Source organism: Staurois parvus, unplaced genomic scaffold, assembly GCF_062004578.1.
Source record: "Staurois parvus isolate SC_StPar_1 unplaced genomic scaffold, SC_StPar_1.0 ptg000142l, whole genome shotgun sequence".
Taxonomy (NCBI): Eukaryota; Metazoa; Chordata; class Amphibia; order Anura; family Ranidae; genus Staurois; species Staurois parvus.
Window position 1 is genome coordinate 146,213 of NW_028317938.1, and position 211,667 is coordinate 357,879.

The 211,667-nt window shown below is 42.3% G+C and overlaps 1 protein-coding gene across 1 annotated transcript; it reads right to left on the reverse strand.

The window, feature by feature from the left end:
- Positions 1-70,073: 70,073 nt before the first annotated feature.
- On the reverse strand, positions 70,074-211,199 carry LOC149465151 (protein argonaute-1). Its single transcript, XM_089673585.1, has 19 exons — positions 211,065-211,199; positions 145,152-145,335; positions 140,914-141,034; positions 125,922-126,103; positions 125,685-125,821; positions 125,207-125,341; positions 122,198-122,285; positions 121,969-122,116; positions 115,307-115,426; positions 109,826-109,948; positions 101,718-101,851; positions 98,305-98,489; positions 80,775-80,934; positions 79,420-79,510; positions 78,761-78,955; positions 78,550-78,684; positions 73,747-73,848; positions 73,382-73,581; positions 70,074-73,284 (listed from the first exon to the last, which is right to left on the reverse strand). Exons 1-19 carry the CDS (start codon positions 211,087-211,089, stop codon positions 73,176-73,178), a joined length of 2,574 nt encoding a protein of 857 aa, XP_089529711.1. The 5' UTR covers positions 211,090-211,199; the 3' UTR covers positions 70,074-73,175.
- Between the last annotated feature and the right edge of the window lie 468 nt (positions 211,200-211,667).

Consider the following 211,667-nt stretch of genomic DNA (forward strand, 5'->3'; position numbering starts at 1 on the left):
GAGTAGTCAGGACAATCCGGGTCAATCACAGGAGCAGGCAGAATAGTCAGGGCAATCCGGGTCAATCACAGGGGCAGGGAGCGTAGTCAGGGTCAATCAGGGTCACTAGACGGGTGCAGGAACTCAGGATCACAGGAAGACCTTGCGGCAATCTGTGACAGTGCAGGGCATCTTTAAATAGTGCGCCCTGCACTGTCATTGGCCGGCTAGGACGCGCCCCCGGCTGTCATTGGACGCCTGAGGCGCGCCCGCAGCTCCTACTGCGCATGCGCGGCGTCCTGTCAGCCGCGGCTCGCCGGGACCTAGTGCCTGTGTCCCGGCGCGATCTGCCGCCAATGCGCATGCGCGGGGGACAGAGCCGCGATCGTGGACCACGGAGCCGCGATCCCTGACATTGCCCCCCCCCCCAATGGGCACCCTCCGGGAGCCCCACTGATCTCTCCACCGCGGGTGACCACGACAAAATTCCCGGATGAGCCTGGGTGCGTGAACGTTCTGGGCGGGTTCCCATGAGTTCTCCTCAGGGCCATACCCCTTCCATTTTATCAGGAACTGTGTCTGGCCCCCCCTCCTTCGGCAACTGAGGATAGTCTCCACTTCATATTCCTCCTGGTCACCTATGGTGACTGCCTCGGGAGGTTTGGATTCACGGTCCGGGAAGGGATCCGGTCTGGATGGCTTCAGGAGAGACACATGGAACACAGGATGTATCTTGAAGGTCTGCGGAAGCTCGAGTTCGTAGGCCACCTCGTTGACTACTCGTTTTACCAGAAATGGGCCAATGTACTTGGGTCCCAGCTTCCTTGAAGGGCACAGCATCTTCAAGTTGGTTGTTGCTAGCCAAACCTGATCCCCTGGTTGAAGCAGTAATTCTCCTCTTCTCTTTCTGTCGAATGCCCTTTTACTGTCCTCTTGGGCTTTAGCGATGGCTTCCTGAATTGTCTTGTTATTGACAGAAAAGAAGTTCAAGATGTCTTGAGACGCCGGTACCGGATTCTCAGGCATAAGATCAGGGAGGAATGTGGGATGATACCCGTAATTGGAAAAGAACGGGGATTGACCCGTAGCTGAGTGACTCGAGTTGTTGTATGAGAATTCTGCGGAAGGCAGCAACGACAGCCAGTCATCCTGAAGGTAGGATGTGTAGCACCGTAAGTACTGTTCCAGCGTCTGGTTGGTCCTCTCAGTTTGGCCGTTGGTCTGTGGATGGTAGGCGGATGAAAGCGACAGCTTGATTCCCAGCGATTTACATAAGGCGTTCCAGAACCTGGAGGTGAATTGGACCCCCCGATCTGACACTATATCTTCGGGAACCCCATGAAGCCTCACCACTTCCTTGATGAAGATCCGTGCCGTTTCCGGTGCTGATGGGGTCTTCTCCAGGGGCACGAAATGTGCCATCTTTGAGAAGCGGTCGACAATCACCATTATTGCAGTGTAGCCCTGGGATGGTGGAAGTTCGACCACGAAATCCATGGCTATCATTTGCCAGGCCCGCTTGGGTATGGGTAATGGACGTAACAATCCCCATGCCCTGCTCCTGGAGGGCTTGTTCCTTTGACAGGTGGGACAAGTTCGGACGTAATGCTCACAATCCTTGATCATGTCTGGCCACCAGAACGAGCGCCGTAGTAGATCCAGAGTTTTCGTTACCCCGAAGTGGCCCGCCATTGGATGGTCGTGGCAGTGCCCTAGGACCAAGGTTCGCACTTCTTCTGGGACCATGATCCGGTCTTCCTTCCAAAATAGCCCACCATGGCTCTGGAGGGGTGACCCAGACGGAACTGGTAGTCCTACAGAAGCATCGAGAAGCCGGGAGCGAAGTTCCGTTTGTAGAGCGAGAAAACTCCCAGAAGGTAAGATGGTGTCAGGTACCACAGCGTCGTCGGGGTCCTCAAACATGCGGGACAGAGCGTCTGGTTTAGTGTTCTTAGTACCGGGTCGGTACGTTATATGGAATGAGAATCGAGAAAAGAAAAGAGCCCATCTCGCTTGGCGAGGTCTCAGTCGTTTTGCCGTTCTTAAATATTCAAGGTTTTTGTGATCTGTGAATATTAGAATTGGGTGCGTGGCTCCTTCCAGTAAATACCTCCATTCTTCAAGAGCAGTTTTAATGGCCAGGAGCTCCCGATCTCCAATGTCGTAGTTACGTTCCGCTGGTGTCAACTTCCTGGAGAAGAACGCCACAGGGTGCAGTAGTTCCTTGGTACCATTCCTTTGGGACAAAACCGCTCCTACCGCATTTTCGGAGGCGTCCACTTCCAAAACATATGGGAGAGAAGAATCTGGATGGCAGAGAATGGGAGCAGAGGTGAACAATTCTTTGAGCTTTTCGAATGCCGTCTGCGCTTCGGGAGTCCACTTAAAGCGGACCCCTTGTTTCGTCAGTTGCGTGATCGGGGAGACCAGACCGGAGAAGTTCCTAATAAACTTCCTGTAAAAGTTAGAAAAACCGATGAAACGCTGTACCCCCTTATTGTCGGCGGGTATTGGCCAATCTAAGATCGCCGTGACTTTCTGGGGATCCATCGCGACCCCCGCGGAAGAGAGAACCAGTCCCAAGAACGTGATTTCGTGCTGTTCGAAACAGCACTTTTCTGCCTTCGCGTATAGCCCGTGTTGACGCAACCGTTCTAATACCCGTATCACGTGACCCCGATGAACCTCCAGTGAGGGGGAAAAAATTAGGATGTCATCCAAATAAACCACCACAAAACTATCGAGAAAATCACGAAAAACATCGTTGATAAAGTGCTGAAAGGTCGCCGGCGCGTTACAGAGCCCGAACGGCATCACCAAATATTCATAGTGACCGAATCTCGTACGGAACGCCGTCTTCCACTCATCCCCCTCCCTGATACGGACAAGGTTATAGGCCCCCCGCAGGTCTAATTTAGTAAATATCGTTGCCGATCTCAATCTCTGGAGGAGCTCGGGGACTAGGGGTAAGGGATAACGATTCTTTACCGTTATTTTGTTCAGGTCACGGTAGTCTATGCAGGGCCGTAACGATTTGTCCTTCTTCTCTACGAAGAATAACCCGGCCCCGGCTGGGGATGTGGATGGACGAATAAATCCCTTCCGAAGGTTTTTGTCAATGTATTCCCTCAGCACTCCCGATTCTGTTTTGGACAAGGGAAAGATACGGCCGAATGAGATTTCAGATCCGGGTAGGAGGTCTATGGGGCAGTCGTAGGAACGGTGCGGAGGGAGAACGTCAGCTCCTCGCTTACTAAAGACGTCTAAGAAGTCATGGTAGGCCGGAGGAATAACCTGGGATAGATTGGTGTCGCCATCCAAGCACAGGAGGAACCGGGGAACCACGGATCCTGTGACGTGGCAGTGACTCAAACAATAAGGTGAGCGAAATTGAATTGTTCCCTTTTCCCAGTCAATCTGGGGGTTATGGGCCCTCAGCCAAGGGAGCCCCAGAATGACTGGAAAAAGGGGGGATGCGATGGCATCCAAACGGAGGAACTCCTGGTGATGGTCTGCCATTGTGGTGAAAATGGGTGGTGTCTCCTGGTCCACCACCCCTGATTTTATACGGGACCCATCTGCCAAGAAGATGTTGAACCCCCTTTCTTTGGTCTGGAGAGGGATTTTTTGCCGGTGGGCAAAAGTCAGATCGATGAAGCAACTACAGGCTCCTGTGTCAACAATTGCGGTCACCGACAATGTTCCTCCGGGGAGCTGTAAAGACACAGGAATGGCCAGGTAACTCGACTGATCATCCCTTCCTGCAGGTAAAGTAAAAGAAACGGGCGTGGACTTACTCATTTTAGCAGGACAGGAGCGAACCTGATGACCAGCTTCCCCGCAGTACAGACATAGGTTCTGTGATAGTCTCCTCTGACGTTCCTCGACCGATAAGTGGGAACAGGCCAATCCCAGTTGCATGGGTTCCGGGTTGTCCCCTGTTTCCGTGCTTCGCGGATGGTTCCCTGGGGTTGGAGCTGTATCTCTGGATGGAATCCATGCCACCCTTTGACCCTGGCTGCTCCTTTCCAGCCGACGTTCCCTTAGTCTACGGTCAATTTGAATGGCCAACTCAATCAGTTTTTCCAGGGAGTCAGGTAGGCCTACTCGTGCTAGTTCGTCTTTGAGAGACTCAGACAGCCCGATGCGGAACTGGTGACATAAGGCCGCATCGTTCCATCTGGTGTCTCCCATGCAACGCCTAAAATCGGACGCGTATTCTTCGGCTGTCCGGCGGCCCTGCCGCAGAGAGTATAGAGTAGCCTCTGCGGAAGCAGCCCGCTGAGGATCGTCATACAAAACGGCCATGGCCCGAAAGAACTCGGTCACGGAGTCAAGATGGGGGTCGTGCTTCTCCATCAGACGGTGAGCCCAATCCTGGGGCTCATCCTGAAGGAGGGAGACTATAAACCCCACCTTGACTGTCTCGGTGGTGAACGTGCGGGGCTGTAAGTCGAAGTACAGGGTGCAAGCGTTCCGGAAGGCTCGGAAGCGGCTCCGGTCACCACGGAATCGTTCCGGCAGAGGAACGCGGGGTTCAGGAGCTAGGGGTGTGGCAACCGCTCCGGATACCGGGTTAGCGGGAGGTTCTGCAGGTGGAGGACTCTGAGCAGGGGGAGTCAGGGGAGCTAATGACTCCATGCGGTCCTCCAGTCGGGCGCAGCGACTGTGGAAGTTCTGGAAAGCCTGGGTCAAGGTTGCCAGGTGCTGACAAATATCCTCTAGGGACGCCGGTCCACTTCCTGGCTCTGTCATGGCCGCAAGGTACTGTTATGATCCGCCAGGTGGTGCCTCAGGCTGCCAACTGACAGACCTACTCAGAGCGTGGGGTCTAAGCCCGGGCTGTGCTTTCACCAGGGCCCCTGATGGTGGGGATGGACTTGAAACAGTCCCGGGCCAGGTCGCGACCTCCGAGCAGGCCCACCAGTGGCTGAGGAGACCTTTGGGGACAGGTACCAGGAGAGCCAGATATGAAGAGGATGGCGGCCCCAGCAGGGTAGTAACGGATCGTGGGCCCGTGAGGGTAAGCGGGGTACAGAATCGGTAGGCGAAGAGTAGTCGGGTCACACGCAGGGTCAGCAGGGAAGTCAATCCGTAGAATGGTCAGGGCAATCCGGGTCAAACGCAGGAGCAGGCAGAGTAGTCAGGACAATCCGGGTCAATCACAGGAGCAGGCAGAATAGTCAGGGCAATCCGGGTCAATCACAGGGGCAGGCAGCGTAGTCGGGGTCAATCAGGGTCACTAGACGGGTGCAGGAACTCAGGATCACAGGAAGACCTTGCGGCAATCTGTGACAGTGCAGGGCATCTTTAAATAGTGCGCCCTGCACTGTCATTGGCCGGCTAGGACGCGCCCCCGGCTGTCATTGGACGCCTGAGGCGCGCCCGCGGCTCCTACTGCGCATGCGCGGCGTCCTGTCAGCCGCGGCTCGCCGGGACCTAGTGCCTGTGTCCCGGCGCGATCTGCCGCCAATGCGCATGCGCGGGGGACAGAGCCGCGATCGTGGACCACGGAGCCGCGATCCCTGACAACGCCATTTATGTACCTCATGAAGTCTGACTGGAAAACTCCCAGGATGTTGCTAAGGGAGGCAGGACTGTTACTGTTCACTTTCACCATCACAGGACTGAGTTCTCAAATGCTAAACTGAGAGCTACTGCATCAGGAGAGAGAAAGAGCATGTGAGGGGGTTTGAATCAGAGAAAGAGCTCACTCCTGTGATGGTAGAGGTGAGTAGTAACAGTTGGGCCTCTGTTCTTACAAGTGCCCTTCCAGCTAATAAATTGGAATATACTGGAATTTTTTTTTTCTTGTAATACTAGTAATGGCGATCAGCCACTTATAGCAGGACTGTGGCAGGTATTCTGACATTGGGGGGGGAACTGACTGTCACTGACATCCGCAGTGACACAAATACAGTGTTCAGTGCAAATAAAAAGCACTGCCACTTGTGACGATCGTGGTGTCAGACCCCAGCCCTTCTCACCAAACTCGTGACCGAAGGACTAGCCAATCTAAAACCGTGCTGTCACGTGCGTAACAATGCCACGCCCAGCTGCACCCTGCACAAAGATTTTCCAGCTAATGGACCACAATCTGTGTGTCTGCAGCCTGAGAGCGATTGTTACTGGGTCAGGTTAATTATGCAATTAACCCTTCACACTGCACCACCTCCTTTTTATACAGAGAAAGAGGAAACTCGGCAATATCAGCAATAACACTGTGATGTTGAATAATCGTCTGTATACCACTGTCACTGCAGGCAGGATATACAGAGGTTTAAACACACACAGTAGCGCTCTTCAGAGACAGGGGTTCTTAGTTTGCATTAAAGAGCTTTAGAAACAGTTCAACACTTTCAGAAAGTAAGATTTATTACTAAAAGGTCAAAAGGGTGCAATAAAAATATTTACAGAAAAAGCATATATATATATATATACACACACAGAGAGCAATAACACCGCAAAGGGATAACAGAAAGGAATTTAGAGAGATAAAGTACTTGCCGAAAGTCCTGGTTTAAGCAGCTTTCAAGTTTTCTGAGCAATAGGGCCTTTTTCTCCCATAGTTGGTTCCGATGTTAAAAGGGAGAATCTTCAACTTAGCTCAATTCAGCTTAGCTCAACTCCAAGCATAACAGCCTTTTTCTAGGATCTCAGCAGGGTGTCTCCCTGAAGCAGACAACCAATAACCTCATTTGGGGAGGGAGTTGTAGGCAGGGAGCTCAGGCTCTGACCAAAGCCCTCCCAAATTATACTATGGTCCATAACTTACTCTCAGTGCATTTAGCAGCCTTGCCACTAGTAGATTAATACACAGAATCATCTGCTGAACGTCTAGATATGAAATATGACATACCTGCTGGGATGGTTTAGCAGATATCATTTTCTGCTCTCCTGTTGATGCCAGCTAGGGGATGTAATATATCAGACAACTTGTATTAACAAGACCAATCTGAATATATGCCCGGTTTTTATGTACGTCTTTCATAGTCCAAGATATGTAATCATAGGGGAAAGGGGGATGTTTAAATGTGTCTGTTTTACGACTCCCTGGAATGTCTTTGAGCTCAGTGAAGGACTTGGTTTATGGTTTTACAATCCCTCTCCAAGCAGAGTCTTGCAGACATCTGGGGGCCAGGATAATTGGGATTTATAGCCATGAGCTCTCCCGCTGGGCCTTGATGACTTTGATCTCTGCATCAAACAGACCATGTCACTCAACAGAGAGGGAGGGGGGATATCAGAGGAATCTGATTTGGGAGTAGAAAATGATAGAAGATGGAGGCCTTTGCCAAAATGGAGGTTCGCATTCATCTCTGTGTGCACGTTTGCTACACCACTGTACCGGAAAACCCTCTCCAGCGTGCAACAGGCACGATCCTGGGAGTATATCATTGTTATCCACCCAGAATGGCAGTGCATCTGCTCATCTGTCATATTATAATAGGCAATGAAAATCCATTTCTGGGAGGTAATTAAGGGACACAGGATTAGATGCACCCTCAACCTCACGCTGCACAGAAATTTTCCAGCTCATATGTCAACAGTCTAACACTCTAGGTCTTGTTCACATGGGCGTACTTAAGCGTTTGCCTATGTGCCCAGAAACACAGTGTAAATTTGGGCCATGCACCTGCACCCACACAGGAGTCAAATTGGGAGCAGCGGATGTATCTGTGCAGCCAGTGCGTCCTGACTGAAATTAATTGGACTACCTGCGCATGGATACACAGAAGACCTGTACATCCCTCTGTTCATAGAGGGGTCCAACTCAAGTTAGGGCACATCCACATGTGCACGGTGGTGGTGTTTTATCACACACTGAATGGAGTAAAGGACCATAGTGATGATTTTACACTATTTCCTCTGAACATATAAGTAGTTGGAACTTCTTTTCTGGATTTTCTTGTGAAGATGATGATATTTGTTTTTGGACATTTATTATTATTTTTACACGTGTCAGTTGTTTGTACACTTATTTGCACTATTTGAAGTAATGGATGTACACGTGTCATTTATGTTTTATCAATTCTGCATTTTTGATGATTTATTGAAGGAGTTTATGTTGTGATATATTTATATACACACATTTATATGTATACACAGTATGTATTGTACAGGACACCAGGAATATGTCCTGGATGGCAGGTAAATTTCCCTGATGTTTAGGTTGTGGTCCCTTTTAGGGGGACAGTTGTAGAGACATTCCGTTACTCATGGGTTCTCATCCATGCAGGGTGAGGTATTCCGGGATTAAGTTTGGCTGGAGAGGACTGATTTCCAGTACTCTCCTGACTGCTAAATTGGTATTAGGGACCTGGGATTGCGGTGGTACAAAGAGACTTGGGTGGGAAGAGCTTCCAAACACTGACTACCAGGACTTTGGTACCGAAGTGCTTAAGTCCCAGGTGAAAGAGGACTGAAAAGCAGCAGAGGGAAAGCAACACCTGTGTCAAGCAAGTGAGTAGAAGAGAAACTCACAAGCTGAGTGGCAAGTGTGAACTCTCAGACAAGCTGAGAACCAGGCTGCTAACTTGCTTGTAGCCTGCCTGGCACCCTTACTATGGAGGAACCTAACCCCTGTATAGAACCAAAGATTGGCAGTGAGCTAACAGTTTAGTTTTGTGATACCAGGATTTGGATTGTTTATGGACTTTGGCTGAAGTAAGCTGTCTTTTGTTCATCTTTGATTCAAATAAATGAACTGTTTTGCTTTTACCAAACTGGGTGGCAATCATTCCACAGCTACCCCAGATCACATTTGGTGGTGGATGCAGGGCAAGAGTGTAGCCGCAAAAGCCATTTGGAAGCTGAAGTTAACATTTAAAGGGCCAGTACCAGGACCCATGGTTGCATGTTCTGGTCAGTACAGCACAAGCTCTGAAAACCTCAGAAGGCGACATGGAGAATATTATAAAAGCTCTGGCTCAGAGCATGTTGACCCACCAACAGGAAACCACTCGCTTGCTGGTCATCAAGTTCACAGTCCAGCAAGAAACCACTCAAGCACAGGTGTCTGCCTTATAGGAAGCAGTACAGCATCTTGCACAGGGACAGGAACAAATGGTTTGTAGCCTCTAGCAACCAGGTAGTCATGAGGGCCAGCCACTACCTGCAAAAGTTGACATCTAATGATGATGTTGAAGCATTTATAGCTACTTTTGGGAGAACAGCAGAAAGAGAGGGGTGGCACCAAGACCAGTGGGCTGGTAATATTGCTTCTTTGCTCACTGGGGATCCCCAAAAGGCCTATTTTGATCTGGCATCTGCTGATGCCAAGGATTACAAACGGCTGAAGGTAGAAATCCTGGCCCGCCATGGGGTGACCACTGCTATGCAGGCCCAAAGGGTACACTGCTGGAGGTAACGCTTGGACTTTCTGTTAAGGGCTTGGATGCATAACCTGAATCAGCTGGTCAAGAATTGGCTGCAACCTGAGGTATTGACAGGGCCCCAGATGGTGGAGCGGGTCATGTTAGACTGGTACCTGAGGTCTCTGCCAAATGACCTTCAGCGCTGGGTGAGTCATGGGAACCCCAAGACAGCATACAAACTAGCAAAAATGGTCAAGAGATACACTGTGGTGGATGATTTACTGGGACCTGCCAAACCTTCAAAAACCCTTGCCAGTGAGGAGAGCCAAGCCAACCATAATCCAGGGAGTTAGCACTTAAGAGTCAAGAAGCTCTGCTCCAGCATGAAGGAATAAGGGCGAGTTGGCTGGCCATGTCACTTCCGGTGCCATATCCAGACCCACTGCAGGAAGAGCCCATGGAGCGTGGCACTCTACGAAGGATGTCTTTCATGCCCATAAGGTCTGTGCTGTCCACCTGGAACTGACTGAGGGGCAGTTTGAATGTGACTTTTGGGTGAACCAGCTTCACACCAGAGCGCTGCTGGACTAAAACCAAAGTATCGTAAAACTTGTGGGTACCAGGGTAGCTGGGTCCAGTAGCAAAAACCTTGAAGGTGGTGTGCATACACAGGGACACCAAGGAATACCCACTGGTATCAGTGACAATCACCATGGCCTGTGGCACAATTGTCCAGGTTGGAGTAGTACCCGACCTCACCCATGAATGTATTATAGGAAGGAACTGCCCTCTATTTGTTGAACTTTGGGACTACATGAGCCAAGGACTACCAGGGCAGCTGGACTGCTCTGTTCCCTTTAAGGGACTGGACGCCAAAACTTTAGAGGTCACCAACAGAGTTATCATCTGGGGCAGATGGTCTACCAGCTAAGGAGACCCCTAATGGGGGGGGGGGGGGGGGTGTGAACCAACCCTTATGTAGGCCATCGCTGGTGAGAAAATAGAGGACACTCTGTTCCCTTAAAGGGACTGGACGCAAAAACTTTAGAGGTCACCAACAGAGTTATCATCTGGGGCAGGTGGTCTACCAGCTAAGGAGATCCCTAATGAGGGGAGGGGGGGTGAACCAACCCTTATGTAGGCCATCGCTGGTGAGAAAATAGAGGACGCCTCCTCACTGCAGGTTATGTCCAAGCAGGACAAGGGAGAAAGCTCCTCTATACTTGCCCATCCTAAATTCGAGGTGTCACGGGGTGCATTTTGTTCTGCCCAAAAGAGGGATCCCACGCTGAAAAATGCCTGAGAACAGGCTGCCATAGTTAATTGGGTGTCACAAGTACCTTAGGCTGAAAAAAGGTTTCCCTGCTTTGTAGTCATTGGTGAGCTGCTATACCAGGTTACCGAGGTTAAGGGAGAAGTGGGCATCCAGTTTCTGGCTCCCCAGCCTTCAGATGCACGGTGCTTGACCTAGCTCATACCATCCCATTGGGGGGGGGTCACCTGGGGGCTGAAAAGACAGGCATGGACAGACCGGTTCTACTGTCCGGGAGTGACAGCAGAGGTGAGACATTAGACATTATTGCAGTTTATTTCCAACTTGGCAGTTGACTGCCCCAATGCCCCACTTGAGAAACCCATTGGTGCTGTTGCCCATTATTGAGGTACCATATGAGTGTATTGTGATGGACTTGGTGGGCCCTTTGATGAAATCACCTCAGGGCCACTAATGCATTCTTATGGTACTTTATTATGCCACCAGGTATCCCAAGTCCATTCCCCTACTGCAGACTACTATAAAAACAATTTGCAGGGAATTGTTTAATATGTTCTCTAGGACAGAATTCCCTAAGGAGAGCATGACAGACCAGGGCACCCACCCCATTCGTGTCTCAGGTGACGGCAGAGAGAGCTGTGCATGTTGTTCCAAATAAAACAGCTGCACACATCTGTCTATCATCCATAGACAGATGGACTGGTAGAGTGGTTCAATAAAATGCTCTAGTCAATGCCTAAAAGGGTTGTGCAAAAAGATAGTAAAGACTGGGACTGTCTACTCCCAGCACTGTTTGCTATTAGGGAAATGCCTCAGGCGTCCACAGGATTCTCCGTTTGAACTGTTGTACAGGCAAAGACCACAGGGACTGCATGATTTAGTGAAGGAAATGTGGGAAAGTGAGTTCACTCCTCATAAGACAGTTCTGGAACATATAAATCAGATGAGAGAGAGGATCGCTAAGGTTATGCCCCTGGTCAAGGAGCACATGCAAAAAGGGCAGGAGGCTCAAAGAAGGGTGTACAACCTTTGACCGTGTCACGTACCTGGATAGGGAGCCTGACGTGAAGAGGCAGGCTTCCCGTACGACTCCGGCTCAAGGACTGCTGATGGTGAGACAGCGGTCGCAGGGGCATGGTGGTGTATGAGTGCCTGAGATCACTCCGGTATTAGCAGGTGAGCTGATGAGTTGCAGGCAAGGAGCAGGGTTCTGATGTAGCTGTGCGGGATGGATGGATACTCAAGCGCAGCGTGCAAAGGATGCAGGGTCAGACGAGCCAGGTTCGGTATCAGTCAGGCAGATCAGACTTACAGCAGCAGGAGGAAGAGTAGTCAGGTTACAGGCCAGGTCAGTAACGGAAGATCAATCAGACAGGAGCAGAGACAGAAGAAAAATTCAAGACAAGCCAGAGGTCCGGGCAGGAAGCAATCAAGCGGAGATCAGGAACAGGCTGGTTCGGTATCAGGAGTCAATCACAGGCATCAGGGAACATGAGCAGGGAAAAGACCATATGGCAATGGGACAACTACTGCAGCCAGTATAAATAGCCCTTTTGGCGCCAGCATTAGTGACAGGCACGCGCCCGCATGTGGGAGTGCGCATGCGCACGTGAGCGTGCAGATGTCCAAGTACCTGCACATCTGTTTGACCGGTAAGGACTCAGCGCATGCGCCTATTTGTGCGCTGCGGAACTTCACCTGCACTATGGGCAGGCCTTCCCTGACAGACTGTTGCAGGTTGGGGATCGGGTGGCTATACTCGTACCTACAGCAGAACGCTCCAGGCTAGGTAATCTTTGAGGTGGTAGAAAAGGTTGGGGAGGTTAACTATAAGATACACCAACCTAGGAAGAAGAAACCCTATCAGATATACCATGTAAATCTCCTGAATCCCTGGAAGGACCATGAGCAGGAAGTTGCCCTGACTGAGGTTAGATCTAAGCACTGAAAAGGGAAGAACTCGGTCCTAGTTTCCTCCTCCCTGTCCAAGCTGCAAACACAGCAGTTAAAAGGAGTTCTTACAGAGCAATAGAGGGAAGTTTTCAGGACTGCCAAGTCTTACCAGGATTATTGAACATGATATTGTCATGGAACCTAATGTGAAGGTTTGAGTGAAACCCTATTGCATCCCCGAGGTACAAGGAAAAGCAGTGTCTGAGGAAGTCTGGAAAATGCTTGAACTCGATATTATTGAGGAATCGCAGAGTGAGTGATCGAGCCTAATTGTGTTGGTACCGAAGCCCAACGGGACTCTGCAGTTTTGTAATAATTTCTGAAAAGTCAGTGAGGTATAAAAGTTCGATGCATACCCCCCGAGTAGACGAACTGATAGAGAGGATGGGACCAGTGGATACATTACCACGTTAGACCTCATCAAAGTCTACTGGCAAATACCTTTAACTAAGGAAGCCTGAGAAAAGACTGCTTTTTCCTACCCTAGATGGCCATTTCCAGTATAAAAGAATACCATTCAGTTTGCACTCTGCCCCAGCTAGTTTCCAGAGAGCTATAGACAAAACTTTACCTCCACATCAGGAATACACTTTTAGATGACATTTAGATGACAGTCATCTTTAGTACTTACTGGGAATCCCATCTTCCCTGAGTGTAGGCTGTCCTAGACTTTCTAAAGTAGGGATTTACTGTGAACCCACTTTCTGGAAGAGACCAAGTACCTGGGGTACATTGTAGGTAGAGGGTTGGTGAAACCACAACTGTACAAAAGTAGAGGCTTGACCCCACCCAATCACAAAGAAACAGGTGCGTCATGCGGGCATCATGCGGTACTACTGCAGGTTTGTCCTCAACTTTGCCACTATTGCTACACCTCTCACGAATAGGACGAAAAATAAAAAGTCAGTCAGTTATGGTGAAATGGAATGACAGGGCTGAGAAGGATTTCAGGAGCTTAAAACAATCTTGTGTCAGTATTCAGTGCTGGTCGCTCCGGACTTCTCAAGAGAATGTTGTTGTTCAAAGCGATGCCTTCAGTGAAGGCTTAGGAGCCATTCTGTCTCAAGAGGTCAAGGGAGAGGAAAGCCCCTTAGTTTTTCTTAGTAGAAAATTGACAATTTGTTCTGGAGATTATAATACATGCCTACCTCTGCTTTGGAGGTTAAAGTTATGCTAAGCTTAATACTTACCTCTGGGTGATCATTTCCACCCTATCCAGGATTTGGGTGTCAATTGTATTTCACTTTTCATACTGGTGGATGACATGCTGCACTTTAATTGATTGATTTCATAATGAAGCCTCTCTAATGCTGCATTATGAGAGTCCTCCTTTTTCTCTTGTCCTGCATACTTAATACTGAGCACCATTTAACTGGCAAGGCAAGGAGACCACAGAAGGGCTGCTGTGTGGGAAGTGTTTGTGGATTAGGCTGCTTTGTACTCGAGGCACAGATCCATCCATCATCCATGCCATCATAATACATGTGTTGTCTGCCTCTGGTTGGAAGGTTGATGCTCTAATAAGTTTAATACTTGCCTCTGAGTGACAGGTGCCCCATTTCCACTGTTTGCGGATCCAGGATTTGGATGTCTTTTTACTCTTTATATATTGCTGGATGATTTGTTACACCTTAATGAACTGATTTATGGATGTTTCTGTATTTATGACACATGATTTTTAAATCCTCAAAGAGGAACAATGTACCCAAGAACCTTGGGTCTCAAACAATGAAAGACCAAGCAACAGTCCACCAACAGGGATGTGGAGTAGTACAACTGAAGGTGGGAGAAAATAGATCAAATAAGAATGTGACCAAAAAAGAAATGAGAATGTGTCCAATAGGAAAAATGTAATTTGGACAAGTGAACCTGATTTGCATCGCATGGGTGTTCACACCCATGCAATGCAAATTCTGGCACTGCATTTTGCGATCTGTTTCAGGGTGTCGTTAATTTAACATCGACACCCGTACCAGATTGCATGGACATCGTGCGATTGCAATGCGGTACGGGAAAAGCACAGGATTCGCTGCGTTTCCCACAACCCATTAGTGTGAATCAGGGCTGAATCACTTACTCCTGATCTCTGCTTCAGTTACTACTGACCTCCAAGTTACTTAATACTGATCTCTAAACTGTGTGTCACTTACAACTGATCTCTGCATTCTTCATCACTTACTACATACCTCTTAACTCCGTGTTCCTAAAGATACTGTGCATTACATACTAGTGTTCTCTGAATTCTGTGTTACTTATTACTGACCCCTACACTGTGTGCTACATACTACTGCCCTCTGAACTCTGTCACCTACTACTGACCCCTGCACTTACACCTATTCCTCATACCTGGCTGTTCACATTAAGCCCACAGAAAGCCACAACACATCATGGATGACCCCCATTCTCCCCCTTGTGACTGCATATTGTCACAATTGTTTGCTGCTCCTATATTTTCATGATTACCCCTTTGTTGCTCATCTATTCAAACAATTGCAGCATACATGACATATACAAGAAAAAAAGCAGGCAGTTATGACATCAGGACTGGGGAGTCCACCAGCAGATGCAATGCAATGTCAAAGACCTGTGGATACAATTCAGGAAAGGAAATGGGAATTTGTGCTGGAGGTGGTTTTATCATAAGGGATGAGGGGTTTGTATTTGTAACAATTTTTGCTTGGGAGGTACTTTTTAGTTCACTTCTATAACCAGTTTTCTATCCAGGTACTTACACTGTCATCAATGCCAACAGACCTCAATTTGTAAATGAACCATTTATGCGGTACAGTAGAAAATGCTTTGGCAAAATCCATACACGCCACATCCATTGGCCTTCCTTTATCCAGATTACAACTTGCTTCCTCATGGAATGTTAACAGGTTGGTCTGGCAAGAATTATCTTTCATGCTGGTTACTACTAATGATACTATTTTCATCAGCAAATTCTTGGATATGATCTTAATATCCTCTCTTCAGTATCATCAGTGGAATTATTTATTTACATTTGTGTTTTGGGGACAACCCAAAAATTGTGATTTTCTTTTACTTTCAGTGATAATGGTAAACATGACGTGTGAATCTCCCTATCGGAGGCACAGACAGCAATAAAAACCTGATAGATGTTCTAATCCCTCTCCACTCTATTCAAAATGTAAAACGTTTTGCCTTTAGTTATACTTTAAAGCTTCAAATGTGTTTCATTTAACTTGTTTCTCCCTGATCCTGCTGATACTTTAACAATGAAGCTTAAATATGCAGAGTTTTGCATAGCTACATTAGTCTAGGATGGACCAATGTAAATATGCATGTGCCATACCTGGAAGATCCCCATGGAAGCTGGAAATTACTGTAATAAACACAGCTACTACAGAGAGCACCTCTAGCTACCAGGTTCTGTGCCATACAGCTGCCCTGCTGCATAGCAAACACAGGAAGTTGCTCGCTTGGCATGGGTGCCCTTCAGAGAACGCTTTGGATTTTCTCAGTGAATACAAATTGTCCTCTGATTTTATGAGGTGGAGAGGCAGGGTGGTGGCATCACAATCTCTATTTTGTCTAATCAGAAAATGCTGAATGCATTCATTGAGAAACTGCAAAGTATTCTCTGAATAGTGTGCACGCTGAATGAATGGTGTGCATGCTGAATGAATGCAGCAGGGCAGCCGACTGGCACAGGATGTTAGACATTTTGTAACTAATCCAAGAGAATAGACAGTGCACAGTCCACATGTGTTTTTCTGCTTCACTGCAAACAAGGAAACGGGAAACTATTTTATAGAAAAGACAGAGTTTGCAGTACCATAGATGCAGCTACAACCTTATAAAACATTGCCATCTACTGGTTAAGAGATATAGCTCTACTGAATACTGATGTAGTTGTAGCACAAAATACATGAACACTGTATTCCAACTGGAACACTAATCGGCGATCACTCTAGTAGCGGTGCTTACTACAGTGATTTGCAGCTTCCATGGGGATCTTCCAAGTATGACACATGCATACTTACATTGGTCCAGACTAGACCAATGTAACTATGCAAAATTATGCATACCTAAACTTCAGCTTTAAGGCAGAACTCCATTCAAAAAGGATAAAAAAAAAAAATTACCTCATTAAAATATAAAATGACAAAACTAGCTTTTGCTGCGATACCTCGCTTCAGTCTAGAGACATACCTATGCAGAACTTTTTTCTGAAAATGCATATATGTTCTCCGATGGCCAGCATCCTCACATAACAGTCACTGCCCTTCTGGCTGTTGATCTGATGAAGGATGGAATAATCAAGCAGCAGCACTGTGTAGCAAGCACATATCCACAGAATGAATGCAGCAGAAACAGGGAGATGCAAATCCTTAGGTACATCTTTTTATCCAGCAAGGGGAACAGTAAAAAGCACAGTAGTGACATCACCATATATCATGCCAACTCTTGCAAGACTAACAATCAGAAGCAGCAAAGCCCTGCATGAGCAAAACACAGGTTCACTTTAAGCAGAGTTAAATTTGTAGTTAGATTAGATAAAATACCACTAGTATCAAAAACCCTGATCTTGGTACAGTATAAATTACTATGTGGAAAGATGGACATAACCTATACATGTCACAGAAAATGTGGAACATGGCACAGGGTAATTGTTAACTATGCTCCAATTTATTATCATTTTAGTATGTGCACACTTGGAAAGATTTAACTCTGCCAACAGAAATAAATCATTAAATCAAATAGATACTATAACAATCTTTCCATAAATACTGGCTTGCCTACGGTTAAATAATATGCCCTACTTCTCACCCACAGTGCATAGGGGGCCTCACGCAAAAGCAAAAAAAGATCACAGACTTACAAGTCAGTCCGTCTTCCCAATGAGTATGTACAACTCTAGTGGGACATTATGTTCCTTCTGGGTAAACCACAGCTGCTTGTGGTTTGTAAGGAACATCCAATAAAGTTCAGATTAAAGCAAGATTCTTGTAGTGGAAAATTTGCAATGCCTACTAAAATCATTGTAGCATGGAGTGACTACATTTCCTATATTTTGAAACAATCATTTGATATGCAACTTCAACAGTGTTTAGACATTGTGGCATCTGGTTTATTAAAACATATATGTACATACAGTATCACTTCCAAACCCTTGCAAGCCAAGGATGCGTATTTGTGTAGTGCTGTCATAACTGTAGTGTTTTGAATACATGCTACAGGGTAAAATTCTTCTTTGAAGTAATAGAATAGTAGTGCTTTCAGCAGCACAGAGAATATGCAACCAACTACTAATCAGTCATACAATTAGATGTAAAAGATTTTAAGAAAAAAAAATATAAATAAAATTAAAATAAAATAATGTATTATAACATAATAGGTTCACACTAGTGTGGGCCATGTAGCCTGAGATTGTGCGGGCACAGCAACCCATTGATTTGAATGGGCTGCTGTGCCCACATTTCACACAAAAAAGGTACATGCACCTTTTTCCACAACGCATCTGCAGGGAAACCACATGGTGTTTTTGACCATGTAGTTTCCTTGCGGTTCCTGCACCCGCAACCCACTGAGATGCATGGGGGTGCCCTTCAGAATCAATGGCAGTCCCATGAGTCCCAAGAGCAGGGCGATGTGGTTGCAGACACAAAAAGAGATACCTGTGCTCAAATCCCAATAGCTAGTATATGCATTTATCCATCAGGTGCTAAAGGGGTGTAACCACATATTTGAGCACAGGTATATCTTGTTTGTTGTATTGTGGGTCAGTAGCCAGACCTAAACCTGGTAGCTCTCCCCCACTTTGCCTTTTCCCCTATATTGGAAATGTGTCCACAGTAGCATTTGAGTAGGCAGAGCAGAGTAGGATTGGTTTACTTTGGATTACTTTGACGCAGTTGGCCAGTTTAAGCATGGATCTCATTCCGATCCAGCCCAGGGTGACCCCCATGCGATGTTAGTGCGGCTCTGCCATGCTGGCCTGATCCCCAGGACCAGGTGACCTCACCTTTCTGCTTCTCCCTCTCCCACAGCCGAACACTGGACTTCAGAAATATTACCCCCATTGAATTTCAACATCCAGAGGAAGGGAGCCCTGTATCCAGGCTGAGCACCCATCCATCCTTAAGGGGACCTCTGGACCCAGCAGATTTCCACACTATCCCAAGACTTGATGGCCAATCCATAGATGGAAGCTCACCTATATATTCCGCCTACTTAAAGAGATCCTGGTGGTTATAAATTATATGCACATTACCTATACGCTTCCGGTGAGTGTGCAATTTTATTATCGGTTCCTGTCACAAGCCTGTTTGAAATCTGCTGCTGAGTGGATCATCCATTTAATACACTACATGAACTTTTTTGATCTATTATATATTGGGTATACATATTAATATACCTTCTATCCATGTATATTTATTAGCGCTGCACTTTATATATCTGTGTCCATTTGAAGGTTTACTGTGGTTACCTTTAGTGTTTCAGCTGCTGGCATAGAGCACTCACATTATTTATCTTATTTATAAATCACAGTAATAGTGGGACATTAGAGTCTGTCATAACATAAATGCAATAACGTGAATATAACAAATGAGAAAGTAGAGCAGAATGTGAAAAATACAAAATGAAGTGCTTAAATATTAAACGTGGACAAACCACTTATCACAGAAGAATGACACTAACAATGCACAGTGAGGCCAAAAAAATGTGACCATGCGGCTAAAGAGTCATAACACAATGATGAAATAAATAACGTGACTAAAAAAAAATAGCATAAATGTGAAAGTCCATGTGCAAAAACATCCAACAAAAACACATCCAAGAAAAAAAAAACCAACAACGTGGATAAGTAAATGAATAGTGAATCCCACACTGGCTAAAATGCCTCCTCGCCTCCATGCCCAGACCCCAACAGGCCAAAAGGCTTTCAGGAGACTCACTGTAGGGGCCCTTTAAGTGGAATCCCAAACGGTGATGTAGGGATGATATCCCCCTCACTGGTGGACCATACTGTTCAGTGGTGGTAATATATCTTTCACCTTTGGACACGGAAATCAGCCAGCGCTGATATGTGGTTACAGCCCCTTAGCACCTGATGGATAAATGCATGTACTAGCTATTAGGATTTGAGCACAGGTATATCTTGTTTGTTGTATTGTGGGTCAGTAGCCAGACCTATATCTGGTAGCTCTCCCCCACTTTGTCTTTTCCCCTATGTTGGCATTATGTCCACAGTAGTATTTGCGTAGGCAGAGCAGAGTAGGACTGGCCATAGAGGGATTACTTTGACGCAGTTGGCCAGCTTAAACATGTATTGCAATATGTGTAAACCAAATATCCCTATTCGTCATTGCAAAGTCTGCTGGAAAGGGTATATACCAGTGTGTAGAGGGTCCTTCAGAATTTCTAGCGGTTGCGGAAAAAGGTGCGATTCTTGCACCCGCAACCAGCCCATGGGCCATTGTGAACCAGGGCGAAAAGCAGCCTAGCTCTCTGACATGCCCCCCTGAACATTGCTCTAATTAATAGCTCTGCTCAGGAATTGAGATCAATGTTGATTAGACCAGTGTTCACTGGGGCATCTGGAACCACAGGAAAGCTTGTGTCCGACAGCCATAGGCCCACATTCCAACTTGCTGGAATCAAACCCTTTCTGCAGCACTTAGCTGATAAAGTAAACAAGCCATATTTAATACTGTATGTGCATGCTACATTACAACTAATCAATGAAGAGGGTTCGTTTGGCCTTCAATATGTTGTAGCTTACCAGTCCTAGTGTAGCGACTGTTTTCTTATTTTCAGCCTTTCCCCCTTTATTTTCACTTAATAATCCTACCAGTAACATTCTTCCTGTTATAAGGTGACAACACTCAGTGTACTATATCTAGAGAGGTGATATGTTGTTATCCTAGGAAGTGTTTTACAACTACAGAACACCTTCCTTTCCTCCTCATCCTCACAGTGATATTTTAAGCAATGTTATTAATCCTTCTCCTTTATGAACTACAGAACACACTCCTCTATGTTATGGGGGTAAGGGTTCTATAGTTCACAACTTGGAAGGCTGATAACACTCCTTGAGATAACATTTCAGAGAGAGAACGTGTAGAATGTGTACTCAAAAAAAAAATAAAAATCAGAAAGTTAGGTAATAGGTGATCAGACATTCAGGTGCTTGTAATAGTTATGATTTTCAGATCATTAAGCACTTACAATCTTTATAAATCAACTCTGGGCAGAAAGTAAAACTATTTAATAAGGTTATGTATTCTCTAAACATTTTTTAATTATTGTATTTTAAATGCAACTTGACAAAAGTACTTGAATATGGCTTGGTATTTACTTTCTGTAGTTACCCATCCAGTAAAACACGGACTGGGAGAGAGAAGAGCAGCACTAAGAGTTAATCAGGTGTCCTGCATGCCCATGGGCTGATAAAGAAACCTGCTGAAAGAGCAGAATGATAAATGGGTCATTCTGTTGTTGTTTATTTTCTGATTATGGTCCTTTCACACAGGCGTTCTGTTTTTTCTTTGAAAAAAACGTGACTGAATAGATGAAAAAAACAGATCAGTTCACATCCGTTTCTACATCCTTTACCAATGCAAACACAGACCATATGTCTGTTTACATCTGTTTTTTTGTTCATCTACATGCATTTTTTCATCCTTTAAGAGTTTTTTTACTGAAGAAAAATAGGTTTTCTTCTATTTAAAAAAAAAAAAAATGTTAACAGATGTGGATGTTAACAGATGTAAACAGATGATCATCCGCTTACATCAGCTAGTCCATAGAAATACATGGGTTTCCGGTTTTCATCTGTAAACGTACAGATCAAAAATGGATCAGATGTAAACAAACTCCACGGTCCATTTGCACCCACAGGCCACGGGGTGAATGGAGGGTCTGATCAGGTTTGCCTAAGAAACCGACAGGCCAACCTGATTAGGCCCTTTGTGGAAAAGGGGCCTAAGCTGTAATGTGTTGCAGTATAGAAAACTCAGGTCACCAGCCTGGCTGTGCTTTTAGGACTATGTGTGTCCCAGGACTGGCTACAAAATAAGTGCAGTTACGCTTTTGCAATGTATATAGTTGTTTGCTTAGAAATTAATCTTAAACTGTTACTAAACCCAGGACCCTGCATTCACAATATCTGGTTTCCCACAGTACACAGAACATGGAAATGAAATTATTTTAGTAAATATAAACTGCTAAATACCTTTTCTCATCAGCAGCCTTGTCACTTCTATCAGTATCCAGCTAAGCACTGGTTAAAGCTTGTAGGAGTAGTTTTAATTCTGCTTCGACTGTCCTATGAGACTTCATAACCCCTGAACCTCTATCTAGACAGTACTGATTGGTCTGTGCTGGTCACATGCACCCTCCCAAAGGGAAAAAAAACTCTCAAGCCATAGACACTAAACTAGGCACATGCAGAGTAACTCCTAGAGCTCTGTACTATCAGCAGATGGATTGGGGACAATAGAAGAGGAGGATCAGAGAAGACAGGATCAAACAGCATTTTTACACAATGTAAAGGATAAACCCCTTAGGTTCCACAGTAAGTATAACAAGCATGCTTTACTGCATATATAGACTGATTTTTCGGTTGTGGGTTTAGTAACACTTTAAAGTGATATTACAGGAGCTGGTTTTATCACTTACCCAATATGCAGCTTCTTCATCTTCTAATCCTTGTTCCTATTTAGGCTACTATCGCTGCCACTGATTTCCTTTTTCAGAGTGGCTCCTTTCTTTTGCAGTTTGCTATGGAGCCACCTTTGTATGCAGGCATTAGAGCTATGCCTGCCCATGCTGTGTGCATCAATAGAACCACACAGCCCCATAGTCTAGGATGACGAGAAACTCCCCTGTTCCTACCTTCTCCAAACTAACAGATACACTGGAGAATGTATTAATAATTGGTAATGCATTCCCAGGGGTGTACTGACAACTCATGGGGCCCCTGGGCAATAGGGGATCATGGGGCCCCTGTGTCCTTGCCCAAACTCAAAAAAGTCTATGAAAAAGGTAACAGGGGCATCTCATGGGGCCCCCTACTGACCCCAGGCTCTCGGGCAGTGCCTGAGTTTCCAAATGGTCAGTCCGCCCCTGTGCATTCCTAAATACTGAAGGTTCAGGAAAACAGCATGAATAAAGCAGGAACCAGCAAGTATGAAAGTTGTAAACTGCAAGTGCTTGGGTAAAAATGTTAACTAATTTACTGGGCGGAGTTTATACACTGCTCAGAAAAATGAAAAGAACACTTTTTAATCAGAGTAGAGCATCAAGTCCATTAAACTCCTAGGATTGTGATCTGGTCAGTTAAGTAGCAGAGGGGATTGTTAATCAGTTTCAGCTGCTTTGGTGTTAATGAAATTAACAGGTGCACTAGATGGGCAACAATGAGAAAACCGCCAAAACAGGAATGGTTTTACAGGTGGCAGCCAATGACCTTTTTTTTCCTACTCATCTTTTCTTTTACTGTTTTTCACTAGTTTTACATTTGTCTAGGGTCAGTGTCACTGCTGGTAGTATGAGGAAAGACCTGGACCCTACAGAACATGGAGGAGATTCCAGGAGACAGGCAGTTACTCTAGGAGAGCTGAACAGGGCTGTAGAAGGTCTCTAACCCATCAGTAGGACCAGTATCTGCTCCTTGAGCAAGGAGGAACAGGATGAGCACTGCCAGAACCCTACAAAATGACCTCCAGCAGGCTACTGGTGTGAATGTCTCTGACCAAACAATCAGAAACAGACTTCATGAGGGTGGCCTGAGGGCCCAACGTCCTCTAGTGGGCCCTATGCTCACTGCCTGGAACCATAGAGCTCGATTGACATTTGCCACTGAACACCAGTATTGGCAGGTCTGCTACTGGCACCCTGTGCTTTTCACAGATGAGAGCAGGTTCACCCTGAGCACATGTGACAGATGTGAAAATGGTCTGGAGAAGCCGTGGAGAATGTTATGCTGCCTGTAACATCGTTCAGCATGACCATTTTGGTGGTGGGTCAGTGATGGTCTGGGGAGGCATATCCATGGAGGGACGCACAGACCTCTACAAGGTAGACAATGGCACCCTGACAGATATCGGGATGAAATCCTTGCACCCTATGTTAGGCTCTACTTTGGACTGAGCAGCCCAAAAGCCGGAGACCCTTTCCTTGGAGCCCGGTGCTGGAACGCCAGGGCTCAGTCGCAAGAGCAACCTTTGCGATCCTGGTAATTCCACCACTAGTGTCAACAGGTTCTTATTTTTATTTAATTTTTCACAATTTTATTATTTTTTTCGCTTTTTTTGTAGGCGAGAAAGAGAGAAAGAAAAGAAAGGAGAGAAAACAGGAGACCGAGTGATGAAGCAAAAGAAACAAGAAAGAAAGAGGCAAAGAAAGAGAATAAGAAAGAGAAAGAAGAAAAGAAGAAGGAAAGAGGAAAATAAGAAAGATTAAAAAGAAAGAAGGAGAGAGAAAGAAAGGAGAGAAAAACAGAGAAAGAGAGAGAGCGAGAGCAAAAGAGAGAGAGCAAAAGAGAGAGAGCAAAAGAGAGAGCGAGAGCAAAAGAGAGAGAGCGAGCAAAAGAGAGAGCGAAAGAGAGAGAGAGGGAGAAAGAGCGAGCAAAAGAGAGAGCGAAAGAGAGAGAGAGGGAGAAAGAGAGCGAAAGAGAGAGAGGGCGAAAGAGAGCGACATAGAGAGAGGGCGAAAGAGAGCGAAATAGAGAGAGGGCGAAAGAGAGCGAAATAGAGAGAGGGCGAAAGAGAGCGAAATAGAGAGAGGGCGAGAGAGCGAAAGAGAGAGAGGGCGAGAGGGCGAAAGAGAGAGGGCGAAAGAGAGAGAGAGAGGGCGAAAGAGAGAGAGAGGGCGAAAGAGAGGGCGAAAGAGAGAGAGAGAGGGCGAAAGAGAGAGAGAGAGGGCGAAAGAGAGAGAGAGGGCGAAAGAGAGAGAGAGAGGGCGAAAGAGAGAGAGAGAGGGCGAAAGAGAGAGAGAGAGGGCGAAAGAGAGAGGGCGAAAGAGAGAGGGCGAAAGAGAGAGGGCGAAAGAGAGAGAGAGAGAGGGCGAAAGAGAGAGAGAGAGAGGGCGAAAGAGAGAGAGAGAGAGGGCGAAAGAGAGAGAGAGAGAGGGCGAAAGAGAGAGAGAGAGGGCGAAAGAGAGAGAGAGGGCGAAAGAGAGAGGGCGAAAGAGAGAGAGAGGGCGAAAGAGAGAGCGAAAGAGAGAGAGAGAGGGCGAAAGAGAGAGAGGGCGAAAGAGAGAGAGAGAGGGCGAAAGAGAGAGGGCGAAAGAGAGAGAGAGAGAGGGCGAAAGAGAGAGAGGGCGAAAGAGAGAGAGAGAGGGCGAAAGAGAGAGAGAGAGAGAGGGCGAAAGAGAGAGAGAGAGAGGGCGAAAGAGAGAGAGAGAGAGGGTGAAAGAGAGAGAGAGAGAGAGGGCGAAAGAGAGAGAGAGAGAGGGCGAAAGAGAGAGAGAGAGAGAGGGCGAAAGAGAGAGAGAGAGAGAGAGAGGGCGAAAGAGAGAGAGAGAGAGAGGGCGAAAGAGAGAGAGAGAGAGAGAGGGCGAAAGAGAGAGAGAGAGGGCGAAACAGAGAGAGGGCGAAACAGAGAGAGGGCGAAACAGAGAGAGGGCGAAAGAGAGAGAGGGCGAAAGAGAGAGGGAGAGCGAGCGAGAGGGCGAAAGAGAGAGAAGGGCAAGAGAGAGCGAGAGAGAGAGGGGGCGAAAGAGAGAGGGAGAGAGCGAGGGTGAAAGAGATATAGAGGGAGAGAGCGAAAGAGAGGGGGGAGGGAGAGAGAAAGAGAAAGAAAGAGCGAGGGGGGAGAGAAAGAGAGCGAAAGAGAGAGAGCGAAAGAGAGAAAGAAAGCGAGAGCAAAAGAGAGCGAGCGAGATGGAAAGAGAGAGAGGGCAAAATAGAGAGCAAGGTGGAAAGAGAGAGAGCGAGATAGAAAGAGAGCGAGCGCGAGATAGAAAGAGAGCGAGCGCGAGAGAGAGCGAGGGAAAGAGAGAGAGCGAGGGAAAGAGAGAGAGCGAGGGAAAGAGAAAGAGCGAGAGCAAAAGAGCGAGAGCAAACGAGACAGCGCAAAAGAGCAAGAGAAAGCGAAAGAGCGAGCAAAAGAGCGAGAGAAAGAGAGAGTGGGAGAAAGAGAGCGAGAGAGTGTGAGATAAAGAGAGAGCAAGATAGAGAGCGAGATAGAGAGAGCGAGAGAAAGAAAGCAAGAGAGAGAAAGAGCGAGAGAGAGAAAGATGTGATGTAGAGGGCCGCTGGAGGAGATGAGGGGGGCACTGGAGATGAAGGGACTGCTGGAGGAGATATGGGGGGGGGCGCTGGAGGAGATTAAGGAAGGGGCCGCTGGAGGAGATGAGGGAGGGGGCCACTGGAGGAGATGAGGGAGGGTGCCGCTGGAGGATATGAAGGAGGGGGTCGCTGGAGGAGTTGAGGGAAGAGGGGCAGCCACGAGAGGGGAGCATACAGGAGTCAACTGCATGCAAGGGATTGGTAGGAGAGGTGGCTAGGCAGCACATAGAGGAACCAAGAAATGCACTGTCCTCTATCTGCTGCCTGGTCGCCTCTCCTACCCAGGCGGCTCCGGCCCACTGGGCATTTGCCCAGAGTGCCCTATGGCCATTACGGGCCTATCCAGCATGATATTTTTCCCCATTGAGATTCGATGTGTTTTCAAAGTTTTCCTTTAATTTTTTTGAACAGTGTATTATTGTGCTCAATGTGTTAAGCAAAAACAAACACTGAGGGTTAAATAATACTTTAGGCAATTGTTAAAGGGGGTCATTTTTAGAAACTGGGGACCTCCATATAGTCTCAGTGTTATATACAGGTAAATGCATGCAAAGCTCTAAAAAGTATGAATTCAGTTTAGACAACTAGACATCAGCAACAGGTTTACATATGCTTGAATAAATTGCTTATTCTAATGTTATTTTAGAACACATAAAGGTAAGAAAAAAAATAGTAGCTTACTAACTCTAATATGTTTATATTTCAACTGTTTTTGTTGGATTGCACTATCAATTGTATTCTACAATTTAGTTTTGTTCTATGTGAAGCGAAATATTTTCACAGATTTTTGGAACATAATGCTGGATCTTTAACAGCTGTGGTTGTTGATTACTGTGCGTTCCAGGCAATTCCAAGCATGCAGTCCTAGAAATCCACTGGGACTGGTGTATAAAAAAAAAAAAAAAAATGAAACAATAATGTTGTTTGTATGTCCCAAAGCAACCAATCAGATTCCTGCTGTCTGTTTCTAGTGCAGTTTAGAAAAATCAAAGAAATCTGCTTTTGGCAGGATGTTTTCTATTTTGATCTATTTTATGGTGAAAGACATAACTGGATTATTGCTCATGGCCTGGATCACCTGCTATGTCTTTGTATCTAACCTAACCAAGAAAACTGTGTGCTACAGTCTTGATCATGAATGTGCTATTTCTGCTCTATCCAAGCAGAGATTGTCTCTTGCGTGGCTGAAACCCTAAAACTGAAGCCCCTTGGAAAGTTGGCTATTACAGAGCACTGTACAAAGCTGATGCAGTAAGAAGCAATGAAGTCATGCTAGAATTTTCAAAGATAATAACATTTTGGTATTCCTCGGTACACATTAGAACAGGCCACTGATGATGTTCGTATCCTTCTATGCTGCTTGTGTCCACAGTTTCCTTGCTTGTGCCTGCTACTTGGTTCCAGCTTCAGTGACTATAAACAGTCTATTTTGTATCTGGAACATATATAACCGGTCAGTAGTTTGACATGGCAGATGCATTATATATTCTCAGCTGTAACCATGAGCTCATTTTGGTCTTGCTTTAGATGCAAACTCAAAATGAAAAATGTTATGTGAAACACTTTTGTTTTTCTACCTGAACTACTGATTTATAACTACTACTTTACTGCAGTCCTAAACATGGCAACAAGCATCAGAAACCTTCCTCAGCTGAGTGAATTTTCTGAAGGTGAAAATACACCTTTATACCCAACACACAAATATGGAGACCACTGAACCACTTTTCAGAGCTTTGAGACAGTTAAAGTAGAATTCCAGACTCAGTCTAAAACTGCTCCCACTCACTTTCTAACTCTTATAAAAACTACACTGTAGAAGGAAGATGCCTATATTTACAGTGCCTTGAAAAAGTATTCATACCCCTTGAAATTTTCCACATTTTGTCATGTTACAACCAGAAATGTAAATGTATTTCATTGGGATTTTATGTGATAGACCAACACAAAGTGGCACATAATTGTGAAGTGGAAGGAAAATGATAAATGGGTTTCACATTTTTTTTTTACAAATAAATATCTGAAAAGTGTGGCATGCATTTGTATTTAGCCCCCTTTACTCTGATAACCCTAACTAAAATCCAGTGGAACCAATTGCCTTCAGAAGTCACCTAATTGGCCACCTGTGTGTAATTTAATCTCAGTATAAATACAGCTGTTCTGTGAAGCCCTCAGAGGTTTGTTAGAGAACATTAATGAACAAACAGCATCGTTAAGGCCAAGGAACACACCAGACAGGTCAGGGATAAAGTTGTGGAGAAGTTTAAAGCCAAGATAAGCTATAAAAAAAATATCCCAAGCTTTGAATATCACACTGAGCACTGTTCAATCCATCATCTGAAAATGTAAAAAGAGTATGGCACAACTGCAAACCTACCAAGGCATGGCCGTCCACCTAAACTGACAGGCCGGGCAAGTAGAGCATTAATCAGAGAAGCAGCCAAGAGGCCCATGGTAACTCTGGAGGAGCTGCACAGTTCCACAGCTCAGGTGGGAGAATCTGTCCACAGGACAGCTATTAGTCGTGCACTCCACAAATCTGGCCTTTATGGAAGAGTGGCATGAAGAAAGCCATTGAAAGAAAGCCATAAGAAATCCTGTTTACAGTTTGCGAGAAGCCATGTGGGGGACACAGCAAACATGTGGAAGAAGGTGCTCTGGTCAGATGAGACCAAAATCTAACTTTTTGGCCTAAAAGCAAAACGCTATGTAAGACAGAAAACTAACACTGCACATCATCGTGAACACACCATCCCCACTGTGAAACATGGTGGTGGCAGCATCATGTTGTGGGGATGCTTTTCTTCAAAAAACAAAAGAAGAAAAAAGGCTGCACAACTAAAAAAGCTAACCTCAAAAGAAATGTATTATTCACCATAAAGGCACTATAAAGTCACTGTACAGTAATAGGCCATCGGAGACATGATAATCCTGCACGACAGAGGACTCTACCCCCCGAGATATCAAGAGGGAACCCTCAGGGATGGACCAAGGATGGAGTCAGTCCACTGGGACTAACCTGACCCAACCCTCCAACATCCAACCCCTGACCCAAACCACCCCACCAACCCTAACCAACCTCCCAATACCCCCACAAGGAACTTCTTCCCTAGATGGAAGACCCTCACATCCCACCACATCCCTCACAAAAGAGAGAGAGGAGCTGAGGGAGATAATACCAGCCCATTGACACCCCCAACCCCCACTAGATGGAGAGTAAGCCTACTGCACACAATCGGGGGCTCCTGGAAGTGCCAACCATACAGATATATTACACAGCTAAACAACAAACATCAATGCATAAACATATAGCATTAGTATACAGCTATATGCAATGGCCGCTGCCCAAAGAGGATCACAAGATATAAAGTCACTGTACAGGGCAAAAGCCTCAAAGTCCATGCAATACGTGGTATAAATAACCTCTTGTGTGACCAGAGCCAGAAGGATGGAGGCAGTAATGAAGGTAAGGCAATGAAAGGTATTGCATGCAAAGGCTGTGAGAAAATGGATGACACTGGTGCAGCCTTCTGAAATCAATCAGCTAATAGCCTGAGAAGGTATGACAGCCATGGAGTAAGGATGGTCAGCTGGTAACTAGAAGTTCAGTACTATAGTACACAGCAGCCAGCCTATATGTAGAGGATATTGTAGGAGTAAATCAGCGACATGAACGTGTATGACCAGTCCAACCTGTGATCTGCACAGCTGATATGACTAAAGTAGTTTCACAAATCGCTAGTACTCACAGTCCGATGAGACCCCTATGTCCTGTGATAAAGGCTGAAATAACAGTGGAACCTCCAAGTCCAGCAAAAAATCTGCTTGCACTCCCGTGGATGGCGTCCAGTCCTCAAGTGGAAGCCTTGCAAGTGGCTCAAGGATGGATGTATGGCTGTGAAAGGTCCAGGTATGCACCACAGCATGTGGAGATGGCATGTGGATGTCAGGCGGAGGCACGTGCCAGCTGATATGTTTTGTCCTGCCCACTTCAGGGACTTCTTCAGAGCTATTGACTGTACAGGCTGTCAGTCGGTACTTATATATCACCAAAAGTATTCGCCCTTGCTCTACTTAAAGGGATCTTAACCTTATAGTGACAGTCTGTCATCCATTTAATCTCAAAATGGATAGGAACAAAAAAAGGGAACACAACCCAATAATTGGAAATAACATATCACAGCAATACCGAAATCAAGAAAATTATACATATGCATATAAAAAAAAAATAAGACACGCAGACCAAAGGGTATGCGTATCGCACTGGTGCCGTCCGCGCCGGGTGAAACCCATGGCAAAAAAATATAAATAAGGGTTGCTACAGTAAGTGGCAGCCCTATATGAGCCAACTCATTAAGGGAACAATAAAAAAAAGGATATGGGGGCTCTTGGCCAAATACATATCCAATAGCACCTGGCATTCCCAGGCGGTCTCCCATCCAGGTACTAGCCAGGCTCAACCCTGCATAGCTTATAGAGTCTAATAAGATTAGAAGCATTCAGGGTGATGTAGCCTTTAATGGAACTCAGAGTGGTAGTCAACAGGTCACAAATCCAAAACAGCATAGACAACTATCCTTATCTAAAAAATTGATAAAAGGTTCTTTTCTTCAACAGGGTGTCAAGGTCCTACCTTTCCTCAGGGCTTGTGCTGCTCCATGTGCTGGCATCCATCTTAGGTGTCAGCAAAGCATTGTGGGATCCTTTATGCTTTCAGCCTCTGTGGCTCCTCCCCCAGGAGGTGGCGGCTTATCACATATAAGTCTGCTGTTTGTAGATGTCCATTGCATTTGTGTCCTGTCTGTTGCACAGCAGCAAGCTCCCGTTTAGTTTCTCATTGCTCTCCTGGATACCGACTCGGCTTTGGCAAGACTCCTTCCTGGCTTCTGACCCCGGCTCTGGCGACCATCCTTCCTGGCTTCTGACCCCAGCTCTGGTGACCATCCTTCCTGGCTACTGTCCTACCAAGTCATCTGCTGTTGCTGTTGGACTTGCATAGACTCTGTCTTGTTTTTGTATAATAAACCTACCTTTAATTGCACCTCCTTGTGTGTCTGGCTCCTCGCTCCCTGACACAGGGAAGCTGGTCAGAGTTGATGGGAAGATGGATGGAGCCAAATACAGGGCGATCTTAGAGGAAAACCTGTTAGTCTGCAAAAGACTTGAGGCTGGGGTGGAGGTTCATCTTCCATCAGGACAACAACCCTAAACATACAGCCAGAGCTACAATGGAATGGTTTAGATCAAAGCATAGTCATGTGTTAGAATGGCCTAATCAAAGTCCAGACCTAAATAAAATTGAGATTCTGTGGCAAGACTTGAAAATTGCTGTTCACAGATGCTCTCCATCCAGTCTGACAGAGCCTGAGCTATTTTGCAAAGAAGAATGGGCAAAAATGTCACTCTCGAGATGTGCAAAGCTGGTGGAGACATAACCAAAAAGACTTGCAGCTGTAATTGCAGCGAAAGGTGGTTCTACAAAGTATTGACTCAGGGGGGCCGAATACAAATGCACGCCACACTTTTCAGAGGTTTGTAAAAAAGTTTGAAAACCATTTATTATTTTCCTTCCACTTCACAATTATGTGCCACTTTGTGCTGGTCTATCACATAAAATCCCAATGAAATAGATTTATGTTTTTTGGTTGTAACATGACAAAATGTGGAAAATGTCAAGGGGTATGAATACTTTTTCAAGGCACTGTACCTATTCTCAGGGCGCTTTGCTCTGGTCACATAATTGGCTCCCAGGGGCAGCTTCAGGGAAGAGGAGGGACAGCCATCAACAGATTCCCCATAGTAAGCCTATGGTTGATGTCACATCTACAGGTGTAAAATTTCCGGAAATCTTCAAACCATGTGAACAGAACGGGTTTGTTTCTGAAAAAAATTGACATTTTAAGAAAATTGAAAAAAAAAACCAAAGTGTGGAATAGTCTTAAATTGAAAGTAATTTTGTTACACTGCAAATTGCAGCTTTGCCCCCTGCAGAAATTGCACTGTGGAAATGTTTCCAAACTCTAGATCAGGGTTTCTCAACCTTTTTACCTTTGAGGAACCCCTGGCAGAAAGTCAGAAAACTCAGTGAACCCCTAAAATTTGGTATGTACACCTTACGGAACATTGATGTGATAGGCGAGCTGTAGATATAATAACTCTTAGCACATTACACAATAGCATAAGTGTTAAAATTTACCTCCTTCATGTGAAACTTGTGCTTGCTTTTTGTGCACAGATGCTCAATTCTGGGTCAAACTTGAGATAAGCTGTGTTCAGGAGGTTAACAGGGCAGAGGTGGGCCAGGAGAGAACAGTACGGGGTGGGGGGCAGGAGGGAACAGTAGAGGAAGGGTAGATGAGCACAGCATAGTACAGGGGGACCAGAAGGGAAAAGTACCGGGGGGCCAGGAGGAAACCGTACTGGAGAACACAATACTGGGTTCTGTAGCAGTTTTCCTCATGCAGAGTAGCTCAGGAAAGCTTCTGGATCATATATCTGGTGCACTGATCTCCACCCACCCTCCTTTCCTGTCCCTCCCGAGTGATGTCACACACAGGCACCTGCGGCAGACAGGAGGGAAGGGCCGGCTGGGATTGGCGCAGGACACTGATGCAAGTTGTTTCCCTCTGCAGCTTGACTGTTAGCTATGTGGGGATGCAATATACCAATCTTCTGTTTGTGATGGATGGGCAGATCGTGGCATGACCTCTCATGGAACCCCAGTTGAGATACACAGAGAGGAGGAAAACAAAAACCAATTTACTGTCCAAACTATAAGTCAACATTATGCTGAGATGGTGGAGAACATTAATAGGATGATTTAAAGGTTAGAAAGAAAAGAATGTCAAATTTACCCTCTGACCTGTCAGTTAAGGTCGGAAAGGACAGAAACTGCTATAGTACATCTACTATATCCCAGAAATCACTCAACTGTAGGAGGTACAAGATGGAAAGTAAAAAAGGTTTACTTTTGACTGCTGGTGATTTTTGGTGCTTGCAGTTGTTTTATTTTCTTTTTTGGGTCTTGCTAAAAGCTTTTACTTTTTTAAATCACTTTTTCTGTCACTTTTTAAACAGCATTTTTTTTCTTCCTTACCTTGTCTTCCTTCAGTCTGCTAATTAAGGGGAGGGGTTAATTGGTCACAGGTGATACAGGTACTATATAACTTGCTGTGGAGCTCACTCTGAGCTTGCTCATTCTTGAGCTTGCATGTATTTTGCTTGCTGGATCTTTGACTAAGTGGACATTTTGAAAGTTGTTAAAAAAATCGGAGTTGAAAACAGGAGATTATAAAAGGAGTCTACTAACCTGAAAGTGACAATTGATATTTTTTATTAATATTGTAACTGAGATAACGTGTGCTAGCAGGGTTGAAGGTTTTGTGCAGTGCACCACATGTATGCAACAATAGAGCAACAGCTCCAGGATGGAAACTGCTGTGACAGATGTGAGCAGGTTGCCCTTCTGGAAACTTGTGTTAGAGATCTGAAGGAGCAATTCGCAACACTAGGCAGAATTGACAACCTTGAAAGGGGTCTTCTGCTCTCTGAGCAGGTAGCTAATGGGATTGATGTGGAGGGCGGAGGGGCAAATCAGGATTATCAGGTAGGAAGATGGGTTACTGTAACGGGAGGGAGCGATATGGGCTCACAGAAAAGGAAGGCTGGCCCTGGGTTTGTGCACCCAAACAGATTTGCCAAGGTGGGTGAAGATGTGGGGGTAGCAAGCTCAGGGGTGGCAGCCCTAGATGTCACTGCTATTCCTAACAGCCGGGAGGGCAGAACATCTGGGAGGGGTGGTGAGGGTAGTGCAGGAAGGCCTAGACAGCTGGTGGTAGTAGGGGATTCTATAATCAGAAGGACTGATAGAATAATTTGTCGCCAGGATTGCCTCTACCGAATGGTTTGCCATCTCCCTGGTGCCAGGGTTCGGCATGTGGTGGACCAGGTTGATAAATTACTGGGAAGGGCGGGGCATGACCCAGCTGTCTTAGTCCAGGTTGGAACCAATGACAGAATACATAGAAGGTGGAGGCTCCTTAAGAATCAATTTAAAGAACTAAGCTGCAAGTTGAAGGGAAGGACCTCCAAGGTGATAATCTCTGAAATATTACCTGTGCCATGTGCAACTCAGGAAAGACAGGGGGAGATTAGAGAACTCAATGCAAGGCTAAAGACCTGGTGTAAGAAGGAAGGATTTGGGTTTCTAGAGCACTGGGCCGACTTTTCATTGGGGTGTAGCCTATATGCTAGAGATGGTTTGCACCTAAATGGAAGTGGGTCTGCTGTGCTGGGGGAGAGGTTTATGGGAAGACTGGAGGAGTATTTAAAACTAGGATTGAGGGGGGAGGGAGAATTAGATAACTGGGTAGTTAGATCAGACAGAGGTCAGTACTTATTGGTGGGTGGAATAGGGAAAGTTGGGGGGAGGGCTATGGCAGATAAGAAGGTTCCCATGTTAGCACTTCCGCCTGGCAGTGCTAGGGTCGTTGGTTTGAATCCCAGCCACGGCACCACCTGCCTGGAGTTTGCATGTTCTCCCTGTGCCTGCGTGGGTTTCCTCTGAGTACTCCGGTTTCCTCCCACAATCCAAAGACATGCTGGTAGGTGAATTGGTTCCTGTCTAAATTGGCCCTAGTATGTGTATGTATGAATGTGAGTTAGGGACCTTAGATTGTACACCCCTTGAGGGTTAGGGACTGATGTGAATGTTCAATATATATGTAAAGCACTGCGCAAATTGATGCTATATAAGTACCTGAAATAAATAGTTACAAACAACCAGTGGAATTCGTATGAAAATAGAAAATCTGCAAAATACGTGTGCACAAGTTGTCAATTAAAGTGTTTGTTCACCAATGCCAGAAGTCTGCCAAGCAAAATAGGTGAGTTGGAAGCTTTGGTGCATGAACATAACTATGATTTAATTGGTATTGCTGAATCTTGGCTTCATTCTTCACATGACATTAATATTCCTGGATATGTTTTCTTTTGGAGAGACAGGGTAAATAGGAAAGGTGGTGGTGTCTGTCTCTATGTGAGAAGTGATCTCAAAGCGAGTGTGAAAGAGGACCTAATTGATGGAGTGTGATAAGGCTGATGCATTATGGGTGGAACTGCACATGGGGGTGCGTACTACAAAGGTAATCATTGGAGTTTGTTATAGGCCTCCCAGTGTTAATGAGGAAGTGGAGACTCAGCTCCTTACACAGATTGAAAGGGCTGCAAGGGTTGGGACAGTGATAATAATGGGGGATTTTAACTACCCGGAAATTGGAGTAATGGTTCTGCAGGAACAGTGAGAGGGCAAACATTTTTAAACCTACTACAGAACAAATTTTATGGTACAGTTTATAGAGGTTCCAACTAGGAATGATGCTCTGCTGGACCTTGTAATCTCAAACCATACAGAGCTTATTACGAATGTCCATATAAAAGAACATCTGGGTAGCAGTGACCATAACATAATTTATTGTTAGCTGTAAACAGCAAGCACATATGGGAAAAATAAAACCGCTCAATTTTAAGAGAGCTAATTTTCTAAGGCTGAGAGCTGCTCTCCAAGACTTAGACTGGGAGGGAATATTGACATCAATGAACACAACACAGAAATGGGAGCTCTTCAATAAGACTGTATGTGAACACACTGCAAAATATGTTTCCATGGGCAACAAGTTTAAAAAGCTAAAATCAAACCTATGTGGCTTACGGCCAAAGTTAAAAAAGCTATAGATAAGAAAAAAGCTTTTATGAAATATAAAAATGAAGGAATGCTATCATCGTTTAAACATTACAAAGAATATAACAGAATATGCAAAAAGGAAATAAAGGCCGCAAAAATTGAAAATGAACAACAGATTGCAAAAGATAGCAGGACCAACCCCAAAAAATTCTTCAAATATAATAATAGTAAAAAGATCCAGTCTGAGCATGTAGGCCCTTTATAGAGTGGGTGACTGGGGACAAAGAGAAGGCAAATTTATTAAATACCTTCTTCAGCTCTGTGTATACAAAGGAGTATGGGGGAGCTCTTGTCCATAATGGGCATGGTATTGACACAGCTGCAGATGATCCACATTGGCTCACATTTGATATTATCCAAAAATATTTAGACAGAATAAACAAGAAAAAGCACTTGGACCGGATGGCATACACCCACGGGTCCTTAAAGAATTGAGCTCTGTCGTTTCAAAGTCAGTGTTTCTAATTTTTAGGGACTCTTTAATGACTAGCATAGTACCACTGGATTGGCATAAGGCTAATGTGGTGTCTATATTTAAAAAAAAGGGGTCAAAATCTTTACCAAGTAATTATAGACCTGTTAGCTTAACTTCTATAGTTGGGAAGATACTGGAGAGTTTAATAAAAGACCACATAGATGAGTTCTTGCTGGAAAAAAATATTTTAAGCAACAGACAGCATGGATTCATGAAAGACAGAAGTTGTCAAACAAATCTGATTTCTTTTTATGAGGAGGTGAGCAAAACCTTGGCGGTGGGGGTGGTATACTTGGATTTTGCAAAAGCGTTTGACACAGTTCCCCACACACAGCTAATGTGTAAGGTAAAGTCTACAGGCTTGGAAAAATCCATATGTAAAAGGATAGAAAACTGGCTAAAAGATCATATTCAGAGGAGTAGTGGTTAACTATTCATATTCTGAATCGTCTAGGGTTGTCAGTGGTGTACCCCAAGGTTCAGTGTTGGGATCCTTACTTTGTAATATATTTATAAACTATATAGGGTCTGGGATTACAAATCCAATTTCAGTCTTTGCAGATGACACCAAGCTATGAAGTGGAATAACGTCCTTACAGGATATCTCCAATTTACAAGCCAACCTCAATGCACTGTTTAATTGTGCAACTATGTGGCAAATGAGGTTTAATGTTGATAAATGTAAGGTTCTGCACTTGGGGGCTAAGAATATGCATGCATCATACATACTAGGGGGGGTATACCTGGGGGAATCAATGGTGGAGAAGGATCTGGGAGCTCTAGTAGATCACAAGCTTAATAATGGAATGCAATGCCAAGCTGTGGTTTCTAAAGTGAGCAAAATCCTCTCTTGTATTAAAAGAGGTATAGACTCCAGAGAGAGAGATATCATTTTACCCCTGTACAAATCATTAGTAACACCTCATCTGGAATATGCAGTTCAGTTTTGGGCATCAAGTCACAAAGAACATTGGGGAACTGGAGAAAGTACAGAGAAGGGAAACTAAACTGATAAGAGGCATGGAGGAGCTCAGCTATGATGAAAGATTAGAACTGAATTTATTCTCTCTTGAGAAGAGGAGATTAAGGGGGGATATGATCAACATGTATAAATACATCAGTGCTTCATATAGTGAACTCGGTGTAGAGTTATTCACCTTGAGGTCATCACAGGACAAGGGGGCACTGTTTACATCTGGAGGAAAAGAAATTTAAATTTCCAAAACACAGAAATGTTTCTTTATAGTGAGAGCTGTGAAAATGTGGAATAGATTCCCTCAAGAGTTGGTTCTGGCCAGCTCAGTGGATTGCTTTAAAAAAGGCCTGGATTCTTTCTTGGATAAACAGAATATAACTGGATACTAACATTTATAGGTAAAGTTGATCCAGGAATTATCCGATTGCCTCTCTGGAGATCAGGAAATTTTTTCCCCTGCAGGAGCATGCTTTGCTGGGATTTTTTTTGCCTTCCTCTGGATCAACTGTGGGTATAGGATTATAACTTTTTTTTTTTTTTAACGGTTGAACTGGATGGAATTTTGTCGTTTTGCAGCCAGACTAACTATGTAAATATGTAACCATCAGGACAGTAACGCCGGCCATAGATGGAGTGATTTTCTTTCCTATAACCATGTCAGTGTTGACATGAGCCATTGTGTTCACCTGGGGGAAGAGGGGACAGAACACAGTGCTGACAGAACACAGTGATTACCGCTAGCAATCCAACAGCCTGGTTGTACCCCAGCTGATTGATCAGCTAAGGTACATTCAGCCTGCCCATACATGGTTCAAATTCTCAGAGGGCTCCTGCTGAACCAGCTGAGATTAAATCCATCTATGGCTAGCTTAAGAGTGTGCACCTGGTCTTGAGATGTGAGGAGGGAGAGCTATTAGATCTCAAATTATTTTCAGCTTGTTCTAAATTATAGCCTTAAATCCACAAAGGATGGGTCCTGCTATAGATATTCAAACATAAGAGACAGTTCAAATTATCCAAAATGTATCCTCTGGAAACTTTTTTTCTTTCCTATCCTCCAGTGCAATAGCTTCCGCAGTAATAACTGCCACATGCCTCACCAAACAGGTGGTTATTTTCTTAATTGTACATTACATGACTGAGGATCTTGATCTCAAACAATTGGGTTATGCAGCTACCTTCAGGTGATTACATTATTAACCTGGTAAAACCCAACAAATAGGTGGCAGCCTTGAAAACCTGGGAAACAGATGTTTGATGCTGTATGCATGAAGCACTGGGTAATATCAGAACAGGAAAGCACGGAAACATATCCTTCAGACTGTAGGAGCAAGTAATAAATCAACTATAATTTAACCTGGCAAATGTAAGATGAGAGGCAGGATATTCTCCATGAGAACCCTCAAGAATGACAAAGTGAATCTGATTGGCTAAAAAGGAAGCCATGGCTGAGAGACATACTCTCACACCACGTACCACATACAGACGGAAGGGGGGGGGGAGAAAACTCCTTAAAATGTTTTGGAGAATGAAATAAGGAGGGAAGCACAATGCACTGCTTAAGGTGGAAAAAAGGAAACAACCTTGGGAAGGAAAGAGGCCTTAGGCTGCAAAACAACTTTATCCCTATGTAACTCTAGGAAGGGCTCATAGCTGAATAGAGCTCAGAAACTCACCTCTAAGAGGTGTCGAACACCCACAGCAAAACGCAGATAGCACTGATATGCTGGGAGAATAGGGAGGTGTAGGAAACCATACTATACAGTGTGTAAAATAAGTATTGAACGTGTCACCATTTTGCTCAGTAAATACATTTCTAAAGGTGCTATTGACATGAAATTTTCACCACGTCGGTAACAACCCATGCAAACCATACATCCAAAGAAACCAAAGCAAATAAGTTCAGAAATAAAGTTATGTGTAATAAAATGGAATGACACAGGGAACAAGTATTGAACTGAATTTATGCGAACTGAAATTATTTCTCCTGTATGGAGAAACTAGTTGCATTTATCGTTCAGGTGTGATTTTGGCAAATTCCTTCACACAGTCTTCAAATCTTGCTGGTTCCGTGGGCCTCTTTTATGAACTTTGATCTTTAGTTCTTTCCATAGATTTTCTATTGGATTCAAGTTAGGCGATTGGCTGGGCCATTCTAATAGCTTTATGTTCTCTTTGAAACCAACTAAAAAAACTTTTCTTGGCTTTATGTTTGGGATCATTGAATTGCTGAAATGTCCACCCTTGTTTCATCTTCATTAGCCTGGTAGATGGCAGATCTTTATCAAGAATGTCTTGGTACATTTTTCCATTCATCTTTCCTGTAATGATATGAAGTTTGCCAGTACCATATGCTGAAAAACAGCCTCACACCATGATGTTCCCACCTCCAAACTTCACTGTTGTTATGGTGTTTTTGAGGTGATCTGCAGTGCCATTTGACCTCCAAACATGGTGTGTATTATGGCATCCAAAGAGTTCAATTTTGTTATTTTACAGGCTTGTCTAAATGTTGTGCAGCAAACTTTAAATGAGCTTCAACATGATTTTTCTTCAGCAATGGAGTCTTGCGTGGTGAGCATATATACAGGCCATGGCGATTGAGTACATTACTTATTGTTTTCTTTGAAACAATTGTACGAAGCTCTCCACAAGTGGTCCTTGGCTCTTGGACAACTCTTCTTATAATTCTTTTCCCTCTTCTGTCAGCAATCTTCCACAGAGCACCTGGTCGTGGCCGGTTTATGGTGAAATGTTTATTCCGGTTCATGGTCCCAACAGTGATACTTGGTAATGAGGCACCTTTTTATAGGCCATCAGTGGAGACTGAACCAGAAGATATTAATTTGCACTGAAAGGGGGCAAGATTGCTTTATAATTACATTTGTACCTAGGTTTACAAATGCCTCGGTTAACATAATTTTCGGTTTATGAATGAAAATCCATTGAAAATATTGCCTTGGTTTGTGAATTTTTTACAAATATTTTAAATATGAAGTGTATCTTGGTGCCGATGTTTAAACATTTTGAGGGTAACTCCCACACCAGAATTTAAAGAAAAAAAAAATGGCTTGGAGGTCCCCCCAATATCCATACCAGACCCTTATTAGAGCATGCAGCCTCCTGAGCCATACCAGGCCACATGCCCTCAACATGGGGGGGTGATTTGGGGCAGGGGAGGCTCCCCCCCAAAGCACCTTGTCCCCATGTTGATGGGGACAAGGGCCTCTTCCCCACAAACCTGGCAGGTGGTTGTGAAGGTCTGCAGGCAGGGGGCTTATCAGAAGCTTTGACAATGATGTCACATGGGGTGGGGTCATGATGTCCTCGGGTGGCCCCGCCCCTTACATATTTAAAAACTGTCAATCCACCGAAGCAGGCAGACGGCCGGGAGCCATTGTCAGAAGTGGAGCCTTTTCTTAAAATTCTTTTTTTTCGGGTCGGTGGCGGACATCGTGATTGACATTGGATCTACTGCGGGGGACATTCTTTTAGATTTTTCTTTCAATATAAAATTATATTTTTAAAGACCGTGTCCTGTCTTTTTTCACACTGCACTTTGTTTTTTGTGAATGAGTAGTGGGACCATGTACATCTCGGATAAAGGATAAAGGGACCCCCACGCCATTTTTTTTTTTTTGGCGTGGGAGTTCCCCTTAAAATGCATACCAGACCCAAAGGGCTTAGTATGGATGGAAGGAGGGACCGCATGCTGTTTTTTAAATAATTTTTTTTAATTGCCGGCAATTCTTTTACATTCAGCTGTCAGTGGGGAACCCCGCTGATTGCTGAAACATTAACACATGGTTGTCACTACTAAAATATCACGACTTGATAAAATATCTCGTGCGGTATTTTAATAGTGTTTACTTTTTTCTGACCTCCAAAACAGATTAATTGGTTGTCAATGCATTCCTATGAGAAACAGCATTTGATGTTTACAAATTTTTCGCTATATGAAAAGTCCAACGGCACAAATTCAATTTGTAAACCGAGGTATGCCTGTACTGATAAGATTTCAGCTTGTGTCTTGGTTTTCAATGCCTTTTTTGCACCCCTCTTTCTTCATGTGTTCAATACTTTTTTCCTGTGCCATTCCATTTTATTACACATAAAACTTAATTTCTGAAGTTATTTGTTTTGGTTTCTTTGTATGTATGGATTGCATGGGTTGTTAAAGACATGTGGTAAAAATTTTATGTCAATAGCACCTGCTGTTACCTGCTGTATGGTTACAGAGGACAGATAATCCCCTTAAGTTTTTGGAAATAACAGAACCTGTTGAGAACTTTTAAATGACAAATGCAGCAAATGCTTCCATTTGTTTTGGGGGTGATGAATAGGTTTTAGTAGAAACCCAGGAACCTTTTCCCCTCTGGAATGGGAACTATAACCCCTTGAGAGAGGAGCTGCTGGAGAGCAGAGTGCAGGCAGAGACTAAAATTCTAATATAAAGCCCCTGGACATAATTATCTGGACGAAGGAGTCTGAAATATCCTGGGACAAGATGCCCTAGAAAGCCAACATTTATCCCCTCACTTACAAGTTGGGGTACCCCCTCAAAGAGAAAACGGCTTGCTTCTTGGCCTGGCTGACTTTGATTTCCAGGTCAGTGGATTTGGGCTCCTGGCTTGGACTTAAACTGAAGCCTATGAGTAACTAAAACACCTCTTCTTGGCCTGTGGGAATAAAAGCTTACCTGCAGGAATTTAGGCGTTCATTTTCTGGGGTAAAAGGTTACCATTTCCCCGTGACTTTCTTGATTTGAGTCTAAGTGGTCATTAATAAGGCCTTGCCATCAAAGAGCATACTCAAAAGGCTCTTCTTACTTGTAAGTTCTCTAGACTAAATTGTGTCAAAATTTTTGTCACGTACAGTATGCACCAACAGAGGTTTATTTCTGGCTATTTGGCAAAGTACATCTAGTAATCCATCTTTGCAGTAGTGCAGGGCTACCTGTAACTGTAGCAATTGTACATACAGAGATGGACGCGGTCATCCATCTTACTACAGATCCTCCATCTTGTATCATTCTCTCTCCCTCCAATCCCCCTCCCTCAGGAATGTGGTCTGTATGTATGCAGAGTTCACAAGGCATAAGGCACAGCGGGATAGCTTCACGGTTTTAAACCCCTATTAGCCTGGGCCCAGTATGTCTGTGAGACTCTTGCTTGGAGGTGATCGTAAAGCTATAAACCAGTCCTTCACTGAACATGAAAGACATTCCGAGATAGCCGTAAAACAGACATCACATTTAAAACCCACTTTTCCATGTAATTTCATATCTTAAGATAGGAAATAGTTACAATGAAACAAAGCATATATTCGGATAGCTCAGTTTAATGCGAGTCGCCTGATATCTTACACCCCTAGTTAAAGTCTACAGGAGAGCAGAAAGCCATAAAGTTCTAACTGAAATAATAAGATATGGCATATTTGATGTTGGGACATTCAGGATATCATTCTGCATATTAATCTACTAGGGAAGGTTATTGAACATGATATAAACTAAGGGATTTGGTATGAGTTCCCCGCATAAAACACCCCTCCCCAAATGAGGCGATTGGTTCTCGGCTTTAAGGAGACACCCTGCTGGGTTCCTAGAAAAAGGCTCTTATGCTTGGAGAAGTAAGATGAAGAGATCTCCCTTTTAACACCAAGAACCAACTTTGGGAGAAAAGGCACCCTTTTGCTCAGGACCCTTGAAGCAGCTTAAACCAAGGCTGATGGAAGTATTCTACCTCTCTAAATTTCTGTTATCTCCCTATTGTGGTATTGCTCTCTGTATTTATATATATATAGTTGTGTTCAAAATAATAGCAGTGTGTTGAAAAAAGTGAATAAAGCTCAAAATCCTTCTAGTAGCTTTTATTACCATGCACACAAATGCATTGGGAACACTACACATTCTATTCCAAATCAAAACATTTAGAAAAATATGTCAAATTTGTGTTGTTCCTCTAAAAATAGAGGAAAAGTGAATATTAGACTGTTCAAAAAAATAGCAGTGTTTGTATTCTTCTTTACAAACGCAAACATTCACTATATAAACTGAAAAATGTTTGAAGATTTTGCTTTCCTTTGAATCACTTAATATTTAGTTGTATAAGCACTGTTTCTGAGAACTGCTGTACATCTGTGTTGCATGGAGTCAACCAACTTCTGGCACCTGTGAACAGGTATTCCAGCCCAGGATGATTGGACTACATTTCACAGTTCTTCTCTATTTCTTGGTTTTGCCTCAGAAACTGCATTTTTGATGTCAATCCACAAGTTTTCTATTGGATTAAGATCCGGGGACTGGGCTGGCCACTCCATAACGTCAATCTTGTTGGTCTGGAACCAAGATGTTACACGTTTACTGGTGTGTTTGGGGTCGTTGTCTTGTTGGAACACCCATTTCAAGGGCATTTCCTCTTCAGCATAAGACAACATGACCTCTTCAAGTATTCTAATGTTTTCAAACTGATCGATGATCCCTGGTATGCGATAAATAGGCCCAACACCGTAGTATGAGAAACATCCCCATATCATGATGCTTGCGCAACCATGCTTCACTGTCTTCACACTGTACTGTGGCTTGAATTCAGTACAGAACAATCTTACTATCATCAGTCCACAAAATGTTGCGCCATTTCTCTTTAGGTCAGTCAATGTGCTCTTTGGCAAATTGTAACCTCTTCAGCACGTCTTTTTTTCAACAGTGGGGCTTTGCGGGAGCTTCTTGCAGATAGCTTGGCTTCACATAGGCGTCTTCTAATTGTAACCGTACTCACAGGTAACTTTAGACCTTCTTTGATCTTCCTGGAGCTGATTGTTGGCTGAGTCCTTGCCATTTTGGCTATTCTTTTATCCATTCGAATAGTAGTTTTTCGCTTTCTTCCACGTCTTTCAGGTTTTGGTTGCCATTTTAAAGCATTTGCGATCATTTTAGCTGAGCAGCCTATCATTTTCTGCACTTCTTTATGTTTTCCCCTCTCCAATCAACTTTTTAATCAAGGTACGCTGTTCTTCTGAACAATGTCTGGAACAACCCATTTTCCTCAGAATTTCAGAGAAATGCACTTTAACCAGCATGTACAACATTTGCTGCCTTCCTTCCTTAAATAAGGGCAATAATTGCCACCTGTTTTTCAAAAAATGAATGACCTCACTAATAGAACTCCACACTATTATTTTGAACATGCCCCTTTCAATTAGTGATTCAATTACACAAAATCAGCAGCGTGCATGTCATGACTGTTGGGTCTGTTGGATTTCTATTACTCTACTACACCTGCTAGTAAATTATTTGCCATGTAGAAATATCATTTCTACCAAAAACAGTGATTGATCAGGTTAGTGATGTCTGACTGCTATTATTTTGAACACAACTGTATATTGGCTACATCTTTCTCTGTAAATAGTTGCAAACCCAGACCTGCTAAGGAGGACAAGGCCTTAAAGTGGAACTTTAGTCAGTAAATTAAAGTGGTTCTAAAGGCTCTATGCATGAAGGTAAAAATCCTTTGTGCAGCGGTCCTCCCCAGCACCCCAATTCTTACCTGAGCCCACTTCGATCCAGCGACATTCTTGTCAGCCTCACCTGTCTGGGGACTCTTCCTCTTCATTGGCTGAGACAGCAGCGGGAGCCCATTGGCTCCCACTGCTGTGAATCACAGCCAGTGAGCCAATGAGGAGAGAATAAGGGGCAGGGGCCAAGCCACTGCTGTGTGTGTCTTATGGAAGCATAGAGAAGTGGCTCATGGAGGAGCACGCAGCAGTGCCCCATGGGTGAGCGGATTTCCCTGGGGGCACTGCTTGAAAGGGTGAAGCCAGTAGCACCAACAGGGACCTGAAGAGGATCAGGGCTGCTCGGTGCAAAATTACTGCACAGAGCAAGTAAGTATAGACAAGTTTACTTAAAAAAAAAACAAAGCTTTAGTGTCACTTAAGTCCTGCTAGATCATTTCAGGCTGGCCATTTTTGCAGGTTTAGATATGTAAAACATTACAAATAAGTTCCTATACTGTTTAAAATCCAGTAATAAACTGGCTCACCCTGCTCTGCACTTGCTCAGTTGCTTTCTACTTTTAGGCACTATGCCAAATTTGTAGAGGCCGATCTGCTGACAGCTAACAAGATTTATTACTGTTCAGGGGCTCTGGGCTTCAATAAATTGGCAGCCTCTGGCAGGAAGAAATAGGAGCAATGCTGGAGGCAATTTACAGCACACATTAATTTTGGAAGCATAATTATTAATGTGGAATGTATGTTCCTTGCTTAAGAACATTATTTAGCATAAAGTTGTTATGGGTAAAGTTCCAGTTTAAGGAGTTCTAGCCTTTTGTACACAGGTTCCTTGGAGACCAGAATTACCAATATCTTTAGAAACTTTTCCTCAATATAGTATTGCTGAGGAACACATTAGGGAAGGATGAAGATTCCTTCAGCTTGAGACCTATACAACATAGGTTGTAAAATGAGCACACAAGGAATGTTTTGGTGGGCTGGGGTAAGTTCAGTGAGCCTAGGGTGGCGACCTTTATCCTGGCTGACTCAGGCTGCTTTAAGGCAAGGCATGTGTGCACTGTGCCAATAACAATAGAACTGGTAGAAATGGCGTCCTTTAGCTTGGTAGAGCACCTATGATCTGTCATGTATGGTTAGGTGCCCCCTCTAATGGACACTCATGGACAGATACTGCAAAGCAGAAAGGGTGTGCCTTCTGTGACCTGTCACTGTAGGCAGATAGGCTAAGTAAATCTAAGGACTGCTGTGCAGTGTCCTGTTCACAGGGCAGGAAGTGATAGAGCAGTTGGCTGTGGCATGCAGTCAGGGAAAATGTTCAGTACACATGCCGGATTCTCCCCCCTTCACCTCTGGCTGCAACGGAGAGACAGGCAGCACTCCTGAATTATCCGCTAGGAGAATGTTTGGCTTACCACATTAGCACTGCCATGTGGCCCTCCAAGCTGGATAAGTACTGGATGCTAGGAGCAAGCCACATCCAGCTCTTTGCATAACCTCTAAGTGCTCCCCCTTCCCAATTTGCCTCCTCGGCAGCATTAGAGTATTTATACATTTTTTTAATAGATATCCTCAGTCTGATCATATCACGGATCCCCTTCAACTTTTATACATTTTTTTTATAGATATCCTCAGTCTGATTACATCACGGGTCCCCTTCACCTTTTGTGGTGAGTGAACCTCATATGCTACAGTGATTTGCCCCATGTAATTGCCCTTGATATTCTGGGCTCAAGTAGGCTGGATTACACTGGGCATCATTTAACCCAGAAGATTTGCAGCACTGGATCAGTGAGTGAGTCTGCTGGGGACTGTGCCAGAGAAAAAGTAAGAATGGCAGCAGAAGCTGCTTTATTTTTAGAAAAAGAGGATTAGAGCCTTTTTGCCCAAGCTGAAATTGGTCTTTAAAGTTAACTCTCAAAGCTAAACTGTAAGCAGTATATGGATAAATGTTGTTGAATATTGGTTTTCTTCAAGAGAACTTCAAATAAAATGAACTGTTAAACTACACCTTTCTGTGTACCCCTCCAACTACACTATATTGCCAAAAGTATTGGGACGCTTGTCTTTACACGCACTTGACCTTTAATGGCATCCCAGTCTTCGTCCGTAGGGTTCAATATTGAGTTGGCTCAAACTTTGCAGCTATACCAGCTTCCACTCTTCTGGAAAGGCTGTCCACAAGGTTTAAGAGTGTGTATATGGGAATGTTTGACCATTCTTCTAGAAGCGCATTTGTGAGGTCAGGCACTGATGTCGGACGAGAAGGCCTGGCTCGCAGTCTCTGCTCTAATTCATCCCAAATGTGTTCTACCGGGTTGAGGTCAGAACTCTGTGCAGGCCAGTCAAGTTCTCCCACCCCAAACTCACTCATCCATGTCTTTATGGGCCGTGCTTTGTGTACTGGTGTGCAGTCATGTTAAAACAGGAAGGGGCCATCCACAAACTGTTCCCACAGAGTTGGGAGCATGAAATTGTCTAAAATCTCTTGGTATGCCGAAGCCTTAAGAGGTCCCTTGACTGGAACTAAGAGGCGAAGCCCAACCCCTGAAAAACAACCCCACAGCATAATCCCCCCTCCACCAAACTTTACACTTGGCACAATGCAGTCAGACAAGTACCGTTCTCCTGGCAACCTCCAAACCCAGACACGTACTTCGGATTGCCAGACAGAAGCGTGATTCGTCACTCCAGAGAACACATTTCCACTGCTCTAGAGTTCAGTAGACTCTGCAGACAGTTGTCGACTTCTGCACACTGTGCACTTCAGCATGCGCTGACCCAGCTCTGTAATTTTATGTGGCCTACCACTTCGTGGCTGAGTTGCTGTTTCCAGTTGCTTCCACATTGTCAAAATACCACTAACAGTTGACTGTCGAATATTTAGAATCAAGGAAATTTCACAGATGGACTTATTACACAGATGGCAACCTATCACGGAGCCACACTTGAATTCACTGAACTCCTGAGAGCAACCCATTCTTTCATAAATGTTTGCAAAAGCAGTCTGCATGCCTAGGTGCTTGATTTTATACACCTGTGGCCGTGGAGGTGATTGGAACACCTGAATTCAATGAGTTGGAGGGGTGCGCCAATACTGTTGGCAATACAATGCACAGTGGCTAAAGTACGACTATACTCAACTTGCTACAGAATGATGATCATATTTGAAAACTTTCATGTGCCTCATTTTTCTCCTAAAGGGAAGCTGCAAGGGCAATTTTGTTTACCAACTGACACCAAAGCAGAAAAACAAACAACACTATGAATACAGTGTAAGCTTTAATGCATACCATTCTTATAAACAGTTTGCAAATTATTTACAAGTAGCAGAGTGTTTTCTTTAATTTCTTTTCATGACTGTAGAGATTATCAGTCTTTGCTGATATAACACTAAAAACCCCAACAACTTTAAAATATAAGCAATTTCTGTGTTATTACTATAAAAACAAAAATTGTGCTGTTGATGTGATTTCATTTTGGCACAACAGATACTCTTATTAAAATAAAACATTTTTTTCTGCACCCTGACATATAACTAGCTAATGTACAGATGTAACAGGCCTGGAAAATAAAAAAGAAATACTTTTACCTAAAATTAAAGAGCTACTATAACATTCACAAGTACGTATGTAAGAGTTCTCGCATCTGCACAGAGTTAAGAGATGATTTTATACTGCTATATATATCTGCAGGCGAGTGCAGTTTACTACTCTGTTACATAAGCAAGTATTTCCATTGTAGACTCAGAGGCTGTAGTGCCCTTCACTGGTTACAAAGATGACTTCGACTATGTATAGGTAATATTCTTCTAAGCTGGTACAATATTTGTGAATGTTATAAATAGTTATTGTGTTCTTTAAACTGAATATGCCAGACTTGTACACAAACCTAACATCTGTTTGTTCTCTGGAGGTATAAAGTCTGTTAATTTAAAAGCTTTGAGTCATTGCTCACTTTTCAGATATGTTTATTGCTGTTCTAGCGTTTTTCATATTACTCGGACAGTAACCAAACTAGGGCAACTTAAAACTAATAAATACGAGACTAACGCAGTCTCACTGTAAATAACCTGACCATATGAGGCGATCCTTCTAATTGTGATGCCTTAAATGGACTGGATATGCTCACTCTAATGTATAATTTTATAATTGGGAATAGCAAACAGTGGACATAAAAGGATAGACAAGCAGAGCAGGTACATCTGGCAGCTTTTCACCTTTGTTCTTGGGTCACTACTGTTGACCACAAAGTTGTTTCAAGTGGTAATGTTGGACTATGTACTAAAAAGTCTCTGTTGTATTCTACCACATTTTCAAACTGCTGCTTTAAAACATGTGGGAAATAAAACAATGAGCAGTAATACATAGCTAAACATCCCATGGTTTATTTACTAAAAGTGGAGTGTGCATAACCAGGTGCAGTTCTGCATAGAAACCAAATCAGCTTCCAAGTTTTAGACCCCAGTCACAGCGGTGTGCAACTTGGCATGCGATTTTGCCACTTGCAAGTTGCACCTTATTGTCCGCAATTATAGCGGTCACATTGGTGCAATTTCGACTTGGTCGGAGTTGCACCGATTTCTAAAGTAGTGCATACACTACTGTAGGTGTGGCTTACATAGACCTCTGTGTCTTGTAAGACGCAGATGTCTTGCAAGTCGCACCTCAAGTCAGAATACCAGCTGACTTTGAAATCGTGCGACTTACAGTGAAATCATACAATTTCAAAGTCAGATTGGTGAGATCGGGGTGTTACTGTCAAAACTTAATTGACCAAGCTGAAGTCAGAAGCTGATTGGCTGCCATGCACAGCTGCACCACATTCTGAGTGCACCAGTTTAAGTAAATCTCCCATCCTGTATGTAGTAATTGCTGGTGACAGATAGCTTTTCACACAAATAGCTAAACTGTTGCACTGGCTTTTTAATGATAATTTGTAAATGAATGGCAGCAAAGAGATGTGCAAATATTTGCATATCACACTCATGTCACACTTTCTCATTCTGATCCAGATTTGTATTGTAATTACGAGCCCCCACAGTGTTTAAATACTGCTTAGCACTTTCTAAAATGTGCAATTTCTCAAGTATGTTCATTTGTTTTGATACCTTTTTGTTAAACTACCTGGATGCATTTGTGATGTGAAGGACCAGAATTATTAACCTCTGTACAAGGCGGCCTCAAGATAAAGCATACATATAGTGTTTAATATAAGAACATTCTGCTAGGTGCTTGTGTTGCTTTGCTTTCGCCTTTGAATGGTGCTCAGTGACTTGAACTATCCTGACACTGAGCTATGTAAGCGTCTGGCTTCAACTGAACCCAGACTAGTCTCATTATCTGGAGGTGAAGACAGGTGCCTGTATATGTTATAATCAACTAGAATTTAGTTAACATTACAAGCAGCATCAGATGAGCTCTGTTCTCCCTGAGCATACCTAAGCTGAAGCAAAACCTAACAGGCACAGGACAGAGCTCTTGTAATTTTAGGCTTAATAAAGCATTGTACAAAACAATTTTCACCTTTTAGGAGTTAAGAAGAGCCATCAAAACAGTTCTTGATGCATTTGTACATCGCTCTTACACATATTTAAGTGCAGTTGCAGCTACACTTAAGTGAGGAATGAGTTAGCCCTCTGTGAGGTTGTCCACACTGGGGAGTGTTTCACTCACTTCTTGTCTTGGTGATTGGGACCACTGAAATAGGAAGGGGTGCACACAGATAGCAATGTAGTCACTTTTTTTTTTCCGTAGTAGAAAAGTAGAAAGATAGGGACTACCGTCTGGTGCCACCAAGGCGTGAAGTGAGTTTTCCCTAAGAAACCTTTTTTTTTTCTGGAGCTCTACTTCATGTAAGGTAGAGTGAGCAGTATTCTGTGACCTAGGAGAAGCTAAAACCCGCAATCACGTACACCAATTACATGCATGGCTATAGTGACTGTGTTCAACTTGTACTGCTCAGTCATGCAACAGCTTGACAGTTAGCATTTCCAGTGTACATGGTCTTCAAAGCCTAATCCATAATAAACGTACATCAGTCTCTCAAGCATTTACCAGCTCTACAAAACACATGTAACATTTTTCATTTGGCAAACTATAGATCAAAAAACAGGCAATCTTAATGTATGATAAATTAGTGTAAGGCATACAGAAAAAAATGATAGGCATTATCCATATTTTGGAAAAAGTTGTCTTGGTTTAGACATACAAAATGTTCTCTAAATGGTAAAAACCGAACATTAAAAATTACCTTTTCCTGGCAGAGCCGATTGCTTCTGCAAGCTCTGGCTAATTGTGATGTCTATGAGCTTTTTAACCCGTTTGGGAAACCCAAACTCTATGTGAACATTATAAAAAGTAGGTTTGGTTTTTGAATTCGTTTAACAGATCAAAGCCATGATGTATTCAGTTTGCTGTTGTCATACCACACAAATACAGATTGTTGCTGCTGCTGCTATCACAACAGAACCAAATACCTATTTTCCACTTTCAGGGAAATTCCCAGACCAAGGCAGCAAAACTAGGGCAAAATGCACACTTAGTATTAACAGCTCACATTTATAATCAAACTTTCTTTTTTTAATTAACACAACCACAAAATAATCCACTGTAATCTATTATTTAGTAAACACTGAGCCCATAGTACTATTCCAAGGCTCTATTACCTTGCAGCCAGCACCATTATTTGCAGCATCATAGAAGGAACTTTACAAGTGCCCTATAGTGCAATGAGAAAGCACATCCATGACAGGCAACATTAACTCTCCAATCACTAAGCAAATATAGATATTGTACAATCTCCACAAATTGTGATATTTTAGGATAGGAAAATATAAACATCCAAGTTCAATAAAACACCTATTGGCTCTTCCTAATAATGCCACTTTAATAGAACTATTTATGATCATGCATACAAAAAATACTGTGACGCTTTCTATTTATTTACATATACAGTGACTGTGAGATGCAATGTACGTGAATCATCAGAAACATTAAGTGCAAATTAGCTTTGCCACTGAAAATAACAAAATAATTCTAATAGTCTCAATAAAATCCCAATTTGCACCTAAAACCATATGTGCCTCTGTCCTTATTTAGAAGTTTTATGGTAAAACTATTCCACTTGTCAATTATGATGTTGTATTTATAAGTAGCTTAGTCAAGGTCAGCGTACTAATTTGATGAGTTGTACGCTACAACAGTGCAGCATCAATAGAGTCTATAATTGATAGTCTTAATTAGACCTAAAATAGTTTCAAGGTGCCACATCCCTATATAGTCATATCAAAACTGTACAATTAAAATTCCCAATATTTATTAATACAATTTCTTTAAAAAGACAATTTATAACAAACATAAAATATAAAAATAACAACAGAAGAAAATGTACATAGATTCAAAACCACCATATATGTAGTACAGCACGTCTTCAATGCTTAAAATGTAGAGATTTAAGCACTGAAGACATGTTGTAATATATATATATGTGGTAGTTTTGAATTTATGTTCATTTTCTTTTGTTGTGTTATTTTCGTATGTTGTAGATTGTCTTTAAGAAACTATTAATAAATATTGGACATTTAAATTTGGTTGTATGTATTCTTGGTGGCTATTAAAAATCCCATGCCACTAATTTATGGTACTGATACATCAATAGAGTCCACCTTACCTTACGGTATAAGTTAAAGGAAACTAGTACTTACTGTCATGTATAAGGTGCTGTTGCTAACGTATGGATGATCTAAGTATGCATATTCAATATCTGGCCAATCCCTTTGAAAGCATAGAATCACTGTGTTACCCGTCCCCACCCACCCCACTACAGTGATCTTCACTTTCCCAGACCCCATGCTGAATGGCTGCATAGTAGTCACAGGGGGTTGCTCACCTGGCAGGGGCGACATTCAGATAATGCCTTGCATTCTTTCAATGAATTCCTCTGATTGGATGAGGTGGAGAAGCAGGTTGGTGAAGTCATAATCTTTACTTATTTCAAAAAGAGAACGCTATGGAATTCATAGAATTCAGCTTTAGATGGTATTTTTATGGCTAAAACGTGGATTCATTTAACACTATTTGTCAGTAACCAAAATCAAGGTGCAACAAGTGACGTTCAAACTCCTGAAATACATTATTGAGTATTCTAAAGTAAAATATTACATCTATTGGATCAGTATGACACCAGGTAACTAGCATTTTCAAGAGAGGTCAAGAATTGCAGTCTAAATAAATTTGTCAGCACAGCTTTTTTTTAAAAAGCAATAATTACTGTTGCATTTTGTATGATGCTAAAACTTCAGAGAGAATATGAAAAAAATCATTATAGTCAGTGGATGGTCAAAACACGATAGCGATGTAGAGGGATATATTTATTTCTCATTTATTGGAAATCGGTGATTTAAAAAAAAAAAAAAATCACCCTCTCTGTTTGATCATGTGCTACTTTCCCTTGGTGGCTTTATGGTAGTAAATCAAAAAACATCCCAGAGTAGATACTTATGTGAGATGAACAAGTTCTGTTGAAGAGCTGGCCTGATTAAAATTGTCTATAGTTGCCATTTGTAGCAGAGATAGAGCTCACTGCTAAAGCATTTACACATTATGTAGCAGGGCTTAAATATTGACGCATTAATTACTAAGAGCAACTGGCAACAAAGACAAAGCTACATTAATTTCAAGTTTCCATGGCTCATTCTTAGCTGTGAGGAAGCATGTGTTTGTAGAAATTTCCAAAAGGGTAGGCTTAGTCCAGTTCTACAGAAGACATTTTCTACAGTTAAAGCGGAACTAAATGCAGATACTTACCTCTGTTTCAAACGTATGACGCCCACAAAGTGCTTTGCCAGCATCTTCTCTCTGGCTCCTTCCAAGGGTGGGCTTCGGACATCTTGATTGGCTGGCGTAGGATAGTGTCACTCCAGCACAAACGCAGGTCAGTATACATTCTACAAGGCATTGCATGTCTCTTCTGCAATAAAAGCCGTCCGGTTCATAATTTTTTACTTTTTGCCTTCAGTTCCAATTTAAATGTGGTTGCTCCTAGAAATGGCTCTCTCTTTATTAGCAATGAGACTACCTTCTAGAAACTTCACAGCCACTTGACAACCATGGACACTTTTCTAATAAAAGATTACATTGTAGCATCCAATTTCAAACTTGTTATGCATTTAAACATTGAAAAACAAAAGTCCTGAGTTACAAGCATAGATTCACAATGTACTGAAGTAAAACCAGACACTGCCATTTATGTTAATACGGGTGTGATAGGATTTTATAAATTGAAATGTATGGTCACTCCCAGTGCATAATTCAACAGAAAGTCTGGCTGAAGGTGTATTCAGTAACACTCTAAAAGCAAACATTTATCCATTTAATTACACACTTGTCATTGTGATTCTTATTCTAGTAGCTGAATGCATACTTTAACATAAAAATTTAGAAACCAAAGAAATTGGTGGTGCTCTTCTTCATCAGGTAAACTAGCATTTAGTGTCACTCAGCCTGAACATGTCCAGGTTCAAACCCAGTTCCAAATGTTGAAATTTAAATCCAAAAAGCCAGGGAGGGGAGTAAAATGGTCTGTCAGTACTCATTTTTTTTTTAGATTTAAGTGTGTTCCAACGATCAGAATCTTGGTGCACCTGAAGTAATCTCAACCTGAACCTGTTCTAGGGGATAATCCTGTATGACATATGCACCACAAAGAACTACAGCACCCATTATTAATAAGACTGCTCCAACCTAGACGGAAAGTCATTTTATAAAACACTGTGTGACTATGCCATTGGGTTACCAGAATACACGTAATTATTTAAAAAAATATTAGCAGAAAGATGTGGTCCTTAGTCTTCTTTGTAGAAATATTTTAATTCAGCAAACTACCACCAAACAAGTACTGTATAGAGATATCAGTATGGCAGGCACAAGTTTTATGGTCCTAAAATCACTGCAGTGTATTCAGCACCAATCAATTCCTTGAGGTCAGCTGAACATTCTGGGTTTATATTTGTTTTGTAATTTGCACTAGCAATGCAGATTTTGTTTCCCTTGCTGTCTTTTAGAGATGTACTATATTGAAAAATGTACAAACATAAATAAATAATTACATGCAAAAATTAGAGGACTCAGTCTCCTCTCACTCATAAATTTTATTCCACAGAGCATTTCCTTTGCATCACACCCTGAGTGACACAAATCATCCTATGTTTTTTTACTGTGTCCCTGGCAGGGTGTTAACCCCTGAGGCTTTCGGTATGAAATTCCTGCCTGTTCCCACAGAAGATGCAGAAGGGAGCGGTCTAAGGCTTAAGTAAAGTGAGTCATTTTGTCAGAAGCAACTCAAAACCCACACAGCAGTTTAAAATGACAAAGAGAACATTACCAAGCAGGTCAATTACACCACAATCCAACACCTACTAGCAGTGTTCTGGTATATTGTTTATATGTAAAGAAATGTGAAGATGTCTTCTTTAAGTATTAAGAAACTGTTTTGGGAGCATCCATTGGTTTTGCTTCCACAGTAAATTACAAGAAGCTAACCAGATGGGACAAAGGAAGATTCTTTGCCTAATCCTTCATTTCAGTATAGAGATCTTATCACCATAAAGAATAAAAAAGGTTGTATTATTTAATTAATAAAATACGTAAGGTAAAGGTAGATCAAGGAAAGCTCTCCTGGGTTCTTTATAGGTGACTTGTGATTTACTTTGGAAATCAGCCTGGTAACACTAAGTTCACTAATTTGGCAGCCATTTAAACAGAGTAACCAAGTAAAAAAGCCAAAAGCTGCATTATGTTTCCACAGGGTGGTACTATGAGGTGCTTTTAATAACAATATGTCTTGCATTTTATAATACTGAAGGATAACAGCAATCAGGATATTGTAAAAAAAATATATACTGTGAAAATTATATACTTGATTTTTGGAAAGGAGGTTCCAAATAAGAGAACAGGTTGTCACAGTCACAGTCAGGCAAACAAACTCGCACTGAGATGTAAATGAATTTTGAGAGCCCTCACAGCATGATATACCAAGTGACAGCCTTGGATCCATCAACTCCTGTCATGAAGTCATGGGTATTTCCTGCTAAGCAGGAGATGAGAAGTGTCCAATTGCATAATGCACCTTCTGTGTGGAAACCCCCAGTGAAGGAGATGATGATACCTTGTTTCCAAAGAGGACAGTGCAGTCAAGTGTGGCACACTGTGGGGTTGATTTACTAAAACTGGAGAGTGCAAATGCTGGTGCAGCTCTGCATGGAAACCGATCAGCTTCCATTTTTTAGTCAAAGCTTAATTGAACAAGCTGAAGTTAGAAGCCGATTGGTAGCCATGCACTGTTGCACCAGATTTTGCACTCTCCAGTTTTAGTAAATCACCCCCTTTGTGTCATCCAGCACAGAAATCATGTCATTCGACCTGCCACAGAGAAAACTGCCAGGCCCAGTAACATATAGGTAATGTCCAATGGAGACAAGGTTGCAATATTGAGAAGGGTCCCCTGGCAAAGCAACCCTCTGTTCTGGAGAAGAAAATAGATGCCCCAGGTGTAGGGACACACCAGCAAGTGAAGGATTTCCAGGGTGAAGGGGAGGGGTGGAGACACACTGTCCCATTCACCCCCCCCTCCTTTCATCCTGGAAGGCCGCGCCCCCCCATCAAGAGACAAACAGGTGATGCCAGGAACCTTTTGGTACAGAAACACCATTTGGAGATCTCACCACAAATGCTGTCTCCAGGACATAGAAGAAGGGGCTGAAATGGACCATAGAGCCATCAGGAAAGGGAGAGACTACATTGTAAGAATATTCCCTTAGTACCCTGCAAGTCCTGACAGGGAAGTACAGAGTGGACCTCTTAAGAAATTATTTAAGCTGCATAATCCTGGTCGGTGACCCACAGCTACCAATGCTAACTACCTGAGAAGCCTTGTCTAGTAGAAGGTAAGTATTGCAGGTATTAAGGAAGTATTCCTAATTAAAAATTAGGAATCTCAAATTGTTATGGACCGTTAGTTCAAATGAATCTTACGATAAGGAACTCTGCAGAATGGAGGAGTTTAAATCCATCCAGAGCACCTCTCCCGAAGAACGGGAATAAGGGGTGTGAGGAATCCAAACGGACCCGAGAAGATATACTTTTGAACTCAGTAAAACCAGAAAAGAGAAGAGGACAGTTGAGGAAAATGCCAGATATAAGAAGTTTTGTAAGCTATACGGAGTGACTAGAGCACCCAAATGTCAAGGAGGCAAACTACCAAAGAACCCTTCTGGATGTGGAAATAGCTGTTCACTTGCAGAAGTTGGGGTTCACTTTATTGCTGACACTTACCAGAAGGGTTGGCTGATATCTGGCTTTAAGCCATATAGCTCAAATGGGAAGTAGGCTTAGATGCCCACGTGTACGGACTACTGAAGTGTATAAAGTAGCAGGGTATGATTCCTCTGCCCCTCCACATACCTCCTGCAGCCACCTGCAGTGTAAATAATCACAGTGCCAAGAGAACGTTCGAAGAGACAACCCTTGAAGGGTAATTGGATCACATGATCCTCGCACACTTTGACAGCATCCCAAGCGCACAGTCAGAATGCCAGTCCCATGCAACTAGTTTAGATGCTTGTAACAAGACATCATAACTAAAACAAGAGACTACAGACATTTTCTCTAACCATAAGAAAAATGAGCCTGCCCAAGATGGAGGGATCCTCTTTGATGGAACCCACCCATTCTCGCATGGTTTGGAAGGTTAAAGTTAACATCAACACAAGACAGAGGGCTACACCCGTTAATTCAAAATGGGATTTTAGGAAGAAGCTTAACTGTGTCTGCGTTCAGATCCATGCGCCCCCACCTGTACGCATGTCATGTTTTGACATGCAACCGTGTTCATGCAGCCTCTGCGTTTGCATCCAATTCTAAAGGGTCGCCTGCATGCAACTTTGAGGTGGATGCTGACAAAGCAAGATGTGGTTCTGCACAGAGGACGGACCTCAGCACCTAGCTGAATGAGCCCTAAAGGGTGAACATGCCATCCGCCAAAGTCGGCCCGTTAAGGTGGATCATTGGTGCAACTATGGTGGGAAAGGACCAACAATTTTATAATTTTGGGACTCTGAATCTAAGACAGAAACAAGAACATCAGGGCAAACCTGAGCTAGAGGTTCAAGATGTTCAGAGCTATACTCTGTAGTGCATTTAGGACCTCTGCAGGTAGAATACTATATGTGACCACATGCAAATTGGAAGTACCATAGGCTGAGGTCATGCGTGGCATTGGTAGTGTCTTATGTGTGTCTTAGCAAAGATGCTAAGATGCTACATTATGCCCACACATTGGAATTGCAACTAGGCTGAAAGTGAGCTAAGGCCTCACGTACTTACAAACCCAGGCAGCTGATGCTGATAAGGTTTGGAGGTGACCAGGTCACTGTAGACAGACCAAACACTCAATTGGTGCTTCAAGAGCAGGAACAGCAAGTGTTGTGGAAAGAATCTTCATTGAGGTTATCAAGGAAAAAAAAAAACAGAGTTATAAGGCTAGCAAAATGAGCCTTTACCAGCAGAGCTTATACAAAGGCATTCGACCTCCTAGGGCAACAGGAAAAAACAAGGCATGCTGGGTAAAAAAGGGGTGATACGGGGACTGTAGGTGTTAGTATAACAGAATGTTTCTGAATTTTGTGTCCCTCAGAGGGAAAGGGAGAAAGAAACATTTTTGTTCTCACAATCTTAAGTTCTGGTCTAGGGTAAACAAGCTCTTAAATTGATTCTAAACTCTGGTTTAAAAAAATATTCAAGTAACTCAGAAAAGTACATTCTATTGCTCGCAGTGCCTTCAAATCTTCAAAGTCTTTTTTTTTTTTTTCACTGCTGTGGTCCAACTTCCTGTTACAGGATGACTATGTTCGTTCTCCATGGTCCCACTGTATGTAGGAATGTAGCCACCCTCTTTTGCTTGCTCCCAAGATGGACTAGGTTCTATGGATCATAGACTATAGGATTTGTAGTGTGCATAGAGCAGTGCACATGACCAAAACTAATGTGCACTGCTCGTGCCAAACAAATAGATATGAAAAAAGAGGTTTGGGAATTCATAAAGAAGATTACAGGGAGGCAGAAAACACAGTAATGAAAAAATAGATCACAGGGCCATCAAGAAGTGGATATGTATGGATTATTTCTGGAGAATAAGGATATTGTTTAGGGTTACTTTGATGAAGGGGGCGAGACACAGTGAATATCAGATTTGAATGGTCTCCTAGTCCAAAAGCAGTCTCTCATGGGAGATATGGCATACTAGGCGCTGGTGGTGCTAAGGACTAGGACATATGGCTGCCAATAGCCCCATATTATATGCACCCATGAACTGTAGTTATGTCCTACTACAATGGAAAGAGATGTGGTGGTGACCCTTAAAGACTCTGGATGTTCAACATGTTACCTGGTGTGTATATATATATATATATATATATATATATATATATATATATATATTCTACATCCCAAAGGTGTTCTATCGGGTTGAGGTCAGGACCCTGTGCAAGCCAGTCAAGTTCCTCCACCCCAAACTCGCACATCCATGTCTTTATGGACCTTGCTTTGTGCACTGGTGTGCAGTCATGTTGGAACAAGAAGGGGCCATCCACAAACTGTTCCCACAAAGTTGGGAGCATGATATTCTCCAAAATCTCTTGGCATGCTGATGCCTTAAGAGTTCCCTTCACTAGAACTAAGGGGCCAAGCCCAACCCCTGAAAAACAACTCCACACCATAATCCCCCCTCCACCAAACTTTACACTTGGCACAATGCAGTCAGGCAAGTACCGTTCTCCTGGCAACCACCAAACCCAGACACGTCCATCGGATTGCCAGACAGAGAAATGCGATTAGTCACTCCAGAGAAGATGTCTCCACTGTTCTAGAGTCCAGTGGTGGCTTGCTTTACACCACTGCATTGCACTTGGTGATGTAAGGCTTTTCATGCAGCTGCTCGGCCATGGCAGCCCATTCCATAGAGCTCTCTACACACCGTTGTGCTAATCTGAAGGCCACACGAAGTTTGTAGGTCTTTAGCTTTTGACTCTGCAGACAGTTGCCGACTTCTGTGCACTTCAGCATATGCTGACCCGCTCTATCATTTTACCACTTTGTGGCTGAGTTGCTGTTATCCTGAGTTGCTTCCACTTTTTAATACCACTATTAGTTGACCGTGGAATATTTAGTAGCAAGGAAATTTCACGGATAGGTTGCCACCTATGCAGTAAGACTATCACGGTACCACGCTTTAATTCATTGAGCTCTTGAGACCCATTCTTTTACAAATGTTTGTAGAAGCAGTCTGCATGCCTATGTGCTTGATTTTATACACCTGTGGTCATGGAGGTGATTAGAACAATTGAATCCAATAATTTGGAGGGGTGTCCCAATATTTTTGGCAATGTAGTATGTGTGTGTGTATATAAATATATACATATGCAGGTGTAACTCGGTTTATAAACACCTCGGTTAACGTAATTTTCGGTTTACGAATGAAAATCCATTGAAAATAATGCCTTGGTTTACTAATTGTTTTCGCAATACGAAGTTATGTTGGTACCGATTTTTAAATGCAATTGCTGGCTTTTTTTTTTCTTCACTATAGCTCACAGAATTAGCGGTCACTTTCCCCAGAGTAAAAAGAAACCGTTTCTTTTAAGAAACTAAAAGGAAACATTGTTTCTTTTACGTTGGGTAAATAAACTAAAAGGAAACTTTCTTTTAGATGGGGAGGGAAGTGACAGCGGAATCTCTGAGTTATAGTGAAGAAAAGTGAAAAAAGCGGTAATTACATTTAAAAACCGGCACCATAATAGATAAAAAAAAAATGGCGTTGGGTCCCCTCTCCTATCCATACCAAGCCCTTCAGGTCTGGTATGGATTGTGAGGGGAACTCCCATGCCAAATTTTAAAGAAAATGGCGTGGGGGTTCCCCCCAACATCCATACCAGACCATTATCCAAGCATGCCAGACCATTATCCATGCACCCCCCCCGAACCATACCAGGCCACATGCCCTCAACATGGGGGGGTGCTTTGGTGAAGGGGGGGCATTCTTTTAGGTTTTTATTTTAATAAAGGAGTTGTCAAAGACTGTGTCCTTTTTTCACACTACACTTTTTTTTGTGAATGAGTAGCAGGACTGTGTACCCCATACTCATTCACATGGGGGGGGCGGAATCTTGGGACCCCCTTGTTAACGAGGCTTCCAAATTCCGATAAGCCCCCTGCCCGCAGACCCCCACAACCACCGGCCAGAGTTGTGGGGAAGAGGCCCTTGTCCCCGTCAACATGGACAAAATGCTTTGGGGGGGGGCGAGCCCCCTGCCTCAAAGCACCCCCCCATGTTGAGAGCATGTGGCCTGGTATGGTTCAGAAGGGGGGGGGGAAACGTTCGCTCCCCCCCCCTTTCCTGACCTGCCAGGCTGTATGCTCGGATAAGGGTCAGGTATGGATTGTGGGTGGTACCCCCACACCATTTTTTTTTTAATTTGGCGTGGGAGTTCCCCTCAAAATCCATACCAGAACCAAAGTGCTTGGTATGGATGGGAGGGGGGACCCCACACCGTTTTTTAATAATTTTTTTAATTGCCAGCAATTCTTTTACATTCAGCAGTACGTGGGGAACCCCGATGACAGCTGAAAAATTAACATATGGTTGTCACTACTAAAATACCGAATGACTTGATAAAATAACTCATGCAGTATTTTAGTAGCGTTTACTTTTTTCTGACCTCCGGAACAGATTAATTGGTTTTCATTACATTCCTATGGGAAACAGCATTTCGATGAGACACACACACACGTGAAACTCAAAAAGTTAGAATATTGTGCAAAAGTTCATTTATTTCAGTAATGCAACTTAAAAGGTGAAACTAATATATGAGATAGACTCATTACATGCAAAGTAAGATAGTTCAAGCCGTGATTTGTCATAATTGTGATGATTATGGCTTACAGCTCATGAAAACCCCAAATCCACAATCTCAGAAAATTTGAATATTGTGAAAAGGTGCAATATTCTAGGCTCAAAGTGTCCCACTCTAATCAGCTAATTAAGCCATAACACCTGCAAAGGGTTCCTGAGCCTTTAAATGGTCTCTCAGTCTGGTTCAGTAGGAATCACAATCATGGGAAAGACTGCTGACCTGACAGTTGTGCAGAAAACCATCATTGACACCCACCATAAGGAGGAAAAGCCTCAAAAAGGTAATTACAAAAGAAGTTGGATGTTCCCAAAGTGCTGTATCAAAAGTACATTAATAGAAAGTTATGTGGAAGGGAAAAATGTGGAAGAAAAAGGTGCACAAGCAACAGGGATGACAGCAGCCTGGAGAGGATTGTCAGGAAAAGGCCATTCAAGTCAGTGCATCAAGAGTCACCACACACAGACAGATCCTGGATATTGGCTTCAAATGTCATATTCCTCTTGTCAAGCCGCTTCTGAACAACAAACGTCAGAAGCGTCTTACCTGGGCTAAAGAAAAACAGACCTGGTCTGTTGCTCAGTTGTCCAAAGTCCTCTTTTCTGATGAGAGCAACTTTTGCATCTCATTTGGAAACCAAGGACCCAGAGTATGGAGGAAGAATGGAGAGGCACACACTGCAAGATGCTTGAAGTCCAGTGTGAAGTTTCCACAGTCTGGGTTGATTTGGGGAGCCGTGTCATCTGCTGATGTTGGTCCACTGTGCTTCATTAAGTCCTGGGTCAACACAGCCATCTACCAGGAGATTTTGGAGCACTTCATGCTTCCTTCCGCAGACGAGCTTTATGGGGATGCTGACTTCATTTTCCAGCAGGACTTGGCACCTGCCCACACTGCCAAAAGCACTAAAACCTGGTTCAATGAGTGTGGGATTACTGTGCTTGATTGGCCAGCAAACTCGCCTGACCTGAACCCCATAGAGAATCTATGGGGCATTGCCAAGAGAAAGATGAGAAACATGAGACCAACAATGCAGAAGAGCTGAAGGCCGCTATTGAAGCATCCTGGTCTTCCACAACACCTCAGCAGTGCCACAGGCTGATAGCTTCCATGCCATGCCGCATTGAGGCAGTAATTGCTGCAAAAAGGGGTCCAAACCAAGTACTGAGTACATATGCATGCTTATACTTTTCAGAGGTCCAATATTGTTCTGTGTACAATCTTTGTTTTATTTATTGGATGTAATATTCTAATTTTCTGAGATTGTGGATTTGGGGTTTTCATGTGCTGTAAGCCATAATCATCACAATTATGAGAAATCATGGCTTGAACTATCTTTTTTTGCATGTAACGAGTCTATCTCATATATTAGTTTCACCTTTTAAGTTGCATTACTGAAATAAATGAACTTTTGCACGATATTCTAATTTTTTGAGTTTCACCTGTATATATATATATATATATATATATATATATATATATATATATATATATACACATATATATATACATATACATACATACATATATATATATACATATACATACATACACACACATACATATACACACACACATGCATACACAATCTCACAGAAGTGAGTACACCTCTCACATTTTTGTAAATATTTTATTACATCTTTTCATGTTACAACACTGAAGAAATGACACTTTGCTACAATGTAAAGTAGTGAGTGTACAGCTTGTATAACAGTGTAAATTTCCTGTCCCCTCAAAATAACACCACACAGCCATGTCTAAACCGCAGGCAACAAAAGTGAGTACACCCATAAGTGAAATTGGGCAAAGTGTCAATATTTTGTATGGCCACCATTGTTTTACAGCACTGCCTTAACCTACTTAGGCGTGGAGTTTACCAGAGCTTGGTGGATGTTAGAGACCTTGCGCTCCTCCACCATCTGTTTGAGGATGTCCCACAGATGCTCAACAAGGTTTAAGTCTGGAGACATGAGTGGCCAGTCCATTTCCTTTACACTCAGCTTCTTTAGCAAGGCAGTGGTCGTCTTGGAGGTGTGTTTGGGGTTATGTTGGAATACTGCCCTGCGGCCCAGTCTCCGAAGGGAGGGGATCATGCTCTGCTTCAGTATGTCACAGTACAGGTTGGCCTTCATGGTTCCCTCAGTGAACTGTAGCTTCCCAGTGCCGGCAGCCCCAGACCATGACACTCCTACCACCATGCTTGACTGTAGGCAAGACACACTTGTCTTTGTACTCCTCAACTGGTTGCCGCCACACACACTTGACACCATCTGAACCAACCAAGTTTATCTTGGTCTCATCAGACCACAGGACATGGTTCCAGTAATCCATGTCCTTAGTCTGCTTGTCTTCAACAAACTGTGGGCTTTCTTGTGCATCATCTTTAGAGGAGGATTCCTTTTGGGACAACAGCCATGCAGTGTGCAGCATATGGTCTGAGCGCTGACAGGTTGACCCCCCACCCCTTCAACCTCTGCAGCAATGCTGGCAGCACTCATATGTCTATTTCCCAAAGACAACCGCTGGATATGACGCTGAGCACGTGCACTCATCTTCTTTGGTCGACCATGGCCAGGTCTGTTCTGAGTGGAATCTGTCCTGCTAAACCGCTGTATTGTTTTGGCCACCATGCTGCAGCTCAGTTTCAGGGTCTTGGCAATCTTCTTATAGCCTAGGCCATCTTTATGTAGAGCAACAATTCTTTTTTTTCAGATCCTCAGAGTTCTTTGCCATGAGGTGCCGTGTTGAATTTCCAGTGACCAGTATGAGAGAGTGAGCGCGATAACACCAAATTTAACACACCTGTTCCCCATTCATACCTGAGACCTTGTAACACTAACGAGTCACATGACACCGGGGAGGGAAAATGGCTAAATGGGCCCAATTTGGACATTTTCACTTAGGGGTGTACTAACTTTTTAGAGTCTCACGGTTTAGATATTAATGGCTGTAAGTTGAGTTATTTTGAGGGGACAGCAAATTTACACTGTTATACAAGCTGTACACTCACTACTTTACATTGTAGCAAAGTGTCATTTCTTCAGTGTTGTCACATGAAAAGATATAATAAAATATTTACAAAAATGTGAGGGTTGTATCCACTTCTGTGAGATATTGTATATATATTACAGATACAGACACACATGCAATAGAACAGCTAATATGCAAATCTGTTGTTTTCTGGTTCTCTCCATTCCCACGCACGCCATCTTATATTGACTTAGGCCACAGCTTCCCCAGTACTGAAGCTAAGCCTCAATTAACTACACTCTCTTTATCTAATGATAGGGCCTCAGTGGCAATAAGTGTGCTTTCATTGTTCAAGTATTTTAGATTTAAAATTTTTGCAAAGGTAAATCAAGTTGTGGTTTATTCTCATAGGCAGGATATCTAATCATTTATTCTTGAGAATGGCTGTCAAGTCCACTTTAAAATAGCTCTCCCTCTAGGCAGCCACAAAACTTCTAAACATATTTTATAAGCTATATGAATGTATATGACGTACAACTGAAAGGATACATGCTTTAAATTTCATGTTTACATAAAAAAAGATGCGGCCTGCAACTCTCTGATGCTTTGACACCCTAGACCAGCCTTTTTCAACCAGGGTGCTCGGGCACCTTAGGGCGCCTTGGAAAAATGTCTAAAAATTGCCCAAAACTTGTATACAAGCCAGTGGGTGGAACAAGCCTGCCTTTTAGTCACACAAAGCCACATGTTTTCATTGTGCACCATTACGACCTTCTTGCCGCTGGCATCCTGACAACCCATGGCATCATCAGTTGATAAGGAGGATATTGCCTGCACAGCATCCTAGTTTGACCCTCCCCTGCCCCTCTCTGTCAGCACTGGGGTTACATTAGCTCAGTGATGGAAAAAAACTGAGAGAAGAGAAACACTGGAATACTAGTCAGTACCAGTATGCAAAAGTGTATTGGCTTTGAAATAATAAATCACCTCTAACGTTGGGTGACTGTCAAGACTGTCCATAATTTTATAGGGTGCCTTAATATAGTCCATAATTTTAAAGGGTGCCTTGACTGAAAAAAAAGGCTGAGAAACACTGCCCTAGACGTCTGCTTGTATGAACAATTTTAAGACCATGTGTATTCACACAGCACCAAACCACCCAACTCTATGTGTTGATTTTTCCATTTTTGGAGCATTTCAGCCATGTCTTTGCAAAAAAAACTAGCCAGGCTTTAATATGTTTCAGAACTGCTTCTCTCTTCTCTCATACAACTCTATAGGAAGTAGGGCAAATGGAGGTCAATTGCAGGTTAAATGTATCTGTCAATGAATTTTGAATTAGCTCAGAAGCATCTCAAACTGATGTGAACTGATGCATTTCCCTAGCAACACAAGCACTGTCAAATACAGGCTCACTTTGATTTAGAGACATATCAAAAGGCTAATGCCAGCTCTAAAACAAACTTTACTGCTGAGATTTGCCTCTACTAACAAGATATTAAAATATATCTTGGATTCTCATTATACAACACACAGAGCGATTAGATTGCTTTTTGTGTTTATTTTTCATTATTTCAGTAGGGGTTGCTCTTATTTTCATTTGTATTCCCCTGTACAGAGATATCAAATTTTAGAGCTTGGCAGTTCTTCTCATGCACACAAAGTGAAAAATGGGATGTACTAAAATACACAGACACATTTTACTTTGTGGGCCTGTTCTAAACCATCTAAACCAGAAAGCAAAGGGACTTGATGTGTTTCTGCATGCATTTCCTAGTTCTACAAGGACTAAAAGTTCAAAAACATAATTTAATGAATTTATGAACCTAGGTCATAGAAATTAACTGGATTTATCCTAATAAATCAAAATGGGCATTAAAAACACCATCATCTATAAAGTTTGATGCAAAACATGACAGTAGAGTGTCTGACATTCACAAACATCCAGCCTTTCCAAGCTACTTTGTGTTTCCACTCACAGAAGCACCAGACTACAGATCATAGATTCATCCAATTAGGTATCTCAGGTGAGTACAAAACATGCACTATTGGAGGAGCTTCAGGAGTGGTCTAAACTGTAGTAAATGCCAAGTTAAAGTAGACAGAAGATGTGTCAACATGATGGACATTATGACTGATTCATACATGATTCAATGTATTCATACAAATGATATGGAAACTCTGTTTTATCTAATGCCTTGACAATTACTGTGCTATAATTAAAGTGTTACTAAACCCAGGACCCTGCGCATTCAATATATCTGGTCTCCCACAGTACATAGAACAGGGAAGTGCAAATATTTTAGTAAATATAAACTGCTAAATACATCTTCACATCAGCAGTTAGAGCAGTATTATGACTTCTATCAGTGTCCGGAAGAGCACATGTTAAGGCTTGTAGAAGGAGTTTTCATTTTTCTCTAGGATGATACAGAACCCCTGACCTCTGTCTGGACAGTACTGATTGGCCCTGTGCTGATCATATGCACTCTCCCAAGAAAAAAAAACTAGCAATATACACAAAACTGAGCATGTGCAGAGTGACTCCACAAGATATGTCTCATCAGGAGATAACAGGGAGACACTGGAAGAAGGGAAAGATCAGAGAAGTCAGGATCAAGCAGCATTTTTACACAATGCAGAGAATTAACTCCTAAGGTTCAACAGTGAGTATAACAAGCATGCTCTAAAGCATATACAGACTGCTTTTACTGCTCTGGGTTTAGTAACACTTTAAAGGTATACACATTTACCCAGGCACTGCACAATTTTATAGCACTTGACCCAACAACAGTAATTGTGCAGTGCTTTTTTGGCATCTCAACCTTATAGCACCTTTATGACAGAAAATGAACATTTTACAATTAGTGTTTGCCACCAGTGATGTAGAATATTCACCAGATGGTCAATTAGCAAATGGAGACCTTTCTGTGGGCAGAGCCTTGACTGTCCATTAAGATATGGTCAAGTGAAGCAAGTGAGCTGCCTTTATATGATAACGAATGCAGTCTGGAACAAATGGGTCAGAAATACATGCAAACCAAGCATGTGTTTTTGCAAAATAACAGGGGACAAATCCTTGGTCTAGCTCTCATTGAAATGTTTTAGTCTTATGCTGTTTTATATGTTATTCAGCCTAGAAACAACTCTTTAATAACAATCCATATCAGAAACTACATTAATACAATTACATTCTACAATCTGCCCTAGCTGTATCCCTTTCATTTTATGAATTTAGGCTCTTGTGTAAACATTGACATAATTGATACTTTTTATGCTGCCTAAGAAAGCAACCAAACATGCTTATAACAATGTCCATTGTATTTTGCCTAGGCTGAGTTTTAACCATCTTTAATTTAACACAGGTAGTATTGTAAATGATCTGAAAGGGAGCTGATTTCAAGATATAGCAGTGTAATCAGTCACAGAAACAAGGAGAAGACATATCATACAAAAGACCTAAGTAATGGGAGATCTTTTTATACAAAATCTCCTTTACTCTATTGGGGGCTTTTAGACATATACAGTGTATTCAGAAAGTATTCACAGCACTTTTTGCCACATTTTATGTTACAGCCCTATTCCAAAATGGATTAAATTCATTTTTTTCCTCAACATGCTACTACAAACCCCATAGTGACAACCTGAAAGAAGTTTTTTTTTTTTAATCTTTGCAATTTATTAAAAATAAAAAGCAAAAAAAAAAACTAAAACACATGTACATAAGTATTTGCAGCCTTTGCCATGACACTCAAAATTGAGCTCTGGTGAATCCTGTTCCCACTGATCATCCTTGAGATGTTTCCACAACTTGACAACTTGATTGGAGTCCACCTGTGGGAAATTCAGTTGATTGGACATGATTAGGAAAGGCATAAAGCTATCTATACAAGTTCCCACAGTTAACAGTGCATGTCAGAGCACAAACCAAGCCATGAAGCCCAAGGAACTGTCCGTAGACCTCCAAGACAGGATTGTATCAAGGCACATATCTGGGGAAGGGTACAGAAAAATTTCTGCAGCATTGAAGGTCCCATTGAGCACAGTGGCCTCCATCATCCGTAAATGGAAGAAGTTTGGAACCACTAGGAATCTTGCTAGAGCAGGCCGCCCGGCCAAAATGAGCGATCGAGGGAGAAGGGCCTAAACCAGGGAGGTATCCAGGCACCCGATGGTCCCTCTGAAAGAGCTCCAGCGTTTCTCTGTGGAAAGAGGAGAACCTTCCAGAAGAACAACCATCTCTGCAGCACTCCACCAATCAGGCCTGTATGGTAGAGTGGCCAGACAGAAGCCACTCCTCAGTAAAAGGCGAATGGCAGCCCGCCTGGAGTTTGCCATAAGGCACCTGAGGGATTCTCAGACCATGAGAAAAAAAACGCTCTGGTCTGATGAAACAAAGATTGAACTCTTTGGCCTGAATGCCAAGGGTCATGTCTGCAGGAAACCAGGCACTGCTCAGCACCTGGCTAATACCATCCCTACAGTGAAGCATGGTGGTGGTAGCATCAAGCTGTGGGGATGTTTTTCAGTGGAAGGAACTGGGAGACTAGTCAGGATCAAAGGAAAGATGAATGCAGCAAGGTACAGAGACATCCTTGATGAAAACCTGTTCCAGAGTGCTCTGGACCTTAGAGTGGGGTGATGGTTCATCTTTCAACAGGACAACGACCCTAAGCACATAGCCCACGTAACAAAGGAGTGGCTACGGGTCAACTCTGTGAATGTCCTGGAGTGGCCCAGCCAGAGCCCAGACTTGAATCCGATTGAACATCTCTGGAGAGATCTGAAAATGGCTGTGCACCGACGCTCCCCCATCCAACCTGATGGAGCTTGAGAGGTACTGCAAAGAAGAATGGGAGAAGTTGCCCAAAAATAGGTGTGCCAAGCTTGTAGCATCATACTCAAAACGACTTGAGGCTGTATTGGTGCTAAAGGTGCTTCAACAAAGTATTGAGCAAAGGCTGTGAATACTTATGTACATGTGATTTTTTTTTTCATTTTTTATTTTTAATAAATTGCAAAGATTTCAAAACTAACTTCTTTCATGTTGTCATTATGGGGTATTGTTTGTAGAATGTTGAGGAAAATAATGAGTTTAATCCATTTTGGAATAAGGCTGTAACATAACAAAATGTGGCAAAAGTTAAGCTCTGTGAATACTTTCTGGATGCACTGGAAGGATAAATTATATTTTTTATCTAGTTTATTAAGCTTCCAAACCCTTTCCCCTTCATATTCTACTTGCTTTTTTTGTCCAGTTACAGCATATCTAAACCCAAGAGCAACAAATATACTACAGCTTAGCAGTCCTTAGGGATGGTGGTTGCATGAGTTTTTTTTTTTTATTTATTAGTCCTTTTTCTTTATTTTTACATGGTAATCCTGCCAGTAACACACATCCTGTCCTAGAGTGACAACGCTCACACACCATACTGTATCTATGAGAAAACAGTGCTGTCACCCTAGGTCAGGACCATAATAACCTCCAACCTCTCCTTAACTTAAAGGGGAGGGGCTGTATAGTCTTCAAAGATAACTAGTAACAATGCAATTGATATCAGTGCAGCACATGTAGCAAGCACAGGAGGTTATCAGCTTACAATATTTCCAACAGGACCAACAGGTGTTTTTTGCACTTATCGAACAGACATAACAAAATGTTTTCAATGGTATATTTAACAGACCAAAACGGTCAAAATAATAGTTCACTTTTAAGGTTTACATATACTTTAACTGATAACAAAGACACTTACCAAAATTTGTGCTAAACACAAGTAAGCGATGCTGTAATTTCAACATATGGACAATATGCATTTACTTTCTTTACTACGTTATGCCTAATCCAAAAAAAGAAACAAAGTTAGATTTTCTCTAACAAAGTCCAACTCCTAGCCAAAACTTTTTTGGGATTGAGAGGGGAAAGGTTTGAACTCAGGTTTTGTTGCTGCCTCCCTTTGGGGAGGATTTCCCTTCTCTGTCTTTCACTGTCAAAGAAAAGAAGAGAGATCTCTCAGGTGGGGACACAGAAAATAATAAATACATTTTTATCAGTCTGGGAAATGGATTCTTGCTTTCTTCTTCTCTCGGTGATTCTATACAAAACTTAAGGTATATGTACAGCCAACACTCTCTTTTTTAACTTTTTTTCAGTGGGGAAGTGTTAAAACCCCTGTTAGATATATATTGCTGTCCATGTACCTGCAGAGAAGATTCACCATATTTGTTCTGGTGGATACTGACTACAGTACAGAAAGTCATTGGAAATATAAACAGGTAGTGGAGGAAATCTTCCATAGAGGATGCCTGCTGCTTTGACAAATAAATTGGGATTTCCCTTGTTTTGTTGAGATTTTCTTGCACTTTCCTTTAAATTCCTGGGGCAAGATTAATTCCTAAATTTCCTTCATGAGATACAGGAAAAAAAACAAAAAACAAAACAAACCCTGACAGTCTTAACCATTTTCTACTCTATCCAAAAACTGGCTTTAAATTCACTTTAAACCTAAAAAGCTACAGCTAGAATTCTACTTTAACAATCTGAAGAGTCAGCTACAGGGTTTCTATAACGTGTTGGTCTATATTGTTAGAAAAGGAAGGGAAACTTGGGTAAAAACATTTAACATAATATGATCAAAGACAATCTACTATTTGTCTTTATTGCACATAAATAGTTAACTTGACTACTTTCACTGCTAAAGTAAATAAAGGTATTATTATTTTTGACCAAACTAAATTTCCCTGTTTGTTATATTTTATACCAAAATGACACTCTGTCATCTGATTTCCAAATTTGTAATTTAAATTAGTAAGGCGATCTCTGCTTTCTCTTACTCAGTCTATATTTCCTGGTCTGTGTCCCAGGTCAACGTCCTCAATACTGCTCTAGGTACTAGAGAGAAGGCTACACCAGGCACAAGTGTGCACTCTGGCTTGCTATTGGGGCTTAAAGCCATTTTATTTTCTTGAGAACATTGTAAAGGAAGATGACTGTATAGAAAAAAATATAACCATTGGAGCATAAAGCTATTTCCTTAATAAACTGATCACAAAGTAACCTCATGTGGTTTTGTTTTCGGCATACTGCATTTTGCATTATGAGCTAAAGAATAGATGCAATGAGTGAATCTGGAGAACTATTCATTTCAGGTAAGTACTGGGTCATTCTCGAATATCAGCTTCTGCAGGACATTTCTCTTTATCAGCATGGCCTTTAACTTTACAGAAACCACTGCCTGTAATCACAATTGGCAACCAATTCTAGTAATGGGCCATTACCAAGAGAGAAAAGGATTCAAGTTATTGCCCTCTTCCATTTTATCTTCAGAGTTTCTGGCATTATAATGTATGGCACATAGATTCTCATCCCACATTCCATACTTTGGCTGTAAAGGTTCCTCTTCATACTGTACCTGCTACTTTGAGAAATCTGAGATCCTGCTAATATTTTCCTTAAAATATTTGTATGTTAGCAGCCTCTGCTTCAGTGACACTGCACATTTCTGTAATATCTCAATATGCATTTACCAAACAAAATGATAAATGAAAATCCTGAATCCAAGTAAAGCTGGCTCTGGGATCATGGGATCCTCTAGTTTAGACAGCTAAAGCAAAATGTGAGCAGCACTGACAGCCACTAAACCTAGAAAACAACACCTTGCAGTAATTGTGCAAAGACTGATGGATGCACCTCCAGTATGTTTGTTCACAATGAGCTGGTGCTTCTAGTGCTGCTACGTAACATCTGCTAAGCCGAAGGAGCAGAAACAATAACCTCATTTCTAGCACTTAAAGGGTTCAAGGCACTTTGCACAATTTTCTGTAACTTTTACCACCTTGGACCAATGATATTACAGTTTTAAAATGTATCAAGTGCATTTGTATATGTGGCAAACAACTTGTTTGAGACAGGAAGGCACGCAGGAGTCAGGTCATCATTGAATAACACCACCCTATTGCTTAGAATAACCCAGCTCCGTTTTGCCTCAGTGTAAGAAGACCATATGGCACGAACGGATTTCAGGGGAAACATGACGTAGTGAGCATTCAGTACATTTGGCTTGTTTTATCATGCTGTGTAGCATGAAAGCCCCCCTACATGAATATGGTGTATATTTGATGTCTTGACTTATGGACATTTCATCCCCATGGCATTCCAATTTATCAAATCACAAGAACAGAACCACTGTTGACCACTAATTAGCCGACCACTGCTATGTTCTTGAAGTGGCATTATTGTGCTGGTTTTGTGAAACACATGGTTTGGGAGCATCCTCACGTGTAATCTCATCGTGTATGCTCACGAGTAATCTCATCAAGTCTTCTTTAGTTAAATGGGAACACAACCGATTTAGCTTTTGTTTAAGGCTCAAAGCTGTCTGGTTTTATATGATCTTTCATCACAAAATTGTTGCTATGCACATTCATCCTTCTCCACTGGAGCGTTGGGCTCAGCTTTTCAGTTTATCTGCTTGCAGTATTGCATTTCAAGTCATCGAGGATTTTGCCGTGGCAACCAAAGGAGACCTGCTAAAAAAGGTGCTCGCTTACATTCCCACAACATGCAAAAACAAAAGTATCATCGTCTGAAGTGATTCCAAGTTGGTCCTGTGGGATGTCATTGGGCGTGTCAGTTTGTTGTGAGGTACCCTTTGTGGGTAAGGCTCAGAATCTCTGAAAACTACTCTGAGCCAATGAGGTACGATATTGGGCAAACATGTCATACATCAAAAAAGTCCGCCAGAAAAGGTTTGCAATTGGTCATCATGCAAAATACATGGTGCGTAATGTGTCTTGATGAACTTGCACAGCCTTAGCTAAGGCCTGTGGATCCCTCCCATTGCTTTGTCCAGAAATGTGACTGCCTTCCCCGCTAGAAAAGATGTAAACAACCATCAACCTCCACCATAACAGAAACAGATCAATATTTACTCAACCTCAATGGGTAAAACCTAAAGAGGTCTACTTACCTGTCATGTTCCTTATCAACCAGGTGGTACCGTGCTCTGAAAGCCACAAGTCGAGCATAGTATGCAGGTGCAGGTATAGAAACAGACCGTGTGCAACGAACATATGTGTGACATAACTGGTAGGTGAGAATCTGAAGTTCATCAGCTGTGAACCGGTTATCATCCCAAAGAACATAGTAGTGGGATGGACGGCTGGTGCCCTACAGAAGATAAAATAGTATCAGCAATATAGTATAGAGAAAAGCAACTAAATGTCCTTGGTAGCTGAAACCATAGTTTTTCAGCCAGCTGTACCCTTGAGTGTGTCAGCCAACTAAATCTCAAAATCATTTTCCTGCCCTCAAAGGGCACCTGATATACATTACCTGGATACCTGCATGACTACAGAGATAAAAATCAAATTCAAACGGATGTGTGATATTGGTGTCAACAGTTGTTCCTGCTGGAATGTTTCCACTTTTTCCAATCTGTATGTGCAAAAATGAAAAACAAATAAAATAAAAAAATGTAAGAAAGAACACATACTGTTTAAAGTAGTAAAATAGCATTATCAACTGAAAAGTTGAATTATGTGAAATACCGAGGAAGAATAACCAAAATTCTGATTGCACAAAAATAAGGTATGATAGTTATGTTACTTTGGTGTGCAACTGTTTTACGTAAGCTGTCATTTTAGCATAAAGGAAGTTAGACAGACAGAATGAATAGCTCAACCTTTTTTAGTTTTAGATAGAGTAGGGAAGGGTTAAATCCCCTATCAGGTTATTTTTTCAACCTGGAAATGCAAAAGGAAATGATAGAAAATCTCCTCAATCATCTTAAACAGTTGTCACTAGAACATTTGAAAGCACTGGAAGGTTTCCCCTCACCTCTTGCTCTCATGACAACCCTAAAATGTAGGATTTACCCTCATATTCTGTCTTGGTGACAAATGATGAAGCTTCTCCCTAGAAAGAACAACGATGACAATAAAAACTTGGCAGAGGGTTAAACCCTTCCTTATTCTAGACAAAACTAAAACAAAGTTTTGTCCTTCTATTGAGGCCTCATTTACACTGGCATCTGAGACACATTAACAACTTTTATGCTTTTCCAAGATAATTTTTTTCCTGCGTTTAAATGCTCCTGTTTTTAGACCTATTTAGGCAGTCCACAGATGATTCCGTTTTGTTTTTTTGGTTCAACTAGCAGGTCAAACAAAAAGACCCGGTTTCCCCATCCACACATTTGAGGTGGATGGGGGAATCTCCCCACTACGTCGTATTCTGACAGACTGAAGATTTAATAAAGAAATCTTTACAGGAGAGCAGGAGGGGTATGTCTCTCTGACTCACTCAGGTGTATTTGTGTAACGTCAGATTTTTTTGTTTAGTTCTGTTCCCAGCACAGCAGTAACAAAATCTTTCTACAGCCACAGAGCATTAAGATCAAACTCACCACCTACTGGCTACAGAAGAAAACAGTATAACGCTTTTATATGCAATATTTCATACTTAAGTGGTTGTAAAGACTAAAGGTTTTTTTTTTTAGCTTAATCCATTCTGTGCATTAAAGTGGTTGTAAACCCTACATATACCCAGTGAAAGGATGAAACAAATCCTGCTGCCAAAGTTGTACCTTTTTATCTGTAGTCCTCTCTTCTCTACATCCATTCAAAAGTCCAGAGTTTATAAAGCTTGTCTGAGCTTTCAGAAAACAGGGGACAAAGAGCTAAAGTTACACACTGCAGAGCTCAGAGAGCTGATTGGAGGGATGGCACATACTCCTTCACACAGCACACAGGAACAGAGTTGAGGATGTCAATCACACACAGTGTGCTGAAAATCCCTCCCGTCACCTTTTTTTCTCTTGGTGTTAGGAAAACTAGTCAAAAGCAATTCATGCTGATAGCAGAGGAAAGAAGCAGCAGACAAAAATGACACCTCAGACAAATACATACTATAGAGGAATATGCTTTGTTCATATTTCATGTCTGAGGTTTACAACCACTTTAAGGTCAAAAACATTTGATGTCAGCTCCCCACAAATGTTCACTTGAGCCTAATCTTGATCCAGCGCTGTCTTTACTAGACATGGTGGCAGCAGTAAGAGCCATTGGCTCCTGCTGCTGTTAATCAAATCCTGTGAGGAGGGGGCGGGGCTGAGCCATATTGTGTGTGTCAAAAGACACACATAGTGCAGCTTGGGATCTAGCCCACACGTGTGTCTCCGTCTAAAAATGCATAAAACAAAAAATTTAACTGCAGAACACAATACAGTACATTAAACAAAATATATGGAAATAATCCCAAACTTCTTTTAAAATACATTCCCTTCTGAATACATTTTAAATGTAACCATACATTCTTTTTATATAAAACTCATTGTAAATTATAAGTATCATTTCAACTGCTTGGCAACCACGCTATAGCCAAAAGACTGCTACAGAGTGGTTGTCTAGTTCTGGGAGGTCATCCATTGATGTCCTCCCTGAACCCCACCCTCTGTGTGCCCCCAGGGACGGGGTTCCTTCTGAACACAGCTGATCACAGATCGTGGTAAGGGGCTAATCACATGTAAACAGACTTGCCGGTTATAGTTTTTTCACATGCTGTGTCTGTGTAAGGAAAGGAAAGCCAATGACCAGCAAGACTGTCAGTACATGGTTTACACTGGTAATCAGGGCACTGATCATCATCATGCAGCCCCATCAGTGCCCATCAGTGCAGCCTCATCAGCGCCCATCAGTGCAGCCTCATCAGCGCACATCAGTGAAGAAACATTACTTATTTGCAAGTAACTAAGAAAAACTTTAAAAATTTTTCAAAATTTTCGTTCTCTTTTCATTTCTTTAGCAAAAAATAAAAAAACTCAGTGGTGAGTAACCAAATCCGGACCAGCAACATACCTGTACGTTGCTTGACTTTCGGTGGTTATACTGGAGTGAAGCCTGCAGCTGCAGGCATCATTCCAGTACCATTTTTTTTTTTTAGAGCCAGTCAGCTATTTTGTACAAGCAATTGGAGCTGCTGACTAGCCACTTGATTGCTTGTACAAGCAATCCCCCCCTCCTGCGGCCCTCTCGGGATCTCCCATCACACTGGGAGTCCCAAGCAACCAGGAGACATATCCAGCTACTGGCCTGACAGCCAAGCAGAGGCAGAATCGGCTTTCATCAGCTCTTCTTAGCAGTAAACCGGAAGCAATGACCTGACATCACTTCCAGTTTACTTTGAAACTTTCAGGCCATTTTTAAAAATCTGAAAGCATTCAAAACTACAGATCTTGGTGTTTTGAATGCTCTCACGTGAAGAGGAGGGATTTAGGGTCCTCAGATACCTCCATAAAAAATACCTGTCAAGTGTCTGTTGCTGTCACAGGAGATGTTTACATTCCCTGAGACAGCAAGAGAAGTGACTAAACATCTCAAGTGGGAACCTGTAAAGGCTTTTAGTATAATTTATGTTTTTTGTCACCTTTGCATGGGCAGGTGCAATTTTAAAGTGTGACATGTTTCATATTTACTCGGCGTAACATCGTCTTTTATATTTTACAAAAAAATTAGTTATGTATTGTGGTCTTTTTTAAATAAAATTTTTTTTTAAAAAAGTGTATTTTTCCCTAAAATTGCATTTGAAAAACCACTGCGCAAATGCCGTGTGACATAAAAAATGCAAAAACCACCAATTTATTTTCTAGGGCCTCTACTAAAAAAAATATATATAATGTTTGGGGGTTAAGACATTTTCTAGCAAAAAATACTGATTTTAAAATATAAACAAATAGTTCCCAAAAATGGCTTGGGGCTGAAGTGGTTAAATATAAAAAAAAGCTCTATCCTGTCCCCTGATACAAATTTCATATTGATAGTGTTGCATGACTGTGCAATTGTCATACATAGTGCAACAGCACTGAAAGCTGAAAATTGGCCTGAGCTGGAAGCGGGTGAAAGTTCCCAGTATTGAAATGGTTAATAGAGGACTATTACTTTTAATTCTAAGTGATGTCATTTAACTACTTCCCACAGGCAATATTCCTCAACATGCAATTTTAATTTACGCACTACTTTTGAACTAGGAGCCTACAGCTAGTTTGTTCATGATTTTGTCATCACCATGGAAGCCAATGTTTTCAGCTGTTAACTGTCACAGTGGCACAGTGCCAGCTGGAGAATCCGGCTGCTGCTAATACAGTGTAATATATTCAAGGCTTAAAATTTCAAGTCCTGAGCTACTAGCCAGGCCTTAAGTTACTTGCCACCAACAAACACAAACAGAGACACCTGTGTACACACACACACACACACACACACACAGAAACATGTACACACACGCACAGAGACACATGTACACACACGCACACAGGCACGTACAGACATGCATACACACAGATACATGTACATACACAGAAATAGACACGCACAGACACATGTACATACATACAGACACACACGTACATGCACACACACACAGACACACATACACACATACATACACGCAGACACATGTACAGATACACACATGTACACCCCCATAAAAAGTTGCAGTACTTCGTTGTTCACTCACAGAGCCGGGTACTGCACTCTAGGGGAAGGCAAGGAGCACAGCACACACTCCTTCCTTTGCTTTCACTGCGCTCAGGTATTGAGCAGTCTGACGGCTCCCAGCGCCAATGACAGATCCGGCCTGAGCTCCAAGCCTGCTCAGCAAGACGGCCCTGGGGGACACGCTCGCCCCCACCATAATTTCCACTCGCCACTGGCGAGCAGGCGAGTGGAAATTTCAAGCCCCGATATAATCATTTAAAAAATGTATTTAAAAAAATCTGTTGAGTGTAAAATGCATTTTAAAAAACATTTTATTCATCTTTTAGTCTTTAATAAAAATTAAAGTCCATAAAATTATTTAGGTAGACAATTAGTTATAGACTTCTAGTTACATTAACCAATGCCTACTGATGCAGCTAAATTTGGTCCGGGTATTTAAGTTTCAAAATGTCCTAGTCATGAAAGAGATAAATACTAATAATAAAGACTAAAACTTTAGACCTGAATCAAGAACATACTGTTTACAGAACAATAGATCAGTCACCAGGCTGTTTTCAATAACTGCATCAGCAACATTTCTGGGCCAGAACAAAAGTACCAAAGTAAACATGTACCAGTAACATATAAGCAAGACATCACTTACCCGTTCACTGCGATCTGCACAAAACAGACGTGTGTGGTGGCGTTTCTGCACTACTATGTAGGTGATGCCTGGCTGGTAGTCTTTCTCTAATTTAATACATGCATCTCGAATAGCCAGCAGCTCATAGTGCAATATCTGAGGAAGACATAACTACCTGTCATTTCACGCTGCCTAGAGACCAAACAAAAACACAATCAAACTAGATATTTACCTGTGGAAGTTGACCTTCTGGAACGCCATCTCGATAGAATATGATTCTGGTTGGTTTGAACCGAGTAGATTTATAGAACTGGATGAGAAGCTCCCGCACCATATATGACAGGTCTTCAATGATCTCTTGTCGAGGGCGCTGTACTCTCACTGTGGCACAGTATCTGCTCGGATGAGCATCCATGCTGCCTACAACCTGTTATAATTTAAAAGATATTTTATCAGTGCCTAAGAAGAGACTGGGGTTAGATGTACTTTTGCAAAAATATCTATCTTGCAAAATAAGGGTTTTGTAAAACTAGCCACACTCTGCTTGATTTTGCTGCCAGAAAACCGAGTGATGGGGATTTTTATTTACATTTGCACAGATTATTAAATATCAATTACATTGGAGTATGTCAAAAGCAGTAAAAGCTCTTTAATATGCAGGAAATCATCACACCTGTGGAGCTTTGGAATTGTTTGAGGCCAACAGCTAAAAACTGAAATAGGTCACATTTACAACTTCAAACTGTCTACAGTCTAAGGCCAGCTAAGAACTGAATGCTGAAATGAAGTCAATATGTTTATGATAATATGAAAAAACTTTCTATTATTGTTACTAATAGCATGATAAACACTTTGTGAAATCAGCACTAGCTATTATGGATCATTTCTCACCGCAGTAATCGAAGGCTTCTTGCCATCACCAGCAGGCGGGTGTGTGACATCTGCTCCAAGAAAAATGACCGGCTGCTGGAAGACTGCAGAGCTGCCATGAGAAAAATATTAGATACCTTTATTATTATTTTCTGTGCCACAGCTGGGTAAACTCACAGAATTCAGAAACCAAGGAGTGAGGTCTTTGAGCCACATGAAGTTTTAGAACACCAGATGTACATCCAAAGATTTTATTCAAATGCTTCCACAGTTAAGCCCCAGTGGTCACTGTTATATTAATTAATTGCTCCAAATGGAGTTTATTTACTTGCTCTAAGTGGAGAAATCTCTGAACACCTAGAGCAGTGGTTCTCAACCTTCCTAATGCCGCGACCCTTTCATACAGTTCCTCATGTTGTGGTGACCCCCAACCATAAAATTATTTACCCAGTAATTATAAGTCATGAAGTGTCGTTTTACCTCCAATACTGCTGCTTTCAGCACAGCGGCTGCGCTCTACACAGCGGCTGCGCTCTACACAGCGGCTGCTCTCTACACAGCGGCTGCTCTCTACACAGCGGCTGCTCTCTACACAGCGGCTGCTCTCTACACAGCGGCTGCTCTCTACACAGCGGCTGCTCTCTACACAGCGGCTGCTCTCTACACAGCGGCTGCTCTTTAAACATCGGAAATATGTGTTTTCCTGATGGTCTTAGGTGACCCCTGTGAAAGGGTCATTTGACCCCCAAAGGGGTCGCGACCCACAGGTTGAGAACCACTGACCTAGAGGAATTTTGTAAGCAAAACTTTACAGCTGCTTTTTTAGCTGCGAGTATCGTAATTAGTAGGTTTATGTCTATATGTGGTTTTGCATTAATCTTATAAATCTATTCAAAAACGGCTCATAATAAACAGCCACATGAGATCAATGAACCATATTAATCATACACCCAAATAAAGGTATTTATTCTGAACTCATGCTGCCAATCATTTAGTCTGGTCTCAAACTTGTAATCCATCAGTCTGAAGTATTGATTTTATGCAACGTTTAAAATGGTATAGCCTAAATAAACTCTTTCACATATAGACAGGGACCAATAAAACAAGGAAGAGGTATAGGAGGAAAAGAAATAAGAAGAAGAAAAGGGACACTACAATAACTGGTAACTAAATAAATTTTAGGCCTGTATGGTCAATAGACAGTTTTCACTGTATGAAACTCATTACTTCTGTTCCTGATAAAATCAAAGAGTTACTCTGTAATCTGAGCAAAAGTGTAAAATAAAATTGCCTCAGCCAAGACAAAAATTATCCATAAAGGTTTAATTAGTTTGTTATATGAATTTTAAACTTGAAGTTAAGTAAAAAAAAGTTACCGTTGATGAGGCACTAAGATGTTGTTGATCCCACCAAGTTTGACGTTGATCTTTAGGCACAGGTTGCTGAGGGTTTGTGGGGAAGTCTTTACCACATTTTTTACTTGGACACATTGTGTAGCCATGCCAAGCAAAGTGTCCCCAACACGTTTCACTTCCGCTAGAATCAAATGATTAACATTTATTATTGTACAGAAGTTATTTTCATTTTGGCTGTACTTTTTCAAAATACATTAGCACATGCTTTAACACTATGCCAGTCCTGTAAAAACACATCGATATTATTTCTATTAAGGAGGAACTCCGTAGTTAAAGAGACTCTGCAGAAAGCTCAGCTATCTTGATCCTTTATAAAGTAAAATAAAGTGAGCGCTACCAATGAAGCAGCTATTGCACTAAGGTAACCAGAAAAAACCTGTCAGATAGTAAACAAGAAGTGCAGAGCTAAATTCGAACGAAGTTTAAACCAGTAAAATGCATAAACGACAAATAAAATTCAAAGGTTCATAAAAGTTCATAAATAGATAGTGGTGATATAGAATCCCAACCGCAGCGATAATCAAGTGCTTGGAAGATATAGTAAAAATGCGCACTCACCAGATGCGCACTGAATATGTGCATATAAATATATCCAACACGGTCCACTTTAGGGAACGGGATATGCCAGGCGTGTGGTAAACTTCCTTCAGGGTGTTAAACAGCACAGCAGAATTTCTTGGGCTGGGTAAGTTGTCAGTTCATCCAGTGGTCCCCTTTAACCACTAGCCTACAGAGCACTTATACACCCTTCCTGCCCAGGCCAATTTCCAGCTTTCAGCGCTGTCGCAGTTTGAATGCATATTGCACGGTCATGCAACACTGTACCCATATGAAATTTTTATCATTTTTTGTGACAGATAAAGCTTTATTTTGGTGGTATTTAATCACCTCTGGGTTTTTTATTTTTTCTTAAACAAACCAAAAACCACTGAAAATTTAGAAAAAAAAAAAAAGTTTTTTCTTAGTTTTTGTTATAAAATTTTGTAAATAAGTGATTTTTCTCCTTCAATGATATGCGCTAATGAGGCTGCAGTGATGGGCACTGATAAGCTGCACTGATGGACACTTATAGGTAGCACTGATGGGCACTAATGAGGATGCACTGGTAGGTGGCACTGAGGGGCATTGACAGGCATTACTGATGGGCACTGAAAGGCGGTACTGATAAGTGGTACTGATTGGCAGCACTGACTGGCACTGATGGGTGACACTGAAAGGCAGCTCAGATGGGCACTATGTGGCATTGATGTGCACTGGTAGGCACTGATATGTGGCATTGATGTGGCACTGACACGAGGGACTGATGGATACTGACAGGTGGCGCTGCTGGGGCTACACTGATCATCAGGGCACACTGATCATCAGTGCCCTGATGATCAGTGTACATGTCCCCTCAGCGTGACAGCTCGCGGGGAGAGAAATGCCGATAACCGGCATTTCCCTGTTTACATGTGATCAGCTGTGATTGGACACAGCTGATCAAATGACCGAGCCGACATCTTCGGCTCTTTCCGTGATCAGTGATCCGCTTTGTCCGAGGGACACAGTGCACCGCCGATCGCCGCGCGCTCAGAATGGGAGGACGTCATATGACGTCCTCCCAGAACGAGAGAACCACTTTGCGTCCGTCATATTACTATATGGCGGGCGGGAGGTGGTTAAGGATGGATGGGTCTGCAGTCTGTGTTACAGGGATTCCCTCCTCTGTTTGCTTGAATGGGCCAGGCTCATAAGAAGGCTGTGTAATTCAATAGCTCCATATAGGAGGCAAACAAAAGGTGCCAATAGTGTAGTAGTATAAAAATAATGTGCTTATTCCATGGAAATTTAAAATGTATAAAAGTGAGTTTTGCAGAGTTAACACAACACTGACCAAAAACAAAGATGGCGTGACGTCATGGCGTTTTGATTCCTCCTAAAGATTATTAATATAAACAGGTGCTTGTGAGCTAATATGTGGTATTTACATATAAATAAAATTAAATTAATTAATACTGTGATAGTGGTGCATCAACACTAATACACATACCCAAAAAACTGCAAAGTTGAATATTATTAAATGTGTGTCGCACTCCACCAACTTATTTTATCCGTGATGTAAACAAATTGCTATCAGCATATAATTTATATTCCTCCTATACCAATCATTAATGCTATTAATTCCTAAATCCATAAATGCATTAATAAGAAATGATGTATAAATAATAATAAAAATTCCATATATATACACAAACGTGCTGAGTGGTCAATAGATACTAAATACAAGTATATGTGCCAAAAAAAATATTTTCACTGATAATAGATCAATAATTATTTATATATAAAATAGTGCAAAAAAATGTAAGAGCAATAAGTCAAAAATTCACGAGAAATTAAAAAATATAAAAAATGAATATAAAATTACTATAAAAGTTCACTCTCTGATTCAATATGTGATTCAAATCCTGCTGTGCAAATAGATTAAACTCTTGCTGTGCTGAGAAATTTATGCGCTCACCTCACATGCAGCCAAACTGTTAAGTAAGGCTGGTAACGCTTTTGTGTGCTAAAATGGACCAGATGGTAATTTCATGCTAAAAGATATTTTCCAGGATATGATGGATAGACCGTACTGCCACCCTTCTCCCACTGGGGGTCTCCTCGACTCTCTCCTGGCCACACTGTGCCTCAGTGGATGGATGAGGTTTCTCTTCCCTCGTCCTGCAGGAGTCTGTATACTGCCTCCACCTTGTTGTGCAGGTCTTTTTACCCCTTTTCTTTTCTGCTTCCTGTGGTTCAGTATCTAGCCTGCTCAGTGTATCCACGTCATACACTTTATATCTTGTACTCCATGTTGAATAATTGTTTTATATTATACCCAGAATGAGTTAATGACAATATGCTGTGTCAGTTATGTGTTACAGAACTGTGCTCACACATTCTTTTGTTTTTTATCTTAGCTTAGCCTTGGTAGAGGCAGGGAAAGTATCCAGTTATTTCTAAGTACTAACAGCATTTGTTTCTACTATGATACAGTTAAAAGTTAACCACTTCTGCTCCATGGGAAAATAACTGTTGGTTTCTTGTAACTGATTCAAGGTCTGAGAAACCTAAATTGTTCATGTACACAGCCTTGACAATTATCCAGTGAAATTCCATTCTATGAGGAGGAATATTATGAATAAAGATTAGACTGTTCTTTGGAAGCTGGTGTGCATGTGTGGATTTCTTTCTTCCAGAGAGCAGTCTCTTGGGCCCAACGGGGGGGGCCGAAACTTACCAGTGATTATTAGAGACACAAATCCCTTTCAGTTTTGGGGCTCGTCCCGGGATCGGAGAGTCATCCTATCCGGTGAGTATTTGATCTATATTTTCTGATATTTACCGTGACTAGGCTCTGGCTGAGTTCCGATGCCCACATACTTTGGAAGTATGTTTTAATGAAAGAGTATAGTGTAAAAGATTACCGGCCAGCATAAGTACTTTTGGGAAGTACTTTAAGGACATTGGATGTCCAGAAAATAATGTATATGTACTTTTGGGAAGTACTTTAAGGACATTGGATGTCCAAGGACATTGGTTGTCCAGGAAATAAGAAAATATTGACACTGGTGGGTTTGGGCTGCCAAAATTCTGTTGCTTATCTTTCTGTCGCGTAAAGGATAATATAATTTGTTGTGTTACACCGATGTCCAGGTGGTAAGTGTATGGACCGGTAGTTACGGATTAAAAGTTTTGCAAATGATTTGTCCTGAATGTGTATGCAGACTATTTTTTAGTCATTGTATTCCTGGAGGTTACTTTGTCAGTAAGGTAGAAAAGGCATATAAACATAAGTTAGGAAAACGACCCCTTTTTTTATCAAGTCACTTCTAACATACAGGTAGAAAGGGTAAATTTACATTGTCCGGTGGAATTTCAGGATTTACAGTGGAAGAAGTTAAAAGACAGGTTAGACACAAAGGATATTATTATATAGAGTGTCCTTTTCAGGGTATAGAGTAGGAAAAGTTGTATATTCTTTCTCTGTCTCTCTATAATCTTTGTGATAAGAGTGATAATTGGTCACAGATCACTCGACCCGAGAAGGTACACAAGTGACTAGATTCACGTTTTGGGAAGATGCATCTGAATTGAAACTTCAGGTGGCAGTCGAGCACTGTGAATCATTCTCTCTCTCTTTTCTCCTTTTCTTACTGGAATTCCTTAAACAGACAGAATGGGACAAGTTAAGAGTAAAAACACACCTTGTCCCGAACCAGGAGAGACATGCAAAGATTTCGTAGCACGGATTTGTGGGACTAATTATTATTTTATAAATCCATGGGTGGACAATTTAGCGGGATGGACTGAAACAATGGGCAGTTCAAGTCTGTTCCCGAGAACAGCAGATAATGACACCTTTCATATAGATATGATAAAAGGCCCTAGTCCCGAACCGGCAGGTAGAACCAGACACAAGGTGGCGACACAGACCAAGCAATATCCATTCCTCACTGTAGGAGACACGCTAATAATCAAGTGTTTGGAAATAGAGGATATTGACCGTATCACTAAACACTGTCCCAAGCCCACTACTACACCGGGGGATCATTGGCATATTTAAAGAAGGCATGTAAAGACAGGAATTTCACACAGGAAGACATTAGACTGATTGACTCACTGGTTGGTACCGCCCGGTGGTACCTGATGTGCCATCTCTTCTTACAGCCATACCGTCTGATGCTGAATGGTTTTCAGTAATAGACTTAGCAAATGCATTTTTTAGAGTCCCTGTTGACGCAGAGACACAGCCCATTTTTGGTGTCTGTTTTTGGAACCGACAGATAACCTGGTGTAAAATGCCCCAGGGTTTTGTAAATTCTCCGGTAGTCTACGCAATTGTTCTCCAGGCTACTCGGCGGGGGTGGACACCAGCCCATGGGTCAGTCCTGCTGCAGTACGTGGATGACATCTGCCTCTGCAGTCCCACTAAGGGGGCCGGCCTGAGGGATGGGGAGAGTTTGTTGAAATGTCTTTTTGAGAGTGGACACAAGGTGGCAAAGAAAAAATTGCAATGGTGTAAAGCAAGTGTTGAATATCTGGGTTTTGTGCTCACAAAGGGGAAAAGGAAAATCAGTCCAAAGAGAGCTGCGGCTCTCCTGAATCTTGCCCACTCACAAACCAAGAAAGAAATGCTCTCCGTTCTTGGAGCAATTGGTTACTGCCGCCAGTGGATACCTGACTGTTCCTACTATGACAATCTGTTAAGACAAGCCACAACCCAGGAAATGTCAGAAATTGTTAAATTGTCAGATGCCATGGTTGATGCATATATGTATATGAAAAATGCAATGGTAACTGCCCCAGGCCTTGGCCTCCCTGACTATGTAAAAATGTTTCATGTGTATGCAAAAGACAATTGTAAGACCATGGCCGGTGTACTCGCCCAGGAGCACGGAGGCAGACTTCGCCCTGTAGCTTTTTTCTCAAAAGTGGTGCCAGTTCAGTTCCAAGGCATGCCTGCGTGTCTCAAAGCATTATCTTGCGCTATGGCTGTGGAGATGTCCATGTCATTCACCTTAGAACACCCTACGCATGATGTAGCTGTTTTGCTAAAAAATATACACACTCAGCACATGTCCTCCCAGAGGCTGAGCGGCTATGAGGTCATTCTTTTATCCAACCCTAATCTCACCATCAAATATGCGTCAGCCACCTCAGGCCCTGCTCCCATTCTTAATGCTCTGTTAGGATTAAAGGGGGAGGATTTACTAAAAGATGAGAAAGGTCTCTTTCTCAAAGAGGGGAAGCCATGCATCCCTGCAGCTAGTGCTCCCCTGTTCATAGAACAATACCACGGAGTAGGACACAGGGGCTAGCAAAACACCTGTGAAGTTTTATTACAAGATTTTTACATTGCAGGTCTCCCCAAATTAGTGAAGGCTTTTGTATCCAGATGCATTGTTTGCATCCGTAATAATCCAAACATACCAAATAAGTCTAAACATGAGCATCTACAATACCCTACCACTCCTTTTACACACCTTCCAGTTGATTTTACACACATGCCAAAGATAGGAAAAAAACAAGAATATCTTTTGGTGATTTTAGATGTGTTTCCTAGGTGGGTAGAAGCTTATAAGACTACGAAGGAAGATGCCCAGACAGTTATCTGTATTTTCACACAGGAAATCACCTAGATGGGGGTGTTTGTTATAAATCAGCTCAGACAATGGCCCAACTTTTGCATTTAAAGTATGTCAGGCCCTGGTAAAAGCCCTTAGGATAGAATGGAAGTTTCACATTCTTTATTATCCACAAAGTTCAGGGATAGCAGAAAGAATGAACAGGACCATAAAAGATAAGCTGAGGAAAGCAACTGGGAGTACTTTTGTCGACTGGACAAAGCTACTTCCAATTGTATTAGCAGAAATAAGGATGACACCAAGTAAAGTGATGGGATATTCTCCATTTGAGGTATTGATGGAAAGACCATTCCCCACCCCGTGGGCTAGAACACCACTAGATCTCACAGAATTGGGAGATCTAGAGCAGATCAGGGAAGAATATGTTCGAAAACTGATTGAAACATTGGACAATGTTGAAAGAAATGTTGTTCGCACTTCTTTTTTTTCACAGGTCCCTACACACCCTTTCCAGGTTGGTGACATCATAGTGGTCAAGCAGCTAGCCCAGAACAAGAAGGCCGGGTATCCTTTCGGCCCAGAAACCAGAGTGATAGCAGTCACCAGAACCGCAGTCTTAGTAGAAGGACAACAAGCCTGGATCCATGCCAGCCGGGTGAAAAGAATCAAGGTAGCCAAAGACACAGGCACAGGAGAGGACCAGGTCAAGGTGCTGCCTATTAAAGGAGGTGAAGCAGGTGATACAAATCCTCGAAGAGTGAGTGAAGTCGGTAACAAAGCCTCTGAAAATAATCAAGATGAGCATTCTATTAGCCAAGGACTCTGGCAAACTATGGATTCTGCTGGGACTGATTACATTTTTAGTGTTTACCCCAATATGGATAGTGACTAACTGCATATACTCCCCAGAGGATCTAGGTGCTGTTCAGGTTATATGTGGTCACAACAACGATAATAATACCTCAGAAAACGCACACCCAATACACACTAGGACCAAAAGAGAAACCAATATACCAGCACAGAAACCACAGGTTGCTATTACCAGAGAGGGGAAGATTACTACATTGTGGTTCGACTCTTCTAACACCCATGTTGCTACCTTTTCCTTCACCTATGGAGACCTCACAAAAAGAGGGGATGAAGAGAGTAGCAGGAAAAGGGCGCACAAGAGGGAGGGAATAGGTTACATCTGTGTAACTGATGATTATTGGGGAAGTAACTGTGATTATTGGGGAGCAGTGGGATGGAACATAGGAAATGACTGGGGATACAAACCTGACACGGCCATAAATAAGAAGGACAAGAACGGAAAATCCCTCATAAATAGAATGACTCTTACCAGGGGGTATATCGGGCACAAGGGGGCAATTTAAGATACAAGACGTGCATAATAACAATGATTACAATCCCCTGAAGCCACACATCAGTACTTTTAAGGATATGATTGCCATTGCTGATCCTTCTTTCGAAGATACCGTGGCAGCGGAAACTGGATTTTTAGATGTAAATCTTTGGTTAGAATGGATGAGGTACAGTGCCCTGCAGCACAACAAGTCTAATTGTTATGTCCGTGGAGCAGCCAGGCCCCATGTGGGAACAGTGCCACTGAACCTCCCTGAAGTTGTTGAAGAATGTTTCCTAAGTCTCTTTACAGGAACACATAACAAAAATGCTTCCTGTGAAGCATGGAAAGCAAAGTATCCCATAGTCACTAAAACCCCCAAACCCGGGGAAGGTTTGAGGTATACCCCGGAAATTACACTTGTTACAAAGGAATAGCGCATAAAGAAGTTTGGAAAATTTTACAAAATGTTTTTGTCACACATACAGCAACATTTCATCTAGGCTTTTACAGAATCAGACACAATCTTTAGGCGATATCTACTGGATTTGTGGTCATGGTAAGATCAGGTCTAGATTGGAGAAGGAGTGGTCTGGTGAGTGTGCTTTGGCCAAAGCGATTATGCCCCTGCATATCTTTAGTGAAATTCCCTCTGAGATCCCTGGAGATATAGCAGGAGACAAGCAGAGGCACAAGAGGAAGGCCCCGATGGATAGTTTTGACCCACATGTTTATATAGACGCCATAGGGGTTCCAAGAGGGGTCCCGGATGAGTTTAAAGCCAGGGACCAGGTCAAAGCGGGTTTTGAGTCAATTATTCCAACCATCACCATCAAGAATGTTGATTGGATAAATTATATATATTACAATCAGCAGAGGTTTGTCAACTACACCAGGGACGCATTGAAGGGGATAGCGGAACAGTTGCAGGCTGACTCCGCCTTGACCTTCCAAAATCATATGGCCTTAGATATGATGCTTGCAGAAAAGGGTGGTGTGTGTGCAATGGTAAAAGGAACCGGTACTTGCTGTACCTACATTCCAGACAACACTGGGCCAAATGGTAAGGTCACTATGGCTATAAAAAAAAACTGTCTGATCTGATGAGTTGAAAAGAAATTCAGGGATCACAGATCCATGGGATCAGTATTTTGGGTGGCTCAAGGGATGGAAACAAGTATTAGCACAGATATGAGTGATTATTGTAGTCACCCTGATACTCATAGCCCTGATGTGCTGTGTGATTCCCTGTATAAAGAGGCTTAAGAACAAAGGTATAGATATGACTATGTATGAGGAAGAGATCCAAGAACAAACTGCCCTATTGAATCCAAAGCCTAAAGAGTATCACAGCTATCTAGCAAAATACAAGGAAAAGTTACAAAGAAACCGTGTGATATAAGTATATGCAAAGGAAAAATCATATGTCAATAATGATTTAAGAGGGTATTGAAGGGAGCGCAGGTTCCTCCTTACGCGTTACGTGCCAAGCACATCCTCAGAGAAAAGAACCGGTGTACGCCGTGACGTGCAAGTCGGAGCTAAATAGATCAAAAGGCGCATGCGCGATAGCCAGGCGCCATTTTGTCGTAGCTCCAAAGGTCTGCATGTCCGTCAAAGACTACCAGAGGGACAGCAGACGGTACAGCAATTAAAAACAGGTGTACAATCTCTATTGAAGAAGGTCATACATGAAAGAAGAATGGCGGTGAATAAGAGGAAAAATAACTATAAACATGGGCAATATCATGATTATTTAAAAACAAGCCAGATCACAAGGCACATGCGTCATAGCAAAGTGCCATTCTGTCACAGCTCCAAAAAACAGAGGACAAAGTCTGCATGCTCATACTAGATTAACAGGAGAGCAAACGACTATACCTCAAATATGATTTAAGCAAAAAATCTCTATACCTAAAAGTAAGGTCATTCATAATAAAGAATGATGGCTTGAAATTAACTAAAATATAAATAACCATGACATGGACCAATAAAAACATATAACACAGCAATAATAGTCACGTGATAATAATAAAACATAAAAAATGTATTAAAACAGAATTTCAAGAAATAAAGTACATAAAAATTAACCACTGTTAATTCAGCTATTGTCTATAAAACAATTTACGTCAAGTTCGACGTTAAGGCCCCGTGGGTATAAAGTATCCAGTTGGCAAATGTACCTAGTTTCTAACTGTGAAACAGCCCGGATTTTATAAGTGCCTCTCCAATGTGGAACAATAGTATCAATTCCAATGAATCTCAAAAGAGAAGGATCTCTCCCATGATGGCGTCTGAAATGTAATGAGAGAGAATGATCTTTGAAGCCCTTTCTAATATTATTTATATGCTCCCTAAGCAGATCACGTAACCTTCTCGTGGTGCGGCCTACATACTGCTTGGAGCAGTGTAATATTTTCTAACGGGAAGACTATTTTCTAACGGGAAGACTACCAAGCAAGTATTAAATGCTATACAAGATGTTGCCACCAACCCCACTACCTACTTAGTCACTGCAGATGTGGAAGCTCTATATAGTAGTATTAGCCATCAAGAAGGTTTGCAGGCAGTTGAGTATTATTTAAAACATCACAGCTCCTTAACCGCACCACATATGTGTTTTATCCTTGAATTATTGGATTTTGCGATGAAAAAGAACTATATGTGGTTTGATGGCAACTTCTATCTGCAGATTAAAGGCGTGGCTATGGGGGCTAAGTTTGCCCCCAGCCTCGCCAACCTCTTCATGTCATACTGGGAGGAGGAGGTTATTTACGCTAGGGAGTGGCCTGAATTATCCTTCTATAAGAGGTACATTGATGACGTACTTTTGTTATGGAATGGTAGTGAGCAATCTCTCATTAACTTTTTTGGAACGCTCAATTACAACACTAGCAATATTAATTTCACGTATACTTATAGTATGGTGGAAGTCAATTACCTAGATTTAGTTCTTATGAATATTGGTGGTAAGATTGTTACTAAATCTTACTTTAAACCTTCCGATCGTAACAGTTACATTCCTCTTGATAGTTGCCATCATCCAAACTGGCTTTCTAACATCCCTAAAAGCCAGTTTCAGAGGATTAGGAGGAATTGTACCGATCTGAAGGATTACCACACACAAGCTTCAATTTTAAAGGAAAGATTTATTGAAAAAGGCTACAATACATCTACGCTTGATGACACCATTAGTATGGTTGCAGATATGGGAAGGGAACAACTCCTTACATCAAATCCTAAATCTCCTAAGAATTTAGTTTGCCCTTTCATCACTACCTTTTCTATTCAACATAGATCTATTCGTCATATTATTAAAAAGAATTGGCAAATTTTGAGAGCTGATCCCATCTTAAACAAAATCTTGCCGTATTCACCAGAGGTCATTTTTCGTAAGCCATCTACTTTGAGAGATATTATATCTCCCAATGTGATTAATCCCCCTGCTAAACCTCTGGCCCTATTCAATTATAAAGGTTTTTACCCGTGCAACAAATGCATAGCTTGCAAAGTAGACGGCAATAGGAAAAGGAAAATTACTACTTTCCGTTCCAGTTCCAATAACACCACATATAATATAGACAAGTTTATATGTTGTAATAGCAAGCATGTAGTCTATTTACTCGAATGTCCCTGCTCCAAGCAGTATGTAGGCCGCACCACGAGAAGGTTACGTGATCGGCTTAGGGAGCATATAAATAATATTAGAAAGGGCTTCAAAGATCATTCTCTCTCATTACATTTCAGACGCCATCATGGGAGAGATCCTTCTCTTTTGAGATTTATTGTTTTATAGACAATAGCTGAATTAACAGTGGTTAATTTTTATGTACTTTATTTCTTGAAATTCTGTTTTAATACATTTTTTATGTTTTATTATTATCACGTGACTATTATTGCTGTGTTATATGTTTTTATTGGTCCATGTCATGGTTATTTATATTTTAGTTAATTTCAAGCCATCATTCTTTATTATGAATGACCTTACTTTTAGGTATAGAGATTTTTTGCTTAAATCATATTTGAGGTATGGTCGTTTGCTCTCCTGTTAATCTAGTATGAGCATGCAGACTTTGTCCTCTGTTTTTTGGAGCTGTGACAGAATGGCACTTTGCTATGACGCATGTGCCTTGTGATCTGGCTTGTTTTTAAATAATCATGATATTGCCCATGTTTATAGTTATTTTTCCTCTTATTCACCGCCATTCTTCTTTCATGTATGACCTTCTTCAATAGAGATTGTACACCTGTTTTTAATTGCTGTACCGTCTGCTGTCCCTCTGGTAGTCTTTGACGGACATGCAGACCTTTGGAGCTACGACAAAATGGCGCCTGGCTATCGCGCATGCGCCTTTTGATCTATTTAGCTCCGACTTGCACGTCACGGCGTACACCGGTTCTTTTCTCTGAGGATGTGCTTGGCACGTAACGCGTAAGGAGGAACCTGCGCTCGCCTTGACGCCACGCCGTCGGAGCATTGTGGAGCTCCGGCGGCCACTACATCTGACAGGACGGTTAGTCCTGTTTGCTTTGTTTCTAGCCTTCATGCTTTGCTAGCTGTTTGCTAACTCATTGTATTGCCATTGTATTGGATGCATCCTGTTTTATACCATTAAATCAATTTTACTGTACCTCACCATGGGCATTTCTCTTGATTCCTTGTGGGGAGTATCTCCTCCTAGATACCGTTGATGTGCAGTGGAGGAGTGGTGGTTTTCCCTGGTGGAGCTGTGATTTCTTCCTTGCTGTCTAGTGGATCCTGTGCTGCTTTGGTCTGAGGATTTTCATTGAACCAGGGATTACATCTACCCCCCTTTTTCCATGATGACTACGTCCTGAATTCCATCTCTGCCACATTGCATGCACCTCTGGTCAGTGTGCACGGCCGCCTGAAGTCACCTTTACTGGGACTTTTCTACATTGGGACTTTATTTTTTCTTAGAATTTGATCCATTTTTTATTCATTTATATCCCTTTTTATAATTTTTTGTCACATCTATAGCGCTGCACTTTATATTTATATTCATGTGAGGAATTTTTTGGTTGTCCTGTGTGTTTCAGCTGCTTGTCCATTTTAAAAGCGCTCACTTTTTTGTTTTCTGTTTCACATGTTGATTGTTTTATATTATACCCAGAATGAGTTAATGAAAATATGCTGTGTCAGTTATGTGTTACAGAACTGTGCTCACACATTCTTTTGTTTTTTATCTTAGCTTAGCCTTGGTAGAGGCAGGGAAAGTATCCAGTTATTTCTTTGAACAGCATTTGTTTCTACTATGATACAGTTAAAAGTTAACCACTTCTGCTCCATGGGAAAATAACTGTTGGTTTCTTGGAACTGATTCAAGGTCTGAGAAACCTAAATTGTTCACGTACACAGCCTTGACAAGTATCCAGTGAAATCCCATTCTATGATTCTCTGTTACAATTTATCATATATAAGGAGGAATATTATGAATAAAGATTAGACTGTTCTTTGGAAGCTGGTGTGCATGTGTGGATTTCGTTCTTCCAGAGAGCAGTCTCTTGGGCCCAACGGGGGGGCCGAAACTTACCAGTGGTCATTAGAGGCACAAATCCCTTTCAATAGTAATAATAAAGAGGCATAAGTTAATGAAGTTTAATATATTTTAATTTAGTTCTGTTGATCAAGAAGAAAACACACAGTAGGGCAACTGACATTAGGGAATAGATTGGAAATGGAAAAACACAAAAATCTGCAGGCCAGCATTGGAATTTTGCCTCAGTTTGTAGCAAGCAGCACCAAGATCATAAACACAAATTGATGAGGCCTGTGTCTCTCAATGTACAAAAATCCACTTTTCTTCCTTTCCCTGAGAGACACAAGAAGTTATATATTTTTGGGGCTGCCTGCAATCAAAAAGCCACCTGAAGGACAAAGGCCGGAATCTAAAACTGAATGAGGCTGAACTCCCTCCATAATAGGGTAAACTGCCAACATCACTAGAGGGAGGACACTGAGAATCAACCTGATGCTCAAGACCAAGAAGAAATGGTCACCATCCAGACAGCAAGGTTTAAACACAGAAGGAAGCATGGACCATACACCAAGTGAGAAGTTAGACAACCTGAACTCACCAAGAGATGGAACAAGCAAAAAATTCCTGTAAGGTATGAAGGCCAGAAGTCTCTACTCCCTGACCCAATAAGAGTCAGGAAACAAGTCTGTTGCTTGAGAGAATATCAAAACAGTCACCTAACAAAGGCGAGACTTACCAGGGAAGAACTCTGAAATGGACTATGACCGCAGCCTGCAAAGCGCGTAAAAATGACTTATAAGTCCAGTAGAAAACCCACGAATCAATCCCATGAAATTAGCTTGACTGAAGAAGGTGAAAAGAAAAAGACCCCAACAAGGATAGGCATAAGATGAAAGTCAGAACCTAACCTAGCTGATTAGATGGGTTATAACTGTGGAGCTGCAGAGTAAGCGAAGCACACTCACCAGTACACAAAAGACACCTACGGGGCAACCCCCAAGAGGAATGCTGCAGAAAAATAACCCTGCCTCTCCTTGATTTCAACAGTCACAGGACTACGAATACCCTGATCCAATTAAGCAGCATTTTCTGTGGAACAAGGAAGAGGATGCAAATAAACTTACCTGAAGAAAACCAGAACAGGGAACAGTGTCAGAAAGGCCTTGTTCACAAATCTGAGAAACATCCAAGGAAAATAAGCCTAACTCCAGGTGAACAGGTTCAATGGAGTCGTGAAGACATTCCATGTTCCAGACAAAAAACCAGCAGCAGTTAACTATATTGTTTAGCTCACAGACAAACCATAAAGACAGGGGACCCGATTTTAATGTCTTTTACCTGCAACTTGGGGTCTGAGATTCACCTTAGTACATGAAACTCTCCTCCATGTCCAGAAGCCACCAGTTGGAAAGAAATAGATATCATAAGATTGTCATTTAAAGAGATCAGCATGAGAATGACTAAGACCAAAGGTACTGTCCAAAACTGGAACCAGAATACCACTTCTAATACAAATAGGACTCCTGTTACTTCTAGATGGTGAAGACAGCAGTAAATAGATCGTGTCGAAGGGTGTTCAAACCAGAAGACCTGACCAGTCAGGAATCCTACGAAGTGACCCGTGACCTCTGCTGTGTCTGGTAATGTCTCTTCTTGTTGAGCCACCTGAGATACTGGACAGCACCCTGTCTGATCCACTGGACAATCCTGCCTTGTCCCTTGTTTACGCTGAACCTTGAACTCCTTGATCCTCCCATGAGCTTCTTCTTTAGCTCATGTCTTTGTACTTCCTGTTTGCCAGACTATTGTGCTCTCTCCAGCCAATATCTCACTCTTGTCAGTCCTGCTACCATCCACATCTTCGTTAGCGCTCATTACTGACCTTCGGGCTGCTGCTCGACTACGCTTCTGCTTGATTCCAACCTGCAACCAACTGTTACCGATGTTTGGCTTGTTTACCGACTAGGCTTTTGCTTGGTTCCTACCTGCTAACAGACCCTGGCTTACTAACCTCCTGGTGGGGTGATCCCAAAGGCCCCGAGCTGGTACTAACACGCAGAAAAGTCTATCTCCAGCATCAGGGGAACTAGCAAATACTGATTAGTGCTTAGATCTCGCACTTCAGGTGAGCCTGCATCATTCGCCAGGGTGACCTGCTTATATGTAAAGACACCCCTATGGCCAAAGACCTAGTCCCAGGAATGGTATGTATGCCGATGCCTAACCCTGAATAAAAGGGGAGGTGCATTCAAAATCAATGCACTACTGAAAACCCCCTAAAAAAGGATATAGCGCCTCAAAGGTTAAATCAGCAATATTAATTTATTAAGGACATAAACCAAATTCGCAATACATATCATAAAATCATACCCTGTTCCTATTCACCCCCTCCCAGCACTCCACCAACTACCAATTATCCCCACTATAATCCCATGCAACCCTAGCACCCCCACAAACCCTCCCTTCCTAAACCAGAGCACCAAGGACTGACCTCCCACCCCTCCCTATAATCCCCCTAGAGTGGATAAGAGTCCTCCAGAAGTCCCTCTCTGGCAGTGCCTGTATAAAAATAGTGCGTATGGACATATAAATCCGACTGTATGGAAAAATTCCAAAATTATAGCGCTGAATGTGGCTTCAAAACAAGAGGGGAGAGCAACAGAAGGGCAACCTGAATTCCTCCAAATGTGTATAGTACAGTTCGTAGCTGATGTAGGTATGCCACTAAGCTTTATCTCCTCAGCACATATCCAAAACCTTGCAGGTTGGTAATCTGACAGGCACAATCCAGGTCCAGCCTACCAATGGCAGGTAGCTGATTGACTCTGTATGCCTATAAACCTTAGTGAAGGAATCTTGTACCAGCACAGTAGTAAAGTGAAATGATTTCACCATATGAAGACAGTAGATGGTCGTACTAACGCTCTCAATGGCCGGATAATGCAATGTCCATCAAAGGCAATGTCCATATGAAAGTCCAGATCGGCACATGCTCACAGACTGGGCTAGAGAGCCAATGTGCATGCCGTCATCTCTCTGCTGTGATCCCCTGGTAGCTCCCAGTGCTCAGTCTGATCAGCCTACTAAAATAGTAAGTCTTAAGAGACAGGGCAAGCGCTGAGGCAGTGCCAACGACTCTGGACCTAGAAAGGACAGTAGCCAATATGTTACCACAACGGAGTCTGGAAAACATCTAACACGAAACACTGTGCTTTGAAGGTCCATGCTTGCTCCACTTGTCTAGTCAAACACTGTCAGGGTACAGCATTAGGCAGAGAAAAATTCAATATTGATAGCTGCCATATAGATACCAGTTGAAGCAGTGCTTTGTTCTCCTAGGGCACTGAGAAATTCTGTGTAGAGGCGGCGTTGTTAGGATGTGGACTACACTTTTTTTTTTTGTTTGCCAGCATCCAATGGAATTGTAGGTGGCAATATACCCTTAACAGTATATGACTTCCTGCGTCCCTCAATGGTTGAGAAAGAAAATAACTTTAATTGGGCAGCACAGTGGCTAAATGGTTAGCACTTCCGCCTGGCAGTACTAGGGTTGTTGGTTCGAATCCCAGCCACGGCACCACCTTCCTGGAGTTTGCATATTCTCCCTGTGCCTGCGTGGGTTTCCTCTGGGTACTCCGGTTTCCTGCCACACTCCAAAGACATGCTAGTAGGTGAACTGGTTCCTGTCTAAATTGGCCCTAGTATGTGAATGTAAGTTAGGGACCTTAGATTGTATACCCCTTGAGGGTTAGGGACTGATGTGAATGTACAATATATATGTAAAGCGCTGCGTAAATTGACGGAGCTATACAAGTACCTGTAATAATAATAATAATTATAGCTAATGTGCTTTTTTTTACATTTTGTTCTACTGATATTGCTGTACATCACCCTATGTATGCAAAAATATCTAAGTCTCAGCAGCCTTACAAGAACCCCTTGCTATGCTGTTGACTCAATGGTTTCTCTCCAGTGACACTGCAGTCTTTTTTTTTTTTATTACAATTGGTAAATTCTACTCCTACCGAGAACATTTGTCTGCTAAACAATATTTTTCTGAGTAGTTCATACAGAAAAAGATCAGTATCATTGAAGAGATCCATAACCATTGCTCCTGATTCTCTTCACTTTTCTGAACTTATTACAATTGTTGACATATACCAAAAAAAACAAGGAATTCTCTAATCTGGCACACCACTTCTACAAATAAAGAATTTTGTCAGTATTTGTCATGTGTATACTGACCAGACATGCAAAGTGTCACCCTATATAATGAAAAGCTTCAAAGAGCAGCAGAAAAGAATGTATGCTATTAATAGTCACAATTATTTAAGAATGCAGTTATGTTCATTTGGTCTTGCTATTATCTGAAAGGGTGAAAAGATTTCTGCAGTGGGCAGATCATTCTTTGACATGAAACCCTCACTTTAGAATTCAGGTAACATTTTTTCCTCACAATGTGGAATATAAAATGAAGACATATAGAAAACACTAGGAATCTGGGCATGATACATTTTAACCACATTTTTCAAATCTCTTACCATATACTGGTGTTTTTCCTGGCAGTATGACAATAATGAGTTGGAGTCCAGAGTAAGTGTTTTTGAGGTGCCTGAACATTGGCTCAACACTGTCTGCACCCTGTGCGTATTTACAGAAACATGGCTGACCCTGGATCGGCATCCCTGCATCCTTTGAAATCTTCCTTAGTTGGTCTGTAAAATTCCTGGGAAAATTAAAAGAAAGAATAAAACAAAACTGACATTCTGGCTTATTATGATATGTTTTTATGTTCACATATTACAACCCTAGGGATGACAAATTGTGAATGGCTCCCACTGGCTAAATATTTTCCAGCAATTTTCCTTCAGTTCCTTCAGATACACTGGTTGGTTAATGTTTTAACATACATGTTCCCTACTGGGTTTGTCAGAGGCATGGTCCTCCAACTGAAACTGGAAATTGCAGCTAAACATGACCGGTTAAGAAAACTGAGTTTATATTTAAATCTGAACTCCAGGCAGATATAAAAGACAAATGTGGGTCTCTTTATTAATACATCAATAAATGTATTTTTTAAATTGCAGGCAATTACCTGAATTTTGACTCAGGATTAGCGTTTTGCCATCACTGTACAGCAGAGCTCAGGCTGAAAGGTTAGGAAGAGGTACAAGGAGACAGCCAGTTTGCTGCACTGTTCATGTGCTAACAAGATACATGATGATAGATTAAGAGAGCAGAGTGACAGAGATTAGCTCAGTTGTCTTCTGCTTCTCCTTTTGCATTCTAGCTACAGGCTGGGGATGGAAAAGAATCTATAAGTGTTACTTAAAGACAGATACAAAAATGTAAGATATTGCAGATTTTTGTTAACCTTTAGTATTACATGGTGTTCTTGCCAATAACACACCTTCTGTCCTTGGGTGACTCGCTTTCTGTAATGTTACTATGGAGGGAAGCACCCCCTTTTCATAATACGGGGAAAGTTGTCAACTGCCAAGATTTCTGGTAGGATCAACATGAATATGCATCTGTTATACAGATAAAAGATCCTGGTGTGCTTCAATACCTTGTTTCCTGTCTGGGCTCCCTGGGCAAGCCTAGATGCTCCATTGATAAAGTGGGTTTATGCATATTTTGTATATTGTTATATGCATATATTATGTTGTATCCATTCATTTTTTCAGATGTTCTCCTAAGCTAGAAAGAACCCCTCGTGTATTGTATTGTTTCTGTCTTGTCTCATGTTCTGTCCCCCTTGCTATTGTACAGCGCTGAGCAAACCCTTTGGCGCTATATAAATACTGTATAATAATAATAATAATAATAATAATAATAATAATGTTCTGCTCTCTCTAATTACTCCTGAAGAAGGAAAAGAACTGCAAAACATGTTGAGAACTGGCTAATCTTCATGCTTTAGACTGTATTTCCTAGTGCTCTGTACTAGTTAGTACTAGTTTTTAGTGATATTAGTCCCTTTATGAGAGATTTATGAGTATTGTATGGTATGCTATTGGTACATGTCTTATACATGTTTGTATTTTAATATTGTAATAAAACTACTTTTGATTTTAATTCAATTTTGTAATGTCCATGATGATACCATGAAAGTCCTGTTTTTGCCTCAATCAACAATTTCTTTGTATAACAAGCTTTGGATGTTGGTACCATTAAATTTAAATGATGCTTTAGCACACGTTTCCATTATTTGTATAACTGTTATCGGTTTTGTGTATGTTATATCTGTCAAACAATTGAAAAAGTATACGAGTTTAAATTGCTAGGATATGCAGTTTTCCTTCTTTCTCCTAGTCAGTTTTAAACTAGTGTACACTGTCTGCAGCACATGCACAGTGCAGTGTATATGAGGGCGCATCCCCTGAATCTGTCAGATGCCAGGAATGCAGCCCGAAGCCATGGCCAGGAGTTACAGCAAAGCTGGACGCCCAGGAGGAGGAGATTAGCAATATGGGACCTGGAATACTTTGTGTAAAAGATGGCGGCACTGGCGGATGGAATGGCAGGTAAAACAGCTTCCTTACCTGGATTTCATCTTTGTATTTAGCTGTATAACTGGTGTTATGTTTTAAGGACAAACCTCTCCTATATAATTGACTATCTCTGAAAAAAAGAGCATAGTGCCCAAGAAATGTTGCAAAAAAAAAAAAAAAAAAATCTGAGCACTCGTTTTTAACATGTTATTTTAATAGCTGTAAGAAAGAAAAAATGTTTTTAAAAAGATACATTTGATCTGGGGATTGATGTAAACCATCCACTCATATATGAATTTAATTCCCCAAAGGACCCAGGGTATGTAGCACTCGGTCCTGCATAGATCTATACACTTGGCAAGAGATTAAAAAAAAAAAAAGTGCTGGCTGTAGCTCCACACCAAGATGAATGTCTGGTTATGGGCAATCCAAAGGGGAAGTTACAGCCAGCACTGAGACCTCGTCCCCTCTCCTCTGTGTAATGTGTTTCTTATTCTGAGTAATGTGCCTGATTGGGTAAAGAAGAACAGCAGGATTGTTCTAGATTAACTGACAACAGAGATTACCCAGCCTCTATGAACAGGTAATCTATATATAAGTAAGTAATACAGTACACAAAAAGTGCAGTGCAGATTAGTGATGTGAACTGTACAGACACCGAACTTGTACACATGAACAAGATTGGTGTATGTGCCCTCTGCCTGTGTAAAGCCTCACCTGTTGGCTTCTCTTTGCCCTTGATCACATCTCTCTTTTGTTTTCACCAGCGCTCACTTTTCTTGACCAGCTTGACACTAATGGCTCCTCCATCAACTATATCGTTCCTTTCCTCTGTTGTCTCCGACAGCTGCAGATGAAACAGCAGTGTCGGGAGGAACTATAAGCCCAAGCGCTGCTAATTCACTTTTTATTTTGCAGGCAGACACAATGTAACATGCACAAGGAGAATATGATGATGGCCTTGGGCTGACAGGCTCTCTTATACTACAATGAACAATAGTGCTCATCTCTAGAGTGGCCCCTGCTGCAAGAGACAAGTGCTGTCACTCACAAAGTACATCTACTAGCTTGCAGCACCTAGCTCAGCAACTACAGCACGAACTGGAATGGGACAAAGGGATGCATGCACTAGGCCCACTCGGGGGTTAAAAATGATTTCTCATTTGTAGTGATACTTCTTTAAATATTAGCTTCTGCATATATCCTCTCCTTTTCCTCAGTATTTCATTGCTAAGCAGGTCTAAACCAGAAGAGGAGTCAACATCCATGATACAATATAAGATTCCTGTAGAAGCGTTTTTAATCAGTATGTTGTGGAGACTTAACTGCACATTAGCTGCTTTGATATTGTAAGAAATAGCTAATTTGAAGCAGTATATTGATATTCAATCAGGTCTGAGTTCTTCTTAGACACAATTTTCAGAAAACCTTTCTACCTCCTGCATCATGTTCCCACTCACTTTAGCACTTCTTCCCGGCATTGTTTCTGCGGAGCAAAGCAAGCAATGGCCCAAACTTTGATCTCAATGCCATTGTAGAACTGCTTTCCTCTCATGTCCCACACTCCTTGGTTTGGAGTTGCAATAGCTCTATTCTAAGAGAAGAAAAACAAATATTGTGTATTATTTACTACCCTAGCTCAGTATGATGAAGGCTCATTGTGAAAAAAGGGTCACAACTGTACTGTAAATCGCATCAAGCATAAAATCAAATACGCACAGTGCACTCAAGAACACACACACACACATTATATTCTAACTAAAACATCATCTATACGCAGATGGATAACAAATATACCTTTTATGGGCAAACGTTTGTGGACATCTGGCCATCCCATCCATTGTATACGAGTTTGTTGGACATTCTAAATCAAAATTATGGCTTTAATATAGAAGCAGCCTTGGCCTTGCAGCCATAACAGCCTCTCTTCTTTTAAGGTTTTCCATAAGAGAACATTTGTGAGGTCAGGTATTGATGTGGGACCAGAAGAGCTGGTTCTCAACTGGTGTTCCAATTCACCAATAAGGAAATTAATAGGTTTGAGGTCAGGGCTCTGTTCAGGTACTTGGATTCCATATTAAACCATGTTTCTATGTAAATGGAATTTTGCACAGGGGCACACACTGGAACAGAAGAGAGCTTTCCTCAAATCTGCTGCTGCAGCAACCTTGCATAAAGTGCATATTTTTCTAAAAAGGATTTTTATATATAGTACCCATGAACTGAAATGCCTGAGCTAAATTATTTTGAAAAGTGCCCATATACTTTTAGCATATAATGATCAAGTGTCTACAAACGTTTGGCCATATAGTGTATGCACCTTGAGCTGTGAAAATAGGCATTTTGACATACCTGTAAAATCCATATCATGGAGTACAGTACTGGACACAGGAGTTGATTCTTATACCATAGATTCTATGGTGCTACCTTCTGGTGATTGGACACTGCCATAAGCTTTACTGGAAACCACCTCCAATGTACCCATATGACTTGCACCCACTCCGTGAGACTCCACAGAGCCGAAGCAGTGATCAGCAGAGGCTCAAACAGCCACCTGTCAAAAACAGTTTTGAAACTGAACAGAAAACCAGGTGATGGTCTTGTGATGCTTGAGAAGGACAAATGCCAAATGCTGTAATGAAATCAAGAACCCCAACATCTTTGGGAATGGGTCCTGGTAGGGAAATAGGAACATCCTCTCTGTGGGCAGAAGCCCTGGAAAAAGAACTAAATAACCACCCAGCAAGGTAGAAAAGGATGGACGAATCCCACAGAGGTACAACCCTGTGAGGAATAGAAGAGGGGTCAGTTGGCAAGGAAATACTTGGCACATAGACACAAATGACAGTTCTGACACACCCATAATGCCAATAAGTGTTTGACATGCCTTCAAGGCAGGACATGGGAAGGAGAATGACATTTCCATGGAAGGAGATATAAAGAAGAAATAAAAAAACTGGTCTCCAGGATACTTTGTCCCCATTTAGCATAAGAAGAAAAGGGGCCCCCAGGAAGGGCAGCCTAAGGGATATCTATCCAGAGACTAGAATGCACTGCTTCAAATCAGTGACTCCACAGTGGCAAGAAGATGAAGTAACTTCACAAAATTCTGGTGAAAAATTTTCCACGGCCTCAATCAAAATGTCAGCATCCTCCTTGCCTTCTGAAAACGTACAGTGGATATAAAAAGTCTACACACCCCTGTCAAAATGTCAGGTTTCTGTGATGTAAAAAAATTAGACAAAAATAATTTCAGAACTTTTTCCACCTTTAATGTGACCTATAAACTGTACAAATCAATTGAAAAACAAACTGAAATCTTTTAGGGGGAGTAAACATAAAAAACTAAAATAATGTGGTTGCATAAGTGTGCACACCCTCTTACAACTGGGGAATGTAGCTGTGTTCAGAATTAAGCAATCACATTCAAAATCATGTTAAATAGGAGTCAGTTACACACTTACAATAATTTAAAGTGCCTCTGATTAATCCCAAATAAAGTTCAACTGTTCTAGTAGGCCTTCCCTGACATTTTCTTAGTAGCATCCTACAGGAAAAGTTATGGTCCGCCGAGAGCTTCCAAAGCATCAGAGGGATCTCATTGTTAAAAGGAATCAGTCAGGAGAAGGGTACAAAAGAATTTCCAAGGCATTATACCATGGAACACAGTGAAGACAGTCATCATGGTGCAACAGTGATATTACCAAGAACTGGATGTCCCTCCAAAATGGATAAAAAGATGAAAAAAAAAAAACTGTTCTGGGAGGCTGTTGAGAGGCCTACAGCAACATTAAAGGAGCTACAGGAATATCTGGCAAGTACTGGCTGTATGGTACATGTGACAACAATCTCCTGTATTCTTCATATGTCTGGGCAATGGAGTAGAGTGGCAAGTTGGAAGACTTTCCTTACAAAGAAAAACATCCAAGCCTGGCTAAATTTTGCAAAAACACATCCGAAGTCTACCAAAAGCATGTGGGAAAATGTGTTATGGTCTGATGAAACCAAGGTTGAACTTTTTGACCATAAATTCCAAAAGAAATGTTTGGTGTAAAACCAACACTGCACATCACCAAAAGAATACTATGCCCACAGTGAAGCATAGCAGGGGCAGCATCATGATTTGGGGCTATTTCTCTTCAGCTGGAACTAGGGCCTTAGTCAAGGTAGAGGGAATTATGAACAGTTCCAAATACCAGTTAATACTGGCACAAAACCTTGAGTCTTCTGCTAGAAAGCTGAACATGAAGAGGAACTTCATCTTTCAGCATGACAACGACCCAAAGCATACATCCAAATTAACAAAGGAATGGTTTCAACAGAAGATGATTAAAGTTTTGGAATGGGCCAGCCAGAGCCCAAACCTGAATCCGATCGAAAATCTGTGGGGTGATCTGAAGAGGGCTCTGCACAGGAGATGCCCTCGCAATCTGACAGATTTAGAGTGTTTTTGCAAGGAAGAGTGGGCAGATATTGCCAAGTCAAGATGTGCTATTCTGATAAGACTCATACCCAAAAAGACTGAGTGCTGTAATAAAATCAAAAGGTGCTTCAACAAAGTATTAGTTTAAGGATGCGCACACTTATGCAACCATATTATTTTAGTTTATTTTTACTTCCCTCCACCTAAAAGATTTTAGTTTTTATTCAACTGAGTTACATTAAAAGGTGGAAAAAGTTCTGAAATGTTTTACGTTTTGTCTCATTTTTTTTACATCACAGAAACATGACACTATAACAGGGGCGTGCAGACTTTTTATATCCACTGTAAGTGCACTAAACAGTTCAGATTGTAAAGTCTGAAGATAATTAGGAGGTAGATAAGCAAAAGAACATTTACGGATGTTAGCATCCGCCGATTCCAAAAGTGGCAATAGCCTCTGGAATAGATCAGATATAGTGGCAGACAATTCTGACTTAGGCTGCATGTTTTGCATTTGTGAGGGAGCCCGATTTAGGGGGCTAAAAACGGTGTCAGTGTAAGACAATGTCTTGGATGAAGAGAACTGCTATCAACCTGGGAGGAATTTGGAGTTTACTTAGGGCCTGCAGTGGAAACCCTGCTGTATTTGCCATTTGTTCCAGCTCCAGGGCGCACCCAATCCACCAATGATAAGTGCGGATCTTCCCCTGTGGAGTACTCACAAAATGTATATGGATTGAGTGGGTTCAGTATGAAGGAATCACAATAACCCAGGGCCTGAGTTCCTGTAATTGTGTCTCTCAGGTATTAGGCAACAGGTGAGATGGCAAACAATTGCCTTGCATCATCAGCAAAAATGGAAACTGAAAGGTTGCAGTCAGGGTTCTAGTGAGCACAACATCACTAGGCAGAGAGTAACATCCAGTTGGGAGGCGGAAGAAAAGGCCACCTTTTTATTAACATTTGCTATAAGGCAAGGTAAGTGTGACAACAATAGTTATGATAAAGTATAGATTACCCCATAACCTATGCTTTCATAACCGCTTATGTGTTTAGCACTGCAGTATGTCTTGCAGGATAAAAGAATATAGTGTGGTATCTGCTACATATCCAGGTAATAATCCTATAAAATATGTGTAACCAGGAATCAGTATGTAAAAAGTACAGGGGAACCCTGTTCTACTTTATGTAGCTGGTCCGATCCTGGGCCCAGGCTTTGGCCGTCACAGTGGGCATACAGGAGCAGGTACAGATAATTCACTTGTTTCATCAGGTACCAAGGTGAGTGCCGAATTCAGGATCCAGTATCCGAAGCGAATAGAGGCAGGCCGTGCTGTTCCAGATTCCAGGTATGGTTTCCAAGATGTACATTGAGGGTAATCAATCTGAAAACAGCTACTGTGCTATAAGGCAATCCATCTCCAATAGGAGAAGGGGTCCATCACTTAAGGACACTAGTAAAAAATGGAGGCTCATGGAGTGTGTGGAGTTATATGGGTACACTGGGGGGTGGTTTCTTGCAAAGTTTTTGCCAGTGGCCAATCACCTGGAGGTGATGGGCATATAACTCATGGTTTAAGAATCAGCTCCTATATCCTGTACTATATAATTAAGTTTCTGAACCTTTAGGATTTGGCTGCATTATTGTATGTGTGACTAAGCTGTGATTTGATCTTGTTTATTCTCAGTTTAATCACAACAATGTAAACAGGCTTACTTAATGAATAAACCATACAACGTTTTACATTGCTATATATTTACTAAGCAAATGGTTTCAATGCAGGAGGGCTTTATACAGCTAGAGCACCGTACCAAACAAAACAACTGGTCATCCAAGCCACTAACTTAACATAGGTCAGTTTCTGACAGGGTGTCCCCTAATGGGTTTCCCAAAATGAACAAATACTTTTACCTTTTAGTGTTATGTCAGCATCCAATCTTTTCACACAGCAGATTCCACAGAATAGAGAGTGTTAGAAAGAACCCTAAGCAAGAGTGAGAATAATCAAGAGTTCTGGCTACCCGGTAAGATGTGGATAATGGATCAGAGGCTTTATTCCAGCCAAAGATCTACCAAACCTCCAGACACCAGTGTCCATAACAGGACCTATTAAGATTCTGAGAAAACAAAAAAAGTGTTTTCTCCACATCACAAACCATGAAACCCCTCACCATGTGTAGGTTTCTAGACAAACATACTGTCCACAATCCAACCAGCCAGTGCCACCCCCCTGCGAAGATCTGTCAGATGGAGCACATTTATACAGTGAGCACGGGACAGCCCATTAGCATTCCCATGCTGGGTCCCTGACCTGTGCTTTGAGCCATCCACTGTAGTGGTGAATGGTTTGTAATCAATCAAAACTGTCAGCCCAAAAGCTAATACTAATTAATGACTTTGGTGCCCAAATTATTGACAGACACTTACTTTCCACTACGGATTAGTTCCTGTCTGCATGTGTTTTCAGCTGTGGTATGCTGCTGGATTTTCTTCCCCTTTATTTTCTGTGACAAGACTGCTCCAAGTCCAATATCAGAAGCATCTGTACAAGAAATTCTTCACGGATGTTGCTGGGTAGGCAAAACGGGTTCCTTATAGAATACGGTTTTAAGCTCCTGAAAAGCTCCTTATTTTTCTTCATTCCTTTTATCCATGATGGACTTGCTCCCTTTGGTGGGATGCTGCTGCACCTCCTTGGACTTAACTTACAGCGTGCCTTCACTTTTTACAAAGGAGCTTAATTCCTGGACTTCAACTGTAAAACAGGAAACACTGTACACCCTCCCCTTTCCTCACCCAGGTCCATGCTTTATTTACCTCTGTGGGCACTGAGATGTGAGTGCCCATGCAGCCGGTCGACTGGTTTGGGGATTTAAAAATCCTGCATTGCTCCCTCTACTCCACTGATCTGTCCTGGAAATGATACACAGAGACAAGAGAGAAGAGCAGGGATTTCTAATCTTCGGACCACTGGACCAGCTGCATCAGCACTGACAGCTCAGAGGGGTTAATAGGGAGGGTGTATGGTGTTAGTTCACCTTTTTCTATACACATGAACTAGCACTAAGTATGGTAACAGGAAATCTCAGACTTTCCCATTCTATCAATCACTTTTTATCATACCTTTCAGGGTTGTTATTATTATAAAGGGTTCTATTAAATCGTTCTACCAGTCCATAAATTTGGAGTTGGTACAATAAAGTGTGCAGGTAAGTCATTTTCAGCAACTGAAACAGCTGTTACCTGTGACATGCAAGAGATTTCTTAATCTGTCAAAATTTCCTTTAGAATACCAGTACAAAAATAGGTGGAGCTGATATTTCACTATAATCTTAGAGGAGATGTTTTTGAGAGTGATTGCTTGTGAATATGGGGTGGCATAGTCAAGAACTACCAATATGTGCTTTAGAAATGACCCTACCAGATCCTAACCACCCCCTTTAAAGGGACCTCAATTATATGCAAGAATACCAACATACTTTGAAATGTGGTTGGGGTGCAATAATTTAACATTCAGGTCAAGATTTACAATACACCTCAATTGCTTTGTAAATAGTAGGCCAGAAAAAATGCAGCACAGTCCATTCTTTTGTTTTTTTCACTCATAAATTACAACCTAACAGATTAGAATGGGCTAGATCAAACACCATGTTAGTCTGAGACTGAATAACTACCAGCTGCTCCATAACTTACTATTATTGCTACTTTACAGTATGCCGTAGGTCATGGTATACTGCAAAATGGCAGTACACAAGACTAACATCTGAGTCTTGATATACCCCTTTTTTACCTTTACAGTTTTCCATGCATTTTTCAAATTGGCATCTTGCATCTGTGAGGTCAAAATCTTTCCTGACCACAGTTATGACCGTTACTTCTGACACTCCTCCGACTCCCCAATATGACTGCTAGTGGTAAGTCATCAGGTACATCTGGCACTGGGTATCAACATCCCCCTCACGTTCAGGCAAAATAATAACATCACTTACTTTGCCTCACAGCCCAGTGTTATACTGTGTAGCAAGACCTTAAGCACACCCTTGGCATGCTTTACAGTTCGACTAGGTGCCTCAGCTGAGACATCTGCAGTAGGATAGTCTTTAACATCACCATGTATGAAATATTCCAATTCAGTCTGAGCCAAACTTGACAGGATCCACCAGACTGCCATGCACCAATGTGACAAGACTGTCCTTTTCTTGTAATAGGACAGATCTGCCTTCCAGCATTTCCTAGGTGTGTTGCCAGAACAGGCTTGGAAAATAGTGGCAAATGCTTCCCCATGTGACATTGCATAGACTCTTGAAAAATGGGGCAATTGGCAGTCACATACCCAGTCCCTGCCACCTCCAGCACCTAATATACCCTTCCACTCTCAAGGAAGAAACTCCTTTTGGGCTATTCATATCTGGCACCCAGAGATGTCTAACCCATTCCCCCCCCCATGACAGCATATTTATACATTGGAACAGTCTTGCCCGAGTTTTCCTGATTCCAGTGGTTACTAGTTTGGGGGCAAAGGACCCGATGTAACCACTTGATCCACAATCTGAGATTTGAGTAACTCCACTTGTTTGAAAGGTGGAACAAATCATACATCTGGGACCTAGCTGGCTTATTAGGATCTTGTTCCTATGGGTACACATCCTATGCTCTCATGGCCATGGTTAACCCTGAGCCTGGCTAGTATTTCTCCTTTGAGTTTAGGATAATCCTAGGAATGTAGGCCTTTTGGGTCTACCCTGTTAAAAATGGTGCTAGCGCATCAGTCCACTGCTCCTCGGCTAGCTTGGCACATTCAGTGCCTCTTAAAGATGCTCAGGAAAGATTTAAAATAATCCGCTAGGCTCTGTACCAACTATCAAAGTGTAGCTGTTGGGTGTGTATCTGCTGCTGTAAAGATGGGTTCACTTGCTGTTGTGAAGCTTGGTGGGCTTCAGTCAGTTGTTGCATCTCCTGTACATTTAAACAGTTTGTCTCTTGCAGTAGCTGATTAGTCTGCTGTTGGGCAACACTGCACTATTGCTGGTTAGCGTTTGCCAATATGAGTTGTTTTACAAGGACATTAACCATGTCATACCATGCCTTATACATTAGATTGTAGCTACTCTATAAAACAGATCAGGGTAACATTTTTAACTTACCCGTCCTCCATATTGTAAAATGGGTGCTGGAAGGACCCTTCCTGTGACTTCTGTCATGTCATCTTTTACTTTGATCCCAAATTCCTGGATATATGGGTCCAGATTATAACTTGCATTTTTCATCTGTGGGCACAAAAGACATATTACACTGACATAACACAAATAGTTGAAATGCAATATTTGCGAATTCCACTAACAGTTGTCATTTTCCAAAATGACCCAAAAACAGGCTAACCCAATATAACAAAGGTAAGGTAATTACCTCGTGCATAAATTAACATAGTAAGGAGTCACCGGCTATACTTTTGGTGTTGAAAATACACCTAGCCCAGTCCTTTGCTGGCTTGTTTAATAATGTGAGAATATTCTCTCTCTCTATGTATATAGATTGTGGGAACTCGCTTCCAGTGGTAGAGCTTTTCCTTTCAAAAGCACACAGCAACTCGCTTCTTTTTAAGGGCCTTTTTGCCCAATTTTATTTAAAAGAACATCCCGTAACATAAAGCTTCTCACGCAGGGGTATCCACCATCAAGCAAAAACAACAAAGATTCAGCCTCCTGGCTTGTACTCAGTTTGATGTCTGTCTCCTGCAGACTCTTCCCAAATTATGGCTCTCGCACACAGCTGGCCACTAGCACACAGCTAGTCTGGTTTCTACCTCTCCTTGGTGGAGCCCTCCTGACTCCCGTCTGCCGGGGTGGAGCCCTCCTGACTCCCGTCTGCCGGTGTGGAGCCCTCCTGACTCCCGTCTGCCGGGGTGGAGCCCAGAACCCTGGTCCTGACCCTAGAAGATTGCCCTGCACACCTGAGCAATCAGTATCCTGGCCATTTCCAAAACCTGGTCCCAGGATTGGAGATTTCATCCCTCCCAGATCTCTTTGAAAACTCCAGGCTTCAGATCCCAAAACGGACTTAATGAATAAATGAGGAAACCGAAAAGCCAGTTTTCTCTGCAATACATCAACCCTCTGGAGCCCCTCAACCTGCCTGGTTGAGAATCCTGGGTGAAATAACTTTTCCACATCGTGACAGATCGCCACACTGGCACAATATATATATATATATATATATATATATATATATACATACATACACAAACACACACACACACACAATATCCTACATAATATCCTGGATTTTACAGTACATGGCCCTGTCTATTGGCCCCTCAATGTGGCAAAGATAACTTGTACTTTTAGCAGAGAAACCGCCCAAAGCATAATGTTTCCACCTCTGTGCTTGACTGTAGGGATGGTAATCTTAGGATCATAGTCAGCATAATTATTCCTCCAAACACAGCGAGTCGAGTTAGTGCCAAAGAGCTCAATTTTGGACTCATTTGACCACAGCACTTTCTCCCAATCCTTCTCTGAATCATTTAGATGTTTGCTGACAAACTTCAGACGGTCCTGCATATCTTGAGAAGGGGGACCTTGCAGGCTCTGCAAGATTTCAATCCGTGCCAGCATATTGTGTTACCAATGTTTTGTTTGGTGACTGTGGTACCAACTGCCTTGAGATAATTCACAAGCTCCTCCAGTGTAGTTCTGGGCTGGTCCCTCACTTTTCTCAAGATCATCCTTACCCCATGAGGAAAAATCTTGCATGGAGCTCCAAACCGAAGGCGATTGACGGTTATTTTGTATTTCTTCCATTTGCTCCAACAGTTGTCTCCTTCTCATCAAGCTTCTTGCTGATTGTCTTGTAGCCCATTCCAGCCTTGTGCAGGTCTACAATCTTGTCCCTGACGTCCTTTGACTACTCTTTGGTCTTGCCCATATGGTGAGGTTTGAATAGAAGAAAGATTCTGTGGACAGGTGTCTTTTATACACATAATGATACACATAAAGATTGTTGTAAGGGAATTCCTGTGAGATGGCTGGCAAATAGAAATGTGCATGCACATGGAAATATCCAGAAAATAGTGACCAGATGTGTGCATGTGCACAGAAATGTGCAATCGCGCACGGTGAATCTTGGCGCTAGATGGACTATTTAAAGGGTGCCTCTGCCTGTGCTTACTGCGGACTGATCTTCAGCTGTCCCCGTGTACTGCTGTGTTCCTGTGTGATTCCCTTGTTGCTGACCCGGCTTGTTCCTGACCTGACTCTTGATTCCTCTCCTGCTTGATACTTGTTCCTGACCTCGGCTCTGTTCCCGACTTTGGCTTGCTTATGGTTTGGTATCTTGCTGTGCGCCCGTTGATGACCCTGGCTATTCCTATGACGTTGCTCCCGTCTCCTATTCCAGCTTCCTGCCTTGCTCTGGTGCACGCCTGGTGGTCTACCATACCAGCTCTGCATATCACTACTGTTCCTGAATTGGTGGTTCACCAGTTCTTTAAGGACTCCAGCTGCAAGTTCTTCAGGCAACATCTGCTGGCACTCTTGTCCCCATGGTCCCTAGACACCCTCTGTTCCACTTCCAGCGGGGTCAGGGCTAGTGACACAAGTGAGGCCGACCTCATCATTTCAGTCTCCTATCAGGTACATGACAGTTGTGATTAGGAGGACCTTCTTAATTTGACAGGACTAATCTGTGCACCATATGAGCACATAGACAGTCTGTGGGAGCCAGAATTATTGTTGGTTGGTAGGACATCAAATACTTATTTTACTCACTGAACTGCAACTCAATTTATAACATTTGTATTGTGTGTTTTTCTGGATTTTTGGTAGATATTCTGTCATCTATTACATTAATTACATCTATGATAAAAGTTATAGACCCTTCATTTCTTTGTAAGTGGGCAAACTTACAAAATCTGCAGGGGATCAAATAATTATTTCCCCCCTGTACCCCAGTTTATGCGTGGTTTATGAGGTTCAAGCCAAGGCTAACCTAAGATAAGGGGATAAGCAGGAGATGTTATCAAGTAGAAGCTTATTGAATCCTAATGAAATTCCCCAATGGATAGAGTAAAAGGTACCACGCACAAGGTCACCAGACCCATGGACAAGGGAGCGTTATCAACAGCTAAGATTGAAAAAGATTTGTGCACCTTAGTCAAGGGAATCTGTAGACAGTGTGCTAGGGCACCATCATTGAATTTGCTAGCGCCTCCAGAATATATGAAAGCTGAGAAGTGATAAGAAAATGTGGCAGAACTAAGTTGCAAAGGAATAAATTGTTTGTCTGAGAGGTGAATATGGCATCGTATAGTCTAGAGAAGAAGATCCCACCCGCACTTGACTCTTGGCGTTTCCTGGCCTGTTGGGGCAGCTGGTGACAAAGTGGCTGTGGTCCCCACAGTATAAGCGGAGTCCCAGGGATCTTCTTCTAGCTTTTTCCCCCAGAGGATAAATGAGTAGCGCCAATTTGCATGGGCTCCTCCACCTGGTGGTTTAGAGGACCCCAGAAGATCCGATTTAGAAGAAGTGAGCAGCATACTAGGGGGCAGAGGAACAAACATCTCAGTACTCCTTTCACATAAATGCCTGTCTATATGGATGGCTACTTGAATGGCTTTATTCAAGGACTGATTCGGGGTAGTGTACTATGGAGTCTTTGATAGATTTTGATAAGCCTAACCTGAACTTGCTTCTTATAATTGGATCATTTCACCCTGAGTCGGGTGCCCAGCGGCGTAAATCAGAACAATATTGTTCAGTGGTACTTTTACCCTGATGTAATGATTTAAGGTTAGTTTCAGCTGAGTGGGCATGGTCAGGATCATCAGAGTAAACTCAGGGCCTTTAAAAATTCTTCGAATGACCCTCGGGCTTGGTCATTTGCGGGCAGACTAAAAGCCCATGACTGGAGGTCCCCTCGCAACCATGTAATAATTAGGTCAACCAGCTGTGCTTCAGAACCAGAAGAGCTTGGCTTAAGCACAAAGTATATTATACAACTGTTTTTAAATTTGGAAAACACATGGGGGTCACCAGAAAAGTGATCAGGCAGGTTAACCTTTGGCTCTGGTTCTTGCGTTACTGTTGGAGGTGCATGTGACATGCCTGATGAAGGGGTCCTGCGAGACTCCGAAACGTTGCCTTGCTGTAACTATGTGATCGTTCATTAAAACCTTTGCACCCATATTAGTGATCCTCTGTGTACTGGTGACATTTTCTCTTGCTGGTTCCAGTATGAATCCCAAGGTTTTACGGATACAGGTGCGCTGGTTCTATTGTTGTAATTGAAGACAGTAAAGATTTAAAGAATTGATTGAAGAATCCAAAGTAAAATAATAAACTGGCTAAGGTAAGAGTGATTTCTCCATAAATGGAGAAAGGTCCATCACCTTAGAGCACTAGCAAAAAATTGAGTATTCACAGAGTGGGGTAGGGTTATAGAGGGATGCCCAGGGGGCATGCCCTCAAAAGCTTTGCCAGTGTCTAGTCACATGAAGGTTCCAGTCTATGAATACCAAGCCCATATTCTGTACTGTACGATTAAGATAGGGTAACTATTATCCTCTGCTAAGATGTGCATTAACAATATAACACACATGCGTCAGCAATGCAATAACCTTGACCCACTCAGTTTACATGTTACTGATGCTGTCCTGCATGTCCCTATTAAATATTTAATACATGGTTATAAATCCTTCCCAATTCTTCTGCAACATACAACATATCAATGAAAATAATCTGCTCTGATGTGGCTAAAAACTCCACTGATGGTAGATCTTTATTTATATGTATACTTGGATTCTGTCGCATTAACAGAGCTCACATCTTTCATCAATTCAAGCATGCAATCAAGGCCCCAAAACATTTTACATGTAACTGATCGTTTTTAAAAGCTAAAAGTTAGCAAAAAGACCACAGTATTCTCAGACTTGGGAGACAAACTACTTAAAGCCCAACTCCAGAAAAACTAAAACTCCTTCCTTGCAGTGGGGCTGCACCGCACTACTAGGGTTACATGCTTGTTTATGTCTAGGAGAGTAAAAAATATTTTACTTACCTGATCCTCTACTCCCTAGCAGACACCGCTCCACCATGCTCCAGCAGTGGACTGTTCTCCACCGTCCTCACATCCAATGCAGGACTATGGACACTGCATTGGTCTTAATCATGTCAAAGGATCTTGGACTCAGGGAGAGTGCGGGGGGAAAAGGCTGCAGGAAGAGTCTGCAGTAGCAGAGGATCAGGTAAGTAAAAGCGGTACTTTTCCAAATCCCCTAGGCCTATACAAGCAGTTCTTGCAGCACAGGAAAAACTCCATTGCATGGGAAGAGTTTTTGATTTCTTGGGTTCAGCTCTAAACATTGGCTATTACCTAATTTATGGCCTAATGCCAATATTTTGTCAATGAATCAGGTCTGAAATTTGAAATTCATCATTTAGTTATTGACTTTTGATGACCACAAGTAAAATTAAATTAAAGGTTCCATCCAAACTTAGTTCTATAGGGCATACATCTATATGACTGCTACAAAGCACTACTGAATATGTTGACAGGACATAAGTAAATAAACAATAACAGCACCTCAGTAGAGATTATTGTTCCAATAATTATTGAAAAAATTCACTCACCAGCCTGCTGATCTCTTCTTGTCTGTCTGGTGCAGACCGAGCTGTTGCTTTAATCATTGTGGAGGTCTGATTGTCAGTCAGCTTCTTAATACATCGTTGGCCAGCTACAATGTTACAGACCTACAAAAACAATAAAAATAATATTTTTTTTAACCACTTGCGCCCCTGAGAATTTATCCTGACCAGGCCATTTTTTGCATTATGGCGCTGCGTTACTTTAACTGACAAATGTGCGGTCATGCAACGCTGCACCCAAATTAAATTTACGTCCTTTCATTCCCAAGAATTGAGCTTTCTTTTGGTGGTATTTGATTGCCTGTGCGTTTTTTTATTTTTTGCGCTATAAAAAAAAAAAGACGATAATTTTGAGAAAAAAAAAAAAACTATATTTTTTACTTTTTGCTATTAAACATGTCCAGTAAAAAAAAAAAAAATCAAAGTTCCTAATAAATTTATGCCAAAATATATTCTGTGATATGTCTTTGCTAAAAAAAATCCCAATATGTGTAAATTAATTGGTTTACATGAAAGTTATAGCGTTTACAAAATGGTGGTATATATACTGGGATTTTTTTAAACATTTTTTTTACTAGTAATGGCAGCAATCAGCGACTTTTAGCGGGACTGCGGTGGACATTCTAGACACTGGGGGGAACTGACTTGGTGTCAATGACATCCCCAGTGACACCAATACAGTGATCAGTGCTAAAATAAAAAAAGCACAGACACTGTACTAATGGCACTGGGCAGGAAGGGGTTAACATGAGGGGAGATCGAAGGGTTAACTGTCTGCAGGGAGTGTTTTATTAGGGGGCGATGTCTGTGTGTTTCACTGTAATCGCACTGCTTTGGATGGCTGTGCACAGCCATGCAAAGCAGTGTGCCCGAGCAGACAGAGGACAACTGTTAGTAAACAAAACAGTTCTCCTCCCCGTCGGAGATCTTCGGAAATCACCGGGCGCCGGTGAGTAATTATCGGCCGGTGATTGACAGCTGGGGACACGAATGGTGGCACGGGTAGGGTACGCACCCCCTACCTGGAAATGCAAAATCACACATACATATACACCGGGTTCCAAATTATTATGCAAATTCTATTTAAGTGTCACAAAGATTAAATATTTTGTTTTTCAGTTTAACTCATGGATGGCATTGTGTCTCAGGGCTCTTTTGATCACTGAAAACAATCTCGGACACCTGTGATAATTAGATTGGCCGGTGAGCCCAATTTAAGGAAAAACTACTAAAGGAGGGTGTTACACATTGTTAAGCAGAGCACCATTTTCAAGCAATATGGGGAAGAAAAAGGATCTCTCTGCTGCCGAAAAGAGTGAAATAGTTCAATGCCTTGGACAAGGTATGAAAACATTAGATATTTAACAAAAACTTAAGCGTGATCATCGCACTATTAAGAGATTTGCGGCTGATTCAGAGCACAGACGGGTTCATGCAGACAAAGGCACATTGAGGAAGATTTCTGCCAGATCCATGCATTGGATCAAGAGAGCAGCTGCTAAAATACCATTACATTGCAGCAAACAGATATTTGAAGCTGCTGGTGCCTCTGGAGTCCCACGGACATCAAGGTGTAGAGTCCTCCAGAGTCTTGCAACTGTGCATAAACCTTCTCTTCGGCCACCAATAACCAATGCTCACAAGCAGAAACGGCTGCATTGGGCAGAAAAATACGTGAAGACTAATTCTTCATTCTTCTGTTCACTGATGAGTGCCGTGCAACCCTGGATGGTCCAGATGGATAGAGTAGTGGATGGTTGGTGGACGGCCACCCTGTTCCAACAAGGCTGCGACGTCAGCAAGGTGGTGGAGGAGTCATTTTTAGGCCGGAATCATGGGAACAGAGCTGGTCGGCCCCTTTAGGGTCCCCGAAGGTGTAAAGATGACCTCTGCAAAGTATGTGGAGTTTATGACTGACCACTATCTTTCCTGGTACAGTAGGAAGAACTATGCTTTCTGTAATAAAATCATCTTCATGCATGACAATGCACCATCTCATGCTGCAAAGAATACCTCTGCATCAATGGCTTTTATGGGGATAAAAGGAGAGAAAGTCATGGTGTGGCCTCCATCCTCCCCTGACCTCAATCCTATTGAGAACCTTTTGAGCATTCTCAAGCAAAAGATCTATGAGGGTGGGAGGCAGTTTACATCCAAACAGCAGCTCTGGGAGGCTATTCTGACATCTTGCAAACAAATTCAAGCAGAAACTGTCCAAAAACTCACAAGTTCAATGGATGCAAGACTTGTGAAGCTGCTATCAAATAAGGGGACCTATGTTAAAATGTAACGTGACCTGTTAAAATGTTTAAAAAGTTAAAATGTTGTTGAAAGTTTGATTGAAATAGCTTTTGATTTCAGTAAATATGCTGCAAACACAACAAATGACAATTTTCAGTTCTTTACAACCTATAAAGTGTTTTGAAACTTACTGTGCGTAATAATTTGGAACAGTGCATTGTAAGTTTTTTATGTTTAACAAAAATACTGTTATCATTAGGAGGTTTGTTCAATAAAATTTGAATTTCACTCTTAATAGTTGAGAACATGAGAATTATGCTGACTGTTATTTACATCAATTATTTAGGCAAATGAGAAAAATATCATTTGCATAATAATAATTAACCCCCCTCCCCGTAACCAGTAGATATTTAGTATTTTATTTTCCATTCTTGATCCCTATCCCCTTTGATCATGAAGCACCAATTTAAGTAAAATATAAGGCTTTATAGCAGGCATTGAAAAGCCACATTACCAATAGGCCCTGAAACCTGGAAAGCACACTGTATCAATCAAAACAGGTTCTCTTGTTTGTATTCTATATGTAAGGTAAACATCAGCTGCAGATCCAAATGCACTGAGTTGGTCCACACATATTGTATAAAGCTGTGTAGCGCTTGCTCAAAGGACCCGTAAGGCGTTCTTCGCTAAGGTGATTATATACAGTTTTGTGAACAAGTATTTTGCCCCCTTCCTGATTTTCTTGCATATTTGTCACACTTAAATGATTCAGATCATCAACCAATTTTTATTACACAAAGATAACCCAAGTAAATACAAAATGCAGTTTTAAAATGATGATTTACTAAGAGAAAAAAAAGCTGTCCAAACTTGCCTGACACTATGTGAAAAAGGAATTGCCCCCTAAACCTAATAACTGGTTGTGCCGTCCTTGACAGCAACAACTGCAGTCAAGCATTTGCAATAACTGCCAATGAGTCTTTAACATTGCTGTGGAGGAATTTTGGCCCACTCTTCTGTGCAGAAGTGTTTTAAATCAGCCACATTGGGGTGTTTTTGAGCATGAATGGCCTGTATAACGTCTTGCCACAGCATCTAAATCGGCTTTAAGTCTGGACTTTGACTAGACCACTCCAAAACCTTAATTTAGTTTTTTTTTGTTTGTTTTTTTAGCCAGAGGTGGACTTATTGGTGTGTTTCAGATCATTGTACTGCTGCATAACCCCAAGTGTGCTTGAGCTTGAGGTCACAAACTGATGGCTGGACACTCTCCTTCAGGATTTTGTGGTAGAGCGCAAAATTCATGGTTTCATCAATTATGGCAATTCGTCCATGTCCTGAAGCTGCAAAGCAGCCCCAGGCCATCACATTACTACTGGGCGGAGTCTTCTGTGACGTCACCACGTTCCGGCCGATGGTATGACACCGTGGGAATTTTGAATTCGTATACTGCCTTTATGCACTTCATCTATGTAAGTGCAATATTTTCCTGAAAACATTTTTTGAGTTTTATCGGGTTGTACTATGAAGTCTCTTCTGTTTTAATCCTTCTCTGCATTGTATGGAGAGCAGTTCTATGCAAGGAATTCGTTTAGGTGAGCACGCAGCTGTCCATCTATTTTCCTTGATATTGCTAGCATGGGTGTCAGTGAGGAATCTGAACACCAACTGCTTGTTTGATCCTTTGATTGGAGATCAAGGTGTCTGGTAAGAGGCTAATCTGTCTGTTGTGGCGAGCACTTGTGATCACCATAGCACTCTGTTGGAGGATGTTTTCAGCACACAGCACTTTCACATTGGATCTGGGACTTTTTGCTAATTTATATTATGTATATAGACTTACTTATGGTCTATATTTGGTATATTGTGTTTAGGTACCGTGTCAGATTGGTTTAGTGTACAGCGCACATTACTACCACCATGTTTGACTGTTGGTATGATGCTTTTTATGAAATGCTGTTAGTTTTTATGCCAGATGTAATGGGATGTACACCTTCCAAAAAGTCCAACTTTCGTCTCATCAGTCCACAGAATATTTCCCCCAAAAGTCTTGGGGATAATCAACATGTTTTTTGCAAATGTGAGACAAGCCTTTGTGTTCTTTTTTGGTCAGTACTGGCTTCCACCTTGGAACTCTCCCATGGATGCCATTTTTGCCCAGTCTCTTTTTTATTGTTGAATCATGAGCACTGACCTTAACTAAGGCAAATGAGGCCTGCACTTCTTTAGATGATGTTCTAGGTTCTTTTAGGACCTCCAGGATAAGTTGTTGTTGTGCTCTTGAAGTAATTTTGGTAGACCAGCCACTCCTGGGGAGGTTCGCCACTGTTCCAGGTTTTCTCCATTTGCGGCTAATGGCTCTCACCGTGGTTTGCTGGAGTCCCAAAGCCTTTGAAATGGCTTTGTAACCCATTTCTTTAGATCACTGCATGATATGTTGCTTTTTAAGATCTTTTAGTGTGCTTCACTTTGTCGGCGTCTAAGTGATTTCTTGATTTAACAGGTCTGGCATTAAACAGGCTTAGGTGCGGCAATGAAATTTAACTCAGTTTCCCAAAAAATGTGGTTAACCACAGTTCATTCATGATTTAGCAAGGGTCATACCAACAGTCAAAGATCATAGTAGTAGTGTGAGTGTCTGCGGCTGCATTTGCGACTTGTCAGAATTGATGGAACCATGAATTCTGCACTCTACCACAAAATCCTGAAGGAGAATGTCCGGCCATAAGTTTGTGACCTCAAGCACAAGCACACTTGGGTTATGCAGCAGGACAATGATCCGAAACACACCAGCAAGTCCACCTCTGAATGGCTAAAAATTACAAAAAAAACCCCAAACAAAACAAAATTAAGGCTTTGAAGTGGTCTAGTCAAAGTCCAGACTTAAATCCGATTGAGATGCTGTCGCATGACCTTAAACAGGCCATTCGTTCTGGAAAACCCTCCAATGTGGCTGAATTAAAAATTCTATTTGTGGGACAAAATTCCTCCACAGCAATGTAAGAGACTCATTTCCGGTTACCACAAATGCTTGATTGCAGTTGTTGCAGCCAAGGGTGGCACAACCAGTTATTCGGTTTAGGCGGCAATTACTTTTTCAGGTTTGGACAGCTTTTTCCCCTTAATAAATGAAACCAACATTTAAAAACTGCATTTTGTATTTCATAGGGTTATCTTTGTGTAATATTAAATATTGTTTGATGATCTGAATCATTTAAGTGTGACAAATATGCAAAAAAATAAATCAAGAAGGGGGCAAATATTTTTTCACTTTTGTGTGCATAAACCGGCTTCCAGAGGCAAGTATAGGCAGTGGATTCTTGCGGATGTGATGACAGGTGTATGTGAACAGTGGTGACCCTACTCTGTTTGTGTTCAGGGATTCTCATCCATCCCTAACTGTAGGTAACTGATGGTTTGTATATATATATGTGAAAAGTGATGGCTCCTCTCAGCCTATCGTTACTTTTTACTAGCTGAGAAGCTGTCACTGTTCACATACACCTTTTTTCCAGCAGCAAAAATCCACCTATTCTTGTCGTTGGAATCCAATACAAAGGCCTAATACACAGTTACTAGAAACTGTGCTCACATCATAAACATGGTCTGGCTGCATGCTTGCAACTTTATAAGAGGTATAGATGGGTGTGTGAAGAGCAAACAAGACCCATCAGCCTCTGGCTGCTCTCAAGTCAGCCAGGAAAGGATCATGAGATGCTCTACCACCGGCTGCCTTATATTCCATTAAACTTTACGGGCAGCACCCTGTATAGTGGGCATACACTAAAAAAATTTTTTAAAAAATTCTCAGTATATTTGATCTCTAGACGAATGCTGTTCAAAAGTACCTAAAAATTGAATCTGTTTTTAACCATTGTTTTTGGAATGAATGTTATTCCTTGAACAAAAACATATTCACTTTTAGAAATTATTTGAGAAAATTTCCTTGTCACTGCGTTCAAAAACAAATGCGGATTTGACCCCACTAACCAGTAGAAAATCAAACAAAATTCTACTAATGTATGGCCAGCTTAAGTATGCCTCTTTTGCCATAAGCAGGAGAAAGTATTCAGATGCTTTCCTCTGTGCTCTAATATGTTTGACACTGTATTATAAATTTAAAGACCCAACTTATAACAGGTTTAGAAGATGAATCATCTATTCTTAAAATATCAGGGAGACTCTAAGGGGTTTATTTACTAAAGCTGAATAGTGCAAAATTAGGCTCACTTCTGTATAGAAACCAATCAGCTTCCAGGTTTTATTGCCAAAGCCGAATTGAACAAGCTGAGGTTAGAAGCTGATTGGTTTCTATGCAAAAGTGAGCCTAATTTTGCACTCTCCAGCTTTAGTAAATAAATCTCAAAGTGTTCAATAGAAGTATGATGCAAGAATCAAGGTCTCACCTCCAGAGGTAGATAAGTGTGCTTCTGCTCCTGTCCAACCTGCAGGCATGGAAGGTGAGGATATTTTAGCTGTAAGTTATACTTCTGCTTGAAATATTGGGCTACTGTGCACTCCACAGTTTGGCCACTCTCCAGCTGCAGTGGGAACCTAAGACACACAAGACAAGATACTACTTAGATTTTCTAATTCCTCACACTTGGCATAATAATGGCCTTTAATATTACTTACGTCTGGTGACTGGCCGGCCTGCGAGTAACATTGCAAACTCTGTACTTTCTTTTCATCTGCCCACAGTGGGTGACTTCCACTTTCAACCCTGCCCATCAAGATGACAAGTTACCAAGATTCCACACTATATCAATTACTCCAAATATCTTGAAAGCACTTGTGTCACAGAAATAAGCACATAAATGCAAACCAGGAACTGCATAGTGCCGATTGATCAGACTTACAAATGCTTGCTGCAGGACGTCTGCAACATGCAAAAATTTACTACACAGTTAATGCTGACGAACCTTATTTTAAACCTTTCCTTACAGAAAAAATGTGTAACAAAACAGTGAAATTAAAGGATATGTAGACCCACAGTGAACTTCTCGTATCTGCTCCCTTTGATCTGTTATGTATACTATTTGAAGTGTTTTGTTATATCTGTTCGATGAGTGAAAAAAAAAATAGGATTTTTCTTTACTTTAACCTAAAAAAATTTTTTCTTGAAACACATCACAGGACTGGTTAATTCTTAGACCAAGGGCATGACTTACCTCCAGGTGATTGGGCATTGACAAAGCTAAAACCCAGCCCTGCATAACCACTCCCATTGCCAGCATGCCTTCATTTTTGTAGATTTTATAGGCAAGTCAAAAATCCTATTTTCTTGTAAAATCCTTTTCTTGAAAAACATCACAGGATTGACTAATTCTTAGACTAATGGAAAGTTTAAAAGCAATTCCATTAGGGATGGGCAGACTGAAGGCAGCATCCGCTGCACAAGAAACGGTTCCTTACAAGATAAAGTTGCCAACTCAGAAGCTGAAGTAATGGCAAACAGAAAGGCAACCTTACAAGCAAGGACAGGGAGAGGAACATCTTTGATGGGTTCAAACAGCAGTTTCTGAAGAAATGACAAAACCAGGTTAAAGACCCATGGAGTTCAAACAGGAGGAACAATGTGACCTCCTGCAGAAAAGCTCTCACTAAGGAATGAGAAGCAAGAAGCATCTGAAAGAGGACCACCAAATCTGAGATCTAACCCTTAATGGTACTTAAGGCCAATGACTTGTCATGACTCAACTGGAGAAAAGACAGGATGCATCCCACATAATACTTTCTAGGGTGAAATTTCCTGTCTCGCACCAAGCAAAGCGCGAGACAAAGTGCAATTCCAATGGAAGACCTTGCACAGATAACTTCCAAGAGGGAAGGCATTACAAATCACAAAATACCTCTGTCTTTCAGGACCTGGGCTTCAAAGTGAGGTTGTGAAAGCCAGCAACCCTGAAGCAGGATGGTACATGGACCCTTGTGATAGAAGGTTTCGACAATATGGGAGGATTCATGGACAGTCTGCCAGGAATTTGACTATTCGAGTACCACGCCCTCCTGGACCAGTATAATGCAATAAAAAAAAGACTGGAATAACCTCCACCTTGCAAAGAAGGAGCTTGATACGGGGAAAAGCATAAACCAGGTTGAACAGATCTCATAGATCCTAGGCCCCAACAGATCCAAATCTGTCCAGTTTGTTGTTGAATGTAAAGTAAAGAGTTTCACATCTGGCGTTTCCCACCTGCAGTAGAACTCTAAACACCTCCAGGTACAGAAACCCTTTTTCAGGATGCAGACACACTTTATTTCTGCCACATCAACAGTTATTTTTCTGTACATGCAGTACATTTAAAGGGATAAAACATAGGAAAATTGTGCAAATATGTTTGTTTTTTTCTATTGTTGCCTTGAGGTATACTTTAAGCAAGACCTCTCAGGTGCATTCTGCACCACGGTGGACATTCAATCTACACACGCATGAGAAGGATCTGTCAGAAACTGACCAGTTTTTTCTTTGATGCAACCCAAGGGAGCTCGAGTCCACTTGGGAGAGCTTGGGACAGGTATACCTATATTCCTTTAGCTGTGTACAGTTAGCCTTTTAAACATTTACAACACAAATCAAATATTAGAGAATAGTAGCTATTATGCCTACTGTATGTAGTGCCTAAATCGTAATTCTGAGTTTCTGAACAGTCAGTGCTGAGGATCACTCTTATCGCTTTCCAAAATGAAATGAGAGAATTTTTCGATAGATGACTCACATTACATTGTGAGATGTACCTCAACACCAACAATACTGAAATTTGAAAGTTGCATATTGCATTTTCACCAAGGTTCAGGGATTCCCAGAATGACCATCGGCAGTGGATATTAAAGTATGTCAGCTTGATCAGCACCATGGGGTAACTGGTCTGTATTTACCTGCTTATTTCACCCTGTTAGGATAGGTTTTCTTTAAACAATATTTATTCCTTTACCCATGCTAATATGTTATAGAAGGAGGGATAAAAGCAAATGTCAAAAAACTGTCCTTGTTTCTTATAGTAATTTCCAGCTGTTATTTTTTTGGTATAAGTAGTCCAATAAAACATAATATATAGAAATTTGAATTATAATAGAACACAAGCGGTCTGCCCATATCCTTTGGAAACTAGAAAGATTCCTTGGCTAGTGAATCTGGTTTAGACCTCATGTCTCACCCACACAGTCTCAGAGAATATGCTGCTGGAGCACTTTGCAGATATAGGAAACATGTGGATGATTTAAGCACTCAACATCGGTTTAGAGATGAAATAATTTCAGGTAGTCTAATGTTAACTATGCACATGGCAGCTTTGAAAGTTTTACTCTAACAATAAAGTAACAAAAAAATTTAACAGCAATCTGGCACCTATGTATACATCCTTTTTCAATTTTGAGCAACAGAGCAATTGTAGTTGCAATAATTTGAAACCATGACAATACCTGTCGATTTCCACCCAATATCAAATCTATGGTCACTCAAAACTGAACAAGGATCGAAAAACAATTGAGAGAAGGATTAAACAACCATTTAGAGATTACTGTGGACCTTTCAACTCAGTGCTATCCTTTTCTGCAACCAACACTGATGGAAAGTTTCTGAGACTGCCAGAATAACATTAAAGTCTCAATTAGCAACACTATAAAAAACCCCAAAAAACTGACCTTTGATTTCCTTAGTAAAGCGAACCCTCTGTGAGTCTGTGAGAGGTTTGGGTTGTTCATCTATGTTCCGAATATCCAGCACCTCACACATGAATTCTATTACTGGCTGGGCCTTGTAGAAGGCTGTAGCCGATACTGAAAAATTAAAAACGAAGACTTCTCAGACACAGAGAAAAGACGTTTTTAGAAGATATGCCTCAAATGAAAAGCACAAATTAATATATACAATGTAATACATACATATGGTCACTTTCTTGATTATTTGCAGTATTGAAAGTGTTTACATAATAAGCATCTGAAAAGACAAGATGCAGTTTTTAAAAGTATATTTCACTATGCACTATTTCATATTGACATAAATTGTGCAATATACGGTGTTGATAAACAGAGGCTGAAACGAGACGTTTAGCAGTCTTTATATCACTTTGGGTTTTATATTTTTATTAAAACAATGCAGTCAGAACAGTTTTGTACTTACCATCTATATTAAGCATCATGTTCCACATGGCTGGGCGAACAGACTGATGAAACCCAAACCAAACCTCACGTCCTCCTCCAAGTGGGTGATAGTAACCCTCAGGCGGTGAAAAGAAGGATCTCCCTACAGGGGTATACCTGCAAACAAATTTTTTTCATTGGGAGAACTGGCTTGCTTGATTGCATGGTATACTTCTTTTTAGCAGCTATTTAAAAACATGGAAATAAAAAGTCTCACCTCATTGAGGCCAGGTGTCTCATTGCTACATCCAGGGCTTGCACAGATTCCAGAGGGAGCTGAATTCGTCCACTTCCCAGAGCTTCATGGAGCATCCTCCAGCTTACTACAGCCATCCATTTTATAGACACTTTAAAGATCCTGTCCTTCCCCTCTCCTGGGATTGTTACCTCAAAATCAACCTGTGAATGAGTTTAGAATGAGAACTCCATTCAAATGTTTTTAGTGAAAAAGGATGAGGTGACAAGTAAATATTGTCCTCTTCTCTGTCACTATAAAACTACTATAATGCAGTCTTTCATTGTTCCTGTCTGCTCCATCTTTTCAGGTTGTGCAACTGAGCACCTGATCTCTGATACAGAGAGGCTTCAGAAGTACTGCACCTTAAGTAGGACATAAACTGTTGTGCTCAAAAGTTTGCATACCCTGGCAGAAATTGTGAAATTTTGGCATTGATATTGAAAATATGACTGATCATGCCAGAAAACTCACCCAGCTGTTTGGCTCCTTTTTAAATCATAACAGAAATCACCCAAATAGCCCTGATAAAAAGTTTACATACCCTGGAATGTTTGGCCTTGGTACAGACACACACGGTGGCACACACAGGCTAAATGGGCAGATAAAGGTTAATTTCCCACATCTGTGGCTTTTTATACTGCAATTAGTGTCCGTGTATAAATAGTCAATGAGTTTGTTAACTCTCAAGTGGACGAACTGAGCAGGCTAGATACTGAACAATGGAGCGCAGAAAAGAACTGTAAAAAGACCAGCGTAACAAGCTAAATGAACTTTATAAAGATGGAAAAGCATACAAAAAGATATCTAAAAGCCTTGAATAAGCTATTGACTGAGAAGCAGGGTGGAACAGGGAACTTTGGACTAGTAAGTCTGGTCTGTTTGGAAGCCAAGACTTGTCTGCTAGACATCTGGGCATGTCTGTGTACAGGTGAAACTCGAAAAATTAGAATATCGTGCAAAAGTTCATTTATTTCAGTAATGGAACCTAAAAAGGTGAAACTAATATATGAGATGGACTCATTACATTCAAATCAAGATAGTTCAAGCCGTGATTTGTCATAATTGTGATGATTATGTCTTACAGCTCATGAAAACCCCAAATCCACAATCTCAGAAAATTAGAATATTACATGCAATCAATAAAACAAGGATTGTACATAGAACAATATCGGACCTCTGAAAAGTATAAGCATGCATATATACTCAGTACTTGGTTTGGACCCCTTTTTGCAGCAATTACTGCCTCAATGCGGCATGGCATGGAAGCTATCAGCCTGTGGCACTGCTGAGGTGTTATGGAAGACCAGGATGCTTCAATAGCGGCCTTCAGCTCTTCTGCATTGTTTGGTCTCATGTCTCTCATCTTTCTTTTGGCAATGCCCCATAGATTCTCTATGGGGTTCAGGTCAGGCGAGTTTGCTGGCCAATCAAGCACAGTAATCCCACAGTCACTGAACCAGGTTTTGGTGCTTTTGGCAGTGTGGGCAGGTGCCAAGTCCTGCTGGAAAATGAAGTCAGCATCCCCATAAAGCTAGTCTGCGGAAGGAAGCAAGAAGTGCTCCAAAATCTCCTGGTAGATGGCTGCGTTGACCCTGGACTTAATGAAGCACAGTGGAAAAACACCAGCAGATGACATGGCTCCCCAAATCAACACAGACTGTGGAAACTTCACACTGGACTTCAAGCATCTTGCAGTGTGTGCCTCTCCATTCTTCCTCCATACTCTGGGTCCTTGGTTTCCAAATGAGATGCAAAAGTTGCTCTCATCAGAAAAGAGGACTTTGGACCACTGAGCAAAAGACCAGGTCTGTTTTTCTTTAGCCCAGGTAAGACACTCCTGACGTTTGTTATTCAGGAGCAGCCTGACAAGAGGAATATGACATTTGAAGCCCATGTCCAAGATCCGTCTGTGTGTGGTGGCTCTTGATGCACTGACTCCAGCCTCAGTCTACTCCTTGTGAAAGTCCCCAACATTTTGAATGGCCTTTTCCTGACAATCCTCTCCAGGCTGCGGTCATCCCTGCTGCTTGTGCACCTTTTTCTTCCACACGTTTTCCTTACACATAACTTTCTATTAATGTGCTTTGATACAGCAACATCCAACTTCTTTTGCAATTACCTTTTGAGGCTTTCCCTCCTTATGGAGGGTGTCAATGATGGTTTTCTGCACAACTGTCAGGTCAGCAGTCTTTCCCATGATTGTGATTCCTACTGAACCACACTGAGAGACCATTTAAAGGCTCAGGAACCCTTTGCAGGTGTTATGGCTTAATTAGCTGCTTAGAGTGGGTGTCGGGGATCGCCGCGGCGCAGGCGCAGTGCACCGCCCTGTGCAGGGACGCGGGCGCTGGGACCTGGCCGACCGCGGCAATCGAGTTCGCACATGCGCAGTAGAGACCGCGGGCGCGTGCTTGGCACGAATGACAGCGCAGGGCGGGATATTTAAATGGCCCTGAGCTGTCATTCAGTGCCTTCTGGTCTCCTTGTATCCTGTGAACCTGTAAATAGTAAGTTGCTGACCCGGATTGTGCCCTGACCTTGCTGCTTTCTCCTGTCTTGACCCTTGCTTGCCTGACCTCTCTCCTGGATGCCCCCTATTGGATCTGACCTGCTGTTGCTGACCTGGCGTGTGACCCGACTATTCTCTGCCTGCCGCTTTGTACCGCACCGTCCCCATAGTTACCAACCCAGCCTGGCTGACGTTGCACTTACTCAGCCATCCATCCCTCTCAACGGGGTCTCCAGACCTCCTCATATCTGGCTCTCTCCCGTGGGAGCCCCTGGCGAATACCCCTACCACTGACAGGTATCCTCAGTAGTCACGACCTGGTCCCGGGGTACTCAAAGTCCATCCCCACCATCAGGGGCTCTGGTGAACAAGTACTCTGGGGCTTAGACTCCGTACGCTGGGGACGCCTGATCAGTGGAGGGCTAGTGGTACCGCCAGGCGGTCCCTTACAGTACCAGAAGGCCATGACTGAGCCTAGAGGAGGGCCCTCCCCGCTAGAGGAAATTTGCAGGCACTTATCTAATTTGACGCAGGCCGTAACGGCCCTGCAGGACAGATGCATGCAGCTGGAGAATCGCTTCCAGACTTGCTCTATATCTGACCCTGCTCCACAGGACCCGGTTTCTGCATCCCCGGCCGTAGTAACTCAGGAGCCAGCCTCAGGGGCTTTCGCCCCGCTTCCTATGGCAGAACCCCGAGTACCCTTACCGGAGCGTTTCCACGGAGACCGCACACGCTTCCGGTCATTCCGCGATTCCTGTCTCCTGTTCTTTAAGCTACAACCCCGTACCTTTCTGACCGAAACTGTGAAAGTGGGATTCGTCATTTCACTATTGCAGGGTGAACCCCAGGATTGGGCCCATCGGTTAAGGGGAAACAATGACCCTCATCTGGGAATCTGGGATCGGTCAGTAGTTTTTTTGAAGCGATGGCCATCTTGTATGATGACCCACAGCGGGCAGCCTCTGCCGAAGCGACCTTATATACGCTCCGACAGGGCTGGCGGGCGGCAGAGGAATACGCCTCTGATTTCAGGCGGTGGATGGGGGACACACGCTGGAACGAGTTTTCTCTACTGCACCAGTTCCATATGGGGCTGTCCGATCCCTTGAAAGATGAGCTGGCCCGGGTGGAGGTTCCCGAATCTTTAGAAGACCTCATTACCTTGACAATTAAAATAGACCGAAGACTGCGGGAACGCAGGTTTGAGAGGTCCGGCCAGGGTCGCGGAAATACCTGGGGTCCATTCCAAGGCCCCAGCCAACCAACTAGACCAAGCATACAGAATCTTCCTCCAGGAGATGTTCCAGAACCTATGCAGCTAGGCCTGGCGCGGCCTAAATTATCACCGGACGAACGCCAGCGCAGACTATCCCAGAACCTCTGCCTCTACTGCGGTGAAGCTGGTCATATGGTACGATCCTGCCCTCAGAAAATGAGTAAGTGCACCTCTTCTTCTTTGTCTATTAGCAATATCAGTCCTTCTCAATACTTAGTGGTGCCCCTCTCCTTTCAGCTTCCAGAAAGGACCGTGGAGGTGACAGCCATAGTTGATTCGGGGGCATGCAGCTGTTTCCTGGATTTAGACTTTGCTCACCAGCAGGGTATTCCCCTCCAACCCAGAAAGAAGGGCTTCAACATATTTTTGGCCGATGGTTCCCAGATAAAATCAGGGGTAGTTAACCAGGAAACTCCCCCCATTGCCACTACCATTGCCAACCAACACCAGAAATTCCTCCGCCTGGATGCTATTGTGTCACCTCTTTTTCCAGTCATTTTGGGGCTCCCATGGTTACGGGCCCATAACCCCCAAATTGACTGGGAAACCGGGTTAATCTCGTTCCCTTCCCCATACTGTCGGGAACATTGTCGCACTTCGGGCCCCACGGGGCCCCGGGTTCTCCTATGCTCCGAAGGAGACTCTGATTTAAAATAGGTTATTCCCGCAGTCTATCATGGGTTCCTGGATGTATTCAGTAAATGGGGAGCAGATACTCTGCCCCCCCACCGCCCATATGACTGTCCCATCGACCTGTTACTGGGCTCTGAGATTCCTTTTGGGCGAATTTTCCCCCTACCTGAGCTTGAATTGGGGGCCCTAAAAGAATATATTGAGGACAGTCTTTAGAAGGGATTCATCCGCCCCTCCACTTCTCCAGCAGGGGCGGGAATCATCTTCGTGGAAAAGAAGGACAAAACCCTGAGACCATGTATTGACTACCGGGAGCTGAACAGGGTCACGATCAAAAATCGTTACCCGTTGCCATTGGTACCAGAGTTGTTTCAGAGCCTAAAGGCTGCGGTTATATTCACGAAACTTGATTTAAGGGGGGCCTATAACCTGGTCCGCATAAGGGAGGGGGACGAGTGGGAAACGGCATTCCGTACCCGGTTTGGCCATTTTGAATACTTGGTCATGCCATTTGGGCTTCCAACCAGCCACCTTCCAACACTTCGTGAACGACATCTTCAGGGATTTTTTGGATATCTTTGTTATCGTCTATCTGGACGACATACTGATTTTCTCACCCTCCCTGGAGGATCATAGGATGCATGTGGCAAAGGTGTTGGGGCGGTTGCGGCAGCATGGGTTATATGCCAAGGTGGATAAATGTTGTTTCGAGCAATCCAGCATTACGTTTCTAGGTCTGATTGTCTCCACCGCGGGGGTCACGATGGACCCCCAGAAGGTCTCTGCAATTTTAGATTGGCCTGAACCCACGGACAAAAAAGGCGTCCAACGGTTTATTGGGTTCGCAAACTTTTATCGAAAGTTCATCAAGAACTTCTCGGGTCTGGTCTCCCCCATTACTCAATTAACCAAACTTGGAACCCGGTTCAGATGGACATCGGAGGCTCAGGAAGCCTTCGAAGCTTTGAAAAAGCTATTTACCTCGGCACCAATTCTGGGCCACCCGGACGCGGCCCTGCCCTACATCTTGGAGGTAGATGCATCGGAGAATGCGGTAGGGTCCATCCTGTCCCAGCGGAAGGGCACCAAGGAATTACTCCATCCCATAGCATTCTTCTCAAGGAAACTCACCCCAGCCGAGAAGAATTATGATATCGGCGATCGAGAGCTGTTGGCTATCAAAGCAGCGTTAGAGGAATGGAGGTACCTGCTGGAAGGTGCCTCACACCCCATCTTGATTTTCACAGATCATAAGAATCTGGAGTACCTGAGGACCGCCAAGCGTTTACGCCCACGACAGGCGAGATGGGCATAGTTCTTCTCCAGATTTAACTTTCACATCACATACAGGCCCGGATCTAAAAATACGAAGCCCGATACGTTATCACGTATGTATGAGGACTCCGAAGAAGAACTGGTACCCGACACTATCCTGTCTTCTGGGAACTTCTTAGCGCTCCAGACGGACCTTCATTCCAAGCTAATGGAGGCATCTACGGCCACGTCAACCCCAGTTGGGGTGTCCCTCCAGAACAAGGGGGGACTCCTATGGAAGGAAGATTTAATCATGGTACCTGAGGAAGTCCGAACCCTGGTTTTGGGACACTGCCATGATCACCCGCTGGCAGGACACTTTGGCCCAGTCAAGACTCTGGAGCTTCTCCGACGCGCTTTTTGGTGGCCAAACATGGCTAAGGATTGCAAGCGCTATGTGAGATCCTGTAACATCTGCCAGAAGAGCAAACCATCGAGGAGAAAAGCTTGGGGGCTGTTGCGGCCTTTGCCGATTCCCGAACGGCCTTGGCAGAGAATCGCGATGGACTTCATAGTCGAGCTCCCACCTTCACGAGACCACACAGCAATTCTTGTGGTCGTTGATCGCTTATCCAAGATGGCTCACTTTGTACCATTAAGGAAGACTCCGTCAGCAGCCGAGACGGCGCAAATATTTATCCGGGAGATTGTTAGACTACATGGAGTACCTGAGGACATTGTCTCTGATCGAGGGGTCCAATTTACATCTAAATTTTGGAGGGCTCTGTGCAAGGCCCTGGACATCAAGTTATCCCTCTCCTCTGCGTTCCACCCTCAGACCAACGGTCAGACCGAGAGGAGCAATACTTGCGTTGCTACACGTCTTTCCTTCAGGATGATTGGTTGCCACTCTTACCCTTGGCGGAATTCGCTTACAACAACGCAAGCCATTCTGCAACAGGGCAGTCCCCATTCTTTTCTAATTATGGGTTTCACCCTGTCTTTCTCCCTGATTTGGTCTCTGAATGCCCAGTTCCGGCAACACAGGATGCATTAACCTTTTTCTCCTCTAACAAAGTACTCCAGGAAGCCATCGCTCGGGCCCAAGAGGACAATAAGAATGCGTTTAACAAGAAACGAAGAGGGGATCTGGTGTTGCGGCCTGGGGAGAAGGTATGGTTGGCTACAACCAATTTGAAGATGCTCTGTCCCTCGAAAAAATTGGGACCTAAATTTGTGGGGCCTTTTCAGGTAAAGCGGATGGTCAATGAGGTGGCATATGAGCTTATCCTTCCTGACACATTCAAAATTCATCCGGTCTTCCACGTGTCCTTGCTGAAACCAGTGATTCCAGATGCCTTCCCAGAACGAGAATCCAGACCACCGGAGGCCATAACTGTCGAAGGACAAGAAGAATTTGAGGTGGAAACAATCCTTAAGTGCCGAAGGAGGGGGGGCCAGACCCAATTCCCAATTAAATGGAAGGGCTATGGTCCAGAGGACAATTCCTGGGAACCAGCTCATAATGTCCACGCACCTAGACTAGTCCGGGAGTTTCTTCGCGATCACCCGTGGTGGAGAGATCGGGTGCGCATCCGGAGGCTGCCCGTAGGGGGGGGGCAATGTCAGGGATCGCCGCGGCGCTGGGCTCGGCGCAGGCGCAGTGCACTGCCCTGTGCAGGGACGCGGGCGCTGGGACCTGGCCGACCGCAGCAATCGAGTTCGCACATGCGCAGTAGAGACCGCGGGCGCGCGCCTGGCACCAATGACAGCACAGGGCGGGATATTTAAATGGCCCTGAGCTGTCATTCAGTGCCTTCTGGTCTCCTTGTATCCTGTGAACCTGTAAATAGTAAGTTGCTGACCCGGATTGTGCCCTGACCTTGCTGCTTTTTCCTGTCTTGACCCTTGCTTGCCTGACCTCTCTCCTGGATGCCCCCTATTGGATCTGACCTGCTGTTGCTGACCTGGCGTGTGACCCGACTATTCTCTGCCCGCTGCTTTGTACCGCACCGTCCCCATAGTTACCAACCCAGCCTGCCTGACGTTGCACTTGCTCAGCCATCCATCCATCCCTCTCAACGGGGTCTCCAGACCTCCTCATATCTGGCTCTCTCCCGTGGGAGCCCCTGGCGAATACCCCTACCACTGACAGGTATCCTCAGTAGTCACGACCTGGTCCCGGGGGTACTCCAAGTCCATCTCCACCATCAGGGGCTCTGGTGAACAAGTACTCTGGGGCTTAGACTCCGTACGCTGGGGACGCCTGATCAGTGGAGTGCTAGTGGTACCGCCGGGCGGTCCCTTACAGTGGGACACTTTGAGCCTAGAGTATTGCACCTTTTCACAATATTCTAATTTTCTGAGATTGTGGATTTGGGGTTTTCATGAGCTGTAAGCCATAATCATCACAATTATGACAAATCACTGTTTGAACTATCTTGCTTTGCATGTAATGAGTCTCACATATTCGTTTCACTTTTACTGTAAGTTGCATTACTGAAATAAATTAACTTTTGCACGATATTCAAATTTTTTGAGTTTCACCTGTACTACGTTCTACTGGGCCAAACTGGTGTGAGGAGGATCACTGGAAACCTTTCCTCCTTTGTCTTTTGCAGCAGTCAAGGGAAGATCTTCAACAGAGGGAAAGTGTAAGTCAGTTGGAATTGAGTCCAAGGAGTTACCAGCATCTACTGTGAAGGCTAAAAGATTCCTAATCCTGGAATTGAATTTGTTTAGCTTGTTAAACCTGAACTCCAGGATGTCCACATCTGGTTTTCTCTACCTTTTGATAGAGATTTTGAAATATCTGGGTGCAGAGACTGCTCTCACGGGTCTAGGTGTGTCAACACCTTAGAAAATCTGTCTGCTAACTGTCCTCTTGTGGAATGTAGACTGAGAGTGCTGGAAAGCATAACTCAAATTCCAAAAAAGTTTGGATGCTGTGTAAAATCTACATAAAAACAGAATGCAAAGATTTGCAAATCTCATAAACTCATACTTTATTCACAATAGAAAACATATTGTGATATGGGGGATTCTTAGCTCAGACGGTAGATGCATTTTTTAGTGAGTTCACGCCAGACAGGAACTAAACTTAAGGGCCTGGTAGTCCACTTTCATTAAACAGTAACTGAAAAGTCCTTTCAACACAAGGTTTCCCACGCAGGGGGTTTCAACACCATTCAAAATAACACAATGAAAATGCCAAGCCACCTGGCTCTCTGGTTAGCAGTACCTCTGCTTAGCTTGGTCTCCCAGACCACTGGCTATTAAGGCTCTCTCAGCCTAGGTGACAGCTCCTTGCTGTTCAGGCCCCACATGGCCTCGACAGAGTTTTCCCTGTACCTCAGCTTGCTTCCTCCGAAGACTCGTGGATTCCCTCCAGCCCCTTGGACTCACTGGCCTCTGCAGCTTCCTCAGCCTCCCAGACTCTTGTAGCTGGCCAGACTTTCCCAGTCTTTGGGCCCAGAACACCCCTCACAAGGGTTGTAGTCTCCACCAGGAGCTTCCAGCTCTCCTGACAGGGCTCTGTCTTCACACTTGCCGCAATAGCAACTCCTATTCCATCTCCACCACTTGTGAGCTATGCTCAGATCTGCTTTATAACAAGTGTGTGCACCTGGACACACCCTGTAGAACTTCTGAAAAACCTGGACACAAGACTGAAGACCACATCCCATTCAATACTCTTTGGAGACTTCAAGCTTACAGCCCCGATCCAGACTTACCAAATCCCAGGGAAAGCTTAAAACACAGCTTTCTCTGCTCGCAAAACTTTTGTTGGAGCCTCTCAAACTGACTGACTGAGAGTCCTGTGTCCTTCTCAAACCCATTGCCACAGTGACAGAGCCTCACACTGTCACAAAATCAAATGTTTAAACTGAAAAAATTTAGCATTTTAAAAAAAAATAAGGAAACTTTAAAATTGATGGCAGCAACATGTCTCCCAAATGCTGGGACAGGTCAACAAAAAGCTGGCAAAGTCAGTGGTACAAAAAAAAAGGAAGAGCTGGAAGAACATTTTGCAAATAGGTTTTTGCCAATAAGTCAGTAACATGATTGGGTATAAAAAGGGCACCTTAATGAGTCAGAGTGTTCCAAAAGTAAAGATGGGCAGAAGTTCACTGTTCTGTAAAAAGCTGTGTCTTAAATTGTCAAACAATTTCAGAATAATGTTCCTCAACATAAAATTACAAAGACTTCAAATTTATCATCATCTACAGCACATAATATCTTTAAAAGATTCAGAGAATCTGGAGAAATCTGTGTGCAAGGGACAAGGCCAAAGTGCAATATTGAATGCCTGTGATCTTTGGGCCCTCAGACAACACTGAATTAAAAACAGGCATGATTCTGTGATGGACATCATTGCATGAGCTCAGGTATACTTCCAAAAATCACTCGCTGTGAACATAGTTCACTGAGCCATCCAAAAATGCAAGGTAAAGCTCTAATACGGAAAGAGGAAGCCATATTTGAACATAATCCATCTTCTATGGGCCAAAGTTCATTTAAAAGGGTCTGTTGCAAGGTGAAAAACTCTTCTGTGGTCAGACAAATTGAAATTTGACATTCTTTTTGGCAACCATGGGTGCTACATCTTCTGGACTAAAGAAGAAAGGGACCCTCTGGCTTGTTATAAGCGCTCATTTAAAAAACTTGCATCTCTAATGGTATGGGTGTACATAAGTGCGTATGGAATGGGCAGCTTGCACATCTGGAAAGGCACAATCAATGCTGAAAGATACTGTATATCCAGGTTTTAGAGTAGCATATATTCAAGCAAAAATGGGACAACATTCCTCTCCCAAAACAACAGCAACCGGTCTCCTCTGTCCCCAGACATGTAGTGTTGTTAAAAGAAGAAGAGGTGAGGCTACACTGTGGTAAACATGGCCCTGTCCCAATTTTTTTTTTAGAGACGTGTTACTGCCATAAATATAAAAATTTGCTTATTTTTTTCGTAAAATGGCACATTTTCTCAGTTTAACCACTTTCCCTCCTGAGGATTTACCCCCCTTCCTGACCAGTCCATTTTTCGTATTACAGCGCTTCATTATTTTAACTGACAATTGCGCAGTCGTGCAATGCTGCACCCAAATGAAATTTACGTCCTTTTTTTCCCACGTATTGAGCTTTCTTTCGTTGGTATTTACTTGCCTGTGCGGTATATTTTTTGCGCAAAAACAAAAAAAAATTGAGAAAAAAAAACTATATTTTTGGCTTTTTTGCTATTAAACATGTCCAGTGAAAAAAAAAAAAAAGTTAAAAATCTAATTTCATCATAAATCATAAAAAAGAGGTTATACTTGGTGGACTTAAAGTGGTTCTAAAGGCTGAAGGTTTTTTTTACCTTCATGAATTCTGTGCATGAAGGTTAAAACACCTTCAGTGTTCAGCTTCCCCCTCAGCCCCTTCCTTATACTCACCTGTGCCCAATCCCTATCCAGCAATGTGCACGAGAGCAGAAACTCTCCCAGGTCTCTGGCTCCTCAATGGCTGAGACACAGCAGCGGGTGGGGGGAGCAGAGACACAGTGGCAGCTTGGGAGTGAGCATGCCAGCCAGCCAGCCAATCAGCTTGCTATGGGGGCACTCAGCAAAAGGGAGGGGAGACCAGGAGCACTGGCAGGGAACGGAGAAGAGGAGGATAGGGGCTGGAACGTGCAAAACCATTGCACAGAGCAGGTGAGTATGACAGGTTTGTTATTAAGAAAAAAAAAAAAAAGCTGGACCTTTGCAAATGCTTTAAAAAATAGGATGTCCCTTGCAAGGTCCTGAGTCTAGAATGAATAGGAAGTTGATGTTCCTGATAGAAGCTATTACTTTGTGGTAGGGGTAGCTAAGGTAATCTGCCTTCCAGCTGTCCACTCCTGGGATGTGGACAGCAGAGATCATTGGACAGTTTTTCTTTGTCCATGATATGATCTGGCTTGCTTCCTTTTAGAGGATATTCACCCTGGAAACCATTTAAAAGTCAGCAGCTACAAATAATAAAGCTGCGGACTTTTTTTTTTCAATAAAGCACTCTTACCTGTCTAGGGACCCAGCGCTTTCCTGGCTCGGGCTGGTTCTTGGATGGTCATTGCTTAACCAGCATGTTAACTGTGGGAAGTAGGCTGTGACTGCTTGCAACTTCACAGCCAGCTTCCTACTTCGCATGCGCTAGCTGAGCTGCGCTTTTGTAAATGGTCTTGCAGCCTTGTGGGATCTGTGACATGTCCCAGAAGGCTGTGGGCAAAGAGAGGGGCTGAACTTCTGCTCATATCGCCTAGGAAGTATGAGCAGAAGTGGGAGCAGTTGCCTCTCAAAACGAAGTACCTGTTCCTCTCCCCAAAAAAATATTCAAAATATTAGAGGGGGGGAGGAGTAGGAAGAAAAGCAAAACTTCCCCTTTTAGGTGAAGTTCCGCTTTAAGGCTGCATGACTCCTGGTGCCCTCTTGATGAATGATGCAGACCATAGCCGTAGCATTGCTTCCACTCCAAAACCTACCCCATCCCACATGTTTCGCCCTTCTGACGTCTTCAGGGACGCCACCAGAACATACGGGTGCCATAAAGGAGGACAAAGGGAAGTTGGTTACAAATGACAAGGAAAAGGCAACTGGTTTTTACTAAGGAAAAAGGAGGGGTATAGTAGTCAAGATTGCATCATTAGTAAAGCATCACAGGATGTACCCTTGTGGCTTACAGAAGATTGTATCCGAAAAAGACTTGAAAAGCTTAATGCAAATAAATCACCAGGACCAGGTGGCTTACACCCGAGAGTCCTCAAATAACTCAGTCAGGTTATAGTCAGGCCACTATTCCTAATTTTTATGGACAGCATACTAACAGGAATGGTACCAGCTGATTGGCAAAGGGCCAACGTGGTACCAATATTTAAAAAAGGGCAGAAATACAATCCTGGAAACTACATGCAATCAGTGTTATACTGGCTATTGGCAGCTATGATAAGGGACTATATCCAAAAGTTTGCTGATAAAAACAGTATCACTAGTAGTAATCAGCATGGCTTTATGAAAGGTCGTTCTTGCCAAACCAACCTTTTAACATTCTATGAGGACATGAGCTGCCACAGATAAAGGAATGGTGGTGGATGTGGTGAACCAGGATTTTGCAAAAGCATTCGATACAATTCCCCATAAGCGCTTAATTTACAAACTGAGGTCAGTAGTGACCAGAGGGTTTGTTCATGGATAGAAAACTGGTTACAGCAGTGCATCCAAAGGGTGGTGATTAATAGCGTGTATTCAGACTGGTCTGGGGTGGTAAGTGGGGTACCCAAGGGCTCTGTCCTGGGACCAATTCTTTTTAATTTTTTCATAAATGATATAGGAATTGGTATATATAGCTCAATCTCAGTGTTTGCTGAGGATACAAAGCAAAGTAGCGCAATAACGTCACAGCTGGATATAAAAACTTTAAAGGATGACCTCAATAAAGTTAAGGAGTGGGAAAATACATCGCAAAGTAGGTTTAATGTTGAAAAATTTAAAGTACTGCACTTTACAAATATGAACGCAATTTACACGCTAGGGGGGAGAACCTGTGGGGAAATCCAGGATAGAAAAGGATCCCGGGGTCCTAGTTGATGACAGGCTCAGCAATGGCATGCAATGCCAAGCTGCAGCAAGCAAAGCTAACAGAATATTAGCATGCAGAAAAAATATTTACTCCATACATAAAACTATATTCCTGCCACTTAATAAAATTCTGATTTGGCCACATCTGGAGTATGCCGTCCAGTTTGGTCACCAGTCCTCAGGAAGGATGTGCTTGAACCAGTGAGAGTCTAGAGAAGGGCAACAAAGTTAGAAAGGGGACTGGAAGATCTCAATTACAAGGAACGACTACAAACATTAAACTTATTCTCCCTGGAGAAGAGACATTTTGAGAGGAAATATGATAGCGATATACAAATACTTCAATGGCGATTCTAGCATAAAGAATAAACTATTCAGTCTCAGGGAGTATAGGAACACATGGGACCACTTAATGAACTTGGAGAAGCAGTGATTTAACTTTAAACTGCGTAGAGTTTTTTTCAGTGTCAGAGCAGTAGGGATGTGGAACTCGCTTCCACAATCAGTGGTGTCAGCAGGAAGTATTGAGAGTTGAAAAAAAAACAAAAAAACTCTTAGATAGGCATCTTAGCGAACACAACATACAGGGATATGGGATACAATTTTTGACATGAACACAAACACAACCAGGAAGGTTGAACTGGATGTACTGTCTTTATTCTACCTTACCAACTATGTAACTATGTTAGGGTGGAACATGTAGGGCGGGGTTGGTTTTGTAGTAAACACATCCCCCACAGAGAGCCTATCATGCTCACAGCTTGTTGTTTTGTGTGTCTGGAACTGACAGCACTATTGAATACACGCATTATAAACCTTAGTGTCAGGGCAAGACAAATCCAAAAGTAAGTAATTTTATTTTTAATGGTTTTATATAAATTAAAACAATTGAGTACTGTCCGTGATACTTTTTTTATTTGCACTAACATACAATTTTGAGGACAAGCTTTCGGGGTATGGACAGTACTCAATTGTTTCTGTCGCAAATGCACTAATACGGCTACAATCACCTCATATAAATTAAAAGAATTTTAAACTATGCAGTAGTTGTTTGTTCACTGCGTATGGTCTCAAGGAAAGAGCAGGTGGATCTGAGGTGCGTGATACAAAAAACTAAAGTTTGCTGCTGACTTACAGTATGTTTGGTAAGCAGCTATTGCTTCCCAACGTGGACACACATTGGAGGAGAGATTTCTTTTGGAACACAAGCACTTTCTCCTGGATGAACGTTGCACATGGATTTTGTTGCACCTGAGCCTGTTTAATTATATGGGTCACTTTATTAATCTGAATGCACTAGACACTTTATTGAATATATGGATTGATAGCACAGGACCATTTAATATATGATATTATAGTACTGGACACTTTATGAATTTGTTCATGCAATGTTTTTATTTTTTTGCATTGTATTTGGTAATATTTGCACATGGTTTTCAGTTTTTGGGACACTTTACAAATTGGTATTTATATTTTTTTGGATTTTGCACAAATTTCAGGAAGTTGCACTGTGTATTATAATGTTCGGTATTGCTAAAAAGGAGAAAGCATAGTCACAATTTATAGGTTTTTTTTATAAATGCTTTTCAGTGACAACAGCTTTTCCTTTTCCAGATGTGTTTTTTCCTATGTTGCACAGACTTTTGTTTGGTATCAAGTCCTAAATACTTCACCAACCCACCCAAGCCACAAAATGTATTTTACCCTTTCATGACCAATAGGCAGTGCTGTAACTGTATAAATGTTCTTCTTTCCATCATAAACTGGTTTTCTGTCACCAAAGATCTGAGGCTTGAAGTGCTGGACCATGTATTCCACAACTTCCCTAAATGGCAAATAAGACAATGAAAAGTGAAAGAAAAAAAAAAAAAAAGTGTCACAAATGTAATATGTGAAAAAAGGGAAAACAAACAGGACTTTGTATTTTATATTATTGTAGAGAAGTATAACTCAAGAAATACTTTTGCAACCGTTGTTTCTTAAAGCCCTGCTCCAGGAAATTTGAAAACCTTGCCTTGCAGCAAGGCTGTGCCCGCACTGCAAAGCTTAACTACTTGCTTATTCTACAGGACATTTTACCACTTACATGGTCCTCCACTTTCCCAGCAGATGACGCTCCTCCATGCTCTGTCGGTAGTCTTTCCTCTGCCTCATCACACCCAATACAGGACTAAGGGCACTCCACTGGTCTTGATGACATTAGGACATAAAACCGATGGAGTGTCCCCAAGACCTAAATGTGTAATTAATCCTTAAAGTGTGACACAGTCCACCGCAAGGGAAAATTTTTAAGTTTCCCAGAAAAAAGCATTGCAGTGGGGCCTTCCCACATGGCAGGGATAAAATACTAGTCAAGTCTAGGAGTTGAGGAATAAGCTGTAATATTAACCCTATTCATTATTCCAGCAGCTTTTATCCACGCTGTAGGACTGGTTCCTTGCAGCCTCGTACGCTGACATCATGTACAGTGCAAGACCAATAGTCCTGCACTGTAAATGAGGGAAAAAAAAGGGCCTGCCTACAACCTGAATTCTCAGAGAGAGAAGTACTGTGGAAGCGAGAAATAATATTACAGCCTTTTCCCTTTAAAAAATTCTCGTTTTTACATTTTTAAAACTATTCTTTAATCTCAAAGGGGACCAAGTGCATATAGAATGTGGTGCCATTCAGATCAGTGTGCTCTCTAGACTTAGGCCATGTAAAATGACAAAGCGGGGTCAGCGCATTCTGAAGCACACAGAAGTCACCAACTGTCTACAGAGTCAATAGTTAAAGACCTCCAAACTTCATGTGGCCTTCAGATTATCACAACAGTGCATAGAGAGCTTCATGGAATTGGTTTCCATGGCCAACCAGCTGCATCCAAGCCTTACATCACCAAGTGCAATGCAAAGTGTCAGATGCAGTGGTGTAAAGCCTGCTGCCACTGGACTCTAGAGCAGTGGAGACGTGTTCTATAGAGTGACGAAACACACTTCTCTGTCTGGCAATCCGATGGACGTGTCTGTGTTTGGTGGTTGCCAGACGAACGGTACTTGCCTGACTGCATTGTGCCAAGTGTAAAGTTTGGTAGAAGAGGGATTATGGTATGGGGTTGTTTTTCAGGGGTTGGGCTTGGCCCTAGTTTCAGTAAAGGGAACTCTTAAGGTGTCAGCATACCAAGACAATTTCATGCTCCAAACTTTGTGGGAACAGTTTGGGGATGGCCCCTTCCTGTTCCAACATGACTGCACACCAGTGCACAAAGCATGCTCCATAAAGACATGGATGAGCGAGTTTGGGGTTGGAGAAACTTGACTGGCCTGCACAGAGTGCTGATCTCAACCCGTTAGAACACTTCTGGGATGAATTAGAGCGGAGACTGCAAGCCAGGCCTTCTCTTCCAACATCAGCGCTTGACCTCACAAATGTGCTTCTGGAAGAATGGTCAAACATTCCCATAGACACACTCCTAAACCTTGTGGACAGCCTTCCCAGAAGTGTTGAAGCTGTTATAGCTGCAAAGGGCGGGCCAACTAAATATTGAACCCTACATAATAAGACTGAGATTTAATTAAAGCTCATGTGCATGGAAAGGAAGGTGTCCCAATACTTTTGGCAATATAGTGCATCTCTACTACTTATAAGCGACAGTTTTATTTCACTCCCGAAGGATACACGGGACACTCAAAGCTGTCAGAGGAGAGAAGCACACAGAACAGCAATACCCACCCTTCCCCTCTGCTATCCATTCATAGAAGCCTTTGTATTTTGTGAATGAGTTCACATAATACAAAGGCTTCTCTGAATGGGCAGAAGGAGGGGAGGGGGGCTGACATAGCAGTTCCAGCAACTACTATCTACTTAAAGCACAATAAACATGTCAAATGTGAATAATAGCAATATGTTTACGAGGTGGCAGGCACCTCCTTATAGTTAACTCATGTTATACCTACAGTTTTTACAAAGAAGCTGAATTACTGGAATTCAGCTTTAAGCCCAAATTAAGGGTGTTCCTGTACGGGGAGGTACAACCTGCACTGAGCCTTGCCCCCTTTCTAAGATGACTGTTTTTGACTATTATGAATAAAAAAAATCAGCACTGCCCTGGAAGCTTTGATTGTTTATTTATAATAGTAAAAGATCACACAGCTCTGCAGTGTTTGTATCTTTACAAGCAGCTGCATATAGATACACCAGACCTGGCCAATGGATCACAGCCCAGGAATGCAATGTGATCTTTCTTTTTTATGAATAAATCAGGGCTTTTGGGATTGTGTATGACGCAGTCATGCAGCGATGATCATTAATTCAAAAAAGTGAAAGATCACATAATGCTGTGGTGCTGTGTCATACACAGCACCAGTCCCAAAAATGCTGATTGCTGCGGGGTTGTGTATGTTTACAAGCAGCCGCAGATAGACACATACTCCCACAGAACTCCGTAATCTATTACTATTATGAATGAACAATTAGTGATGCCAGTGGGCTCTCTTACCACGCTGCTTAGTGGACCAAATGCTACATGCATTTGTTCGCCTAAAAGATTAAAATAGAACTTCATTCATCAACTTAGCTATTTTCGAAAACAGGCATGCTGTGAGTGCTAACTTTTCACATTTGCTTGTGCAATCAACCAAACCGTCAAGTCGTCAAATGGCTAGTGTCATAACTAATCACAAGTGCATGGCAACTGCAGATCAAATAGAGGCTAAGATGGCTGCTTCTTTGGCTGTAAAGGATACAATGGTGTAGTTCCACTGTGAATAAACATTTTAAAGGTCTAAAGCTGGCCACATGCGGTTTGACTCTCCGGGACCGGTTGGGCAGGAACAGGCCAAGATTCGAAACATGTATGGGCAGGCTGAATGTATCCAAGATGATCGATGGATCAGCTTGCATGCAACCAGCCTGTGAGCTTCTACATGCAATTAAAGTGTTACTAAACCCACAACAGTAAAATCAGTCTGTATATGAAGTAAAGCATGCTTGTTATACTCACAGTGGAACCTAAGTGGTTAATCCTCTGCATTGTGTAAAAATGCTGTTTGATCCTGAATTCTCTGGTCCTCCCCTTCTTAAAATACACCCCTCTTATCTCCTGATAAGACATATGGTGTGGAGACACTCTGCACATGCTCAATTTGGTGTGTATTGCTAGAGGAGTTTTCTTTCCCTTGGGAGATGCATGTGATCAGCACAGGGCCAATCAGCACTGTTCAGATAGAGGTCAGTGGTTCTGCATCCTCCTAGAGCAGAACGAAAACCCCTCCTACAAGCTTTAACCAAAGCTCTCCTGGACACTGATAGAAGTCACAAGACTGCTCTAACTGCTGATGAGAAAAGGTATTTAGCAGTTTTTATATAATTGCATTCCTATGTACTGTGGGAGACCAGATATAGTGAATGCAGGGTCCTGGTGGTAACACTTTAATTCTAGTGGCTATTATAGTAACTTGCAGTAATCACTGTGTTCTCCTGGCAGGGAGAACACAATGGCGCTGCTGGAGGGATTCCTCCATGATGGGGGAATTGAGCGATTTTTGGTGGGTACCGAGCCTCGCTGTCTGTGTCTATTGATGCAGAGAGCATGGCTTGAGATCGAGCCCAAAAGGTGTGAAACAATAGGAAGCTGCTTGCTGTGGTGGCACACCAAGAAGAGGAGGTGCCATAAGCACCAGTGGGGGACCCGAGAAAGAAGGTTCAGGGTTGCTCTGTGCAATGGAATTGGTAAGGTAATTATAAACCTGTCTGTTATTAAAAATAGAATATACAATCACTTTAGCAATGGCTTTGTTTTTTTAATTAGTTACATAAAAGAATCTTAAATAGTTTTGTTTTTTGTTTTTAATTAAAATGCTCATTGGATCAGAAATAATATTGTGTGATTTTAAGCTTTAAACTAAGCCACTTCTGTGGAATGGAGACTTTGTAATGTGTACTAAACAGAATAACTGCATTACCTGTTGACACGACGGGGACATTTATCTGGCTTGATATCAACCTCATAGTGGTAGACGTCAATCTTGGGAATGTCGACTTCAAAGTAGTTGGCAAGAAGTTTTATTGGCTTCCCGACTGTGCCAATGCCAGGTCGTCGTGGGGCTTGGAACACTTGCTGTAATGGTGGAACATACCCAGTTTGGGCTGTCATGTGGAGAAAGAAAGGGAAATGATCAATTAAAACATTGAAATCCCTATAGCTGTAAATAAACTGAAAAAACACATCCAGCAGAATGCAGCCTAGGCAGACAACTGTGAACGGAAAAGAGGTGTCTATTTTATTCACGTAGAACATTCCTCCATATGCCCCATCTTCCAGGGATGCAAAGAGATGAAAGTAGGCTCATTAAAACAATAGCGCTGTACTTTAGAAACCCTGAAGCTAAAAAAAAAGGTTTTATTAATGTTTCACTCTTTTATTTCACAATGTTTAGTGGCCATTTGAGTAATTAAAAATGTAAACAGGCAAATCTCTCTATCTTAATGCCCACAAACCACAAATTCTGTGTCTGCAGGAAACACATTTTTTTGATTCTAAGATTCTGGCACTAAAAATGCATTGGGTGGCAAGGAGTTACACTCTGCGTATTCCAACTTTGCCCGTGGAGTCTCTGTGCTTATAAAGGTTTCCCATTTAATTGCCTACATACTATATTTGACTTCAAGGGTCAGTATGTCACTCTTCATTGTAAAACCTATACTGCTTCACTTATACTGATGGTAGTTTATGTCCCCGCTGCCAATTACAACCATGCTATTTACAGATATTAGTGTCTATTTGCCTAACTTCACTACACCAAGTGATTTCAACATTTTGCCAGTTTGTGAGCAGTCTGTGGTTATGTAGATGTGTGGTGTTAGAAATGTTCTTTGATCATAGGAAATTTCTGTCAAAGGTTACTAGGCTCTTTCCAGTCCTGACTATGAATTGGCTACACCCGATTTATAAACCTGTGTACAGCGTATTTCCGAACATACTCAAACACTGTCAGGCGACCCTGCTCTTGAATGGACAGCTGAGACATAGACCCTCTTTTAGTACATGGGCCTCCAAACACGTGATAGGTAGTTAATAAAATAGATGTCTAATTTATGCCCCTTGAAAGCTTGCACGCTCCTTGGATTTTTGGCCCCATTTTGTGGCTAGGCTGCAAAAGAGTCTCACAAATGTGGCAGTGCCATACTCAGAAGGAATAGCAAAATGTGCTTTGGAGTAGGGATTCACTGAAATTTTGAAACGTTTCAGCCGAAAACACCCCTATCAGCCTTTGGCCAATATGATAAGTGAAGGAAAGATGGCCTCCATTCATCTCTATATTCTTGGAGGACCGGAGCGATGTCACTTCCGGTTTCAGCACCTTGTAAACAAGGCCATTTTTTTTTTTTTTTTTTAAATACTAGATCAATGCTTTTTTTGATCTAATGCTTTACATTGTAGTTAAGAGATGTGGGGTCTTATTGACGACAACTTTGTGAAATAAATTCCAATTTTAATTTACTTTAAATTTTATTTACTTTCTTCATTTTCCCAAAAGTGGTGGCAAAAAAAAATAATTGCATCTTAAAAAAAACACAGAATGCCTCTTAACTAAATACTTTGGACTGTCTACTTTCCAAAAAGGGGTAATTTGGGGAGTATTTACTGACCTTGCATTTTAGAGTTTCAAAAAAATGAGACTGGCAATCAAAATATAGAATACACATAACTTTCTAAGAGACTAAATATTATTCACCTATTTTTTTTTTTTCCAAAATGTAGCAGACAAATGTAGCAGAATGCATTTGGGCAAAATTTATTAAGAAATGTTACTTATTTGCAAAGTTTAACAAACTAAAGAAAAACATAAAAAATCCAGTGGTGATTAAATTGTACCAAAATTAATTTTATATCATTTTTTGAGAATGATATAGCTTTATTTTGGTTTTGTGTTACATGACTGGGTAATTGTTATTCAAATCAAGACAGCACTGAAAACTGAAAAATGGCCTGACCTGAAAGGAGGTTTTTAGTGGTTAGACAGTGACTTTAACCACTTGCTCTCCTGAGCATTTACCTTACTTCCTGACCAGGCCATTTTTTGCATTACATTGCTGCGTTACTTTAACTGACAATTGCGCAGTCATGCAGCGCTGCTCCCAAATGAAATGTACGTCCTTCCCCCACCCCACACGATTAGAGACCGACAATTTTGAGGAAAAAAACAAACAAACTATTTTTTGCTAGTAAACATGTCCAGTAAAAAAAATTTGTAAAATCAAATTGTCAGAAATTTAGGCCAAAATGTATTCTGCTACGTCTTTGCTAAAAAAAAAAAATCCCAATACGTGTAAATTTATTGGTTTACGTGAAAGCTATAGCGTTTACAATTGGTGGTATATATACTTGGATTTTTTTTCAATTTTCACTAGTAATGGTGGCGATCAGCGACTTATAGCGGGACTGCGGCGGGCATTCTGACACTGGGAGGAACTGACTTGGTGTCACTGACATCCCCAGTAACACCAATACAGTAATCAGTGCTGAAAAAAAAAAAAAAAAAAAAAAAAAAAGCACTGACACTGTACTAATGGCACTGGGCAGGACAGGAAGGGGTTAACAAAAGGCGCAATCAAAGGGTTAATTGTGTGCTGTTTTACTTGTGTGTGTGCTTCACTGTAAGCACACTGCTTTGCGTGGCTGTACTGTGCACGGCCATCCAAAGCAGTGTGCACAAACTGACAGGGAGAACTGTTTTGTTTACAAAACAGTTGTCCCCGTCGGAGATGCTCGGCAATCACCGGGCGCCGGTGAGTAACCACCAGCCGGGACCCGGTGATTGACAGCCACGGCCGCGAATCCTACCATCCCTATGGGCTCAATATAGACTGGAATCTCAGCTGTTCTATAAATAATAGCCAGCTTAATGGATATTTATGTACAAACATTTTTTTTTGTCCTGTTGTATATGTATTTTTTTTTTACCTACTTTGATGTAATTTTGTAGGAAGTTTGCCTATATTGCATTTTAACAAACTTCATTTTAAGTTGTCCACTATATGGCGTAGATTGATTCAAATTAACTTAATATCCGTTTATTGCACAAGAAGATTCCTTCTGGTGTCTGTCAAATTATGCCGAAGAGGTGGTGAAAGAACCTATATCTATAATTGGTTGCATTCAGCTTCCCTCCACAATTCTTATGTCAGACTTCTGGGAATTTCCCCCAGTCCTCAAGGATGATATTACAATACCCCCCAAATTCCCCTTTTTTGGAAAGTAGACAGTCTAAGGTATTTAGGTAAGAGGCATTCTGAGTTTTTTAAAATGTAATTTTTTTTTTCTTGCCACCACTTTTGGGAAAATGAAGTAAATAAAATTTGAAGTAAATTAAAATTTGAATTCAAGATGCACTTGGCCAAAAACTAAACCCGAAACATACAGTATTTAAAAATGTTATATATTTTTCAAACACAATTTTTTTGGGGAAAAAATACACTTTAATGATTAAAAAAAAAACAATATACACCCCAACTTTTTTGTAAAATATGAAAGATGATGCCAAGTAAATAGATACCCAACATGCCTTGCTTTAAAATTGCGCACACTCTCTTGGAATGAAGTCACGGTACTTAATCTTCATGGGTAACGCTTTAAAAATCTCTACAGGTTACCAATTTGAAGTTACAAAAGGAGGTCTAGTACTAAAATTATTGCTGTTGCTCTGACGTTCGTGGCGATACCTCACATGTATGATTTGAACACCATTTACATATGTGGCTTACGTATGCGTTCCTCTTTATAGAAAGATATGGGATATGGGGTCAATAAGACCCCACATCTCTTATCTACAATGTAAAGCATTAAATCAAAAAAAGCATTGATCTAGTGCTTAAAAAAAAAAAAAAAATGGCTTGGTTTACAAGGTGCTGGAACCGGAAGTGACATAGTGACGTCGCTCCGGTCCTCCAAGGATATAGAGATGAATGGAGGCAATCTTTCCTTCACTTATCTCTTTGCTCAGTGCTGGGATCGTTCATTGGTTTCTCAGGTAAGGCTGAGAACCAGCAAGCGTCCTTGGTGGGGTTATTTAGGCACCTGTGTCGGTGCTTATTTTCATATCAGCCAAAGGCCGATAGGGGTGTTTTCGGCTGAAACTTTTGAAATTTTGGTGAATCCCTACTCCAAAGCTCATTTTGCTATTCCTTCTGAGTATGGCACTGCCACATTTGTAAGACTCTTTTGCAGCCTAGCCACAATACGGGGCCAAAAATCCAAGCTTTCAAGGGGCATAAGTTAGACATCTATTTTTTTAGCTACCTATCACGTGTTTGGAGACCCTGGAGTGCCAGGACAATAGAAACACCCACAAAATTACAAACACCCAAAAGCATTTTTTAAGAGGCATGGTGAGTATCACGCTGCAACAAATGTTCTCCAGTGGATGTTTGTTTATTGACCTGGTTTAGAGCTGATAGCATTCTCTCACATCAACAGCATGAAACACCTTGGACTCTCTTATGACATAAACAGATTTATATCTTCGCAATTTGACAGTGCATCTTTATATCCTTTGAGGCACTCAAGCAGAAAAACCAAGTTCACAATAATTTATTTTTCATATACCTTCTGCTGTGTCACACTTCTGTTACTCAGTTTGGTGCCTAAAAAATGAAGTTGTCCACATCTCCACTGTAATACTAATTATATTGCTTTGGTCACGCCAAACTTACTGCCGCTTTTTTTATAAAATATACGCAAGCCAAAAGGATCTAATCCATTTGAGACCTCCCACCAGAATTGGCTCCAATATATACCTGACCATACGGAGGATAAATGGGATGAAGTTACTGTTACTTGGTTTCATGATGAGTATATTCGTATTGGGGACAAGATCACACAATTCAAATTCAATCATCACCTACACTGGGGGTCAACAACCTGTAGATCACGATCTACCAGTGGATCACAGCCAGGTGACTGGTAGATCGCAGTATAGGCTTGCTGACCTACCATCCCAGAGCATCAAACAGAGTGCAATGCAGAGGGACTACTTGTAAAGTTGGAGCTGTAGTAGGGAGCAAGAACTGCATAAGCCGATGCCCCCTCTGTAGTGCTGGCACCTGTCCCATGCGTGATACAAACTGCACTACATCTCTTATCCTGGCTAGAGGTCTCCAGAGTGGTGCCCGCAGCAGGAAAGTAGAGATCTTTAGGCCAGTGTGAAACAATACACAGGGCATAATAGTATAGGGCTGCAGGATATAATAGAAGTCTATGGCAAAGCACAGCTAACCCAGGAAAGTCACAAACGCACTGTGCTGCTCCCGCAGTGCAAGTAAACCACAGCAAATCATTGTGAAAGCAGCCTTAAAGGGGGGCTCAGACTAATCAGGGTTAATTTCCATTTGTAGTTTGTGGGGTAGTAAAACCCCATAGTTGAGATGTATTTTTACCAGTCCAACCACACCCCTTTTAGCTGCAGTGGCCCAAGGTGTACACATTTTGCAGCAGGGGTTATACACCCTGTCATGGGTGGTGGGTGTAGCACCTGCCAAACATGACCTATTCAAGTGAACGAGGCCGCTCTGCAAGTGCCCTGCAACCGTGTGCTGTGCAGCAAACAAGGCGTTAAAGCAGGCAGTGTTGTGTTGCTTTCTCACCACCTGCTTGAACCCCTCAGACCCCACAGAAGCATGCAGTTGCAGGGTGCTTGCAAAGTGGGCCCCATTTACTTGAATAGGTTGTGTTCGGCAGGCGGTAGCACCCACCAAAAGCAACAGGGGGTTTAATTCCTGCTGCGGTTATGTGTACACCTTTGGTTGCTGCCTCAGAAACCAAAGGGTAGGGATTGGGGATAGGAAAACCTTGACTTAACCATGGGGTTTTACCACCCCCCAATTTTACGTGTGAATGAGCCCTAAAGGTGCCGCTGCCGAATGCAACTAAGGGCCATCCCAGCAGGTATGTCATATTTCATACCTAGACGTTCAGATGATTCTGCGTATTAATCTACTCATGGATAGAATGTTATATGTATCCAGGGAAAGTTATTGCCCTGATATCAACTTGGGAGGGATTTTGGTTCTAGCTGCGGCCTCCGCCCACAACTCCCTCCCCAAATGAGGCGATTGGTTCTCTGCTTTAAGGAGACACCCTGCTGAGTTTCAAGAAAAACTAAGCTAAGCTGAGTTGAAGATTCTCCCTTGTAACATCGGAACCAACTTTGGGAGATAAAGCACCCTTTTGGCTCAGGAAACTGAAAGCTGCTTAAACCAAGGCTTTTGGCAAGTACTTTATCTAAATTGCTTTCGGTTATCTCTTTGCTGTGTTATTGCTCTCTGTATATTTATATATAAATGCTGATATTGCAGAGTTTCCTCTTTATCTGTACAAAAAGGAGGTGGTGGCAGTGTGAAGGGTTAATTGCATAATTAACCTGACCCAGTAACAATCGCTCCCAGGCTGCAAGTACACAGATTGTGGTCCATTAGCTGGAAAATCTTTGCACAGGGTGCAGCTGGGCGTGGCATTGTTATGCACGTGACAGCGCAGTTTTAGATTGGCTAGTCCTTTAGTCACGAGTTTGGTGAGAAGGGCTGAGGTCTGACGCCACGATCGTCACAAGGTAGACTATACTTCTAAACTGGATAAATGCTGTTCCCTCAACTCTACAAGTTTACTGTCAAGTGAATTCAGAACTCCCAAAATAAAAGAATTTATACAGGTAGGACCTGCCAGAAATGATATGGGAAGCCTGGCTGGACATGTTTACAGTCCAGTTGTCTAACTCTCTACCATCATGATGGTCAGCGTAGTTCACAGTGGTGCATCCATAAGATATACACAGTATCTGTCTCCACTTCAGTACTGTGTTACTGTACACAGCGGCTAAAATAATTATTGAACATGCCACCAATTTATATATTATATAAATATATTTGTAAAAGTGCTATTGACATGAAATTTTCACCACATGTCGGTAACAACCCATGCAGTCCATACATATAAAGAAACCAAAACAAACATGTTCATAAATTAAGTTATGTGCAATAAAATGAAATGGTACAGGGAAAAAGTATTTAACATGCTAACTGAAATGTATTTAATACTTCTTACAAAAGCCTTTTATGGTAATGACAGCTTCAAGACGCCTCCTATTGGATCCAAGTCAGGTGATTGGCTGGGCTATTCTAGCAGCTTCATTTTCTTTCTTTGAAACCAATTGAAAATTTCCTTTGTGTTTGGGATCATTGCTTTGCTGAAATGTCTACCCTTGTTTCATCTTCATCATCCTGGTAGATGGCAGAAATTGTTTTTTTATCAAGAATGTCTTTTCCATTCATCCTTCCTGGAATGGTGTGAAGTTTGCCAGTACCATATGCTGAAAAACAGCCCCAACACCATGATGTTCCCACCTCCAAACTTCACTGTTGGTATGGTGTTTTTGCATGGTCAGCGTGCATACAGGCCATGGCGGTTGAGTTCATTACTTATTGTTTTCCATGCCTTTTTGCACCTCCCTTTCTTCATGTTTTCAATCCTTTTTCCCTGCATCATTCCATTTTATTACACATAACTTCATTTCTAACCTTGTTTTGGTTTCTGTATAGATTGCATGCACTGTTACCAACAATGTAGTGAAAATTTCATGTCAAAGCCCCTTTAGAAATATATTTACCGAGAAAAATGGTGAAGTGTTCAATACTTATTTTAGCTACTGTATGTCTTTTTGCTGAAGGGAGAGAGAAGTGTGTTTTTTGTGCATGTCTGTCAGTGCAATATTTTACCTTTACTGCTCAAGCTCTGTGCAGCCTTGATGTATGTGCCTAAAACACAACCATCGTTGTGTCTCCATGTGTATATATGTAACTATTAGAGAGAGAAAAAGATAAACAACTCATGGTTTTCCCAAGTAGTGATTAAGCTTTAAAAGGATAATCTTTGGGAACATGTTACATGTTCCACCCGTCTTTAGGATGGAACATGTACCCACTGAAGCAGCCGCTGCCCTCTCTCCCTGTAACAGCAATACGGGGAGAAGTCCCCCGTACTAGCTGTGACTTTTTGAAAACAGCGCAGCTGTGCCATGGCCATATCATTCATTCACATAATTCTGTGAATGAACTACAAGTACCGACAGTCTTTGTGGCTGTCAGCTTGTAGGTCTCAATAGACTACCATGGCACTGTTGAGCACTGTGGTAGTTCATGGAGTCTTCTTGTCAAATGGTATCTGCTTGCCCATACAGGAAGTACGGGCACACAGATACACTGACAAGTTTACAGGAGTACAATGCTTTTTCAGGCTAAAAAAAATAAAAAAATAATAGTAAATGCACATTTTTTTAACCTGCAAAAAATGGGCATTTATTTTTAAAGTGAATTCATCCTTTAAAACAATCCCTAATGGTCTCTATAGCTGCTAGTACTGTGGCGAAATTAATCCTTAAATTTCAAAACTGAAGTGATGAAGTCTATGAGGTGCCACTTAAATCCTTCTGACTCGGTGAGGAGTGTTACTGTGCTTTATGTTGTACATTAATGTGTTGCGTTAAGGCACCCTTTACATTTGAATGGGTTGCTAACACACCTGGCCATTTTTTCCCCCAGATGTAACATGCTTGGTAATGTGTGCTATCATATTACAGATGTGTGTAGCCAGCTTTAAGTGGCTCCAGCACGTAGTGTGCGCCTGCTCTGTATTCTTAAGAAATTAGAAGGTTGCCCAGTCACTGCTGGGAGGTGACGTAGAATAAACTAAACTATGCTGCTGAAATTAAAGTGAAATCATTTGCTACTGTACATGAGAATTAATTACTCCAAAGTGAATGTTACTGTTAATGAAAAATATGTATATATTTGATTGTCAATTGCCCGCCCACAGTTTTACTCTAAGAGTCCCTTCGTCTGCGCAGTCTCATTCAGTGTTTTAACCACTTCCCGACCGGCCGTTGTATATAAACGGCCGGACGGTGGCACTGCAGGGTCGGGTGGCCGTCTATAAACGGCCTCCCCGCACCCTGCTTGTGCGCGCTCCCTGGGAGCGCGCAGCACCGCGATCCGGTGCCCGCTGTTTCCTCCGGACACAGTGAAACACCGATCGTTGGACGGGACCTCTGTACGAGGTCCCGATCATGTGATCACTGATTGGCCAATCAGTGATCACATGCAAAGTAGTAAGCAAGATGACACTTCAGACATCATTGCTTACTATGTGTGAAATCTGTGAATGATCACAGAGGTCACATGGTATAAGGCTATTCACAAAAGCCTTGTACCATGTGACAAGCTGTGACCAATCACAGCTCACTCAGTTCTTCTCAATGAGTGCAAGAATGCACACAGAGAGAAAGAGAAATGATTGCTTTTACATCCTATATGGGTGTAAAAGCAATCAGTGTAAAAAAAAAAAAAAATCTTCATCACCCCTCACAAGTAGTACAGTGTCACCATGGTGACACTGTACTGCTAGGGTGACAGTATGTAAAAAAAAAAATAAAAATAAAAAATAATATAAAAAAATAAAATAAAAATGTAAAAAAAAAATATGTTTAAAAATTATAATTTTTGCTTATAAACTAATTTGGATTTTTTTTTTTTACTAAAAAGATAACGGAATAAATTTTGGCTAAGATTTATGATGAAATATTATTTATTTGCAAAATTGTATAAAAAAAACACTTTTTTTCAAAATTTTTGGACATTTCATTTACATAGCAAAAAAATACAAATCCCAGTGGTGAATAAATACCACCAAAATAAAGCTTTATCTATCTCAAAAAAATGGTAAAAAATTCATTTGGGTACAGTGTTGCATGACCGCGCAATTGTCATTCAAAGTGTGATAGCGTTAAAGCTGAAAATTGCCCTGGTCAGGAAGGGGGTAAAAGTGTCCGGTCTGGAAGTGGTTAAGGTATGTTGTTTTAATGCACTACAACTGACTTACATTTGGACCTGCATTATTTTCTCCAATGCAGAGCACCAAAATGCATTACAGTGCGTTATGTGTTATAGTATACTGCAACACAGGTGCGTTGAAGCTGTGTTGGCGTAATGCATTATTACTGCAATGCACCACAAAATGAGGGGAAGTCATAAAGTGTGTCATAGATACACGAAGATTCTTTTGGGCCTCCATTCTGAAATTAATGGTATTTGCAATAGAAATACCTGTCAGAAACAGGCACGCCTTTCCCTCCCCAGCCACTGCACTTGTCAGACAGGTACATGGTCAAGGAGTTTTGTAATAGGGTAGGGGGAACTGATAGACTAGTTCCCCACTAGGTCAACCTTTCTTTTGAATGACAGCGCGCAGGAGTCGCCAGATGCACAGTAGCTATTCTGTCCAATACCAATTTTTTAATCCACCCTCTGTTGTCCCCTAATGGGGCACTAATTTCTCGGTTCTACTTCAGGCTCCAAACACCCAACACTCTGAGGACTAGTTCCCCATCAGGTCCAGCCCCCCCTCCCATCCCTGTGGGCTCATTATTACCATCACAATATTTGGGTATCACAAGCATCTCCTTCCCTTTTGTTTACATCTAGCTTTCAGCTGTCAAATCCCCTGGCCAACAGTTGAATGGGAACGTGGATAGAAACCTGTGCTGGTAGCTGTCACATTAAGGACAGCTTTCCAGCACAGACGCGATCCACTCTGGACATGTGCATACCTTTGGATGCCAGCTCAGAGCTTGTCTTGTTTACTGTGAACGTGTGGTTCTTAATATGATAGTAAAGATACATTATTTTTTAAATAATAAACGTCAGACTTACAATGGTTTTGCACAGCCCTAATCCTACATTTCTGGGGTCCCCCACTAGCGCTCCTGGCTCCTCCTCCTTTCCAAGCGCCTCCATAACAAACCATTTTCTATAGGGGCACTCATGTGAACTTAATCTCGAGCTGGGATGTGCGAGTCTATTGGCAAACACAGTGTAGCTCATCCCCAACCCACACCTCCTCCATGAACTTGATGGACAGCAGCAGAAGCCGATACGCTGCTGCTCTCGGGCACATCGCTGTGTCGATATCAGGCGTCTAAGTATTTAGGGGGGGTTGGGGGGGAGCTGATCAGAAAAAGGTTTTTTTTCCCTTAATACAGAGAATGCATTGGGATAAAAATAATAATAATAAAAAAAAAAAGTTCTGTTTCTACAATTACTTTAAAACAGTAGTAGTTTATTTAGGACAATAACCCATAGGGGGACCTTTTTCTTTTTTAATGTACTAGTATGCACCTCACCAGCACATTATGAGAGACTTACCTGTAAAGCGGATCTCTCCAGCGGCATGCTGTCACTGCTGAGAGGGCTTCCAGCTTCATCTGGTCTTTCTTCCGCTCTGCTCTGGCCGTTTGACTGGCTGGCCTACAATGATGTCACTTCAGTGCATGGGAGTCACGATTGTGGCACAGCACTCTGCATGGATGGCACACTCAAGTGTGCTTTCCATTCAGAGCACAGTGCGTATGCACTGGTGAGGTCACTGGCCGCTACAAATGTGAACGGTGCATGTTTAGAAAATTCACTGTACCTACATGGGTAAGCCGTATTATAGGCTTATCTGTAGGTACAAGTGAACAAGCGGACTGTGCTAGTGCTTTAAAGTGGTGGCAGTAAGAAATATCTGAATGTGTTGCAGTTAAACAGTAATGTTACCAAAACTGGCACAAATGCTTGCCTCAGTTAGATGCAGGTCATTTTAAAAGGGAACCACCGAAAAGTGTTGAAAATGTTTCAATGAATTCCCCCAAAAGTTTTACCATGCGTTACTGCAAGGCATGGATGTTAAGTCAAAAGCAGGCAACCCTAAAAAGGGTCTGTCCATCTAAAATTAGAATGTTACATTTTAGCAGACTCTGGAAGCCACGTGACAATTTCTGATATACCTTTGAGACTTTTCTGGTGAAATTGGTATTTTTGCTTGAGTTCTGAGTCTGCATATCTGTTGAAGTCATTAGAAGTAGGTTTCACTCTTCCTTTTGGAATTTTTTATTTATATTAGAAAATGAAGCAAGACAACTAGGGAACACGCATGTGGACAAAACAGAAGACAGGAATTATGGTGGGGAGAGTCCAAGACATAAGAAGTCAGCTGACTCAACTTGCCAGGTTTTGCTCATATCTAATATAAATATATATATATATATATATATATATATATATATATATATAATATATATATATATATATATATATATATATATATATATATCTATCTATATCTATCTTTTGTGTGAACTGATTCATAATTTTCAGAGCATTATAACCAGCATTTAAATCAGAAAGCACTTTAATTATGCAAGATATATTTGATCTGAGACAATTTTTTGGTGCCCTCTAAGATAATGAACCCAAAAGAAGACAGATTAGACACAGACATATGTTTAAATAAAGCAATAACAGTACTAAGTAGTAACCCTATCAGACTGTATCTTAAAACGGTTTCTAAAAAAAAAAAAAAATCCAGTATTTTTAGTTAACATTGACAATAAGGTAAAACAATCAATGCCGCCCACACATCTCCAGCACTAGTTGTCTTTGTCATGAGACGTCACTTGTACAGATGTCTGCGGGTATTCAGCTCCCTCAGTATTTTCCCATGGATTTCAGGGTTGAACTAAAAAAACCCCAGCACACCCTCTCCCCTTCATACCCATGAGAGTTTATACATCAAATTCCTAAGGTGGGGGCACATCTGGACCATAAAAAAAGCCGAAAATCTGAAGCCACAACCCCAGAACTCAGGGAAGGAAAGGACAATAGTGCGTTAAACCCTTTTATAGTGATAAGGACTTATAAGATACACATGTAAACTGAATTGTATATACTATGTGGGAGTAGATGTTGCACATTAAACCTATTTATATGGTAAAATATAAAAATACTAGAGAAAAAAGTTCTGTCACTGCTTTATGATAGCTATATTAATATGAACAGATTCACAAAGAGTTCTTTGTGAAAAATATACATGTAAATTAAATATAAACAAGTTACATTTGTTTTAGTAATTCAATTTAAAAAGTGAAACTAATATATTATATAGATTAATTACACACAGATATACTTCAGGCATTTCTTTTAATTTTGATGATCATGGCTTACAGCTAGTGAAAACCCAAAATTCAATAATCACAGAAAATTAGACTATTACATAAGACCAATAAGAGAAGATTTATAATACAGAAATGTTGGTTTACTGAAAATTATATCCATCTACAGTATAGTATGCACTCAATACTTGGTCAAGGCTCCTTTTCCATGAATTACTGCATCAATACGGCTTGGCATGGAGGCAATCGGCCTGTGGCATTGCCGAGGTGTTATGGAAGCCCAGGTTGCTTTGATAGTGGCCTTCAGCTCATCTGCATTGTTGGGTCTGGTGACTCATCTTCCTCTTGAGAATACCCCACAGATTCTCTATGGGGTTTAGGTCAGGAGAGTTTGCTGGCCAATCAAGCACAGTTATATCATGATCATTAGACCAGGTATTGGTACTTTTGGCAGTGTGGTCGTGCTGGAAAATGAAATCAGCACCTCCATAACGCTGGTCAGCAGAGGGAAGCATGAAGTGCTCTACAAATTCTAGGTAGAGGGCTGACCTGACTTTGGACTTGATAAAACACAGTGGACCAACACCAGCAGATGACATGGCTCCCCAAATTACCACTGACTGGAAACTTCACACTGGACCTCATGCAGCTTGGATTCTGTGTCTTTCCACTCTTCCTCTACACTTTGGGACCTTGATTTCCAAATGAAATGCAACATTTACTTTCATCCAAAAAGAGGACTTTGGACCACTGAGCAACAGTCCAGTCCTTTTTCTCCTTAACCCAGGTAAGACGCTTCTGAAATTGTCTCTGGTTCAGGAGTGGCTTGACACAAGGAATGCGATAATTGTAGCCCTTGTCCTGGATAAGTATGAGTGTGGTGGCTCTTGAAGCACTGACACCAGCTGTAGTCCACTCCTTGTGAATCTCCCCCAAATTCTTGAATGACCTTTGCTTCACAATCCTCTCAAGGCTGCTTGTGCACCTTTTTATACCACACTTTTTTCTTTCCACTCAATTTCCATTAATATGCTTGGATAGAGCATTCTGTGAACAGCCAGCTTCTTTAGCAATGACCTTTTGTGTCTTATCCTCCTTGTGGAAGGTGTCAATGACTGTCTTCTGGACAACTGTCAAGTCAGCAGTCTTCACCATGATTGTGTAACCTATTGAACTAAAAACTGAAAGACCATTTAAAGTCTCAGGAAACCTTTACAGGTATTTTGAGTTAATTAGCTGTTTAGAGTTTGACACCATGGGGTTTATTTACTAAAGCTGGAGAGTCCAAAATCAGACTCCCTTCTGCAAAGAAACCAATCAGCTTCCAGGTTTCATTGCCAAAGCTTCATTGAACAAGCTGAGGTTAGAAGCTGATTGGTTTCTATGCAGAAGGGAGTCTGATTTTGGACTCTCCAGCTTTAGTAAATAAACCCCCATGAGTCTACAATATTTAACTTTATCACAATATTATAAATTGTCTGAGATACTGAATTTTGGGTTTTCACTAGCTGTTGGTCTAGGTTCACACATAAGTGTATTCCACAGCGTTTTGCAGAAATGCACTACAGGCCATTTAACATGAATTCCTATGGGATACGTTCACATCTCCCCGTTTTCACCTGGTGCATTTTTTGGAAAAGGGTCTAGGACTTTTTTAAATGCAAAACATTGTGTCAGGGAATGGGAAGATCGCCTCGGCGATCGAAACTGCACATGCGTAGAATCCTGACAAGACATACAGGCAGGCAGGCACTAGGACCCAGGCGCGCCTGTCACCGATGACGGCGCCGGGCAGGCACTAGGACCCAGGAGCGCCTGTCAGGAGTTGGGCGGCCTATTTAAACCCAGCTCTTGCAATGCTCAAGTGCCGTATGGTCTTACCTGTTACCTGTGTTCCTGTTTGATCCAGTGTTCCTGAATACCTTGTTGCCGACCCAGCCTGTTCCTGATACTGCTGTCTTCTCCTGCTCTGATCCCTGGCTTGTCTGACCATTCTCCTGCTTAACCCTGCACGTTCTGATCTCCTGTTAACGAACCCGGCTTGTGACCAGTTTATTCCTCTGCCTGCTGACTTTGTACCACGCTGCCACCATTGTTACCGACCCAGCCTGCCTGACGCTGCTCTTGTGACCTCCTCACATCAGACTCTCACCTGCTATACACCTCCAACGGTGCTTCTACCACAGCTGGGTGAACTCAAGGGCCGCGACCTGGTCTCGGCCTGCTCCAAGTCCATCCCCACCATCAGGGGCCCTGGTGAACAAGCAGGTAGGGACTTAGATTCCGCGCCTTGGGGGAATCCGGTCTGTGGAGTGCTAGAGGCTACCGCTGTAGGATCCCTGACACATTGAGTTTTTGGTTCTATAGACTTCAATGGAGATGCTGCAGAAAAGTATGTAGTGATTTTTTTGCTGTGTTTTTGATGTATTTTGCATTTTAACCCCTTCGCGCTGACGTCACACAAATATGCGGCCTCACAGAAGTGGGCTTTTTTCCATGGGGCTGTATATTTGCGTACCTGTGTTTCTGCTGGGAGCGCGTCACACAGCACAAAGACCAGGGTGTCACTGAGAGCCCCGAGTCCCGTTCTGACAATCAAAACCCCCAATTCCGGGTCACATGATCGCTGTGATAGCCTCTGATTGGCTATCACAGTGATTAGTCACTGTATAGCCTGCCCCCTTTTTTTTTTTTCTCTATGAATGGAGGAGATACATTGTATCTCTTTAACTTCTTGCATAGAGAAAAGGGTTAGTGTTTGGGTCAAGGTCAAAAGGTCAGGGTCAAACATCAGGTTTTTTTCTTTCTTTAAATTGGTATCAGTGTCAGTAAGCCCCCGGTCACATCAAAGCCGATTTTGAAATCGTGCGACTTACAGTGAAGTCGAACAATTTTAAAATCAGGTGGCCTGCCGATTTCAGTTGCGATTTGCAAGACATCAGAAACAGATGTCTATGCAAAAACCAACAAAAGTAGTGCATGCATTACTTCAGAAATCGGTGCAGCTCGACCAAGTCGGAACCGCACCAATATGACTGGTCTAATAGCGGACAATAGGGTGTAAACTGGCATGCAATTTGCAAGTCGCATGGCATGCAAATCGCATGCCAATTCACACCCAATGTAATGGGGTGTTAGTGTCAGTGTGTTTTAGGTTAAAACAAAAACAAAATGCGCACTATTGTTTCTGGCCTGTACTACGGGTACAAATAACACATATATGGTATCGCTGCGATCGTCAAGAGCTGGAAAATTTATTTTGGGTTGTTCTTTGGTGGTAGGTTATGGTAGTAACAAGAAAAACACAGCTAAATTTAAAAAAATATTTTTTTTTATTACTATTTTGGGCCAAAAAAAAAAAATCAGGAGATATCCATTGCCATTTACCACCAAATAAAATCCCAATTTGTCCTGAAAAAAACAAGGCATAATTCACCTGAATGTACAAAGTAGTTGTGATGATATGTACTGGTTTACTAACACATGTCAACGTTGCAAAATTGTGCTACGGCATTAAGATTTGTTTTACCCTTAGGCGTGAAGGGGTTAATCTGCCTAGCAACAAGAAAAAAAAAAAAAACCCGCAAAACGCACAGCAAAAAACATTGCAGAAACTGATCAAATGCAAACTGCATAGGTGTGAACCTAGCTTAAGCCATAATCAAAATTAAGAAAAAAATGCTTGAAATATATCACTCTGTGTGTAATGCATCTATATAATATAGGAGTTTCACTTTTTGAATTGAATTACTGAAATAAATTGACTTTTTGGGGCCTTCTGAAAAGGATGGTTTGCCTGCCTATGCCTGAAATAAGCAAGAAACAAATATGCACAAATGAAAGAAAAATAGCAGAATTTCTGATTTCTGTTTCCAAGAAGTAAGGCTCGGTTCCCACTAGTGTGACTTGTCATGTGCTTTGCGACAGAAAGTCATAAACGTCAAAACCCATTTATTTCAATGGCACTCATTCTAATCTTTGCAACTATAGTCACAGTGTCTTCAAAAAAGGTTCCTACACTACTTTAATGTGACTTTCTTGCTACTTGAGTGCCATAGTGTGGAGACGTTGCATGAAAGTCGCACTGCAAACTTTGGAGTCGCACTAGTGTGAACCGAGCCCAAGTCAGAAAGTCCTGAACCCATAGCATTAGGCCTCCTTCACACAGTCGTTTAGCATCATACACTTGATTACAGTGGCAGGAATTATTGGATTGCAGTTGGACAGGTGCATATGAAGAGCGTCGGCCGCTCGGCCAGTACAAAGTATTGACAGGCTGACAGCAGCCATTGCTGTTTGCATGTAGCCACACACCAAGCGGTTACCTTTGGTTAGGACGGGTGTCTGAGCCTGGATGCATCTTACGGTGTCCAGGCTCAGACTCCCATCGATAGGAGCAGGTAAACGCTTGGTGTGTGGCAACATGCGAAGAGCATGCATCCAGACTCTGACACCCATCCTTAACTAAAGTAAGTGGAATCCAGTGTATGTAGCTAAATAGACATATGAAGGAGTCCTTAGCATACAATTTTAAGACTAGACATGTTTGTTATCTATTTACTTGGCGCAACCCAATCTTTTAGATTTTACAAAAAAAATGATCATTGTATTGTGTTTGTATGCACTAAAATTAATTGTATTAGATTTTTTTCCTGAAGATATGCGTTTGATAAACAGTTGTGCAAATATTTTTTCCTTTGACAGTACCTCTGCAATCAGAAAATATATAATGTTCAGGGAGTTTTAAGTAAGTTTATAGCTAAAAATGCAGTTTTTCACATTTGCAAAAAAATAAAAAAAATGCTTTAGAGCAGAAGTGGCAGTATATTGTGTTTGTACGCAACAAAATTCATTAAAGTATATTTTGAAAAAAAATTTTGTTTGAAAAACTGCTGTGCAAATACCGTGAGACATAAAAACTTGCTACACCCATCATATGCAGGTGAAACTCGAAAAATTAGAATATCGTGCAAAAGTTCATTTATTTCAGTAATGCAACTTAAAAGGTGAAACTAATATATGAGGTAGACTCATTACATGCAAAGCAAGATAGTTCAAGCCGTGATTTGTCATAATTGTGATGATTATGGCTTACAGCTCATGAAAACCCCAAATCCACAATCTCAGAAAATTAGAATATTGTGAAAAGGTGCATTATTCTAGGCTCAAAGTGTCCCACTCTAATCAGCTAATTAAGCCATAACACCTGCAGAGGGTCCTGAGCCTTTAAATGGTCTCTCAGTCTGGTTTAGTAAGAATCACAGTAAAGGAAAAGACTGCTGACCTGACAGTTGTGCAGAAAACCATCATTGACACCCTCCATAAGGAGGGAAAGCCTCAAAAGGTAATTGCAAAATAAGTTGTTCCCAAAGTGCTGTATCAAAGCACATTAATAGAAAGTTATATGGAAGGGAAAAGTGTGGAAGAAAAATGTGCACAAGCAGCAGGGATGACCGCAGCCTGGAGAGGATTGTCAAGAAAAGGCCATTCAAAACTGTTGGGCACTTTCACAAGGCGTGGACTGAGGCTGGAGTCAGTGCATCAAGAGCCACCACACACAAACGGATCCTGGACATGGGCTTCAAATGTCATATTCCTCTTGTTGAGCTGCTCCTGAACCACAAACAAATGTCAGAAGCGTCTTACCTGGGCTAAAGAAAAACAGACCTGGTATGCTGCTCAGTGGTCCAAAGTCCTCTTTTGTGATGAGAGCAACTTTTGCATCTCATTTGGAAACCAAGGATGCAGAGTATGGAGGAAGAATGGAGAGGCACACACTGCAAGATGCTTGAAGTCCAGTGTGACGTTTCCACAGTCTGTGTTGATTTGGGGAGCCATGTCATCTGCTGGTGTTGGTCCACTGTGCGTCATTAAGTCCAGGGTCAACACGGCCATCTACCAGGAGATTTTGAAGCACTTCATGCTTCCTTCCGCAGACAAACTTTATGGGGATGCGGACTTCATTTTCCAGCAGGACTTGGCACCTGCCCACACTGCCAAAAGCACCAAAACCTGGTTCAATGACCGTGGGATTACTGTGCTTGATTGGCCAGCAAACTCGCCTGACCTGAACTCCATAGAGAATCTATGGGGCATTGCCAAGAGAAAAATGAGAGACATGAGACCAAACAATGCAGAAGAGCTGAAGGCTGCTATTGAAGCATTCTGATCTTCCATAACACCTCAGCAGTGCCACAGGCTGATAGCTTCCATGCCACGCTGCATTGAGGCATTAATTGCTGCAAAAGGGGCCCAAACCAAGTACTGAGTACATATGCATGCTTATACTTTTCAGAGGTCCGATATTGTTCTATGTACAATCCTTGTTTTATTGATTGCATGTAATATTCTAATTTTCTGAGCTTGTGGATTTGGGGCTTTCATGAGCTGTAAGCCATAATCATCACAATTATGAGAGATCATGGCTTGAACTAGCTTTCTTTGCATGTAATGAGTCTATCTCATATATTAGTTTTACCTTTTAAGTTGCATTACTGAAATAAATGAACTTTTGCACGATATTCTAATTTTTCGAGTTTCACCTGTATCTGACTATTTTATACAAAATCAGACTCTTAAGAATAGGTTTTTACAGAAAGGCTATAATGAGGATGAATTGGATACGTTAATACAAGAAGTGAGTTCCTTAGACAGATCCTCTTTGCTAACAGATAAGGTTAAGACTAAAGTTAGTAAAATTTCTTGTCCTTTTATTACTAACTTCTCTACCAAACATTAGCAGATTAAACGGATCATTCGTAAACACTGGGATATTTTAAAGGCTGATGTGGGTTTGGATAAGATTCTTCCAGATGCCACACAAGTTATTTTTCATAAAGTTCCGAATTTGAGGGATAAATTAGCTCCCATTGTAGTCAACTCCCCACAGAAACCTGAATATTTTAAGGGTTTAAAAGTGGTTTTATCCCTGTAATAAATGTACTATTTGTAGAGTAGGAGGACATAGATATAAGAAACAGATTCATTTTACCTTATACAGCACAGGTGGAGAATACAAAATTTGTATCCTGTAATTCTACACACGTTGTCTACCTCCTCCAATCTACTATGCAATACATAGGCAGGACTACGAGATGTCTGAGGGACTGTCTTAGAGAATATGTGTATAATATTAAACATGGGTTTAAATATCATAGCCTATCAGCGCACTTTACACACTTTCACAACAGAGAACCGAGAGAGATTAACTTTGTTGGAATAGACAAACTTAAACCCCATTGGAGAGGATGTTTCACGGTTAGAGATGCAATGGATTTATGGACTTAGGTCTTATGCTTCCTTTGGTATGAATTCAGACTGGGACATCAGGTGTTTTATAGATACTAAATAAATATGAGATGAATGTTTGAATCCTATGTTCATTTTAATCCACGTTTTCTGAAACGTTATATGATTTCTGATCTCTCGCTCATTTTTGCATGTGCTGGAGGTCGGCTTTAACATTGTTGTTTAATATGTTTTTATTTAGTATATGAAGTTCATTGTGGAATGTTTATGCTTTCATGGTGGAACATCTCCGTAGTCTTCTTATATATATTTTTTATTTTTGTTAAATGCTATTTTTTTTTAGTCATTTTTAGGCCCAATGTTATTGATTAATTTTATTTTATTTTTGTCTGCATTATATCTTACTGTAAAGCATTTATTCGGAATTTTGTGAATACTAATCTAATTATGTTTTTCAATATTTGATCTCTACTATGATGGCGGTTTTACCTCTTCCAGGCTTCTCTATTTTGAAGTCTGGCTTTAAGGGTTGGGAATCCACAAATGACCCTCCCTAAAATGGTGGCGCCACCCTTTCCAGTTTTAACAAAATGGAGGTTCCGTTCATCCGGTTCCGGTTGTGAATCTATCAATGATCAATTTTAAGATGGTGGCATCGTTTCCGGTTCTCCAAGATAGATGCTTTGTCCTTCCGGTCCCTGATAGATTTGCGGTGAGAGGGCAGACACGCGATACTGCATAAATATGTGAGGCGCCAACACTGATACCCCTTGATAATGTCCTATTGGACAAAATGCGTTGGGGAGGAGTTTACAGTGCTCACATCACACCGCTGCACGATTTAGGGTTGGCAGATATACTTCTACAGGGCGGCATGGGTGCACAAAATCACGTATATATACGTGATTTTGTATTTCCGGGCAGGGGGCGAGCGCGAACCCTACCGGGGCCGCCATTCACGGCTGTGGATCACCAAGTCCCAGCCATTGATTACCGAGCATCTCTGACGGGGAGGAGGATTGCTTTGTTTACCAACTGTCCCCCTCCCTCTCGGCTTGGACACACTGCGCTGGATGGCTGTGCTTATAGTTAAGCACCAACACACCGCCCCCTAGTAAAACACTCCCAGCACACAGTTAACCCTTTGATCTCCCCTCATGTTAACCTCTTCCTGACCAGTGCCATTAGTACAGTGTGAGTGCTTTTTTTTTAAGCACTGATCACTGTATTGGTGTCACTGGGGATGTCAGTGACACCAAGTCAGTTCCCCCCAGTGTCAGAATGCCCACTGCAGTTCCGCTATAAGTCACTGATCGCCGCCATTACTAGTGTAAAAAAAAATCCAGTATCTATACCGCCATTTGTAAACGCTATAACTTTCACGTAAACCAATTAATTTACACGTATTGGGATTTTTTTTTTTTAAGCAAAGACGTGTAGCAGAGTACATTTTGGGGTAAATTTATGACAAAATTTGCTATTAAACATGTCCAGTAAAAAAAGTTTTAAAAAACAAACTCAAATTTTTTTTTCTCAAAATTGTCAGTCTTTGTTTTTATAGCGCAAAACAAATAAAAAAAAAAACAAAAAAAAAACAAAAAACCGCACAGGCGATCAAAGACCACCAAAAGAAAGCTCAATTCATGGGAAAAAAAAGATGTAAATGTCATTTGGGTGCAGTGTTACATGACAGTTAAAGTAATTGTCAGAGTAACGCAGTGCCATAATGCAAAAAAATGGCCTGGCCAGGATGGGGGATAAATCTTCAGGAGGGCAAGTGGTTAAAAGGCTGTTTGACGTTTGTAAACATAAAATTAAGTATTTTTTATTCACATTTGATTGTGTGATGTACTAGATCATGATATAATTGTTGTAGGTGTAAATGAAAGCTCTGAAACCGGAAACTGGCACAATTCCTCCCAAAGAGCGATGATTCCTTAAGGCAGACGGAACAGTCCACAATATCCAAATTTCAGCATGTACCCCTGGGACATCATGTCCTGGACCCATAGATCCAAAATGCTGTGTTCAGGCGGCCATAAGAGCCAAAAGACAGCTCCCCACGTGTACCAATGGGGGTGGCCCTTCATTGAGTGGAAGACTTGACACCAAACTTGTCTAGCTTGGACATCCAGGACTTGCGACAGAACTGTGCTGAGGACTTCGCTTTTAAAGCAGAGGCCTAGGAGGGACTTAGAAGTGGCAGACTTTGCCATAACTCCTACTGGGTAAGAGTGCTTTTTCCACCCATGACTTTCCTAAAAAAGCAGTCATCCCTTCAAGAGTAAATTGTCCAAACCAACTAGCTTTGAAACAACAGTGCACCATAAAGAAATAATAAATAAAATGTTAATGTGCATATAAAAGAGGACATTAAAAGTGAATAAACTCAAGTGAAAAGTTCCTTCTTAAATGAGCCAGCTCATTCGGATCCTTATGAGTGTTTACACAGGAAACATGGATGTATATCAATACACCTCCATCGGTGTCCACAAACACATCTTACTGGAAAAATAGATCCCTACACAGAGATCAATGAGCTACTGGCTGCTTTGCAGCTAAAGGAATTCCCACCATCACAATCACACAGTAATCTTTAAGATGGCATTTTCAGCAGAGATAAATGAAAAAAGGAGGAACACATCACATAGTGCAGTAGTAAAAACAAACAATCTCTTGGTTTTATTCACAAATACCCATACAGTGACAGGAGGCAAATGGCATGTAGAACATGAAGCAGCGCAGCCACATCCCACGTTGGCATGCGTTATGATGTCAAGTATCAGGCCCTTCCCAATGCACGAGAAGACAGGTGCTGTCTTATCGTGATATCCTTTAGCTGCAAGGCAGACAGGCACTCATTGATCGCTGTGTGAGGATTTCTTTTTCTGATAAGAAGTGTGTAGACACCAGTGGAGGTATATTGATATTCATCCATGTTTGCTGTGTGAACATTACTGAGGATCCGAATGACCTGTCTCATTTAAAAGAGGTAGATTTCACTTGTGGGACTTGTTCACTTTGATTTTTCCTCTTTATATGCACATTAACTTTTATATTTATTATTTCTTTGTGATTCAAATTTTTTTTTTGTTGATATTTCACTCTTTAAAAATTTGGTTGGTTTGGAAAAAATACTCTTAATAAAAAAAAAAGAAAAAAAAAAAAAAAAGGGACAGTACACCTTGCTATATGTTACACAATGTTTTGCACATCTTGTATTCGGATAGTCTTACTGGTGCAGCAGTCCTATCTGCAGACACTATGCACAGGGATTACTTTTTGTTTTTCTTAAATCCCTAATAAAGGTTTATAAGTATTTCTAAAAAACGATCACCGCAGTCCAACTCCGCAGAGGATCCTACACATCTGTACAGACATGAGAGCCAGGTGAGAATTTTGGCACAGGGTGTCTGTCAAACTGTCTATGCAGCAGCGGAAGGTTACTGGGAGGAGCTTCTATTTGTGGATCCTTCAGGATCAATCCAGAGTTGAGTACCATGCGCTTGGTCCAAAATGCCAGAATTCGGCAAATTGCTGAAAATAAAAAAGACACCACTGTTGGTTGCAGGGCCAAGTTGGAAAGCGCAAAATAGGCTTTAAAGAGGGCCTTGGCTTGTCCATTGGGTCTTTGAAGACTGTGATATTCCCAACTGGAACTGAAACGGGATTTGTTGAGGCAAGAAATAACCAGATCCACCACAGGCACTTTCCAGTTTTTGTGGCAGGCCTCCTCCACTGGGTACTGCTGTGGCAACCTCTTGGGAGGCGTATACATTTTATGTGGCCCTAGGCAGTCCTTGTACGTGACATCCTGTACTGCAGGGTGAACCAAAAAAGACCCATTAGTTTCCTAGTTTTAGGAAGAGATCCATACTGGTGACCCTAAACTGGAAGTCTAAACTAAACCTAATCTAATCTTAAATATGCTCCCACCAACATTCTAACTTGCATCTGTCAAACACAAGGCCAGCAGCAAAATCCAGCCCGCCACACCATTTCATGTGGCCCTCGCTACCAGGCATTTTTCTCAGCCAGGATGTGGCATACCACTGTCATTTGTAAACACAGAAGCCTTCTGTGTTTACAACCACATCTTTCTTCTCGGCTGCCTGCGGTTCTCACAGATCCCTCCCTGCCCGAACTCACAGCTCGGCACAGCGAGGACAGATGCTGACCAATCACACTGCCTGGAGGTACTAGAGCCTGGCTGGGTAGGTGAGATGTGAGGAAGCTTTTGGGATGGGTGGGGGGGAGAGGGCTGTGGAGAGAGATGTATGCAGAGGTGGGGGAAAGGGTAAAGTGGTGCAAAGTTCAGACCCGAGGAAGAGTGGAAGTGAGAGGTCAGCCTGTGAAAGAGAGCTGAACTCTGCACAAAGTGTACACCTGAACCCTGCATTCTGTACACAATGCACCCTGGGCTCTGTACTTTGTACGTTACGTACTCCTGAACTCTGCACTCTGTACATAGAGCACTCCTGAACAGTGCATACATAGTCTTACAGATACAACTAGACCTTTGAGGGCAACCATAATGCTGATGCGGTCCACAGAATGGAAAAGAGTTTGACATGTCTGTTCTAACTCCTATTCCAACTACCCTGTAGAGGAAAGATGTGTATACTTACCTATTCTCAGGGTGCTCCAGTCATGTCATCGACTCCCAGCACCATCTTCAGGGGAGAGGATGGACAGTGGACAACAGATGCCCCATAGTAAGTCTATGGGTGATGTCACCGTTCAGATATTGCAGCCATTGTCGCTGCTCTATCCAGTCCCCTGAAGCCGCCACTGAGGACATCATGTGACCAGACCGGAGCACCCTCGGAACAGGTAAGTATTGACCACTTCCTTCTAGTGAATATAGGAGTTAGAAGGAGGGGAGAGCAGATTTAAGATTAGAAAGGCTTAGCCCAAACTTCCACACTGACATTAGAACCATCACCTCCTACTTGAGTTAAACAGAAGCATATCTGGTCAACCAAACCCTTACGGGACTGCTTATACTTGCTTCAAAATGTGGCATTGGACACACTTTTTTAAAGCGCTCTGAATGGCAATCAAGGCAACTGTCACTAAATAAAACGGTAACCTTACAGTCCTGTTTACAGGTTGCATTTGCTTTGCTTCAAAAATGATACCCCATGACTTTATTGGTGCTTCAAAGCATCTCCAAACCCTCCATAGAAGTCTATGACAATGCTCGCTAACATTATCTGCACATTTTGAGGGACTTTTATTCAGCGATAGCTACACTTTCTCTTGAAGGTTATTGAGAGTATGAGATATCGCAGGCTGCAGTGGGAAACCAAGAAGCGAACCAGAAAGATGTCATCAGCAGTCACTTCCAGTTCATGTGTATATTCTGGGAGTGGAAGGTGAGCGGGGTCCGGATCGGAGTGTAGCAACTAGTAGATGGCATTCATGGTGCACAACATGGATACGCTACAGCAGAAGGTGAGCAGGGACCAGAGAGAGAAGACTGAGCGGCAGAGGATAAGCATAACTGGGGGACAGGAACAGGAGAAACTATCAATGTCACACATGATGCGCAGCATGGAAGCAATATAGTGGAAGGGGATCAGGGACCAGAGAGAGAGGAGGATCAGCAAACTAGAGGATCAGTAGAGATGGGGCTTACTAGTGAGTGGGGGGGTTTTGAGCAGGGGGGGGGGGAATCAGCAGAGATGGAGGGGTTAATGAGTGGGGAATCAGCAGAGATGGGGGTTACTACTGAACAAGGGACCAGCAAAACTGGGGGAATTACTGGGTGGGGCATCAGCAGAGCTGGGAGTCCTACTGAGGAAGGGATCTGCTGAACAAAAGTACAAATAACTTGGGGAATATGCTAAATGAAGGCCCTAATAAGCTGGGGATCTACTGAACAGGTGAACTACTGAGTAGGGGATCTGCTGAGTGGGGGTGCTACTGAGATAGGGTCCCTGGCCCCTTAAAAAAACAAAAACAAACACTCACACAGGGCATTTCCTAAGCTTCATTAAAGCTTCAAAAAAGCATCAAAGTATCACCAAAACATCAAAAACACACCAAGAAAGCATGTTGAAACAGTAGGCACTTTAATGTGTATTAAAGTTGAAATGTAAATGAGCCCCAATTCTTTCTTTCTAGCTTGGGAGAGACCAAGAGACTACTCATCCTACTGGGAAGCGTTCAGACTCACAGGATCCACTTTCTACTTCCTCATTTTTATTGGGAAGCAACTGAAATTTTGAAGTTGGAAACTGATTCAGCAAGGGACACTGACTGGCTAAGCTTACACCTTGTACATTATGTGGTCTCTATGAGCAGAGAGACTTTTCCATCAGATCTGACATAAAATTCTTCTCTAGTTAAATAGGAGAACCGGAAAAGATAAGTGGAGACTCTGATTTGTGGACACTGAAGCTGCTGTGGAGAACCGAGTCAAAAACAAAAGCAGAGAAGCAGCTAGAGCTGTATTGTGCTTGTCTCCAGTTTTTCAAAACAATGTGCTCAAGATGGCACTTAGAGCAAACACATAAAATGGGCCACTGAGTGCCAAAATCTCAGGACTGTAAAAGTAGTGCATGCTAGGCAATGACTATATAAAAAGTGTTGCAGTAGCCCTGGAACACACTGCTCCTCGCCTATAGTACTGTCACCACCCCTTTGTGCCCAAGGCAGGAGTCTGGTGTCTAGAACCTACCTTCAAAGCTGGGAGTGAAAGGGTTTAGAACCCCACAAGAAAAAAGGGAAAATTCCCCCGAGTCACCACACCAGGATATAGGCACCTTCCCAGGGGAAAGACCATTAGGTGGAAACCCACCTTCCAGGGGAGAGAACAAGCAAAAGGGCCACCACAGTGTAGTATTAAAAACAAACACTTTATGAAAAGAAATTTAAGTTGCAGTCACAAGAACAAGTGGGAGACAGGCGGAAGTGACAAAACTTGGAGCACCATGGCTCACGGTCCGATCATAAGGGGAGCCGACAGGTGAAAAAGCAATGGTGAGGGTCCGGGACTCATCTGTCCAATTGGAAAGCAGCTGCAATGACAGAGAACATCCTCCTCCTAGTGCTGACGTCACTCAAGGAGAATGCACAGTCAATGAACACATTTCCAGGTTTATCTATCTTTATAAACTTCTGAGGATGTCGCACTGTAATGCTGAATTGCCTAGGGAAGGACATCTGGTGCATCACTTCCGGTTATTTGGAACACACACTAGAGAGCCAGCAGCACTTCCTGATTCATATACTGTGCATGCAGTTAACTATTGAGATGGCATAAGTGTAATTTTAAGTAAGCGGTTATTTAATAAAGTGGTTTTACACTGTGGGAGGCTTCTCCTACTCCTTTTAATATTACTGCTATAAGTGAAGCAAGCATTTTTGAGAGGACCTACCAGAGGTGGAGAGGGATGGACTGAAGTGGTTTAAGATATCTTTTCTAGATACCCTCCTGGCTTCAAGGAGTTCCAGGCTTCCTTCCAGTTTGGGACATAGCGATGATTTCAGTCACAAGCAATTTTTGACCTTCTTGTGTAAACAAGGGGTCAAATTCGTTCTGGTGAGTGTGTGTTCATTTGGTGGTGGCACAGTGGAATTGGAGCACAAGCCTTTTTACTTATTTAAAGGAGACAGATGGGTGAATGAGCACACGGATTATCAAACATATGCTATTGGGACTTTATTTCTACGTGTTCTTGTTTTGAATCTTTTAATTGAACCTTATTTATTTTATTTTATCACATGTCTGAAATGTGTTACTAAAGTAACTAAAGGAAAGTGTACTAAAGGAAGCGTTACTAAACCCACAACAATAAGATCAGCCTGTATATGCAGTAAAGCATGCTTGTTACACTCATTGTGGAACCTAAGGGGTTAATCCTCTGCATTGTGTAAAAAAGGCTGTTTGATCCTTTCTTCTCTGTTCCTCCCCTTTTTCAAGCGACCCCCACTTATCTCCAGACTGAACCGTAGGCATGCACATACATGGTCAGTCTTTTGTGTATTGAAAGAGGTTTTTTTTTCCTTGGGAGAGTGCATGTGAATAGCACAGGGCTAATCAGCACTGTCCAGACAGAGGTCAGGGGATTCCCATCCTCCTAGAGCAGAAATAAAACTCCTCCTACAAGCTTTAGCTAGTGCTGGATTGGACACTGATAGAAGTCACAAGACTGCTCTAACTTCTGATGAGAAAAGGTATTTAGCAGTTTATATTTACTAAAATAATTGCACTTCCATGTTCTGTGTATTGTGGGAGACCAGATATAGTGGATGTAGGGTCCTGGGTTTGGTAACACTTTAAGCTCCATTCTGGGTGTACTGAACACAGATGTTATTTGGCTTGCTGGTTGCCACATTACACAAGCTTTTAGTTGTTTTTAGCACTGCTTGAAGCTTGCTAAAAGGATGGCGAAGTCTGCTAGCAATCTGTAGCCCAGTTAACATCAAATTTAGTTATTTTAAATAACTAAAGTAAAGTTTTTGCAAGGAAAGAGTTCTCTGTGAACTTCAAAGTCATCTATTGTTGCAGCTTGTGATTAGGATCCTACTAGCACAGTCTTTGCAGTGGCAGGCCCACTCTAACACTGAAAGAGTCACAAAAAAAAGATGGCATCTGCATACTGTATAATCAGTGTTATCACAGACTCACTGCACCCAGGCAAAAGAGATCCTCTTCAAAGATGAATACTCCTGCTGAAGCAGTATTGCTAGTGTGGGTGCCTATATAGCAGAATTTATGGAAACATAACTTATATGGTACAGCTGAGCAGAAAATCTAACACAGCTGGTGAAAGATTGGTAGTGCGAGTAAAAAATGGTATCCTGCCATCTAGCATTACTTGAAAAGATCAGAAGGAAAGCAAATGTGGCTGTGACAGCTGAGGGGATTCATAGTGTTCAATGAACGAAGTAATGAAAGGAGATGAGAGCAAAGCACTGACTCTATGAAAGCGGGAGAGTGTGCAAGAGGGTTACGAAGCAGAATGGGGGGTGTGCTGCAAAGAGAGAAATGATTGGCCATAGCAAAAAAGATGGCCACATTTTTTCTCCCCACAAGGCCCCACAAGCTTCCCTTTGTCATGCAAATTACCATGATGGGTCATTGTTTTTTTTTTTTTGCAGAATATTAAAGATGTTGCTTAAAAACAGGCTGTTAAAACAGGATTTTGCCATTTAATGTGGAGGTTTAACCTCATAACTGCCAAACAGGCTTATAGTCAATATACTGTGTTAAACAAATTATTATTTTTCACCTGAGCAGATTTTCGATTAACAGTTTGATTAGACTTGAATTGGGGGCTATAAGACAGCTGGGAAGAGGAGGGAGGGGGTTGTCAAACAGGGAGCTGGTAAGGACAGCAATCTGGTATAAGGACGGCTGGAAAATAAATTACACAATTATATTAAACAGCAATCAAAGGAGAGGGGGTTATTAAGTGATAATTTGCTAGTCAGGGGAGCAACGCCACAACCAAAAGGTGAAGACATTGGAGTTTATAGATCAGATTGTCATGCTGAAAAGACAGGAAAAAAAAATACAGACAGCTGAATCAGAGACAGCTTAACATGCTTATTCTGTTTTATTTTCAAATGTGGGGGCATTTTATCTATTGTTAAATGTGTGCCAACACCATTGGTTAAGAATAAGAGAAAACACAAAGGCAAAGGCTTTTCCACAACCCCTCCTGCTGGAGAGGCTGTCCATCTGTCAGCCAGGTTGGGAGGGGGGGGGGGGGGGGTTACACACACAGAAAAGAAATGAAGAGTCACTGGGGTGAACTAAAAGGGAGCCAGGCAAATAAATCAGCGCTGGCCACAAAGACTTCCTCCTCAATAGAGCTGTAGGGTCAAATGTACTGCTGTGTGTACAAGTCACATATCACATAGCGAATTCAAGTTCTCTGTTGACTCAAACATCAAACAGGATTGCTTTTTTGTAACCCAACATTTTTTCATATCCATCAAATAGAAAATAGGCAAGATATTACATGAAGAATGAATTGTATAATCCAAGATGCAAAGCTGAAAAGGCCACGTTGAAGGAAATACAAAATAATACAACTAAACAGTTAAGTAGGTTACTACACACAGTATAGTCCACATCTATAAAAAGGCAGCAAAAATAAATATGTATGAGGAAAATGAAAGTACTTCATACAAAAAAAAAAAGTGTCTAGCTTACAGCAGCAATAATGTCTGAGGTGCAGTAACCCCTAAACAACAAGACTTCAGACTATTAAAGAAAAACAGGAATTCAATAAAACATTGTGGCACTTATCCCGTGGTATGGCCCAGTAAAAGATCTGGCGCCCAATTTCAAAAGCCGTGCCACCAGTTTTTGGTAGTTTTACAGACACATGGTAGATTCAGTTAGTTCTATATAGCGCCATTTTTACAAAATGCCATTATGACCTCACCAAATTCTAGTAATTCTCTCTAGTTCATAGATAATGAAACTAGAGATAATAAAGACCAACTGTAAGTTGGGGTAGAGAGACAGGCAGTCTCTCTACCCATCAAGCAGCCGGCAGTCCCCTCCCCATCTGGCACTGCTTGCCAAGGACCCTTCCAGCTTCACAGCCAGTGACACTGACATATGGACACTCCGGCCTCGCCTCTGCATGAGGTGCTTACCTCAAATTCTTGTACCCAATTTCATCAGGTTCATGAATCTGTCTTCCCACTGATATTTGTTGCGCAGAGGCACGATGAAATTCTAAAGAGTGTCAGACACTCTATGAATTCCCTGAAAGGGTTTAAAGCGGTGTCTCTGAAGTAGTGGGTCGCGAACAAGTTGTTTTGTGGAATAAATTATAATGTTTCGGAAAATAATTTGTTTTTCGGTTGCAACTTAATGACCAAGCACAAAAATGTGGGTCCTGAGGTACCACAGGTTGAGAACCACTGGTTTCAAGAGTCCTAAATGCTATGAGTTACCACACTTTGTTCTTTGCCTTACTCAAAAAGTTATACACCAGCCAAACCTATAAACGTTTGCTTTAGATATATATAAGAAGCTTGATATTAAAACCTCTCTTATAGAATAGCTCCTATACATAGGAATGTTTGAAAGAAGTAAAAGGTCTCGAGATCTTACAAAATTAATATAACAGCAAATTTCAGGCAACTGCAACCAATTTCAACATTATTCATCCATGGGAAATAAATGAATCGTCCAGGACTAGGAGTGGAAATTGGGGCACACCCCCTCCCCAGAAGGCTGGGATAAAGCTTTCCTTGCAACCTGCCTTGGAGGCGTAGGAAAAAAAAATGTCAAAATCTTGACCAGATGGTATAGATGGTCGGCTATGCTTCATAAGATTGTTTCATCGATTCCAGATGATTGCCTGAGATGTGGAGAGCCAGGTGGTATGCATCTCTATATGGTGGTCCTCTTCCAAAATAAGATCATTCTGGAAGACTATCTTTCGCCTAAGTAACTGGCAGAGCATGACTGGAGACACCGGAGGTGGCCCTCCTTTCCATGATACCTGATATGATTAAAAATATTAGAAAGAGTTTTCTGCTTACGGTGGGTCGTGCCCTGATTCCCAGGCACTGTAATTCCTCCACAATACCAAACATTCATGAGTGTTTTATTGAACTAAATTCCATTATGTAAATGGAAAGTTTCAAGCCATTACCAATGATAATTTTTCCAAATTTTGAGACTTGTTTTTATGGATTGACTTTTCCAATTCCCCTGAAATTTTGCCTTTTCTTAGAAATTACCCTTACAATAACGATAGCTCAGAGTGGTTGGAAAGACCCTTTTGTCATACTCTACTCTCCTCTCCTCTCCCACCCCTTCAACCAGGTTCTTTGTTATTTTTTTACTATCTCCATCCCATCTCGTTTAGATCCCCTTTTTCTTTAATTCTATAATGGGTATGGTGGCTTTGTGCAACATGCTATTCCGATCCAGTGCAAAGCTCCTCCTCATGTGGAATGATATTTCATGTTTTGCTGTATTTGAGCCCTCTAAGCACTTGACCTAACCTTTTGGCTTCCCTCCCACATGAATGGCTGTTCAAGCAAACTCTTTAGCCTGTCATCGCCATATATCCTTATTAAAGTGAATGTAAGCCCAACATTTCATATTCCTGATATGTGCCTGCTGTACCATGTACTTGTATGAAAAAGTATCCAGTTGCTGCTCTTTCTCCTCCCCCTGCTTTCTAAGATCCTTATGCAGCTGAGCACAGAGGGAATGTGATCACTTATAAAAGAAAAAAGAAAAAAAAATTATAAATACCTTCTTTTCCATTTCTTTTTTTAAAAATATATCTATATTCCAATGTTTTGCCTTTCGATTCCATTTTAAACTGGATGAGTGGTTTTGAAAGGTGAGTGTTTACATTCACTAAGTTTCTTGATCATGGTGTTATACCCTTATGCCATCTGGTTTGTCTTTCTTCGTGGCACATATTGCTGAATTATATATAGCTGCTGCTGCAGCACTGTTTATGAGATTGTATAAATGTCGCTTTGTTTCAATAAAAAAAAATGTATTTAAAATAAACAAATGCAGCCATATATGTAACCTATCAACGGTTTTGATTGAAACCGTGAAAGAATTGCAACTGTAGAGGGTAGGTTTCCTTAACCACTTGCCCTCCAGAGGATTTACCCCCCTTAATGACCAGGCCTCTTTTTGCTACTTGGTGCTGCACTAATTCAACTGATAATTGCGCGGTCATGCAATGCTGCTTCCAAACAAAATTTACGTCCTTTTTTCACACAAATAGAGCTTTCTTTCGGTGGTATTTGATCACCTGTGCGCTTTTTTTTTTTACGCTATAAACAAAAAAAAGACCGAAAAGTTTGAAGAAAAAAAATATTTTTTACTTTCAGCTATAAAAAATATATAGTAAACTCAAAGTTGGTTATAAATTTAGGCTAGTATGTATTCTGCTACATGTTTTTGGTAAAAAAAATCCCAATAAGTGTATATTGATTGCTTTGTGTGAAAGTTATAGCATCTACAAACTATGGTATAGATACTGCAATTTACGCCATTTTTTTGCTATACAGCGCTGCGCTAGTTTAACGGACAATTGCGCGGTCATGAAATACGGTACATAAATGAAAATTACATCCTTTTTTTTCCCCACAAATTGAGTTTTCTTTCGGTGGTATTTGATCGCCTATGTGTTTTTTATTTTTTGCACTATAAAAAAAAGTCTGACACAATTTTAAGGAAAAAAAAAACATTATTTTGGACTTTTTGCTATAAAACATGTCCAGTAAAAAAAAAAATTTAAAAATCAAATTTAGTCATAAATTTCTGCCAAAATGCATGCTGCGACATGTCTTTGCTACAAAAAACCCCAATGCGTGTAAATTAATTGGTTTACGTGAAAGTTATAGCGTTTACAAATGGCAGGAAAGATACTGGGATTTTTAATTTTTTTTTATACTAATAATGGCGGCGATCAGCGACTTATGGCGGGACTGCGGCGGACATTCTGACACTGGGGGGGGGGGGGGGAACTGACTTTTGGTCACTGACATCCCCAGTGACACCAATACAGTGAGCAGTGCATAAAAAAAAACAAAAAAAAAAAACACTGACACTGTACTAATGGCACTGGGGAGGAAGGGGTTAACTTTATTATTCAGTGAAAGGGTTAACTGTGTGAGGGGAGTGTTTTACTAGGGGGCGGGGGTGTGTACTGCAGGGAACACCGCTGATCGGGACAGATAAACTCTTCTGTCCTGATCAGCGTGTGAGGAGCTGTCAGGGAACTGACAGAAAGCACAGCTACTGCAGCTGTGCTCTCTGTCACCGATTGCCGCTATTCGCCGGGACATAGCCGGTAACTACTGGCTGTGACCCGGCGACTGACATCCGCCGCCGTGATAGGCGGGACAGGTAGGGTGGGCTCGCGCGTGCGCCCCCTGTTTTAGAACGTGGTATTGCCCAGCCGTGCCGCTCTGCCGCCGTATTTCTACAGTGGCTGGGTGGCATGTGGTTAATGCCTATGTCATGGCAAAATATATATACAAAAAATATTTTGTATATAACTGAAAAATATACACGTTTTCCCATGCTATCTTTAAGTGGGATGCAAGTACAGAAAAATAACTGTTGATGTGCCAAAAATATAGTACAGCTACTGATCATGGTTTCAATGCTCTGCAGGCTCATCAAAAGGGAAATAATAAATGTAGCATTTTTTTAAAGAAAGGCAAAATATACAGTTGTGCTGAACAGTTTTTGCACACCCTTGGAGAATGTATACAGTGTGTACCATTTTTTTAAAATACCAAACACTTGCCTACCGGGCATTTTATACCCCCCTTCCTGCCCAGGCCAATTTTCAGCTTTCATCGCCATCGCACTTTGAATGACAATTGCACAGTCATGCAACATTGTACCCATATAAAATTTTTATCATTTTTTTCCCAAATAGAGCTTTCTTTTGGTTGCATTTAATCGCAGCTGGGTGTTTTATTTTTTGCGCCATTAAAAAAGAGCAAAAAAATTAGAAAAAAAAAAGTTTTTCTTTGTTTCTATAATAAAATTTTGCAAACAGGTAATTTTTCCTCCTTCACTGATGTGCGTTGATGAGACTGCACTGATAGGCAGCACTGATATGCAACAATGATGGGCAGCACTGCTGGGCACTGATGGGTGGCATTGATGGGGGCACTGGTGGGTGGCACTGCTGGGGGGCACTGATCATAGGTGCCAATCCGTCCTCTGGTTATCAGCAGTACTTTTCTCATGCTGTGACAGCATGAGGAAAGTGCAGCTGATAACTGGCAACTGCATTTACCGATGATCTGCTGTGTCATTGGGCACAGCTGATCATGTGGTAAAAGGCCGCTGTGATTGGCCTTTTACCACATCATGTGAGCAGCTATGTCCGTAGAAAAAAGATTGCGCCGCGCTCCTATATATTTATATATACAGCTTAAGCTTCTAAAGTGTATCAAATAACAATATTACCAAATATGAACTGTGACTATACCGCTAAATGCATATGAAATAATACATATAGATAGCATGCATGGTAAATAATCCTAAAGCAATAGTGCCTTAATAGGTGCCACGGTATAAACCTATGTTGCACCTATATATAACTGTGTATACTCTATATTAATAGTGCAAAAGCATATGTGCACGTGCTAAACAGATATATATACAGTCTTTGAAATAAATGTGCAGGTGGATATTCTGTTCCTTTTCTCCGAGTGCTAGATGGTCTCCTTATATGCTCACCTCTATATTTGCCTGAATGAATCCAGGCAAATACGCTTTTTATCCTTCCAGGATAGATGAAATGGGATGATGCCTTTGCTCTAGCCGTCCTATGAGATGGACATGCATATGGATGGATCCTCCTGTTATCTCCTTTATCTCCCTGTGTATCTATGAGTACACTGAATAGCTCTCTTGGGATCTCCCAATTCCCCTCCTGGGGTTGTTTCCTCGTTCACTCCTCCTTATATCAGCTCATGGGATGTTTGGTCAAAAAGAAGAAAAAGCAGACCATAGTGTCTTATCCTTATACACAAAATGGATTTATTTCTGCCAATAACAGGTATAACTTGATGGTATGCAGCTCATATATGATCCAGACAGGCATAGATGGCAATCAGCAGGTAAAAAGTAGGTAAAAAGAAACCTCTCTGCAGCTGCCCCTGCAGTGCTGTCTGCCTGTGCTTGTGCTCGGATCTGCTCGCTTCTCCAGTGCAATGTCGTGACGTCAGAGCCCCTCCCCTACGCGTTGCGTCACAGGGTCATGTGACTTCATCAGGGGGAATTTGATTGGATCATACACAGTTCATATTTGGTAATATTGTTATTTGATACACTTTAGAAGCTTAAGCTGTATATATAAATATATAGGAGCGCGGCGCAATCTTTTTTCTATCATTTATACACACTAGCTAAGTGAGTCAGTGCAAGTGCCAGCGCACCTCATACACTTGTAGAACACATTGAACACCTCGATTCATAATAGCTCACAAGTATTCACCATAGCTATGTCCGTAGGACACAGCGAACACTGAGATCGCCGATTGAGCGCCCTTGTGGACGCGCAGGAGGGCACGTTCTGAGAGGACGTCACATGACGCCCTCCCAGGACTAGACAACCGTGATGTAGCCGTCATTCAGCTATAGAATGGTTGCCAATCGGTTAAGCACAAACAGACTTGGGGAATTCCCCGGCTCATAGGTACAGTACACCATTTAACAAAGCTTAAATAGCAACTTCGTAGTACAATCTTCTGCTCAGGCCTACTCCACCACACCGAGACATGCATACAACATAAATGTCCATTACATTAAGGACAGAGTCGTAAATCAGAAATAGGCAATCACTACAGAATACTTAAATGACATATAGTTCTACATGCAGTAGTATATAAATATATTCAAGCCCAAACTATCCTATCCTTTAAGGCTCACTTCCTGTCCCGGTCCAAATCGTGCTGCCTCAACATCTCTAGAATATGCCCCTTTTTAATCAATGATACCACAAAGCTCCTAATTCACTCCCTGGTTATCTCTCGCCTCGACTACTGCTACTCCCTCCTCATTGGCTTACCTTTACATAGGCTATCCCCCCTCCAGTCCATCATGAATACTGCTGCCAGGCTCATCCACCTTACCACCCATTCAGTGTCTGCTACTCCTCTCTGTCAATCCCTCCACTTCCACTCAACCAACAAATAAAATTCAAAATACTAACAACTTACAAAGCCATCCACAACTCTGACCCCAGCTACATCAGCAACCTGGTCTCAAAATATCAACCAACCAAACCACTCTCTTCGATCCTCCCAAGACCTTCTGCTCTCTAGTTCCCGTGTCACCTCCTCCCATGCTCGCCTCCAGGACTTCTCCCATCCTATGGAACTCCCTACCCCAATCTGTCCGGCTGTCTCCTAATCTATCCACCTTTAGACGATCCCTGAAAAAAAACTCTTTAAAGAAGCCCATCCTGCTTCTAACAAGTAAACTGCCTTTTATTTTCAGCTCATCCCCCACAGATATACCTTTTGTATCACTCAACCCTTCCTCTTAGATTGTAAGCTCTAACGGACAGGGCCCCCTGTTTACACTTGTACCAAATTGTATTGTAACTGTAATGTCTACCTTCATTTTGAAAAGCGCCGCGCAAACTGTCGGCACTACATAAATATCGTATTATAATAATAATAGTCACCCAGTATTGTGAGCTGGGGACTCATTTCCATCATCCATGGAGTCTGTAGTAGAGGAAGAGATCAACCAAAAATTCCATACCTTCAAATTTTTGGGGGTCAACCGTGAGATAAGTAGGTCGCTTAGAAGGGGACAGCTAAGTTAACCATTTTTTTTTTTTTAAATACAGAGTGGGGGCTCAGTCCAACTTCCACGTAAGCACAATAGCCTTCCTGGCATAAAATACTAATAGACCTAGGAGAGTGCATACTGCCCTGGTAAAAGCCAGTGAATCCACCAGGCCCAATAGGCATACGTTTATCATCAAGCGGATGGAGGTAGTGGTCAGGGCAGAGATAAACTGGGCCACTTTCCGACCAATAGGCCTCGATCTGTGGGCAATTCCATAATATATGGATAAATCCAGCAGAGTCATACGGGCACCTCCAGCATTGGGAAGGAGTAGTAGGATATATTTGATGTAACCACTATGGTGTGAAATAGATTCTGTGAAGAATGTTGAATTAGATTAATCTGTCCCTAGTCGCTATCAATTGTTGAAAGGGAAAATCCAACATGTCCTCCCAATCCTCTCCATCTATGTTAGGCTCCTACACTCGCCAAGCATTTAGTGCATCCAACCCCACATGAATGGAAGGTAGTAATCCTATATAAAAATACTGGATAGTGGTTTACATATAGTATCATCCGGAAGGATGGATTCTAGGTCATCTAGCTCCAAGTGGACCCCCAAGGAGTCAAACTGCCACTGGAAAGCATGGCTTCTTGAAAAAAAAAAAAAAAAATTGCATTTCAGAGTGTGAAAAGTGACCAGCGTTCCCCCTTCACATAGCTGTGCCAAAATATTTGATGCCCCTAGTAGCCCAAAAAGAAGGATCCAGTGGGAGCGTGTCCAGAGGTTGAGGAAGATGGACACTTGAGCCTTCAGCTCTCCCAGGATCTGCGCTCATTAAATCCTTTTTTGGGGACTTTAATGGGCAAAGCCCGCTCCACTCATTCCCAGAAACTGGGGGCATCTGTTCACCCGCCTCCTCCGTTTACACAACTGATCCGGACCTTCTTTGAGACGGTGGAGAGTCCGCTGCTCCATGAGAAAGCCAAGATAGCGCCAGCTCATTCCCCACAGCCCGCGCCTCTGTCTACTCAGCCGCTGAAGTGGACGCCTGACTCAGATTCACAGCAGCCTGATTCCAGGGAGGCACAGCCACCTCAGACACCCCTGCTGCCGCAGTCCAACTCAGGAACCCAGCCACTCTCATCCATCCATCCTGGAACCCCACGGCCACCCTGCAATGCCCCGCTCCTGGAGCCACCTCAGCAGCGACAGGTGAGCCCATCAACCTCCTTGGAAGCAGTGCCTGTTCCAGAACTGCTTCCCTGATCCACACTAGCACAGTCAAACAATGGGGATCGGATTATGAGGTCTCCCCCCCCCCCCCCATCAATTTCCTCGCTCCAGGTCGGAGACCCAGCCACCAACACCTCTTACCTCCTGTGCAGCCTCTGCCTCTACCCCCAGCTCTCCAAAGCCACAGCAGGTGCCACGGTCATGAGAGACCAGCCTTACGTGTTGGACTCAGCAGCCCACCACCTCAATCACAGGTCTCTCCCCATCCACTGCTGCGACGTAGTCTCCTGGCTCCCCACAACTCTCCCAGCCACATGCCTGGTATGAGCCTTGGGACCCATCCCCCCTATTGCTGGGCCACCTCCTGCCTCTGCTTATGTGCCCCCTATTTTATTGGCAGATGAGCTGGTTGCCTGGAAAGATAATCTTCACTCTCTCCCAACTAAACAAGACTTTCGACAATTGATCCAAGATGTAAAGGAGACCTGTCAAAATGAGATAAAAGCTCTTCAAATAGATTTTAACCACCTTGCCGTCAGAGTGGAAGATGTGGAGGAAGACCATCAATCCACTAAAATTGCAGTCCACTGTATCCAAACCCAGCAGTTTGATGATCGTCATATACTTAGGGACATGTAGCGACATTTGGAGGACTTGGATAATCGCAACTGGCGTAATAACATCAGAGTGACCTCCCACAAGCAGAAGGCTCTGAAGACCTGGGAGATATCCTGCAAAAGTTATTTAATGGCATCCTAGGGGAGCCATCCTCACACCATCTTGAAATGAACAGAGCCCACAAGGCCCTGAAACCTAAAGGCCCCTCGTCCAGACCACGGATATAATCTGCAGGATCCACTCCTACACTTTGAAGGAGGACATCACGAGGAAAGCCCGTTCTGTAAGTCCTATCCTTTTATGAAGGGATGCCTGTCCAGTTATTTCCTGATTGACCCTCCAGAAAGCAGGCTGCTTCAACCACCGCTTTCTAATTTGTGAGAAGCCAAAGTGACCTATCGATGGGGTTTCCCATCCAATCTGTCTGCAATTCCTAATGGGAAAACTGCCATCCTTAGATTTCCGGAAGATCTTCAATTCTTTTGCAATAGATTGGACATACCCATCCCTGATCTCCCTGGTTGGGATCTCCTGCCTCCTCCTGCACCCCCAATCCTTTGGCAAAAGGTCACACCAGGCAAACGCCCCCGCACGTCTGATTCTCCTCACAAGAATCCTAAACTGAAATCCATTTTAAGGAGGGAAGGGGGGGTGGTAAGAAAAAGGGGGAAAAAAAAAAAAAGAAGAGGGAAAGAAAAACTTTGTTGCAAATTTTAGTGTTCTGCACTTTCCCCACTTCTTCCTTACAAGGTGGAATTACTTCAGTTGAGCAAGTTTAATTGCCATTCCCACCCTTGCTTACATCTCCCTCTCCTCCTCCCCTTCCCGGTCACCTTCCCCCTCCCCCTTTCTTTACCCTCCCCCTTCCCCTATTCCACTTCACTTCCGTTTACCTACCCTGCAAGCAAGAGTTGGGACCAGGTGCTTTTTTCCTTTTTTTTCCCTCTCTTTCCCCCCCCTAGCTTCGCCTGGCACATAGCAGGTTAATATTCTAATTATTGTTTCTCTCATTTCCTCAATTGCTAAAAGGAAATGTTTTTTTATGTCCCCCAGTTACTCTATATATACACAGCACGCCCATGCCTTATTTGATCTATTTCTACTTATATTCTAATACCAACCCCCAGTACTTTTTGGTGATTCTAGGTTCCTTATTTGTTCTATGTCTGTTTTCACTGTTCTCATTCGCTTTTTATGTTTATTCTATTTTCTTTTCACTCTTCGGACCGATATGATACTGGGCACTGAACGAGACTTCCCTCCAGCGGTGGTTAACATACTGGTAATGGCGTATCAGATAAGTAACAGCTACTATTTTAATACATGCAAATATGATTTGGGTATTTTCTCTAAATGTAAAATGGCCTAAACTCTAATCGTAAACACCACCTGGCATTAAGGGAAGTCTGATCCTCGGGGGCTGACAATTTTTGTGTAGGAGACCCACTCTGACTTTTGCCAATAGGTACTTTTCCCACATCTTCCAGCCTCTAACCAGCAGAAGAAAGCAGGAGTAACCATTTTCATTAAGAGGGGATCCCCGTTTCACCACCTAGACTCTTAACTCTGACCCTCAAGGCGGGTACCTCATCCTTAGGGGCAAATGGCAATCCGTGGACATAACGCTTTGTAACATTTACTGCCCTAATGCCAACGAGTCCACTTTCCTGACCAAATAGCACAACTGTTCTGTTTTTTTGTAAAAAATCCCACTCTGAGGGCCTTGACAGATGTGAAGATCATGCCCATTTCTTGGTCTGACCATGCCGCCCCCCCCTCTTGACTCTAGCCCTGGATCCGACTAGAATTAAGCAATGCCACTGGCAATTAAATACCTTTTTACTTAAATATGAACTTACCAGAATGGAGCTAGAGTCTTCTTTACAATTATATTTTGCTGAAAACTGCTCCCCAGCCCATAAGGTTGTCTTTCGGGGTTACTGCATAGTGCGGTCATCTGCCTTGCGTAAAAATGCTAAGGCCCTTCAGCAGCAGACTGAATGTAAACTTCGCGACCTTGAAGCCCGCTTGCATACCACCCCATCTATTTGTCTCTTAAGGGACATAGTTAACCGGAGAACCATGCTGAATGAACTGGCCTTGAGTAAAGTAAACTCTCATTGGTCTCCGCCAAATGTTTCATAAGGGGAATAGGGCCCACACTTTACTATCCAATAAAATGAAGACCCACTTGGTGAACCCTAGGACCTGTAAAATTACCTCAGCGTACGTTGTATGCATACCTACGGATACACCATTATGCATCCTCTAGAACTCCCACCTTACAATTTTCAAAATTAACACCTTTTGAGAAATTAGTCTTAGCGGGCCCATCTCAATCAGGTATTATAATATCTACAAAATGCTTAATGCTTCCCCAATGCAATCACAGAGCAAAAATGCTTATATGTGGAAATGGGGAGGAGCAATTGGTGAGGAACTGCCCTTGGAGACGTGGCAGGTGATTTGGTCTCAAGCAGCAAAGAGTTCTATATGCACTCTCTAGAAGGAAAATATTCCTACTTCTGGTATCCGACACCTTCACACCTACATGCCAGTTATCCAACAGCAAGCGGTCGAAATTGGAGATGTCTCAGGGAATGAGGCTGTTTATTACATGTATACTGGCAGTGTCCTTCCCTCAGGCAGTATTGGCAGGAGGTTCACCATCTGCTCCAACATCTATTTGACTTGAGCTTTCCCTTTATTCCTAAAGTATATTTGCTCGGCTTACTTCCACCCACTCTATCACCTCCAAAAAGCTAGCACATCACATTCTGACTGCGGCACAGTGCTTAGTGGCCCTCCACTGGAAAAAGAGAACCTCCCACTTCTATTGAGCTTTACGCCAGAATCAAGGACGTAGAACTTATGGAGTTCCTTATGGCACACCTCATCAATAACCTTGACAAACACAATAAGGTTTGGGAGCTTTGGCATTCTATTGGAGGACCCATGATAGATTCCTATGGAGGGTTTGTGGTGTGTAGCTTCCTGAGAGTGGAAAGGCCTATATCTCTCTCTTACTACCTTTCTTTTTCTTCTTCTTCTCTGTTCTTTATTGTTAATAAGGCATTGCATCTAGTACTCTGCCTTTGGTGTAGACTAGGAGTAGGCAACCTTTCAGAGGTTGAGGTCTACCTGGACAGCATGGAGTAAAGCAAAGACCCCTTGGGGGGGTTCTAGGCGGTGCCATTAGAAAAAAGAAAACACCCCCCCAGTTGTGTCCTTTGCCCCCCCTCCCCCCCCCAGTAGTGTCCTGTACCCCCCCAAACCAGTGTTCTCTGGCCCCCTTCACATCACCCCCCCCCCCACACTGTAGTGTCCTCTACCCTGCCCCATAGCAGTGTCTCCTAAGGCCACCCCCCCTCACAGAGTCTCCTGTGCTTCCCCTCCCACAGTGTGTCCTAAGCCTTCCCTCTCACAGAGTCTCCTAAGCCCCCCCTCTCAGTGTCTCCTGTGTCCCCCCGCCCACAGTGCCTCTTAAGCCCCCCCCCCACAAAGTCTCCTGTGTCCCCCCTCCCACAGTATGGCCTAGACAGAGCCTTCCCTCTCACAGAGTCTCCTGTGTCCCCCTCCCACAGAGTCTCCTAAGCGCCCCCTCTTGCAGTGTCTCCTGTGTCCCCCTCCCTCCCACAGTGTCTCCTAAGCCCCCCCTCACACAGTGTCTCCCCTCCCTCAGTGTCTCCTAAGAACCCCCCCCCCCAGTGTCTCCTGTGTTCCCTTCATTATCACACACACAGGTAGCACTTCCTGTCAGCGTGTGTAGAGCAGAACGGAGATCAGAAGACAGTACAGTGCTGAGTGGAAGGAGGGAGCAGGATCTGCCAAGCTGGTGATTGGTTGCTACAACATCCTAGCAACCAATAACTGAGTAGCTTCCACCCCTGACCCCGCCTCCATCCAGCACTATGCTGCCTCATGCTCTTCGCTCTGCCTGTAACATGAAAGCGGCAGAGGCTGGGGGGAGGCAGGTCAGGATCAACCTGCTGGCTCCCCGCAGTCAACTGGTCGATCGCAGTTGACAGGTTGCCGACCCCAGGTGTAGACAGTCATATTGTCTATGTTATTGACTTCCTGTAGAAAGAAGTTAATTGGTTAATTGTAACATTTTTGGTCCAGGGTTGCATTCTCTATGTTGAATTTTCTCCATACACACTGCGGAGAAGGAAAGACCTGGAATTCCGGGAGATTGGGATTAGATCAGAATGGAGTGTTGGGAGACCTGCTTTTACTAGAAACAGGTTTGATCAAAGTAATATGCCAAGTTTTTGATGACTGCTCACATTGCAGGGGTGAGAGGCGGATAGGGCGCCTGCAATCCTCTGTAAAGGAGATTGCACAATGTTTCATAGGAGCCAGAGTATGTTTCCTCCAAGACTACAGAAACATTTGTGTTGCCCACAATTGGCTAATCTCAGACATGAGTGAACATAGCTGTTAAATAATATGTACATAAGTCTGGACATGACAGTCCTCCCTGCGTCCAGGGTCTGTAAAGTAGCTTTCTACTAAATCGGGACAGGTGGGATTGCCATAAAAATGTTGACACAATAGAGTCAATTAGGGATGGTATTACCTACATCAGTCTAGTTGCCAAAACTTTAGCGAGGATTTTAAAATCATTATTTAACTGCTTGCCCTCCAAATGATTTACTCCCCTTCTTGACCAGGCCATTTTTTGTGATATGGCACTGCGTTACTTTAACTGAAAATTGCGCGGTCATGCAACATTGTACATATATTATATTTATGTCCTTTTTCCCCCACAAATAGAGCTTTCTTTCGATGGTATTTGATCACCTGTGCATTTAATTTTTGGGGAACTAACTGCCACTGACATCCCCAGTGCCACTAATACAGTGATCAGTGCTAGTAAAAAGCACTGACAGTGTACGGACACTGGGCAGGAAGAGTAATGACATTTGGTGGAGATCAAAGGGTTACTTGTGCTGTGTGTGTAAACAAGCTGCTGTGCAAAGCAATACAAAGCAGCCTGCTCATGCTGACAGGGGAGAGATCTGTATTGTTTACATACAGACCTCTCCCCTGTCAGCTCCACTGACGATCACTGAGTCCCAGCCGAGAATCGATAGCCCCGACCCGGTGATTGACATGCCGAGGAGCCAATAGCAACGCGGGTAAGGAGCGCCCCCTACCCGGAAATACAAAATCATGTATATATACACACGTGATTTTGAGCATCCCTGCAGCAGTACTTCTGCTATAGGGCGGTCGGGAAGCAGTTAATAGTGGAAAAGAGCCTGTAGGATGAGCAACAAGTTTAAACCTTGCCAGGTTTCTGTAAAAGCACTATATGTGCTTGATACATAGGATTGAGGTAACTCTCAAAACTTCCAGGCAGGAAACAAATAACTTTCGCAATTTAAGGACTAGTATGGATGAGTAGTCCTTATACCATTCCCCAGGTAAACCATCCAGGCCCGGGGATTTATTGGCCGATAATGTGCAAATAGCCTCTATTTCAAGAGGGGTCAGGAGGGACTCCAGGCTGCCCATCCTCATCTGCAAAGAAGGAGGGCAGATGAATCCCCCTCAACCCATCCCCTAGGGGCTGTGTAGGAACAGATGAGGAGACGCCATAATACAAACTATAATATGAACAAAGCTCTTGCAAAATATCAGCAGGGTCTGTGATACGATCTCCAGCCAGGGATCTAAATTCTAGAATTACCATTTGAGAACAGGGTTCTGCCATCAGGTTGGCTAAAAGCCTCCCATTCTTGTCACCAGATTCAAAGGAGGTGACTGGTCAAACGTTTGGTGTCAGATTGTGTTAATGTAGTGTAATGGATAAGCAAATCTCTCCTACCACTTGTCAGACGAGAATATGCCTCCAAATCTAGATCTGCCACGAAATTCGCTGCAGCTTCAGCCTCATTTTGCTCTAGGTGATAAGTACCATTTTTTAAGAAAACATGAATGAGCAGGCAAAATGCATTTCTTTGGGATTCATACTGAACTGTAGGTCATAACAGTCATAGCACAATCAAAACAAAACATGGGAACAAGTAAAGAAATGACCCCTGTTCAAAAGTCTGCATAGGCTTGGTTTTTAATACATTGCATTGCTCCCTTTAGCATCAATGGCAGCGTGCAGTCTTTTGTAATAGTTGTCTATCAGGCCCAGAAGTCTTGCAGGTGGTAGAGATGTCCATTTGTCTTGGCAAAATGCCTCCAGGTCATGCAAAGTCTTTGGTTGTCTTGCATGAACTGCACGTTTGAGATCTCCCCAGAGTGGCTCAATAACATTTAGACTGGGTTCACATATATGCGGTGTGGTATATCGCATGCGATTCGCACAGGAACCGCACTGCATTCCTGTGCAAATCACATGCAATTTGTGTGCGGAGCGATTGGAGCCATACATTTTGTATGGCTCTAAATCGCACCACACCCGCACCAAAAAGGTGCAGGACCCTTTTGTGGGTCCACACTAGAAACGGATCACATGGGTATTCACACCTATGCAACCCAATTATACACATCGGACCACGTTTTGCAGACCGCTTTTGGGGTGTTGTTAACTTAACACACACACCCGCAGAGTTCGCATGAACTGGGTGCCATTCTGATGCGGTGCAGAACTCGCACAGAAAACGCTGTGAATTCCGCACCACATCAGTGAGAACCAGGGCTAAAGGTCAGGAGACTGATATCCACTCCAGAACCTTCATCTTTTTCTGCTGCAACCACTGGAGGGTCAACTTGGCTTTAAGCATAGGGCCACAGTCGTTCTGGAAAGTCCAAGTGTCCCATTTCCATACACAGCTTTCCTGCATAAGAATGCAAATTGTTTGCCGGTATTTTCTGATAACATGCTTCATTCATCTTGCCATCAATTTTCACAAGATTCCCATCGCCTTTAGGGCTTGCACACCCCCAAAACATAAGTGAGCCACGACCATGCTTCACAGTGGGGATGGAATTCTTGTTGCTCCAAGCATAGCGCTCATGGTTGTGACATAAAGTTGTATTTTGGTCTAGTCACTTCAGATTGCAGTGTTGCAGAAGCTGTGAGGTGTGCCAAGGTGAGGTTATGCATATTGTAACCAGGCTTTTTGTGGCATTGGTGCAGTAAAAGGCTTCTTTCTGGCAACCCAACCATGCAGCTCATTTTTGTTCAAGTATAATCATATTGTGCTCCTTGAAAACACACACACACACACACACACACACACACAGTCTTTTTTCAGAGCAGCCTGTATATCTTCTGGAGGTAACATGGGTTATTCTTTGCATCCTGAATAATTCTTCTAGCATTTGTGGTTGCAATCTTTCTTGGTCTACTTGACCTTGGTTTGATATCAAGAGATTCCCGAATTTACCACTTCTTAATAAGTAATTGAACAGTAGTGAGTGGCAAGGGTTTCAATATTTTTTGTATCCTTTTCCATCTTTATAAATTTCCATTACCTTGTTGCACAGGTCTTTTGACAGTTCTTTTCTGCTCCCCATGGCTCAATATCTAGCCTGCTCAGTTCATTCACATGAGAACTAACAGCATCAATGACTATTTATACACAGACACTAATTTAAATCTAAAAAGCCACAGCTGTGGGAAATTAACCTTTAATTTACATTTTAATCTGTTTGTGTCACCTTGTATATCTGTACCAAAACTAAACATTCCAGGGTAAACTTCATCAGGGCATTTAGGTGATTTTTGTTATTATTTAAAAAGCAGTCAAACAACTATGTGACAATAAATCACTATCCTTAAAAGAGAAGCTTAGTGTTTATTTTTTTTCTAAAATCTACTTAACCTGAAATCTACTTACCTAGGTGGATGCAACGACGGTCCGATGCTGCATCTGTCCCTCACCAGCTCTAAGTAAAGTAAACTTTTACAGACTATCATCAGTGCACTACAGAGTCATCATGTGACTGATGTAGCAGTGATCAGGGACACTGACTGGTGATAATATATATTAAAAACACTTTTTTTTTCTTAATTAAATAGTTTCTCTCTTTTTTACCTTAGTAACACTGTATTACTCTGGGGAGGTAATCAGGATTTTTTTTTAACACACTAGGATTGCTTATAGCAGTGAATTTCCCTGCTATAGTCAAGCATTTTTACTGAATGAAATAGATTCATTCAGTATATATTGTGGTTTGCCACAGCCAATCATATGATACAGGTGAACTGTGATTGGCCCTGACTGTACCATGTGATCACTGTGACCATTCACAGCTAGCAACACAATTGTATACAATGAATGGCATGAATCGAAGCCATTCATTGTTTACAACTGTCATGTGATCTGCTGCGATTGTTGACAGCGATCACATGGTACCAGACAGGTACACTGATGAGTCATACGCTGTTTCTGGTGGACACAGGAGGTGCAGATCGCGCCGGAGCATGGCCCATTCTGGGGAGGATATCACGGGATGTCCTCCAAGAACAGCAGGGCTTCCACTCAGGTGTTATTTTACAATGGCCCGGGCAGGAAACAGCTTTAAAACAAACAGGTTACACATATTTTTTCTGCCTATATGCCAATGAGAACATTTCCCTTCGCTTTCTGTCTTGGAGACAACAAAGGAGAGGAAATCTCTCCAAAGTGAGGAAGAACCCTCTATCAGACAACTGCAACTGGATTAGATATTCCTATTGGACATTTCTCCCCACCAGTTCTGGTGACAACTGAAAACTATGGATTTCCCATCACTTTCTGTCCTGGTAACAATGATTACCAGGATAAATTGAGGTCAACTACCCCATTGAGAACACAGACAGCATTAAAAACCCCACAAGGGTTATAAATCTTCCCTACTGTATCCAAACTAAGAATAAAAAAAAGATTTGTCGCACATATATACATTTAAATTTGGCTGTCCTGGCAACTGAAGGCTGGTTGAAAGCAGGTAAATTTGCTCAAAAAAGCCATCCTAAAAGGTGGCATATAATAGAAATTGATGGTCTCAATATCAAACATCACTTGCTCAGTTGCTCCAGTGACTCATGCAAGGATGCCATAGATTATATGGTCTGCCCACCTATGGTCACCCTAAGGGTTTGTTTACACTTGTGGTTGTAGGGCAGTAAAAACACAGTTAAGCCACATTTTCACTACCCCAAAACTGCTCCCTCTTAAAGTATACTTAAACATTAAACAGTTTTTTTTAGTTTTTGATAGAGTGGTGAGGCATTAGGACCCCTTTCAGGTTGTTATTGCTTTCTGTGCCACCGTTCTCCAAAAGTGAAAGCAAAATAAAATCCCAAATTCTGGATTGACAGCAGAACAGTAATAGAAAGGGAAGTCTTCCAATAAGGACACTAGTTATGATGACAGCCTGGGATTCTCAGTGGCTCCTTTTGTTAAAGTTGAACTGTGCAGCATCTGGGTACCACAAACCAAAAATGCTATATAATTAATGTTTAATATTCAAAACAAATTCCATCCAACTATGTTTCCATGCTTTACTTTGCTGAGAAACAATTTTAAAAAACACCTCCTGGCATTTCTGGCAGTGGCCATCTTGAGTAAGGGCAGATGATATATGTTATCAGTTACTTCCTAGAATCTGTCTTTAGCTCAGGCATTGGCTGAGCTGAGAACCCTCCCTTCCCTCCTGAAGATTCCTGGGATGTATGACATCATTTGCCTAGGCATGGAAACGGGAAGTAAATGAAGGAATGCAAAAAAAAAAAAAAATTGGTTAAAATATATCATATACTTTCATATGTATTTACTAATGCTAGCAGTATAAGGATTAGATATAGTCCATGTTGATTGAGAGAGGGGAGTTCTGCTTTAAGACAGGATATTGTCAGATCCACAGAGGGAGCAGACAACTTTTGAAGTCCTTTTCAAAATGTGCACAGGTCTAATTAATACTTGGGGAGCACAAACTTCTCAGGGTGTTTCCAGTCTCATAAATGACTGCACATGAAAGGTCTTGACACTTTTAGGAGATATAAAAAAAACATTTAAAAAACGGCAAGTAACAAGGTGTTTCTCTAGCTTCAAAGTGTTGTGTATGGCATCATCTGATGATTGGAGAGACTCAGAATCAGAGTCTCAGTGGCTAATGTCTCGGAGACCGCTAAAGCCATAGGCAAGATCAAATTTAGAATCTGCAGCAAAATGTGTGGGAGTGCATTTGTGGTCCCTTCATATAGAGTTAGCAAACAACTGTGCGATTCGGGCCGGAAAGATATGCATGACTCAAGTAAACATCTCTTTGAACAGATCAGAAGAGGTGGTCATGCACAGCGGAGCTAGGGAAGACTCTGATATTAGCACAACCTTCTAGGAGCAGCGGGTAGAAGGATTCCAGGCTACAGATACTGGCCTCAATAGGCACGCTGCAAGCAGTACCGAAGCTGCTGTGGACTGCGAGTTGAAAAGCTTAACTTTTCCTACATGCCTAGAATCTGACATACTGCAACCAGCTGGCAACCTAACTCGGGATATGAGGCAAGCCTCCAGTTCTCACAAAACCCAACAGCTGGCATCAGGTATAAGATGGGATGGCCAGAGGTGACGTTGGCAATCAGTTCCTCCTAGTTTAGCCCTTCTGCATTAGGAAACCAGTGGGAAGCAGGAATTTAAAAAGTCCCCCAGTGTTCCCAACCATGAGGGCGCTCCAGGTGCTCAGCCCAATTGGCCTTTTTTGGCTTTAGGAAAAGAGCAAGTGCTGAGACAATGCCAACGTTCTGTACCTAAACAGCACTCTGCTGCCAACTTTTTACCAGATGAATTTGGTAAGCACCTTATACGGTACCCTCTTCCAAAAGGACTCTTCGCAGATAGCTTTGCAAAGTCTCATCTAACAGGGTCCACGCAAAGGCACGCCAAAGACAAGCTAAGTGAGATAGCTGCTGTCGTAGATACCAGCTCTAGCAGGGAAGCTAAGACTGAAGAAAAACGTTGATGAAAAAAAAAAAACAAAAACAAAAACAGTTTTTAAAAATAAGTTAGTTTTTTTTCTCAACAGATGTAAAGAAAAAGTTGACCATTCTCATGGAAAAAAAAAACTGCCATGCTGGTACAGTAGGTGTTATCCTGGGTTGGAAAAAATACCAGAGGGCACAATCTAAGTTTAGTATTTAAAATAACATTAGATCCAAAAAAACTAATGGCAATTCACAGAATCACAGGTACAAAGCGCATATCATATTGCAGGAAAGTACGGAAACAGATGACAGCTTGGGAAGCCTCAGGGAATAACGTCACACACCAGGGGGTATAAGGAGGCATCTTAAACTGGGCATTTCAAATTTACAAATGCCTACTCCCTTTAGTATGCCAGTAATGTTGTGCCCCCCCCCCCCCCCCCACTCCAGCCAACTTCCCCTCACACATGTCAGGGCTCACTTGTGTTCTGTGGGTGTCAGATCTCAGCCAGGAAAACAGCAGATTTAGTCCAGTTTAGCCCAGAAAAAGGAGGCATTAAGGCATTCCATTAATAGTAAACTCTCTCGTAAGTCATGCTTCTTCTTTGAATATCCACTCATGTAGTAATAAATACCTGGTGATCCTGGCAGTCCCCATTTTTCCTTTTGCAAACCGACTGTGCCAAACATGGAAACAGATCAGTGTGTCCCTGAACTTGCTGATTGGAACTACAGGATACCGCTCCTACACACGGTGTGCGGTTTAGCTTGGTGGCCATGACTCGTGGCCAGCACTGCTTTACTTCATTGGGAGTGGCTTTACTTGCTGACTTAAGGCTGGGGAAAAAAAACAAAAAAAAAAACAGCATTTTGGAAGGAGTCCCCGCTGTCAGAACACAATAGTGCAGCAGGGAGATCTCTGCATCTACATCACTTTTGTGGATGTGAGGATCTGTGAGATTTGGAAAAAAAAATCCCAGTGTATACCCATCTTTACTTGACATTTTGCTGCTGTTCTAAACTGCAGCAGATGCCCCCTACTTGATTTACAACAGCTTTCACCGCTGTCCTACATGCCATTCTGCTGCCCTCTCTTACCCGTTGCAGATAAAAAAAAAAAACCCTCCCCACTTCAGAATTACTTTGTCTGCAGATTGATATGTAAAAAAGCAGGGAAACACCTCTTCACTCATGAAAAAAGGTAAGGAGGGAGGCAATTCAGTTACACAGGACAAAAACAAAATTTAAAAAAAAAAAAAAAAAAAAAAAAAAAAAAAGGTATAAAAATGTTTATTTTTAAAAGACATTTTAATAAAGCTATAGCAATTTATTTTGAATAATATACCATTTATTGCTTTCACAAATACTTATAACCTAAACTGATAAGTTGTAAAAAAAGTTTTAAAGTGCCATCTATGTGCATTCTCATACTAAAAACATCTAAAATTAAACTTGCGCTTAATTTAACTTAAAGAGTAACTCCACTTTTGCTGAGAAGAAAACATTCCTCTCTGGATGGTCTATGTACATTGCAAGGATTTTAACAAACTTTGTAGTAGATTCCTACTTTTGTCATTCTGAAGAAATAGCATTGTCCGTTTGCAAAGTGAATGTGAAGAGAATTGATTTTATCACTTTCAGAGTTCTAAAGAGAAAATTGGCAGGGTCTGCATCCCTTTGGGCGTGATTTCCATTTGGAAATATTTCACCAAAAAGGAAATTTTTTTTGCAGGTGATACCCAAAATCTGACTTGTATCTTAGTGCAGACCTTTGGGAATATCAGTAAGCCCACACAAGCAATGTGGCCTGTGGCGGCCTGGTAGAGCATCACCAGGGATGAAACCCAGCGTCTGTTGATGTATATGCCTTCCAGACTTCAGGCTGTAATTGACTGCAAAGGATTTACAACCACGTATTAAAAAGTGAAAGTTTGATTTATGATTAATATGCTGTCCCATTACTTTTGGTCCCTTAACAAGTGGGAGGCACATATGCAAACTGTTGTAATTCCTACATCGTTCACCTGATTTGGATGTAAATACACTCAAACTAAAGCTCACAGTCTGCAGTTAAAGCACATCTTGTTTGTTTCATTTCAAATCCATTGTGGTGGCGTATAGAGCCAAAAATGTTAGCTTTTTGTCGATGTCCCAATATTTATGGACCCGACTCTATTTAGATGCACCTCGTATATAGTTAAGGTCAGCAATAGTTCAATAATATGATCCTTTGGCATGGATTTCTCACACAGACTGATGAATAATCATCACATGGAGTAGCTCATAGGAATAAAAAGAAGCTCATTGAATGTACCAATAATGTATTAAGCTATATACATTAAAACCACAATGACATTTCGACAATCAAATTCAGCTCACAATGTACCGCTGTATCTTCTCCCCATGTGTGATGACATCACTGGTCCAGCCTCACTGATGGCTGCAATGTTGTTTATCTCCACCCCATGTGTGGTGACATCACTTGTCCTGCCTCTCTGACACACTGCTTCCCTTGGACTTTATAAAAGGGAAGGCTGGGCTGAGGACCCACCGGGATTATTGAGTGGAGTACTTTTGTGAACACTATAAGGAATTGTTTATGCACAGTCAAAGCACAACAGACACTTTATCAATTTATTTATTATATATTTATTAAATATGTATTTAATAGTAGCTTGAAGCACAGAGACACTTTGTTTATGAGCTATGGATTTTGTAATTTGTATAGGAATTGGTTTTAGTAGAAGCCCTGCACTATTATCTATTGATAGTTTCTTAGCATTTCCATTCTGGAAAGCAAAGTGTATCGCGTTAATTTGTCACTTTATTTCACGCACTTCCTACTGTGAGTACATTTTCTGCCACTGACCCGAGTACAGTACATTTATTCTCGAATTTTTATGAAAGAGCCCTTTGATAAGTTAGATCCTTAGGCGGTACACATACCACTAGCTGGCAAAATCTGTTCTTATGCCACCATAAAGCAGCTTTATAGAACAGTAGTGGTCAACGTATTTGATCTATTGAAGCTTTTGTATTCACAAAAGGCCTGCACATAACTCTGAGTATACACAATACAACACAAAGCTCTTAAAAACTGGAAATACTACAGGTAAATGGTCAGAGTTGTGGGCATGCTACAGGAGATAGTCAAAGACTAGAACACTACAAGCATGATTGCAGACTGGTGACAAGTTACTGCTGCTACAAATCAGCATCCCCTACAGCCCCCATTTAAATTTACTGACATCACATTTGATATTCTTCTAAGCAAGAACTATTATAAAAATGTCTAATTAAAAATACACAAAAAATGCATAACACAGAAAAAGTAAGAATGTCAAAAACAAATTAGCTCAACTCCAGGAAATTTAAAAAAGTATCCCTTGCAGTGGGGCTATGCCTACATTGCAGGGATTCACTGCTTGTTTAGTCTAGAGAAGAGGAGAAGAACTTTAAACTTACCTGATCCCCCACTCCCTTGACAAATAGTGCTTTCCCCACTTACAATATAAAAGGAGACAGTACAGTTACAATACAATAAAAACAAGAGGATTAAGAGGGCTCTGCTCATAAAAGCTTACAATCTAATAGGGTGGGGCAAGTGGTACAAAAGGTTATAACTGTGAGGGATGACCTGATGGAAGCGATAAATATTTAATTGGAGGCGTGATAGGCTTCTCTGAAGAGATGAGTTTTCAGGGATCCCTTAAAAGGCAGCCAGAGTGGAGGAAAGCCAGACAGATAGAGGTAGAGAGTTCCAGAGGATGAGAGAGGCTCTGGCAAAGTCCTGGATATCACTAAACAAAAAAGTTTCCCGAGATGAAAGAAACAAAAAAGTTTCCTTTAGCTCCGAGGAAAGTGACAGCTAATTCTGTGATTTACAGTGAAGAAAAAAAAAAGCCAGCAATTGCATTTAAAAACTGGCATATACATAGTGAAGGAGCCTCTCTGTATACACTGCCCCCTCTTTGCACACACTGCCCCCCACCCCCTCTACAAAGCGGACCTGTCACTCATATGCCATCACATAGGAAACTATTGGTCCCCTATGTGATTGCAATAAAATCATAAGTTAAAAAAAAATATATACATGAAAGTAGAAAAAAATACAACAACAAAAAAATTGGAGCCTCCCCACATACTCAGACATTTCGGTTTTCAGCCACATGCATTCTGAATTTTCGGTATCAGTACCAGAATTGTCATTTTGGTGCACCACTACCTTAGTCTGTTTGAGAATGAGGGAAAGATGCTGCTACATTTTCCTGAGCTGGGCTTTAGCAGAATATTTTGCTTTACAGTCCCTGGGCAAGGAAACTGACAACTGGCTGCTAGGGCACCAAGGCATTAAGTGGTGGCAACCTGACTACAGTAGAATAGATCAAGGTATACCACTTTTAAAATAGAAATATAAAAATAATTTTATAGGGAGGCCTTCAACCATTGTCCACAGAGAAGTACTTCAAAAAGGTTGACAAGTATTGTGATAAAACGCAAACCAATGCAGCTTCAATAAAGTTTCCAGTTCAAATGAGATTTATACCCCAGACAGCACTGGAACAAGAATGGAGCAGATCTGAGGATCTATAAAATGCCCAATCTCCTACATGTCACAGGCATGTGCAAGACAAATCTATAAAGCATGTGTAAACATGCATGAATTTACAATTGAACTATAGGACTACACAATGCAAAAGGAAGCAAAAATATATAGTTATACATTTCAACTGATTAAACCACAAAGGAAAAGCATGCAAACATCTAAAAAATACTATGTGCATTTATGCTAGGTCCATACCATGCGACTTCCCTGCAGTTCCCGCACCCACAAATGAGCTGTGTTTTTAGATGCGTGGTTTGGCTGCACGATTTCCACATCCACAATAGTGTGAACCTAGCCTTAGATGGACTGTCCACTTTGTAAACTACTGCATATGAAGATAAGAGATAATTAAATCATACTTCTCGGAATGTCTCTCATTTTAATATTTGGCTTTATGCATAATATTAGTAACACAGTTTTAGGTCAGTAAACCAGTTCTGCAGTAAAGTCACCAGCAACCAGTAGAGCAACAGGTTGCTTTATCAAACTAAACAAGTTTCTCAGACTCTTCACAATATGCTCCAAGCATATTTCTACTTCTTTTACCAAGCAATAAAGAGGCATGTGGCCTGAACCCAACATCACTGGATAGGCTCAGCAAGAGAGCATTCTGTGTCAACATACTGCGCATGATAGAAGATATATAATATGTTATAACAAACCCTAGAGTGGCAAAAAAAAAATGGTGGAAGTAAACCAGTGAGATAAAAAGGCAGTGACTGGCCTCCCTATTTTAAATAGCTTGTTTAAAGTGGTTTGTAAAGCTAAATTTTTTTCATTAAAATAACATGTCATACTTCCCGGTCATACTTCATACTGCCCTGTGCAATGGTATTGCACAGAGTGGCCCCAAACATCCTCTTCTGGGGTCCCCACCAGCACTCTGCACTCCTCTTCTTGAGGGGCTTACGTTCCCCTCTCCCATGATTTGACTGACAGCAGCAGGAACCAATGGCTCTCGCTGCTCTCAGTAAAGCCTATGAATGAAGGAAGAGAGTAGAGCGGAGCTACCGGCAGTGACAACACTGATTAGGAGTGGTGAAAGGTAAGCGTTTGGGAAGCGGGGGGGGGGGGGTCAAAGACATTTGACATTTTTACCTTAATACAGAGAATGCATTAAAGCCCTCCTGAGGATTTAAACATCTCAAGGATAATCAGTGGGAACAGGATGCACCAGAGCTTAATTTTGAATGTCATGACAAAGGCTGTGAATACTTATGTACATAAGATTTTTTTTCATTTTTTATTTTAATAAATTGCAAAGATTTCATAATTAACTTCTTTCACGTTGTCATTATGGGGTATTGTTTGTAGAATTTTGAGGAAAAAATTGAATTTAATCCATTTTGGAATAAGGCTGTAACATAACAAAATGTGGCAAACGTTAAGCGCTGTGATTACTTTCTGGACGCACTGTATCTACTATGAAAAGAAGGTACTTAGATTTTTTCCGAATTAAAATAATTTAATTAAAGTACAATCATCCATATACAGAAAGAGAAGGGATATTGTAAAGTGTGTTTAGTATCACTAAGCTAGAAAAAAAAAAAAACCTCCTGCCTTTAGAGCCACTTTAATTTTTCTTTTCTCTATGAAAAAAAAAAACAAAAAAAAAAACAGAAGCACATGATGAAAGTATCTGGCAATATATAGGCTCACTGAACACATTATCTGATTGTACAATTTCCTTTAGATCTACAAACAACTATTTAGTGCAAGGTCCTGCCTGATTGGATACAAATTGATTGGATAGTGTAATAGGTGTTCATAATACATAACTTTGGTAAATCTAAAGTTGATTATACAAACATTCTACAGCCAGATTGTAATGGGTATGGTGACCCTAAGGCTTTCAAGATTTTCCTGCCTAGCTTAAAATATATCCAAAGACAAAACTTTTATTTTTTGCTTTGGATAAAGTAAGAAAGGTTAAGAGCTCTTAGTGTTTTTGTCCCATTTCCATTCACTTCCTGTCCCATGCACACAACAGGAAGCAAAGGGAAATCTCTCCAACAAGAGGAAATAGTGACAGTTTTTTGATTGAAAAGATACTTTTATTACAGAAGCATCAAAAACAACATGATACATGTAATCGGGGTACATCTCACCTTGTACTGCGACGCAGCGCACCACATTGCAATACAGTTCCAAGCATACGATAAATACATTCAGAAATAAATACATTCGCTCAGCGGTATGATGCCTGACGTGATGTGCAGAGGATGAATCCCCAGACCAACACGTCATGCATGACGCCGCTTACCCCAAAAACCATAGCATCCTGATACACAGTACTAAGTCATGCAATAAACGAAAGCGAAAAACGAAAGCCGGAGTTTACAGTCTACAATAGGCATCGGGTGTGTGTGTGGGGGGGGGGGGGAAGGGGGAAAACACAGGCCCGAAGCTTGATTGAAGGGACAAAGACACGCAAGGGGGAGTAGGGGGAAGGGGAAATCTTCAGACGTCCTCTTCCTCCTTAAAGTCCATCAAGGAATAGTCTCTGAGCAGACTGAGGATCAGTCTGCGGCAGTCCTCAATGGACATCCTCTCCCGCTGGTGGATGAGGCGCTTTCTGGCGCACCATAAAGCGTCCTTAAAACAACACAGCACCCGCCAGGCGCCGTCAATGTCCTCCAGAGAAAAGGTTCCACAGAACAGTCCATTCAACACCCCAAAGTGAGTGATGGCTGTCTGTGGTACAAAGTCCTTGAGTTCAGGTTCCAGGGCCCCCAACAGGGCCAATGAGTACTCCCAGAAAACGTGGTGAGACGTTTCCTCGTGGATGATGCAGAAGGGGCAGTGTCTGTATCTGCTCAGGTTCCTGGCATGCATAAATGTCCTGAGAGGCAACCCCCCTTGGATTGCCATCCATGCCAGGTCTTTGTGCCTGTTGGTGAGAATGTTGGAAGAAACATTCCTCCAGACCACCTTGCAGGTGTCTGAAGGCAGGCCTGGAACCGACTCCAAAATGTCGCTTGCTCTGATCAGCTTGTAAATGGTCTTTGGCTTCCACAAGTCAGGCTTGACTCCCTGCAGCCCCTGCTCCCTGATGAACTTGAAGGTATCCAAGTAGTACCAAGGAGTGTCCCAGTTGTAGGGGATGGAACTGTCCCAAGTGTCCCACCCGAGGGACCTCCAGAGAGGCAACAGGAAGAAGCGAGACATTGCGTTCCCGCCAGAGTCCATAATCCGTTTGGGCAAAGTTCTGCGGATGCAGTTGCAAGCAAAGAACACCCTCAGGAAATAGTGACAGTTGTCACAGCAACAAGTGCCCCATTGGAAGTCTCCCCCTTCGTTTTTAGTCCAAGTCACAAATCAAATTTAGCATTTTTCTCACTTGCTGTCCAGGTTACAGAGATTACCAGGACAATATAGTGAAAGTGAAGCTGTCCAGCAGGGGCACAGACAGAAATAAAAGTCTGGAAGTGTTTATAACCCTTCACTACCTAATCAAAAAAGGAAAAAAAAAAAAATGACTTTAAATATACTTTAACCCAATTTATCTTGCTTCTAGCCACGTTGTGAAGGCAAGACATCCGTTTACATAAGTGCTCATAGCACAGTTTGTGAGAATTTCTTAATGAAGGACAACTTAAAGAACATGTATACCCAACTATTCATATTCCTGATATGTGCCTGCTGCACAATGTGCTTGTATGAAAAAGTATCCTGTTCTCTTTGTATTGCTTCCTTTGTGTTAAATCCCTGGTGTTCTTGCCAATCCCTTTGCTTTCCTATTAAAAAATGACCACACTAGGCATGAGAGCACAGTGTGGTCAGTTCTCTAGCTATGCTGGGAACTCAGTCTGCTCTCCTCCAATAATCACACATGTCCTGACACCCACTCCCCCAAAGCCTTTCACTAGTAAGATGAGTGTACTGCGGTTCCTTCTCCCCTAGCATTAATGCAGCTGAAGAACAGATGAATGTGATCACTTTTATTTAAAAAAAAAAAAAAAAAAAAGTGTTTATTTTTTTAAATCTATACACAAATGTTTTGCCTTCTATTTCTATTTTATACTGAATAGATTGATTTACAAGGCGGGTGTTCGCATATACTTTAAAAAATATAATGTAGTTCTGCTATAGTATGAATAGCAAAATGCAATTATTTTAGTAAATATAAACTGCTAAATACCTTTTCTCATGAGGAGTTAGAGCAGTCTTGTAACTTCTATCAAAGCTTGTAGGAGGAGTTTAGGAGGATGCAGAACCCCTGACCTCTGCCTGGACAGTGCTGATTAGTCATGTGCTGATCACATACACTCTCCCAGAAAGAAAAAAAACTCTAGCAATACACACCAAACTGAGCATGTGCAGAGCGACTCCACAAGCTATGTCTTATCAGAAGATTAGAGGGGGACACTGGAAGAAGGGGAGGATCAGAGAAGTCAGGATAAAACAGCGTTTTTACACAATGCAGAATATTAACCCCTTAGGTTCCACAGTGAGTATAACAAGCATGCTTTACTCCATATACAGACTGATTTTACTGTTGTGGGTTTAGTAACAATAAGATTTCCTTGCACTGAACTACACTGCTCAAAAAAATTAAAGGAACATTTTGAAAATCTCAATGGGGAAAAATATGCTGGATATCTATGCTGATATGGACTGGGTAATGTGTTAGGAATGTAAGGATGCCCCATCGTTTGATTTTCAGGGTGTCTTTGAATTCAGTCCTCTGTAGGTTAATAATTTTCATTTCCATCAAAGTGAAAAAATGATGCAGCAGGCTAGGCCATTTTGCTGAAATTTCATTGCAGCAACTCAAAATGGTAGATTGTTGACAACATCGGGGCATGCTCCTAATGAGACGACAGATGGTGTCCTGGGGTATTTCCTCCCAGATCTGGACCAGGACATCACTGAGATCCTGGACAATCTGAGGTGCAACCTGGCGTCGTCGGATGAACCGAAACTGCAGGACCCACTGCACCAGCGTAGGATCTGATAATAGGGTCTAAGGATTTCATCCCAATACCTAATGGCAGTTAGGGTGCCATTGTCTAGCCTGTACAGGTCTGTGCGTCCCTCCATGGATATGCTTCCCCAGACCATCACTGACCCACCACCAAAGCAGTCATGCTGAACGATGTTACAGGCAGCATAACATTCTCCATGGCTTCTCCGGACCCTTTCTTGTCAGTCACGTGCTCAGGGTACAGTACAGTAACATCAAACAGCACACAAGAGGTAAGGACCCTCTTACCTCTTGTGTGCTGTTTGATGTTACTGTACTGTTTCATGTATCGTCCCCCCCTCTATTGTACAGCGCTGAGCAAACCCTTTGGCGCTATATAAACTCGATAAATAATAATAATAATAATAATAATAACCTGCTCTTATCTGTGATAAGCACAATGCGCCAGTGGCGGACCTGCTAATTCGAGCTCTATGGTGCTGGGCAGTGAGGGGACACAAGGGGGGGCCCACTAGAGGATGTCGGGCCCTCAGGTCACCCTCATGAAGTCTGTTTCTGATTGTGTGGTCAGAGACATTAATGTCAGTGGCCTGCTGGAGGTCATTTTGTAGTACTCTCGCAGTGCTCATCCTGTTCCTCCTTGCACAAAGGAGCAGATACTAGTCCTGCTGATGGGTTAAGGACCTTCTACGGCCCTGTCCAGCTCTCCTAGAGTAACTGCCTGTCTCCTGGAAGCTCCTCCATGCTCTTAAGACTGTGCTGGGAGACAGCAAACCTTCTGGCAATGGCATGTATTGATGTGCCATCCTAGAGGAGCTGGACTGTCTGTGCAACCTCTGTAGGGTTGCAGTATCACCTCATGCTACCAGTAGTGACACTGACCCTAGCCAAATGCAATACTAGTGAAGAACAGTCATAAAGAGAAGTAGGAAAACAAATGTCAGTGGCCTCCACCTGCAAAACCAATCCTGTTTTGGATGTTGTCTCATTATTGCCCATCTAGTGCACCTGTTAATTTCATTAACACCAAAGCAGCTGAAACTGATCAACAATCCCCTCTGTTACTTAACTGACCAGATCAATATCCCAGGAGTTTAATGCTATACCCTGATTAAAACATGTTCCTTTAATTTTTTTTTGGCGTAGTATATTTAGTGTTCCCAGTGGAACCTGGACACAATGGTATCCCAATATGACCTCTGCTGCTGAAAAAAAAAAAAAAAAAAAAAAAAAAGGATGGTCATGAAAAATTTATAAAAGGAAAAACACTTTTTAGAAGCATATTTATAAAGTCAGAATCTGAGCTGTTATTTGTAGGGTCCTTTAATGACATATAGCTTTAAAGTGGCTTTAATGCATTCTGTGCATCAAAGTAAAAAACCTGCCCTCCTTGTGCTTTCCTGAGCCCCATCTCAATCAAGAGAAATATGGTGCTTACCATTGTCAATGTCTCTGGAAATGCAAACTGTCTGGTTTTAACCTGCTCTAGTCACTGACCTGGAGGAAGTAAGAATTCTGACTTTTCCCCACCTTTCATTTGCTATCCTTGTTACAGGTCAGAGTTTGGAAAGGAGTTGGTAAAACAAATAGATTTTTTTTCCAGAACAGAAAGAAGGTAGGAATTTGCTACAAATGTTAAAATTCTTGCAATGTGAATGGATCACTTTTTTCTCCACAAAAGGGAGTAACACTTTAACCACTAGCCTACAGGGCACTTATACTCCCTTCCTGCCCAGGCCAATTTCCAGCGCTGTTGCTCTTTGAATGACAATTGCGCGGTCATGCAACGCTGTACCCATATGAAATTTTTATCATCTTTTTGTGACAGAGCTTTATGTTGGTGGTATTTAATCACCTCAGGGTTTTTTATTTTTTCCTAAACAAACCACTGAAAATTTTGAAAAAAAAAGTTTCTTAGTTTTTGTTAAAATGTTTTGTAAATAAGTGATTTTTCTCCTTCACTGATGTGCGTTAATGAAGCTGCAGTGATGGGCACTGATAGGCTGCACTGATGGACACTGACAGGCATCATTGACGGGCACTGAAAGGCGGCACTCATATGGCACTGATAGGCGGCACTGACAGGCAGTGATAGGTGGCACTGACAGGCACTGATGGGTGACACTGAAAGACAGCTCACATGGGCACTGATATGTGGCACTGATTTGCACTGGTAGGCACTGAAATATGGCATTGATGTGGCACTGATGGGCACTGGCAGGTGGCATGGATGAGCACTGACAGCTGGCACTGATGGACACCGACAGGTGGCACTGCTGGGGCTACACAGATCATCAGGGCACACTGATCATCAGTGCCCTGATGATCAGTGTACATGTCCCCTCCGAGGGATGCCAATTACCAGCTCTCCTCTCGATCTGTCAGCGTGACAGCTCGTGAGGAAAGAAAAGCTGATAACCGGCATTTCCCTATTTACATGCGATCAGCTGTGATTGGACACAGCTGATCACATGACCGAGCCGACATCTTCGGCTCTTTCCGTGGATCGGTGATCCACTGTGTCCGAGGGACTCAGCGCATAACCGATTGCCGTGCTGCCCGCTCCAGGAGCCGAGCATACGCGCATAGAATTGGAGGACGTCATATGACGTCCTCCCAGAACGAGAGAACCGCCTTGTGCCCATCACTGTACTATATGGAGGGCGGGAGGCGGTTAAAGTGGTTGTAAACCTCAGACATGAAATATGAACAAAGCATGTCCCTCTATAGTGTGTTCTTGTCTCAATTAAAAGCACAATGGGATCATTTACTAAATCTGGAGAGTGCAAAGTCTGGTGCAGCTCTGCAGAGAAACCAGCCAACTCCCAGGTTTTAGCCCCCGGTCACATCAAAGCAATTTTGAAACCGCGCGACTTATAGTGAGGTCGCACGATTTCAAAATCGGATGACCTACCGATTTCATTGCGATTGGCAAGACATCAGATGTCTATGCAAATCGCAACAAAAGTAGTGCATGTACTACTTTAGAAATTGATGCTGCTCTGACCAAGTCGGAACCGCACCGATATGACCGCTCTAATAGCGGACAGTAGGGTGGGACTTGGAATATGATTTGTAAGTCACCTAGCATGCAAACCGCATGCCAATTTGCACCCGACGTGACCGGGGTGTTATTGTCAAAGCTTAATTGAACAAGCTGAAGTTAGAAACTGATTGTCTACCATGTACAGCTGCACCAGAGTCTGAGTGCACCAGTTTTAGTAAATCTCCCCCTAAGTGTAATTTCTCTCTACTGCCTAGTTCCTCTGTTATCAGCATAAATCACTTCTGACAGGTTTTCCTGACAAGAGGAAAAAAAAAAGTGCCGGAGATTGAAAGCCTCAGCTCAGCTCCTGTGTGAAGGGGAGAGTGGGATGTCCCTTCCCTCCACTCAGCTCTCAGAGCTTTCCGCAGTAAGTGATTTCAGCTCTCTTCCTCCTGTTTTCTGGAAGCTCAGACAAACTTTATAAACTCTGGACTTTGAACAAATGTAAAGAAGAATGAACTGGTTTTCTGCAGCGATTTGGCATAACATGGAGCACAGTTAGGTGACACCATAACAGAAAGTGGCTGAACAAGAAAATGGTAACGTTACGGCTGTATGAAAGAAAAGTAGCTAATAAAACAATAATATAGCAAATATAATTGCTACACAAATCATATTGTAATTGCATATTATTAAAAATTAGAATGCACCAATGCTAATACTGAGTATTTTCACGAGTGCTCGTACTCGTGAAAATTTTCCCAATACCTGAAACCAATACTTTGCAGCTCGAGTAGTGTCAGTATAAAATGTATGGGCGCAAACTGCACCACAAAGAATAGAATGCGATTTCAACAGGAATGCAGTGCCACAAAGGAAACCCCCCTGCACTGATCCCATGCAGTCACAGAAGGAAAAGCTGGGGATTTGAAGTCTCCACGGCTTTCTTTACTCTCCTTGCAGGGATGACAGTATGGTCTGCACAGCTTTTGATTGATCAGCACAGTCATGGTGCTGACCAATCATTAGCCGTCTAGTCCGTACCGTCATCCCTGCAAGAAGATGAGAGTTTGCAGCGGGGATTTTAAATCCCCAGGCTCTCTCCTCTCCTTGCAGGGATGACTGTACGGGCTAGACTGCTTCTGACTGGTCAGCACCATGATGAGGATTTCAAATCCCCGGCTTTTCCTTCTATGACAGCATGGGTTTAGTGCAGGGAGGTTTCCTGCACCATTCCTGTGTGAACTCTATGGCTATGACAAGCCTGGGTTCACACAGGAGCAGTAGGGAAACAGCACGCGATTTGGACAGGAATCGCATGCTATTCTTTGTGGTGCAATTTGCATCCATACAGTTTGCACTGATGGAAATTGCACCACAAAGTATCAGCAAGTACCTGACTGAAAGTATTGGTACTTGTACTCACTGATCAAAAACACAGCATCAGTGGAAAAAATTACCTTTCCTTTTCAATCTGCAATGCTGTAATTTTCAGTAAAATGCAATGCAATGTGGCTACCTAAAGGCGTACTGTTCATATAGTGTGTACAGAATGCGCCCCCCCCCCCCCCCCCGAAATGTCATTTCCTTCTTGTGCGACTGGCTTACGGAGTTTCCCCAGAAGTCTGCACTAACATGCAAGTCAGATTTTAGGCATCTCCTGAAACAAATGTCATTTTTAGTGAGATACTTCCAAAGGAAAATCATGTCTGCAAGAATGCAGACCCTGCCACTTTCCCCACAAACCTGCAGGTGCAACAACAGATAATTATATAATCACTCCCATATGAATTCACTTAGTACATGGACACAAACAGCTATTTCTTCCAAACAAAAGATAATCCTTGCAATTTACATAGATCACCCAAAGGGGAATATTCTTTTTCTCCACAAAAGCGGAGTTACTCTTTAGGGCAGCTCCACTAGTGTTAAAGAATATGCAAACCCAGCATTTCATAATCCTGATATGTGCCTGTTGTACCATGTACTTGTATGGAAAAAGGATCCTGCCCGCTTTGTAATCTTCTGTTGTGTGAAATCTCTGGTGTTCCTGCCAGTCCGTCCCCTTTCCTATTAAAAACTGACCACACTAGGCAGAAGAAAACAGCATGGTCAGTTCTCTAGCTTTCCTGGAAACTGAGTCTGCTCTCCTCAAGCGGTCAGACTTCTCCTGACAACCCCCCCCCACCTGCACAGCCACTCACTGGGAAGACCATTGTACTGTTGTTTCTCCACTGGCACCTCTCAATGCAGCTGAGAGGCTATGCAATGAAAAAAAAAAAAAAACACATTATAAACATTTTTTCCCTTTTTTTATAGATATCTATACACAAATGTTTTGCCTTTCATTTCTATTTAACCTGAATTTAGCTTTAGTTCCACTTTAACGAACGCTGAATATTAAGACTGAAAACAACTTTTGAAATGACATGTTAAAGCTTGTACTAGATTTAAGTCAGTGTACTAAATCCCTTTAGCGTCACATGCATATTATTTTCTGTAAATTTACAAACAAAAAAATAAAAATTACATACTTGTTGCATCAGCAGAAATATATATATATACACACACACACACACGTAAACCTACAATAGCGACCCTTTAAAATGCATGCAGCGAGGTTACTGAAGAGTATGGAGGTTCATTAGAAGAGTTATGCGAGTAGAAGGGCTGTGAACAAAGTTTCAGCAAAGTGTTTGTGCAGATCCAGCTAGCATGGCACCCCCTCTGCAGTATACAATGTCCAGTCAGCCCTCCAGTGAAGTTGTGTCCATAGGACAGCTGTGGAGAAGTTTTCCCAGCTGCACAGAACAGGTTCCTGTGTCCTCCCTCCTGAATGATCCCATGGACCACTCACATCCTTTCTCAGACCCTGCTTTAAAATTAGCCTTCCCTCCCTCCCTTTTGGCATCAAACGCATGCCCCAATTTGCATTTCTTTAGGGGGTCTCTCCATCACCATTAGCTGCAGGCTGAGAGACTCTTCCTCTTTTCCCTCCTCCTCTCTCCAGGTGCAGCACTTCTCCCCTTCCTCCTGAAGACTGGAGGAGCCCCGGACATCGCTTACCTGGTGTAGAAGGTCCAGCTTCCATCCCATCCACCCGGCCTGCTCTCAGCCTTGGTCTACAAGCTAGCCTAGCTCCTTGGCTGCTCTGCTGCAGCTGCTGTCTGTGTTCCTAAACCTCCAGCATGCCCACGCATGCGTACCAGGGCTAGAGCCGCGCAGCCAATCGCAAAGCGTCATGCTGCCTTCTTTTGCCCGCAACAAACTTTATTGCTACAACTGGAAGCGCGCACAATATCGTAGTATGGGGTCGCGGTGCTGGAAGCTATCACTGTGGCTTCAGTTCTTCGCTTAGAGAAGACGGAATTATTCTACTGACTGTTAATAGCCTCTTCCACTCGCAGGGTGAAGGCGTTTCTAGGACTAGCTTGCTAACTAATGAAATAGATGCCAACTGTTTCCGAGATCTACAATGCAGACCGTTACAGGGTGCTTTATAGAGAGATTTCCTATCATTTACTGTCAGTGAGACTCCATTATTATTATACAGGATTTATATAGCGCCAACAGTTTGCGCAGCGCTTTACAATATTAAGGGAGACAATACAGTTCAATACAAGAGGGTTAGGAGCAGGGGCGGACCGACAGCTCATGGGGCCCCTGGGC

Bases quoted from the DNA above. Each gene is read 5' to 3' on its own strand.
- LOC149465151 (XM_089673585.1), bottom strand. From the start codon at position 211,089: ATGGAAGCTGGACCTTCTACACCAG. The intron at 122,117-122,197 runs GTAAGTAATATT...TGTGTGTCTTAG, and splicing joins AGGCCGGCCAGTCACCAGAC to GTTCCCACTGCAGCTGGAGA. The intron at 78,956-79,419 runs GTGAGAAATGAT...AAATTATAACAG, and splicing joins AGAAGCCTTCGATTACTGCG to GTTGTAGGCAGCATGGATGC.